At 45.0% G+C, this 285,640-nt stretch overlaps 8 protein-coding genes and 3 pseudogenes across 8 annotated transcripts; 7 read left to right on the top strand and 4 right to left on the bottom strand.

Moving 5' to 3' along the window:
* The first annotated feature begins 7,038 nt into the window (after nucleotides 1-7,038).
* LOC130493415 (zinc finger protein 3-like) lies at nucleotides 7,039-13,764 on the top strand. Its single transcript, XM_056867150.1, has 7 exons — nucleotides 7,039-7,146; nucleotides 8,777-8,876; nucleotides 9,398-9,480; nucleotides 9,697-9,823; nucleotides 11,909-12,027; nucleotides 12,556-12,736; nucleotides 13,157-13,764. The coding sequence occupies exons 1-7, from the start codon at nucleotides 7,039-7,041 to the stop codon at nucleotides 13,762-13,764; spliced, it is 1,326 nt and encodes a 441-aa protein (XP_056723128.1).
* Nucleotides 13,765-23,650: 9,886 nt separating this feature from the next.
* Nucleotides 23,651-24,471, bottom strand: LOC130493414 (zinc finger protein 239-like). The gene has a single exon (XM_056867149.1). The coding sequence runs from the start codon at nucleotides 24,437-24,439 to the stop codon at nucleotides 23,651-23,653; it is 789 nt and encodes a 262-aa protein (XP_056723127.1). The 5' UTR covers nucleotides 24,440-24,471.
* A 31,106-nt stretch (nucleotides 24,472-55,577) lies between these two features.
* LOC130481799 (zinc finger protein 845-like) lies at nucleotides 55,578-57,705 on the top strand. The gene has a single exon (XM_056854583.1). It carries the CDS (start codon nucleotides 55,759-55,761, stop codon nucleotides 57,703-57,705), a length of 1,947 nt encoding a protein of 648 aa, XP_056710561.1. The 5' UTR covers nucleotides 55,578-55,758.
* An 8,059-nt stretch (nucleotides 57,706-65,764) lies between these two features.
* LOC130493409 (60S ribosomal protein L36-like) lies at nucleotides 65,765-66,111 on the bottom strand (annotated as a pseudogene).
* A 4,614-nt stretch (nucleotides 66,112-70,725) lies between these two features.
* LOC130493408 (zinc finger protein 883-like) lies at nucleotides 70,726-89,151 on the top strand. The gene is made up of 7 exons (XM_056867132.1): nucleotides 70,726-70,953; nucleotides 71,229-71,346; nucleotides 81,260-81,284; nucleotides 81,680-81,815; nucleotides 82,228-82,354; nucleotides 87,173-87,631; nucleotides 88,388-89,151. The coding sequence occupies exons 1-7, from the start codon at nucleotides 70,726-70,728 to the stop codon at nucleotides 89,149-89,151; spliced, it is 1,857 nt and encodes a 618-aa protein (XP_056723110.1).
* A 23,031-nt stretch (nucleotides 89,152-112,182) lies between these two features.
* LOC130493407 (zinc finger protein 850-like) lies at nucleotides 112,183-134,368 on the top strand. Its single transcript, XM_056867131.1, has 3 exons — nucleotides 112,183-113,260; nucleotides 131,949-132,954; nucleotides 134,365-134,368. The coding sequence occupies exons 1-3, from the start codon at nucleotides 112,183-112,185 to the stop codon at nucleotides 134,366-134,368; spliced, it is 2,088 nt and encodes a 695-aa protein (XP_056723109.1).
* Nucleotides 134,369-137,553: 3,185 nt separating this feature from the next.
* On the top strand, nucleotides 137,554-184,986 carry LOC130493406 (zinc finger protein 665-like; annotated as a pseudogene).
* A 459-nt stretch (nucleotides 184,987-185,445) lies between these two features.
* Nucleotides 185,446-193,845, top strand: LOC130493397 (zinc finger protein 726-like; annotated as a pseudogene).
* Nucleotides 193,846-204,738: 10,893 nt separating this feature from the next.
* LOC130493396 (zinc finger protein 883-like) lies at nucleotides 204,739-218,807 on the bottom strand. Its single transcript, XM_056867122.1, has 4 exons — nucleotides 218,751-218,807; nucleotides 210,283-210,409; nucleotides 205,909-206,606; nucleotides 204,739-205,665 (listed from the first exon to the last, which is right to left on the bottom strand). The coding sequence occupies exons 1-4, from the start codon at nucleotides 218,805-218,807 to the stop codon at nucleotides 204,739-204,741; spliced, it is 1,809 nt and encodes a 602-aa protein (XP_056723100.1).
* A 6,057-nt stretch (nucleotides 218,808-224,864) lies between these two features.
* LOC130493395 (zinc finger protein 883-like) lies at nucleotides 224,865-251,371 on the bottom strand. Its single transcript, XM_056867121.1, has 8 exons — nucleotides 251,264-251,371; nucleotides 250,106-250,205; nucleotides 249,312-249,394; nucleotides 248,960-249,086; nucleotides 241,012-242,037; nucleotides 240,560-240,759; nucleotides 228,123-228,246; nucleotides 224,865-224,911 (listed from the first exon to the last, which is right to left on the bottom strand). The coding sequence occupies exons 1-8, from the start codon at nucleotides 251,369-251,371 to the stop codon at nucleotides 224,865-224,867; spliced, it is 1,815 nt and encodes a 604-aa protein (XP_056723099.1).
* A 20,301-nt stretch (nucleotides 251,372-271,672) lies between these two features.
* Nucleotides 271,673-273,045, top strand: LOC130481821 (zinc finger protein 665-like). Its single transcript, XM_056854605.1, is given in 2 exon segments — nucleotides 271,673-272,951; nucleotides 272,953-273,045. Coding segments are annotated over 2 exon segments (1,239 nt in total). The 5' UTR covers nucleotides 271,673-271,800; the 3' UTR covers nucleotides 273,041-273,045.
* Nucleotides 273,046-285,640: the final 12,595 nt, after the last annotated feature.

Here is a 285,640-nt window from a genome sequence, read left to right as displayed (position 1 = left end):
AGCTATGAAGGTCAGTAACGTTCCATCCACAGACTACCTAGGATGCCAAACATAGGAAAGTGCAACAACAAAGGAACAGATTAGCACCAAAAAGCAGGCAAACGCTGTTCAGAGTAAATGGAGGGGAGGAGTCTGCGCTGGGAGGGGAACTTAGCATCCATGAGGGGGAGGTTGGCTCCGGTGGGAGAGGGAGGAGATGGAGGACAACAGTGGGCGGTGCAGGGGCGTCACCACAAAACTGCAATAAAAACAGTCCACCTACACTCGAGGACATCCCCTGTCGATCTTACCTAGAACAGCTGCTCTGTTGTAACGCTCCTGCGCGATCTTCTCCTGCACCTGAAACATAAGTATGGGTCCCAGAAAGGGAGACTGATGAGAAAGGAAGAGGAAACAGACTAAGATGGGTTCCAAAATATTGGGGCAGTCCATGTCGATTTTGAGTGTATCCTTTATCATATCTTATGCCCCCCCCCCTCACACTACCTAGATGAAAACCTCTCACCTGCTGGTCCAGATTCTTCTCCTCTGCCTGGCTCAAGAGGAAGCCTTCTGCCAGGGCCACCGCCTGCGAACTAGTCTCTGGCCCACATTCCCTGACCCAGCTACCCAGCTCCGGGGGCAGGACGGTCAGGAACTGCTCCAGGATCACCAGGTCCAGCATCTCCTTCTTGCTGTGCCGTTCTGGCTTCAGCCACTGGCAGCAAAGATGGTGGAGTTGGCTGCAGACCTCTCGGGGCCCCTCAGCCTCCTGGTAGGGGAAGTGCCTGAATTGCTGATGTTGAACATCTGGAGGGAGGACACAATTGTCTCCCAGGCTCTTCTGCATGGTTCCTTCCCACAACTCCCTTTTGTTCCCTGCCTCAAAGGCATCAGGACCTTTTCTTGATTCCAAGACAGCAGAGTCCGGCTCTCCTCTCATCCTCCCTTCCTCTCCAAAAAGCCTCCACCTGGACCAACAGATCACCTTCCTCCTCTGCCAGATTCTTCTATGAAGAGAAGTGCCGGATCTCTGGCATCCTGCAAAGCCAAGAGTTACTTTTGGACTGAGAGTTGATAGATAAACAAACACGCATACATATGACATCTACATCTGAAGAAGTGAGCTCTGATTCATGAAAGCTCACACCAAAAACAAGGGTGTTACTCTTCTGGATTTCGGTTTTTATGTTGCTACAACAGACAAACACTGAAATGAGTGAATAAGTAGCAGGAGGGAGCAAGTAGTGTGGTGGTTAGAGCATCAGGTTAGACCTGGGGGATGCAGGTTCAAATCCCCACCCTGCCATGGAATTTTGCTGGGTGACCTTGGGACAGCTACACACTCAGGCCCGGATAACCTACAAGAACTGATGAACTCTGACCGTGAAAGCCTTCGGCAATACCTTACAGAGTTCTTGTGAAGAGAAAGTGGAGATGGGGATAATGTGGCAAGCCCACATTGGGTCCCCATTCAAAAGAGCAGCAGCAGCCCACAAAGCATAAATTAGCAGGTCCCCATTATTTCTGACCTAACACCTTCCAGAGATCAAGCAGAGAGGCTTTCTAAAAAGGTAATCCACGGTTTAATAAAAGTAATGATAAACTGAAAAGATTCCTGCTGCATTAACCAACCAGAGAATCCCTTACGGGAGCTGAAAGCAAATTTACACAGCAGTTGGGAAGTTGGAAACAGGGAATAAGCAGCAAGATGGAGCCACTAAGACTCCCAGAGGCCCTGGATAGCCCCAACTCCTGCCGCAGACAACACAGAGAAGATCCAAACAGCGGCTGGGCTTGTTCATGGCAACCAGTGAAGCTGTGGAGTAGCCAGGGAAGAGGAAGGAAGACCTAATTTTGAACTCTGAAGGGCCCCAAGCCCCTGATTGGCTTGGTACCTTTTCACTAGCTGTGCAGACAAGAAATTTAAATATGGCAACTAGTTTGAAGAGCATTTTATGCCTAGTAAAAATGAGGATTTTGAAGGACACCTTTTAATTAAGTTGATCTTTGTAGTGTGTTTTTAGTCTGGAAACTGTTATTCATTTAAACTGCTTAAGGATCTATGGGTTTTTAATGCTGGATTTTAATTAATAACCATAACCGTTTAGGTTTTAAATAAGTTTTGATTTTTAAGCACTTCAGGCATGTTTCCTAGAGAGGCAGCATAACAATTTTCCAGATAAATAAATATTTTTGTCCTACAAGAAAGCAAAGCAGGGCAGAGATCTTTCACAGTTTGTGGCTGATTTGAGAAACCTGAGTCCAGCATACCTGACTTCTTAAGAAGGGATCAGATTTTGCCAAGGGTCCTGGACTGCAAGAAGAGAGACAGATTGCTAGAAACAAAAGATCTTACATTAGCCAAGACCACTAAAGTGTGTCAAGCAGCAGAAAATAATATCTGCTGACAGGAATAAAAAGACAAAATTGCGTCTTTGGTAAGTTGGTTTGCCAGCAATGGGTAGATCTACAAAACCTGTAGATTTGGGGGGTGGAGCCTGAGAAGGGCAGGGTGGGGAAGAGGAGGGGCTTCAATGGGAGACAACGCCATAGAGTACACCTTCCAAAGTGTCAATTTTCTCTGGGGAAACTGATCTCTGTCATCTGGAGATCAGTTGTAATAGCAGAAGACCTCCAGCCACCACCTGGAGACTGGGTACAGGAGCGACACAAGACAAATGAAAAGTACAAAAATAGTATATTCAAAAGCTACTAAATCTTAACAAGTCACAAAGTGATAAACAATCTTTACAAAGGAATCCTACACAAGTTCAATTTCAAAGTATCAAAATCTGTCTTCTTAGGTATGATGCATAAATGATGTTTCGGATGAAAAAGGGGGGATACGGCCGTTTCAAAGTTCTTCAATAAAAGTTGTTCTTCAGTCCCCAACAATATTCATCAATATAGGCTTCAATAGTACATGACTGCACTTAGATATGAAGGATAGTTTCCATGTTCCACGCAGGGATACTTTGCAATGGGGACTGAAGAAGAACTTTTACTGAAGAACTTTGAAACGGCCGTATCCCCCCTTTTTCATCTGAAACATATCATTTGTACATCATACCTAAGAAGACAGATTTTGATACTTTGAAATCGAACTTGTATAGGATTCCTTTGTAAAGATTATTCACAGTGGGTAGCCGTGTTAGTCTGTCTGCAGTAGTAGAAAAGGGCAAGAGTCCAGTAGCACCTTAAAGACTAACAAAAATATTTTCTGGTAGTGTATGAGCTTTCGTGAGCCACAGATCACTTCTTCAGATACAGCTAGAATGTGAATCCATCTGTCTTTAAGCTTGTCTGAATTCACTCTCCTCTACTTAAAGACAGATGGATTCACATTCTAGCTGTATCTGAAGAAGTGATCTGTGGCTCACGAAAGCTCACACCCTGCCAGAAAATATTTTTGTTAGTCTTTAAGGTGCTACTGGACTCTTGCCCTTTGGTAAAGATTGTTTATCACTTTGTGACTTGTTAAGATTTAGTAGCTTTTGAATATACTATTTTTGCACTTTTCATTTGTCTTGTGTCGCTCCTGTACCCATTTCCTAACTTTATTGTACTGGTACGGTGGTGTCTGCTTTGTTTGGCCACCTGGTGACTGGCAACCCTACAAGGCAAGCCATAGCAGCGTGGAGAAGGGAACCCTCCAAAAATCCCGTTTGCTCTTCCAGAACATGCCCGCCCCGCAACAACGCCAGGCTGACGAGAAAGACCACAACCAAATCCCAAAACAGAATCATCTTTGTTAGACTGTGCAGACCGCAGTCAAACGCCCAGAAGCAAAGGACAGAATGGGCAGAGGCCGGATTGCAGGGAGAGCTCAGCTCGGCCTCCGGGCAAGAGGAGCTCCCACAGAATAAGTGGGGAAAGGCTTTGGAAAACGGAGCCCACTGGTTAATGACGTTTAGGGAAAATATTCTTCCTTCACTGTGGAGTCTGGGAGTGGGTGGGTGAACACTGCAGGAATTGGTTCTCGTAGGTTATCCGGGCTGTGTGACCGTGGTCTTGGTATTTTCTTTCCTGACGTTTCGCCAGCAGCTGTGGCAGGCATCCTCAGAGGAGTCACACTGAAGGACAGTGTCTCTCAGTGTCAAGTGTGTAGGAAGAGTAATATATAGTCCGAAAGGGGTTGGGTTTGAGCTGAATCATTGTCCTGCAAAAAGTATCAAAGGTAATGTGCTAGTCATTGTCCTGTAAGTATCAAGATAATGTGCCAATGAGGGTGTGGTATGTTAATATGGAACCATTGTATCCTGAAGTGATCTGTTAATGTGTGAAATCCAAAGCTATTCTGCATGGCTATTGTGGACTGTAGTCTTTGTTAGTCTGGAGGTTTTCAGGACAGGAATCTTTGCAACTCCCCAAACGCCCCCCCTCCCCCGGTACTATCCCACTCTCAAAACCAGGGAGAGGCTTTGCAAAGGAAATATTCTTTTGCAATATTTGCAAAATATATTGCCCTATTTGCAAAAACAAAAAGAAATGTTTGCAAAAACAAAAAGAAATGTTTGCAAAAACAAAAAGAAATGTTTGCAAAAACAAAAAGAAATGTTTGCAACGGAAACAAATCAGTATTGCTCACCTGTTTTTTAAATCCGCCGGCGCTGCCCCCTCTCTCCTTCCCCCGACGGTATTAGCAAGCCAGCTGACACTTGGGACAGTGGGTACGGAAGTGGCGACTGTGACAAGTCACGTGGCCTACTTGGTCTCTAGACATTCAGCCTCCTTCCCTTTAACCCTTAGATTGCCTCTCTGCACAGGGGGAAAAGGACCTGCTCCTGGCTTCGCCCTGCAAGAGGCTGCATCTGCTCACTCAGCAAGCCTCACCCCGATTTAATTGCAAAGGGAAGGCGGGACTCGAACCCTCTTTTTCATCCCAGCTCGAGCTCATCCTTGTCTCCAGGAGTCTAAGGAGTGATCCTGGGTTCAGAATGGGGGGAGGGAAAGCAGCTAATACATGGAGTCACTGAATGCAAAGTGATCCCTCTATGAATCTGGTGGGAAAAGGCTTATCTTGCCAGCTCTAAGGATTCCATTGAGGATGCAAAGACGCTTCTGGCTGGGCTCACTGGTTTGAGCAGCACACAGCCTTTCCTAGGGGTAACCTGCACAGCAAGATCATGTATTGTCAGCACTGACTACAAGATCCAATAGGCATGCTTTCTTGATTGATAATTAGAAAGAAAGACAGGAGGTTGTTTTATTGTTCAGAATTAAGGTCATATATATTTTTTACAAGATTATAAATTTGTAAAAAATAATGGAAATTAGTCTGATTGTAGACCCACTTCAGACATATGTGTGTGTGTGTGTGTAGGATGGGGAAGCTGCAGCGACCTTGACGCGTGGGGGGGGGCCTCCCGCTTTCTGTCCTGGACCAGTCTGGAAAGTGCCTCCCCCCCCCCCATTGCAAGGAGCCCTTCCTGGGCACGGGGGTCTCTTCTTTCGCCCAGCCCTCCTGCTCGCCCCCAGCAATGTATTTCTTGACTTGCTCAACTCGTGTCCCCCCCACCGCCCCTCCTCCTCCTCCCCCTCCCCCCCCTCCCCTTGTGCAGTTTTACCTCCTCGACTTTGCAGCAAGAATAAAGGTGCCGCGTCTCATAGGGGAATTTTTTTGCAGACTTGGCGGTGGATTTTTTTTTGGGGGGGGGGTGTCAGACAGGAAGGTGCATCGCCCATTCATGCTCCCCCCTTTCCGTCCGCTTTGCTTCTGGCATAAATAGACTCCACGGGTTAAAGGAAGGGAGGCTGCATGCCTAGAGAGGGGGGGGGGAGCGATGACAGCCCAAATCCCACCAGCCCCACCTTCACGGTGGGAAGGGGGCTTTGCTGCATGCATCAGCCTTAATTCCCCCTCCCCAGGAACGGGTGAGCTAAAAATGCATGGGGGGGGGGGGTCCCAGGGCAGCTGTAGAGGGGAGAGGAGGGGGGGGGCAAGGTTGCACAGTGAGGTCAAAAGACTGGGGAGGGGTTGAGTTGGGGGGGGTCTAAGAAACATTTGCAGTGAGGGCTGCATGCAAAAGCATCTCCAGGTTGGGCCCCATCCTGAGTTTCTTTGCCGCCCCCCAGCCGGTGAAGCCCCTGCTCAGAGCACCCACCCTTTGAAGCGGAGGCAGGGCGCTGGGCCTCATGGCCAGGCCTCCTGCCAAATCCCCAGGGGGTCTCAGGCAGCTGTAAATGTTAAGGGGAGAGGGGCGAAACTCTGGGGAGCCCCCCTAGCCGAAGAGCCCGGCCACAGAGGGGAGCACCCCGCTGCCCAGCCCGCACCACCTTCAAGAACCTGTCATCCCAGACGAGGGGGAGCCAGGAGAACACGATGCCCCCCTACCGGGCTTGCAAGTTGACCCGAAAGGATCCCAACTCAAGAGCACTGAGATCCACTGGCAGATGCAGAAGCAGTGACAGGGAGAGACGGAGGACTGCCAACCTCTAGGTGGGTCCTGGAGATCTTCCGGAATTACAACTGATCTCCAGACCACAAAGATCAGGTCCCCTGGAGAAAATGCCTGCTTTGTAAAGAGGGGCAGAAAGGGCTTTATTACAGGACACCCCACCAAGGCCCTGCCGTTCCCCAAACCCCACCCTCCCTAGGCTCTGCCTCCAAAATCTCCCAGAATTTCAGAACCCAGAGTTGGCAACCTCCAGTTCTAGTATTTAGGAAGAGGGAGATAAGGATCTCTTTGTCCACCCATGCATAATTCTATAAACTTCTATCGTGTGCCACCTTACTTGTCTTTTTTCTAAACTGAAAAGTCCCAAATTCTTCAGCCTTTCCTTATAAGGAAAGTGATCCAACCCCCTAATCATCCTGGTTGCCCTCTTCTGTACTTTTTCTGTACTTTTTCCAGCTCTTTGATGTCCTTTTTAAGATATTGTGACCAGAACTGCGCACAGTATTCCAAATGAGGCAGCACCATAGATCTCTACAGGGGCATTAAAATATCATTATAAATTCCTCTCCTAATAATCCCTAACAGAGTTTGTTATTCCTCACCTTGACAAGGAAACAGGCCAAAGAACGAGGAGATCCTGACTGCCGTGCCCCCAGAGATGGAGAGCTGGGTCAGAGAATGTGGACCGGAATCCATTTCCCAGGCGGTGGCCCCGGCGGAAGGATTCCTCCAGATCCAGGCAGAGAACGTGAAGCCAGAAGAGCAGGTGAGAGGGTTTCCTCCTGGGATCCCCAAAGGGCAAAAAATGGGGAAGAGTCTATCCTCATACTCCCCTTTCCTCATATTCCTGACTTATGTGTGGGGGAGGAAGTTGTGAGTTTCCTGTATTGTGCAGGCGGTTGGACTAGATGATCCTGATGGTTCCTTCCATGATTAAAATATTGTCGAAGGCTTTCACGGTCAGAGTTCATTGGTTCTTGTAGGTTGTCCGGGCTGTGTAACCGTGGTTTTGGTATTTTCTTTCCTGACGTTTCGCCAGCAACTGTGGCAGGCATCTTCAGAGGAGTAACACTGAAGGAGAGACACTGTCCTTCAGTGTTACTCCTCTGAAGATGCCGGCCACAGCTGCTGGCGAAACGTCAGGAAAGAAAATACCAAAACCACGGTTACACAGCTCGGATAACCTACAAGAACCTTCCATGATTCTTTTATATAAAGTATTTATTAGTTGCCCTTGTACCTTATGGGACTCAAGGCAGCTTACAGTGTAAACAGAACATAAAATATAAAAATCCACAAAACACATAAAAGGCCATGAATTAAGATCATAATTTAAGATTGCCGATAGGCAGAAAAACAAAACTAACTGAATGCTGTCCTGAATAAAACTGTCTTCAGCTGCCTCCTAAAGATTCACAGTGAGGGGATCAGGTGCATCTCCCTGGGAAGGTTGCTCCACAATGGTGGGGCTGCCACCAGAAAGGCCCTCCCTTGTATACACACCAGACAAGCTTCTTTAGTTGATGGGACAGTCAAGAGGGCCGCTCCTTGTGGTCTTAATTCCTGAGCAGGAATGTACGGGAGGAGGTGGTCCTTTCGGTACCCCAGTCCTAAACTATGTAGGGCTTTCAAGGACAAAACCAGCACCTTGAAGTCGGCTCAGGAGCAGATTAGTAGCCGGTGTGATTGCTGTAATATCGGGGTCATGTGCTCCCAGTGACTGGCCCCAACAGCAGTCTAGCTGCAGCATTCGAAACACTCTTCAAGGGTAGCTCCAACTAGAGTGCATTGCGGTAGTCCAGTCTGGATGTAACTAAGGCATGGATCACTGCAGCTAATTCTGACTGAACCAGGATACAACTGACACACCAGCCAAAGCTGGGTGAAAAAGCTCTCTCAACCACTGCAGCCACCTGCTTTCCTAAGGTGACTGCTGTGTTGAGCAGCACTCACAACCTGCGAACCTGGCTTTTCAATGGTTGTGTAGCCCCATCCAAGACAGACGAGATCTTAAGTTTCTGGTCTGCCTTCCTACTAACTCAGAGAACCTCTATCTTGTCAGGATGTAGGGCACTTTCACATATGCCAAATAATGCACTTTCAATTTACTTTCAATGCACTTTGAAGCTGGATTTTACTGTGTGAACTGGCAAAATCCAATTGCAAATGTGGATTTTGCCAGTGTGCTGAAAGTGGATTAAAAGTGCATAATTTGGTATGTGTGAAAGCTCCCTAAATTTCATCTCATCCAGCCCGTTACTGACTTCAAGCACTTTTTCAGGAAATCATCCGAGAAAGAGTCCGCTCTTGCCCACTTTTTCCAGGCATTCTCCAGCATTGTTCCTTACTCCTTACTCCTCTCCCTGTTCTCTCTTACTCCTCTCCCCCTCTCTCAGGGGCCATCAGAAGGAGCAGAGCAAGGTCCAACAGACCCTTGGCAGAGATTATTCTATTGGGAGATCAAGCAGGAGAGAGATGGCGATGCCGCCTTTCTGGGTAAGGAGGAGCATCTTACAGCTGAGTTTCCTTCTCTTGGGTAAGCTTGAAATGTGACACTGGGTTGTCTTGAAGAAAGAGCTCATTCCCTTCCTGCTTTTTGCAGAGGGGTTGTTGCATCTGTCTTGGAACGCAGATGGGACTCTGACCTTTTGTTAGTGAAGCTGGTGGGTTCTGTTCTGATCTTGGTTTTGAAACCCTCTGTTTTGTGATTCTCATGGAAGGTTGTCGGGATTTAACATCATCTGTTCTCACCTGGACAGAAAACCTATATAGAAAAGGGACCAATCTAATCTCCCAGGAAGAGGATTCCAAAGGGCGGGTGGAGCCGTAACAAAAGAAATCCTGTTTTCTCCAAACTCAATGAGGTCTAGCCTCTCTACCGAGCAAGAACATAAGTGCAGGAGAAAGTGATCTCTGAGGCAGAGTGTAGAGGGCTTTAAAGGTGAGGACCACCATCTTCTATTGGACCAGGCAGTGAACAGGCTAAACATCTTCCCACTTGTTTGTTTCCCTTGCAGGGCCCAGAAGGATGTTGGATGAATATTCTGGGAATTCCATTCAGTATGATGGAGCAGACACACCATCTGTGCAGACAGATGAGGTAAGGAAGAATCAGTGGTGAGAAGGGGTAGGAGCCCTCTTCACATCCTCCTGTGGCTGAAGGAATCTGTTTCCCTTTGCTTCGATCAAAACTGCCCACAAGAATATACCACAGGGGGGAAAAGCTTCCTGTAGTTCCTGGCGGGGAACTCCTGGCTTTAGGTCTTTGTGGATTCTTCCAATATTGCTGAAGAGAAAACATTTCCTTATTCCTCAGGGGCTGGTGACCTTTCAGGATGTGTCTGTGGATTTCTCTGAGGAGGAGTGGGCTCTGCTGGATCCGAGCCAAAGGGCTCTGCATGGGGAAGTCATGGAGGAAAATTACAGGAATCTGGCCTCTCTCGGTACGGTTCTCCTTTTCTGTTAGTTGATACTCAAAGCAGAAATTGCTCCTATTGTCTGTCTGCCATCTGATGCTGGGGAAATCACCAAACATGTGAATAGCATATCTATGGTTCTTTGCTGTTCTCTATTTATTGAATTGTAAAATCTGTTTTCATTATATGAACGGAAGCCCTACACGATAACCCTAAAATCAGAAATTTTTAAGAATGCTGGAATGTACCCAACCATGCAGTTCCTCCACCCAAATGAGATTTCTGCTTGTGGAAGGGAGTGCGGCGATTTTCACTGATTCCCCCGTCCCTCTGCATATCTCAGCGTTGCCCTCTGCGGTCTTCCTGAGGGTTTGCTGCTGAACCCAGGAACAAAACTTGCAGGGATTTGGTGGTCCACAGCACAAAGGGGAAGTGGGCAAGTCCTGCTCTGTGAAATCTACAGATGGTTAGATGCACACCAATGTTAGCCCTTCTCAACAAGTCCTGTGCTGTAGAATGCCCCTTCCTCCTTTTCCTGGTGGGCAGGATCGTTGGGTCTCTTCACAAAGACAGGGATGGAAGCTGCATTTGGTGGTTTCAGATTCAGCTGTAAGATGCTGGTTCCTGATCTGCCTTTGGAAGAATTTGGGCAGCCTAAGAAAGCTTCTGTCCCATTTGGGGCTTGCCTTCCCTGTCCTGTGGCCCAGGGCTATTCTGCTGGCTTTTGCTCCATGACAGCCTTTCCCCAGAGTGATTTCAAAACATGCTAGGCAAGATGAGGCCACGTTTCAGAATTTGGTGTTTCTGGTTTGCAGCGGTAAACCCTGCTGCCTCTTCTGTGCACAGACATTAAAACACCTTGCTGTCCATTTGGTTGCCCTGAGGTTGTGCAAACTGGCTGATTTGTAAGACCTGATCATTTGTTGTAGCTGCATGTGTTTTTCTGCTCTAAATTAGGACTTGTGATTCCCAAACCAGAGCGTGACTCCTGGATGGAAGAAGGGGAAGATCCATTTGTACAGGTCTCTGAGGAGGGAGAGAGATTGGCAGGTAGCTACTGAGTTGTGTGGTGGGAAATTTTTTCTCTACTTTTTCTAGCTTGACGTATGACACAGAACAAACAATAACCAATAAGGTTCCGAATTTCCCTGGCAGTCTGCAATTTGCACTACATATCAACATGACATTGAGAGACATGTCAGAAGATAAGTGTCCCTAGCTTATCTAGGGGAGAGGCAGGTGGTGACCAGAGACAGGGCTTTTTCCACAGTGGCACTTGGCCTGGAGAATGCCCTTCCCCTTAAGCCTTGCCTGGCACACACACACCCTTCTCTCACCCTTTTCTCATAGAAATTTTGTAAATAAATAGGAAGTACAGGAGAACAGGTATCTATGAAAAAGATATCATAGTGGATCATACTTATTTATCACCAGGGCATCAGGCTGACAAGGACTACCTCTTCTCCTGACTTAGGATGCAGGGCGAACTGAATTTCTTTTCTTCGTTAAAGAGGAGAACACACACACACCCCGGTCTTGACTCTGTCTACTGACAAGATGTGTGAGGGGGTGCAGTTGTATAGGCCTCGAGCTCCTCACCAACTAAGCCTAGCCAAAGAAAAAACAGTTAAAGGGAAAAACAGCAGGATGAGGGGGGGGTCTTTTCCTTTCCACTCCTGGATGAATTAAGCCAGGTGGCCCAAAGTCAGGAATATTCTGTGATCATACCAGTCTACCTGAATTCCACACTGTGGTGTGGGTGCCCTTCCCCTGGGTCTAGAGGTGGATTGAGAGCAATCCCGCTCATTTCAGGCTGAGGACAAACAAACCCAATCCCAGCCAAAAGTTCCAGGGAGCAAAAATAAATGTCTGTGGAGGACTTTCATTGTTTTTGCCATCCCTACTGTTTGAGATCCTTGAATGGGAGACCTCAAGGACTGAACCTGAGAATTTATGTAAGCAACACAGTTGCTCTGTCACAGAATTAAAACCCATGGAAAGAAGTAATTGACTGCCTCTGCACTTAATCTCTTTCATTCTGTTGTACAAAATATGCGTTCATCATGTTTGTCTCATTTCTAATTAAGTTGGTTTCTCCCTTTATTCCTTCAGAGAAGGAGAACAAGAGCAGTGAAGAACAGCAAAGAGGGAAAACCAAAGCACAACAGAAGTGGATTAAGGAATCCACTAGTTCTGAAGGTGCTGACTGCCATGAAATCATAACACAAGAAGCAAGTCACAAAGAAAAGAAAGGGATTACATCCCCCATGTGTGCAAACGTCTTAACTGGCACAGAACACAGTGGTGAAAAGCCGTATGAATGTTCAGAGTATGAAAAGAGCTTTAGTCTGACAGCAATTCTTGCTTCCTATCAAAGGATCCATACAGGGGAGAAACCATATAAGTGCTCAGAGTGTGGGAAAAGCTTCAGTCACAGCTCAGGCCTGGCTTACCATCAAAGAATCCACACAGGGGAGAAACCATACATATGCTCTGAATGTGGAAAGAACTTCAGTCACAACTCAGGACTTGTATCCCATCAAAGGATCCATACAGGGGAGAAACCATATAAGTGCTCAGAATGTGGGAAAAGCTTCAGTCACAGCTCAGGCCTGGCATATCATCAAAGAATCCACACAGGGGAGAAACCATATGCATGCTCTGAATGTGAAAAAAGATTCAGTAGGAAGGAGGACCTTACTTGTCACCAAAGACTGCACACAGGAGAAAAACCATATCAGTGCTCTGACTGCGGAAAGGGCTTCAGAGAGAACAGAAAACTTGCTTCTCATCGAAGAATCCACACAGGAGAGAAGCCATATAACTGCTCAGAGTGTGGGAAGAGCTTCAGTCACCGTTCAGGCCTTGGTTACCATCAAAAAATTCATGCAGGTATGAAACCATATATATGCTCTGAGTGTGGAAAGAGCTTCACTTGCAGCTCAGGCCTTGCATACCATCAAAGAATTCATACAGGAGAGAAACCGTATGCATGCTGTGAATGTGGAAAAAGTTTCAGTTGCAGCTCAGGCCTTGCTTACCATCAAAGAATCCACACAGGAGAGAAACCATATAAATGCTCAGAGTGTGGAAGGAGTTTCAGTCACAGCTCAAGCCTTACTTACCATCGAAGAATCCACACAGGAGAGAAACCATATAAATGTCTGGAGTGTGGAAAGTGCTTCAGTCAGAATGCAGGCCTTGCTTATCATCAAAAAATGCACAAAGGTGAGAAGCCACATAAATGCCTAGAGTGTGGGAAAAGCTTCAGTCTCGGCTCAGGCCTTGCTTCCCATCAAAGAATCCACACTGGGGAGAAACCATATACATGCTCAGAATGTGGGAAAAACTTCAGTCAAGAACAGCACCTTACTTCCCATTACAGAATCCACACAGGAGAGAAACCATATAAATGTTCAGAGTGTGGTAAGAGCTTCAGAGAGAGTGGAAAACTTGCTTCTCATAAAAGAATCCACACAGGGGAGAAGCCATATAGTTGTTCAGAGTGTGGAAAGAGCTTTGGTCACCACTCAGGCCTTGCTTATCATCAAAGAAGGCATACAGGGGAGAAATCATACAGCTGTTCAGAGTGTGGAAAGAGCTTCCGTCACAGTTCAGGTCTCGTTTATCATCAAAGAATCCACACAGGGGAGAAGCCATACTCATGCGCTAAATGTGGAAAAGGCTTCATTCGGAAAGAGCACCTTACTTCCCATCAAAGAATTCACACAGGTGAAAAACCATATAAATGCTCTGAATGTGGAAAAGCCTTTGGCCACCGTAAAAGTCTTACTTCCCATCAAAGCATCCACACAGGAGAGAAGCCATATAAATGCTCTGAATGTGGAAAGGGCTTCAGTCGGAGCACATACCTTAATTCACACCAAAGAGCCCACAGGGCAGCAGTTGTTCAAGAAAAACAAAGATGGGAAGTCCTCAATGTCATTCCAGCATTCCTTCCTCTCTGAAGGTAACTGTTCAGTGACACATTGGTCCAAATTAAAGAAGCTGTCATCCCAGATTTAATCCTGGAGGAAGGAACTCATCTCGGTTTTATCACCAAAACTAGATGGATGAAGAAGCAGGCTCAGGTTCTTCATGCAGTCCCTGACAGAATGCCTGTCAAATATGTATACATGTGGCTGCAGCAAAAGAGAGATTGGGGATTCTGTTAGTCTACTGCATATGGTGGGTTACATGCTTGATCTTCTGGTAAGGGATATGGTTCCACGGTAGAGCACCTGCAATTTTAATCAATTACATTTGTTAAGGACAAGATGCTTGGACAGATTCATTACTGATTGCCATATTGATCCATGCCCATGCTGGCTACTTGGCTACCTGAGTCTGTTTGGTTGTGAAAGCTTCCTCGTTGGGAGGGACTGTGCCAAATGTACTGAAGAAGGCAGGCATTAGACTCCTAAGAAAACACTGTTTAGACCTTGCAGTTCTCAGCCACAGCTTGGAGTCTTGTGATTTGCAAAATTCCAGCATAAGCAGTCATGAGCTAGAACCCATTGTGCTCATTTTTCATGTGCCCCAAGACTCCTGTTTATTTTTGGAGGAAACTGGTCAACTTGATCAATTTCAGCTGGGCTTTCAGTCCCTTCCATCCATTTAGTTTGGGCTGGAAACTGCCAGGCAGTGTGACCCTGTGGATTCTCTTGAACTTCTTGGTACCTTTCAGTACTTCCACCAGGGTATCTTTCAGGAATAGCTCTCAAAATAAGGATCAGGAGATACTGTTGTGTACTAGTTCCCCTTGTTTCTCTGAGGAGGTTCCAAAAGGTGGTCATAGTAAATTTCTGTTCTCTTACGTGGGACTTAGTCTGTGTGTATTCCTCCTGGGTGATTCTAGCAACTTAGGTTTTTCTTTTTAATTATTCATATAAAACTGCTGAGAGAAGTCATCTAGCATTATGGAATGTGGTGTGTTCAATATATAGGTGACACTCAAATCTCTTTGTCATTATTAAGTGCCTCAGGTGAGGCAATATCTTTCTTAAGCCACATATCATCAGTGAGTAACATACACATAGAAGGGGGAAAGCATTGTAAAAGTGGGTCACTCTTACCATGATAGATCAGGTCCACAGCCTGGCAGTGCTCTATTGATAGATTCCCAGGTATTGTGGGTGATACAGAGATTGGGCTGATCAGTACCCTGCCATTGTCACTCAATCCTAAGTAACCTCAAGACTGCATGATAGTTGTGAGCATGGTCTAGAAACCAGCTGATGAAGAGAGATTCTTCTGTTGAGGAAGATGATCTTCGAATGTGATTTTGCCTGCATGGGTTGTTTGGCCTACAGCCAATGGAAGAAATATTACCTAATTTAGCTTCCACTGATTTTACCTACTGCATTATCTAAAATTAGACACTAGCTTGCTTGACATGAAAACTAACTTGTCCTTCTGGTCTCTGCCTTACAAAGGGGCCTCTGTGCTCTGATTAGTGCTAGAATGGCATCTGATTGGCTAGTGGCCTCTTTTTATATTCTCAAAGGCAAAGAAGTTGTTGTTTTTTACCTTACAAGCTAGCAGGTTTACTATGTCATAACATTTATCTTTTTAATCTTATTAACGAAGACCATAACATGGATATAAATATCTCAAAATTAAATACATGATAGTTATATAAATTTAGGTTATACCTTTTTGTGACAAAACCAATAAAATATTTCTGGAAGACTAAAAAAATGTTTCTATTTCTTAGCTTAGATATATTCTGTCAATTTTGACATTTTGCTGCTATAAATTGCTGTAGTAAGCATATTCTCCATACAAGCTCATAATGATTATTATTGAGAGCCAGCATGACATAGTGGTTAAGATTGGCAGATTCTAATCTGGAGAACTGGTTTTGTTTCCCCACTGCTCTACATGAAGCCAGCTGGGTGGCACTGGGCTACTCTCCCAGCCCTGCCAACCTCACAAGGAGTCTGTTGTGGGGAGGGGAAGGCAAGGCAATTGTAAATCACTTTGAGACTCCTTAAAGGCAGAGAAAAGTGGGGTATAGAAACCAACTCTTATTAACTAAGGGCTCTGCTCACCATCCCCATAGCTTGCTGCATCTGCAATATCTAACTGTAGTTAGAATACAGGTCTGCCTCCTGCTAAAAGAGTTGCAGTAATGCCTGATGAAGCATTAGCAAAAGCAATCATCTTTTTTGTGCGCGCTGTAGACAAAAAGATAGGACATTATGGAGGACTTTCATTCATAGGGTCGCCATGAGTCGGAAGAGGCTTGACGGCACTTAACACACACACACAGGCAAAATTAAATTTATAACCAATGGCATATGTCGCCTTTCTTCCCAATGGGCACCTAAAGCAGCTTACATTGTTCTTGCCTCCATTTTATCCTCACAACAACCCTGTGAGGTATGTTAGACTGAGAATGTGTGACTGGCCCATGTTCACCCAGCAACTTCCAGTGGCAGACCACCGGAGATTGTCACAATATCACTACATATGCATAAACCTGGCATTAAATTGGAGACAACATCAGCAACTATACGATCCATTCATCTTACAAATTTATTGTGGGGTCAAATGCCAATGATAAAGAATCTTATTGTGATTTTATTTAACATTCATAGATGGATATTAAGGGCGTCCTCTAATAAAAATGTCCCCACAGACAGGCAGACTGACTATAAATAAATCTTGATAGGTCTAGACTAACCCATTCTAAAAAGTCCCAAACTACTTGAATAGAAAGATTTGTCATAATATGATCTCCATTACTAATTTCATCATTAGCATGGCATGGTAGAGTCTTTAAGGGTACTTCTATACTTTTCTTCTCCAATATACACCAAGTGGCAAAATGGAAGCTACTGAATCATTGTGCAATGGACTTAACTGTATTGGTTTCAAAACAGCCCAAAACTGGCATACTGAGTCTACCCAACGTATATTATTTTGTAAATGATGTTTTCCATCATTCAAGATAAATTAAAAAATGCAGTGGCAAACATCTTTTCAAATTTTGCAAGATACTATTAAAAAGAACATGTTCTGGAGCTGGAGATGAGCAATGTAATACCCATGTCTGTGGATGATACTAAATTATTCAGGATAGTGAAAACAAAACTGATTGTGGAGAGCTATAGGAAGACCTCTAAAAATTGGGCAAAAACAGGTAGTTGCATCATGACTAGTAGCTATGGATAGTCCTATCCTCCAGGAACATGTCCACTCCCTTCTTAAAGCCTTTCAAGTTGGCAGCCATCACCACATCCTGGGGCAGGGAGTTCCACAATTTAACTATGTGTTGTGTGAAGAAATACTTTATTTTATCTGTTTTGAATCTCTCACCCTCCAGCTTCAGCAGATGACCCTGCATTATAGTATTATGTCCCCTCTCCATACCATGCATAATTTTATAGACCTCTATCATGTTTCCCCTTAACCGCCTTCTTTCCAAGCTAAACAGCCCAAAGCGTTTTAACTGCTCCTCATAGGACAGTTGCTCTAGCCCCCTCATCATTTTGGTTGCTCTTTTCTCTCCTTCCTCTGGTTTGGAGATCAATTGCAATAGTGGGAGATCTCGTCTGGTCAACCTTATCTATAGCTCCATGGAACTGATTGGGAAGGGCAGTCTTTGGAGAGAAACTGCTGAATAATTGGTAATAATTCCAGCAATTGCTTCCCTGGTTCTCTGCTCATTAAAGAAAGGATCCTGATGTCGATGCAGCAGATCATGCATCCCCCGGCTTTGCATGCAAGATGAAAGCAGCCCCCTCCCCAGGGTGGAGGAGGGATCAGCTGTAGAAACCTCTAAGAGAATATAGGGAGGGGGTCTCCTTTCCTCTGAAGTAAGGGTTAAGTTGCACCAGCAACCAGTCTTTGGTATAATTCTCTGCTGTGATCCTCCCCTGCTTGCCTTCTACCCCCAGGCCCTCTCCTCTGTCCCCTTCTCGCCTCCTTCATCAGACCTGCCAGGGACCGAGGAGCCACTACTGCAGGCGAGCAAAGAAAAAAGTAGTTCCCCATGAGAAGAGGAAGTGACCACCTCCCACTCCCTACCTATTTCTCTAGGAATTTGGACTTGCTCCTCTTTCACCCAGAATACCCCCCCCCCAAAATAATTGCCTGCCTGCAAAAGGAAGTCTGGAGAGGTTTCCCCCCACCCCCTTCTGCACTTTTCCCAGGGGAGCAGCTGGGTACCCCTCTCAACCAGGAGGGGGGGCTTCTTAGAAACACCTTTTGCCGATGGAGAGAGATGGAGGGGGAAGCTCCCATGCAAGCAGCCAAGCCTCTTTCCTTGGGATCTCTTACAGGTAGCTGTTGCCACCTGTGGGAGACATAGGGGTTCCACTCTCCAGGTGATGCCTGGAGATCTCCTGCTATTACAATTGATCTCCAGCGACCCCTTATCAGTTCTCCTGGAGAAAATGGCTGTTTTGGAGAGTGGATTCTATGGCAATATCAATCAATCAATCAATACCTTTATTGGCATATTGGTTACAATAGCAATCATATAAAGTGGATATCCAATAATTAAAATATACAACTAATAAATAAAATTTCATTGGTTCTGGTAGGTTATCCGGGCTCTGTAACCGTGGTCTTGGTATTTTCTTTCCTGACGTTTCGCCAGCAGCTGTGGCAGGCATCTTCAGAGGAGTAACACTGAAGGACAGTGTCTCTCAGTGTCAAGTGTGTAGGAAGAGTAAGGAAGATGGGTGTAGGAAGATGCCTGCAACAGCTGCTGGCGAAACGTCAGGAAAGAAAATACCAAGACCACGGTTACACAGCCCGGATAACCTACAAGAACCAATGAACTCTGACCGTGAAAGCCTTCGACAAAATAAAATTTCATTCATGGTAGCCGTCGGGTAAATTACGCTTAGTTCCTCAAATTCTCATGGCAACTAAAATAAACTTTGCTACCTTCTCCATAGTACAAGAGTGCCGGTCAGCCAAAAGGAAAGCCACTTTGTCTTTTCTATGGCAATATATCCTGCTGAGGTCCCTTCCCTCCCTGAATCCCGCACTCCTCAGACTCCACTCCCCAAATTACCAGGCATTCCCTATCCGGAGCTGGCAACCTTACACATGTAGGATGGTTGTTGCCATTGGTTCTTTCTTCTAGTTTTTCATTGTTCTGTCTGTTGGCTTTCGTTGGCACTTGGATGGGAGACCCCAAGGAATACCAGGGTCACTATGCAGAGGAAGGCAATGGCAAACCACCTCTGTTAGTCTCTTGCCTTAAAAACACTACTTCAGGGGTCTCACCCACCGATACCTTTTCTGGAGCCTGCCATGTATTTTTCGAAAATGAGTGGGGCCAGCAAGGGTTTGAATGGCTGTTGAGGATTTGATTGGCTGTGTGCATTTAAAAAAAATGTTTTGGTAGCAGCTGTCACCGCAGCACAAATATCTCCATTGTGTGACTGAAGTAAAATTACGGCAATAATTTCATGGCTGGCTCTTCCTCCTGCACCAAGAGTTGGCTTTTATATGCTGACTTTCTCTACCACTTAAGGAAGACTCAGACTGTCTTACAATCACCTTTCCTTCCTCTCCCCACAACAGGCACCCTGTGAGGTAGGTGGGGCAGAGGGAGCCCTAAGAGAACTGTGACTAGCCCAAGGCCACCCAGCTGGCTTCGTGTGTAGGAGTGGGGAAACCAACCCACTTCACCAGATTAGAGTCCGCCGCTCATGTGGAGGAGTGGGGAATCAAACTTGGTTCTCCGGATTAGAGTCCATGGCTCCAAACGATCGCTCTTAACCACTACACCACGCTGGCTCTAAAGGTTGGGATGCCCTGACCTACTGGGTTGCCATAAGTGTGACTTGAGGGTATGCACAGATAAAGAGAGGGAGGGAGGGAGAGAGCTAGCTAGCTCTTGGCCCAGAGTCACTAATCAAAGTTTTTTGGGGCTCAATGCAGCACCCCTCAGGAAAACAGGGATGAAGGAACCCAGCTGCGTCTCATTCCTGATTTCTTTTTCTGGAGCGACCATGTCACCATAAACAGCCATGGCTGGAAAGAGAGTATAACAGAGCTGGAAGGAATCTGAGAAAGATGCCGCTTCCCACAAAGTGCACACACACACTCACTGTTATATCTGGTCAAGCCAGTTTAGCAGGTTTTTAAGATTGTATGGGGCACTGAGTCCTGACCTGGACGTCCCAGGCTAGCCCAGGGTCAGTTGTGGCTAGTACTTGGATGCGGGAACTGTAGCAGCAGTCATGATATCTTTCCTCTTTTTCTTGCTGAGTTTGCAAGTTGACTAAGAGTTTATGCGCTTTTAAACAATAAGTGAACTCTGTTGCTTAGATCTACTTTCATCTTGGACAGTCAGTTGAAGCAGTAACAGAAAAAGGTTAGATTAATTGCTTTCTAATAGAGGTTGATATTGGTCTTCTTATCTTGCTACATCAGATGTATCTCATATGCACCTGCTGACTGGCTTATTTGCCCTTATGTTGCTTGTTTTATATTTAGTTATAAACAATCAGATATCTAGATATAACCACATGATTGTAATAAATCATTTAGAGAAAGATAAGATTGATGTTTTTCTACAAATAAGCACTCCTGTGACAAGCAAATCAATTTCTCTGGATGGACATCTCAGGAGAATAGGTGAGATCTCTGGGTAAGGCTTTTGGGTAACTTGGCTTTTTGATAATCCCTAAAAGCAGTAAGAAAGAAGCAGAGACCTGATTTGCTTTTTTAAACTATGACTTGCTATAATGATTAAGCAATGCTAGGAACTTTGATAATTTCAGCATGTTATCTCCACAGTAATTACAGGGCTAACTTTTTCATGCCTATTATTTTTTCTGTCTTGCTCACTAAAAAGAATCTTTTCTCAATAAAAAAGTTTATTCAAAGGTTTTGTCTGATTTGCTGGTTAATAATTCAGAGAACCAAATCCTTACAGTTTTGAATTATCAGAGTTATAGGTTGTAAATCTCCTTTAATATGATAAATCCTGGAGAATTCTGTTGCTAATCAGTTTTGCACAGGCAAAGCCTTGAAAATTATTTGGTGCAGATCCTCTAATAGGATGTAGGAGGGAATCTTGTTACAAAACCACCTCTGGATGTTTCTTGCCTTGAAGAGAATAGTTGGTTTTTATATGCTGACTTTCTCTACCACTTAAGGAAGACTCAAACCAGCTTACAATCACCTTCTCTTCCCCTCCCCACAACAGACACCCTATTAGGTAGGTGGGGCTGAGAGAGTGTGACTAGGCCAAGGTCACCCAGCTGGCTTCATGTGTAGGAGTGAGGATCCTAAGTCAGCTGAGACTTAACGGCACTTTGCACTGCCACCATTGCAAGTGGGACTAGTAAATATATCATGTCCCTCCTCATCCTCCTCTTCCCCAGAGTGACCATTTCCAACTCCACATCCTTTTTGAAGCAAGGCCTCCAGAACTGCACATAGTACTCCAGGTGTGGCCTGACCAATACAGCGTACAGCGGGGCTATGACATCTTGCGATTTGGATATCATGTCTTTGATGATACATCCAAAGACTGCCTTAGCCCTTTTTATCACTGCATTACAGTGACTGCTCATATTTAGCTTACAGTCCACCTGTACCCCTAGATCTTTTTCACACACACTGCTACCCAGAAGTGTATCATCCATCCAGTATGTGTGCTTCTCATTTTTGTTACCCAGATACGGAACGCTGTTCCAGTACCCTAAAAGTGGGGCTCAACAAATCCTAGGTCCCATGTTGCCTATAAATGTCATTGTGGTGCCTAGTATTTCCAGCAATAACTTTATGCTGTGTCTCTCAGTGGAAATACAAAGTGCTGGACCCAAACCCTAGTGGAAAAGGGAGGAAGGCTATGTTTGAGATCATGGGGCCTGCACAGAAAAAAAGCTATGTAGAATGAGGGCTGTAATAAGACTAAGAATTTGCCAAGACTGAGCAAAAACCTGGCTGGATCAAATCAAGCTTATGTAACATTTTCCATTAGAATGTTTTGTTGTATGACAAAAATATACGTTTTTCCCATTGCTTGTTTATGCGTAAACTTAACTTTGCACCATTCAGTGGTTGTGGATGAATTCATTTCTTACCTTTCTAAACTGGCTCCAATTGACAATTAAATGGAGCCTTTCAAAGCAACAATTTGACTTTTAAGAATTGGGAGAAGTTAATTTAGGATTAGAGGTTTGCTTTTCATTGTGGTGCTGACAATCAGGATTACCCCATATTTATAATCTGCAGTACTTGGGGGCTGGATCCTAGAGCCAAAGAAAATTTGACAATGCCCACACTGAGACAGAATTGTCTTCTCCAATCAATGGATAACTAACAGTGATGGTGCCTGAGAGACTTCATGAGGAAGGGAGTTCCACAGTCTCACTGATACCAATGAGAAGTCTCTAGCCTCCGGCAGGTGTGCTCATATGGAAGGAGTGAATGTTCAAGGTGCCTTGTCACAAACAATTTAGGAAATTAAGAGGGCAAACCAAGCCAAAAACTAACTGGGAACCATTGGAGATGTACTTTTTACAATCTATGTATATTTTAAAAAATTATGTCTTGCCTTACCAAGAAAAATCTCCCGTCAGCTTCCATTCAAATTTAAAAACAAAAACTTCAATTAACATTGCATGAAGAAAAAAGGTCAGTGTTAAGTTTAAACTCCAGCAGATTCTAAGTTATTTACAGCCATTCAACCAATAAGGAGAGCTGTATTTTGCTGAATCATTTGAACAATGGTGTAAGGGATGTGTGTCTGGTGGTTTCCAGTCACTATTTTTATTCATTTATATTTTTAACCTGCCCTCAATCCCCTGCCAAAGCAGGACTCAGGGCAGCTAACACACAATGTAAGTAAAACAGATGCCAACAATAGTCATTGGAGAGCGTGAGATGGCATCTAGGATGCCTCAAAGTTGTCTTCTACCCTATATGCATTAGGAAACTTAAGATCCTGTGTAGCATTGGGGTTGGGTATTATCAATATGCCGATGACTCTCAGCTTTGTATTTCATTCCATGAGTCCAAGGGAATAACTGTCTCTGTCCCAGGTCAAGGGGCTATAAGTTGGAACAAGCTGAAGCTCAGACTAGAATCCATATAAAATGAAGGTGATGCTAGTATGGAGCAGAACTGGCTGAGATAACATTTGAAAGGGATCTTGAAGATGTAGCAGAAAGTTCAAAGAAAATGTCAAGCCAGTGTGTGGCAGCTGTGGCCAAGGAAAACTTGATGCTAGGAGATCTTAGGAAAGGGGTTGCAAATAAAACAACCAATATTATCAGTGTCCTTGTATAAAGCTATGGTGCAGCCTCGTTTGTAGTTCTGGTCGTCGTATCTCAAAAAGGAAAGGCTGGAGAGCTTGGGTCTTTTAAGGCTAGGGGGAAAAAAGACAGTTAAGGGGAGGAATGCTAGAGGTTAAGAAAATTATGAATGACATGGAGAAGTGGGAGATGTTTTGCCCTACAGTAATATAACTAAGGGTTACCCAAAGACATTGTGAGGAAATTGTTTCAGGACAGGCAAAAGGAAATACTTTACTCAATGAATAATTAAACTGTGAAATTCACTGCTAGAGGAGTTAGTGATGGCCACAAGCACGAATGGCTTTAAAACGAGTCTAGACAGGTTGACGGAGGAGAGGTCCAATGGCTACTAGCCATGGTGACTGAAGGGAATACCAGTGCTGAGAGGCAACATCTGGGAAGGCTTTGTCCTCTATGCTGTTTGCTAGGCCCTTCAGGACAACTGGTTAGCCACCGTGTTACCAATTTGCTGGACTTGATCACTGATCTGATTCAGAAGGTTCTAATGTATCTTAAACCTTCATCTACAATAAAAGCTCTTTCCATACTCTAGACATTTATATGGTTTCTCTAGAGTCTAGACATTTATATGGTTTCTCCCCATGTGGATACCTCGATGAGAATTAAGGGCTGAGCTGTGTCTGAAGGTCTTTCCGCACTCTAAGCATTTATACGGTTTCTCTCCTGTGTGGATTCTTTGATGGGAATCTAGAGTTGAGGTTCTATTGAAGCTCTTTCCACACTCTGAACATTTATATGGTTTCTCCCCCGTGTGACTTCTTTGATGGGAAATAAGGTTTGTGCTCCGACTGAAGCTCTTACCACACTCTGAGCATTTGTAAGGTTTGTCCCCTGTGTGGATTTTCTGATGAGATGCAAGGGTTGAACTGTGACTGAAGCTCTTACCACACTCTGAACATTTATATGGCTTTTCTGCTGTGTGGATTCTTTGATGGGAAGTAAGGTTTGAGCTCTGACTGAAGCCTATTCCACATTCATTGCATTTATATGGTTTCTCACCTGTGTGAATTCTTTGGTGAGAAGAAAGGTTGGAACTATGACTAAAGCTTATTCCACATTCAGAGCATTTATATGGTTTCTCTCCTGTATGGATTCTTTGATGTGAAGCAAGGTTTTGGCTGCGATTGAAGCTCTTTCCACATTCTAAACATACATATGGTTTTTCAACAGTGTGCCCTCTTTGACATTCAATAAGATTGTCCTTCACAAATGGTCTTCCACACTGTGAGTATGTGTGTGGTTTCTCCTCTGCATGGAACCCTTCAGGTAAAATATGATTTTTGGTCAGACTGAAGCTGTTCTTGCATTCTGACCCTTTCAGCAGTTTCAGTTCCAGATTTTGCATTCTCTGATGTGGACTAAGGCTTGATTTACCAGTTAAGACCTCTGTGAAATGAGGTAAGTTTCTCCTTTTGCCTCCTTTGTAACTTCCATCTTGGAGTGGAATTTCATAGAAGTCAGAACACTCAGAAGCAATGGATTTCCTTCTCTGCTTTGATTGAGGTTCAGTGTCCCTTCCCTTGCTCTTCTGCTCTGTAGGAATGAAAAAGGAAACCAGGTGAGGGAGAACCTGTGCCTCCTAACAGGGAATTAACCCAGTAAACATCTATGGTGAGTAACACAGTGGAAAAGACTAAGTGGGGAAGCAGATCCTGGCATAGACCTCTTTTCATTGGTTTTCATCAAGCACAAGCCTTGAGTGCAATTTAGAGGCAAACAGAATGGCTTGTGTTTTATCCAGTGATGTGAAGCAGAAACTTTTCCAATGTTGTATTTTTTCAGTGGAAACATTTTCTGCCCTACATATGTAAATATAGTATCTGTTTATCTGTGGCCTGCCAGGGCTATTGGGCTGCAAATCAGTTATGTTAGATGGTCTAAACGTGGGATATGAGGAATCGTCAAAAAACCCAGGCTTGTATGTGGTGTATTTGGCTTCCTTTGCTAATGTAATATAAGTATTGTTAGCAAAATTTAAATTTGAATTGGAAAATGTTCTGACACAAATTATTCTGCAAAACTGGTGTGATCCCTGACACCTCCCATGCAAGAACCTTAAACAGCGGGGCAGATGGACATTCCAAAGGGGATTCTGTATCCCTAAAGTCTCACCAGGCCCTGGCATGATCTTATAAGATCTCAGAAGCTAAGCATGGTCGGCCCTAGTTAGTCCTTGGATGGGAGACCACCAAGGAATACCAGGGTCACTATGTGGAGAAATGCAATAGCAAATCTCCTCTGTTCATCTCTTGTCCTGAAAACTCTACTGGGTTGCCATAAGTCAACTGTGACTTGACGGCACTTTACACACACACACACACACACACAATCTCATCAGGCAGGAAGAGTGCAGAAGTGCTAAAGGATTGTTTCACATTTCAATTTTGGGCTTGTTCTACTGTTTCCATTAGACTTTTAGAAACATTGCTTCACAAATAAATGTGTGTTTATTAAAATGCTAGAGATTCACCCTGCTTGCCAGCGTCATAGCTTGAATGTGTGATGACTGCCGCTGACAAACTGCGCTTCCTTTGCAAATATCTGGGGCAGGCACTGCAGCAATTTCTGTTGAAAAATTCACATTGAGGCCCTGAAGGAAGAAGTAGGATTTTTTTCTGTTCACAAATAACGTAAAAATCCAAAAAGAGTGAGGCTGAGGATCTGAAGAGCTAGAGGGGTTCAAAGTTTTCCAAGTGGCCAATTTTGACAGAACAGAATTTGGCATATTCTTCCCACCCAAGGAGATGTGCATATAACACAGGCATCAGAGATGTCCCTGGCTCTTCTCCCCAGTGATTCCTCACCTACCTGATATGGTTGCAAGGAGTCTTGTTTCTGCATCACCACAAAGAGAAGAAGGCCCAGGATATCCCACCGGAGTCCTTCCACTACCTGTGAGAGAGACAAGGAAGATGGAAGGATACTTACCCTATTGACTGCCTGGCCCAAATCCAGGTTTTGATTCTTATGTTGAAATAGCTGCATACCTCACAGATAACCTTTTCTACACATGTTCCTCCACACTCATAAAGGTAATCTGGAAAGGCTCTATCATCCCTCCATTTACTGTGATTAACCTGAAGAAGAGTGGATGAAAGCCTACTGTTGTGACCATCACCCTCTTTGGAAACCCCTCCCTGGGAGAATAAGCTGACACCATCCCTACATAGTTTCCAAGAGTAACCATACTGGTCTGCTAGAATAACTAGATTTGAGACCAGTAGCATTTACAGACCAATGAGATATTTTGGGAAGAAGCTTTCAAGAGTCAACTCTGGTTTCTAACGAAGTGAGTTTATAATCTGAAAATCTTGTTGGTCTCTAAGATGCTACTGGACTTTGATGTAACCTCTTTACATAGTTTCTGTCTCTCTCTCTTTGCTAACACATTTTCTGGTTGGATCCTATGAAGGACCCCTATCCACACTAGGAAGTCTCTGCCATGGAACATTCTTCGGCTATAACTTTCCTTTGTTCAGGATTGATGGTTTTCATGGGACTCTTGCACAAACAGAACTTTTAGCAGAAGAGCATGGTGTAGTGGGTAGAGTGGCAGACCAGGAGCCCAGGCAACTCAAGTTCGAATACCTGCTCTACCAGGGAAGCTTGCTGGGTGATCTTGGGCCTGCCGCAAACTCAGCCTGGCCTACCTCACAGGGTTGTTGTTGTGTGAGAAAGGAGGAGGGGAGAACAATGTCCTAGAGGCACCTTTTTCAGAATGAGGAAAGCTGTCTAAGTGGATCATAGCAGGAGAGGAAGTCTGGAAGGCAAGCAGGAGCTAGAAGAGTGCCCATGTAGAGAGGACTGGGAGAACAAGCTAGCTGAATATGCAGCAATGGCGAAATTGACAAATCACGTGAATAAAAGACCAATTAAAAATTCTAAGATAAATGGAAATCATATTATTTATAAATATTGTTGAAGGCTTTCACGGTCAGAGTTCATTGGTTCTTGTAGGTTATCCGGGCTATGTAACCGTGGTCTTGGAATTTTCTTTCCTGACGTTTCGCCAGCAGCTGTGGCAGGCTCTGAAGATGCCTGCCACAGCTGCTGGCGAAACGTCAGGAAAGAAAATTCCAAAACCACGGTTACATAGCCCGGATAACCTACAAGAACCATATTATTTATATTATTCCTAAAAAATGGGAAACAGAAAAGGAGATTACAGAGGAGAGGGGTATTCAAGGCTACTTGTCAAAATGGATCCTAGTCATGATGCATACCTATTTTCTTCAGGATCAGAGGAGCATGTCTATTCGGTGCTGTGGAATGCAGGCAGAATGCGGCTGCAGTCGCCTTGTTTGTGGGCTTCCTAGAGGCACTTGGTTGGCCCCTGCTGGACTTGATGGGCCTTGGTTTGATCCAGCATGGCCTTTCTTATGAGACTGTTGAAATAATATTTATGAATTATGAAAAATCATCTTGATGTATTGTATTGAAAATGTGCCAAAGGGGGGGAGACTTAATATTTAATGTTCAGAAAGTACTTTTAGAAATATAAAACAATAATTACCACTGCAGGTTTTTAATCTATTTTACTTCACAATTCATTTTTGAATATTTATAATATTTAATACCAATACTGTTAAGTATACTTTATTTTATGATTTATGCTAAGAATATTAGGATAATTACAGTTTAATGGTCATTATTATTCTGCTATATATACTGCTCATAATTGCTATTGTCTTCTATTGCATATTGTTATTGTATCACTGTTGTTTTATTCTTGGTTTTTCTCCCCCCGCCCGTGTAATCGATTTATTGTAACCACTGTCATGATATAACTTTAAATCTCTCTTTTCTTTTATGTTTTGTTTATATCTACGAAAATAAAAATCTCTATTAAAAAAGAACTTTGCAGATGATACCTTGAACCCAAAAACGACTGGGCTGCAGTGTTCTGTAGGCAACAGGCGATTCTGAATTGTCTTTGTTAGCAGACCCATGCAGAGTGAACTGTTTTCTACTTTTGTCATACCATTTTCTCTATGGTTTGACATATCATGTCTAATCTTCATTGCATTCTTTTCAATTGTTTTGTAATCCCAGCCCTATTACATTGCTTAGTAGATACCTTGTGCTATTGATTGCATTAACTTTAATTGTGTCATCCAACTTGAGTTTCAGTGAGAAAGGTGACCATTTTTTTAAAAAAAATAGCCTACAATCAGCAACCAAAAGGAAAGGGTTTATAATTATACTAGGGCAGTGCAGATTGGGGGGGGGGGGCTGCTTCCTATTTACTAAGACTACCAAAAATTGGCCTGTCCCCATAAACTCCTTCTCCCTTGACCCATTCCTTCCCCCCACAATAACCATCTCCCCACCAAGATCCCGTCCTGACATTCCTCTCTTTTCTCATCCTATTGCAGACCTATAGGCAAGGGGGAGGGCTGGTGAGTCCTGTCCTTCTGAGAAACGGGCACAGAATCATAGAAAGAAACATGGAAGGGACCTCCAGGGGTCATCTAGTCCAACCCCCTGCACAATGCAGGAAATTCTCAGCTACCTCCCCCAAACACCCCAGTGACTTCTGATCCATGCCCAGAAGATGGACCACCTGAACTTCAGGGCAGGGAGGGGTGGGGCGGGGCAGCCCCCCCACGTGGGGCAACTTTCCTGCAGATGCAGTTAGGGGTCGGGGCAGAAGGAGGGCTCTCCCTTCCTCCCCGGGATCAGCAGCTGTTCCCTTCAACTTTCACAGGGCCTCCACCGCCTCCAAGAGATCCGAATTCATAAGGATGCAGGGAGGTAGGGTGGACAGTCTCCAGGTGGGGCCTGGAGATCTCCAGAGATTACAACTGATCTCCCAGTGGCAGAGATCAGTTCCCCTGGAGAAAACGGATGCTTTGGGCTGTGGACTTTGGGCTTGCCTTTCCCACGCCTGCAGCATCAACTCCCTCCCTGGGTCGGGGGAGATAGTGGCTGCATTTTGGGGCGAGGGGACGGGGGGGGGGGCAGCAGGGGGAGAGAAATGCCAGGCAGGATCTTAATGGGACCATTTCAAGGATACTCTTTGATCCAATTCCTTATCTATACTTTTTATCAATTTTATATTAGGTATTGATCTAATAACGTTAGATAAGATAAGAATATGTTAATTAAAATAGTAGGAATTAGTTCCGTTCGCAAAAGTCTACACAATTTATTTTTAGATGGGAGAGGGAGAGGGGGAAGTCACTTTGTGGTTAATTTAGAAATATTATTTGATTCTTTAGTAATTGTTTTTATTTTTTTAACATTGGATACTGTTTTATATGTTGATATTTTAAATCACTGGTTCCCAACCAGGGGTCCATGGACCCCCAGGGGTCCGCGAGAACTAAATTAAGGTCCGCTAAACAAAGTTATAAACCCATAATAAATTAATATTTTCAATTAAAAGTTTTCTATTATAAAAATATATATTCAAATATTATTCTAAGTTTAATGTTTAACTAATAGTTATGATTAAAGTTTATTTTCAAATTCTTGGAATTTTTATTTTGATCCTTGGGGTCCCTGCACCGAACAAAAAAGTCCTAGTGGTCCCTGGTCAAAAAAAGGTTGGGAACCACTGTTTTAAATGATGAAAATAAATTTTTTTAATAATAATAAAAAATAGAAATGCCAGACAGGAGAAGGAAATGCCCGTGCAGAGCATGGAGGCCAAGGGCAGCTGCTTGGTCGCCAAGGGGAGAGCGGTGCCCCCTCCCCTTTTCCCGGAGCTGGGGGCAGGGGCTCCTGCTGCAAAGCTCGGCGGGGGGGGGCGTCCTCCATCGCCCCCAGCCCCAATTCTCCTGCCTGTCTCGCCCTTCGCCCCAACGCGGCTGGTACTCACCAGATCCGCCGGGGAGCGCGGGAAAGACAAAGGCGGCTTCCCCACGGGGGGGGGGAGAAGGGGGGTGGAAGAGATGGGAGTGACGTCATAAGGCCGCCTTCCTCGCCGCCCCTCTGTCCGTCCGGACTCGCTCCCTTTAACCCTTCGGGGTGCGAAAGAAGGGAGGGGCGGAAGAAAAGAGGCGCCCATGAATGGGAGCTGCTCCCCCACCCTCCGTCGGCAGTAATGCATGGCCGAGAATCCCCCCCATCTGGCTGAGAGGGCCACCCCGAGGTCATGCAGCTGCACCCCCAGGGAAAGCGCAGAGGGGATAGACCTTCAGTTCGTGACGGGAGAGAGAAATCATGGAGGTACACGAGGACGGCCAAACTAACGGAATTCCTACATGGAAAGGATATGGAAGAATTAAAAAAAAAAAACTTGGGCAAAAGGCCGTCACGTATTGGGATCAACTGGCAAAAATGGATTTTACTACTTTAATGAGTGAGTTACAGAAACTAGTTTTAATATTCTTATATTTTACTGTGGGTAGCCGTGTTAGTCTGTCTGCAGTAGTAGAAAAGGGCCAGAGTCCAGTAGCACCTTAAAGACTAACAAAAATATTTTCTGGCGGGGTCTGAGCTTTCGTGAGCCACCGCTCACTTCTTCAGATACAGCTAGAATGGGAATCCATCTGTCTTTAAGCTTCTCTGAATTCACTCTCCTCTACTTAAAGAGAGGTGGATTCCCATTCTAGCTGTATCTGAAGAAGTGAGCTGTGGCTCACGAAAGCTCCTACCCTGCCAGAAAATATTTTTGTGAGTCTTTCAGGTGCTACTGGACTCTGGCCCTTTTTGACGACTGTTATATTTTACTGTTAATAGGTATTTTTAAAACTGGTAAGGCACTTCTTCGGAAGTCGGGTGACGGGTCACTTTTTGAAGGTGGGTGGAGGGCGGAGGGTTATCTTGTTTTGGTCTTTATAATTTTGTAACTACGAATGCATCAATAAGTATATATAGATACTCTTTTGTATTTTTTTGGTTAATTTTTTAAATATTACTTTTATTGTATTTGTTTTTGTTTTATGTGTTATGCAATAAAAATTTATTTATATATATATATATATATATATATATATATATATAGGAAAGGGGGTTGGGGGGAAGCCTCTCCAGGCTTCCTTTTGCAGGCAGGCAATTCTTTTTTTGGGGGGTCGGGGAGAGCCCGGATGAAGGAGGAGCGAGTCCGAATTCCTAGAGAACAAGGGGGGGGGAGGCGGTCCCTTCCCCTTCCGGGTGAGGACGCGGCCTTTGTCTTTGCTCGCCTGCAGCAGCGGCTCCTCCGTCCCAGGAAGGCCTGGTGAGCGCGGCGAGAAGGGGAGTCCCGCCGGGGGGGGGGGAGAGGGGTGCGGGGGGGGGGCAGGCAGGCAGGGGAGGGTCCCGCCAGGGAGAAGGGTCAAAGGGTGCTGCTGATTCAGCAGAGGAAAGCAGTTTCTCCCCCCCCCCCGGCCAGGCCTCGGCTGCCCACGACTCTGGGGCGGGGTGGGGGCTGCTTTCCTCTAGTATGCAAAGCCGGGGAGGGGGGGGGCGTGTGTGTCCGGGTGGACCCCGTGCATTCGCGCCAGGCCTATATCCCTAACGAGCCGAGAACCGCCTCGGAAGCGATTGCCGGGTTTATCACTGGGGGGGGGGGGCTGCAGAGGTTCTGCTTGGCATGCCCAAGGTCCCGGGTTCCAGCCCCGGCATCTCCAGCTAAAGCAGTGGCTCCCAACCTTTGTTCACTAGTGTATCCCCTGGCAGCCCATTTCTATAAATTGTATCCCTTATAAAATATTGTCGAAGGCTTTCACGGTCAGAGTTCGTTGGTTCTTGTAGGTTATCCGGGCTGTGTGACCGTGGTCTTGGAATTTTCTTTCGTGACGTTTCGCCAGCAGCTGTGGCAGGCATCTGCAGAGGAGTAACACTGAAGGACAGTGTCTCTCAGTGTCAAGGGTGTAGGAAGAGTAATATATAGTCTATATATATTATATATATATATATATTATATATATATATATAATATATTATTTTTGCAGGACAATACTCAGCTCAAACCCAACCCCTTTCTGACTATATATTACTCTTCCTACACCCTTGACACTGAGAGACACTGTCCTTCAGTGTTACTACTCTGAAGATGCCTGCCACAGTTGCTGGCGAAACGTCAGGAAAGAAAATTCCAAGACCACGGTTACACAGCCCGGATAACCTACAAGAACCAATGTATCCCTTATATTAGAAAAATGTTTGTAACTAATATAGTTGCTGTGATTTCAAATGCCTTTTCCTACCATTATTCAATTTTTTCGCGTACCCTAAATGTCCTGGTTCATACCCCTGGGGGTACGTGTACCCCAGCTTGGGAATCCCTGAGCTAAAGGGACTACTAGGCAAGTAGGTGATGTGAGAGACCCCTGTGCCTGAGACCCTGGAGAGCCGCTGCCGGTCTGAGTCGACAATGCTGACTTTGATGGACCCTGATGGATGGACAAGGATCCCCTCTTGACTATTCCCACGATCAAGGTGCCTCTTTCACCCGCCCATAGCCAGAGTGGCAGAGCCATTTCTCTCCCGGGATTGCCCTTCCCAGTCAGTTCTAGGGGATTCTGGATGGGGTAGGCCAGACCCAGGCATAGGGGAAGGAGAGTTTAATGTGCCACCAGTCTGACAGGGCCCACCCGCCAGAGCCCCCATTTTGTCCAGAAGAACTGATCTCTGTAGTCTGGAGATGAGCTGTAATTCTGGGGGACCCCCAGGTCCCACCTGGAGGCAGGTGTCAGCTAAGGCTTTCTGCCTCTGCCCCCACCCCCCCGCATCTACACTTCAATGGAGACCTGCCCGGCTAATCATTAGTGTGTTACCAGGTCCCACGGAACAATGCCTGGGAGCCCTGGAAATCACCTAGCTATTTCACGCGTTAGTTTCATGTATGGGTTTTTCAATGAGTAGTTACCAGCAGTTACCTTCCATATTGTTTCCTTGTATTTGAGCCATCAAGACAACTCTGCTGCACCTCGTCCTTTTGTATGATGCCCTGAACCTAATCAATCCTATTGTATGTACCCTATAAATGTACCAGTGTTTCCCCATGTCTGTATTCTAGCCTGATGTTTCTATGGACTTACTGAACTCGCTGGCTTTCTTAATAAAACTTTCAAACTCGCGACTATGTCTGGAGTGAAGTTCCTTATGAAAGAAACGCAATGAGGTACTGCAGTCTGACAATAGACAGTGGGCATCCCTAGGCAAAGCGCTGACTCAAAAATCTCTTTATAGCAGGGTGGATCCTGCCTACAATTTCCATGGATGGAAGGAATTCCCTCTGTGGAAGTGCAACTCACCTCTTCTCTCTCCTCGAATGCAATGGGAGAAAACTTATGTGGCAGCTATAGGGTGTGTTCGTGGGGGGGAGGCTCGGAGGCCTTCTGGTCTGCAGAATATCCAACCCCCCTCCCTCTGTGGTCTCTCCTGTAGATTCTTTATATCACAATCAATTAAAAAGGGAGACACAAACATTAACAGCCAATTCCTGAAGGGTGGGGTAGATCCATGGCGGCCAGGAACAGTGCTGCCACGCCGCCTCTTTAGAGGCTTCCCAGCGGCTGAAAAGTAAAACCAAACTGTTAAAAAGAAAATAACAGAAAATGCCTCCATTGCCATTAACAGGGCTGCGCTGCCCAAAAAGGTGGCGCAGCAACACTGCAGCTCGAGGGGGTGTTCCAGGGGTGAAAGAGGTTAGGAAGCTGCCTAAAGGCAGCTCCGCCCCCAGGAGCGCCCCAGAATGGCCACCCCCTGCTAGCACAGGCTTCCCCTTCCAGGAATTCCCTGCTGGTGTGATGGTGCAGGGCAGCGCAGCTCCCCAATGCCGGCGTGTTTGCCCCTCCGTGACTTAAATATATAAAGTAAAGCTGGCTCTCAGATTATGTAAATAACCCCTGAGGGGAGATTTGATCCCCCTTTCTCTTGACAGGGTACCTCACACAGGTTTTCCATACAGAGCACCTTTCCACAGAACCTACACACTCCTGTTAGGGGTGATGGTCCTTTAACAGGATGCTTATTCGTCTCCCAAAAATAAGCTTTCTTCCCTAAGCCAACCACCAAACTTTAACTTTAAAAGTGCAATGAAAGCCCGACTAAGCTAAGGCTCCTTTCCAGAGCCACAAAATCCCCTGTCCGAGGGAAGAAATTTTTCCTCCCTCTTTATAAATCTGAGGCTGGCTCAGCCCCTCCCACCCCTCCCACCCATGTAGGGTTGCCAACCTCCAGGTGGTGGCTGGAGATCTCCTGCAATTATAACTGAGATCTCCAGGCAGCAGAGATCAGCTCACCTGGAGAAAATGGCCGCTTTGGATGGCGGACTCTGTGGCCTTATACCCCATAGAAGTCCCTCCCCAAACCATGGCCTCCTCAGGCCCCATCTTCAAAATCTCCAGGTATGTCCCAGCCCAGAGCTGGCAACCCATAGTTCCATGGGTTCTGACTGTCTGACAACCACTTGGTTTTGTGTGAGAACTAAATCACAAGGATTAGTTCAGGAGGAGAGGCAGGACTTTTAAGAATGATTGCCACACATCCCTCTCCCGGAATTAGCTTGGGGAAAATCAGAGGTCTGCCAACAGGCAAAAATGATATGTTCAAGCGATCAAAGTTTCCCCTTCCTTTCTCTCCTAGGCAGTGGAACAGGATTGGGGTCACATTAAGGACCGTGTCCTCTCTTGGGGAGGGTGGAAACAGCCACCATGCAGCCTGCCCAGGTAAGAGATGGATCCTCTGGGAGCAGTTTGGGGGTTGTGGGCTGGAAGGAATTTCCCTCTGCCCTGTTGCTTTAGGCACTCAGAACACCCAGGCTGCCCTCTTGGAAGGCTGTGAGGTTGTTGGTCTTTTGGCATGAAGAGATGGTTCAGATGCTTGTCTGTTTGCCCAGTCACTTCTTGCCCTTTTGCACTGCATTGTGGGTTATTAGACAGCAAGGGGAGAAGAGAAGGGGTCCTTGCTCCCCAATTCTGCAAGAGTGAAGGCCACACAGGATCTCTTCCTGAGGAACAGGCAGAGTGGGAAATACCTGGTGTTGGTCTCAGGATAGGGAAAAGGCACTTCGTATGCATTTAGGACTGATTCAGATCTGGAGAACCAGCATGGTGTTGTGGTTAAGAGTGGCGTGGCTCTGTCTGGAGAACCAGGTTCGATTCCCCACTCCTCCATATGAAGCCTGCTGGGTGACCTTGAGACAGTCATAGTTCTCTCCAAACTCTCAGTCCAACCTACCACAAGGTGTCTGTTGTAGGGAAGGGAAGGCGATTGTAAGGCAAGTCTCCTTAATGTAGAAAAAAGCAGGGCATTAAACCTCCTCTTCTTCTTCTCCTCCTCCTCCTCCCCCCGCAGCAATAAAGTTGCCTGGGGAACCTGGGAGAAGTGCCTGTCTTTGGGCGTTGCAGGGTTGTTGTGAGAATAAGCTGCAAGGTGGAGAAGCTTTTATGACACCCTGAAATCTTTGGTGGGAGGCAGGATAAAAAAATTGTAGTTTAGTTCTTTGGGCATTCTTCTTAGAAAGACTTCTTTCCCTTTGTGAAGTGGTTGCAAATGAGTTTTCCTTTATCTTAAATTCCCCTGCAAGGTGGTTCTGATGCCTTTGTTATGGGAAAACCAGCAGACTTTTTGCTACTCCAGTAATAGGATCAGTTGGACACACTATATATACTGTAGGAAAACAGTGTTGAACCGCTCAGAAGCAGTAAAACAGCAGGAAGCAGAATTAAAACATCTCACCGTGAAATGCTTTGGGGGTTCAAAATGTCTTTTCTGGATTTCTCAAAGATGATAGAAGGGGTGATATTCAATTATCTCGGGTGAGGGGGTTGCCTAAGTGGGGAAGCCCCAAAGAATAGCCCCAACCAAATATTTTAAAATGACACTATCAAACAACATAAGAGATGCAAAAAGATGACAGAATCTTTTTGCAGAAGACAATGCAAACTGAAAGATATAAAGCACAATAGAACAGTGCAGAAAAGAAAAGCAGTGCAGAAAAGGAAGATAAATACGTAGAATAAACAGTGCAGTAGACTCCAGTCCTGTTTCCTTTATAGCACTGCCCTGCTGAACCATTCCCTATAGCCCAGTTTCTTTCATCAAATTGCCCTCTGGGACATTAATGTCTGTGTTTGGTGGGGGCGGGAATTATTTTCCCCTTCCAGGGGATGGTGACCTTTGACGAGATTGCCGTCTATTTCACCAAGGACGAATGGACCCTGCTGAATGCAGCCCAAAGAGCCCTCTACAAGGATGTCATGCTGGAGAATTATGGGATCATGTCCTCTCTGGGTAAGGCTTCCTCCTTGCCCTTGGCTGGTACACTGATGGTAGATATTGCTATGCTGACTATTCACATTGGCACCCAAGGAAGGCCAGGCTGGAAATCTGCCCTAGATAGGCCTGCAAACACCTCTCTGTGTCAGACCTCAGTTTTTGCAAATCCCATTTAGGGAGTTGCTGAGCTTGAGAGGGGAGTTGCTTGTATCTGATCTGAGTGTGTTCATCACGCCCCCGTCTTATGCCTGTTAGCTCCCTGAAATGTCTTGGGGAGTGAAGACAGACCTAACATTCAGGCACAAGTTGTAGCTCTCCACACTGGTGTGTGAGGCCAGCTTCACAACTAACATGAGCAATCAGGCGGCTAAGGGGAGACGTGATAGAGGTCTATAAAATTATGCATGGTTTGGAGAGAGTGGAGAGGGAGAAAAACTTCTCCCATAATACTAGAACACAGGGTCATCTGCTAAAGCTGGAGGGCGAGAGATTCAAAACCGATAAAAGGAAATATTTTTTCACACAACGCATAGTTAAATTGTGGAACCAGGATGTAGTGATGGCTGCCAGCTTGGAGGGCTTTAAGAGGGGACATATTCATGGAGGAGAGGGGTATTCATGGCTATTAGTTAGAATGGATACTAGTCATGCTGCATACCTATTCTCTCTAGTATCAGAGGAGCATGCCTATTATTTTGGGTGCGGTGGAACACAGGCTGGATGGTGCTGCTGCACTCGTCTTATTTGTGGCTTCCTAGAGGCACCTGGTTGGCCACTGTGTGAACAGACTGCTGGACTTGATGGGCATTGGTCTGATCCAGCTGGGCTTTTCTTATGTTCAATGTACAAATGCTGGTTCAGGCCAGCCCAAGGAGGTTATGGATTTGATGAAATTTCAGCAATACCTCTGGTTCCCAATTGAACACAGCTTTGTAGAGATCCCTCATTCCATATGGTCCTCCTGCTCTGCAAATGGCCCTGTTCATTTGGAAATCAGAAGGGTTATGAGAGCTTCACTGAGTCTGTGCCAAACTGCTGAGGGTTGGGAGGGAGGAGGGCCCATGGGGAGCAGTAGCCAATCAACACAGTCTACAGCCAGGTTCTTGCTATCAGCTTCTGTTGAGCATGATGCTGGAGTAAAAGTACATGTAAATCATACAGAGTGAGATGTAACCCACAGTAAGCCTTTCTTTGGTGAGGAGGAGGGACATCATCCAGGTCGACTTCCCTTCCATCTGTCGATATGTGGCCAAAATGAAAACATATGGCTTTGCTTTCCCACTACCATTCACAATAGTCTTCCTTTCTCACTGAGACTCAAGGTGGACTCAGTAGCAATTAGGGGGCAAAAATGGTCAGGGATGCCTAAATACTTTATAGCCATAAGAAATTGGTGTATTGGTTTTTCTTGAAAGGAGTTCCCAAACCAGATTTGATCTCCTGGCTGGAAGAAGACAAAGATCCATCAATCCACAATGTCAATGAAGGGGAGAGATCATCAGGTAGTTATTCAGATATTTTGTTCATAAAATTGGTGGATTTTACACATAGTGTTTAATCACACACAAGACCTACCAACCATCGAGGCTGTGAGTTGTCCTGGTGAGCATCTCACGTGGCTTTCCTAGACCTTTTCTGGTCCACCTGGCAGCTCATAAAATGTCACCCCCCAAAAAATTCAGTTGTTTTTATGAGCGTTAAGGTAGGTTGTGATGGCTGAAATGATGCCCTCTTCTGTGGTGCAGGTCAAGTTTCAGACTCTGACCTAATCTAGTGTCAGACACGACTTCTGTGAGAGGGATCACTTGTGTCCATATTGTGAGGGAAATATCTAAGCAATACAGGGTTTCCCTGAACACAGGAATCTACCCTTTAATTACTTGGCTCTGTGTTGACTTCTCACAATGGAAATGGCCCTCCACAGTCCAATGTAGAATTTTTTCCACTCTTTCTTTGAGATCCTTCAACTGGAGAACTTGGCTTTTACACCCTACGTGGCATTTTCCGTGTTTCACCCCCTTGATCCCTCTTAGGTGGTGGCAGTGCTCTGGGGTGTCATCACATTCCTTTGCAGCTCTTGTAGTTGCATTATTTGGCACTGGATGCTTTGGCATCCAGTAGCCCGAATGAGGATCTGTTTTTCAGTGATGATGCCAATCAAGATTGAGGTTCTGGGTTACTCTTCATTGATGTGAATTCCATGTTAAATGCAGGCTTGCATCTTGTGGGGGGTGATCTTAGATATGTACCTAAAGATGGATGCCCACATTTCATTTGCCCCTTGTAGTGTCATTTACCACCTTTAGATTGTTAGGTAATCCTCAAAAAGTGAGATCTACACATGGACAGCCATACCCTTTTCTCCTTCACATGGGGCAGCTTCTGAAGGCCATTCTGAAACTTCATACAGGCCAAAATGCTGCAGTAAGTTTGCTATAACATATTGACCACAATACATTTCAGTGGTGTATTAGCTGCCTCTTTCTTAACAGCCCCTATCCAAATTTCTGGGGTTTTGAATACAGTTGTAAATGGTCCAGGACCAGGATGTCTTAAGGATCTCCTGTTCCCATAAGACACTGTTCTAAATTTACAATGGCCTTTTAAATTCCCTGATTCATTTCTCCCCCTGGTCTCCCAACCTTCAGTGGAAAGACGGTGGAAAGATGGGACATTTTTCTGCTGTGGCCGCTCATCTATGGAGCTTAATTTACCTTCTGCCAGGCTATTTCTTAATATTTTTCCAGATATGCTAAGTATTAACTTGCACTTTAGGTGGAATTTTACCAGTACCTCCTGACACTTACTGCATATACATCTTTTGTTGTATCTTTGGTCTTTGCTGCTGTGGACATTTTTATGTTGGTTATTTCATGTTGAGTACGAGTTTTAAAGATTTTTTTTTTTATGGAGGGCAACTTTATGTTTAGCTAGTATTGCAGTGGAAAGAGCCTCAAGCAGATTCATTTGAGGATTTATTTATAATATAACCAATTTAAAGAAGATATTAAAGATCTTTTCTCTTCACAGCTGGGGTTTAGAATCCCTGGATATTTGTCATGGTTGGAAGTTGCAGAAATAATTAGTACGTGCTTTTCTTTCCAAAGTAGAACTAGTTGCTACAGCTCATTTCTCCTGGCTGGAAGAAAAGGAAGATCCATTTCTCCAAGGCTCTGAGGAAGAAGTGATATCTGCAGGTAACTGTCGGTCACACGGCAGGTTCCTTTTTCTGATATATTGGGTCCTCCTGGCAGACATTATTCGATTTCTGAAGTTGGAAGTCCTGTCCCAGCGCAGATCAATAAATTAGCACAAGGAGGCCAAACGGAAAGGTTATAGATGTTGTATATGATTCTCTTTTTGGAGACCCTCCCTCTCAACGGGGCTTGCAACAGAGGCAGCTTCAGAAGCAGGCCAGCATCCTTAGACTTGAGGTGATTCTGACTCCGTGTCTCAGAGAACCTTCCAATGCTGGCAGGAGCAGAAAGCAATTGAGGGTACATTGTCAGAGCAAGGGCGCAAAGAGGCAGAACTCTTCCTCCAGTCCCTCTCACCTGGTGAGCCTGGGCTGGAATACCAATGGCAAGGGTTGTAATTGGAAGAAGGTTCAAAAGGGTGGTGTGGTGAAGGGGGGGATGGAAGGGAAATGGTCCAGTTCACCCAGTCATGTCATTTTGGACCTGAAGTGGTCCTTGAAAGTCTTCCTAAGTCATCCGAAGAGTTCTCTTTAAGATCCAGTAAGTGGAGATGCCAGGGACTGAGCTCTAAACTTCGAATATGAAAAGAAACCTAATATTTATACATGACATCTCAGTGGCTGCCAGTCAATACCCATCAAAAGAAACTCAGGACACCCTTTGTCTGCTTTGTGGCTCCATTTCTCATACACCAGATTTCTCTCCCTATTTCTTCAGGTGATGGGAGGAAGAGAGAGGAAGAACAGCCAAGAAGGAAAACGGAAAGAAGGCGCAAGCAGAGGAAGAAATACTTTGCTTCGGATGAAGCCGACTTCCATGGAACCCCAATACAAGAAGGTTGCAAAGGCATGAAAAGGAGTACAATGCACTTGCGTTCCAAAAACCTAACAACTAAACTAACCCCTGGCCTGCATCAGAAAATACACAAACAGGAAAAATGCTTAAAAGTTACAAAGAAAGTCCACCAGAGCAAAACTAATTTTTCCTGCCAAAGAATCCAGAGAGGAGAAAAGGTACATAAATGTGTAGAGTGTGGAAAGAGCTTCAATAGCAGCTCAGGCCTTTCTACACACCAAAGAATCCATGCACAGAAGAAACGATATGAATGTTTTGAATGTGGGAAGAGCTTCAGTCAGAGCAATAAACTTACCTCCCATCAAAGAATCCATACAGGGGAGAAACCCTATAAATGCTCTGTGTGTGGAAAAGGATTCAGTCGGCATGATATCCTTACTGTGCATAATATAACCCACACAGAGGAGAAACCATATAAATGCTCAGAGTGTGGAAAGGGCTTCAGTCGGCATTACTCCCTTATTTTGCATAGCAGGATCCACACTTCACATAATGGAACCCAGACAGGGGATAGACCCTATACATGTTCAGAGTGTGGAAAGAGCTTCACTCGCAGGTCATACCTTGATTCTCATGAAAGAATCCACACAGGAGAGAAACCATTTAAATGTTCCCAATGTGGAATGAGCTTTAGAGCCATCAGAAGCCTGGTTTCTCATGAAAGAATCCACACCGGGGTGAACCCTTATAAATGCTCAGTATGTGGAAAGGGCTTCAATCAGCAACATTCCCTTACTGTGCATAGCAGAATCCACACAGGGGCGAAACCTTATAAATGCTCAGTGTGTGACAAGAGCTTCAGTCGAAACGATATCCTTACAGTGCATAAGAGAATCCACACTGGGGAGAAGCCATACAAATGTTATGAGTGTGAAAAGAGCTTCCATGACTGCTCAGGCCTTACTTCCCATCAAAGAATCCACACTGGGGAGATGCCATATAAATGCTTTGATTGTGGAAAGAGCTTCCGTCACAGCTCAGGTCTCTCTTCCCATCAGAGCATCTGCACAAGGGGAAACAGTTGCAAGCTCTGAATGCGGAAAGCGTTTCAATCAGATTAAAAAGTTATTTTCTATTGTAGAATTGTTTTTGTCCGTGTTCAGAAAGCTAAAATAACTTTAGTCAGATTACAAACCTTATTTTTCATCTACTAATAAGTCCAAGAGAAAAACTGTTTATATTTTTGGAATGTGGAAAAAACTTCAGACTGAACATCCAAATAGCCACCCTGGTTAGCAATCTTAGAAATGCTCAGATTATGACAAGAACTTTTCTGATTGGTTTCTTGAGACACCTGAGAAAATCTGAGCACGAGGAGTACCATTGATTCATTTAGAATGTTGTTATATTGGTCTGGCATCATACATGTATTCAAAGTCCAGTGCACATATTTTTATTCCAGAACACTCGCTGGCACATTAGCTGTTAGACAAAAAATGTGTAAAGTTAAAATACAAAGGAACAGAATATGATTTATGAGTTTAAAGAACAATGAACATACTCTCAAACAGCATAATTTAAAATACAAGACCTGAGTCTTGATTATCCTAGTGCTGAATTAATGGCAATGGTTCCAGTTGGACCTTGCTCCAGAAACTACAACTGGTCCAGAATGAGGTGGCGCCCTACATGGTCTCTCCTGCTGGATCCTAGTAGACTGCTTATGTCACCTGCTCTTAGTACCTTCTTCTCCCATAGGAGGATGGTTCCCCTTGGATAGGTGATCATAATAAAAGAGGAATCTAATTCTTAGGGCGCCAGCTTTTTAGGTACTTAAATTTTTAATTGCTTATACTGGTATGTATTGGTTTTATGGTTGTATTTATAATGTATATGCATGTACTATTGTTAGCTGCGCTGAGCCGAACTTAATTGGGAAAGGGCGGGATATAAATCAAATAAACTATACTCAATATAGATGACAATATAGATGATTCACAGGGTGGTGTGAATTTAATTCCTAGACAGGAGACTGAGTATGTGATAATCAACTGAATGGTGGGAGAAAGTTACAAGAAAGGCAGTTATCAGTAGAGCTACCATGGAATTTGAATGAAAATTAAAAGTGCATGTGATGGAAACCCTGAAACCTTAATAGGGCTTAAGAATGCCACCTAGAGTGTCTGGGATATTGGACACCTGGGGTTGACATTAGAATGACCTATACATTTCCATTCTGCTTTGGACCATCCTGATAGACAATCTTGGACAAAGGACAATCTGGTTTGGGCCAGACCCCCTATTTGTCATGGAGGTTCAGAGCCATGATCAGGTGCATGTGGTATGTGGGACTATATTCTGTATGTTTCTAATTGGTAACAGGGACGGCAGCATGGTGCAGCCCAGTCTCATCAGACCTTAGAAGCTAAACAGGGTCAGCACTTGGAAGGGAGACCTCCAAGGAAGACTCTGCAGAGGAAGACAATGGCCAACCCCCTCTGCTTCCCACTCGTTTTGAAAGCCCCTTGCTGGGGTTGCCATCAGTTGGCTGCAACTTGATGACAGTTTACAAACACAATTGGTAACAGTAATGGCCTCTGAGATCAGAGATAGAGCTTTGCCTGGCATTGGCTAAACCAGCTCGTCACTCTTAGAAGTGAGGATGGCTTAGATCCAATTCCATTGACCATAAATATCTGAACATTTCAGATTTTCTCTCCAGTCTTCAGTGGAAACAGGTGTCCACAGAAGGTTGGATAGGGGTCAAGGACTTCTCCAATGTCCTGTTACTGCAAGGATCTCTGCCCATGTCTGAAGAACTTGCTACAGCCTAGGTAGTGGGTACTTAGCTAAGTTAGATCAATTGTATTGCTTTTTATTTGGAAGTTGGTGTGCTGTGTTTCTGTGTGCTGTGTTTTGGAGGATGGACTCTATGGCTTTATATCCTTTTGAGGTATTTCTCCCTACTCAACCCCCTCTTCCCAGGTTCTACCCCCAAATCTCCAAGAATTTTCCAATCTGGAGTTGGCAACCCTAGAACATTGTCATGTATGAACTATTCCCAGCTGCTGTCTACGTAAGACAATCAGATCAGTTCCCCCCAGAAGAATGAATGGAAAGAAATCCAACATTTAAAATGACATTAAAGAGTGAGATCGGCAGCAACATGTACTGGGAAACTTAACTTTTCACACACAAAGGGAGCTTTGGCTCTCAAAAGCTTATACCTTGAAAATCTTGTTGGTCTAAGTTGCTGCTGGACTTGAATCTAGCTTTTCGGGTACTGCTGATCTAAAAGTCCCCACTCTCCTACAAAGTAGTATCAAAAGGTGCTGAATTAGAATTCCTCAAGATATTTACCCTGAATAAGGACTTGTGATTCTTTAATTAGTATGGCTGTTAATTTTTAAAAAAATCTGAAACATGGAATTCCTCTGTCCTTATCTGTGTTCAACAGCTTAACAGGACAATTAAATAGTCTCTTTACTTTAAGAAAAAACAAAATGATGGGAATCAGAACATCCTGGCCCAGGTTTTTGCCAGACTGACCGCCTCCCTAAAGTATTTGCACTGGAAACTACAGTTAACTCCCCAAAAATAAAGACTGGCCACCTGATTCCAGATTGTGGTGGGACTGGCAGTGCCAAAAATGAAGGGAATGGACCCATCCTGGCACTGAGTAGCTCCACAACATCCCTCTGCTTTTCTTGCAATGGAAGCAAAGGTTTACTCATGAGAAGCCAGGAGGGTGCCAGCAGCGCAGACAGTGAAGAGGGAAAATATCCCTTCTGTGAAAAAAGCACTGGGGGGTGAGGGGTGGAAAAGGACAGACTGGCAGAGCCTGTGCTTAGTAGTGGTGAGAATGTGGAACTAGGACCAAAGAGTTCCGAGTTCAAATCTCTGTCCTGGAAAGTTGCTGTCTGAGTTTGGGCGGGTCAGCCTCACGGACTTCAGAGGGTTGTTGTGAGGAGAAAATAAGGAAAGCCCTGAGATTATGCAGCCGCTCCCCCATGAAAAGCCAGCCCCATTTTGCACAATTGCGGGAAAAATCTCTGCAGACTTCCTTTTGCAGGCAGGAATTCTATTGGGGGGGCAATTCCGGGTGAAAGAGGAGTGAGTCCGAATTCTTCAAGTAACAGAGAGGGAGGAGAAGGTGGTCATTTCCTCCCCTCATGGGGAATGGCCTTTGTCTTTGCTCACCTGCAGCAGTGGCTCCTCCATCCTGGGCAAGTCTGGTGAGCTAGCTGAGAAGGGGAATCCCACAGGGGAAAGGGGTCCAGGCAGGGAAAGAGAACCAAGGCAGCTGCAGGTTCAGAGGAAAGGCAAGCCCCCAAAATACCCACCCATATTCTCTTAGAGATCTTCATAGCTGCCCCATCCTTTCCCCTTCTATGCAAAGCAAACGGGGGGGGGGCAGTCCCTGTGGCTGTGCTGGGTGGACATCCAGCTGCTTTCCCCAAGGAGCAGAGACCAGCCTGGGAAGTCATTCCCATGTTTATCCCCACTTAGCCCAGCTGGGTGGACAAGAAAACCCACTTGGATATTCCCGTGTTGCAGGCCCCCCGTTCACCCACCCATAGCCGGAGGGGCAGAGCCATTTCTCTCCAAGGACTGCCCTTCCCAGTCTGTTCTAGGGAATTCTGAATGGGGTCAGACAGACCCAGGCATGGGGTGGGGGGAAGGAGAGCTTAATGTGCCACCAACACTCGCAAGGCTCAGGAGCGTCCTAACTTGTCCCTGTGGAAATATCATCTTGCACGGGAGGGGGGGACACAATATAGCACCGATATGCTTGCAGTATGTTCATCCCACTGACCCCATGGCTAGCTTGTAACCAAACTTGGAGTTACAATTTTACAGCACAGGTTTGGGTTAATATTGACAACCATCATACACTGTCCACTGTTGACCCAATGTCCAAATATGAACAAGAACTTGGCTTTCCCCCCACAGAGAATTCAATTGCCTGGCTTTTACTGCACCACCTATCCCCATCTTATGTTCTGTGGTATCCTGGGTTATATTGGCTGTGTGGCACTGCAGCTTTCGAAATCTGGCCAGCAGATGTTTCAGGCACATGTACTATTGGATGGCTCTGGCCAGGGGGAACACATCTACTGCCCCTGGATGAGATTAAATACACTAATCGTGGAGGCATCAGATCACTGAGGGCTCCTCATTTAGACATCACTTATAGCGCTGTTGACAAAGCAGGACATATTTTGCTCACCATGTATGGGGTTGGGAAGAATTATGATGAAATATTGTCGAAGGCTTTCACGGTCAGAGTTCATTGGTTCTTGTAGGTTATCCGGGCTGTGTAACCGTGGTCTTGGTATTTTCTTTCCTGACGTTTCGCCAGCAGCTGTGGCAGGCATCTTCAGAGGAGTAACACTGAAGACACTGTCCTTCAGTGTTACTCCTCTGAAGATGCCTGCCACAGCTGCTGGCGAAACGTCAGGAAAGAAAATACCAAGACCACGGTTACACAGCCCGGATAACCTACAAGAACCAACTATGATGAAATTCATTCAATTGCTGATTTTGTGAGTAACTTGTCCATTGCCTTAGAACATCTAGCTAATGAAACTATTGACATCCCTACCCTCATAGATCAGGAACAATATGCATAGATAGAAGGCCTGTAGAGATCTAACAACAGAGATCTAAGGCATATTGTTTATGGAACCTCACAAGGACAGTGAGTATCCAGAGGCTATGCTAGAAGAATGTATGTCTTAAAGCAATGATGGCAATCTGACTTCTATGCATATCAGTAGAACACACATTCTCAAGGTTGTCTACGTATTTCAAAGAAGACCCCAACAACCAATGTATCACCAGTCCACATTCCAATATTGATTATACTAACTCAAGTGTCACTAGTACGTTTTTGTCACATACTGCTATATGTCACGTGCAAGTCATAATGTTGTATTACTACACACCAGCGAAAAGGTATATAAGGTGACATTATGCTTGTGTCAAATGCTCTCTGCATTCAGCAACCCTTGCTTGCTAGCAGTGGCCTTTATTGTGCACGATAAACCAAAGATTTTTACTTTATTTTTGCCTGTGGTTATTTCGTACTAGGACAAAGCACCAAGAGCAGAATCCTTAGCGTGACCTGCAGGTGGCGCTATTATCACCTTAAAATTGATAAAATTATAAAATATTCTAATGATCATTCTCTAATAAAGTTCTGCGTATTTTAATAGCAACAGTGGAGAACTTGGCAGTTTGGAGCATAAGCTGAGGATCTTCTCCTAATAGAAGCTTCTTTGCCAAAAGTTCAACTGATTCTTCAGGGAATTTACCAAGCATCTCCTGGGGTTTCCCCTGCTTGTCTCTATTTTTTCCCAAATCTGCTTGGCTGCAAATTTGTGAGAAAGATCTCAGCAAACCCTGGATGGCTGTAATGTCAGTAGAATTTTGCCAGGCCAACCCACACAACCGCCATCTTAACTTCCCCTTTCCCCGAAGCAGTAGTTCACTCCCTCTGGCACCATGACTCTTTTTATCAGCACGTGAACATCGTTACACCACTCTGACATTATAACAATGAATCTAGCTGATTCTCTGAATTTCCAGCTTTCATTTTTAACAAGTAAGTCTGTAGCCCTTTGCATTGCAGAGATATAAGGGGAAAACATATTTGCAACAAAGGTAGCTAGACACTTTTTAAAAATGATATCTGGGAATTTGGAGACTCAGAGAGAAACATTGTTATATCGTAATGATATATTCAACTGCTATTTTAAAAAATGAAAGATGAATGTTCTGGGGGCATTTTGGCCCGGAAAGGGTTAATAAATGCACACTCTGTCCGCCTTTTGATTTCTAAAATATTGTTCTGGAGCCCCTGCAAAGCATGCCACTGTTTTTTGCAGTGTTATTCTTTGTTCAATGCCCATTCCGGGCCGTTCCAGAGGCATTTTGACCTGGAAAGGGTTAATAAATGCGCACTCTTTCCATGTTTTGATTTCTAAAATATTGTTCTGGAGCCCCTGCAAGGCATGCCACTGTTTTTTGCTGTGGTATTATTTGTTTAATGCCCATTCAGGCCCGTTCTGACCCGTTCCGGCTTTTACCCTGCCCCTAGAATTTGTGCGCCATAAATATTGCTACATATTCGGCGGCTGCTTTCCTCGGCTCAGCTTTCGTTGCTGTCCACTTTGTGAATTTTCTGAATTATTGCAGCGAACCCCTTTGTAAAAGCCAGGTCCGTTTCCAGCAGGGAGGGAGGGAAAGACGGAGTAAAGCCCACCCGCCTCCCTAATAGGGGTGTCAGCTTTGCTTCTTGCACAAATGCAAGCCAAGGGTTAAAGAAAGAGATTCTCCACTCTTAGAGTGGAAGGAGAGGCTGGGGGAGTGGAGAGTCGCATCCTGCCAGACCCCCCCCCTCCATGGTGGGAAGGGGGCTTGTTGCATGCATCAGCCCTAAACCCGCAAACTCCCCCTACCCACACCAAGGATCGGGTAAGCTGAAAATGCATTTGCAGGGGAGGGGGGAGTCCCTGGGCAGAAGGGGTGGAAGGGAAGGGGGGAGGAGAAGTGGCGGCAGGGGGTAGCTAAGAAGCATTCAGAATTAGGGCTGGATCCAAAACCACCCGCAAGTTTTATACCAGTGAACTGGTACTTGAGGCCAAGATGGATAACACAGTGATGGCAGCCAGAAGGGGATTATTAGGGATTGTTGCGTTGAGTCGCAGCAAGAAAGGTGGGCTATGAATAAATCTAGATTTAGATTACTACGTTCACCTTTGGAGGCCCAGTTCTGAGAACATAAGAAAGGCCATGCTGGATCAGACCAAGGTCCAGCAGTCTGTTCACACAGTGGCCAACCACGTGCCTCTAGGAAGCCCACAAACAAGAGGTTAGGAGGGTGGCAGCCCAGGACAGGGCTTTCTTGGTGGTGACACCAAAACTCTGAAACTTGTAGGGAAATCCGTCTGCCCTTGTCTGTTGCTATGTTCCTCTATTGAGCGAAGGCTTTCATGTTTCATTTGGCATTCCCTCAGCAATGCCTCCTTACTGACTAATGTTTTTATATCTTTGTTTTAGTGATGTATGTTCGGGTGTGTGTGTATTAAGTGCCGCTAAGTCGCTTCCGACCTTTGGAGACCCTATGAATCAGTGTCCTCCAAAACATCCTGTTGTCAATAGCTTTGCTCAGGTCTTTGCACACTGAGGGCTGTGGCTTCCTCGATAAAGTCAAATCATCTCTTTTCCTGCTGCCTTCAACTTTCCCTAGCATTATTGTCTTTTTCAGTGAGTCTTCTCACAATGTGACCAAAATACGATAGCCTCAGTTTAGTCATTTTAGCTTCTAGGGACAGCTTAGGTTTGATTTGATCTAGAAACCACTGATTTGTTTTTTTTCATGGCCCATGGTATTCTGCAGCACCTCTCCTGCAGCACTACATTTAAAAGGAACCTACTTTCTTCCTGTCAGCTTTCTTCATAGTCCAAATTTCACACCCATACATAGTAATGGTGAATACTATGGCATTGATGTATGTTGGGGGTGGGGTATTTTTTTTATTATGTATGTATTAATTTGTTATCCATCTTGGTGGCCTTGTGAGGGCAGAAAGTTGGGATATACATTTTGTAAATACTACTACTAATGATGAAAGGAAAGTATTTGGAAATTAATCATCAGTATTGTAATTCCTGTGAATCAGTCCATGGTGTCTGGTTTCTCAATAAGGCTCTCATAAAGCCAAAAAAGATGCAGAAGCAGACAGCCAAAATGATAACGTGGGTGTCATGTCCTTCCCTAAAGGCTGAAACATTTGTGGCTTTTTCATTTAGGAAGAAAACTACTAATGGGAAGGGAGGGGGATATGAAAGAAGTTTATAAAATTGTACAATAACGGAGAATTTTTCTCTCTCCTGAAGTGCTAGAACTTGATGTTACCCAATAAAGTAGGCTAAGAACAGAAAAGAGAAGTTTTGCACACGTTGCATAAGTAATGTCTGGAACTCAATGTTCAGAATGTGGTAGTTCAAAGGGGGATTACAGACTTTCATGAGGGATAGACCTGTCAGTAGCTTAACTGAGCCTCCATGTTCAGGGTCAGGTTACCTGTGAAGATCAGCTACAGGACTGGGCAACAGCCAGGAAGGCCTTTTGCCTTCTTGCCTGAGAGTGCATTTCCTGAAGGCATCCAGTTGTCCACTTTGGGAAAAGGATGCCGGACGATGAGGATCTTTAGTCTGATACTGCAAGGTTCTTCTTCTGTTGTTATTACGTCACTCTCGACCAAATGAAGAGTTCCATCTATAGGCTTCTTATGAAGGAAATTTCTCTTTTCCCTGACAGAGCGAAGCCTCAACTCCTGGCCAGCTTCCTTCTCTTTCTGCCTCTTCTGCCTGGAGAGGGTCACGCGCTACTCACAGAACACCTTGTTGGATTTTGCAACCCCACCCATTTTACTGTTTTTCACCTTGACGGAGACAGAAGGTGATCCTGACTGCCGTGCCCCCCAGAGATGGAGAGCTGGGTCAGGGAATGTGGACTGGAAACCAGTTCCCAAGCAGCGGTGGCCCCTGCAGAAGGATTCCTCCAGATCCAGGCAGAGAACGTAAAGCAGGAAGAGCAGGTGAGAGGGTTTCTTCTTGGGATCCTCACTGGACAGAAAGTGTGAAAAAGGCTATCACACTCCCCTCTCTCCAAGGGCCTGACTTTTTCAGGAAACCATCCAAAAAAGAGTCCATTCTTGCCCACTTTTTCCAGGCATTTGCCAGCACTGTTCCTCTCCTAACCCCTCTCCCTGTTCTCTCTCTGCTGTTTCAGGGGTCATCGGAAAGAGCAGAGCAGGCTCTGGCAGTCCCTTGGCAGAGATTACTCTTTTGGGAGGGGAAGCAGGAGGGCGATGGAGGTGCCACTATGCTGGGTAAGGAGGGTGTACTTAAGGGACATCTTTCAACGTACCGTCCTTCTCTCAAGTAAGCCTGAAATCTAGCGCTGCTTGTACATCCCTCTCGTGTCTGAGGTGAGGGGATGTTTGGTTGCCTTGAGCTTCTCCCATGATTTGAAAAGATGCATCAGCACTTTTATAGGTCCAAACCAGCTCCTGGAATTCTAGCCAAAAAGCAACAGAATGGAAGAATGCTTTTAATAAGAGAGCCAGCGTGGTGTAGTGGTTAAGATCGGTGGACTCTGATCTAGAGAACCAGGTTTGATTCCCCACTTCTCCGCATGAGCGGTGGATGCTAATCTGGTGAACTGGGTTGGTTTCCCCATTCCTCTGCATGAAGTCAGCTGGATGACCTTGGGCTTAGAGCTCTCTCAGCCCCACCTACCTCACAGGGTGTCTGTTGTGAGGAGGGGAAGGTGACTGTAAGCTGGTTTGATTCTTCCTTAAGCGGTAGAGAAAGTCGGCATATGAAAACCAACTCTTTTTCTAATAAGAAGGGCAGGTAATGAAATGGAATATAATGGGTTCTGTTATGATCTTGGTTTTGGGGCCCTGTGTTCTGTGATTTTTGTTGTTGGCTATATGTTAATCACGGTGGATGTGCAGAAGAGACCTATCTAATGTCTCAGGGATGGGGTTCCAAAGGGCGGGTGGAGCCTTAACAAAACAAGGCCCATTCTCTCCAAACTCAATGAGGTCTAGCCTCTCTACTGAGCAAGGACATACATGCAGGAGAAAGTGATCCCTGAGGCATGGAAATCCCAGGGTGGTGAGGTATTCTTAGCCCTGGGGCATGACAATCGTTTGCATGACAGTCAACACGGCTCTTTCTTGTAAATGAAACTTTATTCACAATTGTGTGTTTTATACTGGCCTGTGGCTGTAAGAATAAAGTTCTACTTTATTCACAACTTCAACATGTGATGAAAAGCTCAATATCAACAGACTTTCGGCATGGTGTAGTGGTTAAGAGTGGCAGGCTCTAATCTGGAGAACCAGATTGTTTCCCCCACTCCTCCACATGAAGCCTGCTGGGTGATCTTGGGCCAGTAACCGTCTCTGGACTCTCTCAGCCCCACCTACCTCACAAGGTGTCTGTTGTGGGGAGGGGAAGGGAAGGCGATTGTAAGCTGCTTTGAGACTCCTTAAAAGATAGAGAAAAGTTGGTTGTAAAAACCAACTCCTCTTCTCCTATGATGCATATGGTGGATTAGAAAGATAATTAGGGTTTATTAGGAGAAATTGGGAGGGCTAGCAAATAAAGTAGAAGGCAGAGCCAGGATACAGGATGATCTTGACAGGCTGGAGAATTGGTCTTAAACTAATAAAATGCATTTCAACATTCTGCATTTAGGTAGGAAAAATCAAATGTACCCTGGTGATTCCTTCCAAACCTATGATTCTGTGATACAGGTGAAGAGTTGAAGCTTCTAAGAAAATTCCGGTGAAAAGAATATGGCTTTTTCCTGATGATGCAGGCGTGGATACCTGTTTAGAACTTGCAGAACAAATACAGCTGGGACAAGCAATAACAGAGAGGGGAAAAGAACTGCCCAATGGCAAGGGAGAAACAGTATCACATGGCATTTACCAAATCTACTAATGATAGTCCCCCAAGGCAGCACATGAGGATTTTAAAAGGGAAGACCACCATTGGGCCAGGTAGTGAACAGGCTTAACACCTTCTCACTTCCATTCTCTCCTTTGCAGGCACTGGAAGGATGTCAGACGAATATTCTGGGACTTCCCTCCAGTGTGATGGAGCTGACACACCATCTGTGCAGCCAGATCAGGTGAGGACGAATCAGTGAGGAGAAGGGGTGGGAGACCCTGGGTACCTCTGCCCCCTTCACATACCTCTGGGGCTAAAGGAATCTTTTCCCCTATGATTTTGTCAAAACTGCCCACAAGAAAGGCTGTGAATACCACAGGGAAAAGGCTTTCTTTGGAGAACTCCTGGCTCATGGTTTTTCTGAATTCCTGCATTATTGCTGAAGAGAAGATGTTTCCTTCTTCTTTCAGGGACTGGTGACCTTTGAGGATGTGTCTGTGGATTTCTCAGAGGAGGAGTGGGCTTTGCTGGATCCGGGCCAAAGGGCTCTGCATAGGGAAGTAACGGAGGAGAATTATGAGAATCTGACCTCTCTCGGTATGGCTCTCCCTTTCTGCTACAGCAAGATCTGTTGCAGTTGTTATTCTGTCACCCTGCATTGTAGGGAAGTCACCATATACATGAACAGCAGATCTGTGGTTCTTTTGCCATTTTCTGCTGGCTTGTAGCTTCCTGAGGAAGTGGTCTGAGTGAACTATTCTCCAGGTTGTTCTCTTCCCTGTAGTAAGTTGTGGCTGGATGTAGACTACTGGCTTTTCTTCCAATACTTCCTTCACAGTGTGATTTCACAAAATGCTGGTTAGGAGTGGTGGAATCTGGAGAACCAGGTTTGATTCCCCACTCATCCACATGAAACCAGGTAGGTGACCTTGGGACAGTCACAGTTCTCTCTGATCTCTTTCGGCCCTCACAAGGTGTCTGTTGTGGGGAGGGGAAGGGAAGGCAATTCTAACCCCCTTTGAGACTCTGTAAAGGTAGAGAAAAAGCATGGTATAAAACAAACTTTTCTTCTTCCTCAGTTCTGCCATTCATTCCTCTCTGCTTATGGGATGGAGGTGAGGTTGTGCAGACCAGCAGCTTAGTAATGTCTACAAACTTGCTTATAGCCAGAATTGCCAGAAAATAACCATGCAACCAACTGCCAGCCTCCCTCCGAGGCTGGGTCAGATGGTCAAGGATTGTAAGTTAACTGGCAACTTTATTTTATTTATATCCTGCCCTTTCCCAACTGGGTTGGGCTCAGGGCGGCTTCCAATAAAATACTTACAATATAATGTAGAAGTTAAAACATACAATAAAAAATTATAAATTACTGATTTAGCTTAAAAGATGGCACTATAAATTACAAACCTACTATATATATATATCTATACACCCCAATCATTCCCAGTAGTGAGTTGGTTTATAACAAACATAACAGATGACCAACAATAACCAAAAAATTCAAAAAGGGAGAAAAAGGAGGGAGAAAAGGGGAACGGAGGCCAGCTGATCTAGTTAACCATTGCTGCCTCAGCCATATGTCTGTCGTAACATCTCTATCTTATAGGCCCTGTGGTACTGAGCTGAGTTTCAAAGGGCATGAGTCTCATTAGACAGCTTTCCACCAGTTTGGGGCCAGAGCCAAAAATGCCCTTCCCCGGTTTAGGACAGCCGGATAGTTCTGGGTGCAGGGACCACAAGCAAGTTGTTTCCTGAGGAGAGTAAAGCTCTCTGGGGGATATATCAGGAGAGGCGGTCTCATTTTCTTTGTTTTATTTTGCTTAGCTGTACCTAGCAGTTAGCAGAGGTAGTGCCTCGCAGTAATGAGGCTGTGTTTTGCCAAAGGGCAAATGGTTCTTTTCTTCCCTTAGGAATTTCAAGAGTCAATGAGTACAACACTGGGAGAAATTAAGCAGTTTTATTGCTTATAAGCATTGAAACAAACAGAATAACACAAAACGATACCCACGTCCCTTTGCTGCTGTGAGGACCTCCGGAATTCACAGCAGTAGGTAGATGCCAAAGCATAAACACACAAAGCACCATTTCCACAGTTCGGTCTGGGCTGAGGTCCCCCTGGGAGAAAGTAGCTCCCCCTTCTTATAGGAAAGCAAAGTGTGTATCTGAGAGAGACTTCTGGTGCCTAGCAACCTGGGATGGCGCTCTCCAAGGTCAGTAGATAAGGCAGCTTCGGCAGGCTGATGCCAGGTGCATCACTCCCTTTTCCACCCAAATGAGCAGTTGCTAGAGGAGAAGATAGAATACTTCTGCCCCATTAACTCCTTCCAGCCTGGTGCTGTCATAGGACAATCTATGACACAGTGGAGAAGGATGTGGTTCACTACTATCTCCTTGTAATACAGTGGTCTTCTGTGATTTTCCACTACAGAGATCCTGTATACTTCTTTACTTTTGGTTTTGCTACTCGGCAGCACTAATGTAAGGTTCCCCTTTAATAATGATCCTTGTGCAACACTAAGTGAGAGGGGCAGATTTATGAACCCCAAGGTCATGGTTTGCAGGGCAAGAAGTAGCTTTCTGCCACAGCTTCCTGACCAGCTTCAAGATGGCAGGGGAAATTTGGCAGAAAAGTGCCCTCTCATTTACGGGTGGTAAAGCCAAACAGGGAGGTCTTCTCTCCAGAAGGAATAGATTCATTTGGCCCATGCTCCTGAATCTGCTTCAGAGCATCTTACATTTTTGTGTCCAACTGTGCAGTAAATCAAAAAGGGCAAGAGTCCAGTAGCACCTTAAAGACTAACAAAAATATTTTCTGGTAGGGTATGAGCTTTCGTGAGCCACAGCTCACTTCTTCAGATACAGCTAGAATGTGAATCCATCGGTCTTTAAGTAGAGGAACAGTATGTAAATGTGAATAGCAGGCTTGATGGGATTAGGTGTGATATGCAGAAGAGTCTGTGATGTCCAGGGGAGAGATGGGTGTGGAGAAATCAGCATTGGTAATGGGCCATGAATGCAAGGTCTTTATTCAGCCCAGGTAAATGCATTGACTTTAGTTTGAATATCAACTGTAATTCAGCTGTTTCTCTTTCCAATCTCCCTTTAAAATTCCTTTGTAAGAGAACTGCTACTCTTAAATCTGCAACAGAATGTCCTGGAAGGTTGAAATGTTCACCAACTGGTTTTTGAATATTGTGGTTTCTTGCATTCATGGCTCATGACCAATGCTGATTTCTCCACACCCATCTCTCCCCTGGACATCACAGACTCTTCTGCATATCACACCTAATCCCATCAAGCCTGCTATTCACATTTACATACTGTTCCTCTACTTAAAGACCGATGGATTCACATTCTAGCTGTATCTGAAGAAGTGAGCTGTGGCTCACGAAAGCTCATACCCTACCAGAAAATATTTTTGTTAGTCTTTAAGGTGCTACTGGACTCTTGCCCTTTTTGACTACTGCAAACAGACTAACACGGCTACCCACTGTGCAGTAAATGTACATGTAACACCAAACCTTAATACATAACACCAACATATGAAACTGCCATGGAATGTTTTTTTAACCAGTGACATTCCAAAGATTCAAACTGAGATGGGTCTTTTCCCAGTCATACTGTTTTTAATATTACAAAATGAGAGATTTTAGGTCTCCAAATCCAATGCGCTGTATATTGCACTGCATTTTATGTCACTGAATATCAATGAAAAAAGTTATTGAAAACATGGCAGGAACTGTATCGCCACATTGTTTTTTAATTCTGTTAAGCATACCAAGTGTTTATTATGATTTTTTAGCTGATGGTGGCTTAATATAGTTTCTCCCATTATCCTACAGGATGGGAGACCAAGAGAACAAAAGAGCAGAAAAGGAAAACTGAAGCAAAGGAGAAAGGAAGGAAAGAATCCAGCATTTTTAAAGGTGTCAAGTTCATTCCAATCCAAGAAGAAAATCACAAAGACAAGAAAAAGATTAATACCCCCCACTGGGCAAAAAGCTTAAGTGGCACATCAAAGGACAAAACAGAACAGAGAATGCAAAATGAGGAGAAACAGTGGAAGTGGTCAGAGTATAGGATGGGTATCAACAAAATCCTTATTTTCCATACAAAATTGCAGTCGGAGAAGACATTTCACAGATGCTCAGAGTGTGGAAAAAGTTTTAGAAAGAGGGGTAACCTTATTGTACATCAGAGACTGCACACTGGAGAAAAACCATATACATGCTCTGAATGTGGAAAGAGTTTCACTCGCCATTCAGGCCTTGCTTCCCATGAAAGAATTCACACAGGGGAGAAACCATATAAATGCTCTGAATGTGGAAAGAGTTTCAGTCACTTTTCAAGCCTTGCTTATCATGAAAGAATCCACACAGGGGAGAAGCCGTATACATGCTCTGAGTGTGGAAAGAGCTTCACAATCTTCTCATCCCTTACTTCCCATCAAAGAATCCACACAGGAGATAAACCATATCAGTGCTCTGAGTGTGGGAAGAGTTTCAGTCATCATTCAAGCTTTACTTCCCATCAAAGAATTCATACAAGAGAAAACCCATATAAGTGCTTAGAATGTGGAAAAAGCTTCAACCACAGTGCAAGCTTTATTTACCATCAAAGGATCCACACAGCAGAGAAATTATATAAATGCCCAGAGTATGAAAAGAGCTTCAGAAACCACTTAAGCGTTATTTTTCACACATTCCACATTGGGGAGAAACCATATAAGTGTACCAAGTGCAGAAACAGTTTCAGTCGTCCTTCAAGCCTTGCTTACCATCAAAGAATCCACACAGGGGAGAAACCATATAAATGCACCAAGTGTGGAAAGAGTTTCAGTCACTTTTCAAGCTTTGCTTACCATGAAAGAATCCATACAGGGGAGAAACCATATATTTGCCCAGAGTGCGGAAAGAGCTTCACAGTCTGCTCATCTCTTGCTTCCCATCAAAGAATACACACAGGGAAAAAACCATATAAATGCACTGAGTGTGGAAACAGTTTCACTCACCCCTCAAGCCTTGCTTCTCATCAAAGAATTCACACAGGGGAGAAACCATATAAATGCTCTGAATGTGGAAAGAGCTTCACTTACAGCTCGGGCCTTTCTTCTCATCAAAGAATCCATACAGGGGAGAAACCATATAAATGTTCAGAATGTGGAAAGAGTTTCAGTCACTGCTCCGGCCTTGCTTCTCATCAAAGAATTCACACAGGGGAGAAACCATATAAATGTTCTGAGTGTGGAAAGGGCTTCACTTATAGCTCAGGTCTTTCATCTCATCAAAGAATCCATACAGGGGAGAAACCATACAAATGTTCAGAATGTGGAAAGAGCTTTAGTCACTGCTCAGGCCTTGCTTATCATCAAATGATCCATACAGGGGTGAAACCATATAAATGCTCTGAGTGTGGAAAGAGCTTTGGCCATAGGGGAAATCTTACTTCCCATCAAAAGATCCATACAGGAGTGAAACCATACACATGTTCTGAGTGTGGAAAGAGTTTTGGTCACCGCTCAGGCCTTTCATCTCATCAGAGAATCCATACAGGGGAGAAACCATACCACTGCTCAGAATGTGGAAAGAACTTCAGTCACAGTTCAGGCCTTGCGTATCATAAAATACTTCATACACAAGAGAAATTATATAAGTGCTCAGAATGTGGAAAGGGTTTCAGTCACAGCTCCGGCCTTGCTTCCCATCAAAGAATCCATACAGGAGAGAAACCCTATAAATGCTCAGAGTGTGGAAGGAGCTTCAGACAGAGCTCAAGACTCACTTCCCATCAAAGAATCCACACAGGGGAGAAACCATATCAGTGCTCAGACTGTGGAAAGAGTTTCAGTCATGATTCAGGCCTTGCTTCCCATCAAAGAGCTCACACAGGGGAGAAACCATTTACATGCTCTGAGTGTGGAAAGAGATTCAGTCATCGTTCAGGCCTTGTTTACCATCACAGAAGCCACACGAGACAAACAATATAAATGTTCCCCCCTTGCCTTTTCCAAAACTTGGAACAGCCTTGATGAGCCACTATTTTCTGTGATGGGGAAACATGTATATATAGCCATCTCTGGGGAATTTTGGGTCAGGGAGTGCCTAAATTGGAATCCTGTATAGAATTCCTAACTGGAGGTGGAAGATTTATCTCTTTTATCCTTGTTAGGATATTGTAACTTGGAAAAGCATGAAGATTGTGGGTCAGACCTTGTTGTCATGAAACACTTGCAGAGATAAGATATTAGTTGTAGGGCTCTGGTTGTGGTCTGAGGGGAGGGGCCATGGCTGAGTGATTCAGAGCATCTGCTTTGCATGTAGAAGGTCCTAGGTTCAATTCCAATAGCATCTCCAGTTAAAAGGGCCAGGCAGTAGGTCATGTGAAAGACCTTTACCTGAGACACTGGAGAGCTGCTGCTAGTCTGAGTAGACAATTCTGACCTTGATGGACTGAGGGTGTAATAGCAGCTGGAAGGGTCCCATTGACCTCCAAATGCATCTTGGAGATTCTCCAGTCTTTGATTGACTTTTGAAGTGAAATGTCTAGGCCCATTGACCTTCTTCCTCCTAATTATCCTCTTGGGCTGTAAGCAGTCCTGGGAACAAATAAATAATACCTTCCTGCCAACACTGCATCTGCAAGATATGTAGTGGAGTTATTCTAGGTTGTTAAAAATATTGTCCAGCCTTATAACGAGGAAGCCACTGAGTGACTTGTTTTTCAAGTCACTTGAAAGAATTTGTTTGAATTCCATCCAGTGTTATGTTGCTGAGTTCTTTACTTCAGTTTCCTGGAGCTGCCATTAGTTTCAATTTTACAAATAAATAAAATTGCTCAGGTGTATCTGAATTAATAATGTTTGATAATACTAGACATTTGGACAGATTTATGTCACTAAGTGCCATCTTGTTCCATGCTTTTGCTAGTTAAATGTAGCTATGGAACACTACCTGAGCTAGTTTTGTTGTAAATGCCACCTTGTTGGGAGGCACTGTTGTCAAATGTACTAACATAAATAGTCATTCAACTTTCCCAAACAAAATAACCTGTATATCCTACCATCCTCAACAACTAGGGCTGATATCAAATCTAACATTCTTGGGCAAGGTGATTAAGAAGAATGTGGCTGGATCTTACCAGCTTTTCTGCTGTCAAAAGTGTACCAGAAATCATAGGAACCTCATAGACCAAATTCATACAGGACAGGAGTTGCCTTGATGAGAGGCCTCTCTTGAGATCCAGCCCAGTTTCAGAGTCCAGTTTCGGGATGGAAACTGCCTTGATTGCCCCAGTGGATGACTTTCTATAAGGAAGAATTGATGTATTGTAACCCTGATCATTCTCCTGGACTTCTCAGTGAATTTCATTGACAGGAGTTCCTCTCAGGTAGAGGACCTGGGTGTACTGCTTTTTAGTGTTTCTTGAAGGAAGGTTCTAGAAGGTGGCCATGAAAGGCATGGCAGCCTCTATAACCTGCAGACCCCTCTCCATTTTGGCCCTCCTGGGATCTAAATACCAGATTTCAGCACTGCAACATGTTTCTCTGCCGCAACATCGGACTCTCGGAGGGGTTCTCTTATGCTTTTCCTTTGGTACACTGCCACTAGGCAGTCAATTTCAGTATTACCCACTGAAAGTAATGGGTCAAAACTCCCCTTCCTGGGGTCTCCAGGAGGATCGCATCTAGCCTCCAGCACTTCAAATCTCTGTCACCCTTCTGGATGTGAGATTCCAGCCATGGTGTGAGCTAGCTATTTCATTGTCTCTGGCCAGGATGGCCATTTGCATTTATAAAGCTTTGATGGTACACTCTAGAGCCATTGGTATGATGGATGATATTTGAGAGCAATTGACTTCCCTCCTTCCTGCCTGAGAGCCAACAGGGTGTAGTGGTTAGGAGTGGTGGGCTCTAATCTGGAGAACCAGGTTTGATTCTCCACTCCTCCACATGAGCAGAAGACTCTAATCTGGTGAACCGGGTTGGTTTCCCCACTCTTACACATGAAACCTGTTGGGTGACCTTGGGCTGGTCACAGTTATCTCCGAACTCTCTCAGCCCCACCTACCTCAAAAGGTATCTGTTGTGGGGAGAGGAAAGGAAAGTGATTGTAAGCCAGTTTGAGACTCCTTAAAAGGTAGAGAAAACCAGGATATAAAAACCAATTCTTCTTCTACTGCTAAATGAGAAAAACTTTTAAAACAAATTGTGGGGCATTTGTAGAGCTCAAGACTCAAAATAAAATATATTTCTCCACAGAAGGCTTCCCTAAAGGGCAACAAGAAGGATGACATACTTACCAGGGGTCTGGGAATGCTTTTCTGATAGATAGTGAGTGATCCTTCCAGAGAGCAGTATTTTCCACTGCTGTATCTGTGGCTCAATGGCAGAGCATCTGCTTTGCATGCAGATGGTGTCAGGCTCAATCACCTCCCTCTTCAGTTGAAAGGATTAAATAGTGGGTCATGTGAAAGACATAAGACCCTAGAGACCCACTGCCAGTTAGAGTAGACAGTACTGACCTTGATGGACCAAACGTCTGATTTGGTATAAGGTTCATGTAGTCATGCATATGTGAGTGAGGAATCCCAACTTCTTTGGGGAAACCTTTTTCTGAGATTTTGGAGTACTTCTCTCTTCTTAAGACATCTGCCATCATTCAAGGGTCTTTGAATATTTGCCCGACATCCTTGAGATTAGAGTATGTGTGCTTGCATGTGCCAGCAGCCAGGCTTGTGGGTAAACATTTTAGCACAGGCAGAACTTTTTAAAGGAAAAGCATTTGATTAGCTAGCATCAGTCCTATAGACAAAACCAGCACATAAAATAATAGCTCAAGTGCCCTGACTTGGATGGCTCAGGCTATCCCAATCTCACCAGATCTCAGAAGCTAAAGAGGGTCAGCCCTATTTAGTACTTGGATGGGAGACCACCAAAGAACACCAGGGTTGTTGTGCAGAGGAAGGCATTGGCAAACTACCTCTGTTCATTGCTAGCCAAAATGCTCGGTTATGAATAATATGGGGAAATTAGCGTTCAATAACCGGCAGTGGGCATAACCTAGGGATCATTAACCAACGTTTACGGGAGTCCAATCCGAGACACAATAGAAATGACGAAGGCAAATGAGCTTTTGTTTAAAGGTTTACTTATTATTAAAATATGTTCACAAGCACACAAATTTTATTTATACAATGTTAATTCCGATCCTAAGAGCAAACAGAGAGGAGTATAGGGAAGGTCGCCAATGTGGCAGGCCCAGATGACGGGTTATACAGTACCTGTCCTGAAGCAGAGGTGTCCTGAGTTCCGTAGGCTAAAACACTGGGGAAAGCGGGGGCAGAATGGACGGGTTCCCGGGGACTCACCTGGCGAGTCGGGAGAGGGGGGGGGGTGAGTGATTGGGCTATGCAAAACCCAACGCACAGAGTGACAGCAAAGAAGCCAAGGGAAGACCTAAGGTAAGGTTTAGACTGTGGGGACCCCAGTTATACTATTCTCCGAGGGGGAGGGTGATTGGATTACCCTCGTGGTTCCCAAGCTAAGACAAAAGGTGACAAAAGGATTAACGATCGGCTACCGGGGTGGGAAGTGGAATAATGTAGTAGGCTATACTGATTCCATTGATTTGCACAACTCCAAGGGATTCAGGCGTCGCTCGTTGATGGGTTTTACTGCTCATACACAAGTTGCACATCGCGATGTCCGGGAATGCATGGCTTTGCATAGCCAGAGGAATGTTGTTTGTTGTCTTAACGTCTCTCAATGATTAGCTAATTAAGTCGATCAACTCAAGGGTGGTGGTGGGGAAAGAGCTGCCGGTGGTTGCGTGCTGACAGCTCCCTGCGAGATAGCTTCCACTGGAACGGGGGCACTGTGAACAGTGAACTTCCTCTGGTTGACTGGAGGGTTGACCTGGCCTCCGCTCCTTGACTGACGGTTCGTGGGATGACAGAGCGCTCTTTTCCAGGCGTGTCTAGGCTTGCTGCTTGCTCTGGAGAGGCGGGGGCAAACATTGACTGGGGTTGCCATGACCAGTCTGGGAAACAAGCAACCCATATCGTAACATCATCTCATGGCTTGAAAACACTACTGGATTGCCTTAAGTTGGCTGTGACTGGATGGCACTTTACCCATACAGTCGATCAGGACATGACTAGAAATCTCGCAGAACATTAGAAATAAACCAAAAAAGGGAATTAACTGGCTACCTGGTCTGCCCATTACCTCAACAGAATGGGTGAAGAGACAGCTGGGACTTAGCAAAGGCTGCTGCCCAACCTTGGCACGGCATCAAACTTTACTGCTGCATGAGTAAGCATTCAAAACTTTCTTAGCCAGTATGAGAGAAGCAAAGAGAAATAGACATCAGTCCTCAATGGAAAGTACCACAGAACAAAGCCAATATAAACATTACATTTTTCAGGGAAGACAACTAGCTTAGTTTGAGCAGGACCAAAAGCCTTCTTCAGCAACTAGGATCCCACTGCTGTTTAAATGTAAGGAGATGAGCAGATTCCCAAGGAAGAGCCAAAAGCATGGGGCTACCACTGTAAAGGCCCAGTGGCCTTTCCACACCACACACTTTGGGCAGTAGGGAATGCATGGCAAGTCCAGAGATATTTATGCCATAGGAGGAGGCTGTATAAATGGTTTGTACATTTCACTGTGCTATTTGAGTCTTGTTTTGGTTTGATTGGGTTGTTTAGTGAAGATCTGTATGGGGGTGGGGAGATCACCTTTGTAATTGAAATAAGAAAAGCATGTATTCTTTTGTTTGAACTTCTGAACACAATTTAGGAGCTGTTGATTACTGTTTTAAATTGACCTGGGTCTTGCTCACCGTCCCATCTCAGAATGTTCATCCTTGGGTCCTAGCTGAAATTGCTAAATTTACTGAGCAAATTCTACAAATCTATGAGAAGAAACAATGGGAGATATTCTTATTGTGCTGGTGGCTATTATGGAAATGCATTATACCAAGATGCTGATTCATTCGGGACTTTTTTCTACTGTGAGAACATGGTTAACTGTGCATTATATGTAATGTATTTTAATAAAACAAAGAATAGAAAGAGGGGCCCTCTCATTGCCCCTCATGTGTGGGGGTGTCTGTGTATCTCAGAAAGGCTGAGATATGTTGACTTAAGACTTAATTTACCACAATGCATGGACCTGTCATATCTGAAAAGGCACTGACACAGCACTAGATGGAAGAAACTGGGGACAAGTTCCTCCCCCCCCCAACCCAGCCTCAAGGAAGATTAAAAAAGCAGCCACAGCTGTCAAGCACAGTCAAGAGTGCTTACCCATGAAAAAAGCCTCTATATCACCCTTCAGGCTAGTTCCCTTAAGCACGGGCCTCCACCTTTTGCCCAACAAAGCTCTCTGTACAGGCATACCTCATGTTATTGGGCTTTGCTTTATTGTACTTTGCAGATTTTGCAGTTTCGAGCAAGTCTGTCAGTGCCATTTTCCCAACAATGTGCTCACTTTGTGTCTCTCTGTCACATTTTGGTAATTCTCGCAATATTTCAAACTTTTTCATTATTATTACAGTACCTTGGTTTTTTTTTTAGACATTAAGCTATTGCATAGTTTATAGACTACAGTATAGTGTAAACATAACTTTTATATGTACTGGGAAACCAAAAAATGTGTGTGACTTGCTTAAGTATGATATTCGCTTTATTGCAGTGGTCTGGAGCCAAAACCCCAATATCTCCAGGCATGCATGTACTGGTGGCGTCATGGAGTAGCATACAGACTTCTCCTCAGCTGAGGAGGCTGAAAACTCAGAGGAGAGAGTGGGGCACTTACCACCATCACTGAGTAAGGCAGTTGGGACACCTCCAGAAACCCCCTTTGAGGTGTAGGAGGAGCACCAAGAAAAAGTCCTGCAGTCAGATTCAGATCTTGAACCACCTAAGCCCCATTGCAGTAATTCCTCTCTTTACTGTGCTTGCTTCACACTCTTTCCAGTCGCCCAGCCCGTCTCCAGCCCACTCTTCCTTTTCCTGACTTGCATCACAACTTCCTTTTTATCTACATCTTTTCATCGATTACATTTTAACCAGCAGAAAATAATTTAAAAAGGAGCAGCACCTCAGTCTTTAATTAAAGGGCGGCTGTCTTGTGAGGAAAATACAACTCCCCCAAATAGGGTTGCCAACCTCCAGGTGGTGGCTGGAGATCTCCTGCTACTAGAACTGATCTCCAGCCAATAGAGATCAGTTCACCTGGAAAAAACGGCTGCTTTGGCAATTGGACTCTATGGCATTGAAGTCCCTCCCCAAACCCCGCCCTCCTTGGGCTCCCCCCCCAAAACCTGCCGGTGGTGAAGAGGGACCTGGCAACCCTACCCCCAAAAGAGGGGCCTGACACTGCTCGGACTAGGCCGAGAGCAGCAGGGCCTCCTCCTTGTGGCCCCTATGCAGATGGGCCCATGCCCAGACCCTAGTCAAAAGCCCTGACTGTGTGTGGGGGGGAGGGTGCTGGTTTCTGGGTCAGAAGTAAGGGCTCCTGTGCATGAAATAGTTCCTGGGCAGCGAATGTTCAACAAGGGAGGATTTTCACAACACCCAAATGAGGATACACAGCACACTGTTCAAATTGCATGCCATACTTCTCAGCTCTGGAGCCATGTTGGGAAGATCTACACCTGTTGAATTTCTTCTGTCAGAGGCACAGAAAGGAGAGAGGTGAAGAGAGAAGGTTGGGCTTGTGAGTCGCACAGGGTCCATCAGGCAGGGATGATTCCTGTCTGACCCCAAATTGTCTGGAAGCTGGAGGGGCTCTCTCTGCTCTTGCCAGCAAAAACACCTTCTTTCCCCCCACCCAAAGAAACATTTTCCTCTCCATCGTGATACCTTAGCATTTCTAACACTTTGAAAGTGCTCAGGAATGGGTGAAGCTGGAATGACAGAAAAAAAAAACAGTAGCCTTTTGCAAACAAAACCATGTTGAGATATAAAAGGAAAAGGGTTCTTAGAGATTAACAGATCCAGTTGATTTATTTAGAACGTTTTTAGTGTTGCCTCTCCAGGAAACCAGAAGTTATAATCAACTTGAAATTTGTGTTAGTTTGTTCCTCAGCTTAAAATAAATCTACATATTAGAAGAGACAAAGCCAGGAAAATTGTGATGTTTCTTCAGGTAATGGGATCTGAAGGTGGGAGACATCTGATGTATAATTTCCGGGGGGCTGACATTTTAAAGGGAGCAGAAACTGCAAAGGAGAAGTCTCTTTTCTCAACCTCCGTTCATGGAGGCATGTTAAGCAAGGCCTTTTCTGATGGCCCTAATGAGGAGGAAGCTATGTGTGGGACAGAACATGTTCTGAGACATGCAGGTCTCTCAGGTGGAAGAATAACACTGGAAGACCATTCTCAGCCTTCTGTTCCTTGTAGAGGAGTAGAAAAAGCCTCTCTGGTAGGAGAAGACTCATGGGAGAAATGGGATCAGGGGGCAACCTTGGGAGGTGGTGGAAAGTGCCTTCAAATTTCAGCGGACTTATGGCAACCCCACAGCATTTTCATTACGACACACTAACAGAGGTGGTTTGCTGTTGCCAGGCTCTGTGTAGCAGCCTTGCAATAAAATTGCCAGGAAAGTTGGCAAAATAAAAGGTGCTGTGAATATTACTACAAAAGTTGATGATAAAATAATACAGGATTAAAGTCTGGCTGATTAAAACACACATTTTGGAGCAGTGGTGCCACAGCAGAGAAGTCCCAGTCTTTTTGGAAGTTGGGGGCATCGAGGGTGGCCTCAGTTAGTGGTCAGGTTCCTATGGGAACACGCAGCCCTTTAAGTATATGTAAAGGGCTCTAAAGATAATAAGCAGCATTTTGAATTGGAAGCAGATCAGCAGCTAGTGCAGGTTGTACTAACTGAAGCTTCTAAAATATCTTCAAAAGCAGTCCTGTGCAAACCACATAGCAGTAATCTAGCCTGGGCAATTAAATACATTAATGAGATCTGGTTGTGAGTAAAGTCTGGTGGATAAAATTCAATGAAAACATTTACTTTGGTGTGTGTGTGTGTGTGTTTAAAATAACATTTATTGGGGCAAAGTGACTCAGTCCTTCTTGGCAGCTGCCTTCCTCATGGCCACCCAAACATTGCTGAGTTCTTCACCCTTTCTCTTGGCCTGGATGTGAGTCCCGACTCTTTTCTTTACGAATTTCAGAGCTCGCTTATCTTTGGAGACTTTCAACAATTCCATTGCTCATCTCTCATAAGGTGCAAAGCTGCACATTTCCTGATCATATCCTGAACAAATTTGGTATGTTTGATCAGGCACCCATGGTATGGGCACTGGCATGGCTTGACCACCTTCTTAGTCACCTTGTGGCCCTTGTTGAGGCCAACAGCCATTGGATAGGGCCCCATGGCTGCCGAAGCTGGACAACGGAAGCCAAGCTGGAAGAGGAAAAGGGGGAGCTGCCTGTGCCAGTGAAAACATTTATTTGATGTGTGACAGAAAATACACATTGCCTATTTGGGATTTTTGGGGAAAGGATTGGAGACTAAACAGCTGGTATCGCAGTGTAAATTCATTATGCCATCTGATTTGGAATGCAATGTAGCACCATCCCTGCATATAAGTGGTGAGGATCTGTCTAGTCCAGCATCCTGTCTCACCATCCAGTGGCCAACCAGTTGCCTGGGAGGGCCAACAAACAGAGCATAGAGGCTGAGGTGTTCCCCTGATGTTGCCTCCTGGCTCTGGTATTCAAAGGTTGACTGCCTCTGAACGTGGAAGTTCCCTTTGGTCACCATGGCTAGTAGCCTCTAAGATACTAAGATATATGAATCTGTCTCAACCCCATTTTAAAGTTATTTACTCCTGTGGCCAACGCTACATCCTCTGGCAGCAAACTCTGGCAGCAAACAATTTTAATTGTTTGTTGTGTATTTCCTTCGGTCCGTCCTGAATCTACTGCCCATCAGCTTCAACGGATGCCCTCTAGTTCTAGTTTTTTGGGAGTGGGAGAAAAAGTTCTCTTTGTCAACTCTTCCAGCCCATGCATAATTTTGGGAAAGGGCAGTCTCGTGTGGGTGGAATCTTTACTCACATAAAAATGAGTCTTTTTATTGATGTGCTCCAATGAAATTTAATGTATATATGTGTACATGCAAGTATTACAAAGTCTTAAAATTCAGTAACCATGTATACTATAAAGCAAGCAAGTTCTACATACTATTCAGTTTTAAAATCCAATACTTATAATATAACAGTTAAAAGTCTGATTTAGTTCAAAAATTCTGATTCACAATATCTAAAAAAGGTAAAGGTAAAGGTCCCCTGTGCAAGCACCGGGTCATCCCGACGTTTTCTAGGCAGACTTTGTTTACGGGGTGGTTTGCCAGTGCCTTCCCCAATCATCTTCCCTTTACCCCCAGCAAGATGGGTACTCATTTTACCGACCTCGGAAAGATGGAAGGCTGAGTCAACCTTGAGCCGGCTACCTGAAACCAACTTCCATCGGGATCGAACTCAGGTCGTGAGCAGAGTTTGGACTGCAGTATTGCAGCTTTACCACTCTGCACCACGGGGCTCTCACGATATCTAGAATAATATATTTAAATCCATACATACCCAATAGCCTCTGAGAGAGGTTTGAGATTCTAGCCCTTCTGTGCCTTTATTTATACTGTTTTACTCACCTTCAATGGGCTTGAACCTTGAGTTCAAGCAGGATACATTTTTACTGCACAAGCTCTGGGGCTTCCCTTCAGACTACTATGTAAGGACTTCCCCTTTCACCAGGCTATTTTGCTAAACTTTAAACAGTCAGTTTTGAGTCTTGTTATCTTTCTATATTTTAATATTACCATCATTCTCATCTCCTGGATAATACGAATAAAATGAACCTATTTATAAGTTTCTACCATCATTTTATCATATTAAAACCCAATATAATGTTACAATACATTAGTCCGCAAAATACACGGTTGTAGGACAAACGTTGTGAAGGTGATGTCCTTTTAGTACAGGAATACAAGCGTAATTCCTGCATGACACTTCAAGAATAGAATGCAAAGTGATAGGGCAAAATTGAAATACAGACACTGTCCCCTTTTCCTTCCTTTTTTCTTTTCCTGTATCCTTATATATGATCTAAAATAAAAATTAAAAAGAAAAGAAAGAAAGACAGAACTAAGAGAGAAAAACAAGACAGAGTATATTGGAAATTAAATATATGTAATTTAATGAAATAGATATAAGATAAGTGTAAGTTAGAAAATGGATTTGACTTTACTGCTCTAATTGTCTATCAATCCCTTTCTCTGAGTAACATTGATATGTTAAGTAATATATTGAAAGCAATCAACAGGAACTCAAGCATTTAAGTATAAAATGAGGATTAGCACAGTCTTGTAGTAAGAGTATACTAGTACAAGTTAAGAATGTAAATAAAATGTAAATAGCATTTATTTCTCCCTCTGGAGTTATTGCTTGTCATATTTGTCCTTGGTCAAGAATGCTCTGGCTTGTATCTTTTTAAATGGGCTGTTATGAGCTGTTAGGGTTTTACATTGAACAATTCTGCACATGTACAACATTAATACAATAGTTTATATGCCCTAATATGTCAAAGCCTGTAACGGATCCAACCTAGTCAATGGTCTTGAGAGGTAGTGTGGGCCCCTGTCCTCCTCAGACTCTGCTGATTTCTGCTTCAAACCCTTCGGGGAGTCCTTCAGGAATAAAGAATGAGAAAATGTGGCACTGCTCTCCCCAACTCCCACTGCCATAGTGAAGGGAAGGGCGAGATTCAGTGGGAGGCTGCACCCTTTCCCAGTGAAATCACCAGCAAGGGAGAGTCAGCCCAACCCTATTCGAATACAATCCTCAGTTTATTTGTGTTTAGACCGGGGGGTCCCCAAACCTTTTGAGCCTGCAAGCACCTTTGAAATTCTGACACAGGGTGGTGGGCGCAACCACAAAATAGATCAACAAGATTTTTTGTGAGCTTTTAAGAGTCCAAGATCCCTTCGTCAAATACCACACCTTTGACTCACGAAAATCTTGTTGGTCTCTAAGGTGCTACTGGACTTGAATCTAGCTGTCGTCTCAAGGGAATTGATTTCTGCTGTCCGGAGATCAGTTGCCATTCCGGGAGATCCAGGCCCCACCTGGATGCTGGCAACACTGACACTTAGGGAAGATCTTCATACTGTCATACATCAGTACAATGATGGCTAGTTGCCAGTGATGGACCTAGGGTTGCCACCAGGTCCCCCCTGGCCACTGGTGGGGGATGGGGGAATAGGGTCGCCAGATCCAGGTTGGGAAACCCTTGGAGAAGTGGGGGTGGATCCTGGGGAGGACAGGGTCCTCAGCGAGGTGCAATGTCATAGAGCCCACCCTCCAAAGCAGCCCTTTCCTCCAGGGTAAACTCCATAGTCTGGAGATGAGCTGTAAATTTCAGGGGGTCCCCAGGTCCCGCTTGGCGGCCGGCATCCCTAGATGGACCTCTCCTCCCAAAGGCGCAAGTGGGGCAAATGTGGCCACGGCGAGCTGGGAAACCTCTTCCAAACCCCTTCCAAAAAGTCTCCTGTCTCCAGCGACAAACTGGCCCGCTGGATGAGAATCCCTCCAAGGGGTTAAAGGGAGCGAGCCGGCTTTCCTAGCCATGCAGCCTGGAAGGAGACCTGGTGAGGTCACTTCCATCCTGTGCCCCCCTCCCCGTGGGAAAGCATCCTTTGTCTTTCCCACGCGTGCAACAATCTTGCCGGCAGAGCAGGTGAGCTGGATGCATGCGGTGCCCGGGAGGGGGATTCCCTGGCAGGGAAGGGGGATTCCCAGGCAGGTGAAGGGCAGCTGCTGGTTCAGAAAAGGAAGCCAGACCCTCGCCACCCCCGCCGCTTCTGCAGCTGAGGAGGGGGCGCCGTTCCTCCGCTCTGCGGAGAAAGGAGACTCTTGCCTTGCAGATGCATTTGCGGAGGGGGTGAAAGAAAGAGGAGGGGGATCTTAACGGGGGGAGGGGGATGGTTTCTGTATTGGTGGAGCTCAGGGAGAGTGTGTGGCTGGAGCAAGGCGGGGGGGTATTTAGGGGCAGGTGTATGAATAGCAGTGGGTTAAAGCAGATAAAGAGCAGCAGGAAGCAGCGAGTGGGTGGAAAGAGAAGCCCAGTTTCCCCCACGGAGGGGAGGTCCAGTGCTGTCCAGTTTATTAATGGATCATCTGCGGTTGTGTGTGCGATAAGCGCCTTCAAGGTTGGGGGCTAGGAAAGCAATGGCCCGGTTTGCAGAGGACCCCCAAATTATTCAGAGCGGCAGGGAGGGAGCTCCAGAGTGCCAAATCAAGTTTGATAGGAGCGTAGTGGGGTGCACAGTGGGAGGGGGGGGGATTGGAAACTCACCACACTGCTTTTAATTTCATTTGAAACATTTTGTGTCCCCGCTCTGGATCTGTGGCTCCTGAGATAGCTGACAGCTCTCCCCTAATGCAGTTACAAGGGAGGGGCTGTGGCTCAGTGGCAGAGCGTCTGCTTGGCACGCAGGAAGGCCCATGTTCAATCCCCAGCATCTCCGGTTAAAAGGACCAGGTAGGAGATGACGAGAAAGACCTCTGCCTAAAACCCTGGAGAGCTTGATTCAGAATAAGGCAGTTTCATATGTTCACACAATTCATGTAAAAACCAAAATCATAAAAGGTTTAAAAGGGGGCTAGAAAAAAATCCATGGAGGAGAAATCCTGATGGTGAAATGGAACCTCAGTGGTCTTCTGTCTGGAGATTGTCACAGTTTGCTCACAAAACCCCTTATTGGCTTTGCAGGACTTAGTAGACCCCCCCACCCCCACCCCCTTTGCCAGTCCTTGCCAGTAAAAATATTCCTTAGAAAAGGAATTCACGGCAAAGGAAAGGAGATTCTTCAACCTTGTTGGAAGCTGATTTGGGATCCAGGGCTGAGATGAAAAAGCAAGACTCCTCGGGAACAGAATGAGGCCCTGATCCTATCCAGGCGGGGAGCCCTGGGGAATTCTGGGAAAGAATGGCACAGAAGAGTTTGGGTGAGGAAACCAACAGCTTGGATGCCCGATGCCAGCGCTTCAGGCAGCTCCACTACCGGGAGGCCCAGGGACCCCGAGACGTTTGCAGCCAGCTCCACCATCTTTGCTGTCAGTGGCTGAAGCCCAAAAGGCACACCAAGAGGCAGATGCTGGACCTGGTGATCCTGGAGCAGTTCCTGGCCATCCTGCCCCCGGAGGTGGAGAGCTGGGTCAGGGAATGCAGGCCGGAGACCAGTTCCCAAGCGGTGGCCCTGGCCGAAGGTTTGCTCCTGAGTCAGGCAGAGGCCTGGAAGCAGGAAGAACAGGTGAGACTGATTAATAATAATAATGGGGCCTCAGAATACAGAAAAAATTGTCCTAGAGATTTCCTTCTCCCCACTTTTTCCAGGAAATCATTCAAGAAATATATCTTTCTTCCCTTTTCCAAGGCCTTTGCCTGCATTTTTTCTAATTTCTCTTCCCACTCTTTTCTTTGCTGTTTCAGGAACCATCAGGAGGAGCTGCCAGTTCCTTTGAGGCAGAGGAGGGTCTTTCAGACCCCAGGCAGAGGACAATCTTCTGGGGGATCACTCAAGAATCCAAGGGAGGTGTCACCTTGCCGGGTAAGGGTTGTGATGGGGCAGGTTTCCGCCCAGTCTCTTCTAGAGTCAGTCTGAAATTTTTAGGCTGCTTTTATAGTTTTCTGTCTGTGCAGAGAAGATAATGGTATTCAGTTTCAGAATATTGATGACTTTGTGTTTATGTGGAACAATCTGACGTGTAGCCAAGAATCAACAGCAAGAGGCAGCCTTTTAATACAAAATGCTGAAATTTAAAATGCATGTGAAAAGTAATTTATGCCTTTTATTTACAACTTTTAAATCATGTTTCCATAATGAGGTGGATCCCATTGAAAAGATCCACATGTGCCAGTGGGGTGGTGGTGGAGGTTGCGCATGTAGTTCCCATCCATCAGGAGCTCGATAAGAATATAAGAAGAGACCTGCTGGATCAGAGCAGTGAGGGCCCATCTAGTCCAGTATTCTGTCTCACACAGTGGCCAAACCGTTCCTCTGGATGTCCAACAACAGGGCATAGAGGCTGTGGCCTGCCCCTGATGTTGCCTCCTGGCAGTGGTATTTAGAGATAGACTGCCTCTGAATGTGGGAGTTCCCTTTAGGCACCATGGCTAGTAGCCAGTGATAGTCCTGTCCTGTCCAGTGCTAGTAGTCACTGATAGACCATGAACCTGTCTCATCACCATTTTTAAAGCTAGTCTAATCCTGTGGCCATCACTAAATCTTCTGCCAATGAAGTATTTCATTTTGTCCATCCTGAATCTACTGCTCATCAGCTACACTGAGTTCTAGTATTTTGGGAAGGGAGAAAAAGTTCTCTTTGTCTATTCTCTTCACCCTGTGCATACTTTTAGAAACCTCTTTCATGTGTCCCCTTAGACATCTATTTTCTAAACTGAAATGTCCCAGACTCTTCAGCCTTTCCGCATAACGAAAGTACTCCAACCCCCAAATCATCTTGGTAGCCCTCTTCTGTACTTTTTCCAGCTCTGCGATATCCTTTTTGAGACACATTGACCAGAACTGCACACAGTATTCCAAATGAGGCCACACCATACACAGGGGCTGTGAGAGATCCCCTCTCTCTGAGTTTACTTCTCAAAATCAAATGTTCAGACGTTGATAAAGAAACAAAGGATTTATTGAAGACATCAGGAGCTGAGACAGGCACAGATAGCAAGTTGCAAGTGAGGGGCTAATCGGGTTTACAGAATATATTGACTCCAGGGCACTGGGGCACTGGGGTTCACACTTATTGTTATGGGAAGTTACAAGCTTGGCATAATACCAAACATCAGACGAGTCCCAGGAAGTCTGGTGAAGCTATCGCACTTCCAAGGCCGCATCGGCCTGAGGGAGTACTGACAGGAAGAACAGCGGGGGGGAAGATACATGGGGCAATCAGGCCTGGCGCCTGAGACCAGAAGGTGTGAACTGCTTTTACGAGTTCACTGATAGCAGGTGATGGGAAGCAGAGACACATACACAGAGACCCTCACATTCTGCCCCCCTTAAGGCCCCCCTCCGGGGTCCTCGAGAGGGCGAGGCTTATCGGGATAAGCGAGGTGGAATTCTCGGACCAAGCGAGGGGCCGCCATGTGGGGTGCGGCCACCCACTCGTCGTGAGCAGACCCAAGGTTTTTCCAACGAACAAAGTAAAACAGTTTCCCCCTCTTCCATTTGGAATCTAAGACCTTGGATATTTCCAGATGGGTATCCCCTCCTACCACAGTAGGAATCTCGCGGTCGGGAGGGGGGTGGAACTGGGGGGCTGCTACATACGGTTTGAGAAGGCTAATATGAAAAACCGGATGGACTCCTTTGAGAGTCTTTGGGAGCTTCAGTTCCACAGTAACCTCATTGATCACTCTGGTGATGGGGAAAGGTCCCACATAACGGTCGCTCAGTTTTTTGCAGGGCCGAAGGGAGCGGAGGTTTTTGGTGGACAGATACACTTGCTCCCCCACCTTCAGCTCCCATCCCGGAGACCGGTGTTTGTCTGCCTGTTCCTTGTACTTGCTTTTTGCCTTCTCAAGATTTTTGAGCAGCCACGGCCAGGTAGATTTAACTGCCTGGATCCACTCCTGAAGGTCAGGGGTGGTTTGGAGCTCTGGCGTGACGGGGGCGGAACCGAAAGGACCGAATTCCGTCCCGTATATTACTTGGAAGGGACTAAAGCCGGTAGAGGAATGAGGCGCATTGTTGTACGCATATTCGGCGAATGGCAGCAGGTCGACCCAGTCATCCTGGTGGAAATTGACATAGCAACGCAAATAACATTCTACCACCGCGTTTACTCGTTCCGTTTGACCATCCGTTTGGGGGTGATAGGCGGAAGACAAACCCTGTTCCTCCACCCCCATGAGCTTTAGGAATGCTCTCCAGAATTTGGCAACAAACTGGACCCCCCGGTCGGAGAGGACCTTCCTCGGTACCGAGTGTAGCCTGAGGACATGTGTAACAAATAGTTTAGCCAAACCCTGGGCTGAAGGAAGACCCGCACATGGAACGAAATGGACCTGTTTGGAAAAAAGGTCCGTGATTACCCAGAGAACCGTTTTTCCCCGACTAGGAGGTAGGTCGGTGATAAAATCCATGGCTATGACTTCCCATGGGCGGGAAGGGTTCTCCAGCGGTTTGAGAAGCCCGGGGGGTTTTCCCATCCGTTTCTTAGCTGTGGCGCAAGTGGGGCAGCTGCGCACGTACAGCTCTACATCGGCTCTCATACCGGGCCACCAGAACTGCCTCCGTACCAGGTGAAGTGTTTTAATGAAACCAAAATGACCCGCCAATCTGGCACCATGTACAAGTCCTAATACCTCCTTGCGAAGGGAGGACGGGACATACAGTTTCCCCCCTTGCATCCACCAAGTGTTGGTTCGTTCCAGGCCCGTAGGGAGGAGGTGGTGCTCCTCTTCCTGTAAGGAAGCGTCCCGGAGCCGCTGTTGGAAGGCTTCCGGGATACCCTTGAGCGTAGGGGGGGTCTCTGGTCGACGGGCTTGGGAGCGGGTGGTAACGGCTAAGCCGGGGACCTCCCCACGCTGCTCGGGCGTGAACAGGGAGTCGACAGGGCGATCGAAATCGTTGCGATACTGGGGGAGTCGAGACAGAGCGTCGGCTAGGGCATTGTCCTTCCCCGGGACATGTTTGAGAGTGAACCGGAATTTGGCGAAGAATTGGGCCCACCGAATTTGTTTGGCGTTGAGCTTTCTAGCTCCCTTGAGGGCCTCGAGATTCTTGTGATCGGTACACACTTCAAATGGCTGTTCGGCACCTTCTAAAAAGTGCCTCCATATGGTGAGGGCATGTTTGACCGCCGCCGCCTCCTTCTCCCAAATAGCCCAGTTGATTTCGGATTGGGAAAACTTTTTGGAGAAGTAGGCGCATGGTCTCAACCGCCCCCCCTCATCCCTCTGCAATAGGGCCCCACCCATGGCCACATCCGAAGCATCCACCTGCACCACGAAAGGCTTGGTGCAATCTGGGTGAGCCAAAACGGGTTCGGATGAAAAGAGTAGTTTTAAACACTCAAAAGCCTGCTGGCACTGGGGGGACCATTGCAAACGGGCTGAGGGAAGCGCGGCACTAGCCCCCTTGTCTTTGGTACGCAACAGATTGGTGAGAGGAAGCGCAACTTGGGCAAAGTTGGGAATGAAGTTTCGGTAAAAGTTAGCGAATCCCAAAAACTGCTGAAGCTGGCGGCGGGTAGTGGGGTGTTTTCCTCATCGCCTGACATTCTGTCCCAAAAGGTACAGCAGCAGTTCGAGAGGCAAGGACTTGCAACTTAATGTGAGAGATCCCCTCTCTCTGAGTTTACTTCTCAAAATCAAATGTTCAGACGTTGATAAAGAAACAAAGGATTTATTGAAGACATCAGGAGCTGAGACAGGCACAGATAGCAAGTTGCAAGTGAGGGGCTAATCGGGTTTACAGAATATATTGACTCCAGGGCACTGGGGCACTGGGGTTCACACTTATTGTTATGGGAAGTTACAAGCTTGGCATAATACCAAACATCAGACGAGTCCCAGGAAGTCTGGTGAAGCTATCGCACTTCCAAGGCCGCATCGGCCTGAGGGAGTACTGACAGGAAGAACAGCGGGGGGGAAGATACATGGGGCAATCAGGCCTGGCGCCTGAGACCAGAAGGTGTGAACTGCTTTTACGAGTTCACTGATAGCAGGTGATGGGAAGCAGAGACACATACACAGAGACCCTCACAGGGGCATTATAATACCAGTCTTTTTGTTTTCAGTCCCTTTCACAATAATCCCTAATGTAGAGTTTGCCCTTTTCACCGCTGCAGCACACTGGGTTGACACTTTCATTGAACTATCTACTACGATCCCAAGATCTTTTTTCCTCTCATTCTCAGCAAGTTCAGCCTCCATTAGCCTATACTTGAAGTTGAGATGTTTTTGTCCTAATGTGCATCACCTTACACTTACCCACACTGAACTTCATTTGCCACAATGTTGCCCACTCACCCAATTTGGAGACCCTCCTGGAGCTCTTCACACTCATCTTTGGTTATCACCAACCCGAATAATTTTGTGTCATCTGCAAACTTGGCCACCACACTACTTACCCCTGGTTCCAGAACATATATGAACAAATTAAATAGTATCATCCCAATACTGATCCTTTTGGGATTTCACTGCTTACTTCACTGCATTGTGAGAACTGTCAATTTATTCCTACTCTTTGCTTCCTGCCATTTCACTGGTTTTTAATCCATAAGAGAACCTGTCCAAGAATCATGGAATAGAAACATAGAATCATAGAGTTGGAAGGGACCACCAGGGTCATCTAGTCCAACCCCCTGCACAATGCAGGAAACTCACAACTACCTCTCCTACACACCTCTAGTGACCCCAGAAGTTGGCCAAGATGCCCTCCCTCCCATGAACTGCCCAAGGTCATAAAATCAGCATTTCTGACAGATGGCCATCTAGCCTCTACTTTAAAACCTCCAGGGAAGGGGCACTTACTACCTCTTGAGGAAGTCTGTTCCACTGAGGAACCGCTCTAACTGTTAGAAAATTCTTCCTAATGTCTAGATGGAAACTCTTTTGATTTAATTTCAACCCGTTGGTTCTGGTCCGACTTTCTGGGGCAACAGAAAACAACTCAGCACCATCCTCGATATGACAGCCCTTCAAGTACTTGAAGATGGTTATCATATCCCCTCTCAGTCTTCTCCTCTTCAGGCTAAACATACCCAGCTCCTTCAACCTTTCCTCATAGGACTTGGTCTCCAGACCCCTCACCATCTTTGTTGCCCTCCTCTGGACATGTTCCAGCTTGTCTACATCCTTCTTAAATTGTGGTGCCCAAAACTGAACACAATACTCTAGGTGAGGTCTAACCAGAGCAGAGTAAAGCGATACCATTAATTCGCTCAACACTATACTTCTGTTGATGCAGCCCAAAATCGCATTTGCCTTTTTAGCTACTGCATCATACTGCTGACCCATGTTCAGTGTTTGGTTTACTAAGACCCCAAGAACCTTTTCGCACACACTACTGCTGAGACAAGTCTCCCCCATCCTATAATTATGCCTTTGATTTTTCCTACCTAGATGCAGAACTTTACATTTGTCTTTGTTGAAGTGCATTTTATTAGTTCTAGCCCATTTCTCCAGCCTGTCAAGATCATCCTGCATCCTGGCTCTGTCTTCTACTGTATTTGCTACCACTCCCAATCTGCAGATGTAATAAACATCCCCTCTATTCCTTCATCCTCTTATCCCATGACTGCTAAGTTTACTCATGAGTAAATTTAGCAGTCAAAAGCCTTTGGAAAATTGGTGTCAAAAGCCTTTGGAAAATTGAAATGTACAGTATCCAATGGGTCACCGTTATCTACATGCTTGTTCATTTTCTCAAAGAACTCCAAAAGGCTGTTGAGGCAGGACTTCCCTTTGCATAAGCCATGCTGGTTTTCCCTCAGCAGGCTTTGTTCCTCTCTGTCCCTAATAATTCTATCTTTGATTACAGTTTCTGTTAATTTGCCTGAGACAGACGTTATGCTAACTGGCCTGTCATTTCTTGGCTCCCCTCTGGACCCCTTTTTAAAAATTGGTGTAACATTTTCTACAGCGGCTGAATTTAGTGATAGGTTACATGTATGGGTTTCAGGGGGTTATTTATTTATTTATTTGATTTGTGTCCTGCGCCTCCCTGGCAGTGCAGGACTCGAGGTGGTGCACAACATATTGCACAATTTAAAACCTATGTTTCCAGTTTAAAAAAAATTATTTGGGGCTTCTTGGATAGGCGGTGAAGTTGCACTTCTGTGCATGAAATTGAGATGTGATCCAAACTGTCAGTGCATGGAGCATTTCTTTCCCAACCAGTCCCTTCCCAAAATTAGGATCCACCAATGAATCCCTGCTCTGAATACTGGTGGTGGCTAGCTGTGGGTTCCCGTCAACAAGGAGCAGGGCTTTTCAACTGATGGCTCCAGACGTCTAGAATTACTTTTGGGTAATTTTCTCCCTTACAACTTTGTGTGCACGTGTGAATGAATCTGCTTCTGTTTTGTAGAGCAAAAGATGGTCTGCTCTAATGTTGTGGATGACCTTGGTTTCTTGCCAGATGTTTGTGATTCTGATGAGTAGTGCTATGTTAACATCTAGGGATTTAGTGTCACTGTTTTTGTGCGTGTTTTTAACCTTTTACTTCTATGTAAACTGTCTTTGGAAGGGTTAATGAAAAGGCAGTCTGGAAATATATTAAAGAAATGCAAATCTAAAATCTGGACTAATAAGAACTAATAAGAGTCTTGCTGGATCAGACCAGTGGTCCATCTAGACAGCATCCTGTCTCACACAGTGGCCAACCAGTTCCTCTGAAAGGCCAACAAACAGGGCGTAGAGGCTGAGACCTCTTCCCCTGATGTTGCCTACTGGCACTCTGAATGTGGAGGTTCCCTTTAGTCACTATGGCTAGTAGCCACTGGTAGTAGACCTATTGTCCACTGCTGTACCTATTCTTAATTCATACATGAGACACTTGAATTGAGGATCTTCAGTGTAAGTCTTGAATTCCCTCATTGTGGATAGGAAGATTCCCGGTAGTCACTATGGCTAGCCCACCATCTCCCAAGGAAGCCTGTTCCACAGAGGAACTGCTCTAACTGTGAGGAAGTTGTTTCTAATGTTGAGTTGAAAACTCTTTTGATTTCATTTCAACCTCTATATGACAGCCCTTCAAATACTTTAAGATGCTTATCATATCCCCTCTCAATCATCTCCTCTCCAGGCTAGACATACCCAGCTCCTTCAACCTTTCCTCATAGGACTTGGTCTCCAGACCCCTCACCATCTTTGTTGCCCTCCTCTGGACACGTTCCAGCTTATCTACATCCTTCTTAAATTGTGGTGCCCCAACTGAACACAATCAGTGCTCAGAGTAAACAATACCATCACTTCACGTGATCTGGACACTATACTTCCGTTGATGCAGCCAAAAATTGCATTTTTAGCTACCGCATCACACTGCTGACTCATGTTCAGTGTATGGTCTACTAAGATCCCTAAATCCTGTTTGCATATTCTACTGCCAAGGCAAGTCGCCCCCATCCTATAATTATGCATTTGATTTTTCCTACCTACTGTAAATGCAGAACTTTATTTTTATCTCAATTGAAATTCATTTTATTAGTTTTAGTCCAGCTTGTCAGGATCATCCTATATCCTGACTCTGTCTTTAACCATATTTGTTACCCCTCCCAATTTAGCATCATCTGCAGATTTAATAAGCATCCCCTCTATTCCTTCATCCAAATCATTTATAAATATGTTGGACAACACAAGTCCCAGAACAGATCCCTCCACTAGTCACCCCTCTCCAAGAGCAAGAGGAACCCTTAATAAGCACTCTTTGGGTGCTATCTGTCAACCTGTTACAGATCCGCCTAACAGTAATAGGATCCAAACCACATTTTACCATCAATATTTTGTGGAACCTTATCAAAACCCTTACTGAAATCAAGATAAACAATGTCCATGGCATTCCTCTGATCCAGCAAGGTAGTAACTTCTCTAATGCAACCATAGTAAATGGAGGAATGCTAGTTGAAGCCTATCCAGACGACCTTAATGAATGGGAAGTAAGGTTGTCAGGTACCCCCTGGCAATCAGCGGGGGAGGGGAGGTGGGGGCCTTACCAGGCGCAAAATGAGGCCTAGGCCTTGATGCCGTTGGTACATTTATGTCACTTCCAGAAGTGACATCAAATCCCTCCACTTTCATTTCATTTCATTAACCTTTATTGGCATACCAAAAGACAGAGATAAAACAATTTACCTCCAAAGGGCAACACATATAAGTTACAAATCAGGTTAATAAAACTTTTCTTGTTCCTTAAGAACTCCTGTAAGAAATTCAACCACGGTAGCCGTAATTTTAGGATCATGATCACTCAAGAGAAATTTGCATTTCACTTCATTACTCCTGTATCTCTTGTACTGGAGCAAAGTAAATAGCAGTTTATCCCGCAGAGTCACTTAGAAGGGGCAATCTAGAAGGATGTGGTCAATTGTATCCAACAAATTTAAACCGCACGTGCATAAGCGTTCATGACTAGGGATCTGAAGGTATCGGCCTAAGAGCATCCTAGATGGGAATGCGTTAACCCTAGCTAATAGAAAAGCGCGGCGTTGAGAAGGTAACTCTAGGTTATCTAGATACCTAGCCATTTTACTCGATCCATTATTAAGGCCTAGGGCCACAGGAGAACAGATGGGGGGAAGAGCTGGGTTAAAATTCTGCAATTCTACATCAAGGAGACGTTGCTTGATTCTTTTGAAGATGTAAGATTCATTGGCCAGAGCAAGATTATCTAAATCTATTCCAATTTGGCAGAGTCTAGATCTAATCAATATGTCCCATGAGAAATAATGAAGTTCACTTTTCAAAAGATATAAAAGGGAACCTGGCTCAGTTTGAAAATATAATTTGAGCCAATATTGTTTGAATCCAGGCTTTGGTGGCAATCAAGTTTTGCCCGGTTTCAAGACAAATTGTAAAATATGAAACACATTTAGGTATCCCCAATATTTGTCTAAGAAATATGGCTTGGATGTTCTCCAATTCTTGATTAAGAGTTCCAAGCCATAAGGGAACACCAAACAGAAGTTGGGGGAATATTTTCAAATTCAGGATTTTGATCACTGCAGGAACACACTGATTCCCCTTCGCGTAGAAAAATTGCTTGAGTTGATTTAAGGAAATCCTGGTGGCTTTAATAGTATTATGTCGATGTATAGACCAATTGAAGGAGCCCCGTGGCGCAGAGTGTTAAGCTGCAGTACTGCAGTCAAAAGCTCTGCTCACGACCTGAGTTCGATCCCGACGGAAGTCGGTTTCAGGTAGCCGGCTCAAGGTTGACTCAGCCTTCCATCCTTCCGAGGTCGGTCAAATGAGTACCCAGCTTGCTGGGGGTAAAGGGAAGATGACTGGGGAAGGCAACGGCAAACCACCCCACAAACAAAGTCTGCCTAGAAAACGTCGGGATGTGACGTCTCCCCATGGGTCAGGAATGACCCGGTGCTTGCACAGGGGACCTTTACCTTTACCTTTATAGACCAATTGAGATTATAGTTATAGGTAATTCCCAAATACATATAGCTTTTAACTTGTTCGATTGAATCCTTCCCAATATGCCATTTGTATAAGGACCATTTTTTGGAAAATACCACTACTTTTGATTTGGAGGAGTTAATAGAAAGTAAATTCGAATGGCAATAATTATTAAAAGCATCTAGATATCGTTGGAGGCCTACTTTGGTGAAAGAAAGAATGACGCATAAGGAAGTAGAGGTAAAGACTGGGACCCTAATTTAGGTGGGTGACCATTAACTGAACTCAATGACTGCACTAGATCAGAAAGAAAAATATTAAAAAGTAGGAGAGCTAAAACACACCCTTGTTTAACGCCTCTTTGAATTAAGATTTTGTTAGTCAGTCCACCACTAGGTGAGTATTTAACTTGGCAGGTGGTGTTTAAGTGTAATTTCTTTAAAAGTATTAGCAGCCTGCGGTCAATTCCTAGATTTGACAATTTGTCCCACAGTTTCTCTCTAGAAATAGAGTAAATCCCTCCACTTGTCACCCCTCTCCAAGAGCAAGAGGACCCATTAATAAGCACTCTTTGGGTGCTATCTGTCAGAAGTGACATCATCACATCTCCAGTGATGTGGGACATGCTCTGTTATTTGGGCAAAAACTCTATGGTGGAAGCTGCTTTTACCATAGAGTTTTGCCCAAATGCCAGAATGTCTCCCACATCGTCAGTGACATGATGACATCACTTCCAGTAGTGATGTCAACGCACTGACAGTGTCACGGCCTAGGCCTCATTTTGTCCCCAGCAAGACCCCCACCGGCTGGCTGAATGGTGCCAGGAGGAGGGGTCCCGAAGTGGGTGCTAGCTCCCTCCAGCTCAGATCTGACAACCCTAATGGGAAGAAAGTGGTCTCCATGGAGTGCAGGTACAGGGCTTTCAAGGTAATGCTCAAAACCTGGAATTGGGCCAGGTGTTCAACAGGATAAATATCTTTCTGTCTCCTTTGCTCTCCCTCACAGGTAGTGAAAGGACGCCTGCAGGATATTCTGGGCCTTTGCCTCTTTGTGGTGGAGTGGAAACTGCTTTTCTGCAACCAGATCAGGTAGAGAAGGTATTGTTGACAGGGAGGGCAGTGGATACCGCAGTTCCTTTTGTTCCTGTGTGCTTTGCTCCACCTCCTGTGGCAGCCATTTTGTGGTTGTGCTTAACACCCTGTGTCAGAATTCCAAAGGTCCCCACAGGCCCAAAATCATGGGGATCTCTGCTGTAGGTTCTGCAGGAGAGATCTCATTCACATCACCCTTTCAATTGTTACAGTATTTGTGAGCACATGATGTTTTCTTGTTCTCTCAGGATCTGGTGACCTTTGAGGAGGTGGCCGTGTATTTCTCAGAAGAGGAGTGGGCTCTGCTGGATCCAGGCCAAAGGACTTTGCACACAGAAGTCATGATGGAAAATAGCAAGAATCTGGCCTCTCTTGGTAAGGCTTTTCTTTGCCTTTGGCTGACAAATACCCCAAACAGGGTATTGTCAACACACACATATTAACCAGTACACCACACTGGCTCAAAACAAAATAGAGAGGGTCATGTTGTGATCCAATGTGGTATAGTGGTTAGTATATTGGACTGGGATCTGGAAGGTGGGAGAAAGTGCCGACAAGTTGCAGCTGACTTGTGGCGCCCACATAGAGTTTTCAAGGCAAGAGATGTTCAGAGATGGTTTTCCGTTGCCTTCTCTTCCTCACCACACAACACTAGCCCAAGGTCACCCAGCTGGCTTCATGTGTAGGAGTGGGCAAACAAATCTAGTTCACCACATTAGCATCTGCCACTCATGTGGAGGAGTAGGGAATCAAATCTGGTTCTTCAGATCAGAGTCCACTGCTCCAAACCACCACTCTTAACCACTACACCTCGCTGGCTTAGAACACTAAGAAGATCAGTTGGAAATGTGGAATAATGACTTCTACACTTACTCTTTCTGCTTGTCTTTTTTAGCCTTTTCCACCCTCATCTCTCAAGAAGGCCAAACTATCGTGTCTCTTCACAGTACCCTTATCTGGAATCCCTTGGCTTGAATCTGCATTAGATGGATTAAGTGTTTGCTGTTAGAGGCTGCCTCTGGGCTTGCCTTTGGAGGAAGCACAGTGGTATAAGAGAGCAGCTCTCTAGGTTGGAATTTTCTTTCCCTGTGCTGGGCCCTGTGTTGTTCAACATCTTTATAAATGATTTGGATGAAGGAATAGAGGGGATGCTTATTAAATTTGCAGATGATACTAAATTGGGAGGGGTAGCAAATATGATAGAAGACAGAGCCAAGATGCAGGATGATCTTGACAGGCTGGAGAAGTGGGCTAGAACTAATAAAATGCACTTCAACAAAGACAAATGTAAAGTTCTGCATTTAGGTAGAAAAAATCAAATGCATAATTATAGGATGGGGGAGACTTGTCTGAGCAGTAGTGTGTGTGAAAAGGATCTTGGGGTCTTATTAGACCAAACACTGAACATGAGTCAGCAGTGTGATGCGGTAGCTAAAAAGGCAAATGCAGTCTTGGGCTGCATCAACAGAAGTATAATGTCCAGATCACGCGAAGTGATGGTATCACTTTACTCCGCTCTGGTTAGACCTCAACTAGAGCACTGTGTTCAGTTTTGGGCACCACAATTTAAGAAAGATGTAGACAAGCTGGAACATGTCCAGAGGAGGGCAACAAAGATTGTGAGGGGTCTGGAGACCACGTCCTATGAGGAAAGGTTGAAGGAGCTGGGTACGTTTATGATAACCATGTTCAAGTACTTGAGGGGCTGTCATATTGAGGATGGTGCCGAGTTGTTTTCTGTTGCCCAAGAAGGTCAGACCAGAACCAACAGGTTGATATTAAATCAAAAGAGTTTCCGTCTAGACATTAGGAAGAATTTTCTAACAGTTAGAGCGATTCCTCAGTGGAACAGGCTTCCTCGGGAGGTGGTAAGCTCTCCTTCCCTGGAGGTTTTTAAGAAGAGGTTAGATGGCCATCTGTCAGCAATGCTGATTGTGTGACCTTAGGCAGATGATGAGAGGGAGGGCATCTTGGCCATCTTCTGGTCACTAGGGATGTGGAGGGGGGAGGTAGTTGTGAATTTCCTGCATTGTGCAGGGGGTTGGACTTGATGGCCCTGGTGGTCCCTTCCAACTCTATGATTCTAGGAGAGAAGGACACATACGGCTTCTGTACATTGATTTCCTTCCCAGGGTGATTTCAAAACATGCAGAGCAAGCAGATGCACCATTCCAGCATTAGGCTGATGCATTCCTTTTGTAGCAGTGACCAACTGCTGTCAGGACCTAGTCACTGGGAATGTGAGCCAGCATGGTGTAGTGGTTAAGGTGTTAGACTGGGATCTGGGAAAACCGAGGTTTGAATCCCCACTCTGCCTAGAAACTTGCTGGGTGACCTTGGGCCAGTCACACACTTTCAACCTCAACCCTGGCAAGTATTTTGAAGGGAGACCTCCAAGGAATACCAAAGGCATAACACAGAGGCAGGCAATATCAAACACCTTTGAACATCTCTTGCCTTGAAAACCCTATGGGGTCGCCATAAGTCAACTGTGACTTTATACCAAAAGTCACTGGGAACATATGTTGCTCATTTCTAAACAGCTTCATTGGCTGTCAGTCTGCTTACAAGTTCAATACAGGGTGCTGGTCATGACCTTTAAAGCCCTTCACAACCTAGGACCCACATATTTGAACAACTGCTTCCTTCCATATGTCCCGGTCGTCAGCCAGTCATCTCTTGGCTAGCCCACTACTTAGGGTGGCCCGTCTGGCATCAGCCGAACCTGGGCCTTTTCCATTGTGGCTCCAGCTCTGTGGAATGGGCTCCCAGAAGAGTTGAGAGGGGACCCCCCCTCCCTGGAGATCTTTAGTTGTTATTTCAAGGCCTTCTTATTCTCCAGGGCTTTCAAGGGGGTTTGAATGGCAGTCACCTTTTAAGGCTGGCTGTTCAACTTTTGGTTTTAACTGAAAATGTTTTTAACTATTGTTCTAACCTCCTTGAATCATGAGGAAAGGCAGGATGTAAAGGTTTTAATAAATAAATACCTCACTATGTATACATTTCCCTTTATAGGACTGTTGCAAGGCTATGCATATTGGCTAAGCTAGAAATTTATTGTGCCAGAAAAAAATCAGTGTTGTGTTTTGTTTTTGTTTTCCTTTCTAAAGAAGAATTTCGGGTTCCCAAAACTGAGCCCTCCTCATGGTTGGCAGAGGCAGAAGATCCATTTGGGCAGGACTCTGAGGAAGAAAAGAAACCAGCAGGTAGCTGCCCATGTTTGTTTGTTTGTTTGTATGTTTGTTTAAAACATTTTCATGCTGCCTTTCCAATTAAATCAGGGTTCATAAGGCGGTGAACATTAAAACATTTAAACAATTAAACTACAGTTAAAATTATAAAATGCCCTGACCTAGATGGCCCAGGCTAGCCTCATCTTGTCAGTTCTCAGAAGGTAAGCAGGGTCAGCCCTGGTTAGTATTTGGATGGGAGACCACCAAGGAATACCAGGGTTGCTGTGCAGAGGAAGGCACTGGCAAACCACCTCTGTTAGTCTCTTGCCATGAAAACCCCAAAAGGGGTCGCCATAAGTCGGCTGTGACTTGACGGCAATTTACACACACACAAAATTATAAAATGCAGTTTAAAACATGTAAACACCCAGCAATAGAAGGAGGGACAATACCATTATAGGGGGTATGCCAGATTTTAAAAAAGGTCTTTACCTGCTGGTGAAAGACAGTGATAGAAGGAGACATATTAATCTCCCTGGGAGAGAGTTCCAAAGTTTGATGCCACGATGGAGAAGGCCCTCACTGGGGGAAGATTGGTTGTCCAGCATGTTTCTGAGACCCTGAAAGGAGTGGGTTGACCCCTTGGGGGTTCACACTCTGTTATAAACTACAGCCTATAAACTGTTAAAGCTCTGTATGGTCTGGAACCAACATCCCTTAAGGTCTGCCTTGTCCCATTTGAACCTCGCTGCTCATTCTGGTCATAAGACATAAGAAGATCCCTGCTGGATCAGACCAGTGCTCCATATAGTCCAGCATCCTGTACACAGCAGCCAATCAGTTCCTCTGGCAGTCTAATGGCAGGGCATAGAGGCTGAGTCCTTCCCCTCATGTTGCCTCCTGCCACGGGATTCAGAGGTTCACTACCTCTGAATGTGGAGGTTCGGAGGCCCTGCTTCAGTTGTTCCTGCCATCTGATGTTAGATGATGTCTCCTTGTGCTCTTCGCTTATTGTGGGACCTACATCCAAAGGCTGGAGCTGGGCTCTACCACCAGCTTCCCTGTTGGGTTCCAGGAGGGGCCAGTCACCTCCCTACCTCCCTGAGTGCATCCCAAGCTCCCCCATCAGTGGTGAACAGCCTTCCCCAGTTGTCTCTTTCTGCCACCATCTGCAGCCTTCTCTGTTCCTGTGGCTGTGTCCACCCCACCCCCCTTTGAGTCCCCTCGCTGTGCTGGGCTCATTCGCTGTGGCCTGTACTCTGTCAGTGGTGTAAGTAGGCCTGGGCAAGGGGGACGGGGCAGCGGTTGCTTGTGACAGCATCAGGACTTGTTCAGGCGGAGACCGTTCCTGCTCCCTTCTGGTCTGCCCCGCTGGCTCGGCAGTTCTGGCTTCAGGGGAAGGTGAGCTCTTCAGGCCTTTTGGGGGTGTGGCCAATAAGTCTGGGCCCAGGAGCATACCCGGACAATTATTAGCTCTCCTTCTGGTGTTGTCTATTGTTTTTAATTGAACTATTTTATAATTTTAACTATCTTTAAGTGCTTAAATGTTTTAATGATTTTTATGTTTGCCACCTTGTGGACCCTGATTAGGTGGAAAAGTGGCATAGAATTGTTCTAAATAATCAGAAGTACAAGAAATACTAATCCACTATATATGGCTCCCATTTGATACTTGAGAGACTTACCGGGGGGTGTGTGGATGGGGAATAGATTGGAGGCCTCAATCTTTGAAAGCAGGTTCATAGCAGGGAGATGAGACATTGGATCATTTACATCTATCATGTGGGGCAGGCAAGGTCTTGCACCTAAGACCTTATGCCCATAAAGGAGTTATTGTACCCCTGAACTAAATCCAGGCCTTCCCAGTCGAAGTACATTGCTGTGTGCCACCTAATGGCAACCAATGGAGTTTGTTTGAGAGATTCAGTCCCTTCCACTATGTTATACCCAGTAGAAAACTAAGTTTGTAATAGAATTGGAGGTTCCATTTCTCCTTCAATTCAGTGTCTATTCCCTACAGAGAGGGTAAGCAAGAGAGAGGAAGAACAAGAGCAGACAAGCGAAAGCGAAGATGAGCAAAAGTGGAGGAAAGAATCGGTTGCTTTGGAAAGTGCCAACTTGCCTGAAGTTCCAGTCAAAGAAGAAAGTGGTGAAGGGAGCTTCTCTCCATGTGCACAAATCTCAGCTGATAGATCAAAACTGAGCAGGCATCAAAGAACGCAAAATCGGGAGAAACTATTTCAATGGCCAGAGGGTAGGAAGCGTTTCAGTCATGGCTCAAGCCTCGCTTTCCGTAGACGTAGCCACTCTGTAGTAAAACCTTTTAGGTGCTCAGAGTGCGGGAAGAGTTTCAGTCACAACTCCACTCTTGCTTCCCATCAGAGGATCCACACTGGGGAGAAACCATATAAATGCACAGAATGTGGAAAGAGTTTCAGTCACAGTTCAAGCTTTAATTCCCATCAAAGAATCCACACAGGTGAGAAACCATATACTTGTTCTGAGTGTGGGATAAGCTTCAGTCATAGCTCAAGCCTTACAACCCATGAAAGACTCCACACAGCAGAGAAACCATACACATGCTCTCAGTGTGGCAAAAGCTTCATTCATAGCTCAGGTCTTGCTTACCATCAAAGAACCCACACAGGGGAGAAACCATATAAATGTTCAGAGTGTGGAAAGAGCTTCAGTCGCAGCACAAACCTTACTTCCCATCAAAGAATCCATACAGGAGAAAAACCATACAAATGCTTAGAGTGTGGAAAGAGCTTCAAAGTGAGCTCAAACCTTACTTCCCATCAAAGAATACACACAGGAGAGAAACCATATACATGTGCCGAGTGTGGAAAGAGCTTCAGACATAGCTCAAACTTTGCTTCCCATCAAAAAATCCACACAGGGGACAAACCTTACAAATGTTCAGAATGTGGAATGAGCTTCAATCAGAGTGCAAGCCTTACTTCCCATGTAAGAACGCACACGGGAGAGAAACCATATAAATGCTTGGAGTGTGGAAAGAGCTTTAGTCATAGCACAAATCTTACTTCCCATCAAAGAATTCACACTGGAGAAAAACCATATAAATGTTCAGTGTGTGGAATGAGCTTCCGTCAAAGTGCTCGGCTTACTTCTCATCAAAGAATCCACACAGGTGAAAAACCATATAAATGCTCAGTGTGCGGAAGGAGCTTCAGTCAGAGTTCAAGTCTTACATCCCATCAGGGAATCCACACAGGGGAGAAACCTTATAAATGTTCAGTGTGTGGGAAGAGCTTCAGTCAGAGCTCAAGCCTGGCGTCCCACCAAGGAATCCACACAGGAGAAAAACCATATAAATGTTCAGAGTGTGGGATGGGCTTCCGACAAAGTGCACGCCTTACTTCACACCAAAGAATCCACACAGGGGAAAAACCATACACCTGCTCAGAGTGTGGAAAGAGCTTCAGTCAGAGCTCAAGCCTTATATCCCATCAAAGTATCCACACGGGGGAGAAACCTTATAAATGCTCAGAGTGTGGAAAGAGTTTTATTCGGAAAGAGTACCTTACTTCCCATCAAAGGATACATACTGGGGAGAAACCATACGCATGCCCAGACTGTGGGAAGACCTTCCGTCAGAACTCAAGCCTTACTTCCCATCAAAGAATTCACACAGGGGAGAAACCATATAACTGCTCAGAGTGTGGAAAGAACTTTAGTAAGAGGTCAAGCCTTACATGCCATCAGAAAATCCACACAGGATACAAACCCTATAAATGTCTGGAGTGTGGAAAGAGCTTCCTTTGGGAATCCAAACTTAAGAGACATCAAAGCAGTCACAGAGGGGAGAAACCACGTAAATCCTCAAAGAGTGGGAAGAGCTTCATTCAGGACACTCACTTGACTTCGCATCAGGCAATCCACACAGAAATTAAACCAGAGACCTGTACAAATGATGAAAATGTAGAAAAAGTTTCAGAAATAACACCAGTCTTGAAACCCTTTGAAAAATCCACATAAGGGAGAAATAATATAAATTGAGCATAGAAAGCACTTAAATTATAGCTGTGATGGTAACGAAAGTTCTTTCTCCATTGTTCCTGCCTTTGGAAATGGGAGGTGATCTATACTCTACTTACATCTGTTCCAAGTTAGGTGCTGTATTGTTTACATATAGGAATTGTATAACCCCCTCCAGCTTTTTTGTCTGAATGTAATCGATTTTTTTCAACTTGAGTAATTTATAGATGAGGGTTTGGAATATTCTCATCAGATCTCAGAAGCTAAGCAGGGTTGGTACTTGGATGGGAGATCCACCAAGGAAGACTTTTCAGAGGAAGCCACTAGCAAACCACCTCTGCTTAACCGCTTGTCTTGAAAATCCTACGGGGTCGCCATAAGTCGTCTGCAGCTTAACAGCACTTCACACACACACACACAATTTGTGGATTTTGCTTGGATTCTTAGGGTCATACGAACATAAGAAAAGCCATGCTGGACTAGATTCCACCACTTGACCCTTTCCCTTCCTGGCTACTTAAAGCGGCCTGAAGGGGACTGGCTCTATGGACATCAGAGATTATAAATGCCTTCTTGAGAGAGGGACTGGTCCCTGCAGCACTTGAAGAAGTTGTTGTATTCATATTCTGAAAGAAACAGTTCCTTATTTCTTCTTTGTTCTCTGCTGCAGTATTTCCCAAATGATATGGATATGGGAAGGGGATTGTAAGCCGGTTTGAGTCTCCCTTAAGTGGCAGAGAAAGTCGGCATATAAAAACCAACTCTTCTTCTTATTTAAGACAGTTCTGTTCAATATGGCCTTTGCACTAATCTTAAATTAATGCTATTTTATGGTGGGCTGCGGAACCGAGATCCTCATTTCAAAACTGCTGGTTTGTATTGCATTGTTTTATTGACTGGCTATGGTTTTGAAATGGCTGTTTTGTTCATGTTTTATCCATTTATGGTATTTTAAATCAGCTGTCATAACTGTAAGCTACTTTAATGATAATGAGACAAGGTAGAAATATGTTTAATGAATTATAGGTTTGAGTTTGTGAAATGATCACATTACGTTTTTCTTAGGAGATGGTAATATTATCCAATGACAGGAAAGAGAGCTACAGATATGAAATCTTTCTCACTTCCTGATGGTGGTGGTCATCCAGAGGAGGCCATGAAAACATAGGTCATTACATAAGGGCAGTTCTTTTGGTCCTTAATCCTAGTGATCCTCTTGTGGTTAGACGGTTTGACATCCTGAGGAAAAGTCAGAGGCCCTTTCTGGGCAAAATGGAGTGTACTGTGTCACCCGGCCTATGACAGTCCTAGCAGACAGGGCAAATTCGCAGAAGACTATCCCTTCGAATGCCACCAGAGCAGGCAGTGCATGCAAAGTTACCTCAGGCAACTGAGTCAAAATAATTCTGCCTCAGCCATTTAACTTGGCAGCCAGTTTTGTAGGGAAAAAATTCATTGCCAGTGAGCATGAGCGACAGATTCTAATCTGGAGAAGTGGGTTTGAGTCCCCACTCCTCCACATGAGTGGCAGACTCTATTTGGTGACCTGGGTTTGTTTCCCCACTGCTACACATGAAGCCTGCTGGGTGACCTTGTGCCATTCACAGTTCTTTCACAGCTCTCTCAGCCCCACCTATCTCACAAGGGGTCTGTTGTGGTGGTGGTGGGGAGGTGATTGTAAGCTGCTTTGTGACTCCTTTTGGTAGACAAAAGCGGGATATAAAAACCAACTCTTCTTCTAGCATAGCTTTATGAAGCAAATCTGAACAGCAGGTGCCACCAAATAGATGACACCTTGATGACAGGTTCACAATTCAAGTCACACCACGGAACCATAAAAATTTCCACCAGGATTGGGACTGAATGTAAGAAGCTGATGGATAAATGTAATGGCTTCTAATCCTATGGCAAAGATAACATGGCTTCTCTGAAAACAAAAATTAATGTAAATACAACAGAGGCTGTTCATTTTTCCTCTTCTTCTCCCTGTACTGTCTGACAATTATTATGGCCAGACACCATTCCTCCCTCTTAAACTTTATTGCTCCTCTTAGCTCTCTGAGCTGCTGTACAGTATTCTGTGATTTAGATTTTCTGGTTCAAATTATCAATTTTGGTAAAAGAGTAAATTTTTACCAAGAGTTTCTGAATGAAAAACCAACAACCCTATTTCCTCATCAACATTTCTTTGTTTTCCCTGGTTGCTGCCGCTCCCCTGTCTTCCTCACATTGACTGGGACTACGCATCCTGATGCAGCTCTTCCCTAGAACAGTGCAGAATGAAACTGGGTGACATGTACAATAGATGTAAAGAGGCCAGTAATATGAAGAACGTAAGAAGAGGGTGGTCCCAGGTTGAGCCCCTTGGCACAGAGTGGTAAACTGCAGTACTGCAGTCAAAAGCTCTGCTCATGACCTGACTTCGATCCCTATGGAGGTCAGCTTCAGGTAGCCGGCTCAAGGTTGACTCAGCCTTCCATCCTTCTGAGGTCAGTAAAATGAGTACCCAGCTTGCTGGGGGTAAAGTGTAGATGACTGGGGAAGGCAATAGTAAACCACCCCGTAAACAGTCTGCCTAGTAAACGTTGGGATGTGACGTCACCCCATGGGTCAGAAAAGACCCGGTGCTTGCACAGGAGACTACCTTTACCTATATCCACAAACAGGAAACCAAATGCATTTGGTTTCCTGCATGTGGCTATGCAGACCATTTTATTTATGATAGTGTAGTGATTAAGAGCGATGTAATCTGGACAACCAGGTTGGTTTCCCCACTCCTACTCATGAAGCCAGCTGGGTGACCTTGGGCTAGTAACAGTTCTCTTAGAGCTATCTCAGCCTCACCTACCTTGCAAGGTGTCTGTTGTGGGGAGAGGAAGGGACAGAGATTGTAAGCTGGTTTGAGGGGCTGTGGCTCAGTGGTAGAGAATCTGCTTGGCATGCAGAAGGTTCAGTCCCCGGCATCTCTAGTTAAAGGGACTAGGCAAGTGGGTGATGTGAAAGACCTTTCTCTGCCTGAGACCCTGGAGAGCTGCCACTGGTCTGAGTAGACAATACTGACTTTGATGGACCAAGGGTCTGATTCAGTATAAGGCAGCTTCATGTGATTCTCCTTAAAAGGTAGAGAAAATCAACACATAAAAAACAACTCTCTATTTATTTATTTATTTATTTATTTATTTATTTGACTTGTATGCTGCCCTTCCCTGACTTTCAGTCTGGTTCAGAGCAGCTTACAACTTTCCAGCACAATTAACAAACTTGTCAATTTATCATAGAATCAGATTTATTAAATACAGTCATTGACCGTCATAGCATAGAATCAGAGTTGGAAGGTACCACCAGGATCATCTAGTCCAACCCCTTGCACAATGCAGGAAATTCACAATTACCTCCCCCCCACACACCCTCAGTGACCCCTACTCCATGCCCAGAAGACTGGCAAAAAAAACCCTCCAGTAACAACAATGGCAACCCGTTCAGAGGGAAGGAATAAGTGGAAAACAATAAATACCCTCGGCAAGGGGAGAGATAGGGACTACTTAGATAGGATAAGTAAATATAAAAAAGAAAGGAAAGGGAGGCCCATTATGTTATTATAGTGAATGTAACTAATAAGAGCTGGCTGTTATATTGGCATTTAAATCTATTTCCTCTGGCATCTGGATGATGGAAGAAAATGGTTCAGCAGCCAGCGTGGTGTAGTGGTTAAGAGGGGTGGTTTGGTTGATCAACCAAGATAAGACTCAGATATTGTTTAAGAATCTCTAGAAAGAAGAACAAAAAGACTTTATAAATACTTCAAGATGGGAGAAAACAAACAAAGTAAAGTATTTAGGCATTTGGATTACAAACAAAAGTAAAAACTTAATAGTTAACAACTATGTTAAACTATGGGAATCAGTTGAAAAAGACATATCGTGGTCCAATAAAAATATTTCTTTTTTGGGTCGTATTTCAGTAATACAAATGAATATTTTACCAAGACTGTCGTTTTTGTTTCAGAATTTGCCAATAATTACACAAACAAAATACTTTGATGTGTGGAGGAAGGACTTGTTGAATTTTGTTTGGCAAGGGAAAAAATCTAGAATTGCCTATAAATACTTGGTCGACTCTAAAGAAAGAGGAGGATTTACTCTTCCAAATTTTAAATTATATGCGGAAGCATCGGCTTTGGTATGGCTACAGGACTGGATACAATTAAAAAATACACGATTATTGGATGTAGAAGGTTTGGACAACAGATTTGGGTGGCATGGTTATTTATGGTATGATAAACTTAAAAACCACATGGCTTTTCAACACCATATTGTAAAATCTTCCTTAATAAAAACTTGGTTAAGATATAAACATCTTTTAGAAACCAGAACACCTCTATGGATCTCTACACAAGAAATGTTAACATTACGACCACTGAGACTATCTCAATTTGTAACATACCAGGACCTATTGTTATGGGAGGGCAATAAATGTGCCCTAAAGGATCATGAAGACATAAAAGAACATCTGACCTGGTTTCAATATCATCAGATAAAATCTGTATATATACAGGATATGAAAATAGGTTTTACTAAAGATAAATCAACTTTACAACAAATGTTATTGGATAACAATGATTATCTAATTTCGAAGATGTAGAAGATGTTGTTGATAATATATACAGAACAAGATCAAATCAAACCTACGATGATAACTTGGGCACATTCACTGGGCTATAACATTCCTTTGAATAGATGGGAAAGACTTTGGTCAAGAGATATGAAATATATACTTTCACAATCGTTATGAGAGAATATTTATAAGATGATTTACAGGTGGTATTTGACACCAAAAAAGTTAGCTAAAATGTATAGAACAATGTCACCAAACTGTTGGAAATGTCAAGATGAGGTCAGTTCTTGTCGCCCCCCCCCCCCCGCCTGTCTTCAGTTTGGACCGGGAGGCTGTGGCTGCGGGGCAGCTCAGCCGTTTGTCAGGGGGCCCGCCCTTCTTCAGTTTGTCTGGGGCCCCACCCTTCTAAAAAAACATTTAGAAAATTCTACAACATTTGCAGACAATCTACAAGGAATTTTCTAGCATTGTAGCAGCTGCAAAGGTGAATTTTAGTAACAGATTTTTACAGTTCCGTAAGATGGAGACAACCGTGTGTTTTCTTACTTCTCCAGATAAAGCCAAATTTGAAGAACTTGATCTTTCCTGCCTACACTGGTTAGATTTAGAAAATCTGGTATTGGAGCTAATAGAATTTCAAGAAAGCTCTATCTGGAAAAATAAATTCTATGACCTGCGTGAAACTCTTGAGAAGATAGAAGGGATGCCAAAGGACAGCACAGTTAGTTCTGAAAATATGAGCCAAGGGTAGACAAATTATCAGCATGCACACAACAGCAAAAATCACATTAATGGTTCAAAAAATTTGACGATGTCCTCAAAGATGTCACAAAAATGGTGAATTACATCATGGCTCTTGCTCTGAATTTTCGACAGTTTCAAGCACTTCTTGAGGAGGTTCAGGCACAGTATAATTGTGTACTTATGTACAATAATGTCCGGCGGCTGAGCAGAGGACGAGTCCTAGAGAGATGCATGCCAAATACAAACAACTTTTTATTGAAAAGTTAGCATCATTGAAAGCTCTGTTATTGTGTTTTTCTTTTAACGCAAAATATGTGAATGTATGAGTTGTTTTTTCTAAACTAAAACCTCAGTATTCAGGTTAAATTGCTGTATTGGCACTTGGCGATAAATAAGTGGGTTTTGGGTTGCAGTTTGGGCACTCGGTCTCTAAAAGGTTCGCCATCACTGTGATAGAGAAATTGTTACAACAGGAAAGGAAAAATGGTGCCTTTCCTTGCTGGGAAGCTCCCTTAGACCAAGGGTTCCATGGAAAGTACCCTGGTAACCTGCCACCACCACTCCAAGTCCTCCTGGAAACCTCTAGACTGACCTGCTGAGAAGGCAGGTCTTCTAGTGCAGTACTAGAACACCAACTAAATAACTTACAATCAACCTGGTAGCACCCATGCAGTCTAGCACACGGCGAAGAGAGTAAGAGAAATATCCCAGAGAAATAGATTACACTAAGTAAAGCCAAAAAAAGTATTTAAAAAAAAGGTTTATTGTAAAAAAAGAAAACAAAAGTGAAAGGGTGGTTGGATTCAAAAGCAGGTGGGGAAAAGGCGAACAAAATACAGGGAAAACACACAGCAACATCAATACAGAGATATTCAAATGAAAAGCAATACAGTTGCACTATCGAAGCTAAACACTTCAACTATGCTGTAGCTGGTTCCTACAAGCCTGTGCAGAGTTCCTTGTGGTAACAAGAAGTCGAAGGAGTCCTTAATCCCTAGGAAACTTCCTGCAGACCCAATTTCCACTGAAAACAAGGGAAAATCCCAAATGTCCAGATATTTATGCTAACTGAAGTTGGATCTAAGCCAGCTTCCTCTCTAAGAATGACAAACAGATTCCTCCAATCCCATGCAAATCCCCATCTCTGATGTCAGAGGCTACTTTTATCAATCAGAGCCATATCTATTCCACCTCCATCAAACACCTGGTAATAGCTCTTATCTTCCATGACAAATAGCTGGTCTGGTCTAAACCGGATAGTCCTTTATCCAAAAGGGATTAAGTCTGCCAGGATGGTCCAATCTGGAATGGAACTGTAATGAATGTAGGGACCCAGATGCTCTATGTGACACTCCTGAACCTTAGCAAGTTTTAGGATTTCTATCACAGTAATCTATAATGACAGTGAAAGGTAATGGGCTAAGAGGTTCTCCCACAGGATAACAAGCCTCAATGCAGGAAAAAAGGATATAAAGAGACAGAGGTGTCCCTAGCCCTTCTTCTCCCTTACCTGATCTTGCTGCCCAGATTATGTTTCCATTCCACCATTAAGAGGGGAAGGCCCAGAATATCCCACCAGTGTCCTTCCATCACCTGAGAGGGAGACAATGGAGGTGAAAGGACATTTCATCCAGTTAATTGCCTGACCCAATTACATGTGCTTTATAGCTCTTCCTGGTCTAGGACCCCCATTTTTTTGCCATCAAGTCACAGCTGACTTATGGCGACCCTGTTGGGTTTTCAAGGCAAGAGACATTCAGAGATAGTTTGCCATTGCCTGCCTCTGCATTATGATGCCGGTATTCCTTGGAGGTCTCCCATCCAAATACTAGACAGGGCCTACTCTGCTTAGCTTCTGAGATCTGATGAGATTGGGCTTCTCTACCACGGCAAAATCAGCATCCTCTTCTGTCGGCCCCTGAAAGAACAGAGAAGACACATATGGAGAGGGATTCAATGCTAGTAACAGCACCAGAAGATGCAGCCAAAACAGGATATTGCTTGGATCATTTCCTGGAAAAGTTGGGCACCTGGGAAGGGGACATTTTTTGGAGCGTCTTTCATATATTCTGCCCATGAAACTCTCACCTGTTCCTCCCGCATTCTGTCTTCTACCTGGCTCAGGACAAAACCTTCTGCAAGGGCCCCCGCCTGGGAACTGGTCTCCGGCCCACATTCCCTGACCCAGCTCTGCATCTCTGGGGCCAGGACAGCCAAGAACTGCTCCAGGATCACCAGGTCCAGCATCTCCTTCTTGCTGCACTTTTTGGGCTTCAGCCACTCTCGGGGGCCCTCGGCTTCTTGGTAATAAAAGTGCCTGAAGCACTGGTGTTGGACATCTGAGCTGGTGTTTCTCTCCTCACCCAGGAACTTCTGTGTAGTTCTTCCTCCAAATTCCCCAATGTCCTCTTCCTGGGTGGCACCAAGGCCGCCCGAGTCTTGAGGTTCCATGTTCAGTCTGTACATCAGCACAGAGAAGACTGAAAGATCTCTTGGCTCTACTGCAAATTCCTTTAGTAAGGAAGGGACTGGTAAAACAAAAGGGGGTCCTGTAAAGCCAATAAAGTGTTTTGTGAGCAAAGTATGAAACTCTCCAGGCAGGGAAACATGCAGGTCACAACTGCATGTTGGTCTCTTGCCTCGAGGGGAGGTGATGGAGGGCTTGCTAACAGTATTGTCTTTCTGTCTCTGAATAAACTGTGCTTAACTGTAATCTTGCTTCTGTGATTCTCTGGGCAGAAAGGAACAGTGGGAATGTCCTAACAGCGCATGATTCTGCTACTCTCTGAGAGGGGCCTGATCCTCCCTTCCCTGACAGAGGCAGCTACGTAACCCGACCGCTCAAAAATTCCCCCTTGGGTTAGCTGGTGGGTCCACCCACTGCAGGCCATCCCTGTAAGGTAGAACAGCTCAACAGAATGCTCAGACCCTAAATTTACCTCGAAAGAGCTGAGTGGCACACGTTTCCCAAAGAAGACACTGCTTCTTTTGGAGTTCTCTAACCAATTTTCCCCCCTCTGTATTTCATATACAGATTTCTGGAAATCTGAGCCTTTGCCCAGCATTGTAGAACAATAACCTCTGTCTGTACCTAGCCCCACTGTGTGGTTTTTTGATCGACACTTTAGGGTCCGATTCAGAATTACATAAAAAGATAAACTACACTTACTGTTCATCTGCTTCCAGGCCAAGTTGAAAATGCTGTTTAGTAACTTGAGAACTGGTTTAGTAACTTGAGAACCAAGAAATCATCAAACAGTCCGTCCTTGAGCATTTAGAAAGGATGGATCTGATCACTAAGAGCCAGCATGGGTTTCTCAAGAATAAGTCATGTCAGATTAATCTTATCTCTTTTTTTGAGAAAGTTACTACCTTGCTGGATCAGGGGAATGCTGTAGACATAGTGTATCTAGATTTCAGTAAGGCTTTTGATAAGGTTCCACACAGTATTCTAGTTGACAAATTGGGAAAATGTGGGTTAGATCCTATTATTGTTAGATGGATCTGCAACTGGTTGACAGATCGTACCCAAAGAGTGCTAGTTAATGGTTCCTCGTCCACTTGGAGAGAAGTGACTAGTGGAATTCCTCAGGGATCTGTGCTGGGCCGTGTTGTTCAACATCTTTATAAATGAATTGGATGAAGGAATAGAGGGTATGCTTATTAAATTTGCAGATGATACTAAATTGGGAGGGGTAGCAAATACCGTAGAAGACAGAGCCAAGATGCAGGATGATCTTGACAGGCTGAAGAAATGGGCTAGAACCAATAAAATGCACTTCAACAAAGACAAATGTAAAGTTCTGCATTTAGGTAGGAAAAATGAAATGCATAATTATAGGATGGGGGAGACTTGTTTGAGCAGTAGTGTGTGTGAAAAGGATCTTGGGGTCTTAGTAGACCAAACACTGAACATGAGCAGCAGTGTGATGCTGTAACTAAAAAGGCAAATGCAGTCTTGGCCTGCATCAACAGAAGTATAGTAGTGCCCAGATCACGTGAAGTGATGGTATCGCTTTACTCTGCTCTGGTTAGACCTCAACTAGAGTACTGTGTTCAGTTTTGGGAACCACAATTTAAGAAAGATGTAGACAAGCTGGAACGTGTCCAGAGAAGGGCAACAAAGATGGTGAAAGGTCTGGAGACCAAGTCCTATGAGGAAAGGTTGAAGGAGCTGGGTATGTTTAGCCTGAAGAGGAGAAGACTGAGAGGGGATATGATAACCATCTTCAAGTACTTGAAGGGCTGTCATATAGAGGAGGGTGCCAAGTTGTTTTCTGTTGCTCAAGAAGGTCGGACCAGAACCAACGGGTTGAAATTAAATCAAAAGAGTTTCCGTCTAGACATTAGGAAGAATTTTCTAACAGTTAGAGCGGTTCCTCAGTGGAACAGGCTTCCTCGGGAGGTGGTAAGCTCTCCTTCCCTGGAGGTTTTTAAGAAGAGGTTAGATGGCCATCTGTCAGCAATGCTGATTCTGTGACCTTAGGCAGATGATGAGAGGGAGGGCATCTTGGCCATCTTCTGGTCACTAGGGGTGTGGAGGGGGGAGGTAGTTGTGAATTTCCTGCATTGGGCAGGGGGTTGGACTTGATGGCCCTGGTGATCAGTTCCAACTCTATGATTCTATGATTCTAACCCTTTATAGTTTAAGACTAGGTTGTTTAAAGGACCACCTGCTCCCATAGGAACTTGCCCTTCAATTGCAGTCATCCTCAGAAGTATGTCTATTTATTAAACATTCATAGAATCATAGAGTTGGAAGGGACCACCAGGGTCTTCCTGCACAATGCAGGAAATTCACAACTACCTCCCACCACACACACCCCTAGTGACCAGAACATGGCCAAGATGCCCTCCCTCTCATCATCTGCCTAAAGTCACAGAATCAGCATTGCTGACAGATGGCCATCAAACCTCTTCTTAAAAACCTCCAGGGAAGGACAGCTTACCACCTCCTGAGGAAGCCTGTTCCACTGAGGAACAGCTTTGATACCCTGATACCCATTGATACCCTGTCTTTCCCTATGGCTCAAAGCAGTTTACAATGCACAATTCTTCTTCCATATATCCCTGTGAGCCAACTATGGTTATCAGGCAGCTATCTGCAGGGTATCCCACCACTTAGGGTGGCCCATCTGGCATTGACCAGAGTCCAGGCCCTGTCTGTCATGGCCCCAGCTCTGTGGAATGGACTCTGTGAAGAGGTTAGAGGGGCCCTTTCCTTGCAGATTTTCAGGAGCTACTACAAGGCCTGCCTGTTTGCCAGCGCTTTTGAATATCAGGCATGTTTTAAGGGGTGGATTGGGGGCTTGCTATTTTATTTTTTGTTTTAGTGGAGGATGTTTTAATTATTATTGAAAGCTACCTTAAATAAAGAGGAAAGGCAGGATATAAATGAACAAACCAATGAATGAATACCCTTCTGTAAACTAAGACCATTTGAGCTACTTCTGCCATCCGGATCAGAAGAGAGAAAAATCTTTGCCCTCTTGCATGCATCAGTCCATTGAGTATTTAAACAGACACGATCATCTCTCTACTCTTTCTTCTCCATGGTAAATATACCCACATCCGCCATTCCTTGTATGACTTATTTTCCAACCATCTTTGTATCCCTCATTTGAATCCATTTCCGTCTGCCTTTAAAAAAAAAAGAAAAAAGCGGAGCATCCAGAATTTGAATACTTGAAAACTCTGCTTCTATTAAAGAAGCCTAAAATTCATTAACCCCTTTTTCGCAGCTGCATCACGTGACTAGAGAGCCAGCATGGTGTCATGGTTAAGGTGTCAGACTAGGATCTGGGAAATCCAGGTTCGCATCCCCACTCTGCTATGGAAACTTGCTGGGTGACCTTGAGCCAGTCACACACTCTCAGCCTCGACCCTGGCTAGTATTTGGATGGGAGACCTCCAAGGAACACCAGGAGCATGCTGCACAGGCAGGCAATGGCAAACCACCTCTGAATACCTCTTGCCCTGAAAACTCCTACGGGGTCGCGGTAAGTCAGCTGTGACTTGACGGCAAAAAAAATCACATGTCCAGCTAACGCTCAGCTTGTGACTGAAATCTGGACATTCTTCTCACATCCTACTGTCATGCCAAGTACCACCCCATCCTGTTCCACTGCATTTGATTCCACTGGACTTCATGTGTTTGTCTCCCCTGAATTTCATTTTGTTACCTTCAGCCCAGGTGTCTGACCTATCAGTCATTTTTGAATTTTATTTTATTTATTTCTGTCTTCTATGGTGCTTCTGGTTTGTGTCATCTGCAAATGTGATAACCCCTTCATCCAAGAAACACCGCTGTTGAGGAGTACCGCAATCCCCTAGACTAGTGATCTGATTTTTTAAAAAAAATTAAGCTCTAGCAGGATTTATTCTTGACTATTAACCATTACATTGTTTTCAAGGTGCTTATAGATCAACCGCTGAATAATCTGCTCTAGTAGATATCAGAGTCAGACTGAATTTTAAAACAACCTGAAATGGCTGCTCTACATTTAATCTTCATCCAATGCTCATTTAAGCACATAAGAACATAAGAAAGGTCCTACTGGATCAGACCAAGGCCCATCAAGTCCAGCAGTCTGTTCACACAGCGGCCAACCAGGTGCCTCCAGGAAGCCACAACAAGACAACTGCAGCAGCACCATCCTGCCTGTGTTCCACAGCACCTAATATAATAGACATGCTCCTCTGAGACTGGAGAGAATAGGTATGCAGCATGACGAGTATCCATTTTAACTAACAGCCACGAATACCCCTTTCCTCCATGAATATGTCCACTCCCCTCTTAAAGCCTTCCAAGTTGGTAGCCATCACCACACCCTGGTTATCTTTTTAATGCTTTTAATCCTTATATAGAGCCTTAAAATAAAATAAATTTCTCTATTAATACTTTATTTTTTCCCGCCCAGCCTTGGGTATCCAGCTTTTTAAAAAAAAATTAAGGTTGGGTTCTTCCCCTCTTTTCCCGTTTTTTCGACTTGGGGATGGAGCCTGGGGAGGGGCGAGACCTCCGTGGGGCACAGTGCCACAGAGCCCACCTAAGCATCCATTTGCTCCAGGGGAACTGATCTCTGTCGTCTGCAGATGAGCTGCAATTCCGAGGGATTCCCAAGTCCCACCTGGAGGCTGGCAACTAACTCCTTTTCCCCAAACCGGAGCTGGCAACTCCAGGCCAGGGCACCCTTCCTTCCCTCCTCTCTGCGAAGCCAGGAGTCCCTTTCCTTGTTGTACATTCCTGGGGGCAGAACTGAACGCCTTTTGTCTACACTCACTGCCTGGGATTCCCCCCCCCCCCCATAGTTTTTCTTCCTTGCATTCCCCTCCCTTCTATTTCAGTCCTGGGATTCCCCTTCTTCCAAATTGTCTTTGCACTCACCAGATCCTGGGACGGGGAGGAGCTGATGATATTTAGCTATGATATTTTTGAGGAAAGCAAAGGCCACGCTGGGGGAAGGGGAGACCAAGAAGAGAATTGTATACCTATTCTCTCCAGAATCAGAGGAGCATCTCTATTATATTAGGTGCTGTGGAACGGAGGCAGGATGGTGCTGCTGCAGTTTTCTTGTTTGTGGGCTTCCTAGAAGCACCTGGTTGGCCACTGTGTGAACAGACTGCTGGACTTGATGGGCCTGGGTCTGATCCAGCAGGGCCTTTCTTATGTTCTTATGAACATTGTTTGCACTGCAGCAGATATGAATCTCTGCTTGCAATTCATGTATTAGTGGCCCAGGTCCTAAACAGGGGACTCCTCAGTCAACGGCAGGGTTGGAAACGAAGAGTTGGAAGGAACCTTGAAGGTCATCTAGTCTCTCCCCCTCCGGTCAGGGCAGGAGTAGGCAGCTTATGGCGCATTTTTAAAAGGGCTCCCAGCCATTTTCTAACCAGAGGGAGATCTGGTCAGCTTCCCCAGGGTTGCTACATCAGCCTTTCAGGCATATCTTTAGAAAACATGCAAAGAAAGATTGTGTGCGGGGAAGAAGAACTGGATCAAAAGACCGTGAAGCCCAACTCCTTGGTTCTTGTAGGTTATCCGGGCTGTGTGACCGTGGTCTTGGTATTTTCTTTCCCAACTCCTTGTTTGCATATTTGGGGAGGGAGGAACAGATCCCCCCCAAATCAAGCCACAACCCAGAGCAAACTCTCCTCTTGGCAGGGAGCACCGCAGCTGATGCCTGGCAAATGCTGTGTGTGGCTCAATCCAGGGAGCCCGGCCAGAAACCTCTCTGCATCCTCCAAGCAATTCTTAGGGAACAGAAGATGATATTATCCGGGCATACATAGAGGGATCACTTTGCATTTCGCGGCTCAGTATTAGCTGCCTCCCTCCCTCCCCTTCTGAACCTCGGGATCCCTCCTTGGAGGCAAGAAGGAACATCAGCCGGGAGGAGAGAGGGGTTCGAATCCTGCCTTTTGCTGCGCTTTGCAGGGAAACCGGAGCGAGGCTCGCTGGGCAAAGCGATGCAGCCTCCGGCAGGGCGAAGCCAGGAGGCGGTCCTTTTTTTGCTCTTTTTTGCTCTTTTTTGCTCTGCGCAGAGAGCCAATTTTTGGGTTAAAGGGAAGGAGTCTCCATTCCTAGAGAAGCATCCACCGAGAAGGACTTGCGAAGTGCCCCTCCAGCTCCACTGGGGAGTCGCAACTTGTGCGCTTGGGGGAAGGAAGGAAGGATGGAGGAGGCTATAGGGTTGCCATAGAGCCCGATTGCCAAAGCAGCCATTGCCTCCAGACGAACGGATCTCTGTCGGGTGGAGATCAGTTGCAATAGCAGGAGATCTCCTGCCACCGCCTGGAGGTTGGCAACCCGGAGGAGGCAGCACCGGAGGACTTTTTTGCGAAACAGGTAAACGAGAAAAGAAGATTTCCTTTTTGCAAAACATCTCCCTGGTTTTGGGAGTGAAACAGTCCCGGGGGGGGGGGGCGTTTAGGGTGTTGCAAAGAACTTTGCAGAATTCACCCCCCCCCACCCACCCACTCCACAGTGAAGGAATAATATTTCCTGGACATCATCAACCAGTGGGTCTCCAAAGCCTTTTCCCACTTGCTGTCTGGGAGCTCCTTTTCCCCAGAGGGCTGAGCTGAGCTCTCCCTGCAACCTGTTCTCTGCACATTCACTCTCTTGGCATTTGGTTGTGATCCTTTGTTGTGGGGCAGGCGTGGTCCCAGATGGCGTGCAGGGATTTTTATTGCTGTTCTGGAAGAGCAAACTCTGTTGTTGTTGTTTTTTGAAAGGTTCCCTGCTCCACTTCAGCAGCTTGGCACCCTTAGGTGGCCTTTGCTAGCGCAAGATCTTTCCTCGCTGGAAATCTGCCTTTCCTCTTGGGGGTCAGGGACAGCTGGGACAGTCCAACCAAGACCTCACAACTCAGCCTTGGGTGACTCAAACCAGCCGCAAACTTTGAAAGATCTCTGCCTTGCTTGGCTTTCTTGTATGACAAAAAAATATTGATTTATTCACCTGGAGAATTTTTATGCTGCCTCTCCAGGGAACCTGCCTGAGGTATTTAAAAATCAAAACTTAATAAAAAAAAAAACACCTAGAAGATTAATAGTTATTGGTTCTTGTAGGTTTTCCGGGCTGTGTAACCGTGGTCTTGGAATTTTCTTTCCTGACGTTTCGCCAGCAACTGTGGCAGGCATCTTCAGAGTAGTAACACTGAAGGACAGTGTCTCTCTCTTCAGTGTTACTACTCTGAAGATGCCTGCCACAGTTGCTGGCGAAACGTCAGGAAAGAAAATTCCAAGACCACGGTTACACAGCCCGGATAACCTACAAGAACCAATGAACTCTGACCGTGAAAGCCTTCGACAATATTAATAGTTATTACTTAACATTCAGCATTAAAAATGCAGGCAGAGCATAAAAATGGATAACAGTTTCCAGACCAGAAGCACCCGATAAAGATCAACTCCATATTTAAAAGGTGCCCTTCAAAAGCCTTGTTTTCACTTGGCATACAGAGCTCTTCAAATTTATTGCAGTATTTAGATTTCTTGTCTGTACAGCTAGTGAAAAGGTACGAAACCAATCAGGGGCTTGGAGCCCTTCAGAGTTCAAAATCAGGTATGCCTTCCTCTTCTCCGGCTCCTCTGCAGCTTCTCTGGTTTCCGCAAACAAGCCCAGCTGCTCTTTGGATGCTCTCTGTGTTGTCTGCGGCAGGATTGGGGCTGTCCAGTACTCTAGGACTCTAATCGGCTTCATCCTGCTTCTTATTCCCCGATTCAAGCTTCCCAACTGCCATGTAAATTGGTGTCCTGCTCCCACGTGGGGTTCTCTGGTTGGTGAATGCAGCAGGAATCTTTTTCAGTTTATCAACACTTTTATGAAGTGGTGGATGATCTTTTTAGAAAGCATTTCTGCTTAATATCTGGAAGGTCAGAAAAAATGGGAATCTACTAATTTAGGCTCCGTGGGTTGGTGCTGTATTTATTTAATTGTCATTTATTTATAATTTTCATTTGTTATATGTGGCTTGCCACATTCTTCTCCACTTGCTCCTCACAACAGCCCTGCAAGGTATGCTCTCTGGGAGCATACTGGCTCAAGGTCTGGGAGTGTGTGACTGGCTCAAGGTCACCCAGCAAGCTTCCATGGCAGGGTGGGGATTCAAACCTGCGTCCTCTAGGTCTAACCTGACATTCTTACCATGACATTACTTGCTCCCTCTTACTACTTATTCACTCATTTCAGTGTTTGTATATTGTAGCAAAATAAAACTGAAGTCCGGAAGACTAACACTCTTGATTCTAGTATGAGCTTCCATGAATCAGAGCTCACTTCTTCAGATGCAGATGTATATGTGTGTGTGCACACGCGTGCGCACACACACACACACACAAAACATCTCAATCTAAAAGTAATTCTTGGCTTTGCAGGAGGTCAGAGATCCGGCACTTGCCTGTACAGAAGAATCTGGCTGCAGCAGAAGTTGATCTGTTGATCCAGGGGGAGGCTCTTCGGAGAGGGAGCATGAGGGGAGAACCGGATTCAGCTGTCCCTGAATCAAGAGAAGGCCTTGATGCCTCCAAGGCTGGAAGCAGAAAGGAGCTGTGGGAAGGAACCGTGCAGAAGAGCCTGGGAGACACCAATGTCCTCCCTCCAGGTGTGCAGTGCCAGCAGTTCAGGCACTTCCCTTACCAGGAGGCAGAGGGGCCCCGAGAGGTTTGCAGCCGACTCCACCATCTTTGCCGCCAGTGGCTGAAGCCAGAAAGGCACAGCAAGAAGGAGATGCTGGACCTGGTGGTCCTGGAGCAGTTCCTGGCCGTCCTGCCCCCAGAAATGGGGAGATGGGTCAGGGAATGCGGGCCAGAGACCAGTTCCCAGGCAGTAGCCCTGGCAGAAGGCTTCCTCTTGAGCCAGGCAGAGGACAAGAATTGGGACCACCACCAGGTGAGAGGGATACATCTTGGTGTTGTGGAGGGAAGCATAGAACATGATCCAGGATACCTTTGAAATCGAATGGATTACCCCAACTTTCTGGAGCCCACCCTGACCTGTTTCCTCTTTTCTTGTCAGCTTCTCTTTACTTGGATCCCCACTTCTGTTTCAGGTGCAGGAAAGGATCACACTGGAGAGGTACCACAGAGCATCTTTTCCAGGTAAGATCGACGGGTGCTGTGTCAACTGGATGTTCTCCTTGAGTGAGGGGGAGCTGCTTTTATGGCCCCCTCGGACCTGTGTGGGAAAGATGCTCCACTCCAGTTTAGAAATTCTGTTTGGACAAGTGAAAACCTAGAATCGATTTAATATCGCTGCAGACAACTGGATAAATACACTCAGATAGTTGATGAGAAAGTTGCCTCCAAACTCAAATGATGACAAGTAATGTCAAAAATTGTGAAAATATTGCATTGGAGATAAAAAGAATTACAAAATCATAAGCTTTCAGGAGTTCTTATGCCACAGTAACAAAATCACAATCTTCCGATACTGGTAAGTCAAGAGCTCTTTGCTACCCAGTTTTTAATAGAGCAAGGAGTGCCCAGAGACGACAAACCTCTAAGGATGGTAGTGGAAATCAGCACTCGGGTTCTTTCAAAACTCTGTTCTATCTGACTAGGTATTAAGTGCCAGGGCACGAAAGGTTTTGTCAGAGAATGATCTTGGATCATCCTGTAAATGCTAATGTTTGGCATTATGACATCCCTGGCCTTTTCATTATATATGAATATGATATTCTGAGACTTTTAATATTATATTCTAATAGCAAATATTTGGGTCCTTAAATCCGATGACTGGAGCTGTGGGCAAGACAGATCTTTCTCCAAACCCCAAAAGGGCCCCAGGTTTGCAGAAAAATCTCTAAAAAAATAAAAATAGAAATTGGGGAGTTATAAAAAGCTGAAAATGATAATAGGAGTGTCTGTGAGTTTAAGAAACAGGTTCCCTCAGTGGCTGTTGCTAGGCAACCACAGGTTCCAAGGCTTGGTTCTGTCAGTAAAAGGCAGAGGGAGGGGGCAGGGCCCTTTCCAGGCCTATTTTGGCCTTTGAGGGAGGATTTTGAGAGATGCTGGGTGTCCCAGTTCCAAACTGGGCAATTCTCAGAAACTTTCTGGGATGGGTGCTTCTTCTCTTTCATGGGCAGCTCCTGGTTCAAGTTTCTAGCACAAAGTCAGAGGGGAGGGTTATACAGAGCAGTGAAAGTGGGTTACAGGATTCCTCTACACTTTAGATTGGTTTTCCTGAACTTGGTAGTGGATGTGGGACAGATAGTGTTGTGTAGCAGTTAGAGCTTCAGAGCAGGGACTGCAAGACCCAGATTTGAACCCCCATCTTACTATGGAAGTTCACTGGGGGATTTTTGGGGCAGTGACATACTTTCAGCCTACCTACCTCATAGGGTTGTTGTGCGGATAAAGAGGAGGAGAGGAGAATAGCGTACGCTGCTTTGTGGGGGGCCCTGTGGAGAAAGGCCAGAGGCTGCAGGGCAGGCGGAGGAGATAAGAAGCAGATAAAGGTGGATTGGCTGTTGGATGTCAGGAAATTCCTGGAGATTTGGTGGTGGACCCTAAGGAGGGTGGGGTTTGAGGAGGGGAGGGACTTCAGGAGGGTATAATACCAGAGACTCCACCCTCCAAAGCAGCCATTTCCTCTAAGGGAACTAGGTTTACCAATCTCTAGGTGATGGCTGGAGATCACCTGGAATTACAGTTGATCTCCAGATGACAGGGATCAATTTCCCTGGAGAAAATGACTGCATTGGAGGGTGGACTCTATGGCATTATATCTTGCTGAGGTCGCTTCCCTCCTCAAACCTCGTCCTCCAAAGGCTCCACCCCCAAATCTCAAGGAATTTCCCAACCTTGCCCACCTGCAAAGAGATTTCAGGATTTGGGAGGTGCGGTTCTGTGGGTAGCTTTAAAATGCTCAATCCTTGCATTTCAGAGTTCTTCCTTCTTAGTTCTGATCTGGACAACCGGGTTTGATTCCCCACTCCTCCACATGAGCAGTGGAGGCTAATCTGGTGAACTAGATTTGTTTCCCCACTCCTACACACAAAGCCAGCTGGGTGACCTTGGGCAAGTCATGCTCTCTCAGCCTCACCTACCTCACAGGGTGTCTGTTGTGGGGAGGGGAAGGGAAGGCGATTGTAAGCCGGTTTGATTCTGCCTTAAGTGGTAGAGAAAGTCAACATATAAAAACCAATTCTTCTTCTGTGAACTGTGGATAATCAGAAAGCCAGGCCATAGTTTTATATCAGATAACTGTCTCAAGATTGGATTTGGCAAAAGCGTGGAAGCAAAAATCATCCAAAATCAGAATGCAAGGATAGTTGCGATCATGAGCCAAGACAGGGAAAACCTTATTCTCCTCCCGCTCAAGGAACTGAATTGCAAAGTCCTTGGAAAATATGAATGCCTTCCATTTGCCTTCTCATCCTTCCAGGTCGTGCCATACCTTCTTTGCCATCTCTTTGGGGAAGAGAGAAAGCAGTTTCTGGGCAGCCTGATCAGGTAAGTGTGGGGCTCTGGATCATGCCCCTGGGTGCCTCTCCCCACCACACTAGGCCGGGGAGAATCTCCCTGAATCTCTTTCCCTTTGCTGCTATCTGTGCTGCTCACTGGATAGAAAATGAAAACGTGTGGTTGAGATTTGAATCCTGAACGTCAACATCTTATCATAGTCCTTTTGGATGGGGAAGAGGAAGGTTTCTTACATTACCTGTGGCAATAGAGGAGTATTTGTTTGTTTCTCTTTTCAGGGTATGGTGACCTTTGAGGAGGTGTTTGTTCATTTCACTGAGGAGGAGTGGGCCCTGCTGGATCCGGACCAAAAAAGGTTTCACAAGGAAGTCATGGAGGACAATCGTCAGAACGTGGTTTCTCTGGGTAAGGCTCTCCTTTCCCTTGATTCACAGATGGTGAAGGCAGAAGTCCTCTATAGGCCAATAGTGAAGTTGGCCAAATCTGATAGTACTTAAATCTGGTGATGGGAGCTTTGAACGGGCAAGGTAGATCTTTATAGAAACCTTTTCAGGTTTGCAGAAAAGTCTGAAATCTGAAAAAATAAATAAGATGGGGGGCTTTAAAAAACCCAAAATGATAAACAAAGCGCCTTTTTAAGCAATTCATTCCCTCAGTAGCTGTTGCTAGGCAACCACATCATTCCAATCTTGGTTCTGTCAGTCAAAGGCAGAGGGAGGAGGCACTGGGGGCAGACCAGGCTAGGTTGGGACATTCCTAGAGATTTTGTGGTGGAGTCTGAGATGGGTAGGGTTGCGGAGGAAAGAGGCCTCAGCTAGACATAATGCCATAGAGTCTGCTCTCCAAAGCAGTCATTTTCTTCAAGGGTGGGGGCTGATCTCTGTCGTCTAGTGTTCAGGTTTAATTCTGGGAGATGGAGATTGGTGACTCTATGCCTGGCAACAAACTTGAAATCTCCTGATTTGCATGACTGTAGGCCTGGCTGCATGCTACTCTTCAGTAAGAGCCACTCTGTGAAAGCCAGTGTGGAGTAGCAATGAGAACTTCAGAGCAGGGTCTAGAAGACCCAGGTTCAAATCCCCATCTTACTGCAGAAGTGTAGTGGATGTCCCAAACCAGTCACCTACTTTCAGCCTAATCTACCTCACAGGGTTGTTGTGCAAATGAGAAGGAAGAGAGGAATGTAAATTGCTTTTAGCTGAAGAAGGCAGGCAAATAAAAGGTAGGTTGATGAATGGCTGAGAAGGAGAGAATGAGGCAGGTAAAGGGTAGTGGATATGGGGGTTCCTGGGGAAGGGGAAGGGGAAATAGTGTGGGGAGGGGGATAAAGGGGAAAGAGAGGCACACCCTGCCCACAAGTCCTTGAGGATTCCTTACCATGCAAGGGGGCCTGACCCAGTGGCAATTACAACTGCTCTCCAAATGACAGAGATCAGTTCTCCTGGATAAAATGGCTGCTTAGGAGGGTGGACTCTATGGCATTATACCCCGCTGAGGTCTCTTCCCTCCGCAACCCTGCCCACCTCAGACTCCATCCCCAAATCTCCAGGCATTTCCCAACATGGAGCAGGCAACCCTAAGGGGGACTGGTCTCTGTATTGGGGAGATCCATTGTCCTTCCAAGAGATTTCCAGGTTGGCAACCCTAGAAGGAGAGAAAGAAGCAGGAAATGGGGAGTGGCTATGAGTGCTTTCAGGAATGAGAAAGAGGAAATAATGGGGGAGGGGAAAATGAGATGCCTCCAGCAAGTCCTTGTGGGTTCCCGCTTGTTCCTTGTAAGAAGAACCCCAAACCTGACCTGGATGACCCAGACTAGCCCAATCTCGTCAGTTCTCGGAAGCTAAGTAGGCTCAGTCCTGGTTGGTACTTGGATAGGAGATTACCAAGGATGTCCAGGGTTGTTGTGCAGAGGAAGGCAATGACAAACTACCTCTGTCCATCTCTTTCCTTGAAAATCTTACGGGGTCACCATAAGTCGGCTGCGACTTTCCACCAACACGGTCCTTTTTTGGGCTCCTCAATGGATATTCTCAGAAGGGGGGCAGAGTGCACATGCAGGCAAGGGAAAGGGTTCTGCCTACTTTCTGGACTCCTTACGTATTTGTGTGTAAGGAAGTATATTCATTTGTAAACAAAAAGGAACACAGCAGAGGAGGAAGGCCCATCCCCCAACTGCCCATTGAGAACTGAGCAAGCTACTGGTAATTGTTTTTAAGGGGGACACAATCTTGAGTGGAGGTGAAAAGCCATTGAAAGGAGGACAGGAGGGAGATTGGCCTCCATAACAGTTTATGGGATGTCAGCAAGGGCTCCTCTTGGGCCTTTCAGAGCAGCCAGAGAAATGAGCATTTGAAATAATACCAATAATAATATTGGTATTTGTACTGAAAAAGAAGAGTTGAGTTATTTATATGCTGTCTTTCTCTACCACTTAAAGCAGAATCAAACCAGCTTACAATCACCTTCCCTCCCCCTCCCCACAACAGACACCTTGTGAGGTAGGTGGGGCTGAGAGAGAGTGACTCGCCCAAGTTTAGTGGCTTCATGTTTAGGAGCAGGGAAACAAATCCAGTTCACCAGATTAGCTGAGGTTCAGACAGCCTGGTTTAAAAATCTGAATATTTCATAGAGTTGGAATGTCTGGAAGTAACTAGAAAAGAGCAAGAGTCCAGTAGCACCTTAAAGACTAACAAAAATATTTTCTGGCAGGGTTTGAGCTTTCGTGAGATACTGAAGAAGTGAGCTGTGGCTCACGAAAGCTCATACCCTGCCAGAAAATATTTTTGTTAGTCTTTAAGGTGCTACTGGACTCTTGCTCTTTTCTACTACTGCAGACTAACACGGCTACCCACTGTGAATTATCTTCATGGAAGTAACTAGACTGTTTCTTTCTCCCAAAGAAAGACTTCTGATTCCCAAACCTGATTCCTTATTCCCAGTGGAAGAAGCAGGAGATCTGTGTGTCCAGGACCCTGAAGAAAGAGAGAGATCAGCAGGTATCTGCTTGCTTGTGTGGTGCAAGGGGTAAGACTCCTCTTGGGCCAAATTTCACCAGCTGGGGAATGGAGGGATTTCTGAAGTGGCAACAGCTTGAGAATGGCCAGGAAAGCTTTCTCAAGTGTGAAAGAAAAATTAAAATGGGGAAGTTAAAATGCTGGCTTGTACCTAAGATTGACAGGAAATGTTTATATACTGTTTGGCTTTAATACACATTGGTTTATTTATATGCTGCCTCTCCACAGACCTCCTCAAGTTAACTAAAAAATAAAAGCATTAGTGTAAAATCCTACATAGTCTCGAAATGTACATGGAGGAGAGGGCTATTCATGGCTGCTAGTAAAAATGGATACTAGTCATGATGTATACCTGTTCTCTCCAGGATCAGAGGAGCATGCCCATTCTATTGGTGCTGTGGAACACAGGCAGGATAATGCTGCTGCAGTCATCTTGTTTGTGGGCTTCCTAGAGGCACCTTGTTGGCCACTGGGCGAAAAGACTGCTGGACTTGATGAACCTTGGTCTCATCCAGCATGGCCTTTCTTATGTTCTCCTCCTACTCTGAAGGAAATACCCTCCAAGGAAGCATCAACAGCTGATCAATACAGGACAGTATATGACTCCCGTTCAAGTGATTTCTACTCTGTCATTATGAAGAGCTGTGAAAGGCCTTCTCTTCTTGATTCTGCTTCTGCTTAACTGTCTTAACAGTCTTTTTTTATTCCAGAGGCTGATTGTCCCCATAAGATGTCCGAGGGAGAACCAGAACACTTCCTATTTGATGAAAAACAGAAAAGAAACAGTGAATCAGAACGGAAGATGAGGAACGAATGCTCTACTTCCCAGGGTGCTGAATCCCAGGTGTTTGCTTCACACCAAAGAATTAACACAGGGAAGAAACCTAATAAACATTTGGAGTGCAGCAGGAGCTTTGCTTGGGAGGGAGACATTACTGACCAGCAAGAACTCCACACAGGGAAGAGACATAAATGCCTGGAGTGTGGAAAGAGTTTTGCTCAGAATTGTACTCTTAAAGTTCATAGACGAATCCACACTGGGGAGAAACCATATAAATGCTTGGAGTGTGGGAAGAGCTTTACTCGCAGTTCAAGTCTTATGGCCCATCAACGTATCCACACTGGGGAGAAGCCATATAAATGCTTGGAGTGTGAGAAAAGCTTTTCTAGGAGAACAGGTCTTTGGGTCCATCAATATATTCACACTGGGGAGAAACCATATAAATGCTTGGAGTGTGGGAAGAGCTTTCTTAAGAGTTCGCAGCTTACTGTACATCAATATATCCATGGTGGGGAAAAACCATATAAATGCTTGGAGTGTGGGAAGAGCTTTTCTAGGAGAGTAGATCTTAGGGATCATCAACCTGTCCACACTGGGGAAAAACCATATAAATGTTTGGAGTGTGGGAAAAGCTTTGCTAGGAGAAACGATCTTCGGGCCCATCAACATATCCACACTGGGGAGAAACCATATAAATGCTTGGAGTGTGAGAAAGGCTTTGCTAGGAGAATCGATCTTAGGACCCATCAACGTATCCACACTGGGGAGAAACCATATAAATGTTTGGATTGTGGAAAGAGTTTTGCTTGGAGATCTCAGCTTACTAGACATCGACGTATCCACACTGGGGAGAAACCATATAAATGTTTGGATTGTGGAAAAAGCTTTGTTTGGAGTTCACAGCTTCCTGAACATCTACGTAGCCACACTGGGGAGAAACCATATAAATGCTTGGATTGTGGAAAGAGCTTTGCTCGGAATACACAGCTTAAGATCCATCAACGTATCCACACTGGTGAGAAACCCTATAAATGTTTGGATTGTGGAAAGAGCTTTGCTTGGAGTTCACAGCTTAGGGTCCATCAACGTATCCACACTGGTGAGAAACCCTATAAATGCTTAGATTGTGGAAAGAGCTTTGCTTGGATTTCACAACTTAGGTACCATCAGTTTACCCACACTGGGGAGAAACTGTCAGAGTAACAAGTTGCCCATAATAATCTGACAGAGACAGCTGACAGGTAGCTGTCAGATCAGAGGCATCTAGGATGATGCAAGAGGCAGCAATAGCCTTGCAGGTTCTAGGGTGAACTGCAATTAACCGGTTTGAAGCAGAAGGATGTAATAATGTGGCCAGGTCTACAGGTGGCCTTATTGGTTTCAGGTGGAGTTTTGTATATAAGCCTATGTAACTGTAACTGTGTTGGGAAGTTTGGTGGAGAGAAGTGTACGTGACTGTTTGTCTTTTATCTGTGCACTGTAAATTAAACACTGTTTTCTATAAAGCAAGGAGTTTTGGTGGTGTGTCCTGGATAACTGCTAATCCGCCTGCTTCCACGTCAGAAACCATAGAAATGATTGCAGTGAGAAATGATCTTTGCTCAGAGTGACAATCTAAAAGCCCATCAAGCAATCTATGTGGAGGGGGGTGACCACATAAATGCTTGGAGTGTGGAAAGAGCTTCATTCAAAAGGAATATCTTAATGTACACCAAGTAGTTCACACAGGGGAGAAACCAAATATATGCTAAGTCATGTTTTGCATCAGAGGATTCACCCGGGAGAAAAACCTTAGAAACATTTCCAACTTTGCAAGTTCTTCAGCTTCAAGTCCACCCTTTCCAGGCAGCATCAGCTAGAATTTTTGTGCTAAATGAAGCCTGTAATGTACGGTTGCTGTTCTTGTATTGGTTAAAGCATGTTCAATTCTCAGCCATAATATTTGGAATACAATTCTCCTGATCTCCATTTTTGAAAACATTTTTTTTAATGAAAAAAATGTCCTGGTAAATTTTGAGTTTGGGTGTATTGTACTCAGTTTTTTGGGGGGAAACGCGAAAAAGCCAAATACCCGTACCAGTAAATGGGTATTTTGGCTTTATTTCCAGCCCCTCCCCCGCCACACAAAATATTCGGGTCCGTTATACTATATATGGAATTTTGTTTTATGAGTTGGGGGGGGGGGCATTTTTCAAGGTAAAGTCACCAAATTTTCCTGATAGCTGCAAAGGACTCTCTCTACATTGTCAGAGGAGCATCCATATTTTATTTGGTGCTGCGGGGTACAGGCGGGATACTGCTGTAGTTGTCTTGTTTGTAGGCTTCCTAGAGACACTTGACTGGTCACTGTGTGAACAGACTGCTGGACTTGATGGGCCTTGGTCTGATCCAACAGGGCTTTTCTTATGTTCTATTGTTCTCTTCTGCTAACCCTATTGTTCTCTTCTGCTAACCCTAGCAGTTAAAAATACTACATATTTGGGACCTCCCTCCACACTACAAGCTGATATAGCACCAGTATTTCTGTATGGCAGGTTTCTCCACATTTTCCCTGCTCCAGACCTTTGGCAACAATCAACTCCCACACACACTTGCCAGAGGGGCTTTTCATGTCCTTTAAAGTCATCAATTTAGGATTGTTAAAAAGTTAAAACAATGTGGCTACCAAGTGCTGTGAATTCTCAGCATTTTTAAAGTAGTCATTTGACTGCGCATTTATGCCTTTGACATTATAGCTCCACAAAGAAAGGGTCTAGAGAGACTTAGAAAAAATGAAAGCGGGGAATTCAGATGATCTGATGACACATTACTACAACCTTTAAAAAGTTGAAGCCCTTGAGTGGTTGGGGAAAGAGGACCCAATGGGGAATGAGCCAGGGAAAATGGCACCCATGCTTTACTCCGATTGCTGCAAAGCAGGTTTAGGAAATATAGAAAACGCGGGAGGTGCACAGAAGCCCACTGATCCTGTGGGGAAGCAGGGGAAAAACCTATTTCCCAATAGCATTCAGGCTGAGGCAGACAACTCGTGTAAGTTGTGACAGACCGGTCTCTATTAGAACTTTCCATCGATACTGCTTGATACTGCTCCCAGCTTCCAACCTGGCTTGAGCACTGGTGGGGGTCTAGGTTGATATCTTCTAGCTGTCTCTAATGAGTGAGCTACAGAAACATGGGAATGCTGCTAATGGAATGACCAGGTCTCCTTTCCCATAAGTGTCCCTGGCAAAAGCAAACTTGGTTGAGTGTGTGTGTATGTGTGTGGGTGTGTGTGTGTACAACTTAAATCACCATCTGCAGAACTCCTTGGGCTTGCTCATGACCCAGAATGTATTTCACTGTTCAGCCAAATTTCTGTATGAGAAGACTCTCTGTATCAAGTCAAGGTCTGAATGGAAGGCTGCCAACCCCAGGTTGCAAAATTCCTGGAGATTTGGGGGTGGAGCCTGGGGAGGATGGGGTTTTGGGAGAGGAGGGAGTTCAGCAAGGGTGTGATTCCATAGAGTCAACTGTCCAAGCAGACATTTTCTTCATGGAAACTGATCTCTGCAGTTTGGAGATCAGTTGTAATTTTAGGAGATTTCCAGGCCCCACCAGCAGGTTGGCAACCCTGCCAGGATCTCTGCCTTTCTACTAAGGACCGCCTCGCCGGCTGGAACAACTCCAGCAGATTCAAATAATGTTTTTCTAGGGAAAGTTTCACCCTTAGTCCCTACAAAAAGGAGACGGCAAACTAAAACGGCTTCTCTCTTCCCGCCCCTTGTTTTCCCCACCCCTCAATTACTGTAAAAACCCCTTTCCCCTCCGCAATAGTTAACATTTAGAAAAGTTCACAGAGACTGGGCCTATTTTTCCCCTTCTGTCAGAGACTGTTTCAGACTGAACATCTCTCCTTTGGGTGGAAAAAGGCTTAAAACCAATACAGGTAACTGAGCATAGGTTAATTCAGGTGCCCTTTCTCCTGTTCAACCTCCTCCCTTACAGCCCCTGGCTGTGACAAAGCGACCCTGCATTGGTAAGAGGCTAGACTGGGAAACACCTAGAATCATAAGAGTTGGAAGGGACCACCAACCCCCTGCACATGTTGTTTATTCTTAATCCTTTTCCTTCCCTTAATCAGATTACCTGGTTTCCTTCCTATCCTTAATTCCTTCCTGTCTGTTGGTTTCCTATTACTGGGATGTTTTTAAGGGTGCCGAGAGAATACAATTTTGTTACTGGGAATGTTACTTTTCTATTATTGGCATTGTTGTAAGATGCCCTAAGCTCGACCAGGCGGGGTGGGGGTAGAAAACAAACAAACAAAATATCAGTTCTTGTTGGTTATCCGGGCTGTGTGACCGTGGCCTTGGTATTTTCTTTCCTGACGTTTCGCCAGCAGCTGTGGCAGGCATCATGATGCTGCTGGCGAAACGTCAGGAAAGAAAATACCAAGACCACGGTCACACAGCCCGGATAACCTACAAGGACCAATGAGCTCTGACCGTGAAAGCCTTCGACAAAACAAAATATCCTTAGAAAACGTGCAACCAAAAATTGTGGGCTGGGAAGAAGTGGTGGATCCACAGACTATGAAGCCCAACTCCTTCCCATGAACACTGGAGGAGGGGGGAACACATCCGCTGCCGCCCCCAATCAAGCCACAACCCAGAACAAACTCTCCTCTTGGGAGAGCTGATGGCTGGGAAATACTGTGTGTGGCTCAAGCTAGTGAGCCCGGCCAGAAGCTTCTCTGCATCCTCCACTCAAGTCTTAGGGAACTGAAGATGATATGTTCCCAACACAGATACAGGAATGATTTTGCACCCAGTGACTCCATATTAGTTGCCTTCCTCCCTCCCCTTCTGAACCTCAGGATCGCTCCATAGAGGCAAGAACGAGCATCAGCCCGGGAGGGAACCCCTTTGCTGCGCTTTGCAGGGAAATCGGAGCGAGGCTCGCTGGGCAAAGCGATGCAGCCTCTGGCAGGGCGAAGCAAGGGGGGGGGGGAGGTCTGTTTTGCCCTGTGCAGAGAGCTAATCCGAGGGTTAAAGGGAAGGAGTCACAATTCCTAGAGAAGCGTCCACCAAGCAGGCCAGGGGACTGGCCAGAGTCGCTTCCGGACCCACCGTCGCAGCTGCCTGCTGGCTTGTTCATGCCGTTGGGTGAAGGAGAGGGGCCAGGGGATTTAATCAATAAGTAGGCAATTAATGTTTGTCCATTTCGTTTGCATTTTTTTTGTTGCAAATAATGCAAAAGAATATTTCCTTTGCAATGCAAAAGAATATTTCCTTTGCAAAGCATCTCCCTGATAGAATAGTACGGGAGATGGCCGAGTTTGGGGTGGTGCAAAGAGTCCTGCAGAGTTTTATCTCTCTCTCTCACACACACACACAGAGACGACTCCACAGTGAGAGAAGAATATTCCCTTAACGTCCTTAACTGGGAGGCTCCATTTCCCAAAGCCCTTTCCCCTGCTTGCTCTCTGGGAGCTCCTCCTCTGAGCTCTCCCTGCAAGCCGGTCTCTGCACAGTGGGCTCTTTGCTTCTGTGCATTCCGCTGCCGCCTGCAAACTCTTCTCTAAATCGCCTCCCTTTTGGCATTGGGTTGCAATCCTTCCCATCAACCTAGTGTTGTTGTAGGGCTGGCGTGGTTCCAAGTGGTCTGCTGGGGTTTTTTTTCCCCTTGCTGTTCTGGAAGAGCAAACTTGGTTCTTTGGAGGGTTCCCTTCTGCACTCTGCTGTGGCTAAACGAATACACCATTCTGTCTTTTTACTCCTGCCAGCAGATCTTCTGCATCCCTGGCACATTACAGTGGCCTTGGCTAAAGTAAGATCTCCTCTTGCAGTCTGGGACTATGGGGACAATCCGATCCCTTCTGAAGGAGTCAGCAAGCGGGGCTCAGGTTTTTCAAATCAGACACAAACTCTGAAAGATCTCTGCCTTGCTTTCTTACCAAACAAAAATATAGATTTATTCAGCTGGAGAATTCTTATGCTGCAAACCTCAGCCCGAGAAAGGTGTACGCTCGCTCTGTGATTCTGGAATGAGCCAGGAAGAACGGTTTGACTCAGTCCAGAAGAGGAGTGGGAAAAGCTGGGTTCATTTTGCATCGAAACAGGGTTGAGCTGACAAGGAATGAAGTAAAGTGCATACAGAAAAATTTGATCCTGGCTGAAACAGGGAATAAAGGAGGCTAAGGAGACCATACATAAATGACCTTCGTAGGCCATGGATAACCTTTTAAGAAAGTCTTTTTCCTATCTGGAAGGCGGAAGGTCAGAAAAAAACGGGAACCTTCAAATTTAGGCTCTGTGGGCTGCTGCTGCTGCTCTCTTGGCCCTGCTCCTTCCTCTTTATTTATTTACTTTTCAGAACCTCATTTATTCCCCACTTTTCACCCCAGTGTGGACCCAAAGTGGCCTGACACATTCTTCCTTTCTCTGCTTTCTCCTCACAACACCCCTGTAAGGTATGTCAGCCTGAGAGTGTGTGACTAGGTCAAGGTCACTCAGCAAGCTTCCATGGCAGGGTGGGGATTTGAACCTAGGCCTTCCAGATTCTGTGACTGTTAATATCTGACTATTATTATCTGAGATTCTAAACGCGACACTACTTGCCCCCTCTTGCTACTTATTCACTCATTTCAGTATTTATTGTAGAAAAATAAACCAGAAGTCCAGAAGGCTAGCGCCCTTGTTTTTAGTTTCAGATTTTGTGAGTCAGAACTCACTTCTTTCGATGCAGAGCTCATGTATATGCGTGTGTACACACACAAAACATCTCAATCCAAAAGTAATTCTTGGCTTTGCAGGAGGTCAGAGATCCAGCACTTGCCTTCATAGAAGACTCTGGCAGCCGAGGAAGGTGATCTGCTAGTCCAGGTGGAGGCTGTTTGGAGAGGAAGGGAGGATGAGTGGCGAACCAGACTTAGCTGTCCCTGAATCAAGAAAAAGCCTTGATGCCACTGAGGCTGAAAGCAGAAGGGAACTGTGGGAAGGAATCATGAAGAGCATCAGAGACACCGATGTTCTCCCTCCAGATGTGCAGCACCAGCAGTTCAGGCACTTCCCCTACCAGGAGGCGGAGGGGCCCCGAGAGGTTTGTAGCCGACTCCACCATCTTTGCTGCCAGTGGCTGAAGCCAGAAAGGCACAGCAAGAAAGAAATGCTGGACCTGGTGATCTTGGAGCAGTTCCTGGCCGTCCTGCCCTCGAAGATGGCAGGCTGGGTCAGGGAATGCGGGCCGGAGACCAGCTCCCAGGCGGTGGCCCTGGCAGAAGGCTTCCTCCTGAGCCAGGCAGAAGACAAGAATTGGAACCAGCAGGTGAGAGGGTTTTGTCTTGGTATTGAGGGGGGAAGGGTCACAGAATATGATCAAGGATACCCTCGAAATCAACATGGATTGCCCCACCTTTTTGGAATCCACCCTAAACCATTTCCTCTTCGTTTTCTCATCAGTCTCCCCTACTTGGATCCCCACTTCTGTTTCAGGGGCAGGAAAGGATCACACAGGAGGGTTATCACAGAGCAGCTTTTCCAGGTAAGATCGAAAGAGGTGTTGTTCCCACTAGATGTCCTCCATCAGTGTAGGTGGGCTGCTTTTATCCCCTCCCCCCAGTCCTGCTTGGGAAAGATGCTCCACTCCACTTTCTCAGTTTAGAAATTCTATTTGGGAAAGTAGAAACCTAGAATCAATTTAAAATCACTACTGGATAATTGGACAAATACAGTCAGGGCGTTGAGGGTAAAGCTTCTTCCAAATGATGGTGGTTAATATCAAAAATTGCAAAAATAGTGCACTGGGCCAATAAAAAGAATTACAAAATCATTTCAGGAGCTTTTAGACCATAGAAACCAAATCCAATACTGTTTTTCAATACTGCTAAGCCGAGAGCTTTTTGATACACAGTTTTCAACAGAGCAAGGAGCGTCCAAAGATTTCAAAGCAATGTTCTATCTGACTAGATATTAAGCTCCAGGGTTTGAAAAATTTTGTCAAAAAGTGGTCTTGGATCATCCCTTGCATACTAATGTTTGGCAGAAAGATGCCACTGGGCTTGTCATTTTCAATGAATATGATATTCTGTGTATTATTATAGCAAATCTGGCAGATCTTTGGATACTGAAATCCGGTGACTGGAGCTGTGTAAGGGCAAGACAGATTTTTCTACAAACCCAAAAAGAGGCCCAGGTTTGCAGAAAAATCTGAAATCTAAGAAAAATACATTCGGGAGTTTTAGAAAGCCGAAAATGGTAAAAGAAGTGCCTGTGGCTTTAAGCAGCGGGTTCCCTCGGTGGCTTTTGCTGGACAACCACAGGTTCCAAGGCTTGATTTTGTCAGTAAAAGGCAGGGGGAGGGGGCAGGGCTCTTTCCAAGCCTATTTTGGCCTTTGGGGGCAGCTAGAGCCACCAGCTCCAGGTTGGGAAATTCCTGGAGATTCTGTGGTGGAGTCTGAGAAGGGCATGGTTTGGGGAGGGGAGGTGCCTCAGCAGGATATAATGCCATAGTCCCTCCTCCAAAGCAGCCATGTTCTCCAAGGGGACAAATCTCTGAGGCCTGGAGTTTAGTTGTAATTCTGGAGACTGGCAACCCTAGGCCTAGAAGCAGCCTCTGAGTGACTTGATACCACCTGACTTGTATGACCCAACTAGGCTTGGCTGATTGCTACTGTTCAACAGCAGCCATCCTATGAAACCCAGTGTGGTATAGCAGAACCCCGGATTTGAATCTTTATCGTTCTATGATAGCTCACTGGATTATTTTGGACCAGTCCCATACATTCAACCTAACCTACCTCAGAGAGTTGTGTGTGTGTTAAGTGCCGTCAAGTCACTTCCAACTCATGGTGACCCTAAAAAGAAAGTCCTCCAAAATGTCCTAACTTTGACAGCCTTGCTCAGATCTTGCAAACTGAAGGCTGTGGCTTACTTTATTGAGTCAATCCATCTCTTGTTTGGTCTTCATCTTTTCTTGCTGCACTGACTGTCTTTTCCAGTGACTCTTGGTTTGGAACTGCCTGTTTCTTGCACTTCAGAATTCTTCCTTCTTAGTTCTATAATTTCTGGACAGTTGGAAAGCTGGGTTGTAGTTTTGTAGTTTTGGATCTGATAACTGTCCCAAGATTGGATATGGTAAAAGGGTGGAAGCAAAAAATTATCCAAAATCAGGATGCAAGTAGGGCTGTTGATTCGGATTGGGCCGAACTGAAAAACAGCCGAATTTCCCCCGATTCGGCTGTTTTTCGTTTCGGACGAACCGAACTAAAAAAAGGCGGGAAACGGGGGAGCCGAATTTGCCGACTTCGGGGGTTGTAATTTATAATAAAGAAGGGCTTGGATTGTAATATAAGTTATTCAAAATGCAAACAATCTCTATGGCTATATAGTATAATTAATCCAATGACAATATCATAACAATCAAAATATTTATATCTTTTGTTTCCTCACAAAAGCATATAATACCAAAAAGGTCACAGTATTTAGGACAGAATACAGACAGGTTTCCGGTAAATGTCCTGTTTCATACTATTTTTCATCAGTATAACATAATAGTCCATAAATAATATATATTCTCTTCTTGTTTAATTATCTTCTTCTTTTTTTCAGATCCCTTTACTGAAGAATGTAGAAGACTTGCTGCTCTTACGGCTATCCCACGATGTTTCTTATTCTAATAAAATTCATCATTATTTTAACTTGTATCATTGGATAATAATTTATAAAAAATAAGTAGGTGCTATAACATGCAAAATTATGAATATATATAAATATATACAAATACTTACTGACAACTTTTTCACGTCTAACATGAGTTTAAATGATTACAAGTCAATGACTCAATTCACAACGGGATATAGGGTGAGGTGGAAGAGAGTATTTATAGAAACGCTGTTAAATTTCACATGAAGTTACACCCACTTCACAGATAGGCTGAATAATCGCACGCCGAATTTAACCCGTGCGGAATCATGGTGTTAAACAGTGTTATAAAGTATGATTCTTTCTGGCTTAAGATCTTATCTACATTTTCTTTTTGAAATGGTCTTTTTTGATATTGCCAAAGAGCAAAAAATTTTAGGTCAGTATCCCGGTGTTTTGCTTGAATGAAATGGGGCACGATCGGAGCTTCTAAAACTGCATTGCGCACGCGTGACCTGTGCTCACCGATCCTTATTTTTAGGGATCGATTGGTTTGGCCTATATAGACAAGAGGGCACGGGCACAGAACGGCGTAAATGACATTTACAGAGCTGCAGTCAGTATGGCATTTGATTTCAAAAGTTTGTCCGGTTTTCATACATGTGAAACTTTTGACAGGAAGCGCATACGGACACATGACACAATGGCCACAACGAAAATGACCCCTTCGAAGACTACTAACGGGGCGTTCGATATTATCTGTGTGGACTAATCTGTCCTTAAGGGACATCGTTCTCCTATAGCCAAGAAGGGGCGGTTCTGAGCAACCAGGCAATGTGATCAGCATATGCCAATGCTTATTAATAATCCTACGTATGCCTCCCACAAATGGAGTATACTGAAAAGATGTTGTTATTCTTTTTGAATTTATTTTAGGGCGTGTAAACAATTGGTCCCGTGGTTGTGCATCAGCTCTTTGCTTGGCTGCATCTATCAAATGTTCAGGATATCCCCTTTTAAGGAGAATCTCCTTTAAATGGGCGGCTGTTCTGTTGTAATCATTTTCCTTAGTAGAATTACGTTTGAGCCGTAACATCTGGCCATACGGTAGATTGCGTTTTAAATGCATAGGATGGTTAGAGTTGAAGTGAAGTAATGCCATCCTATCCATGGGTTTTCTATATGGAGAAATCCAAATTGTACCATCATCATTTTTGTTAATGTTTATATCCAAGAAATTAATGCAATTGGAGTGCATTTTATGCTCAAATTTGATATTAGAGTCAGCATCATTCAATATATTTACCAGACCATCAAAATTATTAACATCATCTATACACATGATCAGATCATCTACAAATCTAAAATAAAATAAGGTGTGTTATAAGAAAAAAGTGTTAGAAAACATATGCAATTTCTCAAAATCATTCATGAAAATATTGGCCACTGAAGGGGCCACGGCAGATCCCATCGCAACTCCCTTCACTTGTTTATAAATTTGTTTTTTAAATCTGAAATAGTTGTTTTCAAAAAGAAGATCCAAAAGATCCATCAAAAAATGGGTGGGTGGATGTTTGTCTATCCGGGAGTTCAATTTGTCCTCAATTATTGTTCTAACTTCAGCAAGTGGAACGTTAGTATAAAGGGACGCCACATCAAAGGTGGCTAGAATAGTATTGCCTGGAAATTTCTTGCCTTCAATTTTTTGTATGAAATCTCCCGTATCAAGTATGTATGACGGGGTTTCAGTAGCAAAGTCATGCAGATGATGTTCTAAATATTTGGAGATTGGGTCAAGTATCCCATTGATACCAGAGATAATTGGTCTCCCAGGTGGGGAGTGTAAGGTTTTGTGGATTTTCGGTAATATATAAAATACTGGCATTCTTGGATATCGATTAAACAAAAAATCAGCCTCCTTTTTGGTGATGTATTCCAAAGACAACGCCTCAAAAATTACAGTCTTAACAATATTTAATACTCTATTAGTGGGGTCTCGTACAATTTCTTCATAAAATTCAGACTGTCCCAGCTGTCTTAGGCACTCTCCCTCATAATCTTGTGTTCGAAGAATGACGGTGGCTCCGCCCTTATCAGCGGGCTTAATCACTAGGGATGAGTCTTGGGTTAAACTTTTTAGAGCATCCCGTTCTTCTAAGCTGAGATTCTTATTGCAAAATGATTTATGTTTTTCAAGCTGTTGGATATCTCTCAAGACACAATGCTGAAAAGTTTCTATTAGAGGATTTTGGGTAGGCGGGATAAATGCAGACTTAATTTTAAAACCCGCTCTTTCAAGTTCTCGTCCTTTAAAAAATTCTTTAAGCCTAATTAATCGAATTAGCTTGAAAAGGTCGATACGGGTCTGTATGCTGGAATATTTGGGATATGGTACGTACCCTAAGCCTAAGTTTAAAACTTTCATTTCAATATCGGTTAGGGTTCGATCTGAGAGGTTTACCACTAAGTTTTCATGTTTCTCCTTCTCCGCCGGGGGAAAAAACCTCCCCTTGCATAATAATTCTGATAAGTTCTAGGTCTTAAATAATAATCCCTACTCGAAGCTCTGCTAGATAGACTGGAGGATTCTGAGTTGTCAGAATAAGTACCATCATCACCCCTTCTATTCTGACGTTCTTCAGAGTTTTTGGTATTTAACCAAACATATACCGTTTTATTTTTATAATCCTATGTGTCCCTGTCAAGTTTTCTAATCTTATATTGCCTTATCTGTTCTTTGTAATCATGCAAATCCATTTCAATTTGATTAATTTTTTGTAAAAAAATATCAGCCTCCGTGTTTCTTTCAAGCTCTTTCTTTTCCTTCTCCATTTCTTTTTTAATTTTTTCATTCTCATCATTAGCTTTTTCTATGATGAGTAACATAAGATCACTAGAGCATTTATTCAAAATCTCAATCCATCTTCCCCTGAAAATTTCATCATTTTTAAAAAGAGTAGGAGCCTTTTGGATCCTTAAGCCCCGTGGAATCATGTCTTCTTTGACATATTCAGCTAATGATGTGGCATGCATGTTATATCTTATGCTTTTCTTTCCTTGAAATATCAATTGTTCAAAATTGTTCATTCTTTTGTCAGGTTTTTTACGTAGAGAGTCCATAGACCCCACTATTCTTTCTCTGTCTTCGCTACTATAGGCAAATTTACCCTTATAGTTTTGAGCCATGATATGTAATTTATAATAAAGAAGGGCTTGGATTGTAATATAAGTTATTCAAAATGCAAACAATCTCTATGGCTATATAGTATAATTAATCCAATGACAATATCATAACAATCAAAATATTTATATCTTTTGTTTCCTCACAAAAGCATATAATACCAAAAAGGTCACAGTATTTAGGACAGAATACAGACAGGTTTCCGGTAAATGTCCTGTTTCATACTATTTTTCATCAGTATAACATAATAGTCCATAAATAATATATATTCTCTTCTTGTTTAATTATCTTCTTCTTTTTTTCAGATCCCTTTACTGAAGAATGTAGAAGACTTGCTGCTCTTACGGCTATCCCACGATGTTTCTTATTCTAATAAAATTCATCATTATTTTAACTTGTATCATTGGATAATAATTTATAAAAAATAAGTAGGTGCTATAACATGCAAAATTATGAATATATATAAATATATACAAATACTTACTGACAATTTTTTCACGTCTAACATGAGTTTAAATGATTACAAGTCAATGACTCAATTCACAACGGGATATAGGGTGAGGTGGAAGAGAGTATTTATAGAAACGCTGTTAAATTTCACATGAAGTTACACCCACTTCACAGATAGGCTGAATAATCGCACGCCGAATTTAACCCGTGCGGAATCATGGTGTTAAACAGTGTTATAAAGTATGATTCTTTCTGGCTTAAGATCTTATCTACATTTTCTTTTTGAAATGGTCTTTTTTGATATTGCCAAAGAGCAAAAAATTTTAGGTCAGTATTTTTAATCGATATCCAAGAATGCCAGTATTTTATATATTACCGAAAATCCACAAAACCTTACACTCCCCACCTGGGAGACCAATTATCTCTGGTATCAATGGGATACTTGACCCAATCTCCAAATATTTAGAACATCATCTGCATGACTTTGCTACTGAAACCCCGTCATACATACTTGATACGGGAGATTTCATACAAAAAATTGAAGGCAAGAAATTTCCAGGCAATACTATTCTAGCCACCTTTGATGTGGCGTCCCTTTATACTAACGTTCCACTTGCTGAAGTTAGAACAATAATTGAGGACAAATTGAACTCCCGGATAGACAAACATCCACCCACCCATTTTTTGATGGATCTTTTGGATCTTCTTTTTGAAAACAACTATTTCAGATTTAAAAAACAAATTTATAAACAAGTGAAGGGAGTTGCGATGGGATCTGCCGTGGCCCCTTCAGTGGCCAATATTTTCATGAATGATTTTGAGAAATTGCATATGTTTTCTAACACTTTTTTCTTATAACACACCTTATTTTATTTTAGATTTGTAGATGATCTGATCATGTGTATAGATGATGTTAATAATTTTGATGGTCTGGTAAATATATTGAATGATGCTGACTCTAATATCAAATTTGAGCATAAAATGCACTCCAATTGCATTAATTTCTTGGATATAAACATTAACAAAAATGATGATGGTACAATTTGGATTTCTCCATATAGAAAACCCATGGATAGGATGGCATTACTTCACTTCAACTCTAACCATCCTATGCATTTAAAACGCAATCTACCGTATGGCCAGATGTTACGGCTCAAACGTAATTCTACTAAGGAAAATGATTACAACAGAACAGCCGCCCATTTAAAGGAGATTCTCCTTAAAAGGGGATATCCTGAACATTTGATAGATGCAGCCAAGCAAAGAGCTGATGCACAACCACGGGACCAATTGTTTACACGCCCTAAAATAAATTCAAAAAGAATAACAACATCTTTTCAGTATACTCCATTTGTGGGAGGCATACGTAGGATTATTAATAAGCATTGGCATATGCTGATCACATTGCCTGGTTGCTCAGAACCGCCCCTTCTTGGCTATAGGAGAACGATGTCCCTTAAGGACAGATTAGTCCACACAGATAATATCGAACGCCCCGTTAGTAGTCTTCGAAGGGGTCATTTTCGTTGTGGCCATTGTGTCATGTGTCCGTATGCGCTTCCTGTCAAAAGTTTCACATGTATGAAAACCGGACAAACTTTTGAAATCAAATGCCATACTGACTGCAGCTCTGTAAATGTCATTTACGCCGTTCTGTGCCCGTGCCCTCTTGTCTATATAGGCCAAACCAATCGATCCCTAAAAATAAGGATCGGTGAGCACAGGTCACGCGTGCGCAATGCAGTTTTAGAAGCTCCGATCGTGCCCCATTTCATTCAAGCAAAACACCGGGATACTGACCTAAAATTTTTTGCTCTTTGGCAATATCAAAAAAGACCATTTCAAAAAGAAAATGTAGATAAGATCTTAAGCCAGAAAGAATCATACTTTATAACACTGTTTAACACCATGATTCCGCACGGGTTAAATTCGGCGTGCGATTATTCAGCCTATCTGTGAAGTGGGTGTAACTTCATGTGAAATTTAACAGCGTTTCTATAAATACTCTCTTCCACCTCACCCTATATCCCGTTGTGAATTGAGTCATTGACTTGTAATCATTTAAACTCATGTTAGACGTGAAAAAGTTGTCAGTAAGTATTTGTATATATTTATATATATTCATAATTTTGCATGTTATAGCACCTACTTATTTTTTATAAATTATTATCCAATGATACAAGTTAAAATAATGATGAATTTTATTAGAATAAGAAACATCGTGGGATAGCCGTAAGAGCAGCAAGTCTTCTACATTCTTCAGTAAAGGGATCTGAAAAAAAGAAGAAGATAATTAAACAAGAAGAGAATATATATTATTTATGGACTATTATGTTATACTGATGAAAAATAGTATGAAACAGGACATTTACCGGAAACCTGTCTGTATTCTGTCCTAAATACTGTGACCTTTTTGGTATTATATGCTTTTGTGAGGAAACAAAAGATATAAATATTTTGATTGTTATGATATTGACTTCGGGGGTTGGGCAAATAAATTCGGCAGATTCGGCCCCCCGCTCCTTCATGGGGCTTCCATGAAGGCGCGGGGAGGGGGCCCTTTAAACAGGTGGGAGGCGCAGATCTGTTTAACGGGCCCCTCGGGCAAAGAGCGCAGAGGGGCTTGACAACCCCCCGCCAGCCTTGCTGGGAGTCCCAGGAAGGCTGGGGGGGGTGTCTTTAAACCCTCTGCACTGCCTGCGCAGATAGCGCAGAGGGGCTTGTTGGGGGGCCCTTTAAACAGATCTGCACCTCCCACCTGGGAGGCGCAGATCTGTTTAAAGGGCCCCCCGCGCGCCTTCAGGGAATCCCCGGGGGGCGAATTTTCCCCCGAACTCCGGATCCCCCCCCCCCGAATTTCAGGGATCCAAAGCGAAGGAGTTCGGACTTCGGCACTGCCCGAATAAAAACGGGCCGAATTTTGCTGAAGCCAAACTATACCGATTTTTTTTCAACAGCCCTAGATGCAGGATAGTTGCAATCATGAGTCAAGACAGGGAGAACCTTATTTTCTTTCCTCTCAAGGAACTGAAGTGCAAAGTATGGAATGCCTTCCATTTACCTTCTTATCCTTCCAGGTGGTGCCACACCTTCTTTGCTAACTCTTTGGGGCAGAGAGAAAGAAGCTTCTGTGCAGCCTGATCGGGTAAGTGTGGAACTCTGGATCTTGCCCCTGGGTGCCTCTCCCCACCTTCCTAGGATGGGGGGAATCCCCCTGTATCTCTTTCCCTTGGCTGCTATCCGTGCTGCTCAGTAAAAACATCTGATAATGGTTTGAATCCTGAATGTCAACATCTTATCATAGTCCTTTTGGATGGGGAAGAGGAAGGTTTCTTTACATTATCTGTGACGATAAGAGGAGTATTTGTTTGTCTTTTCAGTGTGTGGTGACCTTTAAGGAGGTGTATGTTCATTTCACTGAGGAGGAGTGGGCTCTGCTGGATCCGGACCAAAGAAGGCTTCACAAGGAAGTAATGGAGGACAATCGTCAGAACATGGCCTCTCTGGGTAAGGCTCTCCTTCAGAGCAGGGTCTAGAAGACCCAGGTTCAAATCCCCATCTTACTGCAGAAGTGTAGTGGATGTCCCAAACCAGTCACCTACTTTCAGCCTAATCTACCTCACAGGGTTGTTGTGCAAATGAGAAGGAAGAGAGGAGAATAATGTAAATTGCTTTTAGCTGAAGAAGGCAGGCAAAGAAAAGGTAGGTTGATGAATGGCTGAGAAGGAGAGAATGAGGCAGGTAAAGGGTAGTGGATATGGGGGTTCCTAGGGGAAAGGGGAAATAGTGTGGGGAGGGGGATAAAGGGGAAAGGGAGGCACACCCGGCCCACAAGTCCTTGAGGATTCCTTACCATGCAAGGGGGCCTGACCCAGTGGCAATTACAACTGCTCTCCAAATGACAGAGATCAGTTCTCCTGGATAAAATGGCTGCTTAGGAGGGTGGACTCTATGGCATTATACCCCGCTGAGGTCTCTTCCCTCCGCAACCCTGCCCACCTCAGACTCCATCCCCAAATCTCCAGGCATTTCCCAACATGGAGCAGGCAACCCTAAGGGGGACTGGTCTCTGTATTGGGGAGATCCATTGTCCTTCCAAGAGATTTCCAGGTTGGCAACCCTAGAAGGAGAGAAAGAAGCAGGAAATGGGGAGTGGCTATGAGTGCTTTCAGGAATGAGAAAGAGGAAATTATGGGGGAGGGGAAAATGAGATGCCTCCAGCAAGACCTTGTGGGTTCCCGCTTGTTCCTTGTAAGAAGAACCCCAAACCTGACCTGGATGACCCAGACTAGCCCAATCTCGTCAGTTCTCGGAAGCTAAGTAGGCTCAGTCCAGGTTGGTACTTGGATAGGAGACTACCAAGGATGTCCAGGGTTGTGGTGCAGAGGAAGGCAATGGCAAACTACCTCTGTCCATCTCTTTCCTTGAAAATCTTACGGGGTCACCATAAGTCGGCTGCGACTTTCCACCAACACGGTCCTTTTTTGGGCTCCTCAATGGATATTCTCAGAAGGGGGGCAGAGTGCACATGCAGGCAAGGGAAATGGTTCTGCCTACTTTCTGGACTCCTTAAGTATTTGTGTGTAAGGAAGTATATTCATTTGTAAACAAAAAGGAACACAGCAGAGGAGGAAGGCCCATCCCCCAACTGCCCATTGAGAACTGAGCAAGCTACTGGTAATTGTTTTTAAGGGGGACACAATCTTGAGTGGAGGTGAAAAGCCATTGAAAGGAGGACAGGAGGGAGATTGGCCTCCATAACAGTTTATGGGATGTCAGCAAGGGCTCCTCTTGGGCCTTTCAGAGCAGCCAGAGAAATGAGCATTTGAAATAATACCAATAATAATATTGGTATTTGTACTGAAAAAGAAGAGTTGAGTTATTTATATGCTGTCTTTCTCTACCACTTAAAGCAGAATCAAACCAGCTTACAATCACCTTCCCTCCCCCTCCCCACAACAGACACCTTGTGAGGTAGGTGGGGCTGAGAGAGAGTGACTCGCCCAAGTTTAGTGGCTTCATGTTTAGGAGCAGGGAAACAAATCCAGTTCACCAGATTAGCTGAGGTTCAGACAGCCTGGTTTAAAAATCTGAATATTTCATAGAGTTGGAATGTCTGGAAGTAACTAGAAAAGAGCAAGAGTCCAGTAGCACCTTAAAGACTAACAAAAATATTTTCTGGCAGGGTTTGAGCTTTCGTGAGATACTGAAGAAGTGAGCTGTGGCTCACGAAAGCTCATACCCTGCCAGAAAATATTTTTGTTAGTCTTTAAGGTGCTACTGGACTCTTGCTCTTTTCTACTATTGCAGACTAACACGGCTACCCATTGTGAATTATCTTCATGGAAGTAACTAGACTGTTTCTTTTTCCCAAAGAAAGACTTCTGATTCCCAAACCTGATTCCGTATTCCCAGTGGAAGAAGCAGGAGATCTGTGTGTCCAGGACCCTGAAGAAAGAGAGAGATCAGCAGGTATCTGCTTGCTTGTGTGGTGCAAGGGGTAAGACTCCTCTTGGGCCAAATTTAACCAGCTGGGGAATGGAGGGATTTCTGAAGTGGCAACAGCTTGAGAATGGCCAGGAAAGCTTTCTCAAGTGTGAAAGAAAAATTAAAATGGGGAAGTTAAAATGCTGGCTTGTACCTAAGATTGACAGGAAATGTTTATATACTGTTTGGCTTTAATACACATTGGTTTATTTATATGCTGCCTCTCCACAGACCTCCTCAAGTTAACTAAAAAATAAAAGCATTAGTGTAAAATCCTACATAGTCTCGAAATGTACATGGAGGAGAGGGCTATTCATGGCTGCTAGTAAAAATGGATACTAGTCATGATGTATACCTGTTCTCTCCAGGATCAGAGGAGCATGCCCATTCTATTGGTGCTGTGGAACACAGGCAGGATAATGCTGCTGCAGTCATCTTGTTTGTGGGCTTCCTAGAGGCACCTTGTTGGCCACTGGGCGAAAAGACTGCTGGACTTGATGAACCTTGGTCTCATCCAGCATGGCCTTTCTTATGTTCTCCTCCTCCTCTGATGGAAATACCCTCCAAGGAAGCATCAACAGCTGATTAATACAGGACAGTATATGACTCCCGTTCAAGTGATTTCTACTCTGTCATTATGAAGAGCTGTGAAAGGCCTTCTCTTCTTGATTCTGCTTCTGCTTAACAGTCTTACCAGTCTTTTCTTTTTATTCCAGAGACTGATTGTCCCCATAAGAAGTCCAAGGGAGAACCACAACACCTCTTATTTGATGAAAAACAACAGAAAAGAAACAGTGAAACAGAACGGAAGATGAGGAACGAATGCTCTACTTCCCAGGGTGCTGAATCCCAGGTGTTTGCTTCACACCAAAGAATTAACACAGGGAAGAAACCTAATAAACATTTGGAGTGCAGCAGGAGCTTTGCTTGGGAGGGAGACATTACTGACCAGCAAGGACTCCACGCAGGGAAGAGACATAAATGCCTGGAGTGTGGAAAGAGTTTTGCTCAGAATTGTACTCTTAAAGTTCATAGACGAATCCACACTGGGGAGAAACCATATAAATGCTTGGAGTGTGGGAAGAGCTTTACTCGCAGTTCAAGTCTTATGGCCCATCAACGTATCCACACTGGGGAGAAGCCATATAAATGTTTGGAGTGTGAGAAAAGCTTTTCTAGGAGAACAGGTCTTTGGGTCCATCAATATATTCACACTGGGGAGAAACCATATAAATGCTTGGAGTGTGGGAAGAGCTTTCTTAAGAGTTCGCAGCTTACTGTACATCAATATATCCATGGTGGGGAAAAACCATATAAATGCTTGGAGTGTGGGAAGAGCTTTTCTAGGAGAGTAGATCTTAGGGATCATCAACCTGTCCACACTGGGGGAAAACCATATAAATGTTTGGAGTGTGGGAAAAGCTTTGCTAGGAGAAACGATCTTCGGGCCCATCAACATATCCACACTGGGGAGAAACCATATAAATGCTTGGAGTGTGAGAAAGGCTTTGCTAGGAGAATCGATCTTAGGACCCATCAACGTATCCACACTGGGGAGAAACCATATAAATGTTTGGATTGTGGAAAGAGTTTTGCTTGGAGATCTCAGCTTACTAGACATCGACGTATCCACACTGGGGAGAAACCATATAAATGTTTGGATTGTGGAAAAAGCTTTGTTTGGAGTTCACAGCTTCCTGAACATCTACGTAGCCACACTGGGGAGAAACCATATAAATGCTTGGATTGTGGAAAGAGCTTTGCTCGGAATACACAGCTTAAGATCCATCAACGTATCCACACTGGTGAGAAACCCTATAAATGTTTGGATTGTGGAAAGAGCTTTGCTTGGAGTTCACAGCTTAGGGTCCATCAACGTATCCACACTGGTGAGAAACCCTATAAATGCTTAGATTGTGGAAAGAGCTTTGCTTGGATTTCACAACTTAGGTACCATCAGTTTACCCACACTGGGGAGAAACTGTCAGAGTAACAAGTTGCCCATAATAATCTGACAGAGACAGCTGACAGGTAGCTGTCAGATCAGAGGCATCTAGGATGATGCAAGAGGCAGCAATAGCCTTGCAGGTTCTAGGGTGAACTGCAATTAACCGGTTTGAAGCAGAAGGATGATGTAATACTGTGGCCAGGTCTACAGGTGGCCTTATTGGTTTCAGGTGGAGTTTTGTATATAAGCCTATGTAACTGTAACTGTGTTGGGAAGTTTGGTGGAGAGAAGTGTACATGACGGTTTGTCTTTTATCTGTGCACTGTAAATTAAACACTGTTTTCTATAAAGCAAGGAGTTTTGGGTGGTGTGTCCTGGATAACTGCTAATCCGCCTGCTTCCACGTCAGAAACCATAGAAATGATTGCAGTGAGAAATGATCTTTGCTCAGAGTGACAATCTAAAAGCCCATCAAGCAATCTATGTGGAGGGGGGTGACCACATAAATGCTTGGAGTGTGGAAAGAGCTTCATTCAAAAGGAATATCTTAATGTACACCAAGTAGTTCACACAGGGGAGAAACCAAATATATGCTAAGTCATGTTTTGCATCAGAGGATTCACCCGGGAGAAAAACCTTAGAAACATTTCCAACTTTGCAAGTTCTTCAGCTTCAAGTCCACCCTTTCCAGGCAGCATCAGCTAGAATTTTTGTGCTAAATGAAGCCTGTAATGTACGGTTGCTGTTCTTGTATTGGTTAAAGCATGTTCAATTCTCAGCCATAATATTTGGAATACAATTCTCCTGATCTCCATTGTATTTTGAAAACATTTTTTTTAATGAAAAAAATGTCCTGGTAAATTTTGAGTTTGGGTGTATTGTACTCAGTTTTTGGGGGGGGAACGCGAAAAAGCCAAATACCCGTACCAGTAAATGGGTATTCTGGCTTTATTTCCAGCCCCTCCCCCGCCACACAAAATATTCGGGTCCGTTATACTATATATGGAATTTTGTTTTATGAGTTGGGGGGGGGGCATGGGTCTGAATGGAAGGCTGCCAACTCCAGGTTGCGAAATTCCTGGAGATTTGGGGATGGAGCCTGGGGAGGATGGGGTTTTGGGAGAGGAGGGAGTTCAGCAAGGATGTGATTCCATACTGTCCAAACAGCCATTTTCTTCATGGAAACTGATCTCTGTAGTTTGGAGATCAGTTGTAATTTTAGGAGATTTCCAGGCCCCACCAGCAGGTTGGCAACCCTGCCAGGATCTCTGCCTTTCTCGCCGGCTGGAACAACTCCAGCAGATTCAAATAATGTTTTTCTAGGGAAAGTTTCACCCTTAGTCCCTACAAAAAGGAGACGGAAAACTAAAACGGCTTCTCTCTTCCCGCCCCTTGTTTTCCCCACCCCTCAATGACTGTAAAAACCCCTTTCCCCTCCGCAATAGTTAACATTTAGAAAAGTTCACAGAGACTGGGCCTATTCTTCCCCTTCTGTCAGAGACTGTTTCAGACTGAACATCTCTCCTTTGGGTGGAAAAAGGCTTAAAACCAATACAGGTAACTGAGCATAGGTTAATTCAGGTGTCCTTTCTCCTGTTAAACCTCCTCCCTTACAGCACCTGGCTGTCACAAAGTGACCCTGCATTGGTAAGAGGCTAGACTGGGAAACACCTGGAATCATAGAGTTGGAAGGGACCACCAGGGTCATCTGGTCCAACCCCCTGCACATGTTGTTTATTCTTAATCCTTTTCCTTCCCTTAATCAGATTACCTGGTTTCCTTCCTATCCTTCATTCCTTCCTGTCTGTTGGTTTCCTACTACTGGGATGTTTTTAAGGGTGCCAATAGAATACAATTTTGTTGCTGGGAATGTTAATTGTACCTTTTCTATTATTGGCATTGTTGTAAGATGCCCTAAGCTCGACCAGGCGGGGTGGGGGTAGAAAACAAACAAACAAAATATCAGTTCTTGTTGGTTATCCGGGCTGTGTGACCGTGGCCTTGGTATTTTCTTTCCTGACGTTTCGCCAGCAGCTGTGGCAGGCATCATGATGCTGCTGGCGAAACATCAGGAAAGAAAATACCAAGACCACGGTCACACAGCCCGGATAACCTACAAGGACCAATGAACTCTGACTGTGAAAGCCTTCGACAAAACAAAATATCCTTAGAAAACGTGCAAACAAAAATTGTGGGCTGGGAAGAAGTGGTGGATCCACAGACCATGAAGCCCAACTCCTTCCCATGAACACTGGAGGAGGGGGGAACACATCCGCCGCCGCCCCCAATCAAGCCACAACCCAGAACAAACTCTCCTCTTGGGAGAGCTGATGCCTGGGAAATACTGTGTGTGGCTCAAGCTAGTGAGCCCGGCCAGAAGCTTCTCTGCATCCTCCACTCAAGTCTTAGGGAACTGAAGATGATATGTTCCCAACACAGATACAGGAATGACTTTGCACCCAGTGACTCCATATTAGTTGCCTTCCTCCCTCCCCTTCTGAACCTCAGGATCGCTCCATAGAGGCAAGAACGAGCATCAGCCCGGGAGGGAACCCCTTTGCTGCGCTTTGCAGGGAAATCGGAGCGAGGCTCGCTGGGCAAAGCGATGCAGCCTCTGGCAGGGCGAAGCAGGGGGGGGGGGAGGTCTGTTTTGCCCTGTGCAGAGAGCTAATCCGAGGGTTAAAGGGAAGGAGTCACAATTCCTAGAGAAGCGTCCACCCAGTAGGCCAGGGGACTGGCCAGAGTCGCTTCCGGACCCACCGTGGCAGCTGCCTGCTGGTTTGTTCATGCCGTTGGGTGAAGGAGAGGGGCCAGGGGATTTAATCAATAAGTAGGCAATTAATGTTTGTCCATTTCGTTTGCATTTTTTTTGTTGCAAATAATGCAAAAGAATATTTCCTTTGCAATGCAAAAGAATATTTCCTTTGCAAAGCATCTCCCTGATAGAATAGTACGGGAGATGGCCGAGTTTGGGGTGGTGCAAAGAGTCCTACAGAATTTTATCTCTCTCTCTCACACACACACACACACAGAGACGACTCCACAGTGAGAGAAGAATATTCCCTTAACGTCCTTAACTGGGAGGCTCCATTTCCCAAAGCCCTTTCCCCTGCTTGCTCTCTGGCAGCTCCTCCTCTGAGCTCTCCCTGCAAGACGGTCTCTGCACAGTGGGCTCTTGGCTTCTGTGCATTCGGCTGCCGCCTGCAAACTCTTCTCTAAATCGCCTCCCTTTTGGCATTGGGTTGCAATCCTTCCCATCAGCCTAGTGTTGTTGTAGGGCTGGCGTGGTTCCAAGTGGTCTGCTGGGGTTTTTCCCCCCTTGCTGTTCTGGAAGAGCAAACTTGGTTCTTTGGAGGGTTCCCTTCTGCACTCTGCTGTGGCTAAACGAATACGCCATTCTGTCTTTTTACTCCTGCCAGCAGATCTTCTGCATCCCTGGCACATTACAGTGGCCTTGGCTAAAGTAAGATCTCCTCTTGCAGTCTGGGACTATGGGGACAATCCGATCCTTTCTGAAGGAGTCAGCAAGCGGGGCTCAGGTTTTTCAAATCAGACACAAACTCTGAAAGATCTCCGCCTTGCTTTCTCACAAAACGAAAATATAGAATTATTCAGCTGGAGAATTCTTATGCTGCAAACCTCAGCCCGAGAAAGGTGTACGCTCGCTCTGTGATTCTGGAATGAGCCAGGAAGAACGGTTTGACTCAGTCCAGAAGAGGAGTGGGAAAAGCTGGGTTCATTTTGCGTAGAAACAGGGTTGAGCCGACAAGGAATGAGGTAATGTGCATACAGAAAAATTTGATCCTGGCTGAAACAGGGAATAAAGGAGGCTAAAGAGACCATACATAAATGACCTTCGTAAGCCATGGATGACCTTTTAAGAAAATCTTTTTCCTATTTGGAAGGCGGAAGGTCAGAAAAAAATGGGAACCTTCAAATTTAGGCTCTGTGGGCTGCTGCTGCTCTCTTGGTCCTGCTCCTTCCTCTTTATTTATTTACTTTTCAGAACCTCATTTATTCCCCACTTTTCACCCCAGTGTGGACCCAAAGTGGCCTGACATTCTTCCTTTCTCTGCTTTCTCCTCACAACACCCCTGTAAGGTATGTCAGCCTGAGAGTGTGTGACTAGGTCAAGGTCACTCAGCAAGCTTCCATGGCAGGGTGGGGATTTGAACCTAGGCCTTCCAGATTCTGTGACTGTTAATATCTGACTATTATTATCTGAGATTCTAAACGCGACACTACTTGCCCCCTCTTGCTACTTATTCACTCATTTCAGTATTTATCGTAGAAAAATAAACCAGAAGTCCAGAAGGCTAGCGCCCTTGTTTTTAGTTTCAGATTTTGTGAGTCAGAACTCACTTCTTTCGATGCAGAGCTCATGTATATGCGTGTGTACACACACAAAACATCTCAATCCAAAAGTAATTCTTGGCTTTGCAGGAGGTCAGAGATCCAGCACTTGCCTTCATAGAAGACTCTGGCAGCCGAGGAAGGTGATCTGCTAGTCCAGGTGGAGGCTGTTTGGAGAGGAAGGGAGGATGAGTGGCAAACCAGACTCAGCTGTCCCTGAATCAAGAAAAAGCCTTGATGCCACTGAGGCTGAAAGCAGAAGGGAACTGTGGGAAGGAATCATGAAGAGCATCAGAGACACCGATGTTCTCCCTCCAGATGTGCAGCACCAGCAGTTCAGGCACTTCCCCTACCAGGAGGCGGAGGGGCCCCGAGAGGTTTGTAGCCGACTCCACCATCTTTGCTGCCAGTGGCTGAAGCCAGAAAGGCACAGCAAGAAAGAAATGCTGGACCTGGTGATCTTGGAGCAGTTCCTGGCCGTCCTGCCCTCGAAGATGGCAGGCTGGGTCAGGGAATGTGGGCCGGAGACCAGCTCCCAGGCGGTGGCCCTGGCAGAAGGCTTCCTCCTGAGCCAGGCAGAAGACAAGAATTGGAACCAGCAGGTGAGAGGGTTTTGTCTTGGTATTGAGGGGGGAAGGGTCACAGAATATGATCAAGGATACCCTCGAAATCAACATGGATTGCCCCACCTTTTTGGAATCCACCCTAAACCGTTTCCTCTTCGTTTTCTCATCAGTCTCCCCTACTTGGATCCCCACTTCTGTTTCAGGGGCAGGAAAGGATCACACAGGAGGGTTATCACAGAGCAGCTTTTCCAGGTAAGATCGAAAGAGGTGTTGTTCCCACTAGATGTCCTCCATCAGTGTAGGTGGGCTGCTTTTATCCCCTCCCCCCAGTCCTGCTTGGGAAAGATGCTCCACTCCAGTTTCTCAGTTTAGAAATTCTATTTTGGAAAGTAGAAACCTAGAATCAATTTAAAATCACTACTCGATAATTGGACAAATACAGTCAGGGCGTTGAGGGTAAAGCTTCTTCCAAATGATGGTGGTTAATATCAAAAATTGCAAAAATAGTGCACTGGGCCAATAAAAAGAATTACAAAATCATTTCAGGAGCTTTTAGACCATAGAAACCAAATCCAATACTGTTTTTCAATACTGCTAAGCCGAGAGCTTTTTGATACAGTTTTCAACAGAGCAAGGAGCGTCCAAAGATTTCAAAGCAATGTTCTATCTGACTAGATATTAAGCTCCAGGGTTTGAAAAATTTTGTCAAAAAGTGGTCTTGGATCATCCCTTGCATACTAATGTTTGGCAGTAAGATGTCACTGGGCTTGTCATTTTCAATGAATATGATATTCTGTGTATTATTATAGCAAATCTGGCAGATCTTTGGATACTGAAATCCGGTGACTGGAGCTGTGTAAGGGCAAGACAGATTTTTCTACAAACCCAAAAAGAGGCCCAGGTTTGCAGAAAAATCTGAAATCTAAGAAAAATACATTCAGGAGTTTTAGAAAGCCGAAAATGGTAAAAGAAGTGCCTGTGGCTTTAAGCAGCGGGCTCCCTCAGTGGCTTTTGCTGGACAACCACAGGTTCCAAGGCTTGATTCTGTCAGTAAAAGGCAGGGGGAGGGGGCAGGGCTCTTTCCAAGCCTATTTTGGCCTTTGGGGCCAGCTAGAGCCACCAGCTCCAGGTTGGGAAATTCCTGGAGATTTTGTGGTGGAGTCTGAGGAGGGCATGGTTTGGGGAGGGGAGGTGCCTCAGCAGGGTATAATGCCATAGTCCCTCCTCCAAAGCAGCCATGTTCTCCAAGGGGACAAATCTCTGAGGCCTGGAGTTTAGTTGTAATTCTGGAGACTGGCAACCCTAGGCCTAGAAGCAGCCTCTGAGTGACTTGATACCACCTGACTTGTATGACCCAACTAGGCTTGGCTGATTGCTACTGTTCAACAGCAGCCATCCTATGAAACCTAGTGTGGTATAGCAGAACCCCGGATTTGAATCTTTATCGTGCTATGATAGCTCACTGGATTATTTTGGACCAGTCGCATACATTCAACCTAACCTACCTCAGAGAGTTGTGTGTGTGTTAAGTGCCATCAAGTCACTTCCAACTCATGGTGACCCTAAAAATGAAAGTCCTCCAAAATGTCCTAACTTTGACAGCCTTGCTCAGATCTTGCAAACTGAAGGCTGTGGCTTCCTTTATTGAGTCAATCCATCTCTTGTTTGGTCTTCATCTTTTCTTGCTGCACTGACTGTCTTTTCCAGTGACTCTTGGTTTGGAACTGCCTGTTTCTTGCACTTCAGAATTCTTCCTTCTTAGTTCTATAATTTCTGGACAGTTGGAAAGCTGGGTTGTAGTTTTGTAGTTTTGGATCTGATAACTGTCCCAAGATTGGATATGGTAAAAGGGTGGAAGCAAAAAATTATCCAAAATCAGGATGCAAGTAGGGCTGTTGATTCGGTTCGGGCCGAACTGAAAAACAGCCAAATTTCCCCCGATTCGGCTGTTTTTCGGTTCGGACGAACCGAACTAAAAAAAGGCGGGAAACGGGGGAGCCGAATTTGCCGACTTCGGGGGTTCGGCAAATAAATTCGGCAGATTCGGCCCCCCGCGCCTTCATGGGGCTTCCATGAAGGCGCAGGGAGGGGACCCTTTAAACAGGTGGGAGGCGCAGATCTGTTTAACAGGCCCCTCGCGCAAAGAGCGCAGAGGGGCTTGACAACCCCCCGCCAGCCTTGCCGGGAGTGCCAGGAAGGCTGGGGGGGTGTCTTTAAACCCTCTGCACTGCCTGCGCAGACAGCGCAGAGGGGCTTGTTGGGGGGCCCTTTAAACAGATCTGCACCTCCCAGCTGGGAGGCGCAGATCTGTTTAAAGGGCCCCCCGCGCGCCTTCAGGGAATCCCCGGGGGGGGGATTTTTCCCCGGGGGGGGGGGAATTTTCCCCCGGGGGGCCAAATTTTCCCCCGAACTCCGGATCCCCCCCCCCAATTTCAGGGATCCAAAGTGAAGGAGTTCGGACTTCGGCACTGCCCGAATAAAAACGGGCCGAATTTTGCTGAAGCCGAACTATACCGATTTTTTTTCAACAGCCCTAGATGCAGGATAGTTGCAATCATGAGTCAAGACAGGGAGAACCTTATTTTCTTTCCTCTCAAGGAACTGAAGTGCAAAGTATTCGGAAAGTATGGAATGCCTTCCATTTACCTTCTTATCCTTCCAGGTGGTGCCACACCTTCTTTGCTAACTCTTTGGGGCAGAGAGAAAGAAGCTTCTGTGCAGCCTGATCGGGTAAGTGTGGAACTCTGGATCTTGCCCCTGGGTGCCTCTCCTAGGATGGGGGGAATCCCCCTGTATCTCTTTCCCTTGGCTGCTATCCGTGCTGCTCAGTAAAAACATCTGATAATGGTTTGAATCCTGAATGTCAACATCTTATCATAGTCCTTTTGGATGGGGAAGAGGAAGGTTTCTTTACATTATCTGTGACTATAAGAGGAGTATTTGTTTGTCTTTTCAGTGTGTGGTGACCTTTAAGGAGGTGTATGTTCATTTCACTGAGGAGGAGTGGGCTCTGCTGGATCCGGACCAAAGAAGGCTTCACAAGGAAGTAATGGAAGACAATCGTCAGAACATGGCCTCTCTGGGTAAGGCTCTCCTTTCCCTACAATAGTGAAGTCGGACAAATCTGAGGATGCTTAAATCTAGTGATTGAAGCTGTGAAGAAACAAGGCAGACCTTTATACAAACCTTTTCAGGTTTGCAGAAATGTCTGAAATCTACTAAAATTACATAGGGGGCCTTTTAAAAATCCCCAAATGATAAACGGAATGCCTGTAGCTTTAAGCAGTGCATTCACTCAGTGGCTGTTGCTAGGCAACCACAGCATTTCAATTTTGGTTCTATTAGTAAAAGGCAGAGGGAGGGCAGAGCCCTTTCCAGGCCCGTTTTGGTCTTTGAGGGAGGACGCATTGTCAGGCTTGGCTAGAGTTGCCAACTCCCAGTTGGGAAATTCCTAGAGATTTTGTGATGGAGTTTGAGAAGGGCAGGGTTGGGGAGAGTCAGCTAGATATAATACCATAGAATCCACACTCCAAAGCAGCCACTTTCTTCAGGGGAACAGATCTGTGTCATCTGGCATTCAGCTTTAAATCTGGGAGATTCCCAGTACCACCTGGAGGTTTGCAATTGTACACCTGGTGGCAGCCTCTGAATAACTTGAAACTGCCTGATTTGCTTAACTATAGCTGGCTTCTGGCTACTCTTCACTAATAGCCACCCTATGAAAGCCAGTGTGGAGTAGCAATTAGAGCTTCAGTGTAGGGTCTAGAAGACCCAGGTTCAAATGCCCATCTTACTGTAGAAGCTTATTGAATGGCCCAAACCAGTCACATACTTTCATCCTAATCTGTAGTGCGGATAAAAAGGAGGAGAGGAGAATAATGTAAGTTGCTTTGGTCTTCACTGTAGAGAAAGATGGGGTATAAATTAAATAAATAATAAAAATAGCTGAAGATGGCAGGCAAAAGGTTGGTGAATGGCTGAGAAGGAGAGAATGAGGCAGGTAAAGGGGGAGGGATATGGGGGTTCCTGGGAGAGGGAAAGAGTAAAATAGTGTGGGGAAGGAGATACAGGGGAAAGTGAGGCACACCCCACCCACCAATCCTTGAGGATTCCCTACCATGCAAGGGAGCCTGGCTCCTTGGCTGGTGCTACACAACTGGGCCCCAATTCTAAGTCAGGATATTCATGTAATTTAGGGGTGCAACCTGAGGAGGGTGGGGTTTGAGGAGGGGAGAGCCTTCAGAAGTGTTGAATTAATAGAATAATAGAGTTGGAAGGGACCACCAGGGTCACCTATTCCAACCCCCTATGCAATGAAACCCCCCGCACAATTCCAATGACCCTAAGGGAATCTGGTCTCTGTAGTTGGGAGATCCATTGTGATTCCAAGAGACTTTGAGATTGGCAACCCTAGGAGGAGAGAAAGAAGCAGGAAATGGGGAGAGGCTATGAGGGCTTTCAGGAATGAGAATGAGGAAATATTGGGGGAGGGGAAAATGAGATGGCTCTAGCAAGTCCTTGTGGGTTCCCGCTTGTTCCTTGTAAGAAGGACCCTAAACCTGACCTGGATGACCCAGGCTAGCCCAATCTCGTAAGTTCTTGGAAGCAGGGTCAGTCCTGATTGGTACTTGGATGGGAGACTACCAAGGATGTCCAGGGTTGTTGTGCAGAGGCTGGCAATGGCAAACTACCTCTGTCCATCTCTTGTCTTGAAAATCTTACGGTGATACCATAAGTTGGTTGCGTCTGTTCTTCCAATGGATATTCTCAGAAGGGGGCAGAGTGCACACACATGAAGTGGGTCAGTGCCTAGGCTCTTAGAATCAACCCCTTCCTGAGAAGAAGTATGTTATCTTATTCAGCCAGACACCTAATAAGCGGGACTCAACTTATTTCTTTCAAGAGTAAGGTTTTTATTGAAGTGCTTCAATTAAAATATATAAGTATGTGTATGTAAGTACAGTCTTAACATACTGTACTATGTATGCATGTAGATGGTTACAAAGTCTTTAAATGTTACGAAAGTTAGACATTATGTTTTAAACATATTTCATGTTACAAGCAATCTCTAAACCAATCTCTATTTTATATCTCTATATGAGAGTTTCAAACCTTAAAACAGTAATAATATTTCGTTCAGAAAATACAATAGTTACAGAAATCTGTAAAATGGTTAGTTCAGGAAATAAGATCTGATTTAGTTAAAACTGAGTCTATGAGCCCCTCCATTTGTTAGAGACCTCTGATCTATGCAAAGATCAGAAAGATCTTTGTGTGAACCCCTAGTTCATGCAAGAACCAGAAAGCTCCATGAACCTTTAATCCACGCAAAGATTAAAGAGTTCTAAACACCTCCATTCCATAAGGACCGAAGAGCTCTTTGTAAAAATATCTAACCCACACGAGGGTTAGAGAGATCTAGAGAGAATCCTTAGTCCATAAGGACTGAGAAAATCTCAAAGCCTCCAGCCCACGCAAGGGCTGGGGAGATCTGTGAGAACCCCCAAGCTAGGGAGCTGTATGAACTTCCATGTCTGCTCAAAGACTTGGAAAGATCCTGTGAGATCTTGTGAGAACCCTTAATCCACGCAGGGATCAAGAAGATCTAACTTCACTGCCTATTTGCCCCTCTTTTATATCTTTTCAAGATCAGTTTCATCTGATTTGCCCTCTAAGATGTACTCTGAGATGCACACAACTGCAAGGCCACCTCAGCGGCATACTCCTTGTATATTACCATATAAGGAGTTCCTTTTCCAGCAGGGTCGTCCACTGGTCATAGCCCTATACTAACTAAACAGTCAGTTTTTAGCTTTGCTATACATCTATAATGGTTAATTTTACCAACATCTTCATCTAAAGCAGTGGTTCCCAACCTTTTTTTGACCAGGGACCACTAGAACTTTTTTGTTCGGTGCAGGGACCCCAAGGTTCAAAATAAAAATTCCGAGAATTTGAAAATAAACTTTAATCATAACTGTTAGTTAAACATTAAACTTAGAATAATATTTGAATATATATATTTTATAATAGAGAACTTTTAATTGAAAATATTAATTTATTATGGGTTTATAACTTTGTTTCGTGGACCTTAATTTAGTTCTCGCGGACCCCTGGGGGTCCACGGACCCCTGGTTGGGAACCAGTGATCTAAAGAATGCGGTTACTATGAATATATTTCCAACATTCTACTAAAACTCCTTCATATTTAAATCTTAAACCCAGTATAATACTTTATATATAACATTCATTTTATAAGAAATGGGTCAGCGATCTCCATCACAGAATACTCTTCAGCTGATGGGGATTACACACCAAGGTCATGAACCTCATAGAGATGCTCTGAAGTTACTCAGAGAGGCATCAGCCACAAAGCACCCTCTCTAACAATACTCGTGGGCATAATTTGTTTACATTCCATATTCAGGGACTTTCCAGTGTTTAGTTATTGAGATGGCAATAAGAGCTTTTCTGTAAGCGACTTGTTTTGTGACTGGAATAAAAGAGTCTTCTGCCCAGGTTTGCCCAGGACTGTTTATCTAGGAGACAAGTCTCTGAATGGATTTACAAAGAACTTTAAATAGGAAAATTCTACAAATTCATCTGTTCCATGTATTCTTATATGCTTCTATATGGCCTATAAGTGAAGGCCTGTGACATGCAGGCAAGGCAGAGGGTTCTGCCCATTTACTGGACTCCGTAAGTATTTGTGTGTAAGGAAATATATTCATTTGTAAATGAATGATGAATTGGGTCCAGTATGGTGTAGTGGCTAAGAGCGGCAGACTCTCATCTGGAGGATTGGGTTTGTTTCTCCAGTTCTCTGCATGAATCCTGTTGGGTGACCTTGGCCCCGTCACAGTTCCCTCCGAACTCTCTCAACCCCACCTACCTCACAAGGTGCCTGTGTGGGGGGGAGACGGGAAGGCAATTGTAAGCTGCTATCAGAATCTGTTCGGTAGAGAAAAGCCGGGTATAAAAACCAACTATTCTTCTTTTGATGTGTTCATTTTACTTAGACCAGTGTAGGCTTAGGCATGGCTCACAGATTGAGTAAACGAGGCAGCAGAGGCCTGAAGAACAAAGAAAAACAGGATTTAGCATGTGAAGAGCTAGTATGGTGTAGCAGTTAGGAGTGGTGGATTCTAATCTGGAGAACTGGGTTTGATTCTCCGCTCCTCCACATGAGTGGTGGACACTAATCTGGTGAACTGGATTTGTTTCTCCAACTCTACCACATGAAGTCTGCTGACTGACCTTAGGCTAGTCACAGTTCTCTCGGAACTCTCTCAGCTCCACCTACCTCACAAGGTTCATGTTGTGGGGAGAGGAAGGGAAGGAGATTGTAAGCCAGTTTGAATCTCCTTAAAAGGAAGATAAAATAGGCATATGAAAACCAACTCTTCTTCTTCCTCCTCCTCTATGTCATGATGAGCTTCACTAGCTGTATTCTGGCCTACCAGGTACCTCTTTTTTTTTTATAATAATTTTATTGGTTTTTATAATACAAATTTTCCATGATAGTAAACAACAATAAAAGCAATATGAAATTCAAATTTCTAACTCTATGTTGTTAAAGTTTCTTGAATTCATAACAAAAAAAAAACAAATTAGAGGAAAATTTATGACTTCCCCATCTCCTCTCTCCGCCTCTTAATAAAGTATTCATCCCATCGTAATTAGTCTGATCTTAACTATCATAAATTCATTTAACTTTCATAAACATCTTCTATTAATATAAATGATTATAACTCTTAATATTAATTGTGTCCTTTAGATCAGATTAATAAGTATTCCTCCATTTTCCCCAGTTTTAATTCATATTCACAATATTTCATCCAATCCTCCCATTCCCCTAAAAATCGAACATTGTCTTTTTCATTTAAAATGGCTGTAAGTTTTGCCATTTCCACCAATTCAAACATTTTCCCAATCCAGTCTTTTTTCTCGGGAATTTCTGCCCCTTTCCATTTTGCTGCATAAAGCAGTCTCGCAGCTGTTGTAGCATAGATCAAAAAAGTTCTTTGTATTAGCAAGTCGTCAGGTATCATACTTAATAGCATCATTTCTGGTGTTTTGGGTATATTTTTTTGTACTATTAATCTCAGTTCATTGTAAATCATATCCCAAAAATCTTTAGCTTTATCACAAGTCCACCACATATGATAAAAGGAACCAATTTCCTTATTACATTTCCAACACTTAGGGGATGTCACTTTATATATCTTTGCAATCTTCTTGGGTGTTAAATGCCATCTATACATCATTTTATAAATATTTTCTCGAATTGATTGCGCATTTATTCCTTTCAAATCTTTTGACCATAGTCTTTCCCATTTGTTTAAAGCAATATCATGTCCCATGTTTTGAGCCCAGTCGATCATAGTTGGTTTAATTGTCTCCTGCTCACAATATATTGTTAAAAGTAGATTGTACATTTTCGAGATCAATTTCAAATTATTATCTAATAACATCTTATGGAAAGGGGACTTTTCTTTAGAAAATCCATTTTTCATATCTTGTACAAAAACTGATTTAATCTGACAGTATTGCAACCATTGTAGATCCTCTTTGAAAAATTGGAATTCTTTTAATAAACATTTTTTCCCCTCCCATTTAATTAATTCCTGGTAAATTATAAATTTGTCCGGTCTAAGTGGACGTAGTGTTAACATTTCTTGCGGTGAAATCCACATCGGCGTTACTGGTTCCAAAATATGTTTATATTTCATCCAAATACGCAATAAAGAGGACCTGATTATATGATTCCTGAATGATGCTTGTATCTTAATTTTATCATACCATAAATAGCCATGCCATCCACTAATATTATTAAAGCCTTCAAGCTCCAGTAAACGTGTATTTGATAAGGTTATCCAGTCTTTTAGCCATGTTAAGGCTACCGCTTCAGCGTAAAGTTGAAAGTTTGGTAATGCTAAACCTCCTCTAACTTTAAGGTCCACCAAATATTTATAAGCAATCCTCGGTTTTTTCCCTTGCCAGATGAAGTTTAAAATGTCCTTCCTCCAAGTATCAAAGTATTTAACATGTGATATTATAGGCAAATTTTGGAATAAGAAGAGCATCCTTGGTAACACATTCATTTGGATTGTTGAAATACGTCCCAGTAGTGACAACTTTTTATTTGACCAAATAATCATATCAGTTTTTATTTTACCCCATAGTTTAAAGTAGTTGTTGGTTAACAATTCTTTGTTCTTCGCTGAGATCCAGATTCCCAGATATTTAACCTTGTTGGCCTTCTCCCAACCTGTAAACGAAATAAATTCCTGTTGCTCTATTTCTGATAAATTCTTGAATATTGTCTTTGTTTTTTCTTGATTAACTTTAAATCCCGATATTTCCCCAAAGTCGTCCAGTGTCTTTTGTAGTATCTTCATTGATTGTGTTGGGTTTTCCAGAATTAACAGGAGGTCATCCGCGAATGCTCTCAGTTTAAATTCATGTTTTTTTAATTTTTAAACCGCGAATGTCCTCCATGCTCCTTAGTTTACAACATAATGTTTCCAACACCAACAAAAATAATAACGGAGACAAAGGACAACCTTGTCTAGTTCCTTTCTTAATTTGACAATTTTCCGACATTGATTCATTCACCAAAATTTTCGCTTGTTGGGATGTATAAATGGCTGATATACCTTTCAAAAAACGGTCTCCAAAATTTAATTTTTCCAATGTTTTTTCCATAAAGTCACAAGAGACCATATCAAAGGCTTTTTCCGCATCCAAAAATACAAAGGCGGCTGATCGTTGAATATTCTGATCATAATATTCTAATGAGTCCAATAAAATTCTTATATTGTCTTTAATTTGCCTTCCTGGAACAAAGCCCGCCTGATCTTCATGTATAAGGTCTTTAATAAATTTTCTTATCCTATTCGATAAGACCGAGGCATAAATCTTATAGTCCACATTTAGCAACGAAATAGGTCTATAGTTTGATGTTTTTTCTGGATCTCTTCCTTCCTTGGGTATCAACGATATGTATGCATGCGACCAGGTTTCTGGGGCTACTCCCTTATCCAAAATTGTATTGCAAAGTAATACAAAAAAGTCTGCTAAGTTGTCACTAAATGTTCTATAAAATAGTGCAGTAATTCCATCTGGTCCAGGTGTCTTATCCGGTTTTTGTTTCATTATTGCTTCTTGTATTTCTTCCCTTGTAATTGGAGCATCTATCCATTCTCGTTGGTCTATTGAAAGAATATTCATCTGTATTGAACTTAAAAACTTATCTATTTTCTGTTTTGAAATATTTTCTTTCTGATACAGCTTAGTGTAAAATGAAACAAATTCTTTTTGTGTATCTGTAGTTGAATGAACTGGTCCTTTAACAGTTTGAATTTTTGTTATAATCTTCTTCTGAAATGAGTCTTTCAGTTGTGTTGCTAAAAATTTCCCAGGTTTATTAGCATGTTCAAAATATTTTTGTTTGGCAAATTTTAAGTTTTTGTTCATTTCCTCCATTATAACCAAATTTAATTGATGTTTAAATACAGAAATCTTCATTTGTATTTCGTTTTTCTCATCTTCTTGTAACGCCATAACAAGTTTTTGTTCCAAATTTTGTAAATCCCAAAGTATATTATTGGTAAATTGTAGTTGAGTTTTCCTCCACGCTGCATGTTTCTGTATCATAAATCCTCTTAGAACTGCTTTAAACGCATCCCACACTATATTCAGCGTAGTTTCTCCATTAAGATTAACTTCAAAAAAGTTTTTAATCAGATCATATAATTCTTTTTGAATCTTCTTTTCCTTTAAAAGTTTATCATTCAATCGCCATCTAAATGCTTGTTTATTGTTCCACTCAAATGTAACCGGATTGTGATCAGAAAAAGTTCTTGGTAAAATATGTATTTTGCGTAGTTGCGTAAAAATTGATTTACTAGACCAAATCATGTCTATTCTGGAGTGTGAGTCATGTCTCGCTGAATAAAAGGTGTATTCTTTGGCTGTAGTATTCATTGTTCTCCAGATGTCTTGTAATCCCAATTCTGTAGCCATGGTGAAGAAAGTTTTGGGTAAACATCCTTCATTTTCGTTTTTTGCTTTTGATTTTTTATCCAAAATTGGGAGAATAACGCCATTTAAGTCACCCATCAATAAAATCTGGTCATTGGCATACTGAGAGATCAGTTCATGCAATTGTCCATAAAATTTTGTTTTTCCTTCATTGGGAGCATATATTCCTACCACAATCGTCTTTTGCCCCAATATTTTGGTTTTTATAATTACAATTCTCCCTTCATTGTCTTTATATAGTAGTTCAGGACTAAGGCTAGAATGAGCATATATTACTACTCCCTTAGTTTTTGTTTTAGCTGATGCCACAAATGCTTGTCCAAGCATTTGCCTATCCAAATATTTTTTGTGTTTTTTTGCTATATGAGTCTCTTGTAAACAAATTAGGGAGTATTTGTATTTCTGTAGATATTTGAAAATTCTAGCCCTTTTAGTTTTTTCATTCAAACCATTCACATTCCAAGAAATTACTTTTGCCATGGTACAATGATTATTGAAGCAAAATATACAGTCTATAATTTAGTTCCTCCTGCTGCTCCCTGTGATTCTTCTTCTTGTTGTTGTTCTTCTTCCTCTTCCTTTTGATCCCCAGTTAATCCTTTAAGATCTGATTTATATTTCCTCAGAAATTTTCCCACATCTGCTGTAGATGTAATTGTCATTTTCATTTCTTTGTAGGTAAAAGCCAAGCCTTGTGGCATAATCCAGCGATATTTGATACCATTAGCTTTCAAAACAGACACAAATTCTTTGTAATTATTCCTCTGTGAGAGTAGATGTCTTGGTATGTCCTTTAATAAAATTAGAGGAATGTCTCCTGCTGACACCGGATTGTCATAGTGCATCTTCATGATCTTATCCTTAATCCTCGCGTCATAGAACACTATCATCAGGTCTCTTGGCTTAGATCTTTTCATTCTAGCAGGTAATGGTATTCTGTATACTCTGTTAATAGCTTGGTTCAATTCTTGTTTGTCCATCTGAAACAGATAAGCCAGGTTTGGAACTACAGTTTCTTTGTTATCTCCCATCATATCTGGAAGATTGCGTAGACGAAGGTTGGTCTCTCTCACTCTCATCTCCATTATGGCTATTTGATCTTTTACAGCAGACTGATTTAATTGTATTGTTTCAATCTGTTTTTCTTGGCTTGCTAATTTTTTCTTTGTATCCTTATGCTCTTCCATCACTTTCTTTATAGATGAATCCATTGCTTGCATATCTGACTGCATGGTACTCATTTGAATTTTTACTTCTTTAAGATCTCCTGTTACTCCATCCAATTTGTGGTTAATAGCTTGAGATGCTTGACCAAGATTTGTCATCATAGAAGTTAACTGTGCCATCTGTGTAGACATCTGTGTAGACATCTGTTCAAGCTGCTTGTTTGTTGCCTCTGTTTGTTTGGCTAACATATCCTGTAATTTCTTATCCATAGCTGTAACTTGTGCTGAGTCCTTCAGTTTAGTATAGGCAGGGCTATGCAGTGAGCCAGAACGGGGTCGGGTTCCAGACATTTACATTGGAATAAGGCTGGTAAAAGTCATGTCCTCAGACAGGGCCCTCCAGATGGTAATTAATAAAAGGTAGTTCAATGATCAGCTTAGTAATTTTTTCGGGTTGAAAAGAGCCAAATTTGGCTTTAAAATAGCTTAATAAAGTTTTGAAATACCAGCGAGTTTTAATGGACGCTCTAGGTCGGATCTACCAGGAAGTATTCCGGAAGTTGAATTTGCCAGGGACCTTCTACCGCCTCATCTCGATGGTTGTTTCCTTCAGGAGTTGTTTCTGTGTTACTCAAGTGCGACGCGTATCCGGTCCTCCAGCTTGCTTCCTGTTGTTGTGACTCAGATGATAGAGAGGGTGGTATAGAGGGTCTTCCGGTCTGATGAATCCCTTGCTGCTAACGTGGCAGGAAATTCTTTTTCACCAGAGAATCAGGAAGAAATTCGCCCTCCCCTTCCCTCAGAGTTGCTTCTCATTGGTAGAGATTTTAGTCCGTCATCTAAGCGTCCTTCCAACTCTTTGTTTTGGTTTAAGCTGATCTATTTGATAAGGCTCCTGCCGCTAATCCTGATGGAATTTACAAATCAAACTTTCCCGATTAGAATAAGGGAGGAGCAGAGGTACTGGGAATATCTTCATCTACCCCCCAGTTATTCGAAAATGCCAGTAAAAGACGAAGGGTTCTTTGTACTCACTTAGGCATCGAGAGGTGAGGTTCTTTTCTTAAATAGGCCTTATGTTGGTGTTAAGATGGTGGAGGGTAGAGCCTTATGCCAAAGTTGCGTTGTGGCGATTCCTTTCCCTATTTGCCCTCGCAGGACCGGCGTCCAGAGCTCTGGGGGGCTTATAAAGCTCCCTCAGAGTCTTTGGGAGGTCACACTGCGTTTGCGGGCTGCAGGGAGTTCCTGCTGTCCGACCCACTTGCAAGGGTCGGATTGGGGTGCATATATCACCCCTAAATTAGCGCAAACTTGGATTTCCCCCAGGACAACCTGAGGGAACGTCTTGCTCGTCCCAGCGCACCACCGGAAGCCTGGCCTACCAGGTACCTCTTGAATTCATGTGGGGAGGTGCTGTTTTCTTTTTCTGGGCTGGAAAGGGAAGACAGTGTATGCCATTCTGATGTCTTCTCAGGTTGAGTGGTATAAAAAACATGTCTTCAGTTCAGAAGTCTTACAAATAATTTCTGGATTGTTAGTAGGAGTTTTTGAGATCCATCATCATCTTTTCCCATCCTGGAAGGACTGTGGTGTCTCTTGATGGACCCTGGTCTGATCTAGCATAGCCTTTCTTATGTTCTCCTCATCTGATGCAACTCCCTCCAAGGAAGCGTCAGCAGCTGATTAATACAGAACAGAATATGTCTCCCGTTCAAGTGATTTCTACTCTGTCATTATGAAGAGCTGTTATAGGCCTTCTCTTCTTGATTCTGCTTCTGCTTGACGGTCATAGAAGTCTTTTCTTTTTATTCCAGAGGCTGATTGTCCCAGTAAGGTGTCTGATGGAGAACCAGAATACCTCTTATTTGATGAAAAACAGAAAAGAAACACTGTAACAGAACAGAAGATGAGGAACGAATGCTATACTTCTCAGGGTGCTGAATCCCAGGTGTTTGCTTCACACCAAAGATTTAACACAGAGATGAAACCTAATAAACGTTTGGAGTGCAGAAGGAGCTTTGCTTGGGAGGGAGACGTTCCTGGCCAACAAGGACTCTACACAGGGAAGAGACATAAATGCCTGGAGTGTGGGAAGGGCTTTTCTAGGAGAATAGATCTTCGGGACCATCAACATATCCACACTGGGGAGAAACCATATAAATGCTTGGAGTGTGGAAAGAACTTTGCTAGGAGTTCTCAGCTTACTGTACATCTACGTATCCACACTGGGGAGGAGCCATTTAAATGCTTGGAGTGTGGGAAGAGCTTTTCTACGAGAACAGTGCTTATTGTACATCTACGTATCCACACTGGGGAGAAGCCATATAAGTGCTTGGAGTGTGGGAAGAGCTTTTCTACGAGAACAGAGCTTACTGTACATCTACGTATCCACACTGGGGAGAAGCCATTTACATGCTTGGAGTGTGGGAAGAGCTTTGCTAGGAGTTCTCAGCTTACTGTACATCAGCGTATCCACACTGGGGAAAAACCATATAAATGCTTGGAGTGTGGGAAGAGCTTCTCTAGGAGAACAGATCTTAGGCATCATCAAATTGTCCATGTTGGGGAAAAGCCATATAAATGCTTTGAGTGTGGGAAGAGGTTTGCTAAGAGTTCGCGGCTTACTGTACATCTATATATCCATGGTGGGGAAAAACCATATAAATGCTTGGAGTGTGGGAAGAGCTTTGCTAAGAGGTCACGGCTTACTTTACATCAATATATCCACACTAGGGATAAACCACATAAATGCTTGCAGTGTGGGAAGAGCTTTGCTAGGAGTTTGCAGCTTACTATACATGAACGTATCCACGTTCGGGAGAGACCATATAAATGCATGGATTGTGAAAAGAGCTTTTTGTGGAGTTCACACCTTACTATACATCAACGTGTCCACACTGGGGAGAAACCATATAAATGCTTGGAGTGTGGAAAGAACTTTACTTGGAGTTCGCAGCTTCTTGAACATCAATGTATCCACAGCGGGGGGAAACTATATAAATGTTTGGATTGTGAAAAAAGCTTTGCTAAGAGTTCACAGCTTACTAGACATCAACGTAACCACACTGGGGAGAAACCATATAAATGCTTGGAGTGTGGGAAAAGCTTTGCTAGGAGAAACGATCTTCGGTCCCACCAACCTATCCACACTGGGGAGAAACCATATAAATGCTTGGAGTGTGGGAAAAGCTTTGCTAGGAGAAACGATCTTTGGTCACATCAACGTATCCACACTGGGGAGAAACCACATAAATGCTTGGAGTGTGGGAAAAGCTTTGCTAGGAAATTCGATCTCAGGACCCATCAACGTATCCACACTGGGGACAAACCATATAAATGTTTGGATTGTGGAAAGAGCTTTGCTCAGAGTGCGCATCTTACGCAACATCATCGTTTCCACGTTGGGGAAAAACCATATAAATGCTTGGATTGTGGAAAGGGCTTTGGTTGCAGATCGCATCTTACTGAACATCAACGTATCCACACTGGGGAGAAACCATATAAATGCATGGAGTGTGGGAAAAACTTTGCTAGGAGAAATGATCTTCAGTCCCACCAACGTATCCACACTGGGGAGAAACCATATGAATGCTTGGAGTGTGGGAAAAGCTTTGCTAGGAGAAACAATCTTCAGTCCCATCAACGTATCCACACTGGAGAGAAACCACATAAATGCTTGGAGTGTGGGAAAAGCTTTACTAGGAAAATCAGTCTTAGGAGCCATCAACGTATCCACACTGGGGAGAAACCACATAAATGCTTGGAGTGTGGGAAAAGCTTTGCCAGGAAATTCAGTCTTAGGACCCATCAACATATCCACACTGGCAACAAACCATATAAATGTTTGGATTGTGGAAAGAGCTTTGCTCAGAGTGCGCATCTTACGCAACATCATTGTCTCCACCTTGGGGAAAAACCGTATTAATGCTTGGATTGTGGAAAGAGCTTTGCTGAGAATTCAAAGCTTACTAGACATCAACGTATCCACACTGGGGAGAAACCACATAAATGTTTGGATTGTGGAAAGGGGTTTGTTTGGAGTTCGCACCTTACTCTGAACATCAACATATCGACACTGGGGAGAAACCGTATAAATGTTTGGATTGTGGAAAGAGATTTGCTTGGAGTTCACGGCTTAGGACCCATCAACTTATCCACACTGGGGAGAAACCATATAAATGCTTGGAGTGTAGAAAAAACTTTATTTGGAGTTCGCAGCTTCCTGAACATCAATGTATCAACAGTGGAGGAAAACTATATAAATGTTTGGATTGCGAAAAAAGCTTTGCTACGAGTTTACAGCTTACTAGAGACATCAACGTGTCCACACTGGGGAGAAACCATATAAATGCTTGGAGTGTGGGAAAAGCTTTGCTAGGACAATCGATCTTAGGACCCATCAACATATCCATACTGGGGACAAACCATGTAAATGTTTGGATTGTGGAAAGAGCTTTGCTCAGAGTGCGCATCTTCTGCAACCTCAACATCTACGCGTTGGGGAGAAACTATATAAATGCTTGGATTGTGGAAAGAGCCTTGCTGATAATTCACAGCTTACTAAACATCAACATATCCACACTGGGGAGAACCATATAAATGTTTGGTTTGTGGAAAGAACTTTGCTTCCAATTGACAGCTTAGGACCCATCAACGGAATGATCTTTGCTGAGAGTGACAATCTAAAAGCCCATGTGGAGGGGGGTTACCACATAAATACTTGGAGTGGAAAGAGCTTCATTCAAAAGGAATATCTTAAGGTACACCAAGTAGTTCACACAGTAGTTTTGCATCAGAGAATTCACCTGGGAGAAAAACCTTCCCAGTGTTGCAAGATCTTCAGCCTCAAGTCCACCCTTTCCAGGCATCATCAGCTAGAGTTTTTGTGCTAAATTAGGCCTGTAATGTACAGCTGCTGTTCTTGAATTGGTTAAAGCATGTTCAATACTCAGCCATAATATTTGGAGTACAGTTTATCATAAAATGTGAGTTATTTGACCTACCTACCCAATTTGTTTTTGAAACCCGAAATAAGCCAAATAACCATACTGGTAAATGGGTATTTTGGCTTTATTTCCAGGTTTCCCCCCAATTTTTTGATAAGTTCAGAGGGGGAGCATATTTCAAGGTAGTCACCAAATTTTCTTGGTAGCTGCAAAAGACTCTCTCTACATTATCAAAGGAGCATCCCTATTCTATTTGGTGCTGTGAGGTACAGGCGGGATACTGATGCGGTTGTCTTGTTTGTGGGCTTCCTAGAGACACTTGACTGGTCACTGTGTGAACAGACTGCTGGACTTGATGGGCCTTGGTATGACCCAACTGGGCTTTTCTTATGTTCTTTTGTTAGCAGCTAAAAACACTACATATTTGGGACCTCCCTCCACACTACAAGCTGATATAGCACTGGTGTTTTTCTGTAAGGCAGGTTTCTCCACATTTTCCCTGCTCCAGACCTTTGGCAACAATCAACTCCCACACACACTTGCCAGAGGGGCTTTTCATGTCCTTTAAAGTCATCAATTTAATATTGTTAAAATGTTAAAAACAATGGGGCTACCAGGTGCTGTGAATTCCCAGCATTTTTTAAAGTAGTCATTTCACTGCACATTTATAGCTCCAGGGAGGAGCCCCGTGGCGCAGAGTGTTAAGCTGCAGTACTGCAGTCAAAAGCTCTGCTCACGACCTGAGTTTTATCCCGACGGAGGTTGGTTTCAGGTAGCCGGCTCAAGGTTGACTCAGCCTTCCACCCTTCCAAGGTCGGTGAAATGAGTACCCAGCTTGCTGGGGGTAAAGGGAAGATGACTGGGGAAGGCACTGGCAAACCACCCCATAAACAAAGTCTGCCTTGGAAACGTTGGGATGTGACATCACCCCATGGATCAGGAATGACCCGGTGCTTGCACAGGGGACCTTTACCTTTACCTTTTTTTACCTTATAGCTCCACAAAGAAAGGGGCTAGAGACTTAGAAAAAATGAAAACTGGGAATTCAGATGATCTCATGACACATTATTACAACAATTTAAAAAAAATTGGAAGCCCTTGAGTGTTTGGGGGAAGTGGATCCAATCGGGAATGGGCCAGGAAAATGGCATCCATGCTTTACTCCAATTGCTGCAAAGCAGGTTTAGGAAATATGGAAAACTCAGGAGGTACACAGAAGCCCACTGATGCTGTGGGGAAGCAGGGGAAAAGCCTATTTCCCAATAGCATTCAGGCTGAGGCAGACAACCCAGCCTCTATTAGAATTGTGATCTGATAAGACTTGATACTATTCCTGGTTTCCAACCTGGCTTGAGCACTGGTGGGGGTCTAGGTTGTTCTCTTCTAGCTGTCTCTAATGAGTGAGCTACAGGAGCATGGGAGTGCTACCAATGGAGTGATCAGGTCTCCATCCCCATAAGTATCTCTGGCAAAAGGAAACTTGGTTGTGTGTGGGGGGGGGGGATAACTCCCCATCTGTAGGCTTTCTCGTGACCCAGAATGTATTTCACTGTTCTGAATAGATGGATGTTCCAATTGGGCTGCCAACTCCAGGTTGTGAAATTCCTGGAGATTTGGGGGTGGAAGGATGGGCCTTTGGGAAAGGAGGGAGTTCAGTGAGGATGTGATTCCATAGAGTCAACCATCCAAGCAGCCATTTTCTTCAGGGGAACTGATCTCTGTTGTTGTGGTATTAGGCAAATATTGGGTTAAAAAAAACAAATGTAGTGCAAATTATGGCAATTAAGGTATTAAGGCTTTAAAGTCCCAGCTGAAGTTTGGGAAGGGCAAGTTGTGATTGTTAGCGGAAAGCCAAAGAATGAAGTAGCTACAGTGAGGTCAGCCAGATCTGGGCATATGGCCAAAGGGAAGGCAGAAACTGTTAACAGTGGAGATAACAACGAGAAATTTTTTGTCTCTACATTCTCTGTGTGGGGTAATTAGATTGCATTATTTCAGCATGTAAGCATATTTTAGCAGTCTTTTAAGTTGAAATCAAAGTATTCTTAACTACTTTATTGCAAGAAATGTTTATGTTTTGTGGTTAACATTCATATCAAGTTATCTGAGTTACTGTGTGAAACAGTTGAAGATGAAATTTTAGATTTTGAGAACTTACTTTGAAACGGCATATACTTATTACATTTCTATGTAACATACATCTGTAACCCTTGTTACAATGGATGGGAAGATTAGGTAAAAGGTAAAGGTCCCCTGTGCAAGCACCGGGTCATTCCTGATCCATAGGGTGAAGTCACATCCCAACGTTTCCAAGGCAGACTTTGTTTATGGGGTGGTTTGCCAGTGCCTTCCCCAGTCATCTTCCCTTTACCACAAGCTGGGTACTCATTTTACCGACCTCAGAAGGATGGAAGGCTGAGTCAACCTTGAGCCAGCTACCCGAAACCAACTTCTGTGGGGATCAAACTCAGGTTGTGAGCAGAGCTTGGACTGCAGTACTGCAGCACACTCTGCGCCATGGGGCTCTTACGGAAGATTACAATGAATGCTTATTGGGGGGGAAATTGTCTAATTTGTATTTTTAATATATGAGAATGATGTATTTGATCTTTTGGAAAGATTTTATGAGAAAGGTAATAGATGGGAACAGATTTGAGTTCTCATGACATCTCAGCTTTGGAGGAGTATATAAGAGGTTAGAAATTGGAAAAAGGTTGGAAGTTCTTTTTCGGACATGCTGCTGCTATGCTGCCTGTATAAAGAATTTTCCCAGCATGGCTTATCCAGAGGTATGTGAACTTTGTATTTTCACTGTATTTTTAATTTTTATTGTATGCAGATCTGTAATCTTGTTAGGTTTTTTCATACAATTTAACTGTCATGTATTCAATATATTGGTGTGTTTTTTATTTAGTTAACTAGAAGCTAACAATAAAAGAATTCACAGTGGGTAGCCGTGTTAGTCTGTCTGCAGTAGTAGAAAAGAGCAAGAGTCCAGTAGCACCTTAAAGACTAACAAAAATATTTTCTGGCAGGTGTTAGCCGAATTTCTCCTTTAAATGGCGAAATTAGCTTAAGCAATCGGTAACTATGTATTTATAAAGCGGAATGCACTCAACTATACCAGAATCCCTTTAATGAGACCTTGAATAAAGACAGACAATGGATTCCAAATTAAATAGTATTTATGTCTTTTTCATTCAAATCAATGATGCATACATACATACAGAGAAAACTAGGAAATTCAAAGAGAGGAGTATAGACACAGATGCCAACGTGGCAGGAGGTCATTGGTGGGGGTATATTTACCTTTCCAGATGCGGTGTTGTCCAAGTTTAAATAGACTAAGACAGAGTGAAAGTTAAAGCTGAGATGGGGGCAGGGGTTCCCGTAGACTTGACCAGCAAGGCGGGAGGGAGCGTGGTAAGGCTGCGCAAAACCAAACCAACAGAGTAACGGCGAAGGAGCCAGAAAAGACCTACGGTGACATAATGGGCAGGGGGCACACCAGATATACTGTTTTTCTGGGGACAGGGAGAGGGGATTTGCCCCTCCTAGGTTCCCAGGTGACAAAAGGTGACAAAAGGATTAATCTGTGGCTACCGGGGTGGGGTAGTGAGAATTTGGAAATCTAATTCCAATGGCTTTTGCAACCCGGGAGGAACCGGGAGATCTCTGCTGATGAGATTAACATTCTGGAACAATGGGTGTGATCTCTGCAAACGTCCTGGGATCGCTGCTGCATAGCTGGAGGAACGACTCATCGCTCTTATCAGGATTGCTGTTGACTGCCCCATTAAGCTGCAGATGTTGCAATGGGGAAGGGGGAGTGTTGGCACTGATTACGTGACTGTCTGCTTTCCACGACATGGCTGCGGCTGGAACAGTGATTGCACAGGAACATGGAGTCCTTCATCTGCTTCCTAGCTGCTAGCTGCACGGCACTCGCAGGAGCAGCCATGTCCATTACAACGGAGCATGCAGCGACCGTCCCGTATTGTTTGGGGTGGGCGCACAGCCAGAACAGTAGTCGATTGCCTGCATAGCGGGTTGCCAGGTCCAGTCCAGGAGCTTAGGCGACCCGTATGCTATTACAGGGTATGAGCTTTCGTGAGCCACAGCTCACTTCTTCAGACAGAAGACGTGAGCTGTGGCTCACAAAACCTCATACCCTGCCAGAAAATATTTTTGTTAGTCTTTAAGGTGCTACTGGACTCTTGCTCTTTTTTACTAATAAAAGAATTGTGGTACATTTCAAAGTTTGCATCATTACTTGGAGTGGCTGGTTAAGTAAGATAATGTATTTTCCAGTAAAATACAAAATTTAGAAACATAGCCACTTATCACAGTAAATGAATGCTTCACTGTAGTCTGGAGATAAGTTTTAATTTCAGGAGATTTCCAGGCCCCACTGTCAGGTTGGCAACCCTGCCAGGATTTTTGCCTTCCAACTAAGGATAGCCTCTCTGGCCCTGGAACAACTCCAGCCGAATCAAGTAATTACTGTAAAAACCCCTTTCCCCTCCGCAATAAACCTACCTAGTTAAGATTTAGAAAAGTTCACAGAGACTGGGCTCATTTTTCCCCTTCTGTCAGAGACTGTTTCAGACTGAACATCTCTCCTTTGGGTGGAAAAAGGCTTTAAACAGATACAAGTAACTGAGCACAGGTTAAATCAGGTGTCCTTTCTCCTGTTAAACCTCCTCCCTTACAGCCCCTGGCTATGACAAAGCGACCCTGCCTTGGTAAGAGGCTAGACTGGGAAACACCTAGAATCATATAGTTGGAAGGGACCACCAGGGTCATCTAGTCCAACCCCCTGCACAATGCAGGAAATTCACAACTACCTCCCCCTCCACACACCCCAGTGACTCCCCTACCCCACACCCATAAGATGGCCAAAAACAAACCAACAAAGAAAAAAAAACCTTCCAGGATTTCTGGCCAATCTGGCCTGGAGGAAAATTGTTTCCTGACCCCACCTGGAGGATTTATAAGAGCTCTGTATTCATAACAACTCTCCCTCTTGCCTTCCTGTAGGCCACTGAGAATGTTTTTGGGAAGCAGGTGATGTGAAAGACCTCCGACTGAGACCCTGGAGAGCCGCTGCCAGTCTTGAGTCGACAATACTAACCATGGTGGCTTTGATTCAGTAGGCCATTTCATGTGTCCGTTCATCCGTGAAAACATCTGCTGGAAGTATTCTCACATGAACACATGAAGCTGCCTCATACTGAATCAGACCCTTGGTCCATCAAAGTCAGTATTGTCTACTGCGGGTTAATTTTAACTTGGAATAAGCAGAGCCATCTTTATTGTCTGCCAGGTTTCTCTGGTTGAAAATGGGCCTTTGTACCCTGACAACTTTTTATGCTGGCTTTGCTATTCTAAAAAGACTATTGTCATAAAACAAGGCCTCCATCCATGGGCGCTGATAAGATGGTACAGAGTAGAATTTTCCTCAGCAACGCTGTGATCTCATTAAAACTATAAAAGTTGTATGCATAATGAGCTCATTAGAACTTCCTTGTCTTTAAGTGACTTAGACTAGGTGAACTTCTCAGCTTGAGCTTTTAATAAAGGATTACTTTAATGGCTCTGTTTTGTTTGGAGTGCATCATTGGGCAACCCTCCTTGGAACCTTCAGTAAATTCCCCGTCACTACCCAGACTGGCAGCTGCTCTCCAGGGTCTCAGGCAGAGTTCCTTCACATCCCCTACTTGCCTAGTAGTCCCTTTAACTAGAGATGCCGGGGATAGAACCTGGGACCTTCTGCATGCCAAGCAGATGTTCTGCCACTGAGCCAAGGATCCAGGTCTCTGAGAGAGGGAGAATGTAGGACTGCCACCCAGCTTTCTGAGAACGTGCATGAGTGAAACGGGTTGCATTCTATCCTGGAAAAGTATTACACAAGACAGTGAAAGAACGGCTGGATAATCTATTGTCGAAGGCTTTCACGGTCAGAGTTCATTGGTTCTTGTAGGTTATCCGGGCTGTGTAACCGTGGTCTTGGAATTTTCGTTCCTGACGTTTCGCCAGCAAAGGTGGCAGGCATCTTCAGAGTAGTAACACTGAAGGACAGTGTCTCTCAGTGTCAAGTGTGTAGGAAGATATAGTCAGAAAGGGGTTGGGTTTGAGCTGAGTCATTGTCCTGCAAAAGTAATGTGCTAATCATTGTCCTGTAAGTATCAAGATAATGTGCTAATGAGGGTGTGGTATGTTAATATGGAACCATTGTGTCCTGAAGTGATCTGTTAATTTGTGAAGTCCAAAGCTAATAAAGAGGATAAAAAAGGAGCATGCTGGAAATGTCAAGAAGTAGATGGTTCCTTCTTCCAAAGATTCACAAAGAAATGCTGGTCATGCTTCAACAAGATTTTAATATGGAACCGAAATATTTTTATGTTACATATTATTCCAACTGAACTGCCTCCGTGTCTTAGAGATATGTTTAAATATGCTACAACGGTGGCGAGAGTAGTTCTTGCAAGAAGATGGAAACAAACAGATATGCCAGATATAATGAATGGAAAGATAAGATACTGGAATACACAAATATGGCAAAACTGACTTTTCTACTTAGCAAAACAAAAACTGAGACCCTGGACCAGTTTAATGAAAAATGGCATTTATTTTACAGGTATATGGCGATTGCGAGCTAATACCTCTAGTCAGCCAGACTTCAAGCTCTCCAGTGGAGTACTGACCACTTACAGAATAACGAAAAAGGCACTAGAGGTAATAGAAAATGAGACATCTGTATGTAGATATAGTTTCAACTGATTAGTAATGTTCTTATAAATTTGCCAAGTATTAATATAGCAAGATAGTTCATCAGGTCTTTCAACAAATTCTTTATGAACTTATTGAAAATATAATTTTTTAATATAGTTGCCATAGTTATAATCAACTATTTTAATTCTGAGTGTCAATCAACTGTAGATAGTTTTCCTGCCCCCTTTTCCTTTACTTTCTGTACCCTCCATCTGTTAAAAAAATAAAAAAATAATAAAAAAGAAAATTACACCAAACATTCAAAGAGGGGGAGATTTTCAAAGCACCGAGTGTGCCTGAGTCGATTGGTAGTAAAGGCTGCTCAGAGGTGATTGCCCATTAACTGGAAATGTTCTTGCATTGCTTTGATGACACAGGCCATAGAGCTGGGGGGGGGGGGGTAATATTAAAGCTGTAGTAACAACCTGCCTCCATGATGGAAATGTGCTTTAGACATGGCAGGCAGATGTGCACTCTCAAATCTATGCCAAAAATCTGCTCATTGTATTTTAGTCTTCAAAAAACTACAAGAAGATTGGGGATCAATCTGGGGTGTTTCAGCTGAGAAGGGGACAGGGGTCTAAGCATTCAAAAGGGTTTTTTTGGCGTAAATTCTTAAATGTAGTACCAGAGTGCCAGTATGAATTAATCTCTTTCCACAGTAGGTTTCTCCCCTGTGTGGGTTCTTAAATGCTTTTGAAGATGGCCATTCTGACGGAATCTCTTTCCACAGTCTGAGCATTCAAAAGGTTTCTCCCCTGTGTGGGTTCTTTGATGTGATTTAAGATTTCTATTGCAATTGAATCTCTTTCCACAGTCTGAGCATTCAAATGGTTTCTCCCCTGTGTGGGTTCTTAAATGCTTTTGAAGATGGCCATTCTGACTGAATCTCTTTCCACAGTCTGAGCATTCAAAAGGTTTCTCCCCTGTGTGGGTTCTTAAATGCGTTCGAAGACTGCCATTGTGACTGAATCTCTTTCCACAGTCTGAGCATTCAAAAGGTTTCTCCCCTGTGTGGATTCTTACATGCATTTGAAGATGGCCACTCTGACTAAATCTCTTTCCACAGTCTGAGCATTCAAAAGGTTTCTCCCCTGTGTGGGCTCTTAAATGTGTTCGAAGACCGCCATTGTGACTGAATCTCTTTCCACACTCTGAGCATTCAAAAGGTTTCTCCCCAGTGTGGGTTCTTCGATGCAATTTAAGACCGTCACTGCGACTGAATGTCTTTCCACACGCTAAGCACTGAAAATGTTTCTTCCCTGTGTGTATTTTTTGGTGCACAAGGAGCTGTGATCTGTATCTGAAGTACTTTCCACATTGAAAGCATTTATGTGCCCCCACTGTACTATGCTTTGGAAAAAGTGAATTACCATTTATTCCACAAGAAAATATCCTTCCACTTTCCGTGCAGATTAATGGCGTCTCTCCTGAATGAATTATTTGGTGTTGAAGAAGGTTTGATTTCTGTGAGAAGCTCTTGCAGTCTGGTTTACCTCCTTCATGCATTATTTGATGCCTAAGGAACTCTGCTCTGCAAAGGAAGCACCTCCCACACTCCAAGCATTGATGGGTCTTCTTTCCACTGTGCATTTGCAAATTGATATCGTATTGGGTTTGATCTGAGAAGTTCATTCCACACTCCAAGCTCTTACATGTCTCCTCCACCATGTTAATTTGTACACGGAAATCCTGCCCTTGGCCAGGAATGGGTTTATCTCTCTTCTTGGCCATCTGCCTCCTAGGTCCGCCTTGATTCCTGAAGTTTCCTTCATTCTTCACTTTCTCTGGGAATTGCTGATGGATTTCTTTATCACCATCATTCCACTGATCATCCTCTGCTGGAATGAAAAGAGAGATCCCATTAGCCCCCACACAAGGAGGTCTGATCATCCACACGCAAAACATTTCAGTGGCTTTTTCCTGCTGTACATTGAAAGGTCCATTAATAGACACTTTAAATGTACATGAAAGCCTGCTGCATCAGAAAGGCTTCGTTTGCAGTCTAACGATTTACTCCTCACCTGAGTGAATTCTTTGATGTGAAGAATGGCCTGATTTTCGACTGAAGGACCTCTTGGAAATAACACTCATGTTCTTAATGAAGGTCTTTCCAAACAGAACACTTTCGTTTTCATTTTCCCTGGAGTAGATTCTCTGGTTAGCATGGAGACCTTTGTTCCTTCTTGTTTTGGTTGACGTTTCTTCTTGGACTGGGATTTCATGCAAACCCCCTCCTTGGGACAGAATGGACTTATCCCTCCTCTTGTCTGCTTGGCTTCCCTCCTGCTTCTGTGGCCCATTTCCTTCTCCGATGTTTCCATTAGAGCCCTCATTCTTGGCTTCTTCCAATGAGATCCCCTGCAATCCCCCAACTGTCTCCTCTACATGTGCTTCTGCAATGAAGAAAGAGGTCCAGTCAGCACCTACAAAGAAGGCAAGCCTTCTATCTGGCACTGTTCCTTAATGGATGTGCATTTCCTTTATCAGACATTCTCTCCCCCCCCCCCAAACGCTACTAGTCACACCTTGTGCCCAACAGACCTCCTAGGGAAGCAGGTTTTATATTCTGCCAACCCCTCCTTTCCCCATACTCCACATATGAACTTTCTCTCTTTCATGTGGCAAAGAATACTTCCCCTATTCTCTGCTATTGATGATTAAATAGAAGAGAAGAAGAGAATGCTTTATACCCTACTTTTCTCTATCTAGAGTCTCATAGTGGCTTACAATCAACTTCCCTCCCCCACCCCCACAACAGACACCTTGTGAGGTAGGTGAGGTTGACAGAGTTCTGAAAGAACTGTACCTGGCCTACAGTCACCCAGCTGGCTTTCTGTGGAGAAGTGAGGAAACAAACCCCAATCTCCAGATAAGAGCCTACCACTCTTAAGCACTACATCTCTCTGCCTCTATGAAAGAGGTGAAGCGGGGAGGGAGGGAGGGAAAGCAATCATTCTTATGTGGGAAAAAGAAAACCAAGGAAAAGGAAACTTTTTTCTGGAAGAATGAAATCATGGTCAAGATTAAAGCCCACAATCCCAACCAGTGTAAGGAAGACGGATCCATTCCTGATCGCAGTCAGAGGGGATGACAGTAATCCCATCTAGGGCACAACTATGTTGTAATTGTTGGCAACTAATTAAGATGCGGCTCCTTCCAGAGTCTTCCTGAAGGCCTCTCAGTCCTGCATTGGCCTCAGGCCAGGACACCCTCTCTGGCTTATGCAATGGCCACAGCACTGGCCTCTATTGCCCCTGGGCCAGCCAGGCCACTCAGGTCACTCTACCCGGTCATGCTGAATATCACTTTTGCTGCCATCCCACCACCTTAAGGATCCCAAAAGGAAGCAAGTAACAGGACAGGTCTCAAAACAACATAATGCTGTTCAAGATTTTGATTCACACATTAGCCCAGTGGCAAAATTGTAATGGCAGCAATTTGTTCCTTTGGCATCTATGAAAGTTCTTTACCCAGAGAGACCACACTCCTGTAGTTCCCCAGCATGACTTCCCTGTAGAGTGCTCTTTGGTCTGGATCCAGCAGGGCCCACTCTGCCTCAGTGAAATACACAGCCACCTCATCAAAGGAAACCAGAGACTGAAAGAAAAAGCAGATTCCTTCATCAGAGATCATTCCAGGCAGAGGTGACACTCTGGAAGGGGGCATTCTGGGAGTGTGGAGGATGGAGAGCTTGGCATGTGTAAAAGGAGTGGCTTTCAGAGCGTTTTGCCTGGGCCCCTTAACAACAACTGCAGGAGAAGGCCCCCCAGAGAAAGGAGGGGAGATCCAGGCTGCCCCTGCCCCCCACTCGTCTCTCATACCTGGACTGGAGGCGCAGCAGCTATTTTCAGATCTCCACAAAGTGAATGGATCAGCACTGTCTCGTCACTGCCTGTGAGAGAGAGAAAAGTGGAAGAAAGGGGGTTAGCCTCGACTTCCGTGTGAATCATGCTTCACGAACCCCCATTCCCAGGACTGTGAAACTTTGTCCTATGTATGCTCAACTAATTGGTAGCAATTTTTAGTAAGTTGTAGGAGAGGAAGAAGAGAAGCACATGGTACACCTAAGCCTTGGGTGAGTCTAAATGCTGCTGCCAGGTTTCGGACTTCTGTGATACTTGAAACCTGTCCTGGGAATGCTTAATCTCAAAAATGTGACAGGATCTCTGCTGGATCAGACCAAAGGCTGAGGCAGGCTATTTTCCAACTGGTTGGGCCCTTGCAAACGCTCTTGTGTCCTTGCTGGAGGAAGAAAAAGAGGGAGGTGAAAATGATGTTGCATGGCACCTTCCTGTCACATCTGGCCAAAAAACAAATGTGAATTGAGCTCATCTGGAAAATGAGGGCAATATCAATGAGTGTCCAGAGCATCTACCGACCCATTAAGAACATAAGAACATAGAAAGGCCCTGCTGGATCAGACCAAGGCCCATCAAGTCCAGCAGTCTGTTCACACAGTGGCCAACCAGGTGCCTTTAGGAAGCCACAAACAAGATGACTGCAGCAGCACCATCCTGCCTGTGTGCCACCGCACCCAAAATAATAGGCATGCTCCTCTGATACTAGAGAGAATAGGTATGCAGCATGACTAGTATCCATTCTAACTAATAGCCATGAATACCCCTCTCCTCCATGAATATGTCCACTCCCCTCTTAAAGCCCTCCAAGCTGGCAGCCATCACCACATCCTGGGGCAGGGAGTTCCACAATTTAACTATGCGTTGTGTGAACAAATATTTCCTTTTATCTGTTTTGAATCGATCGCCTTCCAGCTTTAGCAGATGACCCCGTGTTCTAGTATTATGGGAGAGGGAGAAAAACCTCTCCCTGTCCACTCTCTACAAACCATGCATAATTTTATAGACCTCTATCATGTCTCCCCTTAGCCGCCTTCTTTCCAAGCTAAACAGCCCTAAGAGTCCTAACCGCTCCCCATAGGACAATTGCTCTAGTCCCTTAATCATTTTGGTTGCTCTTTTCTGTACCTTCTCAAGCTCTGTAATATCCTTTTTAGGTGTAGTGACCAGAACTGTACACAGTATTCCAAGTGTGGTCTCACCATAGATTTGTACAAGGGCAGTATGATATGAGCAGTTTTATTCTCTATTCCTCGTGTAATTATGGCCAGCATGGAATTTGCCTTTTTTATAGCAGCCGCGCACTGGGTTGACATCTTCATTGAGCTATCCAGTACCACCCCAAGATCCCTTTCTTGGTCTGTTGCTGCCAGCACAGATCCCATTAGTGTATATGTGAAGTTGGGATTTTTTGCCCCCAATATGCATCACTTTACACTTACTCACATTGAATCTCATTTGCCATTTTAATGCCCATTCTTCCAGTACGCAGAGATCCTTCTGGAGCTCTTCACAGTCCGATTTTGTTTTAACCACCGTAAATAATTTGGGGTCATCTGCAAACTTGGCTACTTCACTGTTTAACCCCAACTCCAGGTCATTGATGAACAGGTTGAAAAGCACTGGTCCCAACACAACCCTGAGGCACCCCACTGCTCACATCCCGCCATTGTGAGAACTGACCATTGATTCCTACTCTCCTCTTCCTATTTTTCAGCCAGCTCTCAATCTATAAGAGGACTTGTCCTCTTATCCCATGACTATGAAGTTTTCTTAGCAGTCTTTGGTGGGGGACTTTGTCATAAGCTTTTTGGAAATCCAAATACACAATATCCACAGGCTCTTTCCTGTCCACATGCTTATTGACGCTATCAAAAAACTCTAATAGGTTAGTGAGACAGGACCTACCCTTACAGAAGCCATGTTGGGTTTTGCCAAGCAGACCTTCCCCTTCTATATGCTTGACAATTCTATCTTTAATAATGCTTTCCACTAATTTACCCTTTAATAATGCTTTCCACTAATGATACATCTGCGTTTTTGGCCAGAGGCAACTCAACATGTCATCACATCTCCTACAAGGACCGCCCTCAAAGCTGGTGGGTGTGCCAGACCATAGCTGTGCTGGGAGTCAGAGCAGGAGACAGAGATGCTGGCAAGTTGTTGCTGAGTGAAGAGGGCCTATTTGCCTGGGGTTGATTGCTGGCCTCGCCCTCTGCTGATTGACTATTGAGAGGTAGGGGCTGTGAGCCTTTGAATTACAAGGCTCCTTCTTGCCAGAGGCATCTGCAGGGAGTGCGCCATGTTTGTTTTCCTCCCTGACGACAAGATGGACTTTGCCTGTCCCAAGTGTAAGTTGCAAAGGAAAGGGGAGATGATTCAAAGGTGTACACGGCATTGGTCAGGCCGCACCTGGAGTATTGTGTGCAGGTCTGGTGGCCTCACATCAAAAAGGATGTGGTCAGAATGGAGCAGGTGTAGAGGAGAGCGACAAGGATGATCAGGGGCCTGGAGACCAAGCCCTATGAGAAAGGCTGAGGGAATTGGGAATGTTTAGTCTGAGAAGAGGAGGTTGAGGGGGGACATGATTGCTCTCTTTAAAATTTGAAGGGCTTTGACTTAGAGGAGGGCAGGGAGCTGTTCCTGTTTACAGCAGAGGATAGGACTCACAATAATGGGCTTAAATTGCAGGTAGAAAGGTACCGGCTGGATATTAGGAAAACATCTTTTACAGTAAGGGTTGTTCAAGAGTGGAATTGGCTACCTAGGGAGGTGGTGATCTCCCCCTCACTGGCAGCCTTTAAGGAGACACTGGACAAACACTTGGCCGGGATGCTCTAGGCTGATCCTGCACTGAGGTTGGACTAGATGGCCTGTGTGGCCCCTTCTATCGCTACTCTGGCATCCCATTTTCCCGTAGCGGCCTGTCAGATGCCTCGCTAAGCATGAGCACAAAACACATTTCCCCACAGTACCTAAACCTTAGCAACTGGTATTCAGAGCTATGCTGCCCAGAACATGTTGCCTTTGTTGATTTGCAAGATTGAAGACCTCAGGCGAGATATGTCTACCTTTCCTTTTGAGCCACCTTGAGTTCCTCTAATGGTAAAAAGGTGGGATATTAATATTGTAATCAATGTGAGGAATTGCCTCCATTTTAATTTGTCTAACCATCTTTTACGGGCATTACAATTATGAACACTGAGTGTCTCAAGTTGGGTGAAGAAGCATTTGATTTTTTTCCCTCACCAGAACTTTCTACCCATCAGATTCACTGGGTGCCCCAATCCCATCCAGGCACAATGCGTCCTTACCGTGTGAGAGGGCATCTTGGGCATGCTCCTGGGCCCGGACCTTCTGCCCTTCCTCCAATTGAGCTCTTTCTGTCTCACAGAACTTAGCTTCCATCTTCACGCATGGACCACACCTCTAAAACAGAAGCAAGGGAGATGTGTAAGACATAGAATGAAAGATTTCAAGGAACGGATCCCAACCCACTCTCTGACTCTGAACCTTTCTATCAGCGAACATGGTAGGGTTTTTTTTTTCAACCCTGGCAAATTATCTGGAGGGATAAGAAATTCTCTAAAACAAGTGGGTGCTGAAGCAGGTTGTTAAATCTCCCATTTGGATGATTAGCATTTGGACAAATATCGGGTAGGGACACTTTAGGATAAGGTCAGATATCTTTGCTTGAATTGGAATACCTGGAAAGAAAAGCCCTCACCTGTTCTGCCTGCCTCTTCTCCTCTGCCTGACTCAGGAGGAAGCCTTCGGCCAGGGCCACCGCTTGGGAACTGGTCTCCAGCCTGCATCCTCTGACCCAGCCCTGCATTTCCTGGGGCAGGATGGTCAGGAACTGCTCCAGGATCACCAAGTCCAGGATCTGCTTCTTAGTGTGTCTCTCCGGCTTCAGCCAGCGGTTGCAAAGTCCATGAAGCTGGCTACAAATCTTTCGGGGCCCATCAATCTCATTGTAGCAGAAACGCCGGAAGCGTTGGCAGTGTACTTCTGAGTTCAGGGGCTCCTGATCCCAGATCTCTGGCACAGCTCTCTCCCAGAATTCGACACCACTACCAGCTTGGACAGGATGGGTGCCTTTCCTTGCTCTCTTGCCAGGTTCAGGTCCTTCAGGGTCCTGCTCTTTCATCTCCTTCTCTTGGGTCAACTCTAACTGTGAAAAGATTACTCACTTAGCTATGAAGAGAGACTTCTACCTGCCCGGGGACAGAGAGCAATGTGCCAAAAAGGAAACAAAAGAGGATGGAGATACATGGTGGATCAGAACCAAAGTGCCACTTGTGGTTTGGAATATCATTTTGCTATAATACCAAGCTTTTTTAGATAGGGCTGTTTGGTTCTTCAGGAAAGTTAGCTCTCTTTCTCTTTAAAGAGGCTACAAGCTTGCATCTGATGAGACTTCCGGTTTCTGGCGTGATACTGCAGGATGCTCAATGCTGTGCTCGGTATCTGCAGCTTTTATTTTTCTTTGTTTTAGCTTTTATTTGGGGCTTATTTTATTTAGTTTTTAATCTCCCGCTGCCTTATTTAAGTCTACTTCTTGTTTTCTAGTTTTATCGGCATTGTCTTTCTTTTCTTTCTCACCTTTAAGACCATAAAAACATAAGGAAGGCCATGCTGGATCAGATCAAGGTCCATCAAGCCCAGCAGTCTGTTCAAAAAGTGGCCAACTAGATGCTTCTAGGGAGCCCACAAACAAGACAACTGCAGCAGTCTTATCCTGCCTGTGTTCCAAAGCACCTAAAATAAAAGGCATGCTCCTCTGATCCTGGAGAGAATAGGTATGGGTCATGACTAGTATCCATTTATACTAGTAGCCACGGATAGCCCTCTCCTCCATGAACATGTCCACTCCCCTCTTAAAGCCTTCCAAGTTGGCAGCCATCTCCACATCCTGGAGCAGGGAGTTCCACAATTTGACTATGTGTTGTGTGAAGAAATACTTCCTTTTATTGGTTCTTGTAGGTTATCCGGGCTGTGTGACCATGGTCTTGGTATTTTCTTTCCTGACGTTTCGCCAGCAGCTGTGGCAGGCATCTTCAGAAGAGTAACACTGAAGGACAGTGTCTCTCCTTCAGTGTTACTCCTCTGAAGATGCCTGCCACAGCTGCTGGCGAAACGTCAGGAAAGAAAATACCAAGACCGCGGTCACACAGTCCGGATAACCTACAAGAACCAATGAACTCTGACCGTGAAAGCCTTCGACAATACTTCCTTTTATGTTTTGAATCTCTCATTCTCCATCTTCAGCAGATGACTCACGTTCTTGAATTATGAGAGAGGGAGAAAAGCTTCTCCCTGTCCACTCTCTCCATACCATGCATAATTTTATAGACCTCTATCATGTCTCCCTTTACTTAATTGTAAGGGTTTTAGGTTGGAGTGCAGGCAGGCACTCCTACAGTGCGAGCAGAGTGTTTATTTTATTTATTTTTAATTTTATCTAGTTTATATATTTTATTTTACCTATTGTAGATATTATTATTGCCCTGACTTGGATGGCCCAGGCTAGCCTGATCTCGTCAGAGCTTAGAGCCAAAGAAGGGTCAGCCCTGGTTAGTATTTGGATGGGAGACCACTAAAGAATACCAGGGTTGCTATGCAGAGGAAGGCAAACCATCTGTTAGTCTCTTGCCACGAAAACCCCAAAAAGGGGTCGCCATAAGTCTTGCGACTTGACGGCACTTTACACACACAGAGATATTATTATTATTTCAATTTTTATTTTAAGCATTTTATCATGGTAGCGGGTATATAGTGGTGGCAAGAAAAAGAGAGTTTTGGAAGTGGGGGAAGGTAGGCAGGGAGCTGTGGAACGGCTTTTGTCTCATAATTGAGCTCTGTTACATTCCAAAGGATTTGTTTTTAATATTAGAAGGACGCTCTCCTGCCTCTCCTTTTTGCCCTCTCATTCCACCTTGAGGAACAAGTTTACATGCCTTTTAATTCGATGGGCCAAAAAAGAGCATGCCCTTTTAAGGATATATCAAGTTTAAATTGTAAGCAAAGTAGGATGGATAATTTATTAATTTCCCAGCTGGCAACTGAAAACAGGTTCCAATGTTTAGACAATAGCTCGCTATCTTTGATGCAATCTATTAAGGAGCCTTCCCATTCTGTGGGTGGGATGCCAGGTCCAACATTAAGTAGGCTGTGATGGTTGCTCTGTTACTTACATGCTATAGATATTGGCAGGCCACACTTTTCTTATTTCTGATCCCTTAACCCTCCAGGTTACAGGACATTAGCATCTGATAAATTTGGGTCACTCCGTCATAGGGGCTTCAGATGGCTGCTAAGCATGTCAGGAGATAATTCCACCTAAAGCCATAGTGGTCTCCTGCTAGTGCGGGGCAAGTGTAAATCTGACACAGGCACAGCCTGGGATTATGTCAAGGGTGTGGTTTGTGCCTGGGTGAGTTGACTTCCGGAAACCTCTCTGGGTCAGGGCAGAAGGGCTGCTGGGATGAATAGGTGCTGGAGGAGGCAACAAACCCTGCCAAATGCACAACTGCCAACTCCAGGTTGAGAAAGTACTGGACATTTGGGGGTGGAGTCTGAGGAGGGCAAAAGATAATGGCACAGATCCCACCTCCCACAAGAGCCACTTTCTGCATGCGAACTAATCCTTTGTAATTCCGGGTGATCTCTAGGCTCATCCTGGACATTGGCAACCCTGCATCAGAGAGGTGGTAGATGAGGGGGAGCATCAGCCAAAATCCTTAGCAGGACCAGAACCCATTCCTCCTGTGACTGCGCCCTATGCTGCTCCTCCCACACAAAAGTGCAGGCAGGAGAATTTAGCCCTCTATTATGGCTGCCTGCCTGCGACCCTCACAGTGATGCATGTTCGTGTGCAATTCGTCCCTCCTGGCCTTCTGTACATGGTGGGCAGCAGGGATATGGGGGGAGGGGCTCAACAGCATGCTCCGCCCGTCTGTCACAGGGGGGTCATCTCGAGCAGTGATTGGTAGGTATTGGTGGGGTTTCCACGGACACTGGTGGTGGAATTGTAGGTCTTCTGGACCTTGACAACAGGCTTTTAAATATTGTTGAAGGCTTTCACGGTCAGAGTTCATCGGTTCTTGTGGGCTGTGGCCGAAACGTCAGGAAAGAAAATACCAAGACCACAGTCACACAACCCGGATAACCTACAAGAACCAAGGCCCAAATATTTTTCTCTCCTCTGCTGGGCAGGCCTTGGACACCAGCTCACAGCTCCAGGCCCCACAACCATCAGGGTCTTAGGATGGGGCTGCAGTTGATTCCAATGCAGGCAGAAGTTCCCTTCCCCCATGCTCATTTTTACTCATCAAACTCAAAAAAGCTGTTCGTTTTTTTAAACGACCAGCAATAGAATGCCAGTTTCATATTTTTGTGCTGAAAGATGCTGCCAACATCCCCCCCCCAAAAAAAAAATAAATAAAGAAACCCAAACTCTACTTGGATGGTGGAGCCAAACTGGTGCCTTATAGGGTTTTCAGCCTCCAGGTGGGGCCTGAAGGTTTCCTAAAATTACAACCAGGGGACAGAGATCAGTTTCCCCTGGAGAAAATGGCTGCATTGGAGGGTGGACTCAATAGCATTATACCCCCACTGAGACCCTGATGCCCCAGACCCAAACCCTGATTCTATGACCTTAGGCAGATCATTTGGGCCATCTTCTGGGCACAGAATATGGGTCACTGGGGGTGTAGGGGGAGGTAGTTGTGAATTTCCTGCATTGTGAAGGGTTGGACTTGATGACCCTGGTGGTCCTTTCCAGCTCTATGATTCTATGAAACCCAGTCTTTCTCAGAATCCACCGCCAAATGTCAAGGAATTTGCCCTCCAGGAGTTGGCAACCCCATGAACATCCTGGTTGAGAATGATCCTAGCCTTTCTCCCTTCCAAAATCTCAAAGCTTATCCACCAATAACTGACTTTAAAGGAAACCTTCCAGGATCCGGCTGCAAGGCTTTTCCCTTGTGCTGTGAAGCCCTTCCTGTTCCCTTTGTCAAAGCGGAAGCCAACCCTTTCCCCTTCACAGGAAAGGAGCCTTTCATCTCTCCAAAACTTGTTTGGTCCCTCAGTCAAACAGCTCCTGTCAATTTAACCCTTTCAGTGTTGCAGATAAATTTTTAAAAGCTTCCTATCCTTCCCATCAGGAAAAGTGCCCAAACCCAGAGAGACTGGATGGGGCTTCAGCCAGACCGCCTTCAAAGATGCCCAAGGAGCTCACCTATTCAATAGGGCTTACGCCCAGCAAAGTGGTTTTAGGACTGCATTGAGCATCTGTGTTCCTGTAACATCTTCCCTGTTTCTCTAAACAACATGCCAGCTCCCTATTACTACTTTGTGATTTTGCCCTATCGGAGAGGGTCAGGGGATTCCTGGAGTTTTCACGAAAGAGCCTGGAGGAGACTTCAGTTTCTCCTAGACTCTGTGGCATATATTGTAATGTCCCACCTCCAAAGCTACCGTTTTCTCCAAGGAAACTGATCTCGGTGGTCTGGGGATCAGCTACTGTAATCCCAGGAGAACTCCAGGCCCAACCTGGAACTCAGCAACCCTCTTATTGGAGTTTCTGGGGGTCACATTCCCACTAAAGTGGCAGGCTCAGCCCCTATGCTTGGCTGCCTTCTCTGCCCACAGAGGCTTTAGTGGTTATTAGAATCATAGAATAGAATCATAGAGTTGGAAGGGACCACCAGGGTCATCAAGTCCAACCGCCTGCACAATGCAGGAAATTCACAACTACCTTCCCCTCCACACACCCCTAGTGACCAGAAGGTGGTCAAGATGCCCTCCCTCTCATCATCTGCCTATGGTCACAGAATCAGCATTGCTGACAGATGGCCATCTAACCTCTTCTTAAAAACCTCCAGGGAAGGAGAGCTCACCACCTCCCGAGGAAGCCTGTTCCACTGAGGAACCGCTCTAACTGTTAGAAAATTTTTCTTAATGTCTAGACGGAAACACTTTTGATTTAATTTCAACCCACTGGTTCTGGTCCGACCTTATTAAAATGACTATTTTCAGGTCTACGAAAGAGCCCATATCATTGATTATACCCAAAGATCAGAAGGTGGAAAAACCTAAACGGGGAGGGGGGGAGGAGGAAGAGGGCTTTTTTTGAGAGGGTGAGGAATTCTGTCTCAACATGTCCAAGCCCTCCCCCATCTCCAAGGTCACCCCCAGCCAAGGGTAACTTCTATTTTATTCAAAGAGGTGCAGGCTCAGCATCTAGGTTGCCCACAGAGCTTGAGAAGGTGCAGAGAAGAGCAACCAAAATGATTAGGGGACTGGAGCAACTGTCCTATGGGGAGCGGTTAAGACACTTGGGGCTGTTTGGCTCGGAAAGAAGGCGGCTAAGGGGAGACATGATAAGAGGTCTATAAAATTATGCATGGTTTGGAGAGAGTGGACAGGGAGAAGTTTTTCTCCCTCTCCCATAATACTAGAACGCGAGGTCATCTTTTGAAGCTGGAGGGGGACAGATTCTAAACAGATAAAAGGAAGTATTTTTTCACACAACGCATAGTTAAATTGTGGAACTCCCTGCCCCAAAATGTGGTGATGAGGGCAACTTTAAGAGGGGAGTGGACATTCATGGAGGAGAGGGGTATTCATGGCTATTAGTTAAAATGGATACTAGTCATGCTGCATACCTATTCTCTCTAGTATCAGAGGAGGATGCCTATTATAGTAGGTGCTGTGGAACACAGGCAGGATGGTGCTGCTGCAGTCGTCTTGTTCGCGGGCTTCCTAGAGGCACCTAGTTGGCCACTGTGTGTACAGACTGGTGGACTTGATGGGCCTTGGTCTGATTCAGCAGGGCCTTTCTTATGTTCTTGGATATTAAAATGACTATTTTCAGACTGGGGATCTAAGAAAGGGCACCTCTTATATGATTAATTATACCTGAAGATCATAAAGTGGAAACCCCTAAACGGGGGGGGGGGGAGGAGGGCTTTTCTCGGGAGGACAAGGAATTGTGTCTCACCATGTCCACCCCCTCCAAATCTAAGGTCACCCCCAGTCAATGGAAACTTCTATTTAATTCAAAGAGGGATGTCAAAGACATGTTTTTTTCCAATGAAAGAACTGAAAGTTCGCATCTTTGACAGTATGATTTTGCAATAGAATCATACAGTTGGAAGGGACCACCAGGGTCATCTAGTCCAACCCCCTGCACAATGCAGGAAACCAACAGCTACCGCCCCCCACATCCCCAGTTCTTATGTTCTTATGTTCTTGGCCACTGTGTGAACTGACATTGTGTGAACTGACATTGCCATGTGACACTGACATTTTTGAAAACAACACAAATTTCAAGATTCTTCTTTCTTTGTAAGACACAGTATTTAGAACAGCAATTAAGTGTGTAAAACAGTAATTGGTATGTACCAGTTTAGGCCTATTTTCTGACTTCAGTCTAGCCAGTTGTGTAAATATGCATAGACTTGCACTTCCACTCGGCCTTGGTGTGTTGTCTGTCCTTTCTTTTCAGGAGTTTCTTGCAGCCCTCTGTCATAAGAACACAGTGGCCAACCAGGTGCCTCTAGGAAGCCACAAACAAGACGACTGCAGCAGCACCATCCTGCCTGTGTTCCACCGCACCCAAAATAATAGGCATGCTCCTCTGATACTAGAGAGAATAGGCATGCAGCACGACTAGTATCCATTCTAACGAATAGCCATGAATACCCCTTTCCTCCATGAATATGTCCACTCCCCTCTTAAAGCCCTCCACGCTGGCAGCCATCACCACATCCTGGGGCAGGGAGTATTATGGGAGAGGGAGAAAAACCTCTCCCTGTCCACACTCTCCAAACCATGCATAATTTCATAGACCTCTACCATGTCTCCCCTTAGCCGCCTTCTTTCCAAGCCCTAAGCGTCTTAACCACTCCCCAAAGGACAGTTGCTCTAGTCCCCTAGTCATTTTGGTTGCTCTTTTCTGCACCTTCTCAAGCTCTGTAATATCCTTTTTTAGGTGTGGGGACCAGAACTGTACACAGTATTCCAAGTGTGGTCTCACCATAGATTTGTACAAGGGCAGTATGATATCAGCAGTTTTATTCTCTATTCCTCATCTAATTATGGCAAGCATGGAATTTACAGCAGCCCCACACTGGTTGACATCTTCATTGAGCTATCCACTACCACCCCAAGATCCCTTTCTTGGTCTGTCGCTGCCAGCACAGATCCCATCAGTGTATATGTGAAGTTGGGATTTTTTGCCCCAATATGCATCACTTTACACTTACATTGAATCTCATTTGTCATTTTAATGCCCATTCTTCCAGTATGTAGAGATCCTTCTGGAGCTCTTCACAGTCCGATTTTGTTTTAATCACCCTAAATAATTTGGTGTCATCTGCAAACTTGGCTACTTCACTGTTTAACCCCAACTCCAGGTCATTGATGAACAGGCTGAAAAGCACCGGTCCCAACACAGATCCCTGAGGCACCCCACTGCTCACATCCCGCCATTGTGAGAACTGACCACTGATTCCTACTCTCTGCTTCCTATTTTTCAGCCAGCTCTCAATCCATAAGAGGACTTGTCCTCTTATCCCATGACTATGAAGTTTGCTTAGCAGTCTTTGGTGGGGGACTTTGTCAAAAGCCTTTTGGAAATCCAAATACACAATATCCACAGGCTCATTCCTGTCCACATGCTTATTGACGCTTTCAAAAAAACTCTAATAGGTTAGTGAGACAGGACCTACCTTTACAGAAGCCATGTTGGGTTTTGCTCAGCAGACCTTGCCCTTTTATATGCTTGACAATTCTATCTTTAATAATGCTTTCCACTAATTTACCCAGAACAGACATTAAGCTAACTAGCCTGTAATTTCCTGGGTCCCCCCTGGAACCTTTTTTATAAATGGGTGTTACATTGGCCATTCTCCAGTCCTCTGGTACAGAGGCTGATCAAAGGGACATATTACATATCTTTGTTAGAAGTTCAGCAGTTTCCCATTTGAGTTCTTGAAGAACTCTAGGATGAATACCGTCTGGTCCCTGTGACTTGTTAGTTTGCAGTTTGTCTAGCTGTTCTAGGACTTCCTGCCTTGTTACCACGATTTGCCTCCGTTCCTCATTTTCCCCTCTCCAAAATCTCTGTTCAGGAGAAGAAATCTGCCCTGTATCTTCAACAGTGAAGACAGATGAGAAGAATTCGTTTAGTTTTTCAGCCATCGCTTTGTCCTCCCTTAGAGTTCCTTTCCTCCCATTGTCATCCAATGGTCCAACCGCTTCCCCAGCTGGTTTCCTACTCCTAATATACTTGAAAAATTTCTTATTGTTTTGATGTACATCCCTTTCCCAATATGTGATAAAGGATTCTTTATCTCCTCTCCCCCCACCCAAAAAAAAATCCCTTCTCTCTGAACAGCCCCCTTCGCCTGGAGAGAACCTGCGGGGGGCCTGACCCCAAACACTCGCCCTCCAAGCACAGCCCCCCCTCCCCACCCTGCCTTTCCTTGACTCGAAACCTACACACACACACACACACACAGGAATCAAAAGCCCCCCCTACCCCAGGACCCACCCAGACTCTGCTCTCCTCCCTCCCACCCACCCTGCAAATCTGGATCAACCGCAAAGGCCTCCGCAATGCAGGGAAGGGGCTGCATCTCCCCCCACCCACCCCCAGCCTTAGGCAGAGAGGTGGGAAGGAAGAGGAGAGCCGGAGGGGGCAGTTCGGTGGGGGGGCTCTCCCTCTCCCCCCTCTCCCAGATCGGGGCCCGCCTGCCTCTGACCGCACTTCCCTTCCCCCCACCCCACATTTCCAACCCTCGTGGTCCCCCCCCCAACAACCCACCCTGAGGGTCCCCCCCCCTTGACTCACGCGGGAGGAGCGGCTGTTTCGGCGCCCCAGACCCACGAAGGCCGCCCTCCCACGGGTGGACCGGAAGTGGCCCCTCTAGGGTTTTCGGCTCGCTGCCCTTCCGCGGGGCGGAAGCAGTGAGCCGAGGCCCCCCTCCGCCCGAGCGCCGCCCCCCTCGGTTGGGGCTGCAGAGCACAGGCGCCCCCCCCCTCCTGTCTCTGCGGGCAAGGCGGGCTTTGCGTTTGCTTGGGGGGTGGGAGAGGCAGAGGAGGGCTCGCTGGGGGAGACCAGAAGCACTGGGGGAAGGGGCAGACGACCCCCCCTCCCCAGCCTGGAAGTACCCCTGGCAAGAGGAATTGTGGCCCCCTTCTCTGAAGCCCCCCCTCCCCCAGCAGGATCCGGCCCACCTGCTCCCCGACACAGATTCTGCAGGCTGCTTGGAGGGGGGGGGGCTGGCAGCGGAGCCCCCCTTCTGCTTCAGGGCTTTTTGTTCCCATATAAATGGGAAGCCCCCCCCCCTCCCCCTACGTTAGTCCCAGCCAGAGAGGGTCTGGTTTGGAAGCGGGTGGGAATAGAGCTGAGGCGCTAGAAAGCTCCTCTGACTCCAGCTCCCATTGTTAACACTGACAAGATCTTGGGGTCCATCCTGGTGCCGGAAACCGTGCAAGGAGTTTGCCAGGTTTCAGTGCCTGCTCTCCCAGTCTGTCCCAGGTCCTGTGGGAGATTTGTACTGGGAGTTGTGTGCTCGGAACTTGATTTCCAGACGTGTATTGGACCCATCGGGATTCGCAAAAGAGTCACTTGGGGCATTGCTATGACATCACAGGGAGGGGCCGTGGGGAATTTAGGGGGGCTTCAACAAATGATCTTCAGACAGCTGAAATACAACTTTAACTTTTAATTACCAATGCAAACTTTATTTATTTACATTTTTAAATTACAGTAAAATCAAATATTCTCCTTTGCCATATCCAAAAACATATCCCAATGAAGCTGAAGTGGAGCAACGTTCAAGTCAGTTTTGTAAAACTTTAGAATGCAATGTACTAGCATCCTTTCCTAGGGCAAACGTATCCATTTTGCAACAAATCTGAAGAAAAGTGTGTAAACTGCTGTAGATATTATCAATGACTTCATAAAAGATTTTCCTGTAGAAATCCTTAGGAGATTAAAACTGGTGAGGATCACACCCGGCATCAGCACCCGGCTTTCTGCGCCTAGGAACATTAGTACTCTCCAAATCAAAGTCTTTTGCTGTCATGACTGTCTGCGACCAGAACTGTTCAAAGTTTTTCCGCGGTTGCTTTGTACTCTCCTTTGCAGAAGCAAAAAGAAGCTCTGCTTGATGGAACTGTAGATTACTTTTTTGAAGAGCTGTGTTTAATGTGTCCAAATGTCCAAACACAAGCAGCAGTAACTATAGCATGAAGTAAGTAGCAAATCTTAACAAGCTCTGTGCATATGCATCTGCTTTTGCTCTCTCTCACTGTCCTTCAGTGTTACTACTCTGAAGATGCCTGCCACAGTTGCTGGCGAAACGTCAGGAAAGAAAATTCCAAGACCACGGTTACACAGCCCGGATAACCTACAAGAACCAATGAACTCTGACCTGGGACAGTCTCTGGAGTGTGGGGATCTGTCATTTGGGGTGGTCCAAAGATTAGTTTGCGGTGCAGTGTCTGTATGGGCATCTGTACTGGGTCACCCCACTTGGGAGCCACTGGCACAAGAACTGGACTTTGGACCAGGACCCAGCATGCGCCAACTCGAAGGGGACAGTTCCCTGAATGTGGGGGTGTATGATATTTGGTGGTCCAATCCATATCTTGGGGTGCAGAGCTTTTGAAATGTCCTCAGAATCCTTCAGGAACTAGGAAATGTGAATAAGGAACTGGGAATAGGGAACGAACTGGGAATAAGGAACCAACTTCAGCCTCCTGCTAGACATGGTTATAAGATAGGGAAACAAGAACTGAAACTGAATCTTTATGCAGATGATATTCTTATGGTAATTTCCAACCCAACAGATGGAATAAGGGAATTAATAACTATTTTAAAAGATTTCAAAATATACTCAGGCCTGGGAATCAACATGAATAAGTCTGAAATCATGTATTTCGATGTGTCTAAAAAAGAACAAACGGCAATAAATGGGATGACAGGAACTAAATCAGGGTTAAAGAGAATAAAATATTTATGAGTGACAATCCCCAAAAATATGAATAAAATATATGAGAGGAGTTATAAGCAGGTTTGGGGAAAAATTCAAAAAACATTACAGGAATGGAGAAACAAGAATTTAGGAATATCAGTCAAAATAAAAGCGGCAAAGATATTTATTATACCAAAATTAATGTACTTATTTCAGGTATTACCGATTGAAATAAACCAGAAACATTTTAAATTATGGAATACAAAGATAAAAAATTGAGTATTCAGAGAAAAGAAGTCTAGAATTGAGAATAAAATATTATACGCCCCACAAGGGGAATTAGGATGGGGATTGCCTAATCTGGAATCTTATTTTGAAGCTTTTCAGTTGAAATCACTAGTTGAACTTGGAGGGGACATAAGAGAGAAATGGATGTTAATCGAAGATGAAATTAACAAGGGATGGGGTAAAAATGGTATTTTTTCAGGCAATATTTTTGCAGCTTGGAAATTTAGTAGTGGCCCTAGGAAACTGGCTCTGAAGGTTTGCAAGAAATGGCACAACAACATGATGCCAAAGTTCTCAACATGGGCACCTGTGGAATCTTTATCAGAGGGGGAATCGGATCAGAATTGGTGGAATATGTTAAAGTGAAAGGGTTTTTATAGGATTAAAGATATGTATGACTCAAACTCACAGTTGTGGTCAATACAGGAGATCCTTGGAAAAGTTGGGAACAAACATTGGCTAAAGATACAAAGTTTATATAATAAATTAAAACAAGGGAAGTATGGAGAACGATTAAAAAAAGAAGGAAAAATGGGGGAAATATTTGTTAAAGCCCAAAAGTCAAAGAAAGGATTGGCGGGACTGATTTATAAAGTGTTGGTATCAGATAAAGATGTTATGATAAAAACAATACATGATAAATGGCAAAAGGAGAAGGCTTTTACACAATATGAGATTGAGAGGTTAATGAAGGGGGTTAAAATATCAAAATGGGGAAATTTAAGGACTTATATAGAAAGTTTATTTTAAAATGATATAGGACACCAGCGCAGTTGGCCTATATAATGGGGGGAAGGGGCCCAGTTTGCTGGCACTGTGGAGTAAATAAAGGTTGGTACTCTCATATGTGGTTTGAATGTTTGAAAGTTAACTCATTTTGGGATTTGATATTGAGGAAGATGGAAAAGCTTTTTAAAATGAAATTTAAACTGGATATAGATGTGTTGTTTATGGGAGCCGTTGGAAATCAGAAGATTATTGGAAAACATCAGGACCTCCTCAAAGCTACGTTTTTGGCAACACAAGCAATAGCAAAAGGATGGAAAGATGGAAATAAATGGACTTTGGAATGTTGGAACAATTACTTATATGAATACATACAATCAGACATAGTGGCATACCTTACTCAGGACTTACCGTGGGATAGTAAAATAACGGGAATAAAGGACAAGTGGTCTCTATATATGGACTGGGTAAAAAGTGGGGAAGCCAACCCTAACATAATTCAGCACTGGAAAATCTGTGCTCCTGGTTAAAGATTTTATTATGAAATTGTTGGTGGGGTGGGGTGGGGGGAAGGGGGGGAGATAAGAAAAAAAAGGAAAATTATGATAGATTAAATTGTAAAGGATTGAAACGTTGAATAAATATATATATATATTAAAAAGATACTGCAGACTTGGCCAGCCTGAGAAATCAGCACTGGCTGAACATGGACTAACCCAAACAGGACACAGGGTCTTATTCCAAGACACTGAAATACTGGACAATTCTACCAACTATTTTGTCAGATTGCACAGAGAAGCCATTGAAATTCATAAACATCAGCACAACTTTAACAGAAAAGAAGAGAGTTTAAGAATGAATAAGGCTTGGCTTCCTGTCCTGAAAACCTCCATACTAACAAAGACTACAGTCCACAATAGCCATGTGGATTAGCCTTGGATTCCACATGTTAACAGATCACTTCAGGATACAGTGGTTCCACATTAACATATCGCACCCTCATTAGCACATTACCTTGATACTTACAGGACAATGATTTGCACGTTACCTTTAGTACTTTGGAGGACAATGACTCAGCTCAAATCCAACCCCCTTCTGACTATATATTACTCTTCCTACACACTTGACACTGAGAGACACTGTCCTTCAATGTTACTCCTCTGAATATGCCTGCCACAGCTGCTGGCGAAACGTCAGGAAAGAAAATACCAAGACCACGGTTACACAGCCCGGATAACCTACAAGAAAGAACCAATAGGAGGTTTGACTCATGAGAGCTTATAACCTGAAAATCTTGCTGGTCTCTGAAGTGCTCCTGGACTCAAATCTAACTGTTCTACTGCAGACCAAAACAGCCAACCTCTGAGACTACCTGGAGCACAGTGATCCAATAACCCAGTAAACTGGATTCCACATGTTCAATCTAATATTTCAGTTCAAGTTGTTGTTACTATCCCTGAATTGGAGATGTCAGGAATGGGACCTGGGACCTGCTCTGCCACTGAGCCATGGACCCAGATCACTGAGAGAGGAGGAATGTAGGACTGCCACCCAGCTCTCTGAGAATGTGCATGTGGGAAACGGTGTTGTATTCCCTACTGGGAAAGGATTTCACAAGACAGAAAAAGAATGGATGGACAATCGTCTCCCTGTTTGCAGCTGGCTAACAGATGGTGATTGCAAAGGGGTGGCCGTGTTAGTCTACCCTTCCAAAATAAAACAAAATCCAGGGTTAAAGTCTTAGCATTTATGGAGAGCCAAAGGAGCAGATGTTGAAGCTACCCAACCATGGTCTGACTTAGCCATGCATGTCACCTTAGAAACATACACTTCTCTGACACACATGTACTCGACAACATTGCTTGCATTGCAGCAGATACAAATGTTTGCTTGCAGTTCATTTATTAGTGGCCCAGGTTCTAAGCAGAGGACTTTTCAGTCAAGGGCAGGGTTGGGAACTGAGAGCTGGGAGGAACCTTGAAGGTCATCTAGTCTATCTAGTCCCTAGGGTCAAGGCAGGCGTAGGCAGCTTATGGGGCATTCTCAGAGAACGGTTCCCAGGCATTTCCTAACCGGAGGGAGACCCGCTTAGCTTCCCCAGGGTTGCCCCATCAGCCTTTCAGTCCTATCCCTAGAAAACATACAGCAATACTGTGGGCTGGGAAGAACTGGATCCACAGACCTTGAAGCCTGACTCTCTCCCATGCACGTACCCACCCACCCCAATATCAAGGCACAATCCAGAACAAACTCTCCTCCTGGGAGGGAGGGCACAGCTAATGCCTGGGAAATATTGTGCGTGGCTCAAGCCAGTGAGCCCGGCCTGAAGCTTCTTTGCATCCTCCACGCAATTCTCAGGGAACAGAAGGGGGTGTTTTTCCTCGACGTATAAACAGGGATTATTTTGCATCCAAAATTATTTTGGATTATTTTGCACCCAAAATTAGCTGCCACCACCACGCATTTAGCCCAGTGCAGAGAGCCCATCTGAGGGTTAAAGGGAAGGAGTCTGAGCTCCTAGAGCGGCACTCACAAAGAAGACCACCTGACTGGGCTCAGTCACTTCCTGCTCCATTGTGCCACGTGGTTGGGGAGTCGCTCTTATGGTTGGGGAGGGGAGGAGGAGGCAGCGCTGGAGAACTTCTTGCGGAACAGGTAAGAGATAAAAGGAGATTTCCTTTGCAAAGCATCCCCCTGGTTTTGAGGGGGGGACAGCCGGGGGGGGCGTTTGGGGTGTTGCAAAGAGCCCTGCAGAATTCCCCCCTCCTTTCCCAGACTGCACAGTTCTGCAACAATATTTCACCTTAACATCATTTCATTTTGCTTTGCTTTCTTGTATGACAAAAGCATTGCTTTATTCACCTGGAGTATTTCCATGCTACCTCTCCAGGGAACCTGCCTGAAGTACTTAAAAAGAAAAAAAATTTAAAAACCCCTAAAAGATTAATAGTTATTAATTAATATCCAGCATTAAAAATCCAGGCAGAGCATCAAAACGTAAAACCTTGAGCAGTTTAAAGTGGATAACAGTTTCCAGACTGAAAGCACCCTATGAAGATCAATCCCCAAATTAAAGGTGCCCTTCAAAAGCCTTGTTTTTACTTGGCATACAGTCCACGTTTTAAGAGCGTGATAGGCCTGTCTGAATGTGGTAACAAAGGATCATTGCCTTCTTTGTATATTAATGAAATATATTCCTCTTGCCAAGGTGGGGAGGTATTTCTCTCTTCAGTTATATCATTCATTAATTTTTGGAGATTCAATGCTATCTCCTCCTCAAAGGACTTGTAATGCTTGGATGTAAGACCCGCTGGACCTGGCTCTTTATCTTGTTTCAGCTTTCCGGTAGCTTGACACACACACACAACATCTCAATCCAAAAGTAATTCCTGGCTTTGCAGAAGGTCAGAGATCCGGCACTTGCCCGTACAGAAGAATCTGGCAGCGGAGGAAGGTGATCTGCTAGTCCCGGTGGAGGCTGTTCAGAGAAAAAGGGAGGATGATGGGAGAACCAGACTCAGCTGTCCCTGAATCAAGAGAAGGCCTCGATGCCTCCAGGGCAAGGAGTAGAAAGGAACTGTGGGAAGGAACCGTGCAGAAGAGCCTGGGAGACACCGATGTCCTCCCTCCAGATGTGCAATGCCAGCATTTCAGGCACTTCCCTTACCAGGAGGCAGAGGGCCCCCGAGAGGTTTGCAGCCGACTCCACTATCTTTGCCGCCAGTGGCTGAAGCCAGAAAGGCACAGCAAGAAAGAGATGCTGGACCTGGTGATCCTGGAGCAGTTCCTGGCCGTCTTGCCCCCGGAGATGCAGAGCTGGGTGAGGGAATGCAGGCCAGAGGCCAGTTCCCAGGCGGTGGCCCTGGCAGAAGGCTTCCTCTGGAGACAGACAGAGGAAAAGAATCTGGCCCAGCAGGTGAGAGGGATACATCTGTGTATTGTGGAGGGGGGCATAGAACATGATCCAGGATTACCCCAACTTTCTGGAACCCACCCTAGCCTGTTTCCTGTTTTTTTATCAGCTTCCCCTTACTTGGATCCCTACTTCTGTTTCAGGTGCAGCAAAGGATCACACAGCAAGGTTACCACAGAACATCTTTTCCAGGTAACATTGTCAGGGTGTTATTCCCACTGGATGTCCTCCTTGAGTGAAGGGGGTTGCTTTTATTTCCCCCTCAGACCTTTGTGGGACCGTTGTTCCCCTCCAGCCTCTCAGTTTAGAAATTCTGTTCGGACAACTGAAAACCTAGAATCGATTTAATATCACTGCAGGACAAGTGGACTAAATCACTCCAACAGTTGATGAGAAAGTTGCCTCCAAACTCAAATAATGATGAGTAATGTCAAAAATTGCGAAAACATTGCATTAGGCAGATAAAAATTGTAAGATTTCAGGAGTTCTTATTCCACAGTAACCAAATCACAGTCTTCCGATACTCTTTGCTACCCAGTTTTCAACAGGGCAAGGAGTGCCCGGAGATGACAAACCTCAAAAGGATGGTTGGGGAAATCAGCAGTCAGGTGCTTTCAAAACTCTGTTCTATCTGACTAGGTATTAAGTGTCAGAAACTGGTCTTGGATCATCCCATAAATACTAATGTTTGGCAGTATGACATCACTGGACTTGTCATTCCCTATGAATATATTCTGTGAATTATTATCTTATATTCTAACAGCAAAGTCGGCAAATCTTTGGTTCCTTAAATCCAATGCCTAGAGCTATGAACAGGCAAGACAGATCTTTCTACAAACTCCAAAAGAGCCCCAGGTTTGCAGAAAAATCTGATATTTTTTTTAAAAAAAACAAAAAACATTGGGGAGTTTTAAAAAGCCGAAAATGATAAAAAGGAGTGCTTGTGGCTTTAAGCAATATGTTCCCTTAGTGTCTGTTGCTAGGCAACTACAAGCTCCAAGGCTTGGTTAAGCCAGTAAAAGCCAGAGGGAGGGGGCAGGGCCCTTTCCAGGGCTATTTTGGCCTTTGAGGGAGGACTTTAAAAGATGCTGGGGGTCCCAGACCCAAACAGGGTATGACTCAGGAACTCTCTGGAATGGAAGCTTCTCTTTCCTGGGCAGCTCCTGGAGCACATTACTAGCACTAAATCAGAGGGGAGGGTTCTTCAGAGCAGTGGAAGTAGGTTACATGTTTCCTCTACACTTTAGATTGGTTTTGCTGAACTTGGTGAAGGATGTGGGACAGATAGTGTGGTGCAGTGGTTAGAGCTTCAAAGCAGGGACTGCAAGATACAGGTTTGAATCTCCATCTTGCTATGGAAGTTCACTGCGGGATTTTGGGGCAGTCACATACTTGGTACCTCACAAGGTTGTTGTGCAGATAAAAAGGAGGACAGGAGAATAAAGTAAGCTGCTTTGGGGGGCCCTGTGGGAAGGACCACTGTTTCCAGTCTAGAGGCTGCAGGGTATGGGTGTGGGGAGGAAATGAGGAGCTGAGGACAGAGAGGCAGATAAAGGTAGGTTGGCTGTTGATTGTGAAGGACATAGGGTTGCCAACTCCAGGTTGGGTAATTCCTGAAGGTTTGGTGGTGGACCCTAAGGAGGGTGGCATTTGAGGAGGGACCTCAGGAGAGTATAATGCCAGACACTCTACCCTCCAAAGCAGCCATTTCCTCTAGGGGAACTAGGGTTGCCAATCTCTAGGTGATGGCTGGAGATCACCTGGAATTACAGTTGATTTCCAGATGACAGAGATCAGTTCCCCTGGAGAAAATGACTGCTTTGGAGGGTAGAGTCTATGGCATTGTACCCTGCTGAGGTCACTTCCCTCCCCAAACTTCACCTTCCCAAGACTTCACCCCCAAATCTCCAGGAGGGTAGAGTCTATGGCATTGTACCCTGCTGAGGTCACTTCCCTCCCCAAACTTCACCTTCCCAAGACTTCACCCCCAAATCTCCAGGTATTTCCCAATCTTGCTCACCTGCAAAGAGATTTTTGGATTTGGGAGGTGCAGTTCTGTCGGTTGGTTTAGCCCATTCCTTGCATTTCAGAGTTCTTCCTTCTTAGTTCTGTGAATTGTGGAAAAGCCAGGTTGTAGTTTTATATATGATAATGGTCCCAAGATTGGATTTGGCAAAAGCGTGGAAGCAAAAAAAAATTATCCAAAGTCAGGACGCAATTATAGTTGCGATCATGAGCCAAGACAGGGAGAACCTTGTTCCCCTCCCCTTCAAAGAACTGAAATGCAAAGTATTCGGAAAGTATGGAATGCCTTCCATTTGCCTTCTTTATCCTTCCAGGTGATGGCATACCTTCTTTGCCATCTCTTTGGGGCAGCAAGAAAGCAACTTCTGTGCAGCCTAATCAGGTAAGTGTGGGACTCTGGATCACGCCCCTGGGTACCTCTACCCACCTCCCTAGGTCGGGGAAAATCTCTATCTCTTTCCTTTGCCTGCTATCTGTGCTGCTCAATGAAAACGTCCAATGGAGGTTGTCAACATCTTATTGTAGTCCTTTTGGATTGCCCTTAGAAAGTGAAGAATTGTTATATTATCTATGATGATAGAGGAGTATTTGTTTTTCTTTTCAGAGTCTAGTGACTTTTGAGGAAGTGTCTATCCATTTCACTGAGGAGGAGTGGGCCCTGCTGGATGCCGACCAAAGAAGGCTTCACAAGGAAGTTATGGAAGACAATGGTCAGAATGTGGCCTCTCTGGGTAAGACTGTCCTTTCCCTTGATTCAAAGATGGTGAAGGCAGAAGTCATCTATATACTAATAGTGAAGTTGGCCAAATCTGAGGATACTTAAATCTGGTGATTAAAGCCATGAACTGACAAAGCAAATCTTTATACAAGCCTTTTCAGGTTTGCAGAAATGTCTGAAATCTACTAAAAGTACATTGGGGGGCTTTTTAAAAACCCCAAATGATAAATGGAGTGCCTGTATCTTTAAGCAATGCATTCTCTCAGTGGCTGTTGCTAGGCAGCCAGAGCTCCAATCTTGGTTCTGTCAGTAAAAGACAGAGGGAGGGACAGATCCCTTTCCAGGCCTGTTTTGGCCTTTGAGAAAGGACACATTGGGTGCAGGTGTGGCTAGGGTTGCCAGCTCCAGGTTGGGAAATTCCTAGAGATTTTGTAGTTGAATCTGAGGAGGGCAGGGTTGGAGAGGGAAGAGGCCTCAGCTAGATATAATACCATAGAGTCCGCTCTCTGAAGGAGCCATTTTCTTCAGGGGAACAGATCTCTGTTGTCTCGTGTTAAGGTTTAAATCTGGGTGATCCAGAGGAAGGAAAGCAGATTGGAAAGCAATTTGATTGTCTTTAAAAGATATAGAAAACAAACATATAAAAACCAACTCTTCTTCTTTTATGTCATGATGAGCTTTACTAGATGTATTCTGGCCTACCAGGTGTCTCTTCAATTCATGTAGGGAGGCGCTGTTTTTCTGTTTTGGGCGGGAGAGAAAGGGAAGACAATGTATGCCATTTTAATGTCTTCTCAGGTTGAGTGGTATAAAAAAAATGTCATCAATACAGAAGACAGATTTACAAGTCTTAGTAGACGTTTTTGGGATCCATAACCATTTTTTTCCCATCCTGGAAGGACTGTGGTGTCCCTTCAAAGGGAGAGGAGCTCTTAGATGGCGGCCCTTCATCGGAGCCGCAGTAGAATGGGAGGTCGGATCCTGCTTGCCTTGATAGGGGGCTAAGATACTGTATCCTGGTGGCCCTGTCTAGGCTAGAGCCTCCCTGTGCTGAAGTTCTCTTCTGCTTTGGGTCACTATCAGGATCAGCAGACAAATCCTTCTGGATCCAAGCAGGATCTTCCTCTCTTCCCACTGCATAGATCTTCCAGGAATTAAAAATTCCTCCTTTTTTGCCATTATGAGTAGCTGGGGTTCAGTCTGCCTGGTTTCAAAATCTGAATATTTGTTAGAGTTGGAATGTCTGGAAGTGACTGGACTGTTTCTTTCCCCCAAAGAAGGACTTCTGATTCCCAAACCTGAATCCATACCCCCAGTGGAAGAAGCAGGAGATCTACGTGTCCAGGACCCAGAAGAAAGAGAGAGATCAGCAGGTATCTACTTGCTTGTGTAGTGGAAGCGGGTAGGACTCTTCTTGGGCTAAATTTTACCTGCTGGAGAACAGAGGGATTTCTGAAGTGGCAGCAGCCTGAGAATAGACAGGACGGCTTTCTCAAGTGTGAAAGACAAGTTAAAATGGGGAACAAAATTCTGGCTTGAATTCTGGGTTGAAAGGAAGTAATAGTGCTTGGCTCTGGTTTATGTATATGCTGCCTCTCCACAGACTTCCTTAAATTTGCCCCAAAACAAACACATTTCCATAAAATCCTAAATACCTTCTAAATGATCAACTTAAAAAGCCAAGGGCACAAGAAGAGGGTTAAAGAGCCACAGTTTCCTCAAAAATCTCCCAAGAGCAGTCCTCAGGTTAGAAGAATACAGTAAAACAGTGAAATAGATAAACCCCTAAGTTAAAGCTTGGTTGGAAAAAAATGTTTTGGCCTGACTGTGAAAATATAGGGAAGGTAAGCTCTAGGTGAGCTTTGAGGGGGGAGAGACATTCCCCATATGAGGGGCCACCACTGAAAAAGACCAGTCTAGCTCAGCTCCAGACTCCCTGTCCAGTGAATGCAGTCAGTCCTCCTTTCACGTACCGGAAGAGTTTTGCCAAAGGTCCCTGTAGTCCAGCCTCTGATTTGACAGTGTTTTCAACTGGAGTCCCTAGAAGGTTCACAACAAGGGGTGCGGAACCAAAGCATCGAAACATAGAGGTTCCACTGCGCCCCTTTGTTTTTGATGCAACTCAGCTCTAAGAAAGTATGAACAACTAGTAAATACAGGGCAGGAGTTGTCTCCACTTGAAATGATTCCTGTTCTGTCCTGTTCTGTATGGCTAAGAACAATGGACTGTAATCTGGAGAACCAGGTTTGATTCCCCACTCAAGCCACATGAGGCCAGCTGGCTGATCTTGGACTGGACACAATTGTCTTCGAGCTCTCTCAGCCTCGCCTACCTCACAAGGTGTCTGTTGTGGGGAGAGGAAGAGAAGGAGATTGTAAGCCAATTTGAGACTCCTTAAAGGTAGAGAAAATCGGCTTATAAAAACCAACTCATCTTCTCTTCCTCCTCTTTTGTTGGAACTCCCATCCAAGGAAGCATCAACAGCTGATTAATACAGGACAGGATATGCCTCTCATTCAAGTGATTTCTACTCTGTTGTTATGAAGAGCCGTTAAAGGCCTTCTCTTCTTGATTCTGCTTCTGCTTAACAGTCTTACCAGTCATTTATTTTTATTCCAGAGGCTGATTATCCCCATAAGAAGTCTAAGAAAGAACCAGAACACCTCTTATTTGATGATAAACAGAAAAGAAACACTGGAACAGAACAGAAGTTGAGGAACGAATGCTCTACTCCTCAGGGTGCTGAATCCCAGGAGTTTGATTCACACCGAAGAATTAACACAGGGGACAAGCCTAATAAACGTTTGGAGTGCGGAAAGAGTTTTGCTTGGGAGGGAGACGTTCCCGGCCAACAAGGACTCCACAAAGGGAAGGGGCATAAATGCTTGGAGTGTGGAAAGAGTTTTGCTCAGAATTGCACCCTTGCAACTCATAGACAAATCCACACTGGGGAGAAACCATATAAATGCTTGGAGTGTGGGAAGAGCTTTGCTCAGAGTTCACAGCTTACTAGACATCAACGTATCCACACTGGGGAGAAACCATATAAATGTCTGGAGTGTGGGAAGTGCTTTGCTCAGCGTTCACAGCTTACTAGACATCAACGTATCCACACTGGGGAGAAACCATATAAATGCTTGGAGTGTGGGAAGAGTTTTGCTTGGAGTTTGCAGCTTACTGAACATGAACATATCCACAGTGGGGAAAAACCATATAAATGTTTGGATTGTGAAAAGAGTTTTGCTGGTAGTTCACAGCTTACAAGACATCAACGTATCCATACTGAGGAGAAACCATATAAATGCTTGGAGTGTGGGAAGAGCTTTGCTAGGAGAAATGATCTTCGGTCCCATCTACTTGTCCACACTGGGGAAAAACCATATAAATGTTTGGAGTGTGGGAAAAACTTTGCTAGGAAAAACGATCTTAGGTCCCATCAACTTGTCCACACTGGGGAAAAACCATATAAATGCTTGGTGTGTGAAAAGAGCTTTCCTAGGAGTTCACAGCTTACTCTACATCAGCGTATCCACACTGGGGAGAAACCGTATAAATGTTTGCACTGTGGAAAGAGCTTTGCTTGGAGTTCGCAGCTTACTGAACATGAACATGTCCATGGTGGGGAGAAACTATATAAATGCTTGGATTGTGAAAAAGCCTTTGCTAGGAGTTCACAACTTACTAGACATCAACGTATCCACACTGGGGAGAAACCATATAAATGTCTGGAGTGTGGGAAGAGCTTTGCTCAGCGTTCACAGCATACTTACCATCAACGTATCCATACTGGGGAGAAACCATATAATTGCTTGGATTGTGGAAAGAGCTTTGCTTGGAATTCGCAGCTTACGAAACATCAACGTGTCCACACTGTGGAGAAACCATATAAATGTTTGGAGTGTGGAAAGAGTTTTACTGATAGTTCACAGCTTACTAGACATCAGCGTATCCACACTGGGGAGAAACCATATAAATGCTTGAAGTGTGGAAAGAGCTTTGCTTGGAGTTCGCAGCTTACTCAACATGAACGTATCCACAGTGGAGAAAAACCATATAAATGCTTGGATTGTGAAAACAGCTTTGCTAGGAGTTCACACCTTTCTAGACATCAACGTGTCCACACTGAGGAAAAACCATATACATGTTTGGATTGTGGAAAGAGCTTTGTTTGGAGTTCACAGCTTACTGAACATCAATGTATCCACACTGGGGAGAAACCCTATAAATGCTTGGATTGTGGAAAGAGCTTTACTAGAAATTCGTACCTTATTGTCCATCAGCGCATCCACACTGGGGAGAAACCATACAAATGTTTGGATTGTGAAAAAACTTTTGCTGACATTTCTCTCCTTACTGTCCATCAATATATTCACACTGGGGAGAAACCATATAAATGCTTGGATTGTGGAAAGAGCTTTGCTTGGAGTTCAAAGCTTATTATACATCAGTGTATCCACACTGGCGAGAAACCCTATAAATGCTTGGATTGTGGAAAGAACTTTGCTCGGAATACACAGCTTAGGACCCATCAACGTATCCACACTGGGGAGAAACCCTATAAATGTTTGGATTGTGGAAAGAGCTTTACTCAGAGTACACATCTGAGGGCCCATCAATGTATCCACACTGGGTAGAAACCACAGAAATGCCTGGAGTGCAGGTAGAGGTTTTCTTGGGGAATAGAGTTCAGTTCCCATCAACATGTGCTCACGGGGGAGAAACCATGTAAGCGCTAGGATTGCGGCCATAGTTTTGCTCGGAGATCACAGCTTACTACCTATCAACGTACCCACACTGGGGAGAAACCATAGAAATGCTTGCAGTGTGGAAAGATCTTTGCTCAGAGTGGCAATCTAAAAGCCCATTAACCAATTCATATAGAGTGGGGTGACCACATAAATGTTTGGAGTGTGGAAAAAACTTCGTTCAAAGGAATAACTTAAGGTACACCAGAGAATTCACTCAGGAGAAAAACCTTACAAACATTTCCAGTGTTGCAAGATTTTCAGCCTCAAGCCCACCCTTTCCAGGCATCATTATGTAGAATTTTTGTGCTAAATTAGGCCTGTAATGTACAGTTGCTGTTCTTGTATTGGTTAAAGCATGTTCAGTTCTCAGCCATAATTGGAATACAGTTTATTATAAAATGTGTGTTATTTGTCCTATCCTGTGAAGACATTTTATGGAGGGGTGTCACTGACATTTATGGTTGATTACGTTGTTTAGATCTAGGTTCTTTTCCTCGCTTGCTCCACTCAATATATTTAATGATCCAAAGTTTTATTTATAGAAGAAGAGTTGGTTTTTATACTTTCTCTACCACTTAAGGAAGAATCAAACCGGCTTACAATCACCTTCCCTTCCCCACAACAGACACCCTGTAAGGTAGTTGAGGGTAAGAGAGCTGTGACTAGCCCAAGTTCACCCAGCTGGCTTCAAGCGGAGGAGTTGGGAATCAAACCCGGTTCTCCAGATAAGAGACCACCACTCTTAACCACTACACTATGCTAGCAAACTTCATATCCTGCCTTTGTTCCCAACAGGGGCCTAGAGCGGCTCACCCTGTTCTCCATTTTATTTTGAAAACAACCATGCTGAGTAGGGCTGTGCAAAAAAAAATTACCTGGTCAATTTTGGGTTTGGCTTTATTAGAACTAATTTTTTTGGGAAACCCAAAATAAGCCAAATTCTTATACTGATAAATGGATATTTTGGTTTTATTTCCGGGTTTTATATAAAAAAAATTGGGCCCATTAATGTATATATGGAATTATTTTAATGAGCTCTGGGGGGCATTTTTTGAGGTAGCGTCACCAAATTTTCCTGGCAGCTGCAAAGGACTCTCCTGGCATGAACCCTGAAGTTTGGTAAAGTTTGAAATGGATTCAATTTTATGGGCCCCCAAATACTTTCCTATGGAGAATGGGGGCGACCCCTTCAGAGTTCATGAGTATAAGAAAACTCCAGGTTCAGAGGCAATAAACCTCTGAATGCTAGTGCCACGAGGAAACCTCAGGGGAAAGCCTCAGCCTCTATGCCGTGTTATTAGTTCTCCGGAGGAACTGGTTTGCCACTGTGTGAGATGGGATTCTGGACTGGATGGACCATGGGTCTGATCCAGCAGGGCTTTTCTGATGTTCTTATGTAATCTGTTGTCCCTGAAAGCTTCCATGTTCCACCCTTTCCTTGCACTGGTGATCATCTCCAGGCATCTGTTAGTCACCTGGAGTTATGCTCTGATCTCCCCATTTGTTAGGAAATTGTTTTTTTGGTTTATTTAGACAAATTCCTACGTCACTACTTTATTTCTGGTCAAAGTAGGATAGTGTCTGCAAAAGATGGGATGGGGGGGTTGCATGCATGTGCATGGAATTAGGTTGCTTCCTCTCCCCCCCCCCACATGTACTTCAGTCTGCCACCACCCAAACTAAAATAGTGCCCTTCTGTTTACCTGCACTTTGGGGCACAGTTAGGGTCTCTGTGTGCATGAGAGGGTGGATGCTCATGTCTCCCACTCCCCTTTCTCTGTGCATGCCTGAGTGAGCAACCGGGCACTGAGTGAAGCCCTTTAAACAGTCCCAAGTTCTTAAAAGAGGCGAGATCTTTATTTACTGCTACACATCAGGGGAAGGCCTTGGCCTGTCCGCCCTGTTGCTGGCCTTCCAGGGGAACTGGTTGGCCACTGTGTGAGACAGGATGCTGGACTGGATGGACCACTGGTCTGATCCAGCAGGGCTCTTCTTATGGTCTTATGTAATCTCACTGTTATGGCCCTACTGGTAAATTGGCCCAGCCAGGAAACAGAAGGAAATAATTGCACATATGACTAATTGGGATAACAAAGGCCACAGCTTTATTGGTTCCAAAGATGTAGCATTGGCGAGGCATAGGGAACAGATCCAGGCATCTGGCAACCATCCTGTCATCTGATGAAGTGATCCCCAACCTGCATGTTGGGGTAGCAACTAGAATGGCTAATCAGTGGATCCATTAGGACATAAATCTCTGAGCGGTTCCTTCGCCACCTGGGAGTGGAGCTACCCAACAGCAGGCAAACAAGCCAATTGGCTAGGCGAGGTGCCTTTAAATAGGCAGCCCACCCCTCTCATCATGCAGCCTATTGCTTCTTCCTCCTCCTCCACTGCCATCCTTAAAAAATTTTAATACCCCACAGCCCTGTTTTCAGTCAAGGTCAGCCTTACATTGCATGTATGGCAGTAGTCTAGCCTAATTCAATCTCTTTCAGAACAGCAGCTTTCCCCATAAGTATCACTTCCATTTTGCTAAGGCATGGATTCAGACAGAATATAGACCTTCCGGTTGCTTAGTGTAGGGATCCTATCAGCCAAATGTTTGGCTGCAGCTCTCCATTTATTATTAACGCTGTTGTACTTGATGCATGTTCTTGCCAATATAGAAATGAGAACAGCTGAACTGGATCAGCCCAGCAGTCACTCAGGACTAGGTCCAATAGTACCCAGTCAGATTGCTTTGGGAAGCCCATAAGCAGGGCATGAACACAAGTGCTCTCCCTTAACAAATGGCCTTCAGAGGCACACTACCTTTGAACATGGAGGTTCAACTGGGGATAGTTAACAAAGCCTCACACCATGGGGTATTTGAGCTGGAGCAATTGCAACCAGCTGACTTTGGAACCCTTTGTTAACACTCCCCACTTGGAGGGGAAGGTAGCAGCTGAAACAATCCCAGTGTGAAGGGGCAAGCTTGTCTTGTCTTGAACCAGCATTACCTTGACCAGCCTGGTGGATCAGTTCCAAACTGCAGTTGGTTCACAGTGATTCACCCTTTAAGAACATAAGAAAGGTCCTACTGGATCAGACCAAGGCCCATCAAGTCCAGCAGTCTGTTCACACAGTGACCAACCAGGTGCCTCTAGGAAGCCACAAACAAGATGACTGCAGCAGTACCATCCTGCCTGTGTTCCACAGCACCTAATATAATAGGCATGCTCCTCTGATACTAGAGAGAATAGGTATGCAGCATGACTAGTATCCGTTCTAACTAATAGCCATAAATATCCCTTTCCTCCATGAATATATCCTCTCCCCTCTTAAAGCCTCCCAAGTTGGCAGCCATCAACACATCCCGGAGCAGGGAGTTCCACAATTTAACTATCAGTTGTGTGAAAAAATACTTCCTTTTATCAGTTTTGAATCTGTCACCCTCCAGTTTCAACAGATGATCTCGCATTCTAGTATTATAGGAGAGGGAGAAAAACTTCTCCCTGTCCACTCTCATCAAACCATGCATAATTTTATAGACCTCTATCATGTCTCCCCTCAGTCGCCTTCTTTCCAAGCTAAACAGCCCTAAGCGTCTTAACCGCTCCCCATAGGACAGTTGCTCTAGTCCCCTAATCATTTTGGTTGCTCTTTTCTGCACCTTCTCAAGCTCTGTAATATCCTTTTTTAGATGTGGTGACCAGAACTGTACACAGTATTCCAAGTGTGGTCTCACCATAGATTTGTACAAGGGGCAGTATGATATCAGTAGTTTTATTCTCTATTCCTCGTCTAATTATGGCCAGCATGGAATTTGCCTTTTTTACAGCAGCCGCACGTTGGGTTGACATCTTCACTGAGCTATCTACTACCACCCCAAGATCCCTTTCTTGACCTGTCGCTGCCAGCACAGATCCCATCAGTGTATATGTGAAGTTGGGATTTTTTGCCCCAATAATGAAGACATGTCACTCCCAGGATGTTACACCAATTTCCACAGCCTGGAGTCCTCATTTCTGAAGGACAGCCTCTCTGCACAAACGTATAGGTCATTTCTGCACACCATGTCAGTTCTTTCGCTTACCCCTGTCCTATGGGGAGGACAAGGCTGTGTATACCCATTACAGTCTATCTCCAGAGTTCTGGGACAGAGGAGGTTCGAAATCCACCCCATCTCTCTGTTTTCCACACAACATGTAAGACAGTTTTGTTCACAAGCCTTTTAGCTGCCCTTTTTGGGGAGGGTGTGTTTTTCTGGTTTGACATTTGTTATTACCGCCTGGATGTATATGGAGTTTAGGGTTGCTAGTTAATGGACTGCAAAATTCCTGGAGATTTGGCACCTGGGGAGGGTGAGGTTTTGGGAAGGGGAAGGATCTCAGTGAGGATGTGATACCACAATGTCCACCCTCCAGCCATTTTCTCCAGGGGACTTGAGCTCTGGGGAGGAGCCGAGGCTCTGGTAGAGCGCTTGGCATGCAGAAGGTCCCAGGTTCAATCCCTGGCATCTCCAGTTAAAGGAACTAGGCAGGTAGGTAATGTGAAAGACCCCTGCCTGCCTGGAGAGCCACTGCTGGTCTGAATAGACAATACTGACTTTGATAGACCAAGGGTCTGATTCAGTAGAAGGCAGCTTTATGTGTTTATGTGTAGTCTGGAGATCAGCTGGAATTTAGGGAGATCTCCAGGCCTCACCTGGAGGTTGGTAAAATTAAGCAGTGTTTTATGTTGAACATAGACTTAATGCAAACTGCCTTGAACCCAATTTTTGTGCAAAGAAGTGGTATCGAAGCATTTTAATAATGAACTTGGAAAGTGGGAACCCTCTTTTTCTTCTGAGTACACTTTTACCCCATGTCTCATTTGTGACATTATCGCACTCTGGCATTCTGCAACCTTTGGTCTTGGGCACTGGCCAGGGAAACTTTTTCCAGCTCCACCTTTATACCCAGAGTGGATTGCGACCCACAGGTTGGCAGCAAGAAATTCTTACTCTATCCAGATGGGTTTCCTTCAACTGTTCTTTCTGCTTCTTGGGGCATCGGCTCTTCTCCCTGGGGGCTGCTCTGGTGAGTACATCCAAGGGCCAAAAGGGGGCAGAATATGTGGGGAAATTCATTTCCTTGGCATGCACAAAGGGGAGGCAGGTCTGTGGTTCTGGAGCCTTTTGAGAGATGCTGGTCCCAGTGCCAAATAGGGAAACTCTCTGGGATAGGGGTTTCTTGTCTTTCATGGGCAGCTTCTGGTGCAAGTTTCTAGCACTGGGGGGAAGATTATTCAGAACAGTGAAAGTGTATTTCATGTTTCTTCTACACTTTAGATTGGTTTTATTGAACTTGGTAATGGATGTGGGACTGATAGTGTGGTGTAGTGGTCAGAGTGTCAAACGAGGACTTAGGAGACCCAAGCTCATATCCCCACTCTGCCATGGAAGCTCATTGGGTGACCTGTGGCAAGTCACAGGCTCTCAGACTAACCTCCCTCACAGGGTTGTTGTGAGGAGAAAATGGAGGAGAAAAATGTAAGCCACTTTGGGTTCCCATTGGCGAGAAATGCAGGTTATAAATAAAGTAAATAAAAATGAATTTTAAAAACTACAATGTTGACTGTAATATTTCCCCAGTACTCATTCCTTTCCAGTTTCCCCTCTAAGTATGACTGAACGTATCCTCTCCTGCTAACCTTAGCAGCTAAAAACACATCAGAAGCAAACACAAACTTGCAGAAAGGAAATGCAAGCAGATAATTAGAGATGCAAAAAAAGATTTTGAGGGGCATATTGCTAAACACATCAAAACAAACAATAAGAAATTGTTTAAGTATATTAGGAGTAGGAAACCAGCTAGGGAAGCGGTTGGACCATTGGATGACAGTGGGAGGAAAGGAACTCTAAAGGAGGACAAAGCGATGGCTGAAAAACTAAATGAATTCTTCTCATCTATCTTCACTGTTGAAGATACAGGGCAGATTCCTTCTCCTGAACAGAGATTTTGGAGAGGGGAAAATGAGGAATGGAGGCAAATAGTGGTAACAAGGCAGGAAGTCCTAGAACGGCTAGACAAACTGCAAACTAACAAGTCACAGAGACCAGAGGGTATTCATCCTAGAGTTCTTCAAGAACTCAAATGGGAAATTGCTGAACTTCTAACAAAGATATGTAATATGTCCCTTCGATCAGCCTCTGTACCAGAGGACTGGAGAATGGCCAATGTAACACCCATTTATAAAAAAGGCTCCGGGGGGACCCAGGAAATTTCAGGCCAGTTAGCTTAACGTCTGTTCCGGGTAAATTGGTGGAAAGCATTATTAAAGATAGAATTGTCAAACATATAGCAGGGCAAGGTCTGCTGGGCAAAACCCAACATGGCTTCTGTAAGTTTAGGTCCTGTCTCACTAACCTATTAGAGTTTTTTGATAGCGTCAGTAAGCATGTGGACAGGAATGAGCCTGTGGATATTGTGTATTTGGATTTCCAAAAAGCTTTTGACAAAGTCCCCCTCCAAAGACTGCTAAGCAAACTTCATAGTCACGGGATAAGACGACAAGTCCTCTTTTGGATTGAGAGCTGGCTGAAAAATAGGAAGCAGAGAGTAGGAATCAATGGTCAGTTCTCACAATGGAGGTATGTGAGCAGTGGGGTGCCTCAGGGATCTGTGTTGGGACCGGTGCTTTTCAACCTGTTCATCAATGACCTGGAGTTGGGGTTAAACAGTGAAGTAGCCAAGTTTGCAGATGACACCAAATTATTTAGGGTGGTTCAAACAAAATTGGACTGTGAAGAGCTCCAGAAGGATCTCTGCATACTGGAAAAATGGGCATTAAAATGGCAAATGAGATTCAATGTGAGTAAGTGTAAAGTGATGCATATTGGGACAAAAAATCCCATATATATATGTATATTTCATGGAGGAGAGGAGTATTCATGGCTGTTAATTAGAATGGATACTAGTCATGCTGCATACCTATTCTCTCTAGTATCAGAGGAGCATGCCTATTATCTCGGGTGTGGTGGAACACAGGCAGGATGGTGCTGCTGTACTCGTCTTGTTAGTGGCTTCCTAGAGGCACCTGGTTGGCCACTGTGTGAACAGACTGCTGGACTTGATGGGCCTTGGTCTGATCCAACAGGGCCTTTCTTATGTTCCTATGATAATATTTGGGACCCTCCCTCTGCACTACAGGCTGATATAGCACTGCAGGATTTCTATATGGCAGGTTTCTCCACATTTTCCCTACCCCAGTCCTTAGGCAACAGTCATGTCCTCCCTTGCCAGAGGGGCTTTTCATGTCTTTTTAAGTCATCAATTTAATATTGTTAAAATGTTAAAACAATGGGGCTATCAGATACTGTGGATTCCCAGCATTATTAATGTAGTCACTTCACTGTGCATTTATGCCTTTGCCCTTATAACTGCACAAAGAAAGAGGCTAGAGACTTCAAAAAAGAAGAAGAAACTGGGAATTCAGATGATCTGATGCCACATTATTACAACATTTAATTTTTGAAGCTCTTCAATGGTTGGGGCTAGTTGATTCCAGGGGGAGTGGGCCAGGGAAAATGGCACCACTATGAACAGATCCAGGCTTACCCATCGACATGGGTGCCAACAATGTTTTTCTCCGATCTTTTCCAAAATATCACTGCAAAGCAGGTTTAGGAAAGATCACAGGAAAGACAGAAAACCTGGGAGGTGCACAGAAGCCCTCTAATGCTGTGGGGAAGCAGGGAAAAATCTACGTCCCAATAGCATTCAGGCTGTGGCAGATGACTCGTGTAAGTTGTGACAGATCAGCCTCTATTAGAATTTTCCACTGATAAGGCTTGATAAATTTTCTTTGCTTGTGACCCAGAATGTATTTGTATCAGAAGACTAAGGATCTCTGTAGGCAGGTCAAGGTCTGGATGGATGCTCCGGTAGGGCTGCCAACTCCAGGTTGTGGAATTCCTGGAGATTTAGGGGTGGTGCCTGGGGAAGGTGGCTTGGTGAAAAAGGAGGGAGTTCAGCAAGGGTGTGATTCCATAGAGACCACCCTGGAAAGCAGCCATTTTCTCCAGGGGAACTGATCTCTGTAGTCTGGAGATTAGTTGTAATTTCAGGAGGTCTCCAGGCCCCGGCTGCAGGTTAGCAACCCTGTCAGGATCTCTGTCTTCCTTCAGTGTGATGCGGTAGCTAAAAAGGCAAATGCGATCTTGGGCTGCATCAACAGTAGTGTCCAGATCACGCGAAGTGCTGGTATCACTTCACTCTGGTTAGAACTCACCTGGAGTATTGTGTTCTGTTTTGGGCACTGCAATTTAAGAAAGATGTAGACAAGGTGGAACATGTCCAGAGGAGGGCAACAAAGATGATGAGGGGTCTGGAAACCAAGTCCTATGAGGAATGGTTGAAGGAGCTGGGTATGTTTAGCTTGAAGAGGAGAAGACTTGAGAAGGGCTATGATAGCTATCTTCAAGTACCCAAAGGGCTGTCATATAGAGGATGGTGCCGAGTTGTTTTCTGTTGCCCCAGAAGGTTGGACCTGAACCAACTGGTTAAAATTAAATCAAAAGAGTTTCCATCTAGACATTAGGAAGAGTTTTCTAACAGAGCAGTTCCTTAGGGGAACAGGCTTCCTCAGGAGGTGGTAAATGCTCCTTCCCTAGAGGTTTTTAAGCAAAGGCTAGATAGCCGGAGGGCATCTTGGGCATCTTCTGGGCATGGAGTAGGGGTCACTGGGGGAGGTAGTTGTTAAATTCCTGCATTGTGCAGGGGGTTGGACTAGATGACCCCGGTGGTCCCTTCCAACTTTATGATACTATGATTCTATAAGGACTGCACCTGGCTGGAACAACTCCAGCTGAATCAAAGTATAAAAGAGCAAGAGTCTAGACTAACACAGCTACCCATCGTAACAAATCAAAGTATGTTTTTCTATGGAAAGTGTCACCCTTACTCCCTACGAAAAGGGAGATGAAAAATTGAAATGGCTTCTCTCCCCTTACCCCTTGCTTTTCCATCCCTCCATGAGTGTAAAACCTTTTTTTGCTGCAATAAATCTACATTGTTAACATTTAGAAATGTTCACAGAGACTGAACCTATTTTCCCCCTTCTGTCAGAGAATGTTTCAGACTGAACATCTCGCCTTTGGGTGGAAAAAAGACTTTAAACATATACAGGTTAATTCAGGTGTCCTTTTTCCTGTTAAACCTCCTCCTTCAGAGCCCTGTGACAAAGCAATCCTGCCACAGTAAGAGGATAGACTGGGAAACACAGCTGGAGGATTAATAGGAACTCTGTATTGATAACAACTCTCCCTCCTGCCCTCTTGGATGCCATTGGGAATGTTTTTGGGAAGCAGGTGATATGAAAGACCTTGGACTGAGACCTTGGAGAGCTGCTGCCAATACTGTCGACTATACTGACCCTGGTGGACCCAGGCTCTGATTCAGAAGAAGGCAATTTCATGTGTCTGTTCATCTGTGAAAACTTCTACTGGAAGTCTTCTCAGGTCCCACGGGACTTCTGCTTAATTTTATACATGACGAAAGGCTGACTGAGACTCTAGGTATCTACAAGGCTTCCAAGGAAAGATTTCAACAGCCCCTCTCATCTATCAGGTGTCAGGGCAGATATCGTGCTTTTTAAAAATTGTAGTTAGGGTTGCTATCCAACAGGTTGAGTTTGGCATTGTCCCAGAATTACCACTGATCTCCAAACTATAACGATCAGTTCCCCTGGAGGGAGAGGCCGTATCTGAGAGTTGATTCTATGGAATCAAATCCCCACTGAGCTCCACCTTCTTTCCAACCTTCGGTTTCCCCCATGCTCCACCCCCCCAAATTTCCAGGAATTTCCACCCCCCCCAACAAAAAAACAAAGCAGGAAGAAACCTCTGAATACCTCATTATAATTGTACTATGTTACGTGGTTTACAATTGTTCTGTTATTACTTACGATAACAGTTCATATTATGTGCTTTTGCATTTTTTTACTAGCCATTTGGACATTTTAATGTTCATATTATCTGTTTGAGTTTGCATCTTTTGCAATAACTATACTGTTGTTGTTTTTAATTAGCTGCAGATTGTTATATAAACAACTTGCAAACTCTGGGGCTGTGCACCTTTTTTCCTTCAGGAATTTCCCAAACCAGAGTCGGCAGCCTTAACTGGGGTGGTGGGAAGTGCCTTCAAGTCACAGCCAGCATGGCAAACCTGTAGGTTTTTCAAGGCAACAGAAGAAGGTGGTTTGTCATTGCCTGCCTCTATGTACAGACCCTGGGCTTTCTTGGTGGTCTCCCATTCAAGTAATAACAGGAGCCAACCCTGCTTATTTTCAGAAGGGGGAACAAAATGGAGGTTTATACAGTTATGTAGAAGGTGGAGAGAGTCGGCAAAGAGAACCTTTTCTCCCTTGCCCAAAATACTAGAATTCAGGGGTGTCCAATGAAGCTGATGAGCAGTAGATTCAGGTTGGACAGAAAAGATGCTTCTTTAGTTATTAAAATGTGGAATTTGCTGCCAGAGGATGTAGTGATGGCCACAGGCATAGGTGGCTTTAAAAGGGTATTAGACAGATTCATGGAGAAGAGGTCTATTCGTTGCTACTAGCCCTGGTGACTGAAGGGAATCTCCACATTCAGAGGCAGTAAACCGCTGAGTCCCATTGCCAGGAGGCAACAGCAGGGAAAGAGGCCTCTGTCTCTATGCCCTGTTTGTTGGAGCTCCAGAGGAAGTTGTTGGCCACTGTGTGAGACAGGATGCTGGACTAGATGGACCACTGGTATAATCCAGCAGGGCTCTTCTTATTATGTTCTTATGAACTGAACAGATGGGGCTAACCTGGGCTATCCAGGTCAGGGCAGCCTCTAATGGTGGCAGAAAGGGCCATCAAGTTGCAGCCAACTTATGGCAACCCTGTAAGATTTTCAAGGCTAGAGCTGAAGAGAGGTGGTTTGCCATTTCCTGCATCCAATTATCAACCCTGGACTTCCTTGGGGGTCTTCCATCCAAGAGCTGATTTTAAAAAATCTACAGGCCATACACGTTTTAAAACCAGTTCACTCAGCCAGGTGATCAAGACAAACGCTTGTTTTTAAAAAGCAGTTTAACGCAGCTCCTAAAGTGTACAAGGCAGGAGAGCCAGTCTAACACCCCTGCTCCACGATTCTTTTGAGGGACAGTTTTTTCTTTTAACACAGTGCAGCACCTGACATCACAATTCAAAGAGAGGGGCTAGAAATATCTGGGTGGATTGAGCTAAAACCATGGCAAACACCAAGAACACATGAAATTGCTTTATTACTGAGTCAGATACTCAGTCTAGGGAGGTCAGACTTGTCTTGAGAGCCAGTGTAATGGACAGAGTGAAGGACTCTGGGCAACCTGGGTTTGAGTCCACACTTCTACTGTGGAAGCTCACTGGGTGACCTTGGGCCTGTCACAAACTGGCCTACCTCACAGGGTGGTGAGAACATGGAGGAGGGGAGAAGGATGTTCTAAGCCACTTTGAGTCTCAACTGTGGGCAGAAAAGAGGGATATTATAAGCTACATCCCTTCTGTCTACTTCTGGTGTGCAGAGAACGTGGCCAGAGTTAACCAAGCTTTAAAAATGATCTGCTGCTTCAACCAGCATTAGAAGCCAGATGAATTCATTTGTCAAAGATTACATCTTGGAAGAACAGCTTCTTGCGCTTGGATGGCATAGAACACAGTCAACTTCAGAGTGGGCAGAAAGCTAGGCTGGCATCACAGATCCCCTGTGTATGGTTATCTTGGATAATTGTCCCCATGTGGGTTTTTTGATGTGCATTCCGGTAGGCACTCCGTCTGAAGCTCTTTCCACACACGGAACATTTATATGGTTTCTCCTCAGTGTGGGTTACTTGATGGTAAGTAAGGTATCTGCTGTGGCTGAAACTCTTTCCACACTCTGAGCATTTGTATGGCTTCTCCCCTGTGTGGATTCTTTGATGGTAAGCAAGGCTGGAGCTGTAACTGAAGCTCTTACCACACTCGGGGCATTTATACGGTTTCTCCTTTGTGTGGATTTTTTGATGGGAAGTAAGATTTCCACTCTGAGAAAAACTCTTTCCACACTCTGAACACTGATATGGCTTCTCTCCTGTGTGGACTCTTTGATGGGAAACCAGTTTTCCGCTTTCTCTGAACCTCTTTCCACATTCAGAGCATTTATACGGTTTTTCTCCTGTGTGAGTTCTTTGATGGGAAGCAAGTTTTCCACTTTCTCTGAAGCTCTGTCCACACTCAGAACATTTATATGGTCTCTCCCCTTTATGAACTCTTTGATGGTAGGCAAGGCCTGAACTGCAGCTGAAGCTCTTTCCGCATTCAGAGCATTTGTATAGTTTCTCCCCTGTGTGGATTCTTTGATGGTAAGCAAGGCCTGAGCTATGGCTGAATCTCTTTCCACACTCTGGGCATGTATAAGGTTTTTCTCCAGTGTGAATTCGTTGATGTATATTGAGCATTGTACTCTGACTAAAGCACTTTCCACACTCAAAACACGTATAAGGTTTCTTTCCTGTGTGGATTCTTTGGTGGGAAGTAAGCCCTGAACTGTGACTGAAACCCTTTCCACACTCGGTACATTTATATGGTTTCTCCCCTGTGTGGATTCTTTGATGGTAAGCAAGACCTGAATGGTGACTGAAACTCTTTCCACACTCTGAACAGCAATATGGTTTCTCTCCTGTGTGAGTTCTTTGATGGGAAGTAAGTTTCCCACTTTCTCTGAAGCCCTTTCCACACTGAGAGCATTTATATGGTTTCTCCCCTGTGTGGGTTCTTTGATGGTAAGACAGACCTGAACTGTGACTGAAGCTTTTCCCACACTGTACACATTTATATAGTTTCTCTCCTGTGTGCATTTTTTGATGGGAAACAAGTCCGGAATTGAGACTGAAGCTTTTCCCACACTGTGAGCACTGGTATGGTTTCTCTCCTGTGTGGATTCTTTGATGGTAAGAAAGTCCTGAGATGTAAGTGAATCTTTTTCCACATTCAGAGCATTTGTATGGTTTTTCCCCTGTGTGGATTCTTTGGTGGTAAGTAAGGCTTGTGTTCCGACTAAAACTCTTCCCACACTCTGAGCATTTATATGGTTTCTCCCCCGTATGGATTCTTTGATGGGAAGCAAGGGCTGAGCTGTGACTGAAGTTCTTTCCACACTCGGAGCATTCATATGTTTTTTTGGCAATCTGTCCACTTTGATGGGCAATGAGGTGATCATTCTTGTTGAAGCTCTTTCCACACTCTGAGAATTTGGAGGCCTTCTCTTTTATGTGCAATATTTTCTGTAATATAAGAGTTTTGCTCAGACTGACATTCTCACACTCTGGCACTTTCAACAGTTTCTCCCCTTTTGGCATTCTCTGCTCCATGCTGGGGTCTGATGGTTCAGTTAAGATGTCTGCACAGAGAAACCTTTTCTGTTGTGTGTGATTTTCTTCTTGCATTGTGATGTCCAGACAGCTTGTACTCTCTGAAGCAGTGGATTCCTTCGTAAACTTCTGCTTTTCTTCAGTTTCTGTTCTCTGCTCTTCTTTTCCTCTCTTGCTTTTCTGTCCTGCAGAAATAAAGAAACCAGGTTAGGAAGAAGTGAATACTACAGAAGATTTTTGCAGATGGAAAGATAGGGGGTGATATCTGCTGATTCCCTCTTCTCACAGTACACTTCTGACTCCCCCTCCTCTCATTGCTATTCCCAGAGATTCCCTGTTCCCCAGGAACAGTTTTGGGGAGGGGGCATTTTCAATTTTGGTGGTGGAGGAAGAAGCCACGTTCCAAAATTCATTCTGCCTGTGGAAATTTCCAGTGGATCCAACCTTGTACTTCCCATCAAATTTAGGGAATAAGAGAATGAAAAGCTAGATTGTCCTTTGTTCCAAATACTCTCTTTTTCACTAGTATTAAGTAAAGGCCAATGCAACAGAGCATTGGACTCTGAGATCTGGGCTTAATTTCATGGTTGAACAACCATGTTGCTTGCATGAAATCTCAAGTTAAGTCATTGAGGTCTCCCATTCAAAAATTTCAAACAGCTGGGCTGGCAAAATACTTTTTTCTGCCTAATTCAAGGCAAGAGACTTTCAGAGGTTGTTTGCTTTTGCCTTCTTCTGTGTCATGACCCTGGTATTGCTTGGAGGTCTCCCAGTCAAATACTAGCTAGGGACAGGACTGAGAGAGTGTGACTGACCCAAAGTCACCCAAAAAGTTTCCATTGTGGAAGTGGGCATTTGAACCTGGTTTTCCCAGGTCCTAGTCCAATACCTTAAACACTATAGCACGTTGGCTCTGTAGAGGGTACTATTAGTTATATAGATATACTATATAGATTTATATACTGCTGTTATATAATACACAGACATTACCCAACAGTTTGGGAACAAAAAGGAAGTTGAGCCTATCCTGAACCTTCCCTTCTGTTTAGCACCAGGACTGCAGGGACAAAAGGGTTAGGTTGTATTCTGATTCAGAAGGAAGGGCCAATTGAGTTTCTATCCCACTTTGGATAGAAGACTCTCCCAGACTTGGAGATAACTGAAAACCCATCTAACACTACAGATACTAAAAAAAGACTACTGGGGGTGGGGGGTGGGAATCTTGTGCTGAACTGCCACACTGAGATCTGTAAATTATATATTTCCAGAATAACAAGCATAGAAATATCACCGCGGAATCCCTCAGCCTGGACTAGTTGAGGACATTGCAGAAATGTGAGCATCTCTTGGGTGAGATGTGCGGCTCCTGTGAAAAAGTCAAATTCCATGCTGGCCATAATTAGATGAGGAATAGAGAATAAAACTGCTGCTATCTTGTACAAAACTATGGTGAGACCACACCTGAAATACTGTGGACAGTTCTGGTCACCACACCTCAAAAAGGATATTGTAGAGCTTGAGAAGGTGCAGAAAAGAGCAACCAAAATGATCAGGGGACTAGAGCAACTGCCCTATGAGGAGCAGTTAAAATGTTTGGGCTGTTTAGCTTGGAAAGAAGGCAGTTAAGGGGAGACATGATAGAGGTCTATAAAGTTATGCATGGGATGGAGAGAGTGGACAGGGAGAAACATTTCTCCCACTCTCATAATACAAAATGCGGGGTCATCTGCTGAAGCTGGAGAGTGAGAGATTCAAAAGAGATAAAAGGAATTATTTCTTCACACAATGCATAGTTCAGTCGTGGAACTCTCTGCCCCAGGATGTGGTGATAGCTGCCAACTTGGAAGGCTTTAAGAGGGGAGTGGAATTGTTCATGGAGGAGAGGTGTATTCATTGCTACGGGTAAAAATGGCTACTAGTCATGGTGCATACCTATTCTCTCCAGGATCAGGTGCATTGGAACACAGGCAGGATGATGCTGCTGCAGTCGTCTTGTTTGTGGGCTTCCTAGAGGCGCCTGGTTGGCCACTTTGTGAACAGACTGCTGGACTTGATGGACCTTGGTCTGAGCGAGCATGGCCTTTCTTATGTTACCGCTGCCCTGGTACAAAATTGTAAGGAACTTCATGCCAAATCCTACTTCCAACTTGGGAGGGGCTGATAACACTACTATATGGCCCATTGGTCTTATTCAGTAGAAGGCAGTTTCCTTCCTGTGTTCCCGGTCTCATTTAGTCCATGGACAGCAGGCAGGAGAAGGACAACAGTAAGTGTCCAATGCCCCAGATGGGAAGGAAAGGCTGGGCTCCCTCCCATCTGCATCTTTTGAGCCAACCTGCTGTAGAACTCTCTTGCTAAAAATAACAGCTGCAAGGCCAAAAGTAACTATTTTGCTGAATCTAATGGAAGTCCTCCACAGATTTTTATTTTTGCTCTCTTGGAAATCTTTGGCTGGGTTTGGGTTTGTTTGTCCTCAGCCTGAAACGAGCGGGATTGCTCTCAATCCACCTTTAGACTCAGGAGAAGGGCACACACAACACAGTGTAGTGTTTAGACAGACTGGCATGACCGCAGAATATTCCTGACTCTAGGCCACCTGGCTTAATTCAGCCAGAACTGGAGAGGAAAAGACACCCCCCCATCCTATTTTTCCCTTTATCTGTTTTTTCTTTGGCTAGCCCTAGTCAGTGAGGAGCTGGACATCTATACAACTGCACCCCTCACATCTTGGCAGCAGGCAGTGCTAAGAACATTGCTAAGAGGGTCTCCTCTCCAATGAGGGACAGAAATTAAATTGGCCTTGTCTCCACAGATGGGAGAAAACTTTTTCCTGTCTGCTGTCTTGGTAATAAATGAGCATGATGCATTCTGAGCACAAACTTCTTCTCCACATGAATTTCTAACTAGAAAAAAAGTTCTAACTAGAACAAAGTTTTCCACAACGCAACTCCATAGCTACCTGCTGATCTTTCTCCTTCCTTGGTGATTTGTACAAATGGCTTTTTGTCTACTTCCAGCCAGGAGGTAAACTCAGGCTTGGGAACTAGAAGTCCTTATTTGAGACAAAAAAAGAGCACACTGGTTATTTTCTGGCATTTTTTGCTATAAACTACATTTATTTATTCATTACTTCAAGTTTCTATCCCACCCTCCCCAGCTGAAACCGGGCTCAGGACAGGTAACAACATTAAAACCGTAATATAAAAACATAATACTTATACATGAAAACCAATCAATATAACCCTATTGAACAATATAACCCCAAGAAAAAAAACAGATGGTGCTCGATTAGAATAGTAACCAATGAGAGGCACTGGAGTCAGACATCCCCCCCTCCCAAGTTCATAAAATGAACAGAATAGCAGAGGGGTGGGGGGAGGTAGGGCAGCCAGCAAAGATGACATCCACGACCATCCTCAATTGTAGGCCTGGTGGAATAACTCTATCTTACAGGCCCTGCAGACATTACTAACCAACTGATCTGAGCAACCTTACCTCCACCCCATAAGCAGAGAAGAATAAATGGCAGAACGTTTTATTCCTTGTCATAAATATGCCACTTGGATTACTGCTACAAACTGAAAACGTAATCTCCTATTAGCTGGAGCCTCTGCTTATCCAGCATGTTTGGAAATCACCCTGGAAAAGAAGTATTGGAAGCAAAGTCTACATCTAACCATGACTTACTGCTGGGAAGGGAAGCCCCACCCTCAAGAGCAGCTCTCTCAGACAACCCCCTCATGGAGCTATACACTAAATAGGCAGAGAATGGCAACGAAACACAGATATGCTATTCATGTGTTTGGTGTCTTCCCTACAGTGCAGTTTTATAGATTAACAGCAACGAAGGGAGAGCCGTACCCAGAGAGGTCAGATTCTCATAATTCTCCTCCATGACTTCCTTATGCAGAGCCCTTTGGCCTGGATCCAGCAGAGCCCACTCCTCCTCTGAGAAATCCACAGACACATCCTCAAAGGTCACCAAACCCTGAAAGAAGAAGGAAACATTTTATCTTCAGCAACAATGCAGGAATCCATAAAGACCATGATCTAGGTGTTCTTCTACAGGAACCAAATAATTCTTTTTTTCCCTGTGGCAATCACAGTGGCCTTTCTTCTAGGCAGTTTCGATAGAAGCAAAGGGAAAGAGATTCCTTCAGCCCCAGGGGGATGTGAAGGGGGCAGAGGCACCCAAGGTCTCCCACACCCTTTTCCTCACTGATTCTTCCTCACTTGATCTGGCTGCACAGATGGTGTGTGTGCTCCATCACACTGGAGGGAAGTCCCAGAATATTCATCCAACATCCTTACAGTGCCTGTGAGGAAGACAAAGGAAGTGGGAAGATGTTTAACCTGTTCATTACCTGGCCCAATCCCAGATTCTGGTCTTCATGTTTAAAGCCCTGTACACCCTGGGACTTCTCTGCCTCAGAAATTACTTTCTCCTGCACATACATCATTGCTCAGTAAAGAAATATACAGAGGTTAGATCTCATTAAGTTTTGAGAGAATGGACCTTCTTTTGTTACGACTCCCTCCATCCTTTGGACTCCCCTCCCCTACCAAGGAGATTAGAATAATAGAATCATAGAACAGAATAACAGAATCATAGAGTTGGAAGGGATCACAAGGGTCATCTAGTCCAACCCCCTGCACAAATCAGGAAATTTACAATTACCTCCCCCCTGTATAGAGAAGAGATTGTTCTCTTCTCCTGTATAAAGAGATTGTATAACCCCTGTTATACAAGAGATGGATTGACTCAATAAAGGAAGCCACAGCCTTCAATTTGCAAGATCTGAGCAAGGCTGTCAAAGATAGGACAATTTGGAGGACTTTCATTCATTCATAGGGTCGCCATGAGTCGGAAGCGACTTGATGGCACTTAACACACACATAACCCCTGTATAGAGAAGAGACTATTCTCTTCTCTATACAGCCTTCCTTCCCAGATGAAAACAGATGGTGCAAAATCCACAGTAATTAACATACAGCCAGCAATGAAAATAACAAAACAGAAGGCCTCAAAACCATGATCAGAACCGGACCCACTAACTCTACTAACAAAAGAGGCCATCAGCTCTTACCTCACAAAAGACTCTCCTGAGTAAACTTAGCAGTCATGGGATGACAGGTTCTCTTATGGTAATAAATCGGTTAAATGGCAGAAAGCAAAGAGTAGGAATAAATGGACTCACAATGAGGAGAAGTAAGCAGTGGGGTTCCACAATGGTTGATATTGGAGCTGGTATCTATGTCCTCTGGTTGGACCTCCAGAGGAACTGGTTGTGAAGAAACTCCTCCTGCTTGTTCTTTATTTATATTCAAGATGCCTTCACTTGGAGAACAGAAAAACAGACCTGTAGGATCAGAGCAAAGACCCACCTAGTCCAGCATCCTTTGCCCAGAGTGGATGATCAGATGCCTCATGGAAATGCCCTTGCCAGGTAGGAAGGGAACAGGACTCCCCTGCTGCTACACCCCTTCCCATAACTGATCTTCACAGGTAACCTGCCCCTGAACATGGAGGCTCTGTATAGCCATTGATAGGCATATCCTCTGTGAAAGTCCCCCTTCAAAATCACCATCAAATCCTAAACAATGAGTTCCAGGCATTATTCACAGTGGGTAGCCGTGTTAGTCTGTCTGAGGTAGTAGAAAAGAGCAAGAGTCCAGTAGCACTTTAAAGACTAACAAAAATATTTTCTGGCAGGGTAAGAGCTTTCGTGAGCCACAGCTCACTTCTTCAGATACAGCTAGAATGTGAATCCATCTGTCTTTAAGTAGAGGAGAGTGAATTCAGACAAGCATTATTATGTGTTTTGCTTAAGACCTTCTCTCTCTATTCTTAATCTAAGTTCTGGCATTGACAGAGAGCGAGAAAAAAATTTCCCAGTATGGTTGGAAATTTTATGTACCTCTTTCACGCCTCCCCTTCCCCATTAGCAGTTTCTTCCTAAAGCTAAAGCCGCAACTGTTTCAGCCTTTAGGGCAGGAGCTGCCACCGGGTCATCATGTTGGCTGCCTGTCTCTGGACTTTTTTCAGCTCTACTGTGCCAGCCTCCAGGTTGGGACCTGGAGATCATCCGGAATTGCAGCTCACCTGCAGACTCCAGATATCAGTTCCCCTGGAGAAAGTGGATGCTTTGGAGGGTGGACTCTAAGGCCTTGTACCCCACTGAGGTCCCGCCCCTCACCAGGCTCCATCCCCAAATCTCCAGGAGTTTCCAGGTTCCTAACAGAAACACAGAGCTGGACGGGACCTCAAGGGTCATCTAGTCCAACCCCCCACAACGCAGGAAATTCACAACTACGTCCCCCTCCCCACTCCCCAAGTGTGGAGATGTGGCAGCTCCTTTGTGAACCTGGTGTTTTTTTTGGGGGGGGGGAGAAGAGATCTAGCCTTAACTCTAAATGCTTTTTATCCCACCCACCTCCCTTGCATTCCCCGCCCTTCCCTTCTGCTCAGGGAAACCCCCCAATGCATTTGCAGCTCACCCCATCCTTGGAGCGGGCAGGGGGAGGGCTTGAGGCTGAGCATTCAACAAGGCCCCCTTCCCACAGTGGGGGGGGGAGGGTCTGGCAGGAAGCGACTCCCCACTCCTCCACTCCCTCCTTCCACTCTAGGAGTACAGGCTCTCTTTCTTTAACCCGTGTCTTGCATTTCTGCAAGAAGCAAAGCCGCCGCCCCGCTTTGTTTCCCGCTCGCCCTGCAAGAGAGAGACCCAGCCTGTTGGGGGGGGGGGAGAGAGGAGGGAGGTCGCGCCTTCTTTAATTGCTCTGAATCTAATTCACAGTGGTAGCCGTGTTCGTCTGTCTGCAGTAGTAGAAAAGAGCAAGAGTCCAGATACATAGTATTAGAAAAGAGCAAGAGTCCAGATACATAGTAGTAGAAAAGAGCAAGAGTCCAGATACATAGTATTAGAAAAGAGCAAGAGTCCAGATACATAGTAGTAGAAAAGAGCAAGAGTCCAGATACATAGTAGTAGAAAAGAGCAAGAGTCCAGATACATAGTAGTAGAAAAGAGCAAGAGTCCAGATACATAGTAGTAGAAAAGAGCAAGAGTCCAGATACATAGTAGTAGAAAAGAGCAAGAGTCCAGATACATAGTAGTAGAAAAGAGCAAGAGTCCAGATACATAGTAGTAGAAAAGAGCAAGAGTCCAGATACATAGTAGTAGAAAAGAGCAAGAGTCCAGATACATAGTAGTAGAAAAGAGCAAGAGTCCAGATACATAGTATCTGAAGAAGGGAGCTGTGGCTCACGGAAGCTCATCCCCTGCCAGCAAATATTTTGGTGAGTCTTTAAGGTGCTACTGGACTCTTGCTCTTTCCCTCTGAATCTGTGCTGGAAACGGACCTGGCTTTTCCAGAAAGGTTCGCTGCAATAATATAGAAAACTCTCCAAGTGCTACCGAGAGCTGCCCAGCGAGGAAAGCAGCTGCCCCATTTGCTGTGGTCATTCCGGTGCAGCACAAGGCACCCAAACCCTACAGGGAGTTTTAGAGAAGCGATGCAGCTGGCAGTTAACTCGACAGAGCTAGGGAGGAGGGGGAATTTGCAAAAGGGGCAGGGGGCAGGGGTGGGGGGCGCCGATCGTTGATTCACCTCCCCGCCTGCCATTCTCTCTCCCCTTCTCCCGCTCTTGCTAAATAAAGAGAGGGGGCTAAAAAACACAAAAAGAAGCTTGGCTTTTAGGGCTCAGCCACTTTTCTCTTGGTTACCTCTTGCATGCATATGCTCCTCGAGATATTTTATTCTGTAATATTACTATTTTATTCTGTGATTAAAAAAACCCTTTTAATCACACAGCTGCCTGCTCATTTGAGAGTTTCCCCCAGGATTATCCTGGTATTGTAATGCCCAGATATAAGGGCTGGTATAAAATACTATGTACTCGTATGCGCACACATGGTTTGGGGAAGTTGGCATCCGGGAGCCATGAACCAACAAATCATGCTCTCTGTGCTTGGTACGGCCTTTCACCAGTAGAGAGCTCTGAATTACCTTCATCTTTAGGAATGTGGTTTCTAGTTACTAAGATCGCAAGACCTAGAACTTGCTTAGAGACAGCCTTCGGCCAAGATCTATAGGTTATGCTAATTAGAGTGAAGTAGACACCTAATGTGCATTGGTGCTTTTGTGTATCAATCTGCTTGTCAGCAGCCATGGGCCTGCCCCATGCGAATGCATAAATGATACTGACTTTCCTTTGTTTCTCGGGTGAGTAACTGTGCACATCTTATTTGTGGGTTATTTCACCCCCAGGTCTGTGTGTAGCTAAATAACGAACTGTTGCTCTTTTTAACCTCCTCCTAGTTGTCTTCATTGGACTCTATAAGACAACCAGGGCACTTCAGTATACGTAGGTTATCGATGCCAGTTACCCCCTCCTCTTGCTCTGTCTTCCAGTTAATTCCCCCAACTAAAGCGGAGACTGGCCAATAACAGACTTCAAGCCAGAAAAACACACACACACACACCCCAAAGGGCAGATAAAAGGCTTCTGGGGGGGGGTGGGGGGGGAGAGAGACTGTCTTACATACCATGGAAAACAGGGGATGGAGTTTGAATCTACTCTGTTCCAGAGTTCTGAGGATGGAAAAAGACCTGTAATGGGTACCCACAGCTTTGCCCTCCCCATGGGAAAAGGGCAAGAGAAATAGATGGGGTGAGCAGAAATGACCTATATGTTTGTGGAGCCGTTTAAACTGGTGTGACATCGATGAGCCACACTGTGAACCAATTGCAGTTTGGGACCGAACCACCAGGCCGGTTGGGGTAATGCTGGTTCAAGACAAGCTTGCCCCTTCAAGCTGAGATTGTTTCAGCTGCCACCTTCTCCTCCAAGTGGGGAGTGTTAACAAAGGGCCCCAAAGTATCCCCAACTGAACCTCCATGTTCAAAGGTAGTGTACCTCTGATGGCCCATTGTTAGGGGAGAGCTCTTCTGTTCATGCCCTATTTATGGGCTTCCCAGAGCAATCGTACTGGGTACTATTGGGCACAGGACCAGAGAGACCGCTGGGCTGATCCAGTTCAACTGTTCTTATTTCTACTTTGGCAAGAACACGCATCAAATACAACAGCTTTAATAATAAATGGAGAGTTCCAGCCAAATTTTTGGCTGATAGGATCCCTCACAAAGAACCGGAAGGTCCATATTCTGTCTGAATCCATGCCTGAGCAAAATGGAGGTGATACTTCTGGGGAAAGCTGCTGTTCTGAAAGAGATTGAATTAGGCTAGACTACTGCAATGTGGGGCTGCCATTGAAGACAACCCAGAACCTACATATGATGCAAAATATGGCCATCTGCCTTCTGGGTAGATGCTGAACATCTTATAGTATATCCATCCCATTTCAAATAGTGTCATTAATTTCCAGTTTGCTTCAGGATTCAGTTCAAGGAGCTGGTTCTTACCTAGAAAGCCTTTCACAAACTCAGACCTACATACCCAAAGGATAGTCTTTCTCTGTGTGCATCCATACCAGGGCCACAGTTATGTGCGGGATTAACAGATGCATAAGCCCAGCCTGGGCTGCTTATTTGCCACAACCAAGGATGTTCCAAAACACAGGATTTAAAAACTTGCAACTTAAATAAAAAGGCTCACTTTTTTTCAGAACAGAAAAACTGGCTCAGCAAAATCCAACAGACCGGTCCATCTCTGCCCCAGTAGACATTTCAAGCTCATAAAGTGTAGTGTAGTGATTAGAGTCCTGGTCTAGAATCAGGGTTCATATCCTCCTTACCATGAAACTTCCTAAGTGACCACAGGTCAGCTATATTCTCTCCCAATCCACCCTACATCACAGGATTGTTGTGAGGATAGAAATGGAAGAGAGATGAACCACGTACACTTCCTTAGCTCCTCAGAGGAAAAATAGGGTATAAATGTATTAACTAAATACAGAACTAAAGAGATTCACTTTTAGCGCCTTTGATGGGTAGATTAGAACCTGGCTGTGAGGCAGAAAGGAAATTTAAGGAAGATTTGTTTACAGAAAGTGGCTGCGATATCTTCCAGCTTGGTGTAGTGATTAAGAGCAGTGGACTCTAATCTGGTGAACCAAGTTTGTTTCCCCACTCCTCCACATAAAGCCTGCTGGGTGGCATTGGGCTAGTCACCGTTCTCTCCAAACTCTCTCAGCCCACCTACCTCACAAGGTGTCTTTTGTGGGGAGAGGAAGAAGAGCCTATTGTAAGCCACTTTGAGACTCCTTAAAGGTAGAGAAAAGAGGAGTATAAAAACCAACTCTTCTTTTTCTTCTAACAGCTTCTGAATTTCAAAATAATGTATTTTCATCTGATTTACACATTTCATGCATTACAAGTTCAAGTACATTAAAAGGTGGTGGAAAGTGCCATGAAGTTGGCAAAGCCAAAGAGCTTTTCACGGCAAGAGATGTACAGAGGGGCTTTACCATTGCCTGCCTCTGCACAGAGATCCTGGACTTCTTTGGAGACCTCCCATCCATGTACTAACCAGAGCCAACCTTGCTTGATGAGATTGGGCTAGCCTGGGCCATCTAGGTCAGGGAAGCTTCTAATGTTCTGTACACATGCTTGTATGTATCTATGTATTTATTTATTGAATTTCTGTCCTGCTCTACCCCGGCCAAGGCTGGGCTCAGAGTGGCGTACAGCGTTGAAACATCAATACAAACATCAATCAAGTACACTAATACAAAAATAATTAACAATTAAAACTATAAATCATAATTCTAAAACCCAGTTGGTGCATAATTTGTAACACACAGAGCGGCAGCCAGCCCAGAAGAGAATCAATTCAGTGAAGTGAAGGAAGAAGGGAAGGGGGGGAAGGGAGGCCAGCTACAATGGAAACCATTGCTTCCCCTCAACCATAGGCTTGGCAGAACATCTCAGTCTTGCAGGCCCTATGGAACTGCATCAAGCCCCACAGGGCCCTGGTCTTACTAGATAGAACAGAGAAGGCCCTGGCTTTGGTCAAGGACAGCAGCACATTTTTCAGGTCGGGGACCACCAGCAGGTTATTTGCTGAGTCCAGCGCTATTTGGGGTGCATTTTTATACCACTCAAGGCAAGCAGGATCTCACATCCAAGTCTACTGCAGTTCTGACAAAGGGCCACTGTCTAAGGGCTCCTTTCCCTTTGAAGAGACTCCACAGGCCTTCTGGGATGGGAAAAGGTATCAATGGATTTCCAGAACTCCTACTAACAATCTGGAAATTATTTTAAAGACTTATATATGTCTTCTGTATTGAGAACATTTTTTTATACCACTCAACCTGAAAAGAGCTCAGAACAGCATACACTTGTCTTCAGTGATGGAGCATATGCTTGGCATGCAGAAGGTCCCAGGTTCAATCCCCTGCATCTCCAATTTGGGGATCATTTTAAGGTGGGTGATGTGAAAGACCTCAGCCTGAGACTTGGGACAGGCAAACACATCTCTCTCTCTCGGTGAGAGTAAGGTGACATCATGCAAGGTTAAGTCAGACCACAGCCGGGAAGCTCCAACCCCTGCTCCTTTGGGCTCACCGTAAGTGCTACTATTTAACACTGAATTTTAGTTCTTTGTAAAGGACTAACACAGCTGTCCATTTGCCATCATCCTTTGCAGGGAGGTGGTGAGCTCCCCCACTACCAGTCTTCAAGCAGTGGCTGAGCGAACATTTATCAGGGATGCTGTAGGCTGATCCCGCCATTGAGCAGGGGGTTGGACTAATGGCCTTTATGGCCCCTTCCAAGTCTATGATTCTATCATGTTTGCTGGCGACAAAGAGGGAGCCTATTTCCCATCTATTATTTCATGGTTCTGGGGAGAGGTAGAGCCTGTTCCTCAGTTTACTTTTCCAGCACTGAACAGTGAATGGCACCGTTTCACACATTGACCGTCTCTGGAAGCTGGATGGCATAGACTGTCTTTGTCCCATTGTAAGCAGTCGTACCCCTTCTGCTAAAGGGGTGCCACGAAGGCCCAGGGACCAAAGACTGGCATAAGAGCAAGACACTGCTCCCTGCAAAATGGATGCCTCTCAGAGTTTTGGGATCCATTGTTTTATGTCTATCTTGGGCAGGAAGGCGGTTGGCAGCTGGCCCTAAGGTGTCCCTGGCTAGAAAACACGACTAGCTAATCTCCATTGTGTCGCCCGAAGGTGATTTAATCAGTGCTCCGAGCTGGCCATTACTTATCCTATCTGCATACATCCCAGCAATCAAATCAGTATTTAAAGTAGCCTAGGCATTCTCTGGGATCCTGATGATTCAAGCTCCTCCTGTTTTTTTATTCGGACCATAGTAAAGCAATCAGTTCTTTGTCTCTGGCTTTCCTGCCAGCTTACCTCATACTCCATCAGGACCTGTTCTGGGGTATAAATATTGGTCCTTTCTGGATCCATGTGTGCACCCCAGCTTGCGTGTGGGCTCTTCCTTTTGCTCTTGGAAATGCTGGTCGTTTTCCTCTTCAGTGCTGCTTTCCCTGGACGTCCCTTCAAGACTGGTAACCATCAGCCATTCCTGAAACCCTATCCAACTGCCTCTTTTCTCTTAGTCAGCTCTTGTATGCTTCATGTGCACATGTTCATTGCTTAAAATATATTTCTTGTTTTACTATTTTTATTCTTCAATAAAGCCATATTTTAATTGTACAACCAGCTGCTCATTTGAGAGTTTTCACCCTGGTATACATAAATTATCAGTCTGTGCTTTGGTTTAGTACCACTAGTATTTACTTAGGATAATTCCCCCCCCCCTCACTATTCTACCAAATCCCTCAACAAACCCTATATTCCTTTTAAACCAGGTCTCTATCATCCTTTCCTTACTGAAGACTTGCAACTCACAACCACCTCTTTAGGTAAAAGATCCCCGATCCTTCAATCACTTTGCCCAGGAAGGGCAGATTAGAGACATTTCTCTCTAGGGAATTTTTTTTTTTTAGTAGGGGATGCCCTGACCTGGATGGCCCAGGCTAGCCTGATCTCGAAGGTCTCAGAAGCTAAGCAGGGTCAGCCCTGGTTAGTATTTGGATGGGAGACCACCAAGGAATACCAGGGTTGCTGTGCAGAGGAAGGCACTGGCAAACCACCTCTTTTAGTCTCTTGCCATGAAAACCCCAAAAGGGGTCACCATAAGTCGGCTGCGACTTGACAGCACTTTACACACACACACAAGGGATGGATAACTGCCTCTTTGAGTGGTCGAGGTAAGGTGCCCTGAGTTAGTGATTGATTTATAATAGATACTAAGGATCCGTTGATGTGATCTTTACATGGTTTTAGAAGCCAGGATGGGCAAGGATACAGGGCACAATTTTCTAACAAATGGGGAAATCAGAGTATGATTTCAGGTGCCTGACAGAAGCCTAGAAATGATCACCCATGGAATTAAAAGATGGAACACTGAAGCTTCCAGAAGGAACAGAGAGATTACATAAGACCATAAGCACAGCCTGCTGGGTCAGGCCAGTGGTCCATCCAGTCCAGCCTCCCATCTCACACAGTGGTCAACCAGTTCCTCTGGAGAGCCAAAAACAGGGCACAGAGGCTAAGGCCTTCCCCTGAGGTTGCCTCCTGGCACTGGGATTCAGAGGTTTCCTCTGAACATGTTTACTCATCATGGCCAGTAGCCACTGATAGACCCCCATACCCTCCAATTCTAGTATTTGGAGACAGGGAGAAAGTCTGGCAACTATCAGTTCACCCTGGGGAGAAAGACAACACAAACAGGGAGGATGGAAAATACTCCTCCTTTACAAAGCAAAGTGGATTTAAGAACCTCTGTTAACAGTGTGGTGCAGTCGTTAGAGGGTCTATCTAGGCTCTAGGAGATCCAGGATTGAATTCCACCTCTACTAATGAAATCTGCTGGCTGACCCTGGGCCATTCACTCATTTTCAGCCTTACCTACCTCTCAGAATGGTTATTGTCAGGATAAAATGGAGGATAGGAGTACAACATGAGCTGCTTTAGGTCCCCGCAGGGGAAAATGGCAGGGTATGAAGTTTGTTATAAATAAAATTTTGGATCATTGAATATAATGAATGGAGCAAGCGAGGAAGAGAACTAAGTCCTAAACAATGTAATCTAATCACCCTAAAGGTCCATGACATCCCTCCATAAGATGTCTTCCTGGGGTAGGACAAGTAACTCACATTTTATAATAAACTGTATTCCAAATATTTTAGCTGAGAATTGAACATGTCTTCACCAATACCAGTTCAGTAGCTGTACAATACGGGCCTGATTTTGCACAAAAACTCTACATGATGATGTCTGGAAAAGTTGGGCTTGAGGCTGAAGATCTTGCAACACTGGAAATGTTTGTAGGAATTCTCCCCTGTGTTAATTCTTTGGTGTACCTTAAGATATTCCTTTCGAACGAAGCTCTTTCCACACTCCAAGCATTTATGTGGTCATCCCCCTTCGTATGGATTCGTTGATGGGCTTTTAGTTTGTCACTCCGAGCAAAGCTCTTCCCACACTCCAAACACTGATACGGTTTCTCCCCTGTGTGGATACGTTGATGGGTCCTAAGATGTGTACTCTGTGTAAAGTTCTTTCCACAATCCAAGCATTTATAAGGTTTTTTCCCCAGTGTGGACACGTTGATGGGTGCTAAGCTGTGTATTCCGAGCAAAGCTCTTTCCACAATCCAAGCATTTATATGGTGACTCCCAGTATGGATATCCTGATGGGCAGTAAGGAGAGAAATGTCAGAAAAGGTCTTTTCACAATCCAAACATTTATACGGTCTCTCCCCTGTGTGGAAACATTGATGTTCATGAAGGTGCGAACTCCAAACAAAGCTGTTTCCACACTCCAAGCATTTTTGTGGTTTCTCCCCAGTATGAATACGTTGATGTCTAGTAAGCTGCGAACTCCAAGCAAAGCTCTTTCCACAATCCAGACATTTATATGGTTTCTCCCCAGTGTGGATATGTTGATGTCTAGTAAGCTGTGAACTCTCAATAAAGCTCTTTCCACACTCCAAACATTTATATGGTTTCTCCCCAGTGTGGACACGTTGATGTTTAGTAAGCTGTGAATTCCAAGCAAAGCTCTTTCCACAATCCAAACATTTATATGGTTTCTCCCCTGTGTGGATACGTTGATGGAAAGTATGCTGTGAACTCCAAGCAAAGCTCTTTCCACACTCCAAGCATTTATATGGTTTCTCCCCAGTGTGGATACGTTGATGTCTAGTAACCTGTGAACTCTGAGCAAAGCCTTTTCCACAATGCAAGCATTTATATGGTCTCTCGCCAGTGTGAATACGCTGATGTATAGTAAGCTGCGAACTCCAAGCAAAGCACTTTCCACAATCTAAACATTTATATGGTATCTCTGCAGAGTGGATAAGTTGATGGACCCTAAGTTCTGCTCTCCTAGAAAAACTCTTCCCACAATCCAAGCATTTATAAGGCTTCTCCCCGGTGTGAATACGTTGATGTTCAGAAAGGTGTGAACTCCTAGCAAAGCACTTTCCACACTCCAAGCATTTATATGGTTTTTCCCCAGTGTGGATAAGTTGATGGGCCCTAAGATCTGGTCTTCTAGAAAAGCTCTTCTCACACTCCAAGCATTTATATGGTCTCTCACCAGTGTGGATTCGTCGATGAGCTGCAAGTGAGCAATTCTGAGCAAAGCTCTTTCCACACTCCAGGCATTTATGTCTCTTCCCTGTGTGGAGTCCTTGTTGGACAGGAATGTTTCCCTCCCAAGCAAAGCTCCCTTCACACTCCAAACGTTTATTAGGTTTCTCCCCTGCGTTAATTCTTTGGTGTGAATCGAACACCTGGGATTCAGCACCCTGAGAAGTAGAGCATTCATTCCTCATCTTCCGTTCTGTTCCAGTGTTTCTTTTCTGTTGTTTTTCATCAAATAAGAGGTGTTGTGGTTCTCCCTTGGACTTCTTATGGGGACAATCAGTCTCTGGAATAAAAATAAAAGATTGGTAAGACCTTCAAGAAAAAGCAGAATCAAGAAGAGAAGTCCTTTAACTGCTCTTCATAATGGCAGAATAGAAATCACTTGAACGGGAGACATAGTCCTGCCCTGCATTAATCAGCTGATGATGCTTCCTTGGAGGGTAGTTCCAGCAGATACAGGGTAGCAGTGTCTCTCTGAAGAGGGATGGTTTGGATTTGCTCCTCTTCTTGTAACCTTTCAGGGACTCTGGTTGACAACCGTGTGAAATGGGAGGCTGGACTAGAGGGACTTCTGGCAAACCTCTTCCTATACGTGATTTGTGACTGTCAAGACTGGCCACCCTCTCTTGAGCTCCAGCCTTGTTTGTAATGTAACTGAGTCAGGTCAGTAATGTAAAGGCATTATTAAAGAATAAAAAGTGCCAAGTAGTGAAAGCACAGGTTTGCAGAATTCTTAAAGCACACTGGCAAAGAAAATAATAAATAAATATATATACTTACTACACTATTACATAGCAGATGTTATTACTATAGACTTAAGCAGGTTCAGGTCGTTTTTGCTTACACTGAGGCATTGCGATAGTTGTTGCATGTAAGGCAGAGTAACGTGAATAGCAATAGAAAAAAAAGAAAAAGCCAGCTTGGAGGGCTTTAAGAGGGGAGTGGACATATTCACGGAGAGGGGTATTCATGGCTATTAGTTAGAATGGATACTAGTCATGCTGCATACCTATTCTCTCTAGTATCAGAGGAGCATGCCTATTATTTTGGGTGCGGTGGAACACAGGCAGGATGGTGCTGCTGTACTCATCTTGTTAGTGGCTTCCTAGAGGCACCTGGTTGGCCACTGTGTGAACAGACTGCTGGACTTGATGGGCCTTGGTCTGATCCAGCAGGGCCTTTCTTATGTTCTTATGTAAAGAAGGTGAAGATTACGGCACCATGAGCATAGCTGAATTTATGGTAAGGTGAACCTAAGTCAGATGACCCATGACTTCCAATCAAAGTTGTTACCAGGGAGAAGTCTCTGGATGGTTCAAACTGGTCTAGGCCAGAATAAGGTTCTCAGGAGTAAGGAGTGAGATCATTCTCCCTCCCATCTTCCTACAGATGAATCAAATCTCCCAATTAAGCTGGTATGCTGTCCTGTCCTTGAACACATGTTATCTGCTGGGGTAACTATCTGCAGGTGCAGCTTGTTAACTATGAGCTCAGCTAGGCCTCTGTGAACTACAAAGCAAATTCTAGACACACAAAATGGAGAATAAACTGATGTCAAGCTAATGTTAAGAACAAAATGGTTCTCCTGTCTTCACAGTGATCCTGCCAGCACAGATGGAGCAGGTGGTGCCTAGAGACTGGGCATTTTCAGTGGTGGCCCCTCTTCGGGGGAATCTCTCTCCCTCCCCTCCCGAAGCTCACCTGGAGCTTACCTTCCCTATATTTTCACAGCCAGGCCAAAACATTTCTTTCCAACCAAGCTTTAACTGAGAGGTTTATCTTTTTAGCTGTTTTACGGTCTTCTTCAAACCTGAGGTCTCCTCTTGGGAGATTTTTGAGGTAACTCGGTGGCTCTTTAATGCTCTTCTTGTGCCCTTGGCTTTTTAAATTTATCATTTAGAGTGTATTTAGGATTTTACACTAATGTTTTTGGTTTGGGGCAAATTTGAGGAGGTCTGTGGAGAGGCAGCATATAAATAAACCAATGTGTATTAAAGGTAAGCACTACATAAACATTTTCTGTCACTCTTAAGTACAACAAGCCAGCATTTTGTTCCTGTTTTAATTTGAGAAAGCTTTCCTAGCCATTCTTGGGCTGTTGCCTCTTGAGAAATCCCACCTTTATCCAGCTGGTGAAATTTAGCACAAGAGGAGTCCCACCCCTTTTCACCACACAAGCAAGCAGATACCTGCTGATCTCTCTCTTTCTTCTGGGTCCTGGACACGTGGATCTCCTGCTTCTTCCACCGGGGATGTGGAGTCAGGTTTGGGAGCAAGAAGTTCTTCTTTGGGGGAAAGAAACAGACCAATTACTTCCAGACATTCCAACACTAAGAAATATTCAGATTTTGAAAACAGGCTAAACCTCAGCTACTCTTAATGGGTACTCCTAACCACTACACCACGCTGGCTCTTCACATGCTAAATCCTGTTATCCTTTGTTCTTCAAGCCTCTGCTGCCTCATTTTACTCAATCTGTGAGCCATGCCTAAGCCTACACTGGTATAAGTAGAATGAACAGGGATGTGAGGGCGATCTGGCTGTGAAATCTGTCACCCCATTTATGGCCAGGGTTGTTTCGGCTGATCTGGCTGGCTAGGCGGGTGTCCCCTACCTCCCTCACTGCTCCATGCACATCCCTCTCGAAGCTGCGCACTCGGTGGAAGAGGATGATCATCCCAGATAGGAGGGTACCATTCTTCAGTCAAGGGCATACGATAGCTGCACTCCCCTGCTAGAACCTCCAAACAAGCTCAAGGTCCATAATGGCAAAAACGGAGGATATATGCAGTAGGAGGGGAGGGGACTACTGCTTGGATCTAGAAAGATCCATCTGCTGATACAGATAGTGGCCTAAAGTGTACAAGAAGGGAGCGGGAACTTCAGCCTAGACTGAGACACCAGGATATATTATCTTAGTCCCCTCCCAAGGCAAGCAGGATCCGACATCCCAGACTACTGCAGCTCTGATGAAGGGCCATTATCTAAGGGCTCCTCTCCCTTTGAAGAGATACCACAGTTCTTCCAGGATGGGAAAAGGTGGCAATGGATCCCAAAAACTCCTAACAATCCAGAAATTATGTGTAAGACTTGTAAATCTGTCTTCTTTATTGAGGACATTTTTAATACCACTCAACCTGAGAAGAGCTCAGAACGGCATACATTGTCTTCCCTTTCTCTCCAGCCCAGAACAGGAAAACAGCACCTCCCCACATGAATACAAGAGGTGCCTGGCAGGCAGGAATTCAGCTCATCATGACATAGAGCCAAACTTCCCCCTGGTAAATCCTGTTTTTCTTTGTTCTTCAGGCGTCTGCTGCCTCCTTTTAATGAATCCGTGAGCCATGCCTAAACCTACGCTGAACACAGCAAAATAAGAAGTAGAGTTGGTTTTTATACCCTGCTTCTCTCTACCTTTAAGGTTTCTCAAAGTGGCTTACAATCACATTCCCTCTCCCCCCTCAACAGACACCTTGTGAGGTAGGTGAAGTTGAGAGAGTTTGGAGAGAATTGTGACTAGCCCAAGGTCACCCAGCAGGCTTCATGTGAAGGAGTCAAACCAGGTTCTCTAGATTAGAATCCGCTGCTCTTAACCACTATACCATGCTGGCTCTCTTGTCTTAAGCCTTCCTCCCCTCCAGCAGCCTCCACCTAGGAAAACTGTGGCCCAGTTGTTTGGTGCCAGCCACTGGGTCAGGCCTACTTGCATGGTTAGGGAGTCTTCAAGGACTTGTGGGTGGGGTGTGCCTCCCTTTCCCCTGTATTCCCCTCCCCACACTATTTCCTCTTTCTCTCCCCAGGGAACCCCCATATCCTCTCTCCATATTCAGGGATGTTCTAGGCCAGGGGTGGGGAACCTTTTGTCTGCCAAGGGCTATTTGCATATTTATAACATTGTTCGGGGGCCATACCAGGCGTAGATCTCCTGGTGTGTGGGGGGGAGAAGCTAGGGTTGCCAGGTCCTCTTCACCACTGGTGGGAGGTTTTGAGGGTGGAGCCTGAGGAGGGCGGGGTTTGGGGAGGAAGACTGCATAGCCATAGAGCCCAATGGCCAAAGTGGCCATTTTCTCCAGGGGAACTGATCTCTATTGGCTGGAGATCAGTTGTAATAGCAGGAGATCTCCAGCCACCACCTGGAGGTTAGCAACCCTAGGGGAGGCTATGCAGAGAAGGCTTGGAGGGTGCCTCTACTCCCCCAGGTCTTCCCCCTCCTCCCAAGTGGGAGGACAGCCAGCGGTGGGCCCAGGCAACCGAGGTGCCAGGGGGCTGCAGCTTGCAGCCTGCGGGCGATCTGCAGGGAAGGAAGGAAGGAAGCAAGCAAGCAAGAAAAGGGAAGGAGAGAAAAAAAAGAAAAAGAGAGAAACAGAGGGGGGGAGAAAGAAAGAGACAGAAAAAGATGAGAGAAAGAATAGGATAGAGAGTGACAGAAAAAGGAAGAGAGAAAAGCCTTCACACACACAGCCAGCTCCATGCGACCGGGCTTCAGCCTTCCCACCTCCCCCCCCCCCACACAAATGTCCTCCACCTGATCGGCTCCCACGTGCATGCTCCGCCGCCGGGAGCGGCTGGCTTTTTCCTCTTCTTCCCACCTCCCTCAGCGGCGAGAGAGGTTTAAACTCTTGTGCAGAACGCTTCGCCTTCCCTTGGGGGAAGAGTCTTTCTCCCTCCCCCCTCCGCCGATTAACAGCTGACAGTCGGTGAGAGGGTTTAAAGTGGCCACAGTGTTCCAGCACACTGTGGCTTCAGGGAGGGCCTGCTGCGCTGTGTTTCTGTGGCAGGGCCCTGGAGCTCCCGAGGGCCACCGAAAATGGCCTTGGGGGCCGTAAACGGCCCACGGGCCTGACATTCCCCATCCCTGTTCTAGGCTGATCCTGCATTAAGCAGGGGGTTGCACTAGATGGCCCCTTCCAACTCTATGATTCTCCTTCACCTGCTTCATTCTCTCCTTCTCAGCCATTCACTAACCTACCTTTATTTGCCCACCATCTTCAGCTATATTCATTATTTACTTAATTTATACCCCATCTTTCTGTACAGAAAGAACCAAATCAATTTATTCTCTCCACCTTTTTATCCACATAGCAACCTTATGAGGTAGATTAGGCTGAAATAATGTGACTGGTTAGGGACATCCAGTAAGCTTCTGCAGTAAGATGGGAATTTGAACCTGGATCTTCTAGACCCTACTCTGAAGCTCTAATTGCTACTCCACACTGGCTTTCATAGGGCGGCTACTATTGGCAAGCAGCCAGGCCTAGTTGAGTCATGCAAACCAGGAGGTTTCAAGTTATCCAGAGGCTGTTACCAGGTGTAGACTTGCCAACCTTCAAGTGGGACCTGGGGATCTCCCAGAATTAAACCTGAACACCAGATGACTAAGATCTGTCCCCCTTGAAGAAAATGACTGCTTTGGAGAGTAGACTCTATGACTATTCACAGAGCTGAGGCCTCTTCCCTCCCTAACCCTGTCCTCCTCAGACTCCACCACAAAATCTCTACAAATTTCCCAATCTGGAGCTGGTAACCCTAGCCAGGCCTGCCCCCAATGCATCCTCCCTCAAAGTTATGGCCATCTGATTAGGATTTTAATAGTTTTAACGTTAATGGTTTTAAGGAGGTATGTTAGTTATTTATGTTCTTAATTGTTGTTACCCGCCCTGAGCCCGGTTCGCTGGGGATGAGGGCGGGTTATAAATTTGAAATAAATAAATAAATAAAATAAAATGGGCCAGGAAAGGGTTCTGCCCCTCCCTCTGCCTTTTACTGACAGAACCAAGACAGGAATGCTGTGGTTGCCTCACAACAGCCACTGAGGGAATGCACTGCTTAAAGCTACAGACACTCTGTTTATCGTTTTGGGGTTTTAAAGCCCCCCCCCCCAACGTATTTTTTTCAGATTTCAAACTTTTCTGCAAACCTGATAAGGTTTGTATAAAGATCTGTCTTGCCCATTCAAGGCTTCAATCACCAGATTTAAGTATCCTCAGATTTGTCCACTTCACTACTAGCATATAGAGGACTTCTGCCTTCACCATCTGTGAATCAAGGGAAAGGAGAGCCTTACCCAGAGAGGCCACGTTCTGATAATTGTCTTCCATGATTTCCTTGTGAAGCCTTTTTTGGGCCAGATCCAGTAGAGCCCACTCCTTCTCAGTGAAATGAACAGACACCTCAAAGGTCACCACACCCTGGAAAGAGAAGCAAACAAATACTCCTCTGTTGCCACAGATAATGGAAGAAACCTTCCTCTTCCCCATCCAAAAGGACTATGATAAAATGTTGACATTCAGGATTCAAAGCTCCTTTCTCTCTGCCCCAAAGAGATGGCAAAGAAGGTATGGCACCACCTGGAAGGATAAAGAAGGCAAATGGAAGGCATTCCATACTTTCCGAGTACTTTGCACTTCAGTTCCTTGAGGGGGAGGGGAATAAGGTTCTCCCTCTCTTGGCTCATGATCACAACAACTTGCGTCCTGATTTTGGATAATTTTTTTGCTTCCACGCTTTTGCCAAATATAATCTTCAGATATAAAACTTTAGCCTGGCTTTCTGATTTTCCAGAATTCACAGAACCAAGAAGGAAGAATTCTGAAATGCAAGGAATGATCAGTTCTAAACCAACCAACAGAACCGTACCTCCCATATCACAAAATCTCATTGCAGGTGGGCAAGGTTGGGAAATAACTGGATATTTGGGGGTGGAGCCTTGGGCAAGTGAGGTTTGGGGAGGGAAACAACCTCAGCAGGGTATATTGCCATAGAGTCCACCCTCCAAATTTCTGGTGGATCTGATCTCTTTCATCTGGAGATCATTTATAATTCCAATAGATCTCCAGCTCTCACCTGGAGGTTGGCAACCCTAGTATCCCTGGAGGAAATGGCTGTTCTGGAGGGTGGACTCCATGGCATTATACCCTGCTGAGTCCTCTTCCTTCCCCAAACCCTGTCCCCCTCTCTAGCCAGGCCTGGCCCCAGTGAGTCCTCCCTCAAAGGCCAAAATAGGCCTTTAAAGGGCCCTACCCCCTCTCTCCTCTCTCTGCCTTTTACTGGCTGAGTCTTTCACATCACCTACTTGCCTAGTCCCTTTAACTGGAGATGCCGGGGACTGAACCTGGGACCTTCTGCATGCCAAGCAGATGCTCTACCACTAAGCCACAGCCCCTCCCTAATTTTTGATTGCCTACCAATAGCCACAGATGGAACTCATTGCTTAAAGCCACAGACACTCCTTTTGTCATTTTTGGGTTTTTAAAACTCCCTGTGTTTTTTTTTTTAAAGATTTCAGATTTTTCTGCAAACCAGGGGCCACTTTTGGGGTTTGTAGAAAGATCTGTCTTGCCCGTTCACAGCTCCAGTCACCGTATTTCAGTATCAAAAGATTTGCCAACTTTGCTATTAGAATATAAGATAATAAGTCACAGAACTCAATATTCATAGGGAATGACAAGCCCAATAATGTCATACTGACAAACATGAGTATTTACAGACCAAACAGCAGCTCAGCTTGTTTGTGGAAGCCAGCAGAGCTGTGGAGGAGCCAGAGAAGGGTAAGACCTGATTTTGAACTTCGTACCTCTTCACTAGTTATGCAGATGAGAAATCTAAATATGCTGTCAAGTTTGAAAAGCACTGTATGCCCAGTAAAAACGAGGAGTTCATCTTTACAAAGTGCTTCTGGTCTGGAAACTGCTCTTCATTTTAAACTGCTCAAGGAACTATGTTTTTATACTCTGCCTGGATTATGTATGATAATTCACAGTGGGTAGCCGTGTTAGTCTGTTTGCAGTAGTCTTTAAGGTGCTACTGGACTCTTGCCCTTTTTGGATTATTTATGCTGAGTTTTCATTGATAACTGTTAATCTTTTAGGGTTTTTAAAATTAAGTTTTGCTCTTTAAACACCTCAAGGCAGGTTCCCTGGAGAGGCAGCATAACTTTTTTCCAGATGAATAAATCAATATCTTTGTACAAGAGAGCAAAGCAAGGCAGGGATCTTTCAGGGTTTGTGGCTGATTTGAGAAATTTGAGTCCAGTTTGCCTTCTCCTTAAGAAGAAGGTTGTCCCAAGCGCCCTGGACTGCAAGAGAGGAAAAGGGCAAGAGTCCAGTGGCACCTTAAAGACTAACAAAAATATTTTCTGGCAGGGGATGAGCTTTCGTGAGCCACAGCTCACTTCTTCAGAAGAAGAATTACAGCTCATCTCCATGAAGATAATTCACAGTGGGTAGCTGTGTTAGTCTGTCTGCAGTAGTAGAAAAGGGCAAGAGTCCAGTAGCACCTTAAAGACTAACAAAAATATTTTCTGGCAGGGTCTGAGCTTTCGTGAGCCACAGCTCACTTCTTCAGATACCAGTAGTAGAAAAAGAGCAAGAGTCCAGTAGCACCTTAAAGACTAACACAAATATTTTCTGGCAGGGTAGGAGCTTTCGTGAGCCACAGCTCACGAAAAAGAAGTGAGCTGTGAGCCACTGAAGAGGTTGATGGATTTCCATTCTGTACGGCTAAATGTGGTGCCTTCCATGAAGATAATTCACAGTGGGTAGCCGTGTTAGTCTGTCTGCAGTAGTAGAAAAGAGCAGGAGTCCAGTAGCACCTTGAAGTCTAACAAAAATATTTTCTGGCAGGGTATGAGCTTTCGTGAGCCACAGCTCACTTCTTTTTCGTGAGCGGTGGCTCACGAAAGCTCCTACCCTGCCAGAAAATAGTTTTGTTAGTCTTTAAGGTGCTACTGGACTCTTGCCTTTTTCTACTACTGGAATCTGAAGAAGTGAGCTGTGGCTCACGAAAGCTCCTACCCTGCCAGAAAATATTCTTGTTAGTCTTTAAGGTGCTACTGGACTCTGGCCCTTTTCTACTACTGCAGACAGACTAACACCTCTGCAAGAGAGGAGGCAGATTGCTAGAAACAAAAGACCTTATATGAGCCAAGGGCACTGAAGCGTGCCAAGATGCAGAAGGCACCCAGAAAAGAAGATTTGCTAGTAGGGATAGAAAGACAAAACTGCACCATCAGCATGCCAGAGTGGAGGGGGGGGGGAACCCTCCAAAAACCCAAGTCTGCTCCTGCACAACTGCAAGAACAAACCCGGCAGGCCTTTGGAGGCCACGCCTGTCCCCGAACAAAGCCAGGCGGATGGGAAGGATTGCAACCCAATGCCAAAAGGGAGGCGGTTTAGAGAAGGGTTTGCAGGCGGCCGCGGGATGCACAGAAGCCAAGAGCCGCCCGTGCAGAGACCGGCTTGCAGGGAGGAGCTCAGCCCGGCCTCCGGGGAAGAGCAGCTCTTGCAGAGAGCAAGCAGGGGGAAAAGGGCTTTGGAAAATGGAGGCCGCTGGTTAATGATATTCAGGACATATTCTTCCTTCCCGGTGGGGTGGGGGAGGCGGCGAAGTCTGCAAGGCTCTTTGCAACACCCTCTGCACGCTCCCCCCTCCACCCCCCCGGGCTGCTCCACTCTCAAAACCAGGGAGAGGCTTTGCAAAGGAAAAATCTCCTTTGCAAAGAAGAAAAAAAAAGAGCTTACCCTCTTTCGTAAAATGTCTCCCGGTGCAGCTGCTGCCGCCTCCTCCTCCCTAACCCGGCCCCCAACCGCACCAGCCAAGTGGCACAATGGCAGCGGAGCAGGAAGTGACGGCTGCAAGCCGGGTGGTCTGCTTGGTGGACGCCACTCTGTGAATGCAGCCTCCTTCCCTTTAACCTTTGCATTGACTCTCTCCAGAAGGCGAAAGATGGGTCTCCTTCTGGCTTCGCCCTGCCAGAGGCCTGCATTAACTCTGCATTAGTAGAATTAACTCTGCAGCAGTAGAAAAGGGCAAGCGTCCAGTAGCACCTTAAAGACTACCAAGAATATTTTCTGGCAGGGTGGCTCACGAAAGCTCCTACCCTGCCAGAAAATATTCTTGTTAGTCTTTAAGGTGCTACTGGACGCTTGCCCTTTTCTACTGCTGCAGACAGACTTAACACGGCGACCCACTGGGAATCATCTTTACAGGGTGCTTCTGGTCTGGAGACTGCTCTTCGTTTTAAACTGCGCAAGGAGCTATGTTTTTACACTCTGCCTGGATTATTTATGCTGCGTTTTCATTGACAACTGTTAATCTTTTAGGTTTTTTAAAATTAAGTTTTGCTCTTTAAACACCTCGAGGCAGGTTGGCTGGAGAGGCAGCACAAAATTTTTTCCAGATGAATAAATCAATATCTTTGTCCTACAAGAGAGCAAAGCAAGGCAGGGATCTTTCAGGGTTTGTGGCTGATTTGAGAAATTTGGGTCCAGTTTGCCTTCTCCTTAAGAAGACGGTTGTCCCAATCGTCCTGGACTGCAAGAGAGGATAATTCACAGTGGTATCTGAAGAAGTGAGCTGTGGCTCACGAAAGCTCATACCCTACCAGAAAATATTCTTGTTAGTCTTTAAGGTGCTACTGGACTCTTGCCCTTTTCTACTACTGCAGACAGACTAATACGGCTACCCACTGTGAATTCCCTTCTCTGCATGTTTTCTAAGGATAAGACTGAAAGGCTGACACAGCAACCCCGGGGAAGCTGAGCAGGTCTCCCTCTGGGTAGGAAATGGCCGGGAGCCCTTGTGAGAATGCCCCGTCAGCTGCCTATTCCTGCCCTGACCCCAGGGACTAGATGGACTAGATGACCTCCACGGTCCCTGCCAGCGCTCGGTTTCCAACCCTGCCCTTGACTGAAGAGTCCCTTCCTTAGGACCTGCGCCACTAATACATAAACTGCAAGCAGAGATTTGATAGCTGCTGCAACGCAAACAATGTTGTTGGTGTCATGTGTGTGTGTGCGAGAGAGAGAGAGAGAGGGGATATGTTTCTAAGATGACATCATGCACAGCTAAGTCACACCTGCTACTATGGGCTCGCCATAAATGCTAATCTTTAACACTAGATTTTTGTTTTGTTTTGGAAGGGCGGACTAACACGGCCACTCCTTTGCAATCATCACCTGTTAGCCAGCTGCAAACAGGGAGACGATTGTCCATCCCTTCTTTCCCTGTCTTGTGAAATCCTTTCCCAGTATGGAATACAACACCGTTTCCCACATGCACATTCTCAGAGAGCTGGGTGGCAGTCCTGCATTCCTCCCTCTGTGACCTGGATCCATGGTTCAGTGGCAATGCATCTGCTTGGCATGCAGAAGGTCCCAGGTTCAATCCCTGGCATCTCCAATTCAGGGATAGTGACAATTACTTGAGCTGAAATATTGGATTGGGGAGGGGGGAAACACTCTAGTGTGGTGTAACATGTGAAATCCTGTTTACTGGGTTAGTGGATCACTGTGCTCCAGGTAGTCTGAAAGGCTCTCCAAGGTCTCAGTCAGAGGTCTTTCACATCACTTACCGCCCCATCCTTTAAACTAGAGATGCTGGGGTTTGGAGGGTTGGGGGAACGACCTCCGCAAGGATGTAATAATAGACACCACCCTCCAAAGCAGTCATTTCCTCCAGGGAACTGATCTCTGTACTTCAGAAATCAGTTGTAAATCTGGGAGAACTCCAGGCCCCATGTAGATTATTGTAACCCTAGTTACCAGGCCTATCTTGGCAACTGCTGGAAGACTGGGAAGAGGAAATAGAGGATGGGCATCAGAGACTTCCTCTGTTGATATGTCCTAGAACCTAATTATCCAGAAGTTTTTTATGACTTTTATTTGTATGTTTTATCTTGTATTTTTAACATAAGATTTTAACTTAAAGTTTTATTCTCATTGTAGATCCTCTGAGGAAGGGCTTTGACACAAAACACGTTGGAGCCATTCTATTAAATTGCATTCAAGACTCTTTGTGCACATTTTGCACTTCTCATTCTAATCACTATGCCACACTGTCTACCTGTCCATTACCAAGTTCAATAAAACCAAGATAAAGTGTAGAGGAAACATGTGACCCACTTTCACTGCTCTGAATGATTTTCCCCTCTGAGTTTGTGTTAGAAACTTGCACCAGGAGCTGTCCAGGAAAGAAAAGAGAAGGAGCCAGCATTCCCAGAGAGTTTATGAGGCATGCCCTGTTTCGGACTGGGACCATCATCTTTCAAAGGGCTCCAGAACCCCAAACTGCCTCCCCTTTGTGCAATCAAGGAAAGGCATTCCCCCGCTGTATTAGGTTGCCTGTTCAGTGCACAGGACACTGCAGAAAACCAGAAAACAACTCTTCTGACTCAGAAACCACCCTGTCCCCCTCTCTTCATTGGAAGACTGAGGCTCAGTTTCTTTCACAGCTAAGTCACAGCTAAACCCACTTTTCAGGTCACTGGAGGTTTGCCAGGAAACAAGATGGTTGCCCTCTCACTCAGGCTTGGTCTTTCTCGATCGAGTCAGAAATCTTCCTTTTTTTGCCTTCCTGAGAGTGGTTTTGTAAGAGCCTCTGAAATGTGAGCTCCTCTGCTTACAATTTCACGCATTCTCCTCTTTAATCACCATCTATTGGCTCTGTTTAAAACAGGTGAAGAGGAAGATTATGGAAGCCAAAAGGAATTATTTGAATATTGATGGAGAATTTATTCAGGAAACATGTCAGTGAGAAAGGCGATCTATAAATAACAAGACTAGAATGCTGTCTGCTCACTCTGCCCACAGGATTGATTGACTGATTGATTAAATTTGTATCCTGCTCTCTATCCTGATGAAGGCCAGGCTCAGAGTGGTTAACATTATTTAAAAACAGTTCGAACCATAATACGTACAATTGGTGCAGTACAATTCTAACACTAAAATCTAACAATAAAATCAGTTGGCACCTATTAATAGCACACAGGTCTACAGCGAGTCTGGGGAAAGACCCCCTTAAGATTCAACAAGTTGGTAACAGATCAAATGTGGGGTGGGTAGGAGAGGGAGGCCAGCTATGATTACACACTGTTGCTGCCCTCAACCATAGGCCTGGTGGAACATCTTGGTTTTGCAGTAGTTTCAACAGTGAATGAGCAGCCTAGGGTTGCTGTCCTACAGGTGGGGTCTGGAAATCTGGGATTACAACTGACCTCTAGATTATATAGATCAGATCCCCTGTGGAGGGTGGATTCTTACAACATTATACCCTGCTGAGGTCCTTCCTTGAAACCTTACAAAGAGAGCCAGTGCGGTGTAGTGGTTAAGAGCAGTGGTTTGGAGAGGTGGAGTCTGATTTGGAGAACCGGGTTTGATTACCCACTCCACTTGAGCGGCGGAGGCTAATCTGGTGAATTGGATTTGTTTCCCCACTCCTACCCATGAAGCCAGCTGGGTGACCTTGGGCAAGTCATTCTCAGCCTCCCTCATCTCACAGGGTGTTTGTTGTGGGGAGGGGAAGGTAAGGTGATTGTGAGCCGGTTTGAGCCTCCCTTAAGTGTTAGAGAAAGTCGGCATATAAAAACCAACTATTCTTCTTCTACTGCTCTTTCCAGGCTCTATCCCTGCATCTCCATGAATTTCCCAACCCTGAGTTGACAGCCCTATAGCTCTTCCTCCTAAAGAAGTGTTGCAGCAATACCAGATGAAGCAACAAGTCTCAGAGATCACCCTTTCCTGAAAAACTGTAGGCGAAATTAAACTGATAACCGATGTTATACCCTGCCTTTCTCCCCTACAGGTACACAAAGCGGCTTACATTGCTCTCTCCTCCATTTTATCCTCAGAACAACCCTGTGAGGTAGGTTCGGCTAAGAATCTGTGCCTGGCCCAAGGTCAGCCAGCAGTTTTCAGTGGCAAAGTGATGATTTGCACCTGGACATCCTAGATCCTAATCAGATATACTACAAACTAAACCACTTAGGTTCGAATCCCCACTCTGCCCTGGAAACTTGCTGGGTGACCTTGGGCCAGTCACACACTCTCAGCCTCGACCATGGCAAGTATTTGGATGGGAGACCTCCAAGGAATACCAGGGATATGGCGTGGAGGCAGGCAACAGCAAACCATCTCTGAACGCCTCTTGCCTTGAAAACCCTAAGGGATCACCATAAGTCACTTGTAACTTGATAGCAAAATACACACACACACCAAACCATACTGATTCAGATAGCTAAGGGAGGTTCTTACTCCGCATTTGTTTGGTAAAGGAGAGGCTATTTTCTCACCCTTCCTTGTCTGTGTTGCCTCATTCCCCAGTGGGACACAAAGCACACTTAGATAATTCTCATCCCCTCCATTTTATCTTCCCAACAACCCTGTGAGGTAGGTCCCGCTGAGTGTGTGCAACTGGCCCAATGTCACCCAGCAACATTCTGTGGCAGCTAGGAATTCGAACTTGGATTTCCTAGTTTGACATTTTAAACTCTACACTTCATAGGCTCTGACAGATCTGCAAAGTGGTTAAACTCCCTGTGATTTTTCGCAGAGGGGATATTTTCCACCGTCTTCATTCCCCCTGCGCTTTCCTGGCTTCTCATGATTAAATCTTTGCTTCCATTGCAAACAGCTGAAGGATGTTGTGGAGCTAAGGTGACTTAACATTTTTCTAAATGAATAAAATCTGTTAATCCTTATGTTATTACAAGACCCTCTTATCTTGATATATGGTTTTCTGTTCACAAAATGCTGGTGTTTTCAGGTTTACCCTTTCTCAAGCACTTTCAAAGTGTTAGAAATGCTGAGGTGTTGCAATAGAGAAGAAAATATTTCCTTGGATTGGGGACAGAAAGGGGATTTTTCCTGGCAAGAGCTGAGACTGTCCCTCCAGCCATCAGGAACCTCCGGCTTCCAGCCAATTTGGGTTCAGAAGTGACCCTGTGTGACACACAGGTCCAACCCTGTTTCTCCACACACCCCCTTCTGTGCCTCTGACAGAAGGAATTCAACAGGTGCAGATCTTTCCAACATGTGCCTGCTTTTGGGTGCCGTGAACACCTTTCCCTGTGGCACATCTGCTTGCCAGGAACTATTTCATGCACAAGAGCAGGGGTGTCAAACATAAGGCCCGATGGCCGGATCTGGCCCCTTGAGAGTTCTTATCCGGCCTGCGAGCCAGCCGCGGCAGCCACCCCTCCCACTCTCAATCTGGGCTGGCGAGGCATGGCCCGGCCCAACCAAGTGACATGTCATATCTGGCCCTCGTAACAATTGAGTTCAACACCCCTGCACAAGAGCCTTTATTTCCTTTAATCATCCTTCTCAGTCTGGGCCTTTGACCGGGGTCCGAATATGGGACCTTCTGCATGGGGGCCACAAGGAGGAGGCCCTGCAGCTGTCTTCCTTGAGCAGTGCCAGACTGTGTTTTCTCTACCCTTTAGTTAAAGACTGCTGTTCCTTTTTATTTATGTTCTACTGGTTAAATTTTTTAAATAAAAGGGAAATTTGTGGAAAAGAACGTTCTAATTGCAAATTAACTCAGAATACATGTAACGTCTATTTGAGATAACACAGCTAAAGAGGGAAGTCCTTAAGGGTCAGTTGAGTTCTTTCGTTCCCTTCAGGATTCTACTTTATTCAGAGCACAGAAGATGGGGTTTAGTGGTCCTGTTTCCTGATAAGTCTCTTTTTCTTGCCAGCATTCTTCCCAGGGGCTGTTCTCAACACACTCTGACCAGATTTTAAAGGGAGCTTTAAAACCATGGGAAACTGGGCGGGGCGGTCTTTAAACTGCTCTGTGCTGCCTGGGCACCTAACCCTAACCCGCCGGGCTTCCAGGGAGTCCCCAGAAGCCGGGCGGGGGGGGGGGTGTCTTGAAAGTGCTCTGCGCTGCCTGGGATGGCAGAGCAGAGGAGTTTAAAGACCCCCCGCCAGACTTCCAGGGGGTCCCTAGAAGCCGGGCGGGGGGTCTTGAAAGTGCTCTGAGCTGCATGGGATGGCCCCTCTAAAAACTAGGTGCGTCTTATGGTCAGATGCGTCTTATGGAGCGAAAAATACAGTAACACTTTATTTCTACATGACTAGTTCCCTACAAAACTTGTTAGTTTGCACTAACAGGTAACTACAGGCTTAAAATCCACCTTTGCTCCTAAGAGCAGAGAGGCCTTGCATCTGGTCGGTGTAAGATCCAAAACGTGACTGACAACCTGCTGTCTCTTCTACACAAAAGGACAGCAATTAAACTCAATTGCAGGTATGTGACTTTTGGCATGTAATCAATGGCGATTTTCTAACCAATAGAATACTGACATATGTCATTACATCACTTTCTTGAGACTAAACAACACAAACAATTAACTCTTAACTGTCTGACAGAGATGGAACCCGCATTTAATTCCCAACAGATTTGCTTCTTGTGCTGCTCCGGAGGGCCTCTATTTCCCAGGAGTGGCATTTTGAGATCAGGGGGTTCCAGCAGAAGTGGGACCCAGGAAAGTTCTGTTCCACTGACAGAACTGTCTTGCATGAGTGGAAAATTTAGCCTGTATCCAATCTGTTAATAATAATTTATTTTTTAAAGAGCACCTGTATGTAACAGTAAAACTCTGGCTACATAGATTCCTCTCCTAATTTATCTTTTCCAGTTGGGGAGTTGGGATGAGATTCAGTTGAATAAATGACAGCACTCTTGTGGTTTGGCAAGCAGTTATGAAATTGCTTCAAAAAGAAAACATGTGAAGTGTTTTCAAGGTAACAAATATTTACCTTAAGTGCAACAACTTCACAGCCATAAGTATAACTGAATCATAATTGCTATGAATGTAGAAACATTTGCAGAGCACATTCTGACCAAAAGCAAATCCTAACAAATGGTGTCCAATAACACAGAGAAAAGAGCAAGTCCAAAATGTTCACTTAAAGAAATGCTGTCCTTCTTCTTCATCACCTCCTCCTCCTCCTGTTGCTCTTGATGCTTTATTTCTCTGACTTGGGCCAGCAAAAAATTAGCAGTTCCCTAAGTCAAGCTCTAGGCCTTCTCTCTGCTGCTGTCCAGACAGATCATGGGAATGGGACTCTTTATCTTTTGGAAATATGGAGGCAATTTAACTAACTACCCATACTCTGGGAACTTTGGCTCCCTGGGCTCTAAATTCTAATCCATTTAATTGAAATAAAAGTATATGTTAATGAGAAAATGACATGGGTTACATAGAAACAATGCTGTACATGAAAAAGCAAGTACCAGAAATAAAATTGTTAAATCAATGATATGCAAAATGTATCGACACTGAAAGGCAGTTTTAATTCTCAGCATGTGTGGGGAAATCATATAAATGCCTAGGAAAAAAAGAAAGACAAAACAAACTTACAGTGGCTGGTAAAGTTTAGTGCCAGACTGATGGCTGTGGGGAGGGAGTTTCACAGTTTAGAGGTGCCAGTGAAGAAGACTCTGCATTCGGGGTGTAGTGGCTACAATGATATCAGTCCTCTTTTCTTGCAGAGTTTCAAGTAGACTGAGAATTTATGTACTTTTTCAACTGTCCATGAACTCTGTTGCTTAGATCTACCTTTATCATGGCAGTTAGTTCAGTTTCAGAAAAAAGCTATATTAATTGCTTTTTTAAAGTTAAAATTGGCCTTCTTATCTTGCTATGTCAGATGTATATCATATGTACCTGCTGACTGGATTATTTGCCCTTATGTTAAGAAGAAGAAGAGTTGGTTTTTATATACTGACTTTCTCTACCACTTAAGGAATAATCAAGCCAACTTACAATCACTTCCCCTCCCCACAACAGACACCCTGTGAGGCAGGTGGGGCTGATAGTGCTCTAAGAGAGCTGTGACTAGCCCAAGGTCACCCAGCAGGCTTCATGTGTAGGAGTGGGGAAACAATTCCAGTTCACCAGATTAGCCTCCAACACTCATGTGGAGGAGTGGGGACTCAAATCCAGTTCTCCAGATCAGAGTCCACCATTCCAAACCACCGCTCTTAACCACTACAACATGCTGGCTCTCTTTATCTTTTATTTAGTTATAACCAATCAGATATCTTGATACAATCACATCATTGTAATTTTTTTTGTAGTCAAGTCACAGATGACTTATGCCAACCCTGTAGGGTTTTCAAGGCAAGAAATTTTCAGAGGTGGTTTGCCATTGCCTGCCTCCATGTCACAACTCTGGTATTCCTTGGAGGTCTCCCATCCAAATACTTTCCAGGGTTGACCCTGCTTAACTTCTGAGACCTGATAAGATCAGGCTAGCCTGAACTATCCAGCTCATGGTATTTATACAGTTTCTACCTTGTGTGGATTTTTTTATGGGAAGCAAGATTTCCGCTCTGAGAAAAACCCTTTCCACACTCTGAGCACTGATATGGTTTCTCACCAGTGTGAATTCTTTGATGTATATTGAGCATTGTGCTCTGACTAAAGCATTTTCCACACTCAAAGCATGTATATGGTTTCTTCCCTGCGTGGATTCTTTGATGGGAACTAAGCCCCAAGTTGTGACTGAAGCACACTCCACACACTGTGCATTTATATGGTTTCTCCCGTGTGTGGATTCTTTGATGAGAAGAAAGGTTTGAGCTCTTACTGAAGCTCTGGCCACATTCTAAGCATTTATATAGTTTCTCTCCAGTGTGGATTGTTTTATGGTAAGCAAGACTCGAGCTGTGACTAAAGCTCTTTCCACACTCAAGACATTTATATGGTTTCTCCTTTGTGTGGATTTTTTGATGAGAGGCAAGATTTCCACTCTGTGTAAAGCTTTTTCCACACTCTGAGCATTGATATGGTTTCTCTCCAGTGTGAATTCTTTGATGTATATTGAGCACTGTGCTCTTACTAAAGTTCTTCCCACACTCAGAGCAGATGTATGGATTCTTCCCTGTGTGGATTCTTTGATGGGAAATAAGTCCTGAGTTATGCTTGAAGCTCTTTCCACACTCAGTGCATTTATATGGTTTCCCCCCTGCGTGTATTCTTTGATGGTAAGCAAGACTTGAATAGTGACTGAAACTCTTTCCACATTCTAAACAGCTATATGGTTTTTCTCCTGTGTGAGTTCTTTGATGGGAAGTAAGTTTTCCACTTTCTCTAAAGCTCTTTCCACACTGAGAGCATTTGTATGGTTTCTCTCCTGTGTGGCTTCTTTGATGGCAAGACAGACCAGAGCTGTGACTGAACCTCTTCTCACACTGTGTGCATTTATATGGTTTCTCTCCTGTGTGGATTTTTAGATGGGAAGTAAGTCCGGAGTTAAGACTGAAGCTTTTTCCACACTCAGAGCATTGATAGGGTTTCTCTCCAGTATGGATTCTTTGATGGGAAGAAAGACCTGAACTGCGACGGAAGCTCTTTCCACATTCAGAGCATTTATATGGTTTTTCCCCTGTGTGAATTCTTTGATGATAAGTAAGGCTTGTGCTCCGACTAAAACTATTTCCACACTCAGAGCATTTATATGGTTTCTCTCCTGTGTGGATTCTCTGATGGTAAGTAAGACCCGAGCTGTGACTGAAGTTTTTCCCACACTCAGGGCATTTGTACAGTTTCTCCCTTGTGTGGATTTTTTGATGAGAGGCAAGATTTCCACTCTGAGAGAAGCTCTTTCCACACTCTGAGCACTGATATGGTTTCTCTCCTGAGTGGATTCTTTGATGGCAAATAAGTTTTCCACTCTCCCTGAAGTTCTTTCCACATTCAGAGCAGTTATATGGTTTCTCCCCTGTGTGGATTCTTTGATGGGAAGTAAGAATTGCTCTCTGACTAAAGCACTTTCCACACTCCAAGCACTCATATGGTTTTTCACCACTGTGTCCTCTTTTATGTGCAATAAGGTGGACATTCTGCCTGAATCTCTTTCCACACTCTGAGCACTTGTGCGGCTTCTCCTCTATATGCCATCTTTTGTGTAAAATATCATTTTTGCTCAGGTGGACATTCTTTGTACCCTTTGACTGTTGTAACAATTCCTCCACATCTGACATTCTCTGTTGTGTGCTAAGATCTGATGTGCCAGCTAAGAAGTTTGCACACACAGAGAATGTAATCCTTTTCTTTCCTTTGTGACTTGCTTCTTGCATCGTGATTTCATGGCAGTCAGCACCTTCAGAACTAGTGGATTCCTTCTTCCAGTTCTGTTGTGCTTCACTTTCCCCTCTTTGCTGTTCTTCACTGTTCCTGTTCTCCTTCTCTGCAGGAATAAAAGGAGAAACCAACAGAATGAGAAATGAGACAAACCTGATGAACTCATATTTTGTATAACGGAATGAAAGAGACTAAGTGCAGAGGCAGTCAATTACTTCTTTCCATGGGTTTTAATTCTATGACAGAGCAACTGTGTTGCTTGCATAAAGTGTCAAGTTCAATTGCTGACTTCTATAAAAAGGAGAGAGTCTTTTTGTGCCCCTCCCATATAAGCTCAAACCCCATAAAAGACCAGATTGCTAAATTATTTCTTAATTCTCGGTGGGTTAAATTTGTGCAGAGGACATTATAAAATCAGTAATGTTTTTCTATTTATCTGACTCATCTACACACCATTCAGAGTACCCAGAAGCATCTTGTTTCTGCTGGAGGTACCTTTTTTATGTATTTTGAAAACAACTTGCTGGATCTCCCCTCAAAACCCAAATATTTTCACAACCCTGTAGCCTTTCACTAAAACCACTTTTAACTTGATAGTACACCAGGTTCCCTACAAGGTCTTCTCTTTATTGCTATGAATGCAAGTTTCCTGCTGTTTGATTTCAGCACAGGCCCTGCACAGTATAAAACAGAGCTTTCCACCTGCCTTGGAAGGTAACACAGGGAAGAAGGGCCCTCTTGGGGGATTTACTTTAACTTTAGCAAATCCAAAATAATATGTGGGAGCCCTAAAATTATTTTGAATAATATTTGTGTGCCCTAGAGGGCAAGTTCACCTTACATTCACAAAGGGGTACAGACTGGTAAAAATAGTGTATTTGCTCCCCATCCCCTGCTTTGTAGGTGAGGGTAATGGCATTAGTGCAACCAGGGGGTCAGGAAACTATGCTGCTTTAAGAAATGTCCTCACAGGCTCATCCATGTTTTTTAGATTCCACTCATGTTCCCAAATGGTCTTCACTTCAAACCCGTTTAAGTTCATAACACCCTGCTGCTTCATTGAACTCTTACAGGTTGTAGCACTGTGGGCAGCCATTAAATTCAAAAGCCATTTTACCCCACCTTAAATCCACTGCCCTTTAGAGTGCTCTATAGAGCCACTGAATGGAAGATGAAAACCTCTTTGTTTCCCTGTGGTAGCCATCAGGGGGTGAGGGTAGGGGGTGGGATAGCCACAGACAGAGGTGGCAAAAAATTAATAAAAAATAGCTCTTTTGAAGATCAAAAGTCATTGATTTTTCCTCACACCACAGCAAAATAAGCCTCCTTGTCTTTAGGCATCATGTGGTCTACACCATAGTATTTGACATCGGGTTAAGGACCCACATAACCTTGATTTTCAAATGTGTTAAAATAACGAGGAAAGTAACTTTTAGACCCTTCAAATCCCAGAGCTTTGGAGAGTATTGAAAGTGCTATTGGTAAGTGATTCAAAGAATTGATGCATTTTATGTCAAGGCTTTTTATAGTTATGCTCATCAACCCCCCCCCCCCACACACACACACAGCAATCAGCTCAGGATCCAGCCTCTCTAAAATCAACTGTTTTACAATAAAGTAAGAATCATATCCTTGGAGTTATGAGCTTTGAAGGTAAAATGCTTAAACTGCTTTTGTGTGGTAAATGTACTAAAATATTGTTGCATGCATGTTTCACCCTTAAATTTACCTGAGGCTGCCCATTTGGGGTCGTCTCCAAATGCTTCGTGTGTGTGTTAAGTGCCATCAAGTCACTTCCGACTCATGGCGACCCTATGAATGAAAGTCCTCCAAAATGTCCTATCTTTGACAGCCTTGCTCAGATCTTGCAAACTGAAGGCTGTGGCTTCCTTTATTGAGTCAATCCATCTCTTGTTGGGTCTTCCTCTTTTCCTGCTGCCCTCAACTTTTCCTAGCATGACGGACTTTTCCAGTAACTCTTGTCGTCTCATGACGTGACCAAAATACGACAGCCTCAGTTTAGTCATTTTAGCTTCTAGGGTCAGTTCAGGCTTGATTTGATCTATAACCCACTGATTTGTTTTTTTGGCATTCCACGGAATCCGTAACACTCTCCTCCAACACCACATTTCAAAGGAATCTATTTTCTTCCTATCAGCTTTCTTCACTGTCCAGCTTTCACACCCATACATAGGGAATACAATGGCATGAATTAATCTAGTCTTGGTGGCCAGTGACCCATCCTTACACTTCAAAATCTTTTCTAGCTCCTTCATGGCTGCCCTTCCCAGTCTCAATCTCCTTCTGATTTAGCAAACACATAATTTATGTGATTTAAATGTGATTTAATTTACGTGATTTAGCAAACACATAATTTATGCCAAATGCTTTAGCAAACACATAATTAAGAATGTAGTCAAAAAGGGCAAGAGTCCAGTAGCACCTTAAAGACTAACAAAAATATTTTCTGGTAGGGTATGAGCTTTCGTGAGCTGAGCTGTGGCTCACGAAAGCTCATACCCTACCAGAAAATATTTTTGTTAGTCTTTAAGGTGCTACTGGACTCTTGCCCTTTTTGACTACTGCAAACAGACTAACACGGCTACCCACTGTGAATTAAGAATGTGTTCCTCTGTTTCTTGAGTACATTCAAAATCATAAATATGTATTTTGCTGAAATGGGTGGTTCTTTGAGAGGTTCTAAATAACACACCTTCTTCTAGCTGTCCACCACACTGTTTACAGACCCTCTCACGGCACTTTTTAAACAGGTGATCCATCTTACTGTAGGACCTGCATTTAGTGCACCATAGAAGGACAATCAATTTCATTTTTGGTAGCTAGCTCACATTGCAGGGACGCTTTTGAGTTAAATGTCTGAATCCTCAGCTGTTCTCTGGAGTTTTTTTTTTAAATTCACTCCTTTGATTGCTTTATTCAAAGCAATCACATTGCATATGTGCAATCACATTGCATGTGTGCAGGAACATTGCATGTGTGCAGCAATCACATTGCATGTGTGCAGGAATAAGTGGAGAGGGGTGCTTTTACATGGAGGAGGGGGAAGGTGGAGGTTGCAGGCATGTGTCTTCTGTCCAAAGGACTGTCTCTTGTCAGCACGATATGATGCTGTCGAGGAACCCTGGTAAACCCTCCCACCCTCCTTAGCGCTTCAAGGTGAAGCAAAGAGACATTGACCCCTCTCCCTCTGAAGATTCCCTTGCAAGCGGGGAAGCGGGGAGACATATGTGGAGGAGGAAAAAGTCATCTTGTTTGTGGCTTCCTAGAGGCACCTGGTTGGCCACAGTGTGAACAGACTGCTGGACTTGATGGGCCTTGGTCTGATCCAGCAGGGCCTTTCTTATGTTCTTATGAGGAGGGGGGAAATGCTAAAACATGACTTGTGCTTTTCTCTGTGTTTTATTTTTTAATGGACAGCTGAGCCAACATTAAGTGAGAAAAACATGGGTGAAAAAAAAGGAAATAGGCTTTAAAACTCTTTTTTGCATTCCTAAGCAGCTGAAGTCCCAGTCTCCCAGCCTGGAGATTTCCACTCATAGGCCAGTTCCCCCCTTAAGAAAATAGATGCTTTGGAAAGGATAACTCTCTAACAGTGTATTCCTAAGGAGTGTTACTCCAGTCGAAGCCCATTGAAATGAATGGGCTTAGACTGGAGTAACTCTCTTTAGGAGTGCACTGTAAGGCAATGTGTGCCTAGGTGTAGGAGTGTCCCAAATTTGAACTGGATCCCTCTCCCCCCCCCTTAGAGCAAAAAAGGGGAAAGTTTGCTTTTGTTTTTTCATGTGCCAGGAGAGAAAGGCTGGAAGAGGGAACAGTGCAAACATGTTTGCTTTTTCAAACCCCATTGTTGGCCCAAAGCCTGCTAGCAAAACTCTGGGAATGGAAAAGGACAAATTACTCACCACCGCCTTTTTTATTCTCTCTCCAGTTTTGGAGATGAGCAGCCACTCTCTTGCAAACACACAGTGGCGGCCATTTTACTAAAAAAATTATAACCACCAGCAGCCACTATTCCAAAAACACCATTAGACACTCTGCATAGTCATGTGGCCACCCTCCTAAAGCCCATTAACTCCCCCACTACTGTTGGTCAGGGCCCTAAAGGGGCAGGGCATCTGTCACTTTTCAAATCCTTGATTCTGATTGGCTGGAGCTCCATTTTGATGAGTGGTATGTCTGTCTTCCTCCTGTTCTGCAGCAAGTTGGCTAAAAAGCTGCAGGCAGGAGCAAGCCCAGAGAGTTCCTCCTTGGAACTGACTTGCTGAAGGCACCATCTGCAGGGCCAAAAGGATCAATTTTGCAGTGTCTGATGGAAGTGCTCCACAGACTTTTAGTTTTGCTCCCTTGGAACCTTTGGCTGGGATTGGGTTTGTTTTTCCTCAGTCTGAAATGAGCGGGATTGCTCTCAATCCACCTCTAGACCCAGGGGAAGGGCACACACAACACAGTGTGGAGTTCAGGCAGACTGGCCTGACCACAGAATATTCCTGACTCTAAGCAACCTGACTTAATTAATCCAGGAATTTAGAGGAAACCCCCCATGCTTCTATTAGCCAGTGTGGTGCAATGGTTAAGAGCAGTGGTTTGGAGCAGTGGACTCTGATCTGGAGAACCAGGCTTGGTTCTCCACTCCTCCACATGAGTGGCGAACGCTAATCTGGTGAATTGGGTTGGTTTCCCCACTTCTACACATGAAGCCAGCTGGGTGACCTTGGGCCAATCACACTCTGTCAGCCCCACCTACCTCACAGGGTGTCTGTTGTGGGGAAGGGAAGGTGTAAACTGGTTTCATTCTCCCTTAAGTGGCAGAGAAAGTCGGCATATAAAAACCAACTCTTCTTCTGTTTTCCCATTCATCTGTTTTTTTCTTTGACTAGGCCTATTTGGTGAGGAGCTTGAGGCCTATACAACTGCACCCCCTCACACATCTTGTCAGTAGACAAAGTCAAGACTGGAAGGAGGGAGGTTCTCCTCTTTACCAAAGAAAAGAAATTCAGTTGGCCCTGCATCCTAAGTTAGGAGAAGAGGTAGCCTTTGTCTGCCTGTTGCCCTGGTACTAAATGAATATGATCCATTATGATATCTATGTCATTGATATCTGTTCCCCTGTACTTCCGATTTACTTTAAAAAAATTCTATGCTGCCTCTTCAGAGAACCTGCTTGTGGCTGCTTGCTAAATAAAACATAATACAAACCAAAAAATGCCATTAAAATGGCTAACAATTAAAAGCAAATTTTAAAGCCCAGCCAGAGCACAGAAGATTGAACAGCTTAAAATGAGTCTCAAAAGAATTCACTCTAGGAGCAGACGAGAAAAAATAATTGCAAAAGGTCTAGCCTTCAATGAAAAGCCCAAGTGAAAAAGAAACTTTTAGGTGCCAGGCTAAGACGAGAGAAGGGTGTGTGTGTGCCAGGCTAAGACGAGAGAAGGGTGTGTGTGTGCCAGGCAAGGCTCAAGGGGAAGGGCGTTCTGCAGTCCAAGTGCCACTGTGGAAAAAGCCCTGTCTCTGGTACCACCTGCCTCTCCTCTGAAGCTAGGGACACTTAGCTTCTGACATGTCTCTCAATGTCATGTTGATATTTAGTGCAAATTGCAGACTGCAAGGGGAACTCGGAACCTCCTTGGTTATTGCTTGTTCTGTCTCATACTTCAAGTTAGAAAAAGTAGAGAGAAAAAATTTCCCACCACACAACTCAGTAGCTACCTGCCAATCTCTCTCCCTCCTCAGAGACCTGAACAAATGGATCTTCCCCTTCTCCCAGCCAGGAGTCACGCCCAGGTTTGGGAATCACAAGCCCTAATTCGGAGGAGAAAAAACACACATGCAGCTACAAATCAGCCAGTTTGCACAACCTCACTCCATCCCATCAGGGGAACAGAATGGAAGGAAAGGTGTGCTAATGTCTGGGCACAGAAGAGGCAGCGGAAGTTCCTGCTGCAAACCAGAAACACCAGCCTGTTCTGAGAGGTGGCCTCAGCTTGCCCAGCATGTTTTGAAATCACTCTGGGGAAAGGCTGTCATGGAGCAAAAACCAGCAGAGTAGCCCTGGGCCACAGGATGGGGAAGGCAAGCCCCAAAAGGGACAGAAGCTTTCTTAGGCTGCCCAAATTCTTCCAAAGGCAGATCATTAACCATCATCTGACAGCTGAGTCTGAAACCACCAAATGCAGCTTCCATCCCTGTCTTTGTGAAGAGACCCAGCAATCCTGCCCACCAGGAAAAGGAGGAAGGGGCATTCTACAGCACAGGACTTGTTGAGAATGGCTAACATTGGTGTGCATCTAACCATCTGTAGATTTCACAGAGCAGGACTTGCCCACTTCCCCTTTGTGCTGTGGACCAATAAATTCCTGGATGTTTTGTTCCTGGGGTTCAGCAGCAAACCCTCAGGAAGACCACAGAGGACAACGCTGAGATATGGAGAGAGATGGGGGAATCGGTGGAAATCACCGCACTCCCACAAGCAGAAATCTCATTCGGGTGGAGGAACTGCATGGTTGGGTACGTTTTAGCATTCTTTAAAATTTCTGAACTGATTTTAGGGTTATCGTGTAGGGCTTCAGTTCAAATAATGAAAATAGATTTTACAACTCAGTAAACAGAGAACAGCAAAGAAACACAGGCTGTTGCCGCACTAGGTATTCCCAGCGATGTATCAAAAGTTTGGAAATGTTATAAAAAACATCGCTTTAAAAGGGTTTTTGGATGCCACAGCTAAAAAATGGTTGGAATTGTCTTCACAGCTAAAGGGACCAAACAAAGTGCGAACAGTATTTTTTATAACAGTTTCAAACTCTTAATACATCGGTGGGAATACATAGAAAGTGCGAACAGTATTTTTTTTATAACATTTCCAAACTCTTAATACATCGCTGGGAATACCTAGTGCGGCAACAGCCACAGATTTGCTATTCATGTGTTTGGTGATTTCCCCAGCATCAGATGACAGACAATAAGAGCAAATCCTGCTTTTAATATCAACTTATGGAAAAGGAGAGCCATACCGAGAGAGGCCAGATTCCTATAATTCTCCTCCATGACTTCCCCATGCAGAGCCCTTTGGCTCGGATCCAGCAGAGCCCACTCCTTCTCAGAGAAATCCACAGACACATCCTCAAAAGTCACCAGCCCCTGAGGAATAAGGAAATGTTTTCTCTTCAGCAATAATGGAAAAATCCACAAAGACCACAAAGCCAGGAGTTCCCCGCCAGGAACCAGAGGAAGCTTTTTTTCCTGAGGCATTCACAGCCTTTCTTGTGGGGCAGTTTTGATTGAAGCAAAGGGAAAGAGATTCCTTCAGCCACAGGGAGATGTGAAGGGAGCTCCCACCCCTTCTCCCCACTGATTCTTCATTACCTGATCTGTCTGCACAGATGGTGTGTCTGCTCCATCATACTGAATGGAATTCCCAGAATATTCATCCAACATCCTTCTGGGCCCTGCAAGGGAAACAAACAAGTGGGAAGATATTGTCGAAGGCTTTCACGGTCAGAGTTCATTGGTTCTTGTAGGTTATCCAGGCTGTGTAACCGTGGTCTTGGTATTTTCTTTCCTGACGTTTCGCCAGCAGCTGTGGCAGGCATCTTCAGAGGAGACACTGTCCTTCAGTGTTACTTCTCGGAAGATGCCTGCCACAGCTGCTGGCGAAATGTCAGGAAAGAAAATACCAAGACCACGGTTACACAGCCCGGATAACCTACAAGAACCAAAGTGGGAAGATGTTTAGCCTGTTCACTGATGGTCCAATAGAAGATGGTGGTCCTCACCTTTAAAGCCCTCTACATCCTGCCTCAGATATCACTTTCTCCTGCATGTATGTCCTTGCTCGGTAGAGAGGCTAGACCTCATTGAGTTTGGAGAAAATGGGCTTTCTTGTGTTATGGCTCCACCCGCCCTTTGGAATCCTCTTCCTGGGAGATTAGATTGGTCCCTTCTCTAGATAGCTTTTCTTCCCAGGTGAGGCCTCATCCCTCTGCCTCTTGTCTAGAATTCCAAGTGCTGGTTTGGGCCTGTAATGATACACCTTTTTAAATTGCAGGAAAAGCTCAAGGCAAACAAACATCCCCTCTCTACAGACTGAAAAGGGATGTACTGTGGATTTCAGGATTACCTGAGAGAAAGAAACTCGGCTGAAAGATGCCCGTCCTTACCCAGAAAGGTGGCATCTTCATCACTCTCCTGCTTGATCTCCCAAGAGAATAATCTCTGCCAAGGGTCTGCCGGACCCTGCTCTGCTCCTTCCATCGGCTCCTGAAACAGCAGAAGAGTTAGGAGAAGAATTAAGCTGGAGAACGTTTGGGAAAGGTGGGAAGAGCGGACTCTTTCTTGGATGATTTCCTGAAAAAGAGCTTGAAGACAGAGGTTCTCTGGGTTAGCAGGAAGGCAGATCAGGGACTTGAGATCTCCCCTGTCTTGAATGGGGTTGTACAACCCTTGAAAAGTCAGGTTCACAGCTTCGGAGTGCTGCACAACACAGCAGTCACCCTAGAAAACCAGGTGGCAGCGGTGGTTCAGAATGCTTTTGCCCAGCTTTGGCCTGTGTATCAGCTGCGTCCTGCTTCAGTCAGATTTAGCCACAGTGATCCATGCCTTAGTTACATCCAGACTTGACTACTGCAGTGCACTCTACTTGGGGCTACCCTTGAAGAGTGTTCCAAAGCAGAAGTTAGTGCAGAATGCTGCAGCTAAACTGCTGGTTGCGGCCGGTTACTGGGACATGTGACCCCAATATTATAACAATCACACTGACTACTGATCTGCTCCTGAGCCTATGTCAAGGTGTTGGTTTTGTCCTTGAAAGCCCTACATAGCTTGGGACTGGGGTACCTAAATGACTGCCTCCTCCTGTACATTCCTGCTTGGGAATTAAGATCTCAGGGAGTGGCCCTCTTGACTGTCCCATCAACCAAAGAAGCTTGTCTGATGTGTACACAAGGGAGGGCCTTTCTGGTGGCAGCGCCACCATTGTGGAGCAACCTCCCCAGGGAGATGCACCTGACCCCCTCACTGTGAATCTTTAGGAGGCAGCTGGAGACAGTTTTATTCAGGACAGCATTCAGTTAGTTTTGTTTTTCTGCCCATCAGCAATTTTAAATTATAATTTTAATTCATGGCCTTATATGACTTTTATGGATTTTTATATTTTATGTTCTGTTTACACTGTAAACTGCCTTGAGTCCCATAAGGTACAAGGGCAACTAATGATTTTATATAAATAAATAAGTCAGGCATATGAAGAGAGGGGAGTATGAGGATAGCCTCTTCCCCATTTTTTGCCCTTTGGGGATCCCAGCAGGAAACCTTCTCACCTGCTCTTCCGGCTTCACGTTCTCTGCCTGGATCTGGAGGAATCCTTCTGCCAGGGCCACCGCCTGGGAACTGGTCTCCGGTCCACATTCTCTGACCCAGCTCTCCATCTCTGGAGGCACAGCAGTCAGGATCTCCTTGTTCTTCTGCCTGTTTCCTTGTCAAGGTGAGGAATAACAAACTCTATGTTAGGGATTATAATGATATTTTAATGCCCCTGTAGAGATCTATGGTGCTGCCTCATTTGGAATACTGTGCGCAGTTCTGGTCACAATATCTTAAAAAGGACATCAAAGAGCTGGAAAAAGTACAGAAGAGGGCAACCAGGATGATTAGGGGGTTGGATCACTTTCCTTATGGCTGAAGAATCTGGGACTTTTCAGTTTAGGAAAGAGACAAGTTAAGGGGGCACATGATAGAGGTTTATAGAAATATGCATGGATAGACAAAGAGATCCTTATCTCCCTCTTCCTAAATATTAGAACTGGAGGGAAGTCAATGAAGCTGATGGGCAGTAGATGCAGGACAGATAAAAACTTTGCACGGTGAATGATTAAAATGTGGAATTCACTGCCAGAGGATGTAGGTCACAGGCATAAAAGGCTTTAAAAGGGGATTAGATTCATGGAGTAGGTCTATCAGTGGCTACTAGCCATGGTAACTAAAGGGAACCTCCACATTCAGAGGCAGTCAACCTCTGAATCCCAGTACCAGGAGGCAACATTAGGGGAAGGCCTTGGCCTCCAAAGCTTTCGTTCTCATGAAAGCTCATACCCTGAAAATCTTGTTGGTCTCTAAGGCACAACTGGACTCAAATCCAGGTGTTCTATTGCAGACCAACATGACTACCCTCCGAAAAATTTTTCCAATTAGCAGATTTCTTTCTAAACCCAAAGTCCCCAATGGTAAGGAGCTGCTGCCCCATCATCATTTTGGCTGTCCACCTTTGCACCTTCTTTGGCTCTACAATATCCTTTCTGAGACACCAGAATGGCACATCGGGTTCCAAACGTGGCAACCCTATAGACCGATTCACATGAGTTACGATATGGACTACTTCTGGTTGCCCCCACGATTCTTGGCCTCATGAACTCACCACCGGCATAAATGTGATCTTGCTATCTTTCCCCCCCACAACATGCATAATATCCCACTCCCATGTGACATCCCAGTAGGGTTGCCAACTCCGGGTTCTGAAATTCTGGGAGATTTTGGAGGCAGAGCCTGGGGAGGGTGGGGTTTGGGGAGTGGCAGGGCCTTGGTGGGGTGTCCTGTAATACAAAGCAGGTATTTTCTCCAGGGGACCTGATTTCTGTGGTCTGGAGATCAGTTGTAATTCCAGAAGATCTTCAGATCCCACCTGGAGGTTGGCAGCTCTCCGTCTCTCCCTGTCACTGCTTCTGCATCTGCCAGTGGATCTCGGTGCTCTTGAGTTGGGATCCTTTGGGGTCAACTTGCAAGCCCGGTAGGGGGGCATCGTGTTCTCCTGGCTCCCCCTCGTCTGGGAAGACAGGTTCTTGAAGGTGGTGCGGGCTGGGCAGCGGGGTGCTCCCCTCTGTGGCCGGGCTCTTAGGCTAGGGGGGCTCCCCAGAGTTTCGCCCCTCTCCCCTTAACATTTACAGCTGCCGGAGACCCCCCTGGGGATTTGACCGGAGGCCTGGCCACTGAGCGAGGCCCAGCGCCCTGCCTCCGCTTCAAAGGGTGGGTGCTCTGAGCAGGGGCTTCACCGGCTGGGGGGCGGCAAAGAAACTCAGGATGAATCCAGACCAGGGGGGGGGGGGCTGCTGTTTGTCAGGGGAGGGTCTTGCTTGCTTGCTGTAGATGGGGCACAACCTGGAGATGCTTTTGCATGCAGCCCTCACACTGCAAATGTTTCTTAGCCCCCCCCCCAACTCAACCCCTCCCCAGTCTTTGGACCTCACTGTGCAACCTTGCCCCGCCCCATCCTCTCCCCTCTACAGCTGCCCTGGGACCCCCCCCCCCCATGCATTTTCAGCTCACCCGTTCCTGGGGAGGGGGAATTAAGGCTGATGCATGCAGCAAAGCCCCCTTCCCACCGTGAAGGTGGGGCTGGTGGGATTTGGGCTGTCATCGCTCCCCCCCCCTCTCTAGGCATGCAGCCTCCCTTCCTTTAACCCGTGGAGTCAATTGATGCCAGAAGCAAAGCGGACGGAAAGGGGGGAGCATGAATGGGCGATGCACCTTCCTGTCTGACCCCCCCCCCAAAAATCCACCGCCAACTCTGCAAAAAAATTCCCCTATGAGACGCTGCACCTTTATTCTTGCTGCAAAGTCGAGGAGGTAAAACTGCACAAGGGGAGGGGGAGGGGGAGGAGGAGGAGGGGCGGTGGGGGGGCAGTTGAGCAAGCAAAGAAATACATTGCAGGGGGCGAGCAGGAGGGCTGGGCCGAAGGAAGAGACCCCCGCGCCCAGCAAGGGCTCCTTGCAATGGGGTGGGGGGGAGAGGCACTTTCCAGGCTGTTCCAGGAGAGGAAGAGAGAGCCCTCCCCCCAAAAAGGTCCCTGCAGCTGCCCCATCCGCCACACTGGGGGTGGGTGGGGGGGGGTCTTTTTTGCAAAGCCAGGAGGGTCCCTCTACAGTGGTTCCCCACCTTTTTTTGACCAGGGACCACTAGGACTTTTTTGCTCGGTGCAGGGACCCCAAGGTTCAAAAATAAAAATTCCGAGAATTTGCAAATAAACTTTAATCATAACTGTGAGTGAAACATTAAACTTAGAATATTTGAATATATATATTTTTATAATAGAGAACTTTTAATTGAAAATATTAATTGATTATGGGTTTATAACTTTGTTTCGCGGACCTTGATTTAGTTCTCGCGGACCCCTGGGGGTCCACGGGCCCCCGGTTGGGAACCAGTGCTCTAGCACCTTCCTCGGGGCAGAGAACCCAAGGGCCTTCCCTTTGCTCGTGGATGCTCTGAAACGTGTCCTTTTTCCTGGGTGGGGCGGGAAAGGGTGCAGTTTCAGCCGGTTAGGGAAAGGTTGCCGTGGGGGTGGGACGGTGGCGGACCTACATTTTGGGGCCCCTGAAGCTTGAACTGTTATTGGGGGGGCCCCTTCGCAACCAGCAACAACAGGGCAAGGTCCAAAGGGCCTGGCTGCCCTTGCAAGGACCTGGAGGCCCAAATGGTGGAGAACAGGGGGGTGGGGTGGAGTCCTTGAAAATGGGCCAAACAGTGACGAAATAAAACTACAGAACTATTTTAAATTTTTTTTTAAATTTTTCAAACCAGTTCACATTCTATTGTATCATTCCATTCACATAGTATATAATATAAACAATTTCTATCTTATCGCTAAACAAATATATATGTTTGACTTCCCCTCTCCCCTCCTCTGTCCATTTAATATCCTTTTCTCTCTCTTTGTATTTAATGTCTAATTCATTATAATAAACCATGTTTATCATCATCTTAAAATCTAATCTTTAACTTTGGTATCTGAATTGCTTCAAACAGTTTGAATTAGATCAAAACATATCCCTTAATATTTCCCAAATTAGATTCGTTTATACCAGTGGTTCCCAACCTTTTTTTGACCAGGGACCACTAGGACTTTTTTGTTCGGTGCAGGGACCCCAAGGTTCAAAATAAAAATTCTGAGAATTTGAAAATAAACTTTAATCATAACTATTAGTTAAACATTAAACTTAGAATAATATTTGAATATATATTTTTATAATGTGTGTGTGTGTTAAGTGCCGTCAAGTCGCTTCCGACTCATGGCGACCCTATGAATGAAAGTCCTCCAAAATGTCCTATCTTTGACAGCCTTGCTCAGATCTTGCAAATTGAAGGCTGTGGCTTCCTTTATTGAGTCAATCCATCTCTTGTTGGGTCTTCCTCTTTTCCTGCTGCCCTCCACTTCTCCTATCATGACGGTCTTTTCCAGTGACTCTTGTCGTCTCATGACGTGACCAAAATACGACAGCCTCAGTTTAGTCATTTTAGCTTCTAGGGTCAGTTCAGGCCTGATTTGATCTAGAACCCACTGATTTGTTTTTTGGGCAGTCCACGGAATCCGCAACACTCTCCTCCAACACCACATTTCAAAGGAATCTATTTTCTTCCTATCAGCTTTCTTCATTGTCCAGCTTTCACACCCATACATAGTAATAGGGAATATAATGGCATGAATTAATCTAGTCTTGGTGGCCAGAGTCACATCCTTACACTTCAAAATCTTTTCTAGCTCCTTCATGGCTGCCCTTCCCAGTCTCAATCTCCTTCTAATTTCTTGGCTGCATGCTCCCTTTTGGTTGATGGTGGAGCCAAGGAATAGAAAGTCTTGAACAATTTCAATTTTATAATAGAGAACTTTTAATTGAAAATATTAATTTATTATGGGTTTATAACTTTGTTTCATGGACCTTAATTTAGTTCTCACGGACCCCTGGGGGTCCACGGACCCCTGGTTGGGAACCAGTGGTTTATACAGTATGTTATCCATGCCTCCCATTCTCCCACAAATTCAGTGTTTTCTTTTTGATTTATTAATGCAGTAAGTTTTGCCATTTCAGCCAGTTCCATCATTTTATCTATCCAAGCAGTCTTATCTGGTATCTCAGATGTTTTCCATTTCATTGCATAGACCAATCTTGCAGCAGTAGTGGCATGTATCAAAAATGATCTCTGAGTCACTATAGAGTCAAAAAACTACAGAACTATTAAGCCGTGCACCGACGAAGGATTTGAGGATCCAGCTGCCAAAATGTAGGCTATGAATAGATTCTGGCGAGCTCAGTGAGCCCCATACAGCTGGGGGCCCGAGCGCTGCAAGCCCCTGACAAAATTTTGAAATTTGACCAATTACAGGGACGTTTTCAGGCCCTATGCAATGGGTCTTAGAGCATATTCTAAAGCCAGTATTAAGTACTTCAACCCATTGGCTTATGATTCTATCACTAAAAAACTCCCATCAATTTTGTTGAGAAATTCACTCATTAAAAAAAGTTGCTTCGGGGGGCCCCTCCGGGATTAGGGGCCCTGAAGCTTAAGCTTCATTAGTTTCACAGTAGATCCACCTCTGCGGTGGGAGGCTGAAGCCCCTTTTCCTGTGGGGCTCTTATGCTCCTGCCCTGCCTACGATGGCATCCAGCTCAAGTCTCTGGTTCTTTTGTGCCTTAGGGGCTGGGTTGCCAGCCTCCAGGTGGGGTCTGGAGTTCTCCCGGAATTACAGGAGATCAATTGCCCTGGAGAAAATGGCAGCATTACTCTCACAGTACTGAGCATGCTCGGTCCCCTACCACCATTTTTGTTTGGAGAGGGAGCATGGATGAATAGGGGAAGCAAAGCTGCTTGAACATAGGCTTACTTTAAGTAGGGGATGAATCCTGAGAAGACATGGAGTAGGAGGGCTTTGAGGAAGGGTTAGGAGGATGTGAGAATGCAGGCATCTCATGGTTCCAGGCAAAGGACTCGGACCTTGGATGGCTGGAGCTGGAGGAGAGGAGATCCAAGACGGAGATGCGGCTGGAGAGAGGAGAGGGAAAAGACGAGGGAGGGATTGGGGCCAGGGAGGCTGTGGAGGTGAGAATAAGAAGCTGGTCTTGCATCCAGAAGAGGACTTCAGAGCACCAAAGGGTTTCAAGAGAGACCTTGTGTGGTCAGGGGGATGAGTGAGGTGAACCATTTTGGTGGCCGAAGGCTGTAGTCCCAAGAGGGGGCTGACGGGTCACAACACGGAAATAGCACTAGTCAGTATAAGGAGGGAGCATGGTGTGAAATTGGGGATTTGTTGAGAAATGGGATTTATTTTTGCAAAGATGCAAAGGGGGAAGAGACAGACTGAATGAAGGTAGCAAAGAAGAAAGAAGACTGGTGTGGGGGGTGAGCATGGAAAGTGCACAAGGAAAGGAGATCTTAGGAGCAAAGAGAAGGTCAGCCTTTGACTTGTGGAAAATGAGAGTAGAAATGGAAGATCTGGAACAAATCAGTAAATTTATAGAGAAAATGTGCTTTTTTATTTGTTTCTTAGAAATTTTTCCACTTTTTCAGATAGAAAAACTGGAAAAGGTTGCAGAGCCCTCCTATGTAACATTTTCTCTGTTAGAAAATCTTTCAAGACAAGGGTTTTCACACTCAAAATACATAGCATGAAAAATCAGGTTTTTTTATTTTCCCAATAAAAACTTTATGTAAAACAATCTACAGCATTAGATAATGATTAATCTTACCTATACTGTCGAGAGATATCTCATTTTTCAAGGATATTTTTGCTCATAACATATCAGTTGTTGCCAAAATTATTTACATTTAATGGGTTTAATGCTACATTATTAAAGAGGTCAGTGTTTTAAATTTTATAAACTTTAACTTATCCAAATAAGCTGATAGGATTACCTAGTGTGACAATGTCAGAGTTTTTTTGGTCCAAATAATGCACTTGCTCTTGTTTACTGCAGAATTTGTTTTCTACCTTCAACTACCCCCCGCCATGACTCAGAATGTGCTATGGCAGCATTTGGTGCAGCAGTTTGCAACTTTTTTTTCAAGGTGTTGAGGCCTTTATAGAAAACAAAGACATTTATACTTTAAAATTCTATATGTATGCCAAATAGTACAACTGTATATACTAGGTTATAAATGATGGAGTGAGTGTTGCATATGTTTAACACCCCCCCCCCCAAAAAAATTCCATTTATTCTGGGGGAGAAAAATAGGAAACAAGGAAGAGGGGGAAGAAAGCATTTTTTTCTGTGGCTTCAAAATTTCGAGAAATTTTACACCTCTGGTTGAGAGGGAGGCAAGACATCCCGTTAAAACCCAGGATCAAAATTCTTCCATGTTGTTTTTCTCCTTTACAGGAAGTAGAACAGCGTTGGTATCATATTCTGGATTGTGTACTCTTTAGGATATAATGGCATCAGCCACTATGCAGCCTACTCAGGTAAGGGAAGGATTGTCTGGGAGAGATGCAGGGGGGAGGGGTGCTTTTTTGCTGTGGGGCTGGAAGGAATTTAGCCCTGTCCTGTTGCTTCCGGTCCTACAGAACATTCAGGCTGCCCCATCGGAAGGCCATGAAATCCATCAGTCTTCTGGCATGAAGAGATGGCTGTGAAGCTCTTCTGTTGACCAATCAGTTACTAGCAATTGACCACTTACGATCTGGTGGTGATCATGTATGGCCTAATATTTCAGGAAGTCAAGAGTGTTGTTATCTGAGTAGCAGCCTGCCTTTTTAAGAACATAAGAAGGGCCCTGCTGGATCACACCAGTGGTCCATCTAATCCAGAATATTTTCATACACAATAGCCATTTTTAGACACAGACACCAGCCAGTTGCCCTGGAGGTCAAGGCCCCTTCCTCTGCCTCCCAGCACTGATATTCAGAGGTTTGCTGCCTCTTTATATGGAGATTCAGTTTACTCCCCATGGGTAGTAGCCATTAATGGACCTCTCCATGAATCTGCCTAACCCCCTTTCAAAGCTAACTATGCTCTTGGCTGTTACTACTTCCACTGGCAGTGAATTCCACAGGTTGTTTGTTAGTTGAGTAAAGAAATATTTCCTTTTTTTGTCCGGAACCAATTTCCCGACAATTTCATTGTATGCCCTTAGGGTTGCAAGGTACCCCCTGGCAACTGGCTGTGGTGGAGGAGGTCTTATCAGTCACAGATCGAGGCGCAGGTCTCAACGCCGTCGGTGCATCAACGTCACTTCCAGAAGTGATGTCATTGCATTGCTGAAGATGTGTCAGATGCTCTAGTATCTGGGCAAAAACTTTATAGTACAATCTGTTTTGACCATAAATTTTGCCCAAATACCAGAGTGTCTCCCACGTCGTTGATGAGGTGATCACATCACTTCTGGAAGTGATGTCAATGCATCAACGGCGTTGACTGGTAAGACCCCCGCCACACACACACACACACAAGACCCCCCCAGCCGGCTGAATGGTTCTCAGGGGAGGGGACTCAAAGCGGGGAATTCCCCACCCCCAGCAGGGGTCTGGTAACCCTATGGGCCCCTGAGTTTTAATATGATGGAAGAGGGAGACAAAGCTTTTTCAGTCCACTTTCTCCACCCCGTGCATAATTTTTCAAACTTCTATCATTTCCCGCTTTAGTTAACTCTTTTCTAAATTGAGAAGCCCCAGACTCTCCAGCCTTTCCTCATAGGGAAGGTGCTCCAACCCATAATCTCTTTGGTTGCCCTCCTTTGTACTTTTTCCAGCATTCCAGAGTTTAACAGCATTCCAATCCTCACTCAGTCTCGAAACTCACTAGGTGATAATTTACTTATTTGATTTATTTATATTATTTATAGTCCACCTTTCTCACAGGGATTGCAGATTACACAGAGAGTTAATACAACAAACAAAATGGGATATTCAATAAACAATGCGCTAGGATTGTAAAAGTCTGGAAACAACCGGCAATTTAAAAGATAGAACTGAAGCAGAGCATAAGTATTAATATGATAGATTAAGTGACACAAAAACTACATAATAGGATCCTGCTTACCACAAGCCACGCAGGCCTGTATAGACCAGTCCCTAAACATTCATCCAAGTAAATCTGAACTATTTTGGACAGTGCAATCCTATTTGCACAAAAAAGCCCTCTTGAATAATTCTGTTTTGCATAGTCTATGGAAAGTCGGAGAGTGGGAGCCTTCCTGACCTCCTCAGACAGGCCGTTCTTTAAGGTGGGAGCCAAAATGGAGAAGGCGCATGTACGGGCACTTGTTGATTTTGCCTGATTAGGCTGGCCCTGTTAGTGTCATACATACTTTCTCAGCCTGATCTACCTACCAGCAGCCAAATAGTTGTTGGAGTGTTACATGGGACACTCCGTATATACACTGGATAGCTCCCATCCCATTGCTGACCTTTTCTATATTTTTATTTTTTAGACTTATAACCCGCCCTCCCCAGCAACCTGGCTTTCTAACTTCAAGTTTAGTCCTCTTCATTGGACTCTGTGTTCTCTTTGATATGTGCAGCCATTCCACCCCCTTACCAAAGAGCTGTGATCCCCAACATGATGCCCACCAATGTGTTTCCTGGTGCCCACTTGCTTTTTCCCCAAAGCAAAGAGCCAATCTTGGCTTTCCTCCCCCCTCACTGGAGCAGGCCAGGCCAGGAGGGGCTGTGGCTCAGTGGTAGAGCATCTCCTTGGCATACAGAAGGCCCCAAGTTCAATCCCGAGAATCATAGTGTTGGAAGTGACCTCCAAGGTCATCTATCCCAACCCCCTGCACAATGCAGGGAATTCACAAGTACCTCCCCCTCCACACACACCAGTGACTCCCCTACTCCACACCCATAAGATGGCCAAAAACAAACAAACAAAAACCTTCCAGGATTTCTGGCCAATCTGGCCTGAGGAAAATTGCTTCTTGACCCCAAAGAATGATTGGCATTTCCCTGGGCATGTAAGAAAGGGCCATGATTGCCAAACACTGACACAACCCTTCCTGCCCTCCCTCTGCTGGTATGCCTTAGTTCCCAGAATCACCCTTGCTGTCAGATGGCCATCTAGCCTGTTAGCCGAATTGCTCCTTTAAAAGGGGAAATTAGCCGAGCAATCGGTAACTATGTATTTATAAAGCGGGGTCGCACTCAGCCATACCAGAATCCGTTTAATGAGACCTTGAATAAAGACAGACAGTGGATTACAAATTAAATAATGTTTATGTCTTTCTCATTCAATTCAGTGATGCACACAAACATACAGAGAGTCTAGGAATATCAAGAGAGGAGTACAAGCACAGTTGCCAACGTGGCAGGAGATCGTTGGTTGAGTATATTTACCGTAACTAGATGAGATGTTGTCCAAATTCACGTAGACTAAGACAGATTGAAAAGTAAAAGCCGAGATGGGGGCAAGGGTTCCCGTGGACTTGACCATCAAGGTGGGAGGGAGCGTGGTTAGGCTGCGCAAGACCAAACCAACAGAGTAACAGCAAAGGTGCCAGGAAAGACCTAAGGATGAGAGAGTGAATGGGCTGGGGGCACCCCAGATATACTGTTTTTCTGGGGGCGGGGAGAGGGGTTTCACCCCTCCTAGGTTCCCAGGTGACAGAAAGGTGACAAAGGACTAAGCTGTGGCCACCGGGGGGGGGGGGGAGTGAGAATTTGGAAATCTATTCTGATTCCGATGGCTTTTGCAACCCGTGATGAACTGGAAACTCTCTGCTGATGAGATTAACATACTGGAATAATGAGTGCGATCTGTGCAAACTTCCTGAGATCGCTGCTGCTGAGCTGGAGGAACAACTCATCTTGATATCAGGATCGCTGCTGACGACCCATTAAGTGGTGGATGTTGCAAGGGGGGTGTTTGGCACTGGCTACGTGACAGTCTGCTTCTCATGACATGGCTGTGACTGGAACAGAGTCTGTACAGGAACATGGCTTCTCTCAGGTTTACTGGAGGCTGCCCCTGCATCTGCTTCCTGGCTGCTAACTGCACGGCACTCGCAGGAGCAGCCGAGTCCGTGACAACGGAGCGCGCAGCGACCGTCCCGTAGTGTTTGGGGCGGGCGCGCGGCCAGCACAGTAGTCAAGTGCCTGCATAGCGGGTTGCCAGGTCCCATCCGGGAGGTTTAGGCAGGCCCATATGCTATCAAGCCTCCACTTAAAAACCTCCAAGGAAGGAGAGTCCACCACCTCCCGAGGAAGCCTGTTCTACTGAGGAACTGCTCTAACTGTCAGAAAGTTCTTCCTAATGTTTATCTGGAAAGTCTTTTGATTTACTTTAAACTCATTGGTTCTGGTGTGACCTTCTGGGGCAACAGAAAACAACTGGCATCTCCAGTGAGAAGGATGAAGCAGTAGGTGATATGAAAGACCTTTCTCCACCTGAGACCCTGGAGAACTGCTGCCTGTATGAGTAGGCAACACTGACCTTGTTGGGCCAAGGTTCTGATTCAATATAAGGCCGCTTCATGTGTATGATTATGCCTTTGGTCTGTAAGGATTTCGCATTTGGAGAGAGTGGCCTCTATCATAGGAGAATGTTTGGCTTGCAACCTCCCACCATTTTGGTACAGGCCCTGGCCCCCATGGCAGCCATTTTGTGGTGCTGTCACTTCAGTGTTCTGAAAAGTACCCCAGTGCCTACAGGCTCCTACGAGGTTGAGTACCCCTGCCACAGAGTTTATATCCAAGGGCAGCCGTATCTGGTTTTTCCCATCCCACCAGGTTTCTGAAATCCTTGCTGTACTGATGTTCTGATTTAGCATCTGTTCCACTTCCTGCACTTTCCAGTCTTTGAGGCTGCAAGCACGTGTGAAGGGTGGTTATTCGTATCTTCCTTTTCTTGCAGAGGCCGGTGACTTTTGAGGAGGTGGCTGTGTATTTCTCCCAGGCCGAATGGGCCTTGCTGAATCTGTCCCAAAGAGCCCTGTACAAGGAAATCATGCTGGAGAATTATGGGATGGTGGCCTCTCTGGGTAAGGCCACTTCTTTCTTCTTGTCTGAGACAGCTGTTTCTACCTTTGGGATTCCTACCTCCAGCATCTGCTTGTTATTCATCAAGGTACTGTGAGGATCCCATGGTGGAAAGGACAGACCTACTAATGCCTTTCTGTAGTGGAGTTAAAGTTTTTGCAAGGATTTAGGATGTTGTTTAGAATCTAGGAGGGTGAACATGGATGTTACATTCAGGAGGAAGTTGTATCTTCACTCACTGATGTGAACCCAGGTTCACAGTTCTTGTAAATGCTGGTTTCTGACTGATTATAGCTGCGTGCAGAGATCCCACATAATGCTCTTGCCCTGCAAATGGCCATGTTCATTTGGGAGCCAGAAGTGTCATGAGGGATTCACTGTGACTCATTGAGCAAAACTGCTCTGGGAATGGGTGGGAGGAGGGACCTTGGTGGCTCCAGCCAATCCACAGCCAGTCATTGCTGCCAGTTTCTTCAGAGTTTGACAGTAGAGTGGGGAAGATGAATGTGAATTAGATGTGGTTCACTGTGAGCCTGACATTGTCTCCTGGCAGGCCTCCGGAGGAGGAGGCAGGGATGGCCTCTAGGTTGAAGGTTCCCTTCTATTTGCAGGCTTTGCTTCCACAGTGACATTCCCAACAGGCCAGTAACTCTGGGCTTTGGTAGCAGAAAGGTGGTTACTTACGTGCAGGAATTAGAAAAGCATTTTCTGTTCTGTTCTCTTCCCTTTCCTAGTGCATGAAAACAGTTCCTTTGGAATGCCTGAATATTATGGCGTCAGGAGTAATTGCTTTTGTCTGAAAGTAGTTCACAAACCTGACTTGATCTCCTGGTTGGAAGAAGAGGAAGATCTATTTATCAACTCTCCTAGAGAAGAGAAGAGATCACCAGGTAAGTACCCAGATGTATAGGGGGACACTCTGCCATCTGGGAAAGATGGCTATTACTTGGGAGACAGGTGGATTTTTGAGATTTATTGTAACCCCATCACCCACTGAGAGGCCTTCAGCAAGTGAGTTCTCCTGGTGAACATCTCATGCGGCTTTAAGTTCCCTGCTCCTGACTCCTTGGGAGTCACAATACTGCCCCTCCTGAGAGTTCATCCCCCCCCCCCAAAAGAGCATATTTAATGTTTTGAAATGTTTTCATGTTTACTGCCTCAGGGACCCTATTTGGTTAGAAAGGCGGCATATAAATGTTTTAAACAAATAAATAAAAATAAATAGATAAATAAACAGTACCTCAATACTGATCCTTGTGGGTTCCCATTACTTACTTCCCGCCATTGCAAGAACTTTCTGTTGATTCCTGCTTTCTGTTAGCCAAAATGCCCGGTTATGAATTGTTATATGGGGGAATTAGCGAATCAATGACCGGCAATGGGCATAATTTAAGCAGGGATTCAACCTTTGTCTACCAGAGTCCATACCATGACCAGTAAAGAGGCAGAAGCAATGGAATTAGGTTAAAAGGAATTTACTCAGATTATATGTTCACACGCACATACAAAACTACACATACACATCACACAACATACAGAGTCTAGGAATCAAAGAGAGGAATAGAGAGACTTTTGCCATGTGGCAGGCAGAGGAGGAAATATACCGTATATACTCGCGTATAAGCCGAGTTTTTCAGCCCCAAAAATGGGCTGAAAAAGCCGGCCTCGGCTTATACGCGGGTCAATACGGGGAGAGGGAGGGAGGGGGGAAACTTACCGCCGTCGCCGCCGCCGGGCCCGTTCCGCTTCCTGCCGCCGGGAGGGGCCTTGGGCAGCCTCCTGCAGCCTCAGGAAGGCTGCTCCGGCCCTTCCCGCCCCCCCCGCCATTTTTCCCGGGCGGGAGGGGCCTTGGGCAGCTTCCTGCAGCCTCAGGAAGGCTGCTCCGGCCCTTCCCGCCCCCCCCGCCATTTTTCCCGGGCGGGAGGGGCCTTGGGCAGCCTCCTGCAGCCGCAGGAAAGCTGCCCCGTCCCGTCCCGCCCCCCCCCCGCCATTTTTCCTGGCTGGGAGGGGCCATGGGAAGCCTCCTGCAGCCGCAGGAAGGCTGCCCCAGCCCCCGCCGCCATTTTTCCCGGGCGGGAGGGGCCTTGGGCAGCCTCCTGCAGCCGCAGGAAGGCTGCTCCGGGTCCCCCTGGGCCTCGCCGCCGCTTCCTCCCGCTGGGAGCGGCCTGGGGCAGACTCCTGCAGCCGCAGGAAGGCTGCCCAGGCCCCCCCCGCACCGCGCCGCCGCCGGACCCGCGCCGCTGGAGAGCCCTGTCAGGTAAGCCTGCGGGGGGGGGGGGGTTATAAGCCGACCCTCGGCTTATACGCTGGTGCCTAATTTTTCCCCATTTTTGGGAAGAAATTAGACACCTCGGCTTATACGCGAGTCGGCTTATACATGGGTATATACGGTACTGCACCGTTCTTGCAGAGAAGTTGTCCGTCCTGAATTCCATGCGGCTATGGGGGATAAAAAGGGAACAGGGGGAGACCCCCTATGTGTCTAAGCATAAATGCCCACTCTGGCAGAGTGCCGGGCAGTATGGAGGGGCAGGCCTAAAAAAAGAGGGCTCCTCTTGGCTCCCAAGCTAAAACAGAAGGATGAATGACCGGCTGGGGGGTGGGGGGGTGACAATTTTGAAATACTATTCTGATTCCAATGACTTATGCAACCCCAGGAGAAGTCAGGAGTCTCGCTGATTGGCTTAATGGCTTGAAACAAAAGGTGCGATCGCTGCTAATGTCTGGAGATCGTTGCTGAAGAGCGGGTCTCAATGTCTACTGAATGGCTTTGCTGAACTAGTCCGATGTTGCAAGAGGGGGGGTGTTGGTGCAGGCTACATCCCTGGACGTATTCCCTGCAATATGGCTTTCACTGGAGCAGGATACACAGGAACATGGACACCCTCTGGTTAGCTGGAGGGACTACTTTGGCTGCTGCTCTTTGACTGCCGGTTTCGCGGGATGAAGAGGAGTCCTTTCCATGGCGGCACAGGCTTGGTCTGGAGAGGCTGCTGCACACATCTGCCGGGGTTGCCATGACCAGTCCAGGAGATTGGCAACCCGTTAGGCTACATTTCTGTTCAGCCACTGTTTAATCCATCAGAGGACCTTTTCTTCTATCCCATGACTGCTAAGTTTACCTATCAATATCATTGATCATGGTATCCTTCTGGATCACCTATCTGGACTGGGATTGGAAGGCCAATTCTGGTTCCAGTCCTACCTAAAGGGTAGGATTCAGAAGGCGGTGCTGGGGGACTGCTGTTCAGCCCCTTAGCCTTTTGCCTGTGGGGTCTCTCAGGGTTCCATCTTGTCCCCTTTGCTCTTTAACATCTACATGAAACCACATGGTTGAGGTCATAAGAACATAAGAACATAAGAAAGGCCCTGCTGGATCAGACCAAGGCCCATCAAGTCCAGCAGTCTGTTCACACAGTGGCCAACCAGGTGCCTCTAGGAAGCCACTAACAAGTCGAGTGCAGCAGCTCCATCCTGCCTGTGTTCCACCGCACCCAAAATAATAGGCATGCTCCTCTGATACTAGAGAGAATAGGTATGCAGCATGACTAGTATCCATTCTAACTAACAGCCATGAATACCCCTCTCCTCCGTGAATATGTCTACTCCCCTCTTAAAGCCCTCCAAGCTGGCAGCCATCACCACATCCTGGGGCAGGGAGTTCCACAGTTTAACTATGCGTTGTGTGAAAAAATACTTCCTTTTATCTGTTTTGAATCTTTCACCCTCTAGCTTTAGCAGATGACCCCATGTTCTAGTATTATCGGAGAGGGAGAAAAACATCTTCCTGTCCACTCTCTCCAAACCATGCATAATTTTATAGACCTCTATCATGTCTCCCCTCAGCCCCTTCTTTCCAAGCTAAACAGTCCTAAGTGTCTTAACCGCTCCCCATAGGACAGTTGCTCTAGTCCCCTAATCATTTTGGTTGCTCTTTTCTGCATCTTCTCAAGCTGTGTAATATCCTTTTTTAGGTGTGGGGACCAGAACTGTACACAGTATTCCAAGTGTGGTGATAGCATATGGGCCTGCCAAGCCCTCCCGGACAGGACCTGGAAACCCGCTATGCGGGCACTTGACTACTGTGCTGGCCGCGCGCCCGCCCCAAACACTACGGGACAGTCGCTGCACGCTCCGTTGTAACGGACTCTGCAGCTCCTGCAAGGGCCGTGCAGCTAGAAGCTAGGAAGCAGATGCAAGGGCAGCCTCCGGTGAACCTGAGAGAAGCCATGTTCCTGTACAACTTTTGTTCCAGCCGCAGCCATGTCATGAGAAGCAGACAGTCACGTAGTCAGTGCCAAACACCCCCCCTCTTGCAACATCCACCGCTTAATGGGCAGTCAACAGCGATCCTGATATCAAGATGAGTCATTTTTCCAGCTCAGCAGCAGCGATCCCAGGACGTTTGTACAGATCGCACCCATTGTTTCAGTATGTTAATCTTGTCAGCAGAGAATTTCCAGTTCCTCCCGGGTTGCAAAAGCCATCGGAATCAGAATAGATTTCCAAATTCTCACTACTCCACCCCGGTAGCCACAGCTTAGTCCTTTGTCACCTTTTTGTCACCTGGGAACCTAGGAGGGGTGAAACCCCTCTCCCCGCCCCCGAGAAACAGTATATCTGGGATGCCCCTGCCCATTATCTCTCTCTCACCTTAGGTCTTTCCTGGCACCTTTGCCGTTACTCTGTTGGTTTGGTTTTGCACAGCCTAACCATGCTCCCTCCTGCCTTGCTGGTCAAGTGTACGGTAACCCCCTGCCCCCATCTCGGCTTTTACTTTTCAATCTGTCTTAGTCTACATGAATTTGGACAACACCTCATCTAGATACGGTAAATATACCCCACCAACGACCTCCTGCCATGTTGGCATCTGTGCTTATACTCCTCTCTTGATATTCCTCGATTCTCTGTATGTTTGTGTGCATCACTGAATTGAATGAAAAAGACATAAACATTATTTAATTTGGAATCCATTGTCTGTCTTTATTCAAGGTCTTATTAAATGGATTCTGGTCTAGCTGAGTTCGACCCCGCTTTACAAATACATAGTTACCAATTGCTCAGCTAATTTCCCCATATTAAGGAGCAATTCGGCTAACAGTGGTCTCACCATGGATTTGTACAAGGGCAGTAAGATATCAGCAGTTTTATTCTCTATTCCTCGTTTAATTATAGCCAGCATGGAATTTGCCTTTTTTACAGCAGCCGCACACTGGTTGACATCTTCATTGAGCTATCCACTACCACCCCAAGATCCCTTTCTTGACCTGTCGCTGCCAGCACAGATCCCATCGGTGTATATGTGAAGTTGGGATTTTTTGTCCCAATATGCATCACTTTACACTTACTCACATTGAATCTCATTTGCCATTTTAATGCCCATTCTTCCAGTATGCAGAGATCCTTCTGGAGCTCTTCATAGTCCAATTTTGTTTTAACCACCCTAAATAATTTGGTGTCATCTGCAAACTTGGCTTCTTCACTGTTTAACCCCAACTCCAGGTCATTGATGAACAGGTTGAAAAGCTCCGGTCCCAACACAGATCCCTGAGGCACCCCACTGCTCACATCCCGCCATTGTGAGAACTGACCATTGATTCCTACTCTCTGCTTCCTATTTTTCAGCCAGCTCTCAATCCATAAGAGGACTTGTCCTCTTATCCCGTGACTATGAAGTTTGCTTAGCAGTCTTTGGTGGGGGACTTTGTCAAAAGCTTTTTGGAAATCCAAATACACAATATCCACAGGCTCATTCCTGTCCACATGCTTAGTGACGCTTTCAAAAAACTCTAATAGGTTAGTGAGACAGGACCTACCCTTACCGAAGCCATGTTGGGTTTTGCCCAGCAGACCTTGCCCTTCTATATGCTTGACAATTCTATCTTTGATAATGCTTTCCACTAATTTACCCGGAACAGATGTTAAGCTAACTGGCTTGTAATTTCCTGGATCCCCCCTGGAACCTTTTTTATAAATGGGTGTTACATTGGCCATTCTCCAGTCGTCTGGTACAGAGGCTGATCGAAGGGACATATTACATATCTGGAGATTTGGGCTGGGTTGTCACCAATATAGTCCAAGTGAGCAAGGTGGACTATAAATAATGTAAATAAATAAAATAAAAATATGCAGATGATACTCAGCTATATCACACACTTCCAACTGATCCCAAGGAGGCTGTAGAAACCCTGAATAAGTGCCTCGAGGCACTTAAAGAAAAATCAAATCACCTTGCCTTCCCCTTCCCACAAGAGACACCTTGTGAGGTAGGTGGGACTGAGAGAATACTAAGAGAACTGTGACTAGCCTAAGATCACCCAGCTGGCTTCATGTGGAGGAGTGGGAGAAATCAAACTGGTTCAGCGGAGTGGAGTCCGCCACTCTTAACTACCGCTCTTAACTACTACACCATGCTGGCAATCATGAGAGGGAGAGCAGGAAGGGTTGTGTCAGTGATTGGCTCTCGTGGCCCTTTCTTACATGCCAATCATTACTTTGGGGTCAGGAAGCAATTTTCCTCCAGGCCAGATTGGCCAGGGCTCCTGGAAAGTTCCCCCCCAGGACGAATGTTAGTGTAACTGGCCTGTAATTTCCTGGTTCTCCTCTGGACCCCTTTTTAAAAACTGGTGTAACATTTGCTTCTGGTACAGTGGTTGATTTTTAGTGACATCTATTTATTTAGTTTTCTTTATCTTTTTACATTATTTATAGTACACCTTTTACACTGATACATAAATACTAGTTAGTAGATCAACAGTCTCACATATGAGTTCCCTAAGACTTCTCAGGTGTATGCCACATGGTTTTTTATTTCCCCAGTTTTTTATTTCCCCATCTCTCATTACTTCAATTTGATATTTTTTATTTATACTTCCTGCCATCTCTGTGCGTTTGTCTTATGTCTTTGCAAACTAATTATGTGAACATGCTGATGATTTGACAGCGCTGATGAGTTTTCAGGTTGATGTTTACAGCGGGGTAGTTTATTCTTTTAATGAATGCTTTTGCATCGTTTGTCTTGTAAACTTGTCAGGTGAATTTGTTTGAGGGCCCAATGTTACAAATGTTCCCTATTAAAAATAAAATAAAAGGCATTTTCCCTTTTAGAGGCTATTTAGGCTGGTTTGGCATTCCTGAAATATTTTTTTCCTTCCAAAGCAGGACTTGCAGTTGCCACATCTGACTTCCCCTCCTGGCCAGGAGAAGGGAAAGATCCATTTCTGCAGGACACTGAACAAGGAGCAAGATTGGCAGGTAACTGTCAGTAACGTGGTAGGAAACCCTCTTTCTTGTAGATCAAACTGTCAGTTCTCCTGGCTGACATTATCTTACTGCAAAGTACTGGCTGACCACAGTTAATGAAATTTGTGCAACCGAGCTAGGCAGAAAATTCAGACAGAGGTCTGCATATGATTCCCATTTATAGAGACATCAGTTATTATGGGCTGTGCATGCCTATAGGATCACAGCTGGAGGAACAGCTTCAGGCCTGGCCAGAATCTTTGACCCCAGGAAAGAAGTGAGCTGGCTCCAAAGAGCCCAGAAAAGCAGGCGGGAGCAGAAGAGGCAGTGGCAGCGGAAGCTGAGGTGGGGAAGAGAAGGAAATGGGATGAAGGACAGGTTAAATGGAGGGGACAGACAAAGCAGGGAGGGAAGAGAGGGAGAGAAACATGAATGGAGGAGGGGACTAAGAGGAAGCGGAGAGCCAAAAGACTGGAATGGGGTGGAATATTGGGGGGGGGTGAGAATGATGAGGGGGTTACGGACTCTGTCCTCCAAGTGGGGAACTTCCAAAGCATTATTGGTAATTAATTAGTGAATAGAGTCTTACCAGATATCAGAGAACACAATTTATTCTTACTAGTGGGATTCTGCAACAAAATTTCCCGAATTGTTTTTGGTAGAGTTCAGGGGATATGTGAGGAGCAAGCTTAAAACAATTCACCATATTTCACTGTGGGTCATCCACAATATACCTAAATATTGCAAAGTAGGGAGCCTTGGAATAGCTAAAGGGACTGTATCATCTCAGAACAACCGCAGTAATCATGGGACAAACAGTCTGTATGGCTCTTAAAAGAACAAATTTGATGTTTATGTTAAGGTCCTAGAGGGGTACATGGGATGCAGAAGGGAATGTCAGGCAAAGCTCTGAATAGGACTGAAGTGCTTTCTAAGAGATGCTACTCAGACAGGGAACAGAGAGGTGAATAGTTGCCAGGAATGCAAGTGAGAATCATATGCAGATTTATACCACTGCATTGAAACAGTCATTCAGGGTTCTCTTGTGTGTATTTATTAATAATTTCTTGTGAGACAACTTGCAATGACTGGTGTTTGAGCTGCAGAAGCTGTATGGCTAACTAATCAACCTGTGAATTATTAGTAATGTTCAGATGTGTGTTTTCAGTCATGCAAATGGGTTTTCTTGTACAGGTTCTTTTTGATCTCTTACTCTGAATATTTGACAAAGCTTGGTTCATTAATTAGAAAAGGTTGGAGGTTCCCTTCTCTACACAATACTGGGCCTTATTGACCCTGGAAATATCTGCCTGGTTCCCTTTCACCCAGTATTGTCTCCTTGACTAGAAGCTGCTGTTGAAGGTCTCAAAAAGAGTCATCCAGAATGGCTGTTAAGGATTAGTGATGAATCGGGCATATTGGATAATTTGTGGCTTCATTTCTCCCCCACTAGTTTTCTGTCTTTTTCTTCAGGTGATGAGGGGGAGTATAAGAAAAAACAACAGAATGGAAGAAAAACTGAAGTAAAGCAGGAGCAGCAGAAGAAATCTGTTTTGTTGAATGTAGCCGACGTCAATGAAATTCCTATCCAACAAGAAGGTTGTGAGAAAATGAGGAGGCTTCCTCTATACACAGAAGCATTTACTACTAAATTAAGCCTTAACCCACATCAAATGACACATAATGGAGAGAAATACTTAGAGAATAGAAAGAGCTACAGTTGGAGTTCACACCTTACTGGTTATGAAAGAATCCACCCAGGGGAGAAGTCTTATAAATGTTCGGAATGTGGAAAGGGCTTTAGTTATAAAACAAATCTTGCATCCCATCAAAGAATTCATACAGGGGAGAAACCATATAAATGCTTGGAATGTGGAATGTGCTTCAGTCAGGGCTCAAACCTTGCTTCCCATCAAAGTATCCATACAGGAGAGAAACCATATAAATGTTCGGAATGTGGAAAGAGTTTTAATAAGAATGGAAGCCTTACTTCCCATCAAAGAATCCACACAGGGGAAAAACCATATAAATGCTCAGAATGTGGAATGTGCTTCAGTCAAGGCTCAAGTCTTGCATCCCATCAAAGAATTCATACAGGGGAGAAACCATACAAATGCTCAGAATGTGGAAAGAGCTTCAATAAGAGCTCAAACCTTGCTTCCCATCGAAGTATCCACACAGGAGAGAAACCATATAAGTGCTCAGAATGTGGAAAGAGCTTTACTAAGAATGGAAGCCTTACTTCCCATCAAAGAATCCACACAGGGGAGAAACCATATAAATGCTCAGAATGTGGAATGTGCTTCAGTCAGGCTTCAAGTCTTGCATTTCATTACAGAATCCACACAGGGGAGAAACCATATAAATGTTCTGAATGTGGAAAGCGTTTCAGTAAGAGTGGAAGTCTCACTTCCCATCAAAGAATCCATACAGGGGAGAAACCATATAAGTGCTTGGAATGTGGAAAGAACTTCATTGACAGCTCAGGCCTTACTTCTCATCAAAGAATACATTCAGGAGAGAAACCATATAAATGTTCTGAATGTGGAAAGAACTTCAGTCAAAGCTCCAACCTTGCTTCCCATCAAAGAATCCACACAGGGGAGAAACCATATAAATGCTCAGAATGTGGAATGTGCTTTAGTCAGGGCTCAAGCCTTGCTTTGCATCATAGAATGCACTCAGGGGAGAAACCATATAAATGCTCTGAGTGTGGAAAGTGCTTCAGTAAGAGTGGAAGTCTTACTTCCCATCAAAGAATCCATACAGGTGAGAAACCATACAAGTGCTTAGAATGTGGAAAGAGTTTTAGTCATAGCACAAATCTTATTTCCCATCAAAGAATCCATGCAGGGGAAAAACCATATAAGTGCTCTGAGTGTGGAAAGAACTTCAGTAGGGGAGGCAGTCTTATTTCCCATCAAAGAATCCACACAGGGGAAAAACCATATAAGTGCTTGGAATGTGGAAAGAGCTTCAGTGACAGCTCAGGACTTACATCCCATCAAAGAATCCACACGGGAGAAACCATATAAATGTTCTGAGTGTGGAAAGGGCTTCAGTCAGAGCTCAAACCTTGCTTCCCATCAAAGAACCCACATGGCAGCAACCATATAAATGCTCAGAATATGGAAAGCACTTTTGTCAGGGCTGAAGCCTTACTTTCCATCAAAATGTGCACACAGGAGAGAAACATAAAAGCTCAATTTGCAGGAAGGGCTTCTGTAGAAAAGTGTATCCACTCGGGTGGGGAGGGAACTTGCTATATAGTTATCAGAGTTGGAATTGCCTCACTGAAGGAGAGAACGGGGCATTGCTGCACGCAAGTTATGTCTAGTCACAATATCTACTAGCCATGATAGGTATCTGGGGAGGACAGACAGGAGGATGTTATTGCAGTCTTCCTGCTCATGGGCTTCTTGGAGGCAGCTGGTTAGCCACGGTGTGAACAGAATGCTGCACTTGATGGGCCATTGGTCTGATCCAGCATGGCTCTTCTAATGGTCTTATGTTCTAGGGTAAGAACTTAAATTAAACTCCTTCTGGTGTTTAGGCCCACATCCAGTACTCGGTGGGAGAATGATGTAAGTGACTTTGTCACCATTGGGGGAGAAAGGTGGGATATAAAAGAAGTAAACAGGTCCATGTTCCCATGAAAATTCCTCAATCTGTAGAATTCAGTCAGAGTGGTGAAGAAACAAAAGACCATTTGCCTCTTACTTCCAGCTCAAATGATCGATCTAGTAATTAACATAACATAAAAGCTGTGGGGTTTTGCTGAAAGCCAAGCCTGGTGTTCTGGATGCTGCCAGTCTTGACGTTGTGCCAACAGACAAGTGGATAGACCCTGAGACTCTACCAGTAGGAGACTTTCCAACTGCCTGAGAGTTAGTGAAGTACAACGCACAGGGAAATTCGTGCAGCTGTCTCAAGGGGTTATGTGTGCAGAAAAAGCAGAAATTAAGTCTGGTGTGCTGCAACCAGTGATGCGGGTGTTCTAAGAAAATTTGAATTGGAAAATACTCCAGAAAGTTTTCTGCAATATTTTCCAATTCAAATGTAAATAAATAAATAGTATTAGCAAATGTTAAATAATGTCAGCAAAAGAAGGCAAATTCACCACTTACGAGTCTGGACTATGTACAAGCACTGGGACTTGTCCCTGCTTCATATCCTATATTTACACCATCTAACAAGATAGATTTGCAGCACAACAGCCCTGACAACTGTAGGTAATCATACTATTGTTACATATGTGAGGTGGAAGTTTTTCCATGGAATAATATTAGCATTGGAAATTTTTCCACCCCAAGTCACTGGCTACAACAGATGGTACATGTGGCCAGACTGCAGTAAACTGCAGTCCCATACATACAGGGAAACCTTAGAATTGTAGGTGTAGCCTGCTATCCTTGCAGATGGACGAGGACGGAGGGGCTGTGGCTCAGTGGTAGAGCATCTGCTTGGCATACAGAAGGTCCCCCAGCATCTCCAGTTAAAGGGACTAGGCAGATAGGTGATGCGAAAGACCCCTGCCTGAGACCCGAGAGAGCTGCTGCTGGCTTGAGTAGACAATGCTGACTGATGGATCAAGGGTCTGATTCAGTATATGGCAGCTTCATGTGTTCAAGTGACTTTTGGCGAGAAAAGTGAAATGCACCCTTCAAAAACCCGCAAATAGGGCTGTAGATATTGAGGAGCAGATGCCTTTTGTAGTGGGGAGCAGTAAGCAGGCAGGGACTCCCTGCAATTCCCCAGAACTGGGGAGAGAGGATATCTCCTCTGTGCTCTCCCAGTGTTAACTTGTGCAGCTTCAGCTTTAAAGTTCTCGGGCTAAACGTGCACCTCCAAAGAGATCTTTGAATCATGTACGGGAAAATGATGCTTCCAGGAAAAAAGGAACTGGACACCAGATTATAATCTACTTGTATTTGGTTGATTTGTTATGTATACACAGAAGAAGAAGAATTGGTTTTTTTATATCCCGCGTTTCTGTACCAAAAGGAGTCTCAAAGCGGCTTACAATCACCTTCTCTGCCCCACAAAAGACACCTTGTGAGGAAGGTGGGCTGAGAGAGTTTGGAGAGAACTGTGACTAGCCCAAGGTATACACAGCAGGCTTCCTGTGGAGGAGTGGAGAATCAAACCCGGTTCTACAGATTAGAGTCCACCGCTCTTAATACTACACCATGCAGAGGAAAATATTGGTCTCTTTTTAAACTATAAAGAGACCCTTTGGGTCTCCATCATTCTCCCTAGAACAAAGCAGAGACCTGCCCCAAAGTAAAAGAAGATGATTCCAGTGCCCCAAGCCTCACCAGGCCAGAACCAAAGGTCCTGCTTCAGACCTAACGGCCTTATTACAGACCGTAGGATCTTGACTGTTTCCTGTGGTTCTTCGTTTGTGGCCCAGCATTAGCTGCTGCCCATGTTTATCAGGTGAAAAATGTCCCCCCCCCCCCGAGTTAAAGGCCAGGGATTCTGGTCTGAGAGACACACCTAACAGTCAGTGGACTGAGCTGCAGAAGTCTCCAAACTGACGGTGGCAGGCACTCCCTCCCTGCTGGAGATGGTAAAGAGTAATGTAATTCCTGCCTGCAGGGATCCTGGGAAGGAGAAGACCCAAACATCTCACAGGCTCGGTTTTTTTGCCATCAAGTCACAGCTGACTTATGGGGGACCTCTGGTGGGGTTTTCAAGGCAAGAGACGTTTAGAGGTGGTTTGCCATTGCCTGCCTCTGCATAATGGCCCTGGTATTCCTTGGTGGTCTCCCATCCAAGTACTAACCAGGGCTTAGCTTCTGATGAGTTCAGGCTAGTCTAGGCAATACTGTTCAGGGCTCTACTTGAACTTTCACAGTAAATCCTATGTTCTGTTTTCCCCTTTATCCTTCTTCCCACACTATTATCCCTTTGCCTACTCCTGGAAGTATTCATATCCTCTTTTTCCCTGCTTCCTTTTCTTCTTCCCACACACCAACCAGTTGTAAGGGGCTGATCAGGCTTTCTGTTGGTGGCTTCCAGTCAGAGGAAATTTTAGGTGAGGTGAGGTGAGGTGAGTGTGTGTGTGTGTGAAGTCACTGCTGACTTATGTTGACCCTGTAGGTTTTTCAAGGTAAGAGACATTCAGAGGTGGTTTGCCATTGCCTGCCTCCATTGCCGCGGGTCTGTGCGTTTCAGTGCCTATGCTCCTAGAATGGACCCCTTCCTGAGAAGGAATATATCTTATTCAGCAAGACACCTAATCCGCAGGACTCAAATGGTTCTTACCGAAGTAAGCTTTCTGTTGAAGTGCGTCAATAAATTATGAAAAGGGACATGATTGTATGTATTGTATGTATAATTAAAACACATTTATTTGACATTATGTATATATGCATGTAAATGGTTACAAAATCTTAAAATGTTACACAAGTTCAGACATGAGTCTTGACCATGTTTATGTACGCAAGCAATCTTAAACAATCTCTATTTCTTTATCTTTATATAAGAGTTCAAACTTTAAACCTGTAATATTATTTCATTCAGGAATATAACAATTACAGAAATCTTGTAAAATATGGTTAGTACAATGGAAAAAGATTTGATATGGTTAAAAGTTAATTCAGAGTACCTAAAATATCATAACCCTGACCTGGATGGCCCAGGCTAGCCTGATCTCGTCAGATCTCGGAAGCTAAGCAGGGTCAGCCCTTGTTAGTATTTGGATGGGAGACCCCCAAGGAATACCAGGGTTGCTGTGCAGAGGAAGGCACTGGCAAACCACCTCTGTTAGTCTCTTGCCATGAAAACCCCAAAAAGGGGTCGCCATAATTCGGCTGCGACTTGAAGACACTTTACACACACACACAAAATATCATAAAATATAAAACATAAGACTGTACCTAGTCTTTACCTAGTCATGTCATTTGCGAACCTCCCCAGCTTATATGCAAGGAGATCTGAAAAGGTCCTAATTCATGTTAAGGATATAGAAACCTTTTTGGTCCTCTATGTGTTATTTTAGTATTTCAATGTCTTTGCAATGTATATCTTTGGTGTATGCAAAGGTCAGAGAAATCTCTGGTTCCATGAGTTTATGTATCATGGTATTTTAAAGCATATTTTCAGTCCATGCCAGGACCAAGTCTAGGAAACCTTAGAGAAATCTCCCAGTGTTCTTAGCCTATGAAAAGGCCTCCGATCTATGTTAGGATCAGGAATATCTATGTGTATGTGCATGCCATCTATAGCTGTGTCAGAATCAGAAAGCAATGCTTAGCTTATTAGAAAGCCATGTAATATGTTAGAGTTCATGTGTAAGCACTGTGTACTGTGTAAGCATTGTGCTCTATCACAGAGTACATAGACTCTCCTGGCAATTAGGAAGACCTCTGGCTCCTGCTCAGAGAATGTTCAGAATTCTCTCTGTTAACTAGAGAAAACTTCTGACACAAGCTCAGAGAATAAGCTCCAAGTCTCTTCAACCCTTTGAAAAACCTGTGTTAAGGAAGCTCTGGGTTTTACAATCTCCATGTTTGCAATGACTGGGAAGCCAAGCAAGACTAGATAGATCTTTGTGAGAATCCACTGATCCCTGTTAGAATAAATGAGCCCTCAGTGTTTCCATTCCAAATATGGAAAGATTCAAACTCTTAGATTTGGTTGGTAGGAATTCTAGGAGGTTGGTAGGAATTCTAGGAGCCTCCATCCTATTCATGGTATGGAGAAGTCTGCAAGCATTCATTTCAGACATCCAGCCTTAGTAAGTACTGCCTATCCTGAAAAGAATCCCCCTCAAAGGAGTCTCCCCCTCCAGCCTCACAGGAAGACCTGTAAAATGTTGGAGGTATTTGTAAGTATCCAGAACATACAAGAACTAAACACTTAAGGAAATCTCTTTTGTCTTGAGAGCTTCGGTCCACGCAAGAATCAAAGCTTCAAGTCTTTACATCCCACGCAAGGGATGGAGAGAATCATGTCAGGGCAGCGGGTGTCAGCCTTTCAATCACTGCCTTCTGCCTGAGTTTATCTGATCATGAGTCTAGTGCACCTGCACTTCTGGAGTGCTGACCATGGCCATTTGTGTCACAGAGTCATCCCGTGGCTCAGTAATTTTCCTCGACTCATAACATTTCCCAGAATTGTCTCATCGTTAAGAATACAGTTAGGCTGGCTCATCTGTACTTCTGGAAGGGGTACCCCGGTAACCTAAAAAGGCTTGTCTTTTGTGTCATCACATTACATCATAGTTCTCAGTCAGCACTTTCACAGAGCAGCTGCACAACTCTCACAGAGCAGTTGCATAATGCAGCTGTTGCTCTTATCTAGTACTGTACTACTGTACAACTCTATATGGGTCTTATCTATTTGTTAGTGGCATTGTTCCAGGACAGACCTATCTCATAGAGATGCAGGACAGGCCTTGATAAAAAGTGTTACAGGACAGACATCAGTTTTAGAGTGAGGCTTCTGTAACCCTGTTCTTTCTTTACATATGAGGTCTATATGGGATTCAAATGGGCAAATTTCTCTCCATTTTCACCATTTCCTATGACACCATGTCACACCCCTGGTATTCCTTGGTGGTCCCCCATCCAAATACTTGTCAGGGTCTACGCTGGAGTGTGTGACTGGCCCAAGGTCACCTAGCAAGTTTCCACGGCAGAGTGGGGATTCGAACCTGGGTTTCTCAGATCCTAGTCTGACACCTTAACCACTTCATCACGCTGGCTATCAATCTGTGTGAGTGCAGGGCTTCAAAACTTTACATAGCATTCTGCCAATCAACTTAAAACCTGATTTGCCTTGCACTTAGCTAAATACATGAAGATGAGAAATGTTAGAAGACCTGGTTTTTATTGCATGCTTCCTCCCCCTGCTGTGACAACAGGATTAATTAGCACCTATATAAAGTCCTTGCATAGTAAAAAGAGTTATGTTGTATTGTAAATAAAATCATCAACTCCAACAAGTTCTCTTGTCTATTGTGCTGCAAAAGATGTAACCCCAGACCCATATATTCATCGCCGTTTAAGAGATGTCTCAGGGAGTTTATCTTACATAAACCCAATAGGGATTTCACAGCTGCTTAAGCTACTGAGGAAACTTCCCACAGGGCTGAGTAGCATTTTGGCCAGGCAAGTCGTGCTGTGACTGCTGTTGCATAATACAGAGCCACCAGGTGGTCACTGCTGGGCCCAGGTGACTTACTCAAGATGCATAGTAGTGAGTCTCACCTGGTGGTTGCCACTGGGCCTGATCCATAAATCCTTCCTCCAGGGCAGGAGGGAGGGGAGCAGGGGTGGAATGGAAGGCCAAAAGAGCCCTGGAAACTACTCTGCCCTTCCCCACTACTTTTTATTAACAGTAAACCAAGGCTTGAAGGCTAACAATCATATTAGATGTGCCTAGGAAATCACTGAGTTCTCAAAGGGCATTCATTTCTTAAAGCTAGACCTGTTCCCTATACTATTTGGGAGGGGGTGTCTTTAACCTCCCAGTGGTAAAAAAAAAAAAAAACTTTTCAGGTTTTATTTTTTGTAAGCCAATATTTGCTCAGGTTTGTAGAAAGATCTGCCTTGTCTGTTCATGGCCCTAATCTGTGGATTTAGGTACCCAAATCTGAGCCATGTTGGTAATTAGATTGGGAACCTGTGATGATATGGGCCACGTCTCTCCCCCCTGCGCCCGGGTCCACATACTCTTTCCCTGACAGCCCCATAGCCTCTCCCCTTGAGCTGCTTCCTACTCTTCCACCCACCAACCTACCTTTATCTGTACCCAGTTTTCAGCATTCCCTCCTTCCTTCCCCCTGGGAGCCTCTCCCCTTTCTTCTCTCTTAGCTACCTTTTCCTGTTCTTCCCCTTTTGCTGCGCCTTCTTCCTTCCCCGTTCCCTGCTTCATTCCTTCCCTCCTGTCTTTTACTTTTCTCAGTCTCCCCTTCCCCTGCCTTTGTCAGAAACCAAAGCTTGGAATGCTCAGCAATATTATTGTGTTTGCCTAGGGAACCCCCCCCCCCCACAAAGGCCACTGAGATCTCAGAACATAGATCTGGACATAGAATCGTAAAGTCGGAATGGACCACCAGGCTCATCTTGTCCAACCCCCTGCACAATGCAGGACACTCACAACTACGCGCCCCTCCCACACACCCAGTGACCCCTACTCGATGCCCAGAAGGTGGCAACCAAAACCCTCCAGGATCCTTGGCCAATCTGGCCTGAAGGGAAATTGCTTCGTGACCCTGAATAGTGATCAGCGTTACCCTGGGCATGTAAGAAAGGGCCACAAGAGCCAAACACTGACACAACCCTTCCTCCCCTCCCTCTCATGATCTGCCTAAGTTCACAGAATCAGCATTGCTGTCAGATGGCCATCTAGCCGTCACCTCCCAAGGAAGCTTGTTCCACTGAGGAACCGCTCTAACTGTCACAAAGTTCTTCCTACTGTTTAGCCAGAAACTCTTTTGATTTAATTTCAACCTGTTGGTTCTGGTCCAGCCTTCGGGGGCAACAGGAAACAACTCCGCACCATCCTCTATATGACAAACCTTCAAGTTGCTTCCAGTCCTTCTAGGAGGGCAGAATATCTTTCTAGATTCTAGAAGGTGGCTGGTCTTCCCCTTGGCCTTTGGGTCTTTATCTAGACTTCTGTGCTGTTTAACATGTGCATGACATCACTGTGCAAGGTTGCCCAGAGTCAGTGGTCCATTGGATGAGGACGAAGAGGCTGCTATTTAATTCAGAAAAGGTGGAAATAGTGTCAGAGGGTGATGTAGATAATGCTAGAATTGGTAAATAGCCTATATTGCATGGGATTTTGCTCCATGTAGATACACTAATAGCTGGGCCTGGCCTTGCTCCAGGATGTCTTTTTGGCCAAGAGTGTCTTTTACCAGCTTAGGTTTATTATTATTATTACTGAAAACATTTTAGGCTGCCTTTTTTGGTGCAAGATCAGGGTCCCCAAGGCCTCAGATGTTCCCCTAATCTTGGGTTGCCAACTCTAGGTTGGAGATCCCTGGAAATGTGGGGGAGGCTGGGGTTTGGGGAATGAGCTCAGTGGGATTTAAAGCTATAGGGCAGGGATCAGCAAACCATGGCTCCCGAGCCGCATGTGTCTCTTTGGCCCGTTGAGTGTGCCTCTCCGAACTTGGTTTGGAGCCCCTGCTCTTGCGCCGCTCATGCTGGCACCTGGGCTGCGGAGCCGGCGTGCCTGAGAGCGAGTGAGAGCGAGAGAGAGCAGGCGAGCAGGCGCGCTCTCACTCCCCCCCCCCCGTTGTGGAGAATGGCTGGGTCCCTCTTTCCCTTGCCCTCAATGGTTGGGAGGCTAAAGCCTCCGCTCCCCTCTAGCTGCGCGATTGCTGGGCGGGCGGCTCGGCAGTTTCTGGCCCGCCCTGCCCGCCTATCAGCTGTTTGGTGGAGCGGGCTTCCTTTGGTAGACCTGGCCTCTGGCTGAGTCCCATTGGGAGGCCATGTCTACCCACTGGCTTTCTTGGCAGTAGACCTGGACTCTGAGGAGTGGAAAAAGTCCCCCTTCAGAGGCCAGGTCTACCAATTGGCTTCTATGGGCCTCCGGAGGCCAGGTCTACTGCCAAGAAAGCCAATGGGTAGACCTGGCCTCCCAGGTCCACCAACAGGCTTTTATGGCGGTAGACCAGGCCTCCAGACGAGGACTCCGGATGGGGAGGGGGAAATGGCAGGGACTTACAATTTAATTTTTATCAATAAATAAGATCAGTATTAAGTATGATATCAAGTTTTATTCAATGTACCTATAGTTTAATTAAGACTTAAAACTTTAATTAAAGTTTATTAAGTTAATAAACAGTGTACCTACCTATATAGTTTAAGTTTAAGTAATTTGGCTCTCAAAAGAAATCTCAATCGTTGTACTGTTGATATTTGGCTCTTTTGTCTAATGAGTTTGCCGACCCCTGACCTAGGACTAGCACTAGGACCTGACGGAAGGACTCCGGAGAGGCAGCGGGTCGAAGTGATTTCCAAGCTCCCCGCTCCTACCGATGTCCCTTCGCTCAGAGCCCTCCTTGGCTTCTTCAAGTTTTCACGCAACTTCATTGAGTCTTTCTCCGATAAAGCTAGACCCCTGTATGAGCTCCTCAAAAAGAACACCCCCTGGACTTGGGGAAGAGAACAGCAAGAAGCTTTTGCGGTGCTCAAAACTAGTCTTATGCAAGCTCCTGCGCTGGCTCACCCACAACCCATCCCAACCTTTCCACATACAGCTGGAAACCTCTGAACGCAGCATTGGGGCTACCTTTACCCAAGACCACACAGGCTCGCATTGAGTAGTCGCATATGCATCTAAAAATCTCAGCCCTGTGGAAATGAGGTTCAGCCCCTGCGAAAAGGTTTGCTTAGCTCTGGTGTGGAGCATCACCCATTGGGAGTTCATAGTAGGATGATCCAAACTCGTGGTCCATACCACACACCCCCTCTCAAATACATCCTGTCTGGAAAAATCCAAGACGGACAGGTGTCCAATGCAAGAATCGCTCAGTGGACCCTTGCCCTTGTTAACAAGGGAGTCGAATTTAAGAAAGAGCAGAACGAGCCCGCATCTCCTTAAGGTCTCATAGTCACAGGGAATGAGCACGAGTCTCCCCTCCCCGAGATCGACCACAACCCCTGGCTGGCTACATGGGGAGTCCCACTCGCAGAAGCGCTCGGTTTGAGTGCTGGTTCTGTGATGGATCCTCTTACCATGTCAACGGTTCTCCTTGTACGGGCTTTGCTGCTGTACGAGTCAGGGACAAAACGATCCTGAAGGGAATCACGATCCCCCATTCGAGTCAAGCAGCGGAAATTGACGCTATGTACGCTGTGCTAGACTTTGAAGACCCAAGGACTGCCTTGGCAATATTTACTGACTCAGATTGGGCTGCCAAAGCCGCCACTACCTGGCTACCAGTATGGCAGAAAAATTCCTGGAATAACCAAGAAGGGAAACCAGTTGCCCACCAGCAACGCTGGATGGACATGGCTGCCTTAATTCAGAGAAGAATGGCAATTACCCAAATTTCTCACGTTAAGGGTCATCAGAAGAACGATTCAGCTGTTGCCTATTGGAATGCTTTGGCAGACCAGGAAGCCAAAGCTGCTGCTTCTGTGAATCGTCCGTCCCCACCACACTATATTAACAGGGTTGAACCAGTAGTCACCCGCCGAGCCGCTGCGCAACAACAGCCCCTGGAGGTCCTTGATTTAGCCACCCTACAGGAGAAAGATCCTGACATTCAGGCATTGGCACAAGCAGGCAAATTTGCCACTGGCAGGTATTCTATTGAGACTAAAGATTCAATAGTCTGGGCTATAGATTCTGATGGGAATTTCCACTGTGTTCGCGGATATCTCATTCAGTTTGTGCATGAACAAGGGCACCGAGGGAAGGAGCACACGCTCTCCCGTGTCCAGGAAGTGGGATGGTGGCCGCACATGCGGTGTTGGCACAGGAGGTGGCACAGTGGGTAGACAACTGCCTCTCCTGTGCCATGGTCAACTCGGACCCTTCCGGCCCCAAGGCCCCCCTTCAGCACAAAAGGATCAATGGACCGTGGACTCGTATACAAATAGATTTCATAGGACCCTTACCCACCACAGCCAGAGGTAACAAGTACTGCCTAACCATCATAGACCCCTTTAGCAAATGGACTGAAGCTTTCCCCTCCCGGCACAATGACGCGGTCACAACCGCACGCATCCTGTTCAATAACGTATGGAGTAGATGGGGGATTTGCGACGTCGAGAGCAACCTGGGCTCGCACTTTACTGGGCAAATCACTCAGGAATTATGCAGACCCTTGGGCATCAAACAGCGTTTCCATATCGCTGGCAGACCCCAGTCCTCAGGGAATGTAGAAAGGGCAAACCGTACAATCAAAGAGGCCCTCAGAAAGATGGTAAAATTTTTCGGGAGAGACTGGGACGAAAAAATTGCCCATTATCATGATGGCAATTAGGGGGCACCATGGCCACGCATGGCTATACCCCGCACATGGTAATGACAGGGAGAAAGATGCGGCTCCCTGAATCATTCTGATTGGACTCGCAGATGCCTAATAGCTTGGAAGCTGTGGTCATCAATGAGGAGTGGGTCCGCAGTCTAGTACAAACTGTGCAGGACATCCACTTGCAGGCGGCCCGCCACCTTGGGGTAACCCAGCAGAAAATGGACAAGGGGCTTGGGTGGATCAGAAACCCGCAGCAATGGGAAGAAGGACAATCAGTCCTACATAGGAAGTTTTCCTGGGACGGCCACCCCGTCCGCTAAATGGCAGGGTCCCGTCTCAATCACCAAGCGTGTTAGCCCTGCAGTGTACCAGGTGGCCATCCCCAAAAAGAACGAAGAAAACTGGCTTAAGTACTTCCATTGCTCCCAGTTGAAGGAATGGAAGGGAGAGCCACCTGAACCACCGCAACCAGCTGAGCGGACTGCCCCGCAGCCCTCGCCACCTCCAATTTCCGCTGTACAGGTGACTCAGGTCTCCATAGGAAGTGCAGTTCACCCTCCAACCATCCCCCTGGAAGGAACGTTTATGGAGCACTGAGCACCCCGGCTACTCAACAACAGCTGAGCAGCTAATGTGTGTTTTTCCTTTACATTATAAATAACAGGAAAAAACAAAGGGGGGAGGAAGAATAAGAAAAGGACCAAGCAGAGAGTACCCTCCCTCCCGAGTTTTCACTCTTATTTATATATATATAAATATATATAAAGACCCTGTACTTCCTTGCCACCCTGCAATTCGGTAACAGCCAATCCATGAACAATACCGTTTTCAGCATCCTGGGGAAACCTCACTGGCAATGCAGGTCCACAGGGGCAGAACATGAGCCCATGGTGTGTGACATTCTTAAGAGTAATTATGCACACACTGAGTTCCCGTCTTTTCCATCAAGTAACACATTCAGAGTTGTGAGGAGCAATGGGTCAAACCCCCGGACTTGGTTCTCATGTGCATGGAAGCTAAGACCAAATATCAGGTTCTCATATGCTACTCTCATTTAGATAGACAAACTCCACTGGTCAAAGCTTCATGCACCTGGAAACAAGAGGGAAACCCCAACTTTGGAAATTGGTCCCAGATGCACCAACTGTATCCTATGCTCAAAACCCCATGCAAAAGGAATTAGAATATTCCCCCGAAGCCAGAGACTACCCCTGCTAATACCTCTCCTCCCCCGGTTATGGAGGACTGGGCTCCAAATTGCGCGGTTTGCATGGTGTCGGTGGCAATTTGGAAGGCAGGGGAGCCACTCAAATTTATCATACTCATAGGCACCAGAACAAAAGTTGCAGCATCTGTTACACTGACCACTCCACAAGGAGGAATCACTGTTTTCCAAGTGGGAAATTGGACTAACACCCCTTGGACTGTAAGCAAGGAGGACTTAGACAAGCGGGGTCCCCCTGACTGGCTACTGAGATCCACAGATCCAAAATGCCCAAGTTGGGCTCACTCCATAAGATTTCACCACCCGGGAGTGATAGAACTAATTGTTACACACACTGTGGGTCAATATCATATTGAAATCTTAGGAGAATTCCTCAATCTTACTTTCGATCCACTAATTAGAGACCCACAGGCGCTCATGACCAATTACACGAAAGTCGCTGGCTCACACGTCATTAAGACATATCAAAGAAACCATCCTAATTCAGCCCCAAATGTCACTTAAGGAGATCAGGGTGCAACTCTCTCGTCTCAACACCACG

This window comes from Euleptes europaea, chromosome 1, assembly GCF_029931775.1.
Source record: "Euleptes europaea isolate rEulEur1 chromosome 1, rEulEur1.hap1, whole genome shotgun sequence".
Taxonomy (NCBI): Eukaryota; Metazoa; Chordata; class Lepidosauria; order Squamata; family Sphaerodactylidae; genus Euleptes; species Euleptes europaea.
This window is presented reverse-complemented; position numbering and strand designations above follow the sequence as displayed.

What these genes read in the sequence shown, in the direction of transcription:
- LOC130493408 (XM_056867132.1), top strand. Translation starts at nt 70,726, where the DNA reads ATGGCACAGAAGAGTTTGGGTGAGGAAACCAACAGCTTGGATGCCCGA. An exon ending in CCCCGGAGGTGGAGAGCTGG is followed by an intron (nt 70,954 to 71,228) that starts GTCAGGGAATGC and finishes TTGCTGTTTCAG; the next exon opens with GAACCATCAGGAGGAGCTGC. An exon ending in GCAGGTACAGGGCTTTCAAG is followed by an intron (nt 81,816 to 82,227) that starts GTAATGCTCAAA and finishes TTGTTCTCTCAG; the next exon opens with GATCTGGTGACCTTTGAGGA.
- LOC130493415 (XM_056867150.1), top strand. Translation starts at nt 7,039, where the DNA reads ATGGAGAGCTGGGTCAGAGAATGTGGACCGGAATCCATTTCCCAGGCG. An exon ending in CATCTGTGCAGACAGATGAG is followed by an intron (nt 9,481 to 9,696) that starts GTAAGGAAGAAT and finishes CTTATTCCTCAG; the next exon opens with GGGCTGGTGACCTTTCAGGA. An exon ending in ATGAAATCATAACACAAGAA is followed by an intron (nt 12,028 to 12,555) that starts GCAAGTCACAAA and finishes GACTGCGGAAAG; the next exon opens with GGCTTCAGAGAGAACAGAAA.
- LOC130493407 (XM_056867131.1), top strand. Translation starts at nt 112,183, where the DNA reads ATGTCCGAGGGAGAACCAGAACACTTCCTATTTGATGAAAAACAGAAA. An exon ending in CCACACTGGTGAGAAACCCT is followed by an intron (nt 113,261 to 131,948) that starts ATAAATGTTTGG and finishes CAGGGAAGAGAC; the next exon opens with ATAAATGCCTGGAGTGTGGA.
- LOC130493395 (XM_056867121.1), bottom strand. Translation starts at nt 251,371, where the DNA reads ATGGAGAGCTGGGTCAGAGAATGTGGACCGGAGACCAGTTCCCAGGCG. An exon ending in TGAAGATGCCACCTTTCTGG is followed by an intron (nt 249,395 to 250,105) that starts GTAAGGACGGGC and finishes TTTCCCTTGCAG; the next exon opens with GGCCCAGAAGGATGTTGGAT. An exon ending in TAGGAATCTGGCCTCTCTCG is followed by an intron (nt 242,038 to 248,959) that starts GTATGGCTCTCC and finishes TTATTCCTGCAG; the next exon opens with AGAAGGAGAACAGGAACAGT.
- LOC130481799 (XM_056854583.1), top strand. Translation starts at nt 55,759, where the DNA reads ATGCAAAATGAGGAGAAACAGTGGAAGTGGTCAGAGTATAGGATGGGT.
- LOC130493396 (XM_056867122.1), bottom strand. Translation starts at nt 218,807, where the DNA reads ATGGATCCAGAAAGGACCAATATTTATACCCCAGAACAGGTCCTGATG. An exon ending in AGGTCCTGATGGAGTATGAG is followed by an intron (nt 210,410 to 218,750) that starts GTAAGCTGGCAG and finishes TTCTTCTTTCAG; the next exon opens with GGTTTGGTGACCTTTGAGGA. An exon ending in TGAGAATCTGACCTCTCTGG is followed by an intron (nt 206,607 to 210,282) that starts GTACGGCTCTCC and finishes TTATTTCTGCAG; the next exon opens with GACAGAAAAGCAAGAGAGGA.
- LOC130493414 (XM_056867149.1), bottom strand. Translation starts at nt 24,439, where the DNA reads ATGCAAAATCTGGAACTGAAACTGCTGAAAGGGTCAGAATGCAAGAAC.